Genomic DNA, 256,281 nt, shown 5'->3' with positions numbered 1-256,281 from the left:
CTGCCCTAAAGTCACCTTGGAGCAGGGGCCTGTGTTTCCCTACTGTGTAAAGTCTGTGTAAAGTCTAAAATGCATCACCCATTTTGTTCTCTTTCTTTGGATAGGAGCCGTGGAACTAAACAATCTTCTCTTGGTAACTCAAGCTCCTTCTGTCACTCCTGCGCTGGGCTGACGGAATGCAGAGGGCCTTTCCCCTGCACTAACCCCCCTCAAAACTGCTGGGATCCTGAGTTCTTCCAAGAGCTTTCCTGCCCCTCCATGTCCACCACGATGCTAGTATTCGACTTCTCTCTGTAGTCGGGGCTGCATGGTGCATAGAGGAGTCCGACTGACATGGGTTCAAATTCCAGCTCACCATAAGACTCTAGGAAAGCTGTCTAACTTCTCTGAGTCTCAGTTTCCCCACTGGAAAAATAGGGATGATGATAGCTTCTCTGTAGATTTGTGTGAGGCTTACGACCCTAGCACAGTGTCTAGCACTGAGTAGGTGTTTAACAAATAATAGCTACAGTTTCTGCAGGTAGGGCATCCTGACCACTTTTTCATAGTTCAGAAATATACTAGAAACATAAATAGTATGCGTTTGAAAATGATATTAGCGACCAGAAATAAACATCCTTACTGTTGAAGATGGTGGAGCCTCTTTGCAACTGTCTAAATTGGCTCAGTGAAGTCCAGCTTGGTCTAGTCGAGATAAACCCCATTAGACAGGCTGGGGTTTTGTCAGTAGCTCCTTCCTCATTCTTTGGGGTTCATAAGCTTCATTAGGTACAGTTTCACCTTCAGGCAGTTGCTTGTTGACATGGCTGAGTCAGACCCCTGCCCCGCTGATGGCACTGCTTCCCCCTGAAGCCTGGTCCACTCCTGCATTCCCCATCCCCTAAGCAGGATCCTCAGGGGGTTCTGATGGGGCACTGGGGTCCTCCCGCTGCTGCTGGTCCCTTCACACAGTTGCGTCTTCCTCGTAGTCATGAACCTTCAGGAAGTCTCTCTCATTAGCTGCCTTAGCTTAATTAAGCTCATTCCATTTGCTGAGCCTCACTGGCTTCTCCAAGACAGCACGAGCCCATTACACATAGCTCCTTCATCCGGAGGGCTGGTGCAGGGCGCTGAGGCTGCCTCGCAGACCTGAGGATTTCAGCAGTGGAAGGATTACTTCCGGTCCATGTCTGAGATCGAATTCCTCTGAAATTCCCAGCTCCTGGAGGACAGAGTCCTTTCCAGATTCCTTCAGACACCTGGCACACAGCACACTCAAACTTTTTTTGGCCATATTCCATTGCTTGGTGTGGTTTTTAATTTTTATTATTTTATATTTATTTATTTTCTCAGTGAGAAAGCACGAGTGGTGTGTGGGGGGGGGGGGCAGCAGAGGAGAGGGAGAAGCAGGTTCTCTGCTGAGTAGGGAGCCTGATATGGGGCTTGATCCCACGCCCCCGGAATCATGAGCTGAGCCGAAGGTAGATGCTTAACCAGTTGAGCCTCAGCTCAATGAGCTGAGCCGAAGGTAGATGCTTAACCAGTTGAGCCACCCTGGTGCCCTGGTGTTGTTTCATTTTGTTTTTTATTAATAGCAGTTTTAGTGACTCCAAAGTCCATGCTCCTCACTCTGGCATCTAAGGCTTATTGCTCCTGACTGGACTTCCCCTCTTCCTTGGCTCCTGTGAAACCTTCTGTGTTTTTTTTTTTTTTTTTTTTTTTTTTTTTTTTTTAAGGGTCTGTTTAGGATCCTCTTCTTCCAGGAAGCTCCCTTGGTTTTTCAGAAAGCTTTTTCCTTCCTCTTTCCCTCTTACTCTGATTCATATAGATACGGATACAGTACGGCTATACATGGAGCTGGTAAGTAGATGTTTTGATATGCCTACAGATATGGCCTTAGTTGCAGATAAAGATGTGTGTGTATGTGTGTGTGTATATATTTGCACATACTTGTTCATATACACATATAGTATGTAGATACACAATATGCAAGTCCACATATCCACATATATATTCATGTTCATATAACATGTATACCTATGTAGTATAGTTTTCTAGCATTTCTAAACTGCTATGAATGTCCTTTTATGTTATATTATTTGACATGTAGACATATTTATAATACTTTTAAAACTGGTTCCCCTTTTATTTGACACATAGATTGTTTCCACTTCTTCACTGTTGGGAACAATGCTCCCATGAGATAGTAGCTTATTGGGTGAGTGAGCAGCAGGGCACATTGGGCTTCGGGGTCAGATGGCTCTGTGTCTGATTCTCGTCCCCTCCACTTATTGATGGCCTTGGACAAACCATTCTCTTTTTCTTTTTTTAAGATTATTTTTTTCATGAGTGATCAGAGTGAGAGGCAGAGACATAGGCAAAGGGAGAAGCAGGCTCCCTGAGGGGAGCCTGATGTGGGATTCAATCCCACCTGAGCCAGAGGCAGACGCTCAGCCACTGAGCCACCCAGGTGTCCGACTGTTTCACCTTTCTAAACCTGTCTATAAAATAGTTCTCAGCTCCTATGGTCATAAAGCATGTAAAGTGCTTAAATGTTGGGCCTGTCACAGAGTTAAGAGCTCAGTGAAGACACTGTGCCAATCTGGGAGGCAGAAGAGAGGATTTGCTTTGGCTCTCCCACTGCCCAGTGTGACCTTGTATATGGCTATTTTGTAGTGTGTGACAAAACCCACAGAGACGATGGGTGAGAGCCCTTTACAAGTGAAGTGTTACCCAATTTAAGATTGTAGTATTCTTGTTGTTTTTACCTATTTTCTACAGGTTTGAGGAATATGTAACCTAAAAACTATGTATGTGGAGAAGGGCTTTGAGGGCACTTAAAACATTGCTTTGCAATCTTATAGATTTGGTGAAAATGTTCACACCATTATAAACGATTTAGATACCAAAAAGGCACAAAGGAGAAACAAAACCCCAAGTCCCACCAACCAGGAGTAACCACAGTTGGCCTGTTGGTTGTGGCCTTCTTTTACTTGCTACCTCTGTGGTGCCCAGAGCAGGATAGGGCAGGCTTCAGCTGTTTAATGTCTCTTGACCACAACCAGATTGAGTTGTTAGCAGTGGTGTGTTCTGGCTCTGTCCCTTTCAGCCAACCTCTGACAGTTTCATTAACCCCATTAAATCACACAGGTGCCTTTACACCTCCTGGGCCTGTTAATCTCCACTCAGCTCTGGTAAGTTAAAACCTGGCTGGAAAGTTGGATGTACCTTGTTAACCTCTATTAAACCCTATTAAATTTCCTAACTAGAGTCTTAGTGACTTCTAGGAATCCCTCATTAAAGTTTAGTAAATCCACTTAGTAAATCCACTTTGGGTCAAGGCTGACTGTGGCTCTCCTGCTTCAAAGTGTGGCATGCCTGAGTTCTCTGACAGTGAGGTTGACATGTCCCTAAGGACCAGATGACCCTTGGACCCAATCCAAAGAGTGTCTCTAGCTTTTTTACTCAGGAAAGTTCCTCCTCTCTACGCCTGCATTTATACCTCTATAAACTGGAGTTAACAACAGTCCCTATTTTATATAATTGTAATGAGATTAAATGAATCAATGCATGTAAAACTAGTAGTGTGTTGTCTGGTGTGCACGCTGCACTTGGCAGCTAATATTGTTTCTAGACAGGAAAGATCCTTATAAACTAAAAGACTGTTAAGTTCATGGAAGATTCAATTGCAGACATTTATAGTGTTGTCCTATATGCTGGGCAGAGTGCTAGAGCTGTGGGCCATTTTCATTCTGGTTTTATCCAGACTGAAGACTATCCATGGCAATGATTCCTCTTAAAAGAGCCTCTGTGGCTGTGCATGTCACCATATTTGCTCAGGCTCTGACACTTCTGAGCTGTTCCAGGTGGAACACAGCTACTTTCTGTCCCTGGGCCTTGGAGGGTTGAATTCAGTGGTTCCTAAAAACTTGGATGTGCATACAAATGCTCCGGGAGATTTTGTAAAAACAGTTTCCTGGACCCCAGGAAGATTGAGGAGATTCTCATTAACTAGGTCTTACTGGGAACTCTGAGCAAGTAGTCCTGATGAGGCTAAAGCTGCTGGACTGGGAAACCTCTGGACCAGATTCTTCTTAACTTTATTGAGCTTAAGTCTTACTTGGGGAAATTTTAAAAATTCACATTCTTAGAATTAGGCCCCTGAGCTTTTTGTTCTGAGAATCTGGGATGGAGGCCCAGGAATGGCATCGTACACAGCATTCTTAGGGGATTCTGATGCGGTTGGGAGGTGGCGAGTGCCACACTGTCAAAAACGCTGTACTTCGGATGATTTGGTATTATTCTAAAGGTCTATTTTGAGAAAGAGGTGTCACGCACCTGGGTGGCTCAGCAGTTGAGTGTCTGCCTTCGGCTTAGGGCATGATCCTGGGATCCTGGGACGGAGTCCCACATCAGGCTCCCTGTAAGGAGCCGGCTTCTCCCTCTGCCTATGTCTCTGCCTCTCTCTGTGTGTCTCTCATGAATAAATAAATCTTAAAAAAAAAAAAAGTAAAAGGGGTGTTAGGTTACTGATGAAACTTCTGTAAAGATGTGGGTTCATCCTCCCATCATAACCCACGTCTCTGGATCCTCACAGGAGACCGACTCTAGCAGAGGTTAGCCAGTGTGGGGGAAGCCTGGGGACAAAACACCTCTTTGAGGTTCTGTGTCTGGGGGGTTAGAGGACAGCGGGCAGCCCCTTCTCTGTGGAAAAAATGGAGGGCAGCAGGTGGAGGGATGGAGGGAACTATGGTACACTCACACAGAGAGACAACATGGTATGAAAATTACAACTTCGCTTCCTGAAGGAAATCACCTCAGGGGTCACCTAAATGACTGCATCCTTCGGCAGCAATCCATCATGAACCCTGTGGGCTCCGAGGGATACCCAAGACTCCCCATCCTCTTTGCCTCCAAAAATGCCTCCTGAGAAGTCACCCTCCACAGGAGGAAGTGGACTATGGGTGGAGTGGCAAGGAGAGGAACTGCACTGGCAATTTCAATGCCATTTAAAATTTTAGAGCTAGCATTCATTCCTTCTAGTTAACTAGTAAGATGAAGACAAACATTTATTGCATTTCTTCCCTTCCACTCTGCTGAGGACAGAACTGTGCTGAAGGGTCACTAATGACACATGTGAGATGAAAGACCCCAGTCGGAGGCGTGGCTGGGCAAGGGGCTTCATCCATGCAGCCTCAGGGACCTCCACCAGTAAAACGCAGTCAGGTAGTCCCATCGTGAGCATGTGACTGGCCTGCGGACTTTGCTAAAACACAGACCTGATTCAGTAGGCAGCTGGCAGGCAAGGGGGGCAAAGAGTCTGCATTTCTAACAAGCATTCAGATGATGAACCGACTCTAAATAGCAAGCCTCTACTGTAGGTGAAGAAATACCAGTCCACAATCTGTGAAGGATGTCTTTGAGCCGTTTGAACACTGGGATATTTGTATAAAGGTCTAGACTACCAGCTCCTCTTGTGAAATTTCAAGAAGTGGCCACTCAGGGCTGGCATCCTCACAAGGCAACAATAGGCTGGGGCTGAGTAGTGGCTGCCCTCAGGAGGGACCCTAGTTCTCCAGTGGCCCCCTGCAGGGATTGTGGCTTGCAGTCCTCCAGCCAGCGGAGGCTTCTCACTTTATAGATGGATAATTGCAGAGCCAGAGGAAAGCTTTTTGCTCAGGGTATCTAGGATGCTATGTGGCATTCAGGGTCCAGCCTCTGGCCATCAGATTCATCCTCTCGTTCAGTAGGAGTGAGTGGGAGGGCAGGAGTCAACTTCTGTGATTTGAACTTACTTGATGTGCCCTAGGATTGGAAGGGGGAATGTGGGAGCTAGTCCTGAGAGCCCGGAGGAAAGACCGCTGTCACCAATGGCTGTACTACACAGCCAGGGGCCAAATACAGAAGAGAAAGCATCTGAATTCCATGTGGCCGTTCAAGAAGAAAAAGAGAATGTGTATCTTGTTACTCATTCAGATCGTTTATTAAGAGCGAAAGTCGGGCCGTCCCATCTGTGTGATATTGCAACATGAAAAATCACATACATACTAAGGAGACCCCACAGGATTGAGAGCCTTTCAACAGTACAGAGCCATAGATTACAAAATTAAAATACAAATGATCCCCCGAATTTGGCAGGAAACAATACAGTATGAGGAGGCCTGGAATGGAAGGGCACTTGCTTTTTGATAAGGCAGTTACAAAATGGAAAACAAACCCACACCCCAAAAACATTCTAATGGGCATAACGGATAGCAGACACGTGAAACCGGGGTCCTGTACAACCCTCCATTACTGGCGAACATGTGTTCATTGAGTGGGAAAAACCGAAGGGTCCGTGGTTTAGGATGCAAGCCAGATGAAATAACTGATTGTAGACATTTCTACCTTAAGAAGAGGTCCCACCTTGCCCCAGACTAGACTCCACCACAAAACGCTGGATCAACTTTACCCCTCCTAACCTTGAACTTGGAAACAGTCTGTAAAAAGTGAAGGGAATAAAAAGGCACCCAAAGCACCATGCTTCCCAGGCCATGGCCTTGGGCTTACTTGTCCTTCTAGCCCAGTAACAGGGACTGGGAGGCCACGAATCACAGGGCCTCAGAGCTGTGTCTGTCTGCGTGGGGGCCAGCTGAGTGACACAACCCCAAAACACCACCTGAAAGGCAGAAGTCTGACCAACACATCTCAGAGCAAGCCCATCTTGTGAGAATTGAGATTCTAGGACACTACGATTCCTGCCAGGACTTTAGAACCCTGGTCTTAAATCAAACTAGTTCTGTTCTCCCCTCAAGTTCATTTGGTGAAACTCAGTGGACTCTTTTCCTAATCATTTCACACAGCCTGGAGTTCAGCAGGTGGGTTCACAGCCCCTGCGAGCCAGGATGGCCTCAGGAACCTCTGAGCTCAGTGGCAAGGTCTCAAGAATCTGCAGGCAGCTTGCTTTAGACAGGATTCCATACATGTGCCTGTCAGAGAGTGAGAAGAGCTCTGGATAGGTCAGGAGGACCAGAGGTTAATCCAGATAGTGCCACGTGACTCAGACAAGTTCTGAATTTTAGTCTCCTGTCTTTAAAATGAATGATGGGGCAAGGGCAACCTCACAGGACTTTCTAGCTTAAACATATATGTCTACTCAGACACAGAGGCCTGTGGTATGCCTCTCCTCCAAGGTCCTAAGCTTTGTTTTCTCGATAAAAACAATGTGGGAAGTACTTGCAGAAATCTTAAGGTATAAGCCCTCAGAAGCCACGGAACCTTTAAACTCCACACAGAGCAATATTTTACAATCTTCTAGCTAAAATTTTTCCTAAGTGATGTGAGCATCAGTTTTTGTGGGGCAGGCATGAAATTAGTGCCCCATCCCTTCTTAGGTTATTATTTTTTATCAGGATGACAGCATCTCCTCTCCACCACCCCCTAAAACTGCTTCAGCAAGAACATGGGAGGAGAACCAGGCTGACAAGGTTTCTGCAACCTCCTTCAACAGGGAACTAAAAGGACCTGTGCTGAGGGGGAAGAACAGTCAGGGCACCAAAGTATCTAACTGTAGCTGCTCCTTTCCAAAAGACAACTGCTCTGCCCTGGTACAGTGCCAGCAATTAGGTCCTTGGTCAAGATGAACAACCCGTTCCATATGGCCCCCACTGGGCAGAGATTAAGATGGAAGTGACAGAGAACACAGAAAAGCCAGAGGTTTATAGAGATAGAGCAGGCTTCCCAGGAGGTAGTGAGTTCCCTGTCCTCAGAGGTGTTTAAGCCCAGACTGCTCAAACCCTGGGTGGGACAGTTGTAGGCAGATGTCAGCACCTGTGGGGAGACTGGACCGATGACTTAAAGACCCTTTCCCAACTTTGGGATCTCACCATTATAACAACTGAGAGCCTTCAGGTGACTTCCATGAAGCAACTTCTCTAGGACCCACGGTCTGGACAGCCTATTTCAACAGACAAGGTCCCCCTGAGGAAGTCCCCTCTCCTACTTTCTCCCTTCCACCAGGCAGCTGTCCTGTGGGATATTAGCCACAAAGTTCCCACAAAACAAGCAGCTGAAATGCCAAGGTTAGATGCAACATTCCAGCTGCAAACAATTATTAATATCTGTTCTCTGGAAGGCGAGCAGTGACTATTTAGCCGTGACAGGAACATTGGACAACTTGGCGGCTCTAACACATAAGTGAAATTCCTTGTCATTTTACGATGCCAATCTCGAAGCCTTTGGTTTCAGTCTTTCATGGGATTCGGCTATGAGCTTTTTCGCATGCTGTTGCCAACCCAAGAGTTTGTTTGTTGAAATATGAAGTCTGTCCATTTGTTTTTTTAAAATCCTAAATCGAAGCAACACGAGTGGCAGGATACTGACATTTCCATGTGACAACCTGCAGGGCATATGAGAGAGTCATACCAGGCTGGACCGAGGCAGGAACCGTCCTCTTTAAGAAGACAATGTCAGCTCTGGATTTCACATTCCAGTTTTGCCCAGGAGCACCAAGAGGAGAGAAGGCAATGTTGCAACATTACAGGTGGAGAGAAGCGCAAAGAGTCCTTGGCAGGTGTATAAAAATGTAGGCAGCCAAGATGAACACTGCTTTCCCCAGACTCCACTGCTTCAGAGGGCCCAGCCATTACTAACAGGCAGAAGTCTTCTGCCTACAGGTTAAGCCATGGGAAATCGCAGAAGAGGCTAAGGCAAGTGGCTTAGTGGTTTGATGAAAGAACAGATCTCCGCACACAAGAAAATCATTAAGTTCACATAGTTTTGTCTTTTCTCTCTGACATGTTTTCAAAGGTTGAAAACATACCCACAACCTCCATTTTCTAAAAGTATCTCTCTTTTGAGGAAAGGTGGCAGGGGACTCAAGTGTGCACAGCATCTGGCTGAAGGTGAACGTTTCCCCAGGCTTCACATTGGAACAAAAGTATTTACAGACACACGTGAACAGATGGATCCTAACACCACAGCTTCCTGTACAAAAATATACTGCTGTCTCTCTCCACTGGGAAACAAATTTGCTGTTAAAGAAATAGTGACATGACCTACACATCGGCAGTTCTCGCTTAAACATCAGAAAGATACATTTTCTTAGTAAGAGGTGGACATTTCCAGAGAGCAGACTACCAATGCTTTGCTTTAACCTGTCGCCATCATCTGAGCCCCCCTACCCCCACCAAACTGATGAGAAAACACTCCCCTTGACAAAGGGGGGCTTGGTGCCTTCAAGACTTTCTAAGTCTCTCAGGAGAAGAATCTTTGTAAGCAACATACCTTAGAGCCTTCTTGATGTCTGCACATCAACACCCTTCAACCAATCTCTACAGACTCAACTTGAAATGGCTAAAAACACTTCATGGGCACCTTGATGTGCTATCCATAGCTGGGTGTATTAAAATAAGATCCTGTCTTAATCTAGAGTATGTTCTATGTACATTCATGTATACATATTTTAAAAGGCTGCAATCTGCTAGACATGCATTTTGAACACTGGTGAACACTTTGCTGCAATGGAACACACTGCATTTTAGTGAGAGGGGTGGCCTGTCCCCAGTCGGCACGGTTCTCTGCCCCACAGGACTGAGTCTTCGGGCAGTGAGCTTAGTAGGGGTTTTGTTCTGACTTCTCTGTGCTGATGCTCAGAGTGAGCCATTTGAGACACTTAAACTCTCTGCCGGGTCAGGCCATCCACGGCTCCTTTTATAATTTAAGGCTTAAGAAAGCACTCACAATTAAAACTGAGTAAGAAAATGATACTTTTGACCACAATACGTGTCAAGATGGTCAGAAATTAGAATCCAAGTCCTTTTCTTCTCTTTTCTCCCACCCCCTATTCACAACCTTTGTCCCCTACCACACTGATTAGAAACTTTTGCAAAAGCATATTTTTGGATATAAAGCTTTGTTTTCAAAGGAGACTTTGGCTCTGACATAGATAAAGGAATCTGAGTTTTGAACATTAAAAAAAAAAATCAGGTAATTATTCATATTTTTAAAAATTTGTTTCAGCAATCTTTCCCCCTTAAAAGGGAGGCAAATTGATCACAAAAATGAATATCAGTTAGCACTGACCATTGTTACTCAAACTCATGACTTGCTGTTGACCCCAAGCCCAGGGAGTCAAGGCCAGTCAGACTTTTCATCCCAGGCTTTTTATCCCAGAACTGGACTTCTGAGCAGGAATCACATGATCCTTGGCAGCTTTCTTGGTGGTTGTGGACTAAGGATTAGTATTTCTGAAAACATGAGTCCCAAATAACTAAGTATCTCCATTTGTCAAAGCATTTATGGCCTGGGAGGGTGACTAAAGTCACAATTCCTAACTCTCCCCACCAAAGTAAAGCCCAGAGTGATGTGCAAAGGGCTGCGTCTCCTGTGAGGGTCCCTGTACCAGTGTTTCTGGAACCTTTACGAACATAGCTTGGTATATGCAACTACCCTCAAATCCTCTTCTGATGAGAAACCTGTTGATGCATCAGGGTTTCCTCCACACTCTAGAAATTAAGTGGTGAGCAACAGAAATGGCAGAGGGCTCATTAACTAGAGGTGTGAAGCAGATGGTACAGGGCCAGTGCAATTAGCCAACAAATACTGAGTGTGTGCCTACTGTGTGCCAGGCACAGGGCCAGTGAGGGGGACTGCTGTCAAACTCATTTGCTGATCAACGACAAAGTTTACAACAAAGCAGGGCTTGTCTGTTCCTAGCAGACTTGTGTCTACTCAGGCTCCTGCAGTTAGCTGCACCCCACTGCTATTCCAGGGCTACGTCTCACACAAGGCAGAGTGGTTTTACAAGGTGAGTATCAAAATATTTTCTATCCCACATTTCCAGTAGAATTGACTTAATGCTTTGTTGAATGCTGCAATACATAGTTTTTAAATCTCTTAGTGATCTTTTTTCAGTCCGGTAGTTGCCTTAAAGGAAAGTCTTTGTATACACATGCTGCATCATGAGAATATAATTCTCCTGACCAAAAAGATTTACAGTATTCATCATTCAAACTTTTTTATTTACAATAAAATTTAACAGTCTTTATGGGCTTAAACGTAGCAGATGTCACCTGTGTGTTCAGCATTACACTTCATTCCTTGATGTGCTTCATCGTCACTCAAGCTGTTTGCCACCCTCCGATTTCTGGTCCAGTCTACTCTTGTTACTCTTCACCATGTAGATGAAGTAGGCAAGCGTCTCTTTTTCATTCACAGGTATGTTCCTGAAGTGTCGGCTGACAGTCTATGTGGGGGAAAAAAACCAAAGTCAGTTAAAGCATGCATAAGTCAGGGCCACAAATTCTGAACTATGCAAAGGAGGGAGTGCAATTTGCTTCCAGAGCTAGAGAGGGGAATTATGATCACTGCAGAACTTCCTGCAGTGCTGCGGAACTCAAAATGCCCTTCTTTCCCAAGGGGTTGGGTGATTTGATTTCTAGGCCTCCAAAAGCAGCACTTGAGCCCATAACATTCCCAAGATGCAGTTCTGTTTCAGTGGCTGCCAACTGTCTATCACGGCATAATCTCAAGGTCATCCCCATGGAGGATAGGTAGGGACTGCTCTCTGCTTGGCCAGTGGCTACCATCCCCAGCTCGCGGGCCCTGGAACCGGGCAGAAAGAGGTCTTTTTAAAATTGTGTCAAATGAATGGCCAATTGGACAGATATAAGTGTTTGGCCCAAGAGTTCATCTAAAATAGTACATACTGCCTCTTGAAAGACACATCACAGGGCAGCCTGGGTGGCTCAGCGGTTTAGTGCTGCCTTCAGCCTAGGGCGTGATCCTGGAGACCCGGGATCAAGTCCCATGTCAGGCTCCCTGCATGGGGTCTGTTTCTCCCTCTGCCTGTGTCTCTGCCTCTCTCTGTCTCCCTCTGTGTCTCTCATGAATAAATAAAATCTTATAAAAAAAAAAAAAGACACATCACATTTGAAGAATAAGTCATCATTTACTATATATTCCTGACGCTTGGCTTTATTTTACAAGTCCTGAGAATGCAGGTCTCTTCTTGCCCTACCTCATCCGGTCCCTTTCATCAGGGTGAATGCTGGCAAGTGGGTAATGTTACATTAAAGCAGGAAAGAGCTGTGCACCCCTATCTATGTTTTATCTAGATGCTGATGAAGGAAGTTTAAGAAAAATGATGGATCAGCAAGAAACTCCTAAAAAAAAAGAAAACCGATGGGGCTGTCAACCTTTCAGGAAATTTCTGAATGTACTGTGGGGGCTGGGACAGATAATGAGAGAGAACTAGCACTCTAGAGTGGTTACCTCTGGATGGTAGCATTGTATTTTTCTTTTTTCCATTTTCCAGATTTTCTACAACAGGCAGAAAAGCACATTAAGAAGAGGGATAAGACGGAGCCTGCACAAATGCCAACAGGACAGAAGTATCAAGCTAGGCTGTCAGTATATTCAAACAAGGGCCAATAGAGTATTTCTCCCTCCTCCAAATTGTATTAAGAGCTCAGGTAGGAGAAAATTTTCTTGGGTTCTATTCATTATAATACTTACTGCCATTGCCAGTATCAGAGAAGAAATAATCAAAGGGAAAACTAAAGAAAAAGAGTAGCTCCCACAGAATATGAGCAAAGGTTTTGGGGTAATTAATCTGACACACCCAATGTGCAGGAAGGACCATATCTATATAGTCTTACAAAACAAGATTCAAACACATGCGCAAACAAAAGCACACTCAGGACTTAGGATCAGGCGTCTAGAGATTCCAGGTTCAATTCTGCTACTAATTTGCTGTGTGATTTTAAGCAAATCCTTTCTTCTTTAGGTGCCATGGTTTTTTTTTTTTTACAGAAATAGGGCCTTTCCAGGTCTAAAGCTGTGGGACTCTAGACTATATAAGAGAGGGAACAGGAAGTTGCTTCTGAGCTACAGAGGGCATTACAGACACACGTCACAGTAGGGAAAACTAAGGTCACCATCAGAAGCATAATGCTGGCTATTGCTTTTTACAGTGCAATTTGTCTACCTACTTCTGCTAACTGGGCCTTATTGAAGCCTGGTCTGGTCTGCAATTTGTAGTGTCGTTTATAACGCCGTAGAGTGTTCACCTGCAGCTGGAACAGATCAACCTAGAGAGAAGAAGAGAAATGCATTATCTATCACCTGACTAGTCACGACTCACCCAGAGCGCACTATGTGCCTAGCACTATACTAGGAGGGATAGGGGTTGAAGAAGACTACAGAGATGTCTTAGAAATGATCCACTGAGGACTGAGAACTGGCTGGGAGGACAAAAAACAAAAACAAAAAACAGTGGAAAAAGAATTCTGGCTGGGGAGGGGTGGTTCCGGGAGGCTCCTGGAGGTGGTGAAGCTTAAGCTAAGGAGAGCAGGAGAGCAGGGTTTAGAGAGACAGAGAGAACAGGGCCAGACTAGGGGATGAGAGAGAAGACCATGAGCACAGAAAGCCAGGAGATGAAGAGACAGACTCAGAGGTCATAGGCAATCGCGATGGGTTTAAACGGTGAGACTGGAGGGTAACAGCTCTTGAAAAGTGGAAGGAGCGACCACAGGTGGTAGGGGGTGATGTTCCAGGAAAGTGGATCAAGTGGCGGTTTAGAGGGGAGGCTGTTGGGGGGTGAGGGTGGAGGCGACGATGCTGTAGCACTGATCAGAAATGAGTTGAGCTTCAGAGGCTGGTGATACTAGCCAGGGACACCAAGCATGGGGAGCAAAGGTCACCCCAGACAGGCGGCCTGGAGGAAGATGGGCCAGAGCTTAGTAGTGGATAGACGGAGGAGGGGTGTGATGAAGGGCAGAGGGAAGTACTGATGTTCTCAGAGTTCTTCCCTATGCTCGGCCTTCAGGTATTGGAAACCTGAACAACTCTCCGGAGAAAACTCAAAAGCTACTGTAGCAAGTGAACCAATCAGCAGGTTAGGTCGGGGTTTCTGCAGATGACCAGATAACAGAGGGAAAGGACCCCCCCTTGTTTTCTAACACAGGAAGAGAGGAAAGCTGCACAGTCACGAAGTATTGAAGGCCCAGAAAGTTGGGCTGCTTTTACCTGCCTCTAAAAGAGATGTTCTTGCTTCAGGCAGGTGGAGAGCACTTAAAAACAAAATGAATGATCAATATGAGGGACCAAAGTCCTTCATTTTTTTCAAAACATTCCTCAAACCCTCCCCCCACCCCTTTTTTGGTAAAAAGCACTGAAATTGAATACATCCATTTCTTTATGAAATAATACTACTAATGCTGAAGGCAACAGAAAAATACTGTAAACCAATACTGGAAAAAGGGACACAGGGAGGGGCAGAGGGAAAGGACCATATTTTCAAAGGGTTTCTCCACATCTGCAGACAAAGGCCCGCCTACTCTTTCTATTCCTACGCAGTCGTTTCCACTCTGAGTGCTAACAGGCGGTTGCCTTATGAAATATTCATGTGTCAAATATTCAATGTACATTACAAACAGGTTTTCTTCTGCTGAGTCTTAAATGAAAACTTCGAAAAAATGCAATACTCTTTCCTGTAGCCTTGCTCAATAGGTACTAGCCCCTTGAAGGTTTGAGAAGCCTAGGTCTCATTGTCCAGTGCAATGGTTCTCAGCAAGGGGTGGTTTTGCTCCCCTACCCCAAGAACATCTGCTAATGTCTGGGGGCATTTTTTTTTATTGTCACTACTGTGGTGACTGGAATCTAAAGGGTAGAATCCAGGGATGCTGCTTACATCCAACAATGCACAGGACAGTCCCCACAACAAAGACTTCCCTGGCCCCAAATATCAACAGTGCCAGGGTTGAGAAACCCTGGGCCCTTATAACTGACTTTGGAATGGCTCCTTGGGAACAAGTCTTGATCAGGGAGAAGAGCTGGTGTGAATTGACAATGTACACCTTCATTTTGCAGACCAGAAAACAGAGGGTAAGTAACTTCTCCCAACCCCAATTAGTCTCCAACTCGAAACGGAAAAAAAAAAAGTTTTAAGCAATTTGACATTGTGGTTATAGTTAAGAATGCATCAGGGGCTTCCTGCAGAAAGGCAGTCTGGCCTAGTGGGAAGGGCACTGGACCATAGGCCCGGAACTGTTTGTGTGACCTTGGGCCTTTGTGCCTGTCTGTAAAACAATGGGGCAGTGAGGCCAGTTGATTTCTAAGGTTTCAGCTCTCAGATTCGATGTTACCATGATTCTATGATTCACTTTTCAGATAAATCACAGCAAAACAAAGAGGACTCAAAATTACTTCTTAATACAAAAAGTGGACCAGGTCAGAGGTAACAATCACATTAGAATCCACTCTTCCAGCTTTTGCCAGGGGACTTTTTTGACTTTTACCTCAGGAATGTCAGTGTCGTGCTCAGGAGAATCTCCACCATCGTCACTTGTCTTCCTCTTCCTTTTATTTCGTACGCTCTGGATGAAATTTTTGTGGAAGTCGCAGATATACAGGTGCCTTACCTGATGGGAAGCAAATTAGAGTGAGGCTTGCCAATTCTATGGGAACAGGTAACATTTGAACTTCGGGGCTTCTCTCCTTTGCAAGGCATCGAAGAAACAGAAGGAAGAACAACATGTAGGCCCTGATTTCCAGAAGTTTCCTGTTGAGTTGTAGACCAAGAAGTCCACAAAGGGATACAAACACTATCATCACACACTGGGCAGGAGGAGCTTAAAATCTAAGTACCCCCTTAAAGGCTAGGGACAACAAGCGGTAGAGGCTCAGCCAAGGGAGAGATGGCTGGGATAGTCAGTGTAGAGGTTCCTGACTGAAAAGGAGGATTTATAGGTAGATAGGAAGCATTCCAGATGGGAAGAGGACCAAGACTTAGTTTCAAATAGAGATGACAAGAAGGCATGATGGAGGCAGCCCAGGGTAGACGGTGTTGGTGAGGTGGAGCTAACTGCCCATATATGAGCACTAAGAGATTTGGGGCTTCGGGGCACGAGAACAGCGCAGATTTTCTTTCAGACAAAACCGAGTCCCCCAAGGCCTTTGAAGCAAGGAGTGATGTGACCTGTAGGAGTTATGAATTTACAACGGGCTGGAAGGCACTGTCCCAGGAAGGAGGAAAGAAGGGACTGTGGTAATGGTAGACAGGACTTCAGATTTTTCCACTGACAACAGCTACTACTGTAGGATGACATCTCTCTAAACAACTTCATTTCTGTGTATCAGAATTATACTTCTTGCATCACCACACATCTGGCCCACAAAGAGAAGTGGAAAGGGAGGCAGAAACTCTTATTCTCCCAGAAGCCACATGAAAGAAGTTGGATGCTACTGCTGATTTTCTAATGCAGGCTAGAGGCATAACAGTAAGTGAAGGCAGCAACAGCAGCAGAGAGGTGAACATGTTTTTATTTAAGAATGTAAGTACTAGGGGTGGCTGGAGGAGCCACTCGGAACCCTAACCAAAACGAAGCGCCTCTGTAAATGACTTGGGGTTGTTGACACTGGAACAGATGCTACACAAATGTTCTAGAGAGACTTCTGAATTTGAATTTATTCCTTATAAATTTATACAGACAAAAATAAGCTGATAGGAAGCCAGCATCAATTAATTCAGGCCTTCTCATGGAGAAAATAATGAAACTTGCTTTTTAGTCAGATGAATCACCACTTTCATGTGGTTGGATTGGTTGAGTCCTGAGCACTTTTAAGCTGCTACTGTGACCGTATCTTGCAGACAGCAGGTATTCTCTAAGTGCACTTGCACCAGGACAGGCAGCCCCTGCCGTCCAAAAGCAGCTTAGGCCAGCAAAAGCCGCCCTTACGTATGGCTACAGAGTCAAGTAGCTTTGCCAGTGTCAACTCTGCCACAGGACTTTCAGACACAGCTTGTGTCACCGTCCCAATGAATCCTGCCTAGTTGATGTATAGACCACCGGACATGCTTTTGGCAGGGAAGAAAGCACACGCGCACCATACTCTCTGTTCCTGATGGGAAGCTGGCCCTCATGTTAGCCAGTTCCACACGTAAGCCCGGAGATTAAGCAGCTCCTCAAATTCACAGTGGCACGCTTGGTAGAACAGACAGGGGAGGGGGCTTCCTGAAGCTGTGGCCAGGAGGTTTTAGGTCAGGACACTAGAATAATGGAATTCTGGATGGAAGAGAACTTAGAATCACCAGTGTAACCCCACTGGCCCCAATCTCATTTTCTACAGAGATAAACAGAAGCCACACAGATGGGGTTGTGAGCTTGGCCAAGGTCACCCACGCCTTCTGACCCCTTGTGCATGTCCTTTCCTACCACAACATTTTCTTTATACTATTCTCAACTTCCATTTTTCTCCAGAATAAAGCAGAAATATGTCAATTGGAGGAATGCTTGAAAGCATGTTATATATTAATAACTCATAGAGCACTGCCAATGTCTACATGAAATGAGTTTGCCTGAGTTGGATTTTTGGTGCTATTATTTTAAAAGGTTTTCTGCTAGGCCCTTTTACAAGATAAATAGTCATTATTTCTCCTTAACGATTTTCAAGTACGTACTGATTTTCAGAAATTTCAGAGCTCAGTGGCCTTTGGGGGCTAGGGGTGGAGGAACGAGGGTGGTGGCAAAAGCCCCAGTGTTTTTCTTTTCTGTTTCACTTTCTGCAACAGCTAAAATTCTTGTAACACAGCAGTTACTTAGAATTGAATTCCTGCCCAAGCCTGTGAGAATGAAGTAGAATCCCCCTTCAGAAATAATGATTCTATACCACCACCTTGAAACAAATTGTGAGTGATTCCACCTTGAAACACTACTCCTCCAGAAACATTACTTTTGGGGAACTCTAGTGCCACATTCATGTTGCCTCTCTCCTAGACATTGTGTGTGAAACCACCAACATAGTTCAACACAGGTTTTCCAGTGGGGTCACTGGGTAAATGGACCCCGAGTGGCAGCACAGTTGTTCAGATGTCATGGCATCCAAGAATTTAAAAGAACTGGAAATTTCTTTTTCTTTCTTTCTTTTTTTTTAAGGACTGGAAAATATTATAAGCTGTTCATGTAAAGGCTCCCAACCACCTACACAAAAGGTAGGCAGTGTTTCCAAGAGGATAAATTCACTGCTGTCTTAGAATTAGGCATTTCACTTCAACACATGTCCTAATCTGGACCTCCTTAGTGTCTAGCCAGTTGTTTGCTCTCTGAATTCCTTTCATTCACTCATTGGTACAGATTTGTAGTAAGAAAGCCATTAACTGACACCCCCCCACCTCCCCGGCCTTTTAAAAAAACAGCATCTTTCAAGAGTGGCAAATATATTGTGATTGTTAACTTAAAAGAAAGGCGGGGGAGGAGGGGAATGGGAGGGAAGAGCCTGAAAGAAGAGGCAGTAAGATTTTTTATTTATTTAGACTTAAAGCTTATGCATAGTGTTCAGAAGAAAGTCAGATAATGGGTTTAAGAAATTAACGAGCCTCTTAATCGCTGTGTGACTTTGGCATGGTCACTTCTTATCTCTAGGCCTCAGTGTCCACTCTAAGATCCGAAGCAAGAAAGTGTGTGTCCTTTCAGTTTAACAAGCAATCTCTAATTTTCCCCAACAGTGGAATTTTGGTCCTAAAGGAGACTGGATATTAACCACCTGAGCTCTTAGCTGGTCTACCTGAATATTAAAGGCACCCTTAACTCATTTCCAATTCCTAATCACTAGGCAGCCACGTAGGGCTTGCAGCAACAGATGTCAAACTAAAAAGTTCTTAATTGGTTGACAATAGGCACATCTTTAGAATTGTTAACTAGGAGTGGTGAAATCACACAGGAAAAGTTTTCCTATAATTAGGCACAAAACACAGGGCGATTCTATTCAAATTTAACGCCCCTTCTCCAACTGCCTTTCTAAAGAAGCTACCCCTAAGAAAATGGATTTTCTTCCTCTGGTCACTCGGACTGCAGACAGCCACCTCCCAAGACCTGGTCTTGGCCTTATTTCCGCCACATCCTTGAAAATCCCATTTCCCCACAGCTGCATGCGAAGCAGCAGGCAGCGAGCTCGGTGACCCTCTGCAGAAGCCGAGGCGGTGGCTTGAGGCGGTGGGGTGGGGTGGGGTGGGGTGGGGGGAAGTACCTGCCACCTTTCCTTTTCTGAAGCGATCACAGGGTTCCGAGGAGAGAGAAGTTGAAGAGCCGGGTCCCTTCATCGCCCCCTCCCCAACACCTGCAGCTTCGTGGGCCAACAGGATCACCCCATGTCTCCCTGCCCCAGTACCAAAACCAATACCGCAAGCCCCCAACTGCTGTCAGGTCTTCCCGGGCAGGGAAGGTCCTCGGAACACCGCCCCCCCGCCCCCCGCCCCCCAACCCCGGATTTGGGCAGGATCCCAGTCCGAGCCTGCCTGAGCCGAAGCGGCCTTTGAAATCCCGAGTGCAACTCCCCAGTTTGCAGATAAAGGGCGGCGAGGCCCAGGGCGGGGGGGGGGGGGCCCGGGGGTCCGGCCCGCAGCCGGGGACGGCGGCCGAGGGGGGCGGCGCGCGGGGACCGGCGGGGGCGGGGGCGGGGGCGGGGGCGCGGCGGGGCGGACTCACGCTCTTGTCGATGTCCAGCTTGAGTTTCTTCTGCGAGATGCTCTTCTGGACCCTCTTGCTGAAGGAGGCGTTGCCCGCGGGCCGGACGCAGCGCTCGCCGTCCTCGATGAGGCAGCAGCTCTGGCCGTAGCCCGGGGCGGCGGCGGGGGCGGCGGGGGGCCCTTCGCGGCTGTCCTCCTCCGTGCTGAAGCCGTTCATCTCCCCGCCCCGCGCCGGCCCCTCTGCGGGGGGATCCCCGGCAGGCCCCTCCGCGGCCGCGCGCCCCGCGGGGCAGGTCGCCCAGGCCCCCGCGCGCGAGGGTCCCGGAGTCCGTCCGCAGACCGGGCGCTGCCCTGCCCCGCGCCGGGGAGGCCCGGCTCCGCTCCGCCGCGCTCGCGCTCCTCCGGCCGCCGGCCCCGCGCCTCGGGGCAGCCCCTTCCTCCCCGCTCGAGGCCCCGGGGTCGGCTCCCGCGGCTCGCAGGGCCCCGCCGGGGGTCAGCCGGAGGCGCCTGCCGCCGGGGGCCCGGAACCGCTGCCGTTCGGCGGGGGCGTCCGGGAAGGCGCCCCAGGAAGCAGCCGCTCCCCGGGGACTCCGGGCCCGGCCTGCCAGGGGGTTCCGAGGGCCCCCGCCGGCTCCCGCCTTCTTTCGGCTGCGGGGCAAACTCACCGCCGGGCAGCTCCCCCGGGGCGGCGCGGCCTCCCCGCGCCGGGCCCGGCCTCGAACCCGCGGCGCCCGGGCCCGGGGCGCGTCCGGCTCGCCCCACCCCTGCAGCCGCTCGGCTGCGCCCCGAGTCCCGCGGCAGCCCCTGGGCCGCCCAGCCGCCGCCCGCCCGACGCGCCGCACCACAACAGTTCGCTCCCCCGCCCTCCGCGGGACAGCGGAAGTCCCGCCTCCGCGCGCCCATTGGCCGTGCTCACCCTCGGGGCGGGGCCGCCGCCGCCGCTGGCGCGCTCCATTGGGCGCCTCCGCCGCCAGTCCCCGGCGCCTGGCTACTTCCTGGACTCTGCTGGGATGGGTTCAAAGTAGAGAAAGTGCGAGAGGGAAGAGTTGCCCGGGTGCGGGCGGGGAGCCGGGCCGCCGACTCTCAGGCCGGGGGAGGGATGGTGAGCAGGGGCCTGACCCCGCGGAGGGCCGGACTCCAGAACAGAGGGGCACGCTCGGCGGCGTACCGTACCGACGCGGGCGGGTGCGGACGGGCATCTGCGGGGCACCCGGCGCCGTGGCGGCTCTGCCCCGGGAAGGGCGGGCGGGTGGACGCGGAGGCCCGCGGCAGGTGGGGGGACGCGGCGGCAGGGCTGAGCGACGGGCAGCCGGGCGCAGACGCGGGGAGGGCTTGGAGGAGACGACGGGTCTGATGGCGGGTGCTGCGAGGCAGTCGGATGCTGAGGGGGGCGGAGACCCGGGCCGGCGGCGACCGGGACTGGCCGGGCCGGCGCGGGGAGCGGGAGGGAGGAGGGGGCCCCGGGGCGCTTGGGTGACCCCCTCGGCCGGGAAGAGTCGGAGGCGGGGGGAGGGCTGCGGGGACTCGAGGGACCGCCGGGGACCCGAGGAAGAGGTCGGGGCGGAGGAGGATGAGGGCCGGCGTCCGCCAGGGGGAAGTGCTCGCAGTCCTGAGCCCTCCCTGGAGCTCTCTGCTGTGGCTTCTCTTGCTCTCAGCCCCCCGGGGTATCCGCGAGGTGACTCCCCGAGCTCGGGGCTGGGCGCCAGGGCGTCGCACACACCCAGCAGGGCCTCGGGGAAGTCTAGGCTAGCACCCCGGGCCGGCCGCCGCCGCCAGCCTGCGGGCACACCGGGCCTCTGGCCCACGGGGACGAGCCCAGGTCCCGCAGGCGGGCCCGCGCCTGGGGACGGGTTAGCCCTGACCGGGGCAGGATGGGGCGGGGGCGTGGGGGGGGGTAGGCTTGGCGTTCTAGAGGCTTCTGGTTTGTATCTTGATGAAAAAGGGAAAGCTACCGGTTCCCATGTTTGGAAGCAGACACCCTGTGATGTGAAATTTTCCTCTGTGACCTTAAACCTATTTGTACCCTCTAGCCTGGTAATTGCACACGCAGGACAGCCATTTCAGGAAATTGGCCTACCGGAGAGGGAAAAGAAAAAAAAAAATTTAAACAATGATGTTCATTATAGGATTATTTATAACAAGAAAATAGAAAAAGAACCTCAAGTTCCACAAGAGAAGTGGTTAAGTAAACTAGCATCTTCAAAATTAGGTATTTTGTGATGTTTTCAGCGTTTAGTTTCAACATCAATGTAAGTTTTTTCTATATGTAATGATTCATCACTGACTCTTCAACAAAGAATTGATGATGAATTGGAGAAGTACTCTATTCATGTTAAGTTGAAAATGCAGGCTATAACATTGCATAGGGGATATGATGGGTGTACATCTAAGTTAAAGAACAAAGAAGAAAGAAAAGCGACCGTTTGTGCTTAAAACATACACCAAAGTTCTAACAGTAATTATTTATGGGTAGTGGAAATATGGTTGATAGTTTTCTCCTTCTGGTCTATCTTTGCTTCTCTCCAGTAAGCGTTTATTGCTTTTATGGGAGGAAAAAATAGAATGAAAATTATTGGGGAAAAAGGCACGGTTTAATAGAAGTCCTCACTCAGAGCTCATACATTCAAAAGTAAATTATTGAGCATATTTCATAGACTCATTCCAGGGTTGGCCACAGGAGAAGGATAAAACATAATCGTTGCCTTAGAAGAGAATATCTTCTAGTAGGGGAGCTCCAATACATATGCAGAAAACAGTTGGATAGCTGTACAGATCAGTGTGTGATGTCGGTTCCAAAGTTGACTGGTATGGATGAGAGCTCTACATTTCCCACATATATTTTGCCCTTAGATACTTTTTCAAAACACCACTTGCATGCAGGGCCAGGCTACTACAGTACACACAACTTCCTGAGTGCCAGGTTCCCTTGGCATTGCCCCTTGAACAGGGGAGGAGGATGAGTGCCTTTTCCTTGGGTGCTCTATCTCAGTCCTAGGGGTACTGGCTGCCCCTTATTTGCTATTCCTGTATTCTTTAGAGTTCTCTTTACTGTCTTTTACTATAGTCCCCTGTTATAATTAACAACTCTTTATATTCATTTTCCTCCATTCAAACTGCTGTATGATCTCTCTCCTTTTTTTTTTTTTTTTTAAGACTTTATTCACGAAAGACAGAGAAGCAGAGACACAAGCAGAGAGAGAAGCAGGCTCCATGTAGGGAGCCCGATGTGGACGGATCCTGGGACTCTAGGATGATGCCCTGAGCCAAAGGCAGGTGCTAAACCACTGAGCCCCCCAGGGATCCCCTGGTATCTCTCTCCTAATTGGACCCAGGCTGATAACCGCAGCCTCTGTGTAATTTTTTGCAGGAGGAGGGCATATGCTTTTAACTACGCTTTATATACAATCCTGTAGTATTTCTTCCAGGAATAGTTTATCATAAGGTCTCCTCTATGTTATTATGTAGTTGGGTTCCAAATAGCAATACTTGGAAAGAAATGCTGATTCCTTTGCTGAGGGAGTAAATCTGTAACTCCAAAAAGGAAATGTAAATATTCAGATAATGGAGAAAATGAATACAGAAAGAAGCTTTTGTAATCCTTGCTCTGCTTTGTGTAGGATTTGAGATTCTTGAAATGGCCAAGAGAATCTGCTTTGTTACGTTTATAACTTTAGGTAATTAATTTACAACAGTTGCTTGAGTGCTTAGAAAGATCTTGCTTTTTAGATTTGTGAGTCTGCCCTGTTGGGCATTTAAAGTGTTTGAGAAAAATCAGGCATATTAAATTTATAATTGTAGTCTGAAATGTCTAAGGAAATTGATTAATTAAAGCTGTGAGTCTGTTAAATGTTTAAGGAGGATTGAATCTACCAAACCTAAGAATTAATTCAAAAGTAATCAAAGAACAAGTGAAAGTGATTGTTCTTATCTTTATATGAAAAATCACTAGATTTATAATGGAATAACAAGATTTGTAGGTTGAATGTAAAGCCTTTAACAAAAGCTAGGTTTTAAAATGGGGCAACTTGAGTTGGTAATTTTAACATTCTTTTCCATGCTGAAATCTATCTCCAGATATTTAAAGTTGCAGGGAGATAACCCCCAACTTTACAGTTCTATCTGAGGCCTCCCCTCTGAGCTTCAGAAAGCAACATTCAGTTCTTTGTTTGGATGCTCCAGAGGCCTCGCAGACCAAGACGTTCAAGTTAAAAACTTCTCTGATACCAATCCTAAACTGTGCCGCTTGTTCCACCCTTGATTCTCCCTTCCTTTCACCCCACTCAAAGCCCACCCATCATCGAGGCACTTTCTTCTTCCAGTAGATACTTAGAATCAACTGCCCCTTTGCTTCATATCCAAAGGCCAGCAGCACCAGCCCAGGCCACCATCATCTTGTGCCTGATGCTTCACTGGCCTCTGAGCTGGTCCCTAAACCACTCGTCCCTGATGGAACCTCCATACAAACCACACCTTGCCCCACTCTTCGTAAAGCCCCTCACCAGCTTTCCAGTGCATTCAGACAGTGCCTGCTGCCTGCCATCTCTTTGCCCTATTCCCATGCTTCAGCTCTGTTCTTCTGCCTTAAGTTCCTCAAATAAGCCAAACTTCTCCTTACCTCTAGGTCTTTCCATTTGCAGTTCCCTCTACCTGGAATGTTGTTCTGTCCGCTGCTCCCAAAGCTGGCTCTGAACTTCAAGTCTCAGTTTCTCTCTCTCTCTTTTTTTTTTTTTTGAAGGGGGAAGGGAATTTTATCTTTCTTTTTCTTTCTTTTATTTAGAGGGGGAGAGAGGGGGGAGGGATGGATGGATTTATTTATTTATTTATTTATTTATTTATTTATTTATTTAGGGGAGGGAGAGAGAGAAAGAATCTTAAGCAGGCTCAGTGCAGAGCCTCCATCTCACAACCCTGAGATCATGACCTGAGCTGAAATCAAGAGTTGATGCTTAACTGACTGAATCACCAGACACCCCCTTCAAGTCTTAATTTAAATGTCACCTCTGAGATGCCTGGATGGTTCAGCAGTTGAGTGTCTGCCTTCGGCCCAGGTCCTGATCCTGGCATCCCACATCAGGTTCCTTGCGGGGAGCCTGCTTCTCCCTCTGCCTATGTCTCTGCCTCTCTCCCTCTCTCCCTCTCTCTCTCTCTCTCTGTCTCTCTGTCTCTCATAAATGAATGAATGAATGAATGAATGATTAAATATCACCTCTGCAGAGTCTTCCCGGATTAAAAGGAATTTCCCCACCCCCATCGCCCATTGGTATTCTCCATTTGGTGTCTTTTATTAGCATTCATCATAATGTGCAATTATTTCTATTTCAATATAAGCTCCATGAAGGCAAGGACTGTGTCTGTCCTGTTTGTTGTAGCTCCAGTGCATACAACACTAATTTCCCAATTCTGGTGGCTAACAAGAGTAGGGACTCAGAAAGCTTTTTTTCTTTTTTTTAAAACTATTTTTTTTTCTTAAAGATTTTATATTTATTTATTTATCTGAGACTCCCTGCAGGGAACCTGATGTGGGACTCAATCCCAGGACCCCAGGATCACGAACTGAGCACAACCACTGAGCCACCCAGGTGTCCCAGTAAGCATTTTTTCAAGAAATCAATTTAAATATACATAACTATACCAAGAGATTTAAGTAATAAAAAAGGTACAAAGCAATATGCAGAGTATGAATTATATTTGTTTTCCTTAAAAATTTTATACACAAATATACCTTTTATGGAAACACAAAAAACTAGTAATGTGGTTGCCTCCGTGTGGGAGCTATAGGTCAAGGGAAGAAAGGTAGGAAGAATTTGAATTTTATAACCTCTTTTCCTGTTAGATATTTATGATGTGCCTATATTTCTTTTATAGTAATAGTAAGGAAAATACCGTCCTTTGGTACTATTATTTAATAGGAAATTTGGAATAACAAAAAAGTTGGAAGAATCTCAGATGAAGGATAGTCATTTAAATGGAATAAATTTGGCTTTATGAAAACCCCACAACATTGTCCTTATTTTCTTCATCTTGCTGAGGACCTATGAAAGCTTCCCCTAGCTCTGGATCTGGTTTGCAGCCTGGCACTTGACAGGCATTGGCTATTGGCCAGTGATAGCTATTGGCATGGTGGGTAGGAGCAAAGGCCCTGGTTTGAGTTCCATCTCTGCCACTTCACTGTCTATAGGACTGTTGACAACTTACATGAACTATATGAGTCTCAGTTTTCTTTGTCTGTAAAATGGGATGATAATACTACTCTGATGGGGCTATTGTGAGGATCAAATGTGATAATGTAGAGCGCTTGGCACAGTGTCTTGCATATAGTGAATGTTCATCCATTACATGCTGACACCGCTAAACTTCCCATTGTACCCAAGATCAGATTTTTGCGTGTTAGGGAAGGAGACATCATATTGCATGATGGCAGGGCAGTGCTGCTTACCTACCAGTTGCTCGGTTTCCATTCAGGCAGTCTCCATATCCATTGGCGCAGCAATGATTGGGAAAGTACTTGATCATTTTGTTGCATCTTAACTTTATTTAAAAAAAAAAACTGTGAATGGAAAAATCAAAGTACTAATAGTAGTGATAAGAAATAGGTGTATATCGAGAAAGAATGGAAGGAAATGTATGCAAATCATACATATGATAAGGGACTTGTATTCAGAATATGTAGTGAACTCTTATAATTCAACAATAAAAAATACAAGCCAATTAAAAAGTGGGTAAAGAGTTGTTTGTTTGTTTTTAAGCACCAGAGTCCATTGAGGCCTTTTATTTGCACGTATGTATTACATCCCTAGAATCCCAGGATTTTCCCTCCCGTGTGGTTTCATCTTGCTTTTTCATGGTCTTTGAAGCTAGCTGAGGTTGTCAGTACAATGAAACCAAACCAGTAGGTCAGGAGCAGATTATTCTGCCATTTTTCTAGATCTTTGAGTTGTATATCAAATCTGGGGCTGATCACTCCATACTTGTTTCACTTGCCTGTGAGGTTTACAATTTTACCAATTTTGTGATCCTCAGTGATTTCTAATTCACCAGTGTAACCATGCTTCATCATCATAGAAACTGGGTAATGATTTCGGTGCATGGCCTAATAAGAACCTGGTGTTTGCCTCTCTTTTTGGAATTGTTAATGCTCTTGAGAGCATCTGCCAGGACATCTATGTGCACCATTATGGTGGCATGGAAAGCTGGTGGAAAGAGGTAAAGATTTTGAATAGACATTTCTCCAAAGAAGATATACAAATGGCCAAAAAGCGCATGAAAAGATGCTTGACATCACTAATCATTAGGGGAATGTAAACCAAAACCACAATATTACTTTGTACCTGCTAGGAGGGTTATAGTACATAAGACAGCTAATAGCAAGTATTGCTGAAAATGTGGAGAAGTTGAAACCACATATTGCTGGTAGGAATGCAAAAACAGCGCATCCATCTTGGACAAACAGTTTAGCAGTTCCTCAAAATGTTAAATGTAGACTTACACATGACCTAGCCATTCTCCTACCGAATGGTAACTACCCGAGGGAGATGAAAACATACGTCCACACAAAAACGTGTACATGAATGCTCATGCAGCGTTATTCATAATAGCTGAAAGGTGGAAACAAATGTCAACTGGTGAATCGATAAACAAAATGTAGTATTTCCAGGTGCATTATTATTCTGCGATAAAAAGGAATGAAGGGCTGACACGTTATGGTATGGATGAATCTTGAAAATAAGCGAAAGCCAGACCCAAAGACTACATGTTGCATGATTCCATTCATGTGAAATATCCAGAAAAGATAAGTCCATGGAGATCAGCAGTTACCAATGGCAAGGGAATGGGGAGGTCGGGTGGGGAGTGATTGCCAATGGGCATGGGGTTTCTTTGGGGGGACAAAAATTCTGTAATTTGGGGCGCCTGAGTGACTCAGTTGGTTGGGTGACTGACTCTTGGTTTTGGCTCAGGTCATGATCTCATGGGTCATGGGATTGGGTCTGTGCTCAGCAGGGAGTCTGCTTGAAGATTCCCTCTGCCCCTCCCCAACTTGTGGGTGCACATGTGTGTGTGGGTGCATGCTCTCTCTTTCTCAAATAAGTCTTTAAAAAAATATTTTGGAATTAAAAAGTGATGATGGTTGCACAACCTTGTAAATACACTAAAGAATACTGAATTCTACAATTTAAATGGGTGAATTATATTTCAATAAAGGAAGTATGTGTATCATTAACTGTAATTGATATAAAGGTAGAAATCATTAGATTTGTTGAAAAGGATGAATCTTTAGTCTCCACTCAATGTTTTTAAGCATTTTGTTTTAAGATTTATTTATTTGAGAGAGAGAGAGAGAGAGAGAGAGAGCACGCCCCCTCATGTGAGCACTGGGGGGGAGGGGCATAGGGAGAGAGAATCCCAAGCAGGTTCCCCACCTAGCTCAGACCCTGATGCGGGACTCAATCTCATGACCCCAAGATCATGACCTGAGCCCAAATCAAGAGTTGGATGCTCAACCAGATGAGCCACTTGCACCCCCCAAGCTTATTATTATTATTTTTTTGTAGTAAGCTTTAAGCCCATCATGGGGCTTGAACTCATGACCCTGGGATCAAGAGTCACATGCTCCACTGGCTGAGCCAGTCCCCTCTTTATGCAAGTTTTTTGATTAGTGAAGAAAAATAATCAAATTGGAGATATAGTAGGAAAGGTAGGAAATACATCATCTAAGACTGTATCCAAAAATGCAGGTGTAATTACAACTCATACACCCTTTTTTATTTGCTAGGAACAAATGTGCCCTGTTGATAGGATAAATTTTTTTTGATGGAATAAAGTTTTTGTTTGATTTTTTACTTTTGACATTAGTCCCATTTTCAGAAAACAATTATGTATAGAAGTGGGGGTGTGTATTACCTTGCTCATGGGAAGGCAAAAGATCTCTTCGCCCTCTCTGATTCTCCTTCCTTCCTTCCTTCCTTCCTTCCTTCCTTCCTTCCTTCCTTCCATTTATTTATTAAGATTTTATTTATGTATACATGAGAGACAGAGAGAGAGGCAGAGACATAGGCAGAGGGAGAAGCAGGCTCCATGCAGGGAGCCTGATGTGGGACTCCATCTGGGGACTCCAGGATCAGGCCCTGGGCCGAAGGCAGGCCGTCAACTGCTGAGCCACTGAGGCGTCCCTGATTCTCCTTCCTTTAATGCTAGATCACCAAGCAAACTTTTCCTAAGCAATAATTCAGCCAATACTAGAAAGTTGTACATAATTATTTGGGTCACTAGGTATTTGGGTCACTGAGTCTAATGCGCATAAAAAAATGAACAACTTTTGGGGCAGCCCGGGTGGCTCAGCGGTTTAGCGCTGCCTTCAGCCCAGGGCCTGATCCTGGAGACCCTGGATCGAGTCCCACGTTGGGCTCCCTGCATGGAGCCTGCTTCTCCCTCTGCCTGCGTCTCTGCCTCTCTCTCTCTCTCTCTCTCTCTCTCTCTCTCTCTCCCCCCACTGTGTCTCTCATGAATAAATAAATTAAATCTTAAAAAATAAAAAGAACTTTTTATTCGTTTCTCATCTCCGTTTTTTGTGAGCTTAGTCAGGAAAAGTCACCCCTAACTGTTTTGGCCTTAACTAAACATGCAGCTAATGGTGACATAAGTAATAAAGGTTATTGGTCAATTTCACAAAACAAAAATTGCAGAGGTAGATGGTTTGTTCATCAGCAGCTCGACAATTTCCCAGGTCCAAATCAGTTCTGCTATGAGCTGGGGATAAAATGGTGGACTGTTAGAGAGAGCCTTGCCCTCCTGAAGTTAAGTGGAGGAGAAAGATATTAACCAAGTAAACAAATGAATAAAATAATTAAAATACTCTTCATTATTATACTGACTTTGTATTTGCAAATGTGCCTACTCACCAAGATATATTTGTACTCTTGAAACCAATACTTGCAACACCTTTGAGGTCACCCGCAGACACGTGCATGTGTAAAGCGCTGAAAAATTTGTCACCCAACAAGCATGTTCCCAGCTGAGGTCAATTGAGTGCTCATGCTTTAAACAAGAAGTCTTTCCGCGGGCTATGTAGTGTCAGGTTTTACATATTTTTGTACTTTATGTTGGTGATTGTGGTTGAAAATATACCCCAAGGATGGTGCGGAGGTGCTATATAGTGTTCCTAAGCTCTAAGACGGAGAACATATGTTCATTAGGTAAGTTTCATTGAGGCATTAGTTATAGTGTTGGCTCTGAGTTCTAATTTGACAAATTAACGACCTATATTAAATAAGGTATCTTTAAACAGAGATGCACATAAAACAGGTTATGATCGATCGCCTGATGAAAATGTTGTGAGCAGAAGCTTGCAGGAGCATACACCTGTACTTGCCTTAGGGGTGTGGTTCAGTATTTGCTAATTCAGTGTTCGAGGTGACTCGATAGAACCTAACTACTGTGAACAAGGGGAATGGACTGTATATCAAGTGTCAGGAAGGAGGCTACAAAGGAACTCAGCTTGACAGAGAGTGATGTGTGTGGGAGGTCTCTCGAGAGTGGGCTTCCTCGGGGAGGGGACAGCTAAGCGAGGACCTAAAGGATGGAAAGAAGCTGCCAGGTGGATGGAGAACACTCCAAGTGGAGTGACCAGCAGGGGTCTGGAGGTGAGAACGACTTGACCTGTGGGCACCTGAGACCTGTTGGGGAAGTGATGGAGAAGCAGGCAGAGGCCAGCCTGGAAGGATCCTTAGGACTTGGCTAAGAAGTTTTGGTTTTATATGAGAGGCCTGGGGTAAAGTTACAAGTACTCAGGCGTCTCTGAGTCCTTGTTTGTTCTCATCATTTGGCTAAAGAGGCTTTTCCTTATTCACCTCTGTATTTCCAGGGCTGAGGACAGAACTAGGGCCAAATGCTGGGGGCACAGAGCATGGACCGCCATGGGCCCACAGGATATATTTGGTATGCATTTGTTGTCTGAATGACCAAGCCCTGGGATCCTGCAGCTGTAGCTGGGAAGAAACTGTAGCAAGGACTTTTCTCAGAATGTGGATAACGCCAGGATTCAGGCCTCAGCTTCCCAGGCTGAGAGGCCAAGGGTGGGGGAGCTTAGCACAGAGCTCCAGCAAAGGCAGGCCCATCATCCCCTTCTTCCCATGCCCGGTTAGGAGCTGGCAGGAGATCAGATGCTACTTCAATTCCAAGCGGCTCATGAACAAAAGCTACGAAGTTGCTAAGAAACCTGCTTTTCTGAGGGTTCACCAGGTTTTTCTTTGTTTCTATGGCATTGTGTCTGTGAGTGTGCGTGAGCACACCAGGGCCCGTCACCCTGCCAGCCCTGAAGCAGTCAGACCAGAAGGCAGGAACTACAGGCTACCCTGGGACACCACCAGGGATGCCAGGTATTGCCAAGCCAGGCAGTGGCAGCCCAGGCGTTGAGGGTGAACAAAGAAGAGACAGCTGCCTGCGGCCAGAGGTTGACAGAGCTGTGAGCAGCTGCAGGAAGGAAGCTCTGGATACTGAATCCTGGACCCACTTCAGCAATAGCCCAGAAGCCATAGGGTGGGAGACACCAACAACAGAACTGATAGGGGGGTCTCACTCCCATCCCCTAGCTGAGCTTGGAAAATAATGACAAGGTCTTGTCAAATGGCCTTGACAAGATCAGGGCCACTGCAAAATACCAGATGCAAGATGTGTAGAACTATCCCAGTCCAGGCTGATCATTATCTAATTTGCTCCTGTTCTTCCCATCCTCACACGGAAAATCTGAGGCCTGGGGAGAGGAAGGGACTTTCTCAAGAGTAAATAGCCTATCACAGAGGTAGGAGCACTCTCTCTCAAAAATTCTATGGGCTGTGAGTGGAGGGAAAAAAAGCCTAAAGTATAAGCTGAGACTATATTATTCACCCATTTGTTTCTTCTTCAAATGCTTCTTGTGCCTCTTTACTCAGTGCCAGGAGCACCAAAGCCCCAATCTCAACTAGATATAGAGAAAAAGAGAATCCAAAACTTTGGACCAATTGCCAAGTTCTCCAAATCAGTTTGTGAATGAATGTGCCCCACCACCACCGCCAGAGCGCACACTCTTTGTCCATCTAGGTACTTCAGATACCTTGGATTCTACTCTTGTGGGCTTGGGAGGTCAAGGAGCTAAAATGGATGAGAAATGTAACTTTCCCCTGTCTTCCCACCTGCTCCAGGGAAGAGGGACCTTTCCTCCCAGTGATCGTGATTTTGAGAAGGCATCGGAGGGCTGGCTGCCCTGAATCTTTCATTCTGTACGCCCTAGGTGCCTACTATGTGCCCAGCACCTTGAGCAAGTCTTTCCTAGCTATAAACTTCGGCCAAAGGCACATCTGATGCTCTCACTATGCCCAGTTAAAAACCCTCTAATGGTTCCCACTGCTTTAAAAATAAAGCTCAGAGACTCCTTAACACGGCCCACAAGGCCCTGCAGATTCTGGCTTCTGCTCACCCCCTCCTTCTTTTCTCTTCTTTCTCTCTCATTCTGCTCCCATCCCACTGACCTTCATACCTGTCATGCTTCCCCTGCACAGGGTCTTTGCACATGCTGCCCCTACACATTGACGGTTTATCCCTTGCTTCCTTTTTTTCCTAGTAAAATAATTTAATCCTTTTTAGAGAAGCCATTAAGATTTTAAAAGAAAATTAACTTAATATCCACCTGGTTCCAGTGCTCAAAACCTGCCACTGTGGTGGGTGAATGGATTCCCCCCTTCTGTTCATCAGCCTTCTCCAAGCCATGGTCCACAGCGGCCTCTGGTGGGCTCTGAGTGACAGCGCCAGTAGGCAGCTTCCGCTCACGGTCAAGGGCAGTCGCACACCAAGTCTCAACCACAGAACCACAAGTGGAGCTGGAAGCATCATCTAAAAACTTCCCATTTTACGGCAGAAAACTGAGGCCTAGTTAGGGGGCAAATTTTCCTAAGACCTCATAGTCCGTTGCAGAGCCAGGCCAGCCAGTGCTCTTTCTACCGCATGATATGACACGTATCTAATATACAAAGCCTCCCAATGTTTTGGTTGATAGAAACGTGTGGCTGATGGGTGAGTTTCAGAAATGAATTATTTCATGCTGTTCTGCCCTGCAGATATTTTCCATTCCTGGGTGTAGTCTTCAGGACCCTTTGTGGGCCACCCTATCTAACCCTGGGAGCTCACCTCCTTCTGTGCCTCCAACATGGCATCTATTTCCTGCCTCAGGGCCTTTGCACTAGCGGTTCCCTTTGCCTGGAACTCTCTCTCCCAAACTGCCTCTTGGCTTACACTCCCTCATGTCTTCCAGCTCTCACAGAGAGGCACTCTCGGACTGGCCTACCTAATGTTCACCCTCTGCTCCAGTCTCTCAAACATTTTTTTTTTAATATCCTTCATAGCCCTGCTCACATCTAGAATCATCTTGGTTAGCTATCTGATGTCTGCCTTTTTCTCTAGAATGATGGCTGTTGGGAATGTGTTCAGTATCCTGGGTACTAAGCAGACACTTGTGGAATACGTGGGGGATGATGGGATGGAAAATGCGTGGGACAAGAACAAGCCAGAGAACACATTAGACAAAGTCTGGAGGTTTATTTAACAACAGTCACAATCACAACTGTACACAGTAAGTCAGTTCTTCACAAAGGCTTACTTTTCCAGGCAGGAGAAGAGAGGTTGGTGGTTTTGAGCATCTCAAGATGGAATACCCAGGCTGCCATCTCAATATTCCCTGCCTGTAGTCCCTTTGGGATCCCAGTCTTCAAGCCAAAAACAGAACAGGAGCCCGACCCTGTTATCTGACAGCAGAATCACAGCCTTCTGGGAAGCAGATGTTGTTGCGAGGACCTTGTCACTTGGGATGTAGATCCAGCTCCCATCCCAGAGGTGGCAGTGGGCCTGGGCTCAGGATCAAGTTTGAACTGAAATATTACTTAGATTTGCACAAAGAGAAAGTAGAAAAGAATTCCAGAACAGGACTGCACTCCTTGCCCCTCTCCTAAAAATCTTCAGAAAACATTAAAAATGCACTGCCTCCCCGGGAATTATAAAACATCACCCGATCTGTACAAACTAAGGGTCGCTGAAGCAAGGAATCCAGGTTTCTCAGTTACAACTGTAAAGTGCTTTGCCACTCTGTCGGGACTCCAGAGACAGAAAAACGAAGATGTGCAGGAAGAAATACGGAGTCATTTTCAAGGATCGTCTCTTTCTTAAGGAGAAAAAAAGAAATTCAACAGGTAGGTTTGTAAAGTGACTAGACTGTGGACTTTGGGGATCTATATGCTACATCTGCAACAAGGACTGCTCTTTCTCCCCTAGGTCTAGTGTCACTCTCCTTGTGGAAGTGTCCCCTTCTGCCTCTGAACCAGTTCTTCCTCAAGGGAGAAGGGAGGGCTCCTGGACCATTGTCAAAGTGGAAAGCTCTGGCTGGAGGCACACGGTACAATGGCTTTTCACACGTGTGCCGGCACATTTACCGCCTCCAAGGGCCTTGTATTTACAGCAAAGATGCTCTCTGTATTCCAAAATGCCCCTGGAGGCCCCCTCTGGAAAGGCTGCTGGTGGGCCACAAGGTCATCTACCTCCTAGCCACACCCTGTTTTGTGATCTCATGCTCAGAATAAAGAGAAAAGGGGCCCACATTCTCACTTGGTACCCAGATGAGAGCATCTCCACAGCCTCCTGGCTGCTTGACTGAGCGTCCGCTGGCAGTGCGAGCAGGAACCTGAATCTTTGAGACAGGTGGTTTTCAAAAGTGAGGCTCAAACGAGTGGTCAGTATCTGTCATCAGTTGGTCAGCTAAGCAATGAACTCCTCTCTTTCCTTCCCCTGTCACACACTCAAGTCCCAGCACCTCCGGATTTGGGCTTGGCAAGACCGGCTCAGGGTCACCATCCCTCCTTCGTCGAGGGTGCCAAACCAGACTCAAAAGGGGAACCAACGGATGGAAAAGAGGTAGGCAGAGGCCTGCTTGCTGCTGCTCCTGTTTCGCCCACGGGTCCTGGTCTTGCCGAGGACACGGTCACCCACCTGGAGTGCACCATCTGGGAATCTAGCCTGTGCTCTGCACTCTGTCTGGGGGCTGGGATGGGGGGGCTACAGGCATGGCCTCCAAACAGGCCCTCTCCCAGGGGCTGCTGGGGCCCTACCAGGCCACGGACCTAAACGAGTTGTCCAGCTGCCCTTTTCATCTGGGGTGTTACTTGCACGGACTGGAACAACTCTGGCATCAGGCCCTTGAGGGGCTTCTCTGTCTCAGATCCTGCTCTAGGCCCAACGTCTCCTGCTTGAAATGAGAAGTTCAGAAACACTCATCCAACAGAAACTGCACACGCCACCACAAATGTCCTCCCCCCCCAACCCTGCCCCTGTAGGTTTGTCTAGCAAGGCACTAGGAAATTATTCAAGTTTAGGGATTTGCTGTACATTTGCATTTTTTTTCTTTTTAAAAGGCACAGTTTTTATTTTAATGATGCTGCATTGCTTTCTGATGATGAACCCGAATTCTCCTCTCCAAACTTCAACACTCTTGTTTTCCTAGATCCTGGAAGGGGCCTCATCTTCGGCCTCTTTCCTATGGAGGGCCACTTCTAAAGATCTAGCACTCATTTGGAAAAGACACGAGGGATCAATGAGCAAACTTTTGCAAGCACAGGGGCCACCCCTCCTGTGGCCAGGTGGCCAGGGCAGGGCTTGTGCGGGGGCAGAGTGGAGGAAGTGATGCTTTGCCAGCTATATGCTTAATCGGGGTGGTGGTGGTTGGGAGTGTTTATTTCCCTCCCCCCAGATAAATGATGGCCTTGAGCTCAGCCAGCACCTCAAAGGCAGATTCGTGGCTCTGTTCCCAGATTGATGTCTCACTTAATTGGTAAATGACACAATCCAGAGATCCAACTCTAATTGGAATACTGATTTCAAGTATTTCTCGGACTAGCTGGTGGAAGCCATAGGTTGTAGAATACGATTTCCATTTCTGAATCAGTGGGTGGCAGGCTGGTTACAGAAATGATTCCTATTAGTTTGGGAGCCCTCTGGGAGTCTGACACATAATTAACAAAGCAAAAGGTAAACATGAGGGACTGGCACGGAGCTAGGTGTACATCTGCTCTTGGGCCACTGGGTACTTTACTCCACCGCAGCTGGGGGCGTGGTGGAAGGTTGCAGGGCTTCAGGTCTGTGCTGAGGATCGTGTTACACCAAGGTCTCCAGTATGAGCTGATGGACACAGGTCACCCCCCACCCTTCCCCAACCAACCTTGGATTTCAGAGGTTGTCTCTAGGCTGGGGGCTGCCTATACTTGGCTGGCTCTTTTAAATCACAGTATTCCAGAAATCTATACTAGACGCTAGAATACCAGAATTCTACGTAGCATTCTAGGTTGTGATCCAATGATAGAGTTCTTGGAAAATTCTAGAGTTCCCTATGAGAACTAGAGCCACGATGAGGTCAGAGGCTGGGCATCTTGCCCACAGTCCACCCTGGAGGCCTCCAGACTTTTGTGAGGTGAGCACATCACCCGTCTGCTCCTCTCGAGGCAGGTAAACTGCCCAAGACAGAAAGAGGAAAACGGAAGCACTGAGCAGGGAAATTCAGCCAGCGTATCTGGTTTGGAGGTATTCTCCCAGGGCATCTTCCACGGGCCCGAGGCCATCTGAACTCAGCTCTGAATAGCTGGTGGCTGAGCTGTCCTGTGCCTGCAGAGCACTAAAGTGGGCATTTCAAGGGCCCAGAGAACAAGGAGAGATCCCACGTGTCCATGGTGGCGGAGGAATGTCTGGGGGTCCCACTTCTGACCCCAGCCCTGGCAGTGGGCCAGTGCTCAGTACTGAACACTGGGAGGAGCCAGGTGTGACCTTCAATTGCATCACCTAGGGCTGTGACAGAGGACAGAAGCTGGGCAGTAACTGCAGTTAGCCCACGACTGGCAGATACTAAATGGCTGACACCAGTGGCCCCGAGAAAGACGCCCTCCCCTCCCTTCTGCCGTGGATGGAGGGCACTGGGCTGCAAAGCTGCCCACACAGGCAGAAGTCGCCTCTTTTTTTCTGAAGGACCATCACATATGAGCCATCTGAAGGCTAGGCAACCTTGTAGGACCCATTTTTGGGTGGCCTAGGGCTGCCCTGCATTCCTCCCACATAATGCTCAAGGGAACATGGTGACAGTTGAAAAGGCCCTCCTGGATTTCCATGACACCATTGGGGGTCAGAGCAGGCACTGCTCTCTGTGGGACCTCTTGTGGGGTCTGCTCCCCGTCCCACATCCACCACTGGGCTTCAAGGACCAGGCGGACACCTTGCTCTGGCTTTAAGAACCCTCCTTGCCTGGGACTGGTCGGCCAGCACCTTTCACATCAGGGTGCCCACGGAAGCCCTGCCCGCCTCAGGAGATGAAGGCTGCGGCAGTGCCAGGGAGGACTCTACTAGGCCTGCTGAGGAGACATGAGGGCTCAGTTCCTATTGAATTTTTCCAAGACTGTCGAGTTGGTGTGTTCAAATAGCCACTGCTGAGTGAGAGAAGAGGGGTTACAGGTGTTCATGAAGATCCGGTGGTCACTTTCACTGCAGTCCATGCAACTGCCACTGACTGGGTGGTACAGGGTCTTGTCCTAGGAAACAGGCAGGTGGTCAGCCACGCGGTGCTGGGGATGTGTCCCAACAGCAGAGGAGTAAGAGCACTGAGGCATTGAGGTAGGGCTGGCCAGCCATTCACCCGCCCCGCCAGGCTGCCCTGCTGAGCACAGTGTGACACCGCCCCCCTCCTCCCCGCCCCCCGCCCCCGGAGCTGGCCTGACCCTGTGCCTGAGTTCTGCCCAATGGGATGTGGGCAGAAGTGAAGCGTGCCACTTCCAGGCCTGGGCCCTCATTATGCTCATCTCTGGCCAAATTTCACTGTTTCTCGTGGTGTTTTTTTGTTTTGTTTAGATGGACTCAATTGTCAACATTTAAGATTCTAGAGATTTCACATAAAAACCTGGGTTTTGGGGACACCTGGATGGCTCAGTGGTTGTGTCTGCCTGTGGCTTCAGGGTGTGATCCCGGGGTCCTGGGATCAGGTCCTACATCGGGCTCCCCTGGAGAGCCTGCTTCTCCCTCTGCCTATGTCTCTGCCTCTCTCTGTGTCTCTCATGAATAGAAAAATAGAATCTTTGAAAAAAAAATTCTGGGTTTCTGGCTTCTCTTGAATGACTAAGAAGTCAGGCACGGTGGATTTATGGAGCAAATGCATGAGTGAGTGGGCTCTGTCCGGGAAAGGAGTGAGGTACTGCATGCTTGTCTGCTGGTCTTTTTATAAATCAAGCTGGTTGCCCCATTCCGCCCGCATAGCCTGCCTTACTTTGCGGTACTTCCATAGCTGGTTGCCCTTCATGCTGTGGCAGTCATACAGGGTGACTGGGCTGGTGTTGGAGATGGCGTCAAAGCAGAACTTCTTGGTGTGCTGGGGGTCTCCGGGCCGGATGTCCTCTCTCCACGTGAAGGTGAACACCTGTACATACAGGGACATCATCACAGGGACACCAAACCAGGGGATTTCTTTTTTGGAGTGACAGAAAATGGTAAACACAGAAATCCAGAAAACAAGATTGACCACACCTGCTCCAGTCACCCAGCTTCAACAGTTACCAACTCATGGTGAGCTTTGTTACAGCTTTACCCCCACCACAACCCCCCCACCCCCACATTATTCTGAAACAAATTATAGACTTCACATTTCCTCAGTGTACATACTTCACTAAAGTGCTATTGTAACAATAAAAAGTTACCACAAAGTCCTCAATGTCATCAAGGAGCAAGAGTTCAAGTGCTCTTGCTTTAGAAATTTCTCTTCAGTCTGTTTGAATCAGGATCCAAACTAGATTCACACATCGCATTTGGTTGATAAGCGTTTTGTTCAGCAGCTTTGCTGAAGAACAACTGGCATACAATAAATTACACACATTAAAAGTACACAATTTGATATGTTGGACTTGTTTCCAGCTGTGAAACCACTATCATCATCAAGGTAATGAATATATCTCTCACCCCAAAAGTATCCTCATGTCCCTTATGGGCTCTTCCTCCTGGCCCTCCCTGAACCCCCTGCCTCTGGGCAACCACTCATCTGTTTTCCATCACTAGAGATTGGTTTGCAGTTTCTAGACTTTTATTTTTTTATTATTATTTTTTAAAGATTTTATTTATTTATTCATGAGAAACAGAGAGAGAGAGGCAGAGACACAGGCAGAGGGAGAAGCAGGCTCCATGCAGGGAGCCTGATGTGGGACTCGATCCCGGGACTCCAGGATCACGCCCTGGGCTGCAGGCAGCGCCAAACCGCTGAGCCATCCGGGCTGCCCTAGTTTCTAGACTTTTAAATAAAAAGAATCCTACGTACATATTTTTTGGTATGATTTCTTCCCCCCCAACATAATTTTGTTATGACTGCATTTATCAATAGTCTGTGCCTTGCCATTGCTATGAACATTTGTGTGCAAGTTATTGTACAGACATACACTTTCTTTTCTCTTGGATAAATACCTTGGAGTGGTATGGCTGGATCCTATAACAGATAAATGTTTTTCTTTTTTTTTTTTTTAATATTTAACTTTCTAAGAAACTGTCAGACCTATTTTCCAAAGTGCTTGTACCATTTACATTCCTACCAGCAGCATATCCTTTCAGCTCTCCTACATTCTTGCCGACCCTTGGTATGGTCAGTCTTCTGAGTTTTAATTTCCATTGCTCCAATGGAGTTAAGCATTTTTAATGTCTTTGCCACTGATATGTGCTTTGCTGAAGTGTCTGTACAAATCTTTTCTTTTTAAGATTTTATTTATCCATGAGAGACACAGAGAGAGAGGCAGAGACATAGGCAGAGGGAGAAGCAGGCTCCATGCAGGGAGCCCGATGTGGGACTCGATCCCAGGACCCCCGGGTCACGCCCTGAGCTGAAGGCAGACGTTCAACCGCTGAGCCACCCAGGTGTCCTGTCTGTATAAATCTTTCACCCATTTTTAAGCTGTTTTCTTAGTATTGAGTTTTGAGAATTTTATATATTCTGGATCCAAGTCCTTTATCAGATCATGTTTTATAAACATTTCCTCCCAGTCTGTGGCTTGCCTTTCTATTTTTCCAACAGTTCTTTTAAAGAACAGAAGTTTAAATTTTTTATTTTTATTTTTAAGAAGTCCAATTTATCAGGGCACTAAGATGGCTCAGTTCGTTAAGTGTTTGCCTTTGGCTCAGGTCATGATCTCAGGGTCCTGGGATGGAGCCCAGCTTGGCGGGGATCTGCTGCTCCTGCTCCCTCTGCTCTTCCCCTCCTGCTTGTTCTCTTTCTCTTTCTCTCAAAGTCCTTAAAAAAGAAGTCCAATTTATCAGTGTTTTTATGGACTATGCTTTTGGCGTTTTATCTAAGAAATAATTGCTTTATCCAAGGTCACAAACACTTTTGCCTGCATTTTCTTCTGAAAGATTTTATTTTTTTTATTTGACAGAGAGAGAGCGAACGAGCACAAGCAGGGGGACAGTAGGCAGAGGGAGAAGCAGGCTCCCCGTGAGGCCTGACATGGGGATTGATCCCAGGACCCTGGGATCATGACCTGAGCCGAAGGCAGATGCTCAACCAACTGAACTACGCAGGCGCCCAAAGATTTTAGGTTTAATGTCAATACTCCATTTTGAGTGAATTTTTGCATATATGTATTGAAGAGGTTTTTCTGGCATATGGATATCCAATTGTTCCAGCACCATTTGTTGAAAAGATTATTTTTTCTCCACTGAACTGCCTTTAAACATTGGCAAAAATTGATTGTCCATATATGTGGGGGTCCCATTCTGGTTCTCTCAATTCTGCTCCATCGATCTTTTTTTTTTTTCCATCAATCTTTATGTTAATGCCACACTGTCTTGATCACTGACAGCTTATATCTTTAAAAAAAATATTTATTTATTCATGAGCGACAGAGAGCGAGAGAGAGAGACAGAGACACAGACCGAGGGAGAAGCAGGCTCCATGCAGGGAGCCCGATGTGGGACTCGATCCTCGGTCTCCAGGATCATGCCCTGGGCTGAAGGCGGCGCTAAACCGCTGAGCCACTCGAGCTGCCCAGTTGATAATATATCTTAAAATCTGGTTCATCCTTGAAATTCATGTTCATCCTTTAACTTTGTACTTCTTTCTACTAGTTGTTTTGGCTATCTTAGGTCCTGTCCATTTCCTTTTGTGTGTATGTGTGTTTATTATTTATTCATGAGAGACACACAGAAGCAGAGACACAGGCAGAGGGAGAAGAGAAGCAGGCTCCCTGCAGGGTGCCCGATGCGGGACTCAATCCCGGGACCCCAGGATCATGTCCTGAGCTGAACGCAGACGCTCAACCACTGAGCCACCCAGGCGTCCCCGGTCCTGTCCATCTCCATATGAATTTTACAACCAGCTTTTCACTTTCTGCAGGAAAAGCCTGCGAAGATGTTAGAACTGTATTGAATTTACAGAGTGGTCTGGAAAGAACTGACACCAACACGGAGTCTTCCAACCTCTGGACCTGGCACAGATCTCCATTTGTTTAGGAGTTCTCTCATTTCTTTCTTTTTTTTTTTTTTTAAGATTTATTTATTTATTCATTCAGAGAGAGCGAAGAGAGAGGCAGAGACACAGGGAGAGGGAGAAGCAGGCTCCATGCAGGAAGCCCGATGCGGGACTCGATCCCAGGTCCCCAGGATCACACCTTGGGCTGCAGGCGGCGCTGAACCGCTGCGCCACCAGGGCTGCCCGGACTTCTCTCATTTCTACTAAAAATTTTTTTGTAGTTTTTAGTGTACTGGTCTTTCACATCTTTTGTCAGTGACCGATCTGAGGATTTCATATATATTTTTTGTTATGGTTAAGTGCTTGTTTTAAATTTTAATTTGATTCTTCATTATTCATAAATACAAATACAGTGGATTTTTGTATCTTACAACTTTGATAAGTTCATTTATTAGTTCTGACAGACTGTAGACTCAATTGAATTTTCCACAGATCATTTAGTCTACAAATATTGTTTTCTTTTTTCATCCACCTGTAGCACGTTTCTTTTTCTTGCCACAGGTTAGAACATTTAGTACAGTGTCAAATAGAAATGGTAAGGTCGGAATCCCTGTCTTCTTCCTGATCTCAGGGATAAAGTATTCAGATTTCACCATTAAGTATGATGTTAGCTGCAGGCTTTTTATAGATGACCTTGATCAAGCTGACAAAGTTTCCTTTTATTCCTGGTTTGCTGAGAGTTTTTATCAGGAATAAATGTTGGATTTTGTCAAATGCTTTTTCTGGGTGTAGGTGATTATATGGTTCTTCTTTTCCAGTTCATTAACATGGTGAACCTATTGATTAATTTTCTAATAGTAAGCCCACCATGTATTCCTGGGATAAACTACACTAGTCATGATGTACTATTCTTTTTATATGCTGTGGGATAGGATTTTCTAAAATTCTGTTTAGAATTTTTGCATCTAGTGCATGAAGGATACTGGTCTGTGCTTTTCTTATAATGTCTTAGTCTGGTTTTGCTATTAAGGTAACGCTGGCTTCACAAAATAAGTTGGGAAGTATTCCTTACTTTTCTGGAAAGGTTTTTGTGGACATGGTAACATTTCTTTTAAAGTGTTTGGTAGAAGTCACCAGTGAATCTATGTGGGCCTGGATTTTTCTTTGAGGGAAGGTTTTCAACTGCAATGTTAGTCTCTTGAATAGAATCCTGTTTTCCAGTCAGGCTGGTGAGAACGGGCACCATTCCTGGCTCTGCATGAGTACCGGGCATAGCTCCCTCTCATCCTCTCAGGATTTCTCCAGCCCAGGAAGCTCCCGCATGCACATGCATGGATCAGTACTCTACCAAATGTCCAAGGGGGACTCAGTACATCCCACAAGTTCTTGGTGTCTAGCGCTCTTCTCTTCCACATTCTGTTTCATGAATTCTAGCTACATTGGTCTCCAACACTCTCAGCTCTGTCTCCCCAGCTTGGAGTCTGTCTGCTTAGCTCCCCCTGGGTCCTCATCCTTGACCTGTGGCCTAGAGACTCTCTCAAAGGACTGGGACAGCTGTAGGGCTTACCTTGCTTGCTTGCTATCCCTTGAGGATTACTGTCCTCCACTGGCTGATGTCTGCTCTCTTGAAAACAGTTTTTCACATATTTTGTCCATTTTCCAATTGTTTCTGGCAGGACTGTAAATCCAGTCCCTATTACTCTATCTTGGCCAGAAGCGGTCATGATGGTGACAAAGCAGTGGTACCGCCAGCTCCTGACTCATTGTTTTCCGGACCCTTGGTGACTCAGGGGCTGTATGTTAGAATCATATTTTGCCCTTTGCAGGCCCCCTAGAGCTCTCTGCTGAGGGTGGTTGAGAGTCCTGGGGAATATAGATCCCACTGGGGCATTTGGGCTGCCATGCTTCCCATTTCAGAGGGGGAAGGTTACACACTCAGGCACCATTTTGTTGCTGGTTTGAGGGACTCCTCAGGCATTAATGTGGACTCTCTGCCACACAGTGAGGCTATTCTAGGCTGAGCAACCCAAGCATGCTCTATCCAAGCCCTGTGCTTTTCCTGGTCCTTTTTAGGGTCCTAGGGTGGGTGTGGGTGTGGGGAGAAGTCACACATTGCGTTAGAGAACTCAGGAGAATCAGCGAAGGAGAGCCTCTTCTAATAACAATTGTTATCATGAAAGGAGAAGTGAGGGCAATAAGGCTTTCAGAGGGGGGAGCAGATACAGTCAGGCTGGGCACCGTGCCCATCTGAGAGGCGGCGCTGTTCCTTTTCAGCAAGCATGCCACGCACCTTTTTCTGAGTTTTGTTTTTGCTGAGGACCCACCCCACAATATAGGCTTCTGTCAGTGTGTACTTCCAAAATGCCAGAAAACCCATAGTAGAAAGGCTAGAAAAATGTACCCTTGAGTCAAGATTCAGTGGATGTGGTGTGATTTAGGGGTTAAATGTTGGAGGAAGGGACCACAGAAAGCTAAATGCAGTTTCTTGAGAGTGGGGGATTTTCCTACACTGCTGGCTTACACTCTTCATTCTTCTGATAACACCCTTTGGACACAATCTCCTGGGGAAGCTACCCTCTTCACTCTTCTCCCCGTTCTTTGGGTGAGGCTGACCACAACCCCCAGCTCCAGTGGGCACGTGACCCAGGCCTAACCAGTACAAGGACTATGCCATATCGTTATTGTAACTGGCTCAGGAAAGCCAGTATGTGAGTGCCTCTGGGCATTTCCAGAACTCTGGAAAGGGACATGCCTTTTCACTGAGGGGTTGGACAAGCCTTTGTTGCTGGTGGTCCCATCTGCCATCACATGGGAAGAGCCAGGTAAAGGATGAAGCGCACAGAGGGGAGGAAGAATTGAGACCCTGGAGGGGTCCCACTGAATATCATTTAAGCTTTTCAGTGACATGAGCCACTATGTTCTCCTTTTTGTTGAAGGCCATTCAGGCTGAGTGTCTGTCATGTGCAACTAATGGGCCAGAGTGCTGATTTTATTGCAGTGTGAAGGATTCCTCTTATAACTCATCCCCTGGGCTAACTTTTGTCACTCATGCTTGACCCGTGGCCTCTCTCTCCCAGCCCTGACCATGTGAGTGTTCGGGGCTGCAAACAGCAGAGGGAAGTGGGCTGCTGGTCCCCAGTCGCCGAGGAGTGGCCCTTACCTGCATATTGTTCCAGGCAGCCTCCCCGCGGCCCCGGACGCAGCTCTCCAGTCTCAGCGGGGAGCCCAGGGCCCCGTGCTTCGTGTCGACACACAATCCTGTACCCACATTGTGGATCTGAAAGAGACAGAAGGATCATGTGGACCAGTGAGCACCTTGAGACACCCACCTGGGTTGGGAGGAGGGCGCCCAACAGAGATAGCAGATGGGGAAAGCTCTGTGCCATCTTTAAAAAGCTTGCCCTGGGCTGGGGGAAGTGCCTTGTGCCTATCAAGAAAGAAGTACTCAGTCCACACAGAGGAGCCCCTCCAGAGCCTGCTTTGTCTTGGAGCAGGTGGGGCCCGGGGATGTGGGTATTCAGAGGACTCCCTGGTTCCTCCCAGAGAATCTGATCCAACAGGTCCAGGAATTGAATCCAGGGTGATCCGGGGGCCATACCTTGAAAACCACCTTACAGAAGGACATGACATCTGTGCTGTAGGCTCTTAGACTTTCTGCCTTTTAGAGTAGGTGAGTGGCAAAAGGTTCTCCATCCAAAGAACAAGAGGAGTTGCAGTAAGACAGGCGTGGTGTGGGGGGAGGAGCACCGGGCCGGGAGTGGAAGGCCCCTGCTCATAGTTCACCAGCACTCACTACCCAAACGCCACTGTGTAGATCCCAGGTAGCGTAGTTCTTGCCTCATAGAATCACCCCTATTTTGACTGATGGTTTGGAGGTGTGGTGGGCGGTAAAAATGTACCACTCAGTTGCCCTGTTTCAGGGAATCTGACTGCCCAGCTGCTGTGTTCTGAATCCATGGTGTCTGAGTGGAGGCCATGCTTCCCGTGGACTGCTTCCTGCCAGCCACTAAGGGTGGCAGGGGTACCGCAGCTGGCCATTCCTGGGAGATGCCAGACTCCTCTGATCTGGCATGAAGACTACTCAGTAACTTGGCTCAAGATTCCTGAGAGCACTCTTGCAGGGTGGGACTCCTCCTACCCCAGCCCTTCCTCCTCCTCTCTCCCCTTCTCAGAGGCAAACCAACCCCACATCTGATCTCCCGGCCTCTCCTGGATCCCTTCTCATTTCTTCCCTCTTCCCCCAACAAGTTTCTTGGTGTCTGTTTCTCAGTGGACTGGACCTAATATAGGGGAGAAAGCCAATAAACTGGCAAAGAAAGGAGAGCTTCATGAAGTCAACATGACACCTCCTCTAGAATATTTATGCTGGTGTTGGGTAGGGCTGGCTAGACAGCTTAGTCAGGAAAGATCCTTCTAACTTGCTGTGTGAATTTGAACAAGTCATACCTAGTGTTTCTGCTGGCCCAAATGTATCTCTCCTTCCTCTGGTAGCAACACCCTGATTTTCTATGGGGCTACTGATCCTTGCCTACCCCGTGGCTTGTCAGGGTATCTGTCCTACCCTTGCTTCTCCCCTTCCTCCAGTGGCCACAGTGATTGGTGCAGACCTAAGAGTAAGATCTTTGTTGGCTTCACTGGGAAGGAGGCATATACTTTTTGCTGATTGGCCAAGCTGAAGATTTGTCAGCTTTGAGCTTCTGGAATCATCTTGCTGCCCTCAGCATGAGACTAACACAAAAGGAAGCAGAGGTAAACAGGAGAAAAAGAAACTGATATCATCTGAGCCCCTGGATCCAGGTGTATCTGAAGCCATAGCTCCTGAAAGTCTCTATGAGAATTAATACATTTCTCTTTTCACTTTATTTTTAAAAGATTTACTTATTTATTCATGAGAGACGGAGACAGAGAAAGAGAGGCAGATGCAGAGGCTTCTCCCTCTGCCTCAGACACAGGCAGAGGAAGAAGCAGGCTCCTTGCAGGGAGCCTGATGCGGGACTCGATTCCAGACCCTGGGATCAAGACCTGAGCCAAAGGCAGGCAGGCACCCAACCACTGAGCCACGCAGGCGTCCCTCTTTTTACTTTAAATTGGACTTCTGTCACCTACAAGTGAAGGAGATCCAACTCTTATGCTCATGGTCCTCAAGTCCTGATATATCCTGGTCCCTAAGCTGTGTGGGTTCTCTCAGTTCAGAGACCCAGGAGCCAGAACCTGGTGATGGAGTGCTTCTCCTCCCTCAGCAGGAATGGCTTCATGAGTGTGTGACATGGGCAGTGGCCCACGGCCTCTCACTCAGAAGGGCTTGTCATTGGTTTAAAGTTCTGCTATCATTGTCTTAAAATTTTTTTCAAGGATTTGTTTATCTATTTTAGAGAGTGGGGAGGGGCAAAGGGAAAGAGAGAATCTCAAGCAGACTCCCTGCTGAGCAGATGGAGCCCAATGCAGGGCTCCATCTCACAACCCTGAGACCATGACCTGAGCCGAAACCAAGAGTCAGACATTCAAACCAAATGAGCCACCCCAGGCTCCCCATCATCATCTTAAAATTTCCAGTAATTTGATCTCTGAATTTGTGAGTGAAATCTGATAGGACAATGGGGCATGCATTTGAGCAGAGGTGATAACACACTACACGGGCATCTGCTGTACCTTTCTTCTGTATGGCATCTGTGATGCCCCACAAGCACAGACTCCCTGGGGGTCCCACATGCATGGGAGTTCTGCAAGACTCAAGTTACGGCTATGACCAAGTGGGGTGGTGCCAGGTCTAAAGGCCACACTTTCCTTTTCAACCAGAACTTGACTGCACAAAGCAGGGCCATGGCATTCTGGGCGAGGAGCTCTGTGGTTGTCCTTTTACTTGTGTTACTTCCCTCACCAGCAGCAGAAAACCGCAGAGAAGGAAAGGAAGAATCAGACAGCCCATAATTCGTTTTCCTTCCACTTTTCCTCACTCATCAGCAAGCCACAGGGAGAGTGTTTGGCAGAAAGTACGCATTATCAACAAGTGAAAGATCAGCTGAGTTAGCTTTGTGCAGAGTTTGTCCTGTGCTGGTAAGAAATACATGCGCACGCACAAGGGTTGAAATACAGATTGTGCAATCTCGCCCATCTGGCACACGAGTTAAATGCTCTTCTATTTGCATTTAAAACTGGCACTCCATAATATGAAGATGAATGGTAAAATTTATGCTAATAATTTAAAGTTTTAATTTTCCCCCGACTTAGAATATTAAATAGCAAATAAAAAAACCACCACCACAAGGCTAGAGGGAGTCAGGAGAGGAACATGTTGTATAGTTCATGCCTTAAACGGTGCTTCCCACCCCCCGTCTTGGGAACAGGCGGCCGCACCTGCATTTTGCACTGGGCCCCACTTGTGCTGCGGGCTGGGGCCCCGGGACTCACCTCCCCCCACGCTGCGGCCGGGGGCTCCACGGGCGGGTAGAATTTGGGCAGGTCCCAGGCGATCTTGGTCATGAACCACTTGAAACTCTTGCAGTTAAGAGCGCTGCGCAGCTTCTTCTGGGCAGCGACGTCGCCGGCAGACAGGTGGCGGTACTCCGGCCGGCGCTGGTAAATGTGCTCCGCGTACTCGTCCATCCACACCTCGGCCACTCGCTTCAGGTTCTGGGGGCGACCGGCAGGCGGAAGGGTCAGGCCCCGCGGGCCGGGGAGCCCCGGGTCCGATGCGGCATCAAAGACCCCTAAAAACCCCCACTGTGTCCTTAGAGCCTTCTGTATTTACCTATGGATGGAGGTTTTAAGGGCTCTAACTTTTTTTTTAATTTTTTAAATTTATTTATGTATTATAGTGAGAGAGAGAAAGAGAGAGGCAGAGACACAGGCAGAGGGAGAAGCAGGCTCCACGCACCGGGAGCCCGACGTGGGATTCGATCCCGGGCTCCAGGATCGCGCCCTGGGCTAAAGGCAGGCGCCAAACCGCTGCGCCACCCAGGGATCCCTAAGGGCTCTAACTTCTGTCTGAATAAAAGGCGGCTGGGGTCGGGCCCGTCCGTCTCCGATCCCCCTTTTCCATCTCCTCCGCCTCATGGTCCCCCCAACCTGGCTTCGGGAAAGGTGCGAGAACCAGCCTGGCGGATGGGAACCAGCCACGGGCAGAGGGATTGGCCAGCAGCGAGCACGTGACCCAGGCCGAGCCAATCGGAGGCGTCGACGTCAGCCTTGGCCACTTCACCGCAACCCTAGGGGTGACTTGCTCTGCTTCTGCCTCGGGTGCTGGTAGATCTGCTGGGCGGGACGGGAGGCCGGGGCTGCTGGGCCACGCGGCTGCCCAGCGCGGAGCCCATGCAGCAGGGCAGAGGGCCGGACGAGGAACGCATTCCTCCTTTTAGTACCTGAACCCAGCCATGCCCGAAGTGAGCACTACTACGGGGCGGGGGGGGGGGGGGGGTGCTTTGTGTTCACAGAAGTCAGTAAATTCCCTTTCGGCTTATGCCAATTTGAGATGGGTTCCTCTCATTTTCTACTGGGTGCTGACCAAGTTGCCTGGTGACAACAAATTATGATTTGCAACCCTAAGGTTGCAGCAGCTGGAATTTTAAATAATCCTGTGAGGGGCAAAGGTTGCTCCTACTTCTATTATAAAACACAAGGATCATCCGAGAAAGAAGAAAAAAAAGGACAACCACATTATTGGTGAATAGGGGCAGCAGGCAGGAAAACAACCTGTTTGTGAGCAGATACGGAGATAGAGGAAAAGTGAACTTTTCCGTGTAACTAGGAGCGCCTAGCTCCTCATTCCACGTGTAGTTGTATATACCACCTGCTGAGAATCACAGACAGCTGGTTCTGGAAGAGCATAGCTGCAAGGTTCAGGTGAAATTATCTGCTCCAAAGTATCTTCCTCCAATCCCTGGCTGTTGTCAGAAATCTGCCATGCAACTCAACGCTCAGCTCTCCAGGCTTTATCTATCATAAAGGTTACCCCCCACCCCCCTACTACAATCCAACTTTTCTTCTGAAGGGCAAAAGGGAGTTAGGGTTTTAAGCTGAATCAGTCATTCATACCTCAGTGTAAATGACTGCTCCAGAAGCAGAAGGTAAGGCAGGGGTCGACAAGTGTTTTCTGTAAAAGGTCAGACTGTAAATACTTTAGGCTTTGTGGACTATATGGTCTCAATTCTGAAGAAGCTATAAAGGAGCCCTACACGTTATGTAAATGAATGGGTGTGGTTGTATCCCATAAAACTTTATGGACACTGAAATTTGATTTTCACATATGACTAAATAGTCGGCTTTCATTCTCATTTTACATTTAAACAAGTAAAAACCATTCTTAGCTCATAGGCCACACAAAAACAGTTTGCTGACCCATGAGCGACAGGGAAAGAAGCCATCGGGAGGGGGGCCCCACGCCAAAGACAAAATTCACCAACTCCATTTTGCTGACTCTGACTTTGGGATCAGGAAGCTATGAAATTTCCCTGCCAGTGCCTCATTTTTTCTGAGTGCTGAAGAGGTTGAGACAGTGGGTTAGAAAACAATTAAGGAACAGTGTTATACCTGCCCAGCCCCTGCACAAGAAAGGCTGGGCTTAATTTAAAACTGTGCCCCAAGGAAGCTGAATGCCTAAAGAGGCCTGCATATCTGAAGACTCTCCTTTTTCCAGCATGCCCACCCAAGTCCTTTGGCACACTAATTTGCTCATACCACAGGGATGATGAGGAACTGCTATAGTTTTCTCTCCAACCAAAGGCTAGTGTGGCCAATCTGACCAAGGAGAGGTGCCCAAATTCACTGGTGATATTATAAAAGGATCAAATCACATAATACTTTGATTTTAATTGATCTTTAAATTATTATTTTAGTGAACATTTTCTAGACATGTCTTAACAAGCCATCTCTTCCAGATCTTGAACTTTTGTACAGTTGACTGTTTAGACCAAAGTAAAGGATTTTACATTTCTATTACATCTCCCTTTGCTAGAGTTACACAAAGGACCCTGGGGTTTTAGGAGGCTGCATACTTCCCTCATCCCTGCTCCTGACACCTTGCTAGTTCTGGGTCCCATTCCTATCAAGTCCCTTTGTTCTTCTTGTGCTTGCATTACAGAAGTTTGCCCAGATCCTTAGAATACGAGTTCAGTTTTTTTTTTTTTTTTTGCAAATTTGAGTGGGTTTCTGTTACTCCCTTCCCCGAGAGAGACAAGAAGGATTTTAGCAAATGTAGTAAACAAACTAAGACCGGCCAGTTGTTCTTGAGGCAGGCAGGCTGCTGGTTAGCTCATCCTTCCTGAATTGCTGCTTCACTGCTCTCTGGCTGGCTGTCCTTGCAGAATCTTTAGTAGGGCTGTGGTTTCTCTCTTTTTATGGCTCTTTTAGGGCTTTTAGATGACCTTCCCTCAAATCTATCAACATGTTCTACTAGGAGATAATGCTTTAGAAGGGCCTGACTGTTAAAACAAGAAGCAAACATTTACATTATGATCTGCAACTCACTGAAGGTGGTTAGAGACTATGGTAAAAATTCAGGGGACCTTGATTCAGGCACTTTGTGGTCCTGCAAACCTACATGGGGGCCCCTCAGATTGTTAACTGGCTTTAAGTCACCAGGAGACTGATATGATACAGACAGGTGAAAAAAGTTAAAATGCTTAAACACAGAATTCAAAGAAGACACTGAAATAAACTTCCCAGTCTTGTTAACAGATGCTGGCATTAATGCTAACAACAGCAGTCACTGTTTAAGGAACAATTTGCTCTATGCTAGGCACCCGTCAGACCTAAGTGGGTTTCAATTCCAGTTGGTTAATGTCCCCACATTTCACTTTCCTCATCTCTCAAATGGGGATTAAAAATCCGTCATAATGAAGTTAGATAAATATATAAGATGCTTTGCATGATGTCTAGCTCACAGGAAGTTTCTATGTGCTACTACAGTTAGCTGTTATCCATTGAACTCATCTATGGCTCAATAAACAGGAGGTCACCGTGCCTTTTCTTTTTCTTTTTCCTTTTCCTTTTCCTTTTTACCATGTGGGTCTTACAAAGGACCAGGTAAGAAAAGGCTGCTTCGGGAATTGTTCAGGGGTCAGGGGTGTCCCCACGGTCCCACCACTCTCAGTAGCTGAGTGTCAGGCTCCCGGGCTTACTGAGCCACTTGGCGGTGTTTTCCTGCCTGACATCTTTCTCTAGATTTGCCAGTGAGATCTCGGAAGAAACAGGATCGGATTCCTGCCTCTCGGGCTGAACCTAGAACGGGCCCCGCGCCCGCGTCGGATGGGCCGGTGCGGCTGTCGTTGGCGTCTTCCACCACCAGAGGGCACTGCGGGCTCTCTCTTTCTTCAACGCGGACCCCAAAGCGGCCCCGGCCACCTCCGCAGCTCAGCTCCCAGGGGCGGATGGAGCCCGGGGGAACCCGCGGGGGCCGGGGCGCCCAGCCTTCCTTGCAAGTCGCCCCCGCAGGAGGAGGCTGTGTGGACGGAGGCCAAACAGGCTCCCACGGGGGGTGGTCTCTGGGGGGGGGGCTCTATGGGGGGCACAGCTGTGCGGGTTACCTGGTTAGGATTCCAGGGACCTTTCCGGCGTCCCCCAAACCTCTCTGCGACCCTCTTTACCTTCTGGGGGCCCTCCCCCGCCCCATTTTTCTTTAGTGGTCACCTTGATTTTTTTTTTCCTCAAGACACTTAATATTTTATAATTTAAGATTTAGAGGAGTATCATTAATACAAAAACCAAAACAACCCCAAATGTACTTCTGGCTAACGGATTTCTGTGCGTCGCCAGTGGTCAATTTAATTCAAGCAACAATTAATACAAACCATTTTAAGGTAATGAAATAGTTTGACACAGAATTTTTGGCAGTGAACGTGGGGGAGGGGGCGTGGAGAAGAGAAAGACACTGACATTTGTTAACCATCCTCCTGCCAGGAACTTTCAAGTGCCTTGTCTCAGGCTTTCCCCAACACACCACTCCACCTGTATTAATATTTATCTAACAGGTTTCTTTAAATCACTCCTGGTCTGACTTTGCACCTACTTTAGCTTTATCCTAAGCAATAATATCTGTAAAATCACAAGTTTGCTACACTAATACATATTAATTCCAGATGCACATTAATTTAAACACACGTAAATAAAAATGTTCCTATGTCTGCCACCTAAAATCATCTTGTCTGTCACACTTGGGCAAACTGTGCCATCTCCTTAATTCTCTTGGCAATGACAAGAGTTGGAAAAAATTAGCTTCCTTTAAACAAAAGAGGAAACAGGCTCAGAGGAGTTAAGTAACCCTCTCAAGGTCACAGCTAATAAGTGGTGAAGCAGGGCTTTAAGGAAGTTATTTTAAATTGGTTTTCATCTAGAGAGTTGGTGGGAGGGAGGTGGATGGCACGCATATCCTCACACCTGAGTCACTTGGCTTAGAATCTCAAGTGCCTCAGGATGTCTCTGTTCTGCTGATGGGCCTGCCCCTCCCCCCCCCCCCCCCCCCATCCAGGGAAGCCACCGTCTTACCCGGGCCAGGCTGACTCCAGCGGGGACCTTGTAGGGTACATACTTCCTGTAGATATGGCCCACCCTGGAGCAGGGAATGTCCTCCATGCGGCCCCCGCACATCCACACCTGCAGGGTGGGAGGGGAGAAAGAAGATGATATTTCTGCCTCTCACTCACCATTCCCCCCAAAGGCCACCATCCCCTCCTTCCATGCATTCATTGAAAGCATCAGCTTGGACTGTGCTAAAACCCCTCTTCACAGAATGAGGAGGAAAACACAGTAGTAACAACAGCAGTTTTAAATAGCTGACAGCCCTGAGTGCTTACTCGTTGCCAAACACTATGCTACAAGCTCCTCATGCACAACCTCATCTAAGCCTCATCAGAAAACCTGTAAAGTGGGTAGTAATGGAGCTCCATTTTGCAGATGAAGAAGCTGAGGCTCAGAGAAGCTAAGAGCCTTGTCTAAGGTCAGAGAATTGGTGAGCAGAGGAGCCAGAATTTAAACCCAGCTTCAGTGGATTCCAGAGTTTGAGCTCTGAACAAGTGCAGGTGCGTGGAGAGCTGTGTTGCAATTCTAAGGCAGCAATGGGGGCTCAGTGCAAAAGACTACGGTGATCACTTAGTGAGGTCTGCCACAGGGACGAGAGGGGAAGAGATGGCACATATTATATTTATATTTACTGACTGAGGCATCAAGTTCTGGAGTTTCCTCTGCCATCTGTAAGCCTCCTGCTGGGTAACCCTAAGCAGAGGCAGCCACCTCCCTGCCCTGACTTCTCTGCAGTATGGCTTACTAAGCCATGCAGCTGGTATCCCTGTAGACAGGAATCTGAGGTTTCTACTTGTGTTTCCCTACACATTTGGCATCACAAAGAGCTCCCGAGTTTGACTGCATGCTGGTCTGCTGGCAATTTGGGAATTCTTTGTAACCACACTGTGTCACACCCAGGCTAAACAGAGCCTCCCCAGCAGTCCTAGGTTCAAATCCCAGCTCAGTCACTTACCAGATTTGTGACTTTGATCAAGGTACTTCTCTGAGGCTCAGTGTCCTCAACTGTAGAGGATTAAATGAGGCTGGCCTCAGGGATGAGATACCTCACGTCAAGTGTTTCCTTAGCACAAGACCTGGGACACAGTCATAGCAGTGACGCCACAGTGATTCATTCAGCCATCTAATATATACGGAGTATCTGCTATATGCCAACATTGTGCTGGGTGGGCACATGTGGTGGTGAATAAGTCTGCCAAGGCCCTTGCTCACATGGAGGGTGTGTATGGTGCTCAGCCTCTGGGATGGCTCCCAATGAGCCCTGCCTTCTGATATTTGCACCTTTAGGCATTTCCCTCCCAAATGTGTCCTGTAAGCCATGTTGGCCCATGCAGCCAACAGAAGAATGCAGAAAGGATGGTCATAAGAGACACTGTGGCTTCCACCTTCCTCCCTGGGACCATCTGCTCTGGGGCACCCAGCTGCTGTGCTGTGAGGACACTCAAGCAGCTCAGTGGAGAGTCCCGGTGGCGAGGAGCTGAGGCCTCCTGCTAATAGTGCCAACATGCCAGCCATGGGAGTGAGCCTCTTAGAAAGGGATCCTCCAGTCCCAGTCCAGCCTCAGGTGACTGTGGCCCTGGCTGATGCCTTGACTGTGACCTCATGACAGACTCAAGCAGAAATGTCCTGCTAAGCCATTCCCAAATCTCCCAGCTGCACAAACCCTTCGATACTGTTTACTGCTGCTTTAGGCGGGTATATTGGGGGTATTTTCTTCCTGTGGCAGTAGTTAAGTAATGCAGAAAGGCAGTTTTCAGATAGTGATGTGTGCTATAAGGGAGCCAAAGCAAGGTAACTGGACAGACTCACTGTATGGATCTATGAGAGGTTAGGTTAAATCTACCCTGGTCAGGGAAATCCTCACTTAGAAAGGAGCATTAGATACGAGGCTTAAATAATGAGAAGGTGAAAGTAACCTAAAGATCTTAGGGGTGAGAGAACAGGTGGAGAGAAGAGCAAGTGTAAAGGCTCTGAGATAGCAACAGGTTTGGCTTAATCACTGCACAGAGAAAGCCTGAGGCCTGGAGCAGGAGCAGAGATGGGAGGGCAGGTCAGAGAGGCGAGCAGGGACAATCATAAGGGTCTCACCAAAGAAGGAGTCTTCACCAAAAGTGTTCAGTTAAGGTCACACTATAATCCAATTTCTATTTTACCAAGATGACTCTTCCTGTGGGGTGGAAAATGGGCTGTAGGGTGCAGGTTTGGGGGAAGGAAGGCCTGGAAGGCTCTTGCGGATGGAGGCAGTTCTGCTTTGTTTTTGTGGATGCTGTGGTGATGGTAGGACTCAGCTGTACTTGGGACATTATCTATATATCTATCTATCTATATCTAGATAGATATAGATAGATAGTTCTTTTTATTTAAAATAGGCTCCATGCCAGTACAGAGCCCACTGTAGGGCTTGAACTCATGACCCTGAGATCAAGACCTGAGTTGATATCAAGGGTCAGTTGTTCAACTGACTGAGCCACCCAGGAGCCCCTCAGGACATTATTATTAATCTTATTACCATGTTCCTTTGTTTATGAATGAGGAGTAAGAGTGAGAACATTGATAGCCCTGATTCTGTGCAAAAGAGTATTTTCCAGCTTGAACAGCTCAGTGGGATATTGGGGATCTGGCTTCATGTCTTAATTAATTCACAGGCTCTAGAAGGGCTGCTTTTCCACCTCACTCACCTGAGTGTCCTCAGTCCCTCATTACTCTGTGCCAGCCCCTGCCTCCAACCCACCCCGGATGTACTGCATCCCAGGCTTCCTGCAAGGGGATATGCATGCATGTGGCTGCAATTAGTGGAAGTGCTGCCTGGAGAAATGCAATTATAGTCTGATCTTGGGGGAGAAAAAAAAATTGAGCAAGTCAATAGAACAGAACATTGGTCTTGAGATAATGGGCTCCTGATGGTAGATTAATGTCAAGGCCAAGCCAAGAAGTTTATTTTCAAAGCAGGAGATATTGATCAGGCGCCAGCATCCCATAACAATAACTCTTCCTTTATATGAAATGACTGATGTGGAAGTGATGCTTTTGTCTGGCGGATATTGCCCAGCTCACTGCTGGGCCGCCCCTGTCTTTCGGGAGGCAGAGTGGTGCTGAGCAGGTGGGGACACCTTACCCTGCTCTATTTTTGACCACCTCTTGGGCAGTTGACTAGGCTGGCGTCCAGCTCCCCTGACTCCATATTAAACTTGCATTAGCTAACGAGGATGCGTCTCCAGCCCTGCCCGGCAGGAAACCTTCCTTTATGCAGACAATGATCAATGTCCAAATCCTTCTCTTTGCTGTGACCTCTGGTTTCTTTGGCCTTGACTATGCTGGCCATCAGCCTGAAGGTTCCTGAGGGACCAGGATGCCCTTGATTTGCTGAGAGGTTTGAGATGCCCGAGACATCCAGAGCTCAGAAGGAGTCCTGGTTTGGGATGATGGGGTTTGCTCCTCAGCCTTCCTGCCACTGACAGCTGACTCGGAATGGGAGCTGCCTTCAGACACAGGGATACCTGTTCAGCTAAAGCTGCTGTCAAATCTCAAGTCCTCTGGGATCACCTGAACAGTCTGAAAAGGGCCCAGTGTAGAGCACATCCCACTTCCCAAGTCCCTCTAGCATCTTCCACAGTGGTCAGCACCCCCATGGTGCTCGCTGGTTATCTGGCAGGATCCCGAGACTGGAGGGGACTCTCCCTCCAGGAATACGACAAGAGCTGGAGGCACAGAATGGTGCTGTGACTCACCCTGGGCTGGGGTGTGGCCAGAGGTGGTCTTGATCCCAGGTCCCGTGGTTCTGCTCATGGCTCTGCACCCATCTGTGTACTGTTAGGACCCCCTCCCACCCTCCTTCATAGTTGAGGCAGCAGCCACTCAAGATCTAGGGCGGCCATGGCACAGGGCCTCCCACTCCTGACCCCACCTTGTGCAGCTGTGTGGCCTGGTACCAGGCATTTACCTGGGGAGCCACAGGCTCCTCATCTGTGACCTGGGCATAACCGGTCACTACTGCCTTGCCAGCCTGCTGTCATGGCATGAGACAACTCGTGAAAAGCACTTAGCTTGATGCCTGGCTATAACAGACTTGATTATGTTAGTCATTTCTGGAGAAATACCACCACCTTAAAAATTATACAGCATTTGCCCCTTTGCCCAACACCATCATGGTTGTCATCCTATGGCTTGATTTCCAAAATGGAGAAATTGAGGCTCAGAAAGATAAAGTCGTTTTTCTAACTTGGTGGTGGAACCTGCAACTGATGAGGAGAATGCCAGGGCCAGGTGAGGTTGGCACAGACAGGGGGTACCACTTGCAGCCTGACTGCCCCACGGTGCTCTCCTTTCCCCCAGGTAACACCCTGGCAGGAGAGTGCAGCTGGCAGCAAAGAGAAGGGGGGAACTGCAGCCAGCAGCGGCCAGACCCTGTTTGGCTGGGACCCCCTCATATTTGGATGGGGACACACACAGACCACCGACATGACGTATCTGCAACCCCTCTCTGCTGTGGGCTTCCATCCCTCCCTCCCTGGCCAGCCCCTTGCCAGCCTCCACATGCACTGGGGACGCAGTTGCCTGCTCTGGGTGCCGTGTTGCTCTACCACAGGGAGTCTGCAAATACCTCCTGTCAGCTCGTTTCTGAGTGCCTCTCTCCCTTGCAGAACAGCCTTCTCACTTCTCATGGAAGCACCATGCCACCAGACAAGTACAAATCTAATTGTAAAAGCTTGCTCCCCATTCATTTTCATTGCTGCTTTGATTTATTTTATTAGCAAACTTCTTTTGTGTGATGACAGGCTTCATTACAGTGTCTATAAAAGACAATTACTTGCTCTTATCTCCTAAACTGAGGAGGAAAGAAACAAGTGGTGATGTGCATCAGAAAGAAACACGGGATCCCAGAGAGCGCATGTCAGAAGGCCCATCCGTGGGGGGGACCTCCCTCTGTCGAGGACATGGCCACCTGGATACCACCAGGACTGGGCGGCCATCCTAATTGCTGATGGCTGGGAGAAGACGACAGCCAGCCACATTTTTTGCTGTTGGCATCCCAGCTGAGCACCCCTATGGAGTTCAAGCCTTGTAAGTTGCACGTGGGGGGAAAATAATATAATAATTACTGCCAGTTATTCTGCATTATTTGTGTGCTTAGAAGGTACATGGGGTTACTGCTATGAGCCTGGTTCTGAAGTAAGGACTGAGTCTAATCTTGTAAGCAAGCTTTATGAGTCTGAAAGCCTCAGTTTCCCCATCTGCAAAATGGGATGAATTCTTGTGTGTGCCTCCTGGGGTTGCGATGAGACTGAAATGAGGTAATCCTGAAGCACGGAGGGCAGTAAGCAATCTGCATGGTGTTATCTGGACTCACAACAGCTGCTGGGCACTGTGGAGAGGCCACGCACTTCCCCTCAGAAAGAAGAAATGGTATATATCCATGTCTTCCAGAAGCTTGCATTATTTTGAATATATTAGTTTGTTTTAAACAAAAAGATGCTGTTTCAATAAGTCTTACCAGCATGAAAGGACCTCATTCATGCTAGTTTTAGATGTTTATTATGGTTACTGGATGCAGCTGGTAAAGAGTAGGAAAAAACAGTTTTACTTTATTTTTAAAAACCATTTGAATTTACTTCTGGGATGGATGCTTGGGTGGCTCAGCAGTTGAGCATCTGCCTTCAGCTCAGGGCGTGATCCTGGAGACCCAGGATCGAGTCCCACATTGGGCTCCCTGCATGGAGCCTGCTTCTCCCTCTGCCTGTGTCTCTCTCTGCCTTTCTCTCTATCATGAATAAATAAATAAAATATTTTTTAAAAAGAATTTACTTCTAAGTTAATATATTATTTTATATAATTTTAAGCATATCTGTATCTAAGTTAATAAATTAAACTAATAAATTCAGTCAAGTTGCAGGTTTGACTCATGCTTGGACTATAGCAACCTCAGAACCGCCCAGTGAGGGAGGTGCTATTGTACCTTTTATGTGTGAGGGAACCAAGGCCTGGAGAGACAAAGCGCCTTCCCCAAGGTCCCTCCGCTCAGAAATGGCAGAGTCCAGAGTGGAATCTGGGGTCGGGTCAGTTCCTTAGAACCAGGCAGCTCTGAGACCTCCAGGGAGACCACACCTTCCTGGTTTAATCTTTCTGGAGCCTGGTCCCAACCCTATTATGGTCTTTTGCCAAGCTCCCTATGAGCACCTGTGTAGTCTACAGAACAGAGAGGCACCCCTGGCTTGTAAACAAGGCTCTCTGCCACCTGTTCCTCTGTTCCCGGTCACCTCCAGTCCTCACCACACTCCCTGAACTCAGGCTGTGGATGCTGCTGAGAACCAGCTGTCGTCCATTCACTTTGCTGCTCTGTGGGGCACCTGTGTTTTTCCTTCCACCAATAACGTAGCCCATACACTCATTCATTCATTCATTCATTCATTCACACATGGCTAATTATTGGTCAGCCTTGCTCTAAAACCTTGTTGGAAGAAATGGAATAGAAACTCATGGACAAGGGTAGACCCAATGATGCAATGATGTAGCTGGGTGAAGGTTCTGGAATGTGCCGGCCAGCCTGCCATAGCCTGCCCATTTGCTCTGTCCTTCCACACACAAGCCTGAGCACTCTCTCTGTACAAGACTCCATGTATTCATTACAGCCACGGTTTTCATCTTTGGGCACATCGGAATCACCTGGAAAGCTGGTTAAAATACAGACTGCGGGGACCCACCCTTAGGGTGTCTGACTGAGTAGGTCTGGGATGGAGCCGGAGAATTTGCATTTCTACCAAGTTCTCGGATGCTGCTGATACTGCTCATCTGGGGCCCACACTCTCAGCACCAGGACATACTGCAATAGTAACAGCCTCCCTCAGCATAATGGTTCTAGCTCGGTCACACAGACAGCCCTGTGAGTTTGGGGTTATTAGTGTCCTCGTAGATGAGAAGATACAGGTTCAGCAGAAAGGGCAAGTGAGCCATCCAAGGTCTAACTGAGAGTTTGTTGCAAAGCTGGGCCTGGGGCTAACATCTTTGAACCCGGTCTCATCAGCCTCAAAGCTCTTTCCACTCCTGTCTTCCTGCCACTGTAGCCAGAGCACATCAGCCACAACAATGCCAACAGTAACAACTACTGTTTATGGATCATTTATTATGTGCCAAGCACTGAGCTAAGGCTTTCACACAGTTTGTGACTTATTTTCACACCCATACTACAGAGTAAGGATTATTCTATCCTCATTTTATAGCTATGACGTTAAGCCCAGAGAGGTTAGGTCACTTTGCCATTGCCATACAGCTTTACTAGCTGATCACACCTGCACCAGAATCCGGGGGGTCTGACTCTGCAGGCCATGTACTTAATTCCACGGTGTTGTAACATGAGGGTTCTGATCGGAACAGCTACTACTTACTGAGTGCCTCCTTTGGCTTGGCTCTAGGCCAGTTAAGTGTTTCATGCCATTCAGTGCTTACAGCAAAGCTCTGAAGAAGTTACTATGGCCATTTTGAGTGATGAAAGATGGAAGCACAGAGGGACAGGTGTGTGCTGGTTGGGAAGCCATGTGCGACAGAAGGTGGCTCAGGGCCCTTGGGCCTCTGAGCCACCTTCCTGGAGGCATGGTGGGAGATGCAGGCTCCGACAGACAGAGACGCTCCTGCAATTTCAAAGGGCTTGCTGAGAGAGAGTCATGAGGAGAATGCTGTCCCTGCTCCCAGCAGGTGGCTCTTGGGAAGGCTGGGCACCTGTAGCTGGAGGAAGATGCTGCACATAGCGGAGCATGTTCCCCACATCCTTGGATAACCCAGCAAAGGAAGGAGCTAGCACTAGGGGCTCCGGCAGCAACAGTGCAGCTCATCTGAGTCAGAGGGGGCTGGGAGGGGAAGGGGAAGGAAATGGGGAAAGGTGTTGGCATGCAGGTGCTTGGCTGGTGGCCCCAGATCACCTTCTGCCTCTCCTGCTGGCCTCTGGAAGTCATTTCTCCCTCCTGTGCAGCACCTTAACTCCCCTCAGGGCTGGTCCTGACTTCTGAGCCTGGCCTGTAATGATGGCGTCTCTCTAGGTGGAGCTGCTGTTCCTCCCCACTCCCACTGGGAGGAATGAGATGAGCACCAGCAGTTTAGGATCAGGACACGTGGGATCTAGCCAAGGGATCCAGTCACTGGACCACTAAGGGCATCAGGTCACATCGCCTATAACCAGTTTCTGGGGATGCTCCTAACTTCTTTCCACACTCTTCCATTTACTCCTCCTGATGATGCTGTGAGTTTTACAGAAGGAAAACCAGAGCATTTTCTTTTTTAAAATCTGCCCCAAATCTGCAGCCTGGGACTGGGTTGGGCTTTGATAGCTATATCAAACAAAGCAAACCCGGGTACATGACACCTCCTACCTCTGGCTCAGTCTCTCCTTCCAAGGGCAGTGGCTGTAGCCACTGCCTCCTCAATCCCACCCTGTAGACTTGTGCTCAGGGCACTCAGACCTTCCCTGGGGTCTCCTCACTGTCACTGCCTCATCCCGGAACTTACAAACTGTCCAAACACAGCATTGGGATGTATATGGTGAGGGGGTGCTGGGAGGGCTGAAAAACTGACATTTTTTTCCTTTATAGTTAAAAAATTTTTTTTTCCTGATTCTAGAAGTGATATGTACTTGGTACTTATGATGAACATATTCATTGTTATAGAAACACATTAGTAGGAGTGGAGAGCCATACTCTGGAGCCCTCCCACCCCGATACCATGAGGGACTGGAAGCCTTCAGGGTGCCGTGGGTCAGAGCATAGGCTCAGGCTGCATCCAACAGGTAGGGCTGACATTCCTGTTCTAGCTGTGTGGTTCTGTGGAAGTGATTTAACTTGAGCCTCAGTACTCTCATCTACACATGAAGAAAATCAGAGCACCGCCTTGGGTGGGTATACCATGAAGGCTAAATGACAGTGTGTGCACAGTGCCGGGCACAGAACCCCACACATTTCTAGTGTGACTGAACATTAGCTGGTATGAGGACAGTCTGAGTGTTTGTTTGCTGGTTTGCCTTCCTCATATTTTTAAACATTAAACATGAGATCATATTACATATATATTATTTTTCCCATCTGTTTCAACTTAATATTGGAGGCATCTGGCTTTTTAAATATAATATTCCATTGTTTAGATGTGCTCTAACTTAATTTATCCCCTTAGGATGTACATTTGGGTCATTTTCAGTGTTTCCCTAATGGAAGTAAGGCCTCAGTAAATTGTTTCTACTTAAATCTTTCCTTATCCTTGCAGCTGTCTCGGATATACTCCTGGGTATGGAATTTTAGGTCAAAGAATGTGCTTGCTTTGGCATGAACAGATTTTGCCAAACTGCTATTAACAAGACCTATGCACTCACACTGTTGCAAAGCCTACCTTTCTTACGGTGACTCATCCATATTCTCCAGTGGGTACTTTCTCTCTCTTGGATCTCAGAGTTGAAGATATACTAAACTTGGTCTCCTGGGGGGACACTGTGCAATCACCCTTCTCGCTTGTCCTACTGCCACTACCTCTAATCCAAAATATCCTTGGTACCTGTGTAAGTCAAAGGGCTTTCCCCTTTCCCCACAGTATCTTATTTGATTCTATCTTGTGGGATAGGAAGGAAAGTTGTAACAGCACTGTCTGGGATGTGAGGGCCAGAGAAGTCAAGTGGTTAATCCAGGGCTCCCAGATGGATAGATGGAGAGCAGAGATGAGAAGCCAGTGCCCTGCCTTCTTGCTGACTACTATTCCCACCACACCACATTTACTCAAAGATGGTGATCTAAGTCTGGAAAGGGAGGGGTGAAGGATGTTTTATCAGATAGGAATTGATGCAACTAAGTTATTTAAAACACCTATTTGGGGACAGACACTGGATATAGAGATAGCCAGTGGGAGCTCACAGTCCAGTGGGGAAGAGAGGCCACCCTTGAGTCACGTCAACATGAGGGATTCAGAGCCAAACCAGGAGTGATGTTGGGGTGGACCCTGGCCAGCCCAGGGAGCTCAGGCTAAATGTGGGCTGGCTAGATTAAAAGAAAGGCATTTCAAGAGAGTGAACTGTGCATCCTTCCAAAGATGACCTGACACGTGAGCCTAGGGTTTGTGAGCAGTTCCATATGGTTGGGCATAGACATCTGTGTGGACATCTGTGGTTTGCTCTGTCCCACATTCATTCTCCTTCTAGATACAGTACCTGGTCTCTCCTTTGGGGAACCAGCCCAATCCCACTTTTCTGTCTCTAGGATGGGCATGGGAATGTGACTGCAGCTGACCAATCAGAACATTGCTCAGGGATGGGCAAGGAGACTCAACTTGGGCACTTCTACAGGAATGATGGGAAAGACAAACTGTCTCTCTTATGGGGTGCTGGGCACTTCCACAAGAGAAAGCCTGCCCTGAGCAGGAAGCTAACCTAGATGAAAGCAGAGTCAAGGGCCTGAGAGAGATGGAGACTAGACGAGATGGGTTAGTCCCTGGATCCAGCTAGGCCTGAAGGGTCTGCCCTGGGATTTCCATCGTATGAGCCAATTGATTCTGATTTTTCACTTAAATCAGACTGACTAGGATGTTGGTCATCTGTAATCATGAGTGCAGACTAACGCAATGGGGTAAGATGACAGGGGGAGGGTGGAGAGACAAGCAGGGGTCAGCTCACAGAGGCAGGTATAAGTAGACTATAGAGTTAAAGATTTCACCAGCCACTTCTAAAGTAGGAATATTCTAACTGCCAACCAGGAGAACTTTGATAGTGTGACTGTGCCTTTTGGAAACAAAATATCTCTTGGTTGAGAGAAAGAAAGAAAGGGGGGAGAAAATCAATGACTCTTTCAGAAATTTCAGAGCCTTCAGAACACCTTTTCTAGGGTTTTCCCATCAGGATAGATAGCCTAGTCTGGAATTGGAGCCAAAGTATTAATTCATCAGTCCTGACAGCACATATCAATTTATCTTAATTTTTGGAAATACACTCAAGCCTTTCAGACCATTCTCTATTCTCTGTCATCAAGAAGAAAAGGGGTCTTAGCAGAGATTAAGCAGAGGGAATATGGTCTTTTGAAAATGCTCCACTCTGGCTGAAATGGAACACCAGCATTGCAGGGAGGCGTCCCTGGCAGATAAATGGGCTTTCCTGTCTACTCTGCACTATGGGCAGGCCTTCTACAGGGGCTTGGGAGACAATGCACTGGCAGATGAGCTGTCATGGGCTCTGGGGACTCATGCTCTCCAAGCCAGGAGAGAGAAAACTGAGGGAGGAAAGTCTCCCTTCCCAACCTGGGAGCCTCCTCATTACACAGAACCTTTTCCCCTCGAGACCGAAGGACATTAATTGGATCAAATGAAACAGGAGCCAGCCTCTCTCCCCCTCCCAGATGAGAGATTTCCAATATGGCTTCATTACCAAGTCTTTTATAAATAAACTATGTGTAGAAAAATGCCATTTGTTCTGCTGTAATTGCCTGATGAGCATCATTAGACGGGTCTTTGAAACCCACAGAATGAAATCATTTTGGGTTTAGGAATTCCTTTGTGCAAAGCCTTCTCCATTCACTATTTTCCATAGAGGGCGTTTCTGAAAGGGGACTTCTTGACCACGGAGGTTGGTTTCTGGCCAGTGACATACCTGCTCTGAGTGACGCACGAAGACATATTTACTAAGTGCCTCCTCCATGGCTGGCAATCTTTCAGCTACAGAGGATACAGCAGGGAGTGAAACACATAGACATTCCCACCCTATTGAAGTTTACATTCTGGCGAGCACTCAGAACACAGGTGTGCTCACTTCTGGGTATATCCTCGGTGGAAAACTTTATAAATCAAGTTTGTTTGATTGCTGGATCAAGGAACTGTGATGTTAAAACTTTTGATTCCCTGTATGTGATTTCACTGTAATAAGGATGCAACATTTGGAAAACTAGATTATATGGGCTAGGGATACTAAATAAAAGAGGTGTGTGCCATCCATCACTTGCCACTGCACCCATGGCAGACATCACTAATCAATCACGACTTTTCTGATTAGCATGGATGCAGATTCAGAATACATATCAACACAGTACTGGGTAGCCCCCATCCCAGAGCAGATCAGAGTTGGGAGAGGAAACCTATTTGCTATTTCTCACCTAGACAGTCATTAATTCACTTCACAGAGAGGCTGTAGAATATCCCAGTAAATTTAGAATAACTCCAGGAGGAGGCAAAAACAGAAGGAGGGGGGAAAAGACTGGAGCTAACTTCTGAGGCTCATTCTCCTCTCAAGTGTCTTTCTCTCCTGCTCCTGTCCCTATAGAGGCCTAGGAAACATGACAGGTCAGAGAGCGGTCTCTGCAATCAGGCAAACCTGGGGCCAGGTCCTGGTTCTGTTACTTCCATCTGTGTGGAGCCTAGGTCTGAGCCCCACATACCTCGCTGTGAAATGGGTATAAGGATGACATCACCCTGCCAGGGATGCTGGGAGGATTGAATAAGCCAACATGTGTGAAGGACTTGGCACAGTGTCCTATGAGCTCTGAGTAGGGCTGAAATCCAGCTGCTGAACAGCAGAACTGACTGCAGACTTGTTTGTAGGTGGTGTCTGCTCTGATTATTTGGTGCTTGGGCCCTCACTGCCACTAAATACTTTGAATATCGCCCCTGGACATGAGCATTAGTGCATTGAGGGGCGGGTCCCCTGACGGGAGATGGCTTCAGAACTCTGGGTAAAACAGCTACACACTGTCCTTCAAACAAAAACAATGTTTTGGTAGAATTCCAGACTGTTGTTTTCTTGCTAATCACGGGTTTATGTTCTCTGTTCCTGAACTGCTCAGCCAGTGGTGCACATGGTGACAGTAATGATGTCGATAATGAAAATCATCTTTAGGATGTTGTTAAGAAGCACCCAACCAGCATGGTAGCATTTAATCCCCTGAACGACCCCGTGAGGATTCAAGTATTATTAAGCTTGTTTTGTGGAAGCAGAAGCCGAGGTTCAGTGAGACGAGCCTTCCTTATCCAAGATCACATAGCTGGTTGGAAGTAGCAGAGCTGGGATCGGACCCCAGCACCGAAGTCTCAATCACTGTGTGAGACACCGGTCTCTTGTGTAAAAAGTTGGTCCCCAATTTGGTGGGGGTGGGGAGGATGCGGGATCAGGGTTGTGTATTCCCAGCAATGCTGCTACTGGCCATCCCTTATGCCCTACCAGGGGTCTCCAGGATGGTAGAAGCAGGCCCTGGCTGGCCACGAGGGCCCAGAACAAACTAACCGTCCCCTCAGAGGGACCAACCCTCTGTTCTTCACCTGAGATCAATATGGAATCCCACAAATGAAGGGGAGAAAGTGACCCCAGAAGTTTGTGTGGCTAACTAGCAACTACCATTTCCCTACTACCATTGTCAGGAAGCTTCTACAGCACAAGGGCTGGTCTAATAGAGTAAATATTTATTCATTGGATCTTTTTTTTTTTTTTTAAGATTTTTTTGTTTATTTTAGAGAAAGAGAGTGCGGGCTCAGGAGGCGGAACAGAAAGAGAAGGGAGGGAGGAGGAAAGAATCTCAATCAGATTCCATGTTGTGCACAGAGCCTGATGTGGGGCTCAATCTCACGATCCTGAGAGCATGACTTGAGCTGAAATCAAGGGTCAGATGCTTAACCGACTGAGCCACCCAGGAACCCCTTCATTGGAACTTTAATGAATTCTACCAATTATCAATTGCTGGTTGTGTCCCAGGTTGCATGTTAGGATATTACCTCATTCAATCTTTGCAATAGCTCTGTAAGGTAGGCAGTATCATTACTCTCTTATCTCAGACAAGGAAAGAAAGCCAGTCTTACTTGCCCCATATCACCAAGCTCCTGAGAAGTGGAGTTGGGATTTGAACCCACACTTTTGTGACTCCACAACTTAAGCTCTTGACCGCTGGTCTATATAGCAAACTCCAGCAGTGGTAGATACAAAAATGAAAACTTGAAAGGGGTGGCCAGGAACCACTGAGGAAATCTGTGAGGCCAGGGGCCATCGTTGGAGCACAGTGCACAGCATCCCCCAGGCCTGTGTATCCTGCTTGGCCTGGTTTCTCTGCCCTGCTGCTGGTCTGCTGGGGGGCTCACTGGGAGACATGGCACCATCTTTATTGGAAGTGTGACCTGTCTTATTCTAACTCTGCCATCCTAAGAAGGGGATGATGTAAGAGCTGTGGTTAAGGACAATCTTTAGGAGCCTAGGGAGACACCCCATATCCACACGCAATAAGGATTGGCCCACGGCCTCTGACTTCTTAACCTAAGCAATAGGAGCTGCAGAACCCTGAGGATCCAGAGTCTTTCCAGGCTCAGGACAGGTGCCAAGGGGATGTAGCAAGAAGAAGAGGGCTTCCAAAGAGCTGGCTCACCTTGAATGAGATTTCATACTGCTCCCCTCCCCAGATCTCCAGGCCTGGGTCGTACCCGCCCAGCTCCCAGAACCATTTCCGATCCACAGCGAACAGTCCACCGGCCATCACGGGAGACCTGTCAGGGAAGAAGAGTGTGGTGTGAAGACAAAACGCCTCAGCCGCATGCTCTGAGTGTGAGCCGACACTGCTGTTCCCCCAGGGATGGTGCTGCACGCTGCCCTGTGAGCACAGCCCACGTGTCTAGGAAGGAATCCAAGGCCCTTCCAAGGGAGGGCCTGCGCTGTCTTCTTTCTTGGCCACAGCATCCCTTCTTAAATCCTACATTTTAACCAAACTGATCCAAAACCCCTTTCAACCCTTATTTGTGAGGGGAAATCAGATAAATGTGTGCCTTGCAGCTGCATTGGCTATGCCTCTCTTGTCCTCCCATGGATTAAATGGTCTGAATCCGGTCCCTCCAAGCCTGTCTGGGCTATGGGATCTCTTAGAGAGAAGACAAAACACATAGCTTGTTGGGCCCTAGCCCAGACCTATGAAGCAGTCCCTGGGGGATGGAGCCTAGAAATGTGTGTTTTCAAATAGGCTCCTTGGATGATTCTCACTCAGCCAGCCCAGCATGGGACATCTGTTCTGCTGAGAATTTGCAGAAGAAGACACAGTCTCTGTTCTTTCTGTTAAACTGGGATACGATGAACTCCACACGCTGTCTCATTACTTTAGTTGCTGAGTGCCAGCTGAGTCGCAGATGCTAGGAGAATGTGGCAGTAAATCAGAGTTGGCCTGGGACTTCGGGGGATGCTAGTGTGGTCACGTAGCCACCTCAGGACCGAAGGATCCAAAAGACAGGTGGGTGGTAATAAGGGCCCCTGGGAGGTGCAGACACCATTACAGGAACACAAAAGGAAGGAGTGTCTGCCTCTAGGTTTTGGAGATGAGGAGAGAGGCTGGGGCAAGAGTCAAGGAAAGATGCTTGGAGGGGGGGGTGGCATTTGAGGTGGGTTTGGACAAGCGGGAAGTGAGGGGAGAAGAAGGAACCCCTGAGGGGAAAACCCCAGGAGCAAGAGCACAGAGATGCTAAATTTGGGGGGAAACCATGGGCAACAAGAAGTCAGCATGGCATCATGCCAAGCCCAAAGGGGATGCCATGCTGCAGCCTGCCTGAGTCCCCACGGTGACTCACACAGGCTGGCACCTGAGAGGGGCCACTGGGATTTGCTGAGTGAAAATCTCCCAGAGTGGCTGTGTCCTTGTCTGGCTCCACTGAAAACTCCAAAGCCTCAAACCAAAGAACATTCCAGCAGCAAACTCTACGCCGCCTCCTGGCCTTGGGAACTGCAAGCTCATGGAAATTGGTCGGGCTGATTTTAAAAGACTGTAGCTAGCGCACAGGCCTCCCCAGCTTTCCTTTAGCAGATGAGCCTTGACAGCAAAGGAGGCACTCCTTTAAAAGATCTCCTTGAATATTCATGGAGGGCTTGAGTGTGGCAGGTGCTTGGCTGAACTAATTTTTTAATAAGATGACTACTCCCCATGTTGACCTCAAGAGGTGGGGCTCATCCTTTTTACCCCATTGATGCCTGGGGAAACTCAAGCACAGACAGGTGCCATCAAGAGGCAGGTGATGCATGTAAAGGTCAGGGGATCAGGGATGAGGAAACCATCCCTCCCACTTCTGCTCTCCTTTATCCCTGGTATAAATCTGAGACGTGTTTTACCACTTAACCCTGTGTTGCTTGGGACACCAGCCACGGGCCACATATTGCTACTAAACACCTGGAACGTGGCTACTCTGAACTGAAAATGTATTGGAAGTGCAAAATACACAGAGGATTTCCAAGACTTAGTATGAAGAAAAGAATAGAAAAGGCCTCATTAATAATTTCAGGGACGCCTGGCTGGCTCAGTTGGTGGGACATGTGACTCTTGATCTTGGGGTTGAAAATTTGAGCCCCACGTTGGTTTTGAGATTACTTAAAAAGAAAATCTTTAAAAAAATAATTGCAAAGTGTTGGTTACATGTTAAAATGAGACTATTCTAGGTATATTAGGTTACATAGAGTATATTACAAAAATGAATCTAAAAAAATGAATCTTACTTGCTTCTCTTTACATTTTTTATGTGGCCACTAGAAAATCTAAAAGTATTTATGTAGCATCCATTATATTTCTACTGGACAGCGCTGATTTAGCATCTCTGAGCCGGTCTCCGCAACTATAAAATGAATGTATAGCTACATTTCCTAGCTCGCGTTGCTGTTGTATTTCTGAAAGTACCCAGTATTATGAAAAATAAGGTGTTTAGGTATCAACTTTCCCTTGTCTTTTGAAGGTTGTGGGGTTTGGGGTTTTTGGCTGAAGCCACAAATACAACTGCTTGGAGGGACAGAGTGTTTCTGAGCTAGTGCTTCAAGAGGAATCAAACCCAAGACTCTGCACACGGCACTCAGCCTGGGTGGGAGCCAATGGAAAGGGCCAAGGAGCTGCGGAACAGGGAAGAAGATTAGCTTCAAGGCATTTTGGATGCTCCAGGTTTGCTTCCAGAGGGAGGCCTCTCCTCCGGCCCAGTCTATTTTCTGCTGTGTTCACCAATAATAATAACAACAACTCTGAATATCTAGTGCCTACCACTCACTTCACCGACATCATCTGCAGCTTTCACAAAGCTCTGTTACTAGTCCCCTTTGCAGATGGAGGAATTTGAAATTCAGAAGTGCTAGATACTCTGCTCAAGGGCATGTAGTGAGTAAGTGGATGAGCTGCTGTTCCAACAGAGGTAGGCCACCAGAGCCCGTGTCCTTCAAACATCATTCTACTGCCCTGTGCCTGCAGACTGCCCACCTGCCGGCACCATGGAGAGGTATGCAGAAAATGACCAGGGTTTTTCTAGTAGCCTCTCTCCTGGGTTTTGTCCAAGTACAATACAGAGAAGATACTTCTGGAAAGAATCAGAGGATACAAAGGATGGAGAGTCCCTCAGGAAGCATTGAGGCCAGGGGCTCTCAACTGTTGCCACACATTCCTTGGGAGCTTTAAGTAACAGTGATACCTGGATCCCATCCTGAGATTCTGATGTAACTGGTCTCAGGAGTGGCCTGGTAGGTTTTGTTTGTTTGCCTGTTTGTTCTGACAAACTCCCCAGATGATGTCAATGTGCAGGCAGGGTTGGGAGCCACTGCTCTAGGGCGGGCCTGACCCCTTTCCTGTCCAGGCGAGACAAGAGACAGAGGCCTAGGAGGAAACCAGTAGGGCCTCTGCCACTCAGCAGCTGCATGACCTGGACTTACCCTTTCCCCATCTTGAGATGAGAAGATGAATGTGCGAGACCCATCCTTACTCACATTTCAAATTTCACAAGTCAGCTGATGGAACTGGTTCCAACTAAAAGGGGTGCTGGTAACCCTGAAAATCTGTTTTCTGGAGTAGCCCATTCTGACCTTAGCTTCTGCTACGTGTCACGGAACAAGGCTCACGTCCTCTCTGAGCCCCAGGGTCTGCATCAGGCAAGGGTGGAGAACTGTCTCCACACCCTAGGGCACCGTGGTGAGGACGGTGAGCCATCCAGTAACGTCAGCTGTGACTGATCAATCAGCTCAGGCCAGATGTTTGGTCCTTCCTTGAGTGGTATTACTCTCCAAGAACTCAGAGTAACTGGGGATGACCTTGGCCATGTGGGGGTTGCTGACCATGTGATGTGGCCCTGGGTTCCAACAGCAGGGGCTGACCACGTTTTGGATACTGGAGATCAGTAGAAGAACACAAACTTCTGACCTACTTAAGAGGCACAGGGCTCCACTCTGCCTTCTGCTCTCAGCAGTGCTCCCACTGCTCCCTTGCCCAGCCACCCTTTATTTCCCCAAACAAGCTCGCCTCTTTCTCCCTCTGAGCCTTCTCTTGCTCCCACAGCATTAAGGGTTCCTCTTATCCCCTCAGGAACTCTGGTGTTCCCTGTGCTTATGAGGGTGGCTGCTGACAGACGCCTTTCTCAGATGGGGAACATGAGGTGCGGGGAAGCTAGAGGTTCACAGGGGTTAAACTGGTTAGATAGGTATGATAGACAGAATAATTCCACACCCCCTGCCCCCAAAAGAAGCCAATGTCTAATTCCTGGAACCCAGGAATATGTCACCTTACATTGCAAAGGGACTTTGTAAATATAATTAAGGGAAGGATCTGAGATGGGGAGATTGTCCTAGGCTCAATGCAATCACTGGGGTACTCGTGTGTGAAAGGAGGAGGCAGGAGGGTCAGAGTGAGAGAAGGAGACATGATGATGAAAACCTGAGCGGCAGAGAGACATATTGGGGATAAAGAGGGAAGGGGAGGGGGAGAGGGTGTGGGGATAAAGTTGGGGAAGGCAAGGGGGAAAGAGAGGGAGACTTGGAGATGTTATGTTATGCTGCTGGCTCTGAAGTGGAGAAAGGAACCATGAGTCTAAGAATGTAGGCGGCCTCTAGAAACTAGAAAGCACAAGCAAATGGATTCCTCCCTAGAGCCTCCAGAGGCGACACAGCCCTGCTGACATGGTGATTTTAGCTAAGACTCCTTTTCGGACTTCTGAGCTCTAGAACTTTAGAAGAATAAGTATGTACTGTTTTAATACGCCAGTAAATTTGTGGTAATTTATAATTAGGAAACTGATACAGTAGGAGGCTGGACTTTGGCTTTATACTCAAGGGTCTTTCCACACCTCCAGCAGGGGTGTCAGAGTGGCTCACAGAACGGCACCGGACAGGTGCCAGAGAGGCACTGGCTCTAGTTCTGGCCTGGCCACTAACTCCACTAACTCACAGTTTATACTTATGTCAGCCACCATCCCACCCGAGCTGTCCTGGGGCCTCAGTCTCCCCATCTACAGGGGGATGGAATCCATTACCTGGAGGTCCCCTGGCTTTCACATTCTAGGATGTTATGGGTCCACTCTACACCCCCTGAAACTTCCACCATGGGACAAGCTGCCATTTCTCTATACTTCTGAGAGGGTATAACTGAACGATGGGAAAACTGGCTCCAAAGGCAGACCGACCTGCATGTACATCTGGCCTTCCCCACTTGAGGGCTGTGCGACCTGGAAAAGGTGCTTAACCTCTCAGAGCCTTGGTATCGCCATTTGGAAGATACAGATAGTAGTTTTTACCACATATGTAGTTGTGGGGGCTTAAAAAGGATCTGCATGTGATGTGCTCAGCATGGTGCCTGGTGTTTAGCAAGGGTTCAAAAGTGGTGGTGGTGCTGGTGCTGGCGATTATGACCAGGCACTAGGCTTGAGGGAGAGAGCAACTGTGTTCACTCCAGGCAGGCAGTCCACAGACCACAGAGGTGGACAAAGAAGAGGTGGCCAGCTGGGAGGCCCATGAGCCAGACTCTGAGACCAGCTGGGCGGGGCTGTGCTTATGGTTGGGGATGTCAGCCCTGGTCCCCCTGCACTGGACTCTTGGGGGAGGTGGCGATCCTGAGTTGGGTGTGTTGGGGAGGGGTCACATGAGGGTTAGCTACTGGGACCAGTTGCTTGTACTTACTCAAACGGATCACTGGGGTCAGCTTTCTGCAGTTCTGGAGGAATTGGGATCCGCTTATAGTACATCTCCCAGTCAAAGGCGCCCCGCATGGCATCCCCCGCTTGTGTTTCGTACCGGAAGTCATCGTGGTCAATCACATCAATCATTGGGCACACGATGGTTTTGCGGTTCCGAGCGATACGGTCTAAAGAAGCCAAGAGATGCCCATTAGGGAGGCAGGACAGGGTGCAGTTAAGTGCATAACCCCGCTTACTCACATTTTTTATGTGCTTCCCGAGTGAGTTTTCCGAACACATGAGTTTGAGAATTCCAGGAGGAGGGGAGAGAGTAAGATTTAAGAAAGATGGACCAGGGCTCCCATCCCAGCCCTGCTACCTGTGAGCTAAATAGTCTCTGAGCACCAGTGTTCTCTTCTGTGGAATGGGGAGAAGAGGCTCCATGTCCTGGGTTGTTATGAGTACTGGATACCGGTTGGAGGGGTTCCTCACAGTTCTCGTAATGGTCACCCCTGTTGTGGAAAGAGGGCTCCTTTCCTTCTGGAGGACTCCTGTCCTGGCCGTCAGGATCCGCATTCCAGGTCCTAAACTTGATTCTTGGCCCAAAGTAGCCAGGTATACCGGCACTTGCCCCTGACAGCCTCTCAAAACTTCCTAGCTATAGTTAGTGAACAAATGACCCTCCTTGTGAGAGAGTTCAGCTCACTTTTTGCAACAGTCAGAACTACTGAAGAGGGGATGGACTATCCCATGAGTCCCTCATGATCTCGTGCAAGCAGGGCCTGGCAGACCTTTGCCCTTGCATGAGTGCTATAGGAAGGCTAAAAGGCTAGGTGACCCAAGATGGCAAGGAGGGGTCCCTGACCAGATGGCTTTTTACCGTCCCCTTTAAACCAGGGAGGAGCTGATTTTATAAAATTCACTCTGCCCAACCTACTGACCAGAATTTTAAGCATTGGTTTGCTCTGTTCTTCAATGTTCCTTCCATGAAGCTGTGATTGCAGCTTGGAGGTGCCAGTGATCGGAGAAGATGATCTGCCATAAGGGGCAAGTGGACTATGCTGGGGTGCCTGTCTGCTTGGCCCAGCAGTCAAGTTGAAGGCTTAGAATGTGGAGCCTGGTAGGGCCAGTGCAGGCTGGCAGCTGCCTAGGGCTCAGGCTTCATCAAGCACAGTTTTCTTCCAGGAGAGGAAGCAGCATTTTTGCCTTTTCCTAAGCTGCAAGATGCAATCCATAGGTGGGTCATAAAATTGATTGTGTATTTGTGTGTGTGTGTCTCTGTGTGTAATGAACCAAAAAAGAATACTGAATGTGAGAGTGCATTCCAAGTGATGAGAAAAAATAGTTTTTCAGGAGATGTGTTTCAGGCAAACCACACGGGTGTGTGTTTGTGTACTGGACTGAGATATCCAATGTATTGTCAACTGTGGCATACAGTCAAAAAAGTTTGAGAAACGCTGTTTTCGGTAGTATGTCCTCTGGGCTACCAGTGCCAGATGCACCTACAGAGAATCCGACTCTCTGGGGGTAGAGCTTGGATCTGCCTGGTGAACAGGCTCCCTAGGGGGATTCTTAGTGAAGTCGAAGAAACTTCTCCAAGGAAAGATCTGGAGAAGTGCTTCCCTTCCCAATTATTCACAGCTGTGCAGGGGGGATTTCACATCTACAGAGGCTCTGGGCCAAGGACACAGCACTCTGCAGAAGGCTGGCTGATGGTGGGAGGTGTGAGGTCAAGGTGCTGCTGTACTCACCTGGGGACAGAAGGCCCAGGTCCAAGCCCTGGTTTTGTCACCTACGGGCAGCATAACCTTGACAAAGGTTTTCTGATGCTTCTGGACCTTGGTTTCCCTGCTGACAAAATGGAGGACGATGGCACTAATCTCAGGGGGTCCCTGTGAAGACCGCATGGGATAGTGGGCCAAGGTGCTCAGCCTAGCCTCTCACACATCCACACATCCCATCAGCACTCCGCCGACATCGTCTGTGACTGGGGCTGCTGAAAGAAGCTCAGAAGCTCAGAGGCTGAGCACCCTCATTCTCCAACTCTTTAGTCTCCTCATTTGTTATATGTGGATAATCATGCCTGGCCTGTCTGCTTTACCAGGTACTGTCAAATTCAACTGTAGCTGTGGCCTAAACAGCTAAGGGGCCAGCAGAGCCATGCTGCTGCTGCTGCTGATGGTGGTGGTGGTGGCAGGAAATGAGGATCAACAATGGCTTCCCTTTAGGGGGCTGAATCCTTCTTAGGCTCAGGAATGCCTCATTTCCCCAGAAGGCGGAGTGAGGGACCCCTGGGTGGCTCAGCGGTTTATGCCTGCCTTCGGCCCAGGGCATGATCCTGGAGTCCCGGGATCGAGTCCCACATCGGGCTCCCCGCATGGAGCCTGCTTCTCCCTCTGCCTGTGTCTCTGCCTCTCTCTTTCTCTCTCTCTCTCTCATGAATAAATAAATAAAATCTTAAAAAAAAAAGGTGGAGTGAGCTGTGCAAGGAAGTGTTAATGGTTTCGAGACAAAAGCCCTGATGCCCCTCGTATGAACAAGGACACACTTTTACATCTACACCACCAGTTCACTTTTCTATTGGAAAAATAAAAAATAAAAAGAGGGAGAATGTTCCTTCCATGTATTCTGCAGATTATGAAAATTACCCTCATATATTTCCATAGAAACAGAGTTAAGGGCTATTTAGACTCCCAGCTCAGCTTCGTGCCCCACCACTTTGTTCTCTTTATGAGCCACTGGATGACCCAATAAATGGGTTGTTCCTTTAGCACTATAAATCAGGTGATTTATGGTGAGGTTTTTCTTTTTCTTTTTCTTTTTCTCTTTCAGTAATGAAAGGCAGATGGAGAGACCTCTTGGCTTAATTAAATAAACAGCCAGAAAATCTGTGTTATATCCTTTTCTTAACCCAATGGGATCCTGGACCCTTGGGGTCAGAAGCATATAATCTAATACTGAGGTTCCATGCTGATCTGTGTTAAAAAACAAATTTGCTGGATTATCCCATTAAACTGTGTGGGTTTTGCTTTTCGTTTTCACCTCTGCATGGTGGCTTAAGCAGTGCTCCTCTAAGTGTGGTCCCTGGACCAGCAGCATTGGCAGCACCTGGGAGCTGCTTAGTAACGCAGCTTCTCGGGCTCTACCCCTAGATTTTCTCAGTCACAAACTCTAGGGTGAGGTCCAGCACTCTGTGTTTTAATAAGTCTTCCAGGTGATTCGGATGCAGGCTCAGGTTGGCCCTAAGTTTCAGTTCCCTTTGCTCCCCAGCTCCTTCTGTTATGGAGAGCATACCTACTCATTTGAGAGGGACATTTTCTCTTTAGATTGACAACTCTTCTCCATTCTGCCTCTGTTGCTGTCCCTCGCTTGATTCCAGTCTCAATGGGACATTTCCTCTTTGAGGTCCACCCATTAGCACCAGCTGACCACCTTCAATGAGTCTGAACTCCGCAGAACCCAGACCTGCTTCCTCAGCCAGCTAGGAGGCACCTCACTGCCCAGAACCCGATCCTCATGCCTCCTTTCTGTCTGCAGTGCTATGGTGAATGGCTGCTGGATCGTGCTGCCCTGTCCACAGCCCTTTCCTGATAGCTGTCAGAAACTCTCCAGACAGGAAAGGAATTTAGGGAGGCAGTGTGGAGTTGTGAGAGTGGACAGACTTTGGGGCCAGAGAGACGGCGATGTTGACACTTACGACCTGAAGGAACAATATCGAGTCACTCAGTATCTCTAAAACTCAATATCTTCTACTGTAAGATGGGGACACTTCTGACCTGGCATACTCTTGTAAGGCCTGGAGATAACACTTACAACTTTTCTGGCTCAGTAGCAGTGCAGTGAATGTTAACTATTCTAAGCTACTAGGATAATGTCCCTCCACAGTTTGGCTCCTACCAGTAGATAGCCTTGGCTTGCTTTCTAATAATACTTTCAGTAACCTGGGGGAAGATATCATGTAACTAGGCATTAGCATGCTGTAGGACTTTGGGCAAGTCACTTCCCCTCTTGGCTTCCTCCTCTGTAAAATGAAGGGACAGGGCTTGAGTGGAATTTTAAGGTTTCTTTGAGCATTCCTGAATCCCTTGTGGCACATGACACTGGCTGGCTGCATCTCAAGCAGTTAAGAGAACCCTTGCGGACAATTTCTGCAAGAGGTTGGGGCCCACCTTTCCATGGGAGGATGCCTTACCAAGCAAGGGGGGAAGCCAGTTAACATTGGCTTCACAGTGCGAGTCTAAGAATGTGATGACATCCCCAGTTGCCGCTGAGGCCCCCAGCATCCGGGTTCTTATCAGCCCTTCCCGTTTCTTGGTTCGAAGAATCCTCACACTGGGGAAAAGGGCCATGTAGTCTTCAAGTGGCTTCTTCAGGTGCTCTGTGAGAGAGACAGAAGAGGGGTGAGAACAGCTGTTTGGTAACCGTTCTTATCTCCCTTCCCTGACGTGTGCACTATACTTTATAGTTTAGACACAGCTTTCCCTTCCCACACAATGCCTCATGGGACCTTTCAGGTAGGATGACCACCTGCATATCTAAATGAGACTGCTGAAGCCCAAAGTCTTGAGTGCCAGTGCCAGGCCTGGACCACACAGAGATCGTCTGTAGGAGAGTGTGGGCAGCTGGAGTTTATACTTGGCTGAGACCTCTCCTTTTCTGGAAACAATGTTCTGATTTTGCTTGGTGAAACTGCCCCTCCCACACTCTCAGTCCATCACACCCTAGGTGCGGCTCACCCTATCCCTAGGAGCCAAGGGGGCAGAGCATGTGGTCTGGGCCCAACCAATCAAGGCATGCCATTTCCTTGCCTATAGTGATTGGTTGAGGGATGGCCATGTGACCTGACTAGCTTCAAAGAATTACTCTTGAGGTTTTTTTTTTTTTTTTTTTTTTTTTTTTAGAATTATTGAAAAACGAGGCCCTTTCTTTTTCCTAGAGTTGTTAAGTTGGTTGGCCATAAATCTGGAGGTGCTGGTGACATCTTTGGCAAATGAGGTGATGAAAGGTGGGAGGGGGGCTCCGGCTGGGACTGAAGTAACATGTAAAAAGAGACGAGATGGAAGTGATCCTAAAGGTATTTTGATTCCCCAGGTCCCCCTGTGCCTGAGGCAGACAGACTTTTAGACATTCTTACTATACATGAAACAAATTCCTCTTTTTGCGTATTCTAATGTGGGCTGGGTTTCGGCCCTGTGCCTGGTAAAGTTGCTCTAAATCAATCTCAAAGATAGCCTCTTTTTACTGAAAGTCCTAGGCTTAACCGGGTGTCTCGATTTTAATCACAGTTAGGGCTCCTTATAAAAACTCTAGTATGAAAAAAACCCCACCAAACCTCTAGTATGGCTGCCAAAACCCCCTAAAGTTTGTACCACGCTTAACAGTGAAATACTGAATGTTTTGATCCTATGATCAGGTTAAAGGCTGTACACTCTCTCACCACCTCCATTCAACACTGTACTCAAATTCCTAGCCAATACAACTGGCAAGACAAAGAAATAAAAGGCATAAAGATTGGGAAGGAAAAGGAAACAGTATCTTTAATTGTAGATGACAGGATTGTTTTACATAGAAAAATCCTGGGGGAGGATGAGTCCCGCCTAGGAGGTGGTGTAAATCCAGACTGGGCGTTGGATTCCCCCGTTTCCTCCTTTCCTCGTCCCTAGGCTGCAAGAAAGCCCCGAACATGTGGAATCCCAATACTGGGCAGTCAGGGCTGCATCCATATCCCCCTAACATTGGGTACCCTGAGGTGCCAATCCTGTCCATCCACCACCTGTGAATCCCACCTACCCTCCAGGCCCCTATCCAACTACCCCAGGGGCTCCCCAGGGGAATCCAGTTTCCCCCCCTAGCGGGCCCCCTTATCCTGTGCCACAACCAGGGTACCCCGGATGCCAACCCACGGGTCCCTACCCACCTCCCTACCCACCACCTGCTCCTGGCACGCCTCCTGTTAATCCCTTGCCACCTGGCATGGGGGGTTGCGGAATGGTGATGGACAAGAAGATGCGGAAGAAAATGAAGAAAGCTCATAAAAAGATGCACAAACACCACAAGCATGGCAAGCATTCCTCCTCCTCCTCCTCTTCTTCCAGCAGTGACTCTGACTGAATACAGGGCCTGGACCCTTCCCTCAAGTCACTCCAGTTCTGCTCTCCCATCAAGCTTCAAATGGCATCTTGTACTGGGGAAAATTAACCATTGTGCCCCTTCTCCCTCACCCCCCCACTCTGAGCCTTACTCTGCTGTTCAGTCCTAACTGGCTTGGGAAAATGGGCCAAAGAATTGCCATGGGCTAGCAAAGACCGTCTTCTTACTACTTGGAAAGACCTTTTAGCTGATGAGCTTAGCAGAACTATTTTTTGAGGTTGGTGAGACCTTTGAGCTAAATGCTGAAGATGAGTTTAAGATCTGTAAAATGGGATTTTTTTAAACTTTCTTTTGTAATACTTGTAGTTGGGAGGGGTTGTGGAAATTTAATTATGGAAGAGAAGAAACTGTACCATTTTGTAATGGTGGCTGGCATACTTTGGTGATTTAGTGGCAAACAGATTTCCCACCAGCCTTTATTGATTATACTAACTGTAAGCATGCTGGGAGGTGGAGTCCATTTGGTTGATAAGCTCTACCTGCCGTTTTGGAATCTAATCTCACTTCTTAGCTCAGTAGGCTGGCTCAGGGCCTTCTCATTCTCCAACTCTCAGCTCAAATAAAGCTTTTTTTTTTTTTTTTACCCTGGGGGAAAAAAAAAGAAAAATCCTGGGAAAACTACAAAGAAACCAGAACTAATAGGTACACTTAGCAAGATATCAGGATACAGGTCAACATTTAAACATTAATGTTATTCCTATGTACTGGTAAATAAAAAAGCAACTGGAAACTGCAATTAAAAATGATAAAAATACCATTTACAGCTTAACAAAAGAAGTAAAAACTGTATACTTTGAAAACTGCAAAACACTGTTGAAAGATATTAAAGACGTAAATGGAAAGATACTCTGTGGTCATTAATTGGATGACTTAATATTGTTAAGATGGCAATACCTCCTATATTGTTCTATAGATTCAATGAGCTCAAAAACAGTAGCTGAATTCTTTGCAAAAATTGATAATTGACAAGCTGATCCTAAAATTTATGGAAGAGATCAAGAGATCCAGGATAACTAAGACAATCTTTTGATTACTTATACATGAATGTTTATAGCAACACTATTCACAACAGCCAAATGGTGGAAATAACCCAAGCTTCCATCATCTCATGAATGGATAAACAACTATGAAATAGATCCAAAGAATAGAATATCACTCAACCATAAAAAGGAATGAAGTACTGATACAGGGTAAAATGCAGATGAACCTCAAAACATTATACCAAGTAACAGATGCCAGACACAAAAGGTCACATATTCTATCATTCTACTTGCATGAAATTCTAGAATAGGTGAATCCATAGAGACAGCAAACAGATTAGTTATTACCAGAGACTAGGGTGGGAGAAATGAGGAGTGACTACTTAATGGTATGGGGTTTCCTTCTGAGCAAACATACAGGAACAAGGTGATGGTTGCACAACACTGTGAATGTATTAAATTCCAATGAATTGTACACTTTAACATGATTAACTTTATGTTATGTGAATTTTACCTCAATTTTTAAAAAATGGGTAAGGAGGTGTTGGCAGGGGGATGGGGTAACTGGATGATGGGCACTGAAGAGAACACTTGATGGGATAAGCGCTGAGTGTTATGCTATATGTTGGCAAACTGAACTTAAATAAAAACAAATTGTAAAAAAAAAAGAAGTGGGTAAAAAGATCTGAATAGGCACTTCTCCAAAGATGATATACAAATTGCCAATAAACACATGAAAAGATGTTCAACATCCTTAGTCATTAGGGAAATGAAAATCAAAACCACAGTGAGATACTACTTCACATCCACTAGAATGGTCATAATGAAAAAGTCAGATAATAAGTGTTGACAAAGATGCCAAGAATAAGAATCTTCATATGCTGGTAATGTAAAATGGTGCAGCCACTTTGGTAAACAGTCTGGCAGTTCCTCAAGCAGTTAAGCATGGTTACTGTATTATCCAGCAATTCCACTCCTAGGTATATACCCAAGACAAGTGAAAACATATGTCCACCCGAAAACTTTCACACTGATGTTCACAGCATCAATATTCAAAATGGCCCCGAAATGAAAACCATCCAAACATCCATCAATTGATGAATGGACAAACAAATGTAGTATAGTCATATAATGGAATACTATTCAGCAATAAAAAAGAAAAGAGCTATTGTAACAATTCAGATGAACCTTAAAAATAGGGCTGGGTTAGAATAAAAATAGGGCTGGGATAAAGCAGTCAGACACATAAGTGTAGATAATATTATGATTCTATTTATCTGAAATTTCTAGAAAGGCAAAATTACAGGGACAGAAAGAAAGTTAGCAGTTGTCTGGAGGAGGGTTGGGAGTGGGGATTGATTGCAAACAAGGGAGCTTTTTGGAGTGATGGAAATATTTAAAACTGGATTATGGTGATAGTTTCACAACTGTATTCATTCACCTAAGAACACACTGAACTACAGGCTTAAAATAGGTGATTTTTATATTATGTAAATTGTATCTAATAAGGCTGTTAAATTAAAAAAACTAATTGTATTTCTACATACTAGCAAAGAACAATTAGAAAGTACGATAAAAATATCCTTTGTAAGATAACTTCATATAGATAAAAACCCAAACAAATGAAGAGATAAATCATATGTATAGATTAGAAGATTCCATATTGTTAAAGAGTCAATTCTCTTCAAATTTATCTATAAATTCAATGCAATCTCAATAAAATCACAGCAGGTTTTGAAATTGACAACTTGTAAAGAACCTAGAACAGTGAAAACAATATTGAAAAAGAACAAAGTTGAAGGACTCGCACTGATTTCAAAACATTATAAAGTCAAAATAATCAAAACAGTGTAGTACTGGCAAGGAATAAACAAACGCATCAATAGAACAGAACAGAGAGGCCAGAAGCGTACATACATATGTGTCATTGCCTGATTTTTGACAAGGGCACCAAGGCAAATTCAATGAGAATAGAAAAGAATTCTCAAAAATGTGAAACAAAACAAATGAAAAAAGGAAAAAGAGAGAGAGAGAGAGAGAGAGAGAGGGAAAGACAAACCAAGAAACAGACTTAACTTACAGAGAACAAACTGCTGATTGCCAGAGGGGAGGTTGGTGGGGGACAGGTGAAATAGGTGAAGCAGATTAACAGTACACTTACGATAAGCACTGAGTACTGTACAGAATTGCTGAATCACTATTTGTACACCTGGAACTAATGTAACACTGTATGTTAACTATACTGGAATGGAAATTAAGAACTAAAAAAAACCTAACATGTCCTAGTATAACTGGGTAAGCACATGAAAAAGATGAACCATAACCCCTACCTCATATCATACACAAAAAATAATTTTAGGTGGATCACAGATTTAAAGGCTAAAGGCTTTCAGGCTAAAGCTATAAGGCTTCTTGAAGAAAACATGGGACAACATTGTTGTGAACTTGGGGTAGGAAAAGATTTCTTAGGACATAAAGAGCACTAACCCATAAAAGAAAAAAAAAACTGATAAATTAGACTTGATTAAGAACTTGCTCTCCAAACCTTGCTCATCAAAAGACATCAGTAAGAAAAATGACAAGGCAAGGAAGAGTCTGGGAGAAAATAGTCACAACATGTATCTGACAAAGGACTTGTATTCAGAATATGTAATGAATTCTGACAAAGTCAATAATAAAAAGACGACTGATGTAAAACTGGGCAAAAAACCTTGAAACATTTTTACAAGAATATGTCACAAAAGAACTGATATAAAAATGTCCAGTATGAAAAGGCATGACCCAAATTAAAGCTTGAGATGCCATTCCTATAGATTCCCCAGAATGACATAAAGTAAAAATAGGAACAATATGAGATACTGTGGAAGAAGTGAGCAATTGGAACTGACTCCTTGCTGGAAAGAACAGAAAGTGTACAACCACTTTGAAGAGCTGATTGCTTCTTATAAAAGTATCAGACAACTGTCTTATGTCAAACAATTCTACTTATAGTTATTTACCCAAGAGAAACAAAAACAGACACCCACAGAAAAAAATGAGAGTGTTTCACAATAGTTTTATTCATAATAGTACCAACTAGAAACAACTTAAATATCACCAACAGGTAAAGGGATAAACAAATTGTGGTAGAGTCATACAAAAGATTCCCTACTCAGCAATAAAGGGAAAAAACTTTTGATATATCCAACCACATGGATGAATTTCAAAATTATTATGTTGAACCAAAGAAGCTAGACACAAAAAATAACTTAGTCTATGATTCATTTAAAGTTTATCAACAGCCGAAACAATCTTCGAGGACAGAATTAAGAAAAGTGTTTGTCTTTGGGGTGTGGAGACTGGCTAGAAGGAGCATGGGGGAACTTTCTGGGTAACGTAATTTCTGTATCTTGACTGGGGGTTGGCTTCCCAAGTGTATACACCTGTTAAACTTCATGGAATTGTATAGTTAACATAGCTGTGCATTCTTTCACTGTTTGCAATTTTTACCTTAATTTAAAAAATACTGGTCTATCAAACCCAACACCCCAAAAACAAATAATCCAGTTAAGAAATGGGCTGAAGACATAGACATTTTTCCAAAGAAGACATCTAGATGTATAACAGACACATGAAAAGATGTTCACCATCATTAATCATCAGGGAAATACATATCAAAACCATGATGAGTTATCACCTCACACCTGTCAGAACAGCCAAAATTAACAACACAAGAAACAAGAGGTATTGACAAGGATGAGGAGAAAGAGGAACTCTCTTGCACTGTTGTTGGTAATGTAAATTGGTGCAGCCACTCTGGAAAACAGCATGGAGGTTCCTCAAAAAGTTAAGTAGAACTACCCTGCAATCCAGTAATTGTACTACTAGATATTTATCCTAAGGATACAAAAATACAGATTCGAAGGGATACATGTACCCCGACATTTATAGCAGCATTATCAACAATAGCGAAATGATGGAAAGAGCCCAGGTGTCCATCCACTGATGAATGGATGAAGAAGATGTGGTGTGTATGTACTCAGCCATCAAACTAAATGAAATGTCGCCATTTGCAAGGACGTAAATAGAACTAGAGGGTATTGTGCTAAGCGAAATGTCAGTCAGAGAAAGACAAACATCATATGATTTTACTCATATGTGGAATTTAAGAAACAAAACAGATGAACATATGGTGGGTGGGAAGAGAGAGGGAAACAACCATGAGAGACTCTTAAAGATAGAGAACAAACTGAGGGTTGATGGAGGGAGGCGGGTGGGGATGGGCTAGATGATGATAGGGATTAAGGAAGGTACTTATGATGAGCTCTGGATGTTGTATATAACTGATGAATCACTGAATTCTACTCCTGAAACCAACATTGCACTGTGTGTTGACTAATTAGAATTTAAATAAAAACTTGAAGGAAAAAAATACTGGTCAAAACACACATTCATTCTCTCTGTCTCAGCTGGAAAAGTTGGAACTGATTGGGAATCAGGAGAACTGGCTGTGCTCTTGATTCCAGCGCAGTGGGCCATTCCTTGATTTCCTCTGGGCCTTGGTGCTATCCTTGAATCAAGGTTTGGACCAAAAGGTCTTCCAGGGCTGTGGACCCAGGCCTCATGGAAGCCTAGTTAGCACACGACCAGAGCTACTGGGTGATCACCTTCCCTAACCCAGGCCCCAAACCCTGCTCTGAATTCACTCCATCCGGGGTTAGAGCTGGAAGGGCCCTCCTATGTCAGGAGACACACACGTCTGATTCACCTGGTGAGCCGGCTATAAATACAGCTATGTTGGGCATCATCCTAAAGAACTGTGACTTGGTAAGTCTGGGGCAGCATCCAGCATCTTTTGTTCCAGAAGTGATTCTGATGCATAGCCACACCTGGAAACCACTGGAGTAGTTCAGTCTCTATTTTATAGACAGAGAACTGAGGTCTAAAAAAGGGAAGGACCCCCCTATGGCATATACTTAACAGCAGGGCTGGGTTTCAAACCAGGGTCCTCTGGCTGCCAGAACCATATGACCCTTTTATTTTTCTAACCCCTTATAGAAATGAATCACTTTCACTGTTATGGAAGGCAGACTATAATTTGTAAAGGAGCTTCACACATTTATCTCCCCTGCTTCATTAAATCATACTCCACATCATGCTTCTCTGCCCTTGACAGGGCGAGAAAACGGATGCTCAGAGAAGCTTGTTGTTGTACAGCCAATAAATCGCTGGGTTTTCTATAGAATACAATGCTTTCCCCCCTCTTGTGTTCCTCAAGCTCTCACAATCCTATATCACGATCTTTGCCAGTTCCACTACCCTACCAGTTAGTTTTAAAATCAACTCACCTTTTTAAATTAAAATTTTTCATTTAATTAGATTTACTTTAAATGGGAGCAAACACCATAAATGGAAAATCGGTACCATTTATGATAAAGAGCTAATAAAAAAAATAAAAATAAAAATAAAACGGTGTGACTCGATTTTAGCCAGTCCCTCCTGCCTCCCCACAACTAGGAGCTTAAGCTCTACTCTCTCTCTCTGTCAAGAAGGGAGATACGGACAACCAACTGAAACTCTCATCCAAGGTAATCAGAAGACACAGAGGAGAGCTGGAAAGAGAAAACGTTCTCTCCACATGATTCAACGTTGTCTAATGCAAGATGTCTGGACCAACTGAGATAATCTCAGGTGCCACTAAAACCACTTTTACACTGGCACACTCAGGACGCTTCTCCAGTTGCTTGATGTAAGTTTCCAGAAACTTCCATGACTTGAAGCATGTTTCATGGTGTATCGCCTGGCATCTTGCTGGTCGGAGCAATTAAAAGATATGCGGAGAGAAGATTATTTACACATATACAAGCCAAGGCTGGAAGGCTGCAAAATACTCCAGGTCGCCTTCTTGCTTGGTTGCCAAGATTAATATGGCGCCTCCTGCCCTTTACCACTTCGCTTTGGAACAGTGACTCTGTAGAAAGCAGAAATCAATTTGTCCTAATTGAGAGACTAAATCTTTCCAAAAGAGACTTTCTTGGGCAGTGAAACAAGATAGCAAGAGGCATGATCACGCTCCAGATAATGCTGCTGTTCGGGCAGGAACACTATCTTTAAAAAAAAGGAAAAAAATCCATAGTCATTGTCTGTGACCAGCGCTGCTGCTTGGCTGGGTTCAACTGGTAGGTCATTAAAACGAGGACGAGATAATCTCCTTCACCCACACACCACTACTCCCATCAGAGGGTGAAATATCACCCCGTCCGGCTCTAATCATTGAGGGCCCGGTTTGGGCAGAGCCCCATCGCTAAATCACCCCGAACGCAGATGGCTGCAGTCATTACAGATCGACCAATTAGGGCCTTTTGACAGCTTGTGGTGAAATCGGAGCAATTATTTAGGGGCAATTATGCTCCTCCTGTCCTTATCAGAAAATGCATTTACGCAAAATCAGGACTGTTGCCTGATTTTACCACACTGTCTTCTTGGATGAGCACGTTCCCTAAAGTCACAGAATTTTAGAGCTGGAAGGGACTTTGGATGAAGATGATGATGGTTATGATGATGACAATTATAGGGAACAATTACTGAGCCCTCGCTCACACATGGAGAGCTCCCTGCTTCATATACATCATCTCTGACACCTACGACAACACTACAAGCAGGGCATCACAACCCCATTTTATAGAAGATACCGAGAGGCTCAGAGTAGGAGATGTAACCTGCCCAAAGAACACAGTTTATAAATGATGAAGCCAAGGTCTAAAACCCAGCCTTGCCTGACTGTAAAAGAGCAGGCTCTTCCTACTGCACCAAACCTCACCTCTGCCTCATGGCAGTCTGGCCCCTCGGTCGAGCCAGAAGGGAATGGGGAGGACCAGAGAGCTGAAATATCTTCCAAACCAGAATCCTACATCGATGCAGCATTTTCCACCCTGGAATTTCTCCCAGTTTCCTGAGCACTAGGACAGGGATGGAAAACAGACTTCATTAAAGTGCCTAAGCTAATGAGTTGTAATGGATACCTAAGCTGTGTTAAGAAAGGCTCTGAGGCTGTATCTTGGCTCAGCATAAAAGTACCAGGACTGAGAAGAGATGTCTGCAGCTCTAGTGGCACATACTCATTCCTCTTCCAGGGGCTGCAATGATTGAAAAGCAATACAGTTCCACTGCTCTTGCCCTTATTACCCCTTACTCAATGATGAGTCAGGATGATTCTGAAGGTGAACCCCATCACGGTAAGGCTTTAAACAGATGTCAGAAGAGCAATTAAGAGTGCTCACAGGGGGACCCCTGGGTGGCGCAGCGGTTTGGCGCCTGCCTTTGGCCCAGGGCGTGATCCTGGAGACCCGGGATCGAATCCCATATCGGGCTCCCGGTGCATGGAGCCTGCTTCTCCCTCCGCCTGTGTCTCTGCCTCTCTCTCTCTCTGTGACTATCATAAATAAATTTAAAAAATAAAATAAAATGAGCTGACGGGCAAAGTATGAGAAATAGGCATTTAGAAAAAAAAAACCAAGGGTTGCATGCAAGTAGAGAAAAATATGACATCTTACCAATTTCGCAGGGCATGCTTTAAAAAAAAAAAAAAAAAAAAAAAGAGTGCTCACAGGTGGATTCTGCGTGCCCTGTCGACACATCCTTGGCATATGTGTGTGTCCTCTGATCCCCAACCCCGGCTACGGGCCTGCCAGCATCTGCCTCTGCTGGGAGCTCTCTGCACCCATGAGTGGACCCCAGCCAAGGGCAACAGTGTGAGTGGATAGCCGCCCCAGCTCCCTTGCCTCTCAGGTGGGATAACCCCAAGCATGTGCTCTGGGCTGGCTCCCGGGTCTACCAGTGGAATCGTGAGCAGTGGTGCCATCAAAGGCCTTCCATTCCCAGTCTTACTTCTTTACTCTCTTGCTGGTGTTTCTCAAGATCTCCTCCTAAATTAACTATGTGCACTCAAATCTTATGTCAGTTTGAAAGAAAACCCTGACTCAGACAAAAACCAAGCAGCAGGTATGACTTAGAGCAACTGCGAGAACGTATGGTTCTGTGAAGCTGCCAGTGATGACTTCTGCTCAGTCACACGTTGCTCTCTGGCACCCGGTTTCTGTAAACAGTAGTTACTGTGTGTTCAGTACTCAGTCGTACCAAGCACATTTACTCATCTAATCTTCACATACACTCCCTGAGGTGGTTGATGGTAAGTATCTCGGTTTTACTGATGAGGAAACCGGGACACAGAGAGTTTAAGTAGCTTTCCCCAGGTCCACCCAGTTAGTGGATAGCAGGTCTTGGATTTAAATCCAGGCAATCTAGCTCCAGAAGCTGCCGTCTTCTTTGTTAAGCTTTTAAAAAAAAATTAAGAATCATTTCAAACATATTAACAAAGTAGAAGAGAATCAAGCCCCCTACCCCCACCCCACTCCCCATCAATCAACTCATCACCCAGCTTCAAGAATTATCAACTCCTAGATATTCTTGTTTCATCTCTGTCACTGCCACTGGATGATACTGGAGCTACTGGAGTCTGTGCTCATAACCATTCATGCCGTTAGAGGAGAAAAGCCTGGGGAATTAACATGGGAGAACAGTGTGACTCCCTTGGGAAGAGCACTGGCCCTTTCTCAAGAACACTCCCAGTGAGTTATCTTAAGGCCAGGCATGTGGTATCTTCTCAAGAAATACTTGTTGATTACCTTGTTGGACTCCCTCAAAAGCCACTACAAGGATAGTGGAACAGGTATCAATCCTGGCATCACTAGAGAGGAAACAGGCCCAGGGAAGAGAATGTCTTGCCCCAAGTCTCTCAGCTGGTGGGGTCTCAGGGCCAGAATTCAGGGCCTGTGCTTCCTGGGGTCCTCCCTGTAGACCAGTATATGTCACATTGTGGGCGCACACGGACACACACATACACACAAACGGACTTCTCTGGACCCTGCAGCCTTCCTGGCTCCTATGTTGAAATGGAGCCTCTCCTTATCTGGTCTCAAGGACAGTCAGGACTGTGAGGATGGTTCTACCTGGCGGGCTGTGGCACAGGGAGGAACTGTAGTCGGAGGAGCTGCTCTGGGTTGAATTGTGTCCCCTCAAAAGATATGTTGAAGTCCTAGCCCCTGGTCCCTGTGAATGTGAACTTCCTTGGAAATAGGGTCTTTGCAGATGTCATCAAGTTGAGACAAGGTCATTCTGGTTTAGGGTGGGCCCGAATGCAGTGACTGACTGCCTTTTTAAGAAGAGGAAAACCCAGACACACAAGGAGATGGTCATGTGACAACGAGGCAGAAACAAGCCAAAAAACAGCATGGATTGTCAGCTATACTAGAAGCCTGAAGAGGAACGGAAGGATTCTTCTGTAGAGCCTTCTGAGGGAGCTCGGCCCAGCTAACACCCTGATTTCAGACTTCTAGCCTCCAGAACTGTGAGACCATAAAGTTCTCTTGTTTTAAACTCCCCAGTTTGTGGTACCCTGTGAAGGCAGCCCTAGGACACTAAGAAAGAAAGGTGAGGTTTTACCCTGGCATCATAACAGTGACGCAGCAAGAATATGTTCCAGTCCAGTCACTGCTATCCCTTGTCTGGAGCATTGCCCTCTACGGGCAAGTGCAGTGGCCATGATTGCTGTCCCTCTTTGGTCTAGTCTGCATGCAGCAGTTTAGGTGATCTCTAAAAAAAGAGAAGTAAATTGCATCTTGTCATCTTCCACTGCCTTGCTTAAACCTTTCAGTGGCTTCCCACGGCTCTGGGATGAAGGTCCAAAATCCTTACCAGGGATGACAAGGCTGTGTGCGCATGGCTGGTTCCCTCCCTTCCTTGCTGCCCACCCACCATGCCATCTTCCTTCAGGCATCCTAAGGCCCCATGATGACCCCTTCTGCCTTAGGTTGCCTGTCCTTCTCCCTGGGTGGCCAAGTTTCCAAGCCCCTCCTCACTTTCTCTCTAATGAAACCCTGCTCAGCCTTCAGCTCTCAACTCAAGACTTCAACTCCTCACCAAAGCCTTCCTGATGACCTCCCAGACCATAGCAGGTCCCTAGGGCAGATCGTCATGGAGCCCTGGAACATGTCCTTCATGTCCCTCAGCTCAGGACATCTATCATTGTGCAATCGTGGAAGGACTTTACTCTGTCTCCCTCCCACCTGGAGCTCTAGGAGGGTGAGCCATGTGAATGCTCTGCTTGCCAGTGGATCCCACATCCTCATGCATAGCCAGACGCATCTCCGAATCCCTGCTGAACCCACATGCCTGCCTCCTCCATGCTTTCATTCACTTTGATTTGATTTGATCTGATTTCCCTGTGAAGGAAGCAGGTCACGGTTCATCATCCTCATTTCATGACAAGGGAAGTCAAGTTCAGGAGATGTTGTTTCTGGTACAAGATTACATGGCCCGTGACGTAAGTGGTGAAGACAGGACTCAAGTCCAGTTCAGTTTGTTCAGGGATCCTTATTCCAGTGCTGTGTGCAATCAAATCAATTCCCAAGAAGAATACCTGAGTTTCAATCTCTGGTGTCATCGAACCTTGTGGAGACACCTGCTGAAGATCACCAAAAATTAAGGAGCTCTGGCAGGGCACAGAGCATGTGGGAGAGAGCTCCACGGACAGGGAAGAGGAGAAGAAGAAGAAGGAGAAGGGAGGTAGGGACCAAGTCACAAACCAAACAAATCAGCATCGTCCCTGTGTCACTTGGTTCTCTGGCCTCTGGGGGTGTTGTTAATAATGCAGAAGCTGCGGTGGGAGAGGCTGCCCTCCACGCATCCGGGCTGGCTTCTGGCAGCTGTAGGTGTTCTGGGTCTTGTCACATCTCAGTTCCACTGGGCTTCTGGCTATTAAAGTGTCATAGCCCATCTACTTCCAAGAGTGACTTATTCACTTTTAAGTCTTAGTGTATTCTAAGGCACTGCCAATCCATTTGGAGGAGGGAGGGCACAAAGCAGTCAAAGTGTCACCCTTAGTCCTGTTATGACACTTAGGTGTTTCTAGTCGAAAGAAAATTGTTAAGATGAGGTGGACCCTCATCTTTATCATCACTTTCATTGTCATGATTTCTGTCATGTGCTCCCTGTGCACCTGGGTCCAGGGAGGTAGGCACTGTTAACTATCTTAGTTGGGGAAACTGAGGCTTAGAAAATCTTTATGCTAATCTCTGTCCAAACAGCCAGTAGGTGACAGCCAGAGTCATACCAGGTATTTCTGATCCCAAAGCTGGCATGAGAAACTGTGAAACTGTATTACCACTCGATGCCCCTGGTCTCTTCATTCTGCCTGGGGGGGTACATTTCTAATCCCACAACCTCTATCCTAGCTCCCATCCCCTGGGATATCCAGGGCTTTCACTTGCTTAAAAAAACTTCCAGACAGGTAACTATGAACAGCAGGAAAATTAAAAAGAGGTTGGGAAAGAAAGCTATGGGGTGCCAGGATGGGTTTTGGCAGGTGAAATGGACAGGCATTTAAGCATCATTACTGTTTGGAAAAGGAAAACAGACCAGTCCTTCAGGAGACATACTTGTTCTGGCTCTGAATTCCAGGAGAATTTCAGAGAGGCAGAGCTGAAAGGGGCCTTGGAGTTCAGCTCAAAGCTGAACTTTCTCATTCTCCTGTGGCGTGAGTCCTCTCTTAAGACAGTCTAAGGTGTAACAGACATTCTTGATGGCTGGTTTTGAAAACACAGCCATTTCTCCCCCACCTCTCCCCGCCCCGTCCTCCTCCCTGCCCTCCTTGTCTTAATAATAGCTTTACTGAGATATAATTCACATCCCATACAATTCACCCATTTCAAACCTACAATTCAATGTCCACCGGCCAGTTCCGTGCTGTTGAAAGCAGCAAGCCTTAGCAGAGGTATTTCTGTATAGAGAACTCAGCTCAGTTTCATCAGGAAAGCATGTACTGCACTCCTGCTGGGTGCCAGGAAGTATGCCGGGCACATTCCTTTCTGCTGATCTAACACGGCGGTTTTCAGAGTACAGACCCCAGACCAGGTGCATCAGCATTGCCTAGGAACTTATAAGAAATGCCAATTCTGAGGCCTCTCCCGAAACCCACTGAATCAGATGCATGGGGCCCACTGACCTGGATTTTATTAAGTTCTCCGAGTGATGCTTGTGCATGTTAGCATTCGAGAAAAACACCCATCTTAATGCAGAAGGTGAGATCAGGGAAATGAATCTGGATCAACATGATCATAGCAGGATTTCTAAATGATTAGAAATGGAATCTCCATTTTCCTGCTAGAATAATAGAAAAACTGAAGTTCTCCAAGGAATGCAGACTATCTGTTGGCTTCCAGCAAAACTGTGAAGGGGATGGGTCCTGACTCAGGTGCCCTCCATCTTCCTCCTCAGATTCGTGGTGGTCCTCATTTGGCCTGGTATCTCCTTCACCTCCGCAACCTTCCTTTGCCTTCATGTGAGAGTAGATCTGATAAATTCTTGTTCCTCCTGATAGGCTCACAGCAAGAGTTCTCAAATCTTAGCCCTAAATGTCCCTCAGGGGAACTGGTTTTCATAGACATTCTATGTCAGGGGACAGTGACTTTCAAATCTTTTGACTGTGACCCATAAAAAGATATACTTTACATCATGACCTGGTACACAGACACATAACTGAAATACAAGGTGTGATGCACTCAGATATGTTTTTTTCTCTTCTAGCCTCTTGTATTTCATTTTTGTTAAAAAGCTGGTCATGATCCCTGAAGCTGATGTCATGACCTTCCACAATGAGTCGACCACAATCTAGAAAACCCTGCCCTGCAGCACAGTCTGGAAACTACAGTGTTAAAAACAGATGCCTCACTGGATCCTTAGGTCCTTGTTCACAGCTCCCAACCAGAGGCGAGTGCTCCCTGCCCAAAGCCCATTGTTACTGTTATTATTGTCGAGATTCTGAAAAAGTGTACCCAAGACCAGTTCTTTTATTTATTTATTTATTTATTTATTTAATTTTATTTATGATAGTCACACACAGAGAGAGAGGCAGAGACACAGGCAGAGGGAGAAGCAGGCTCCATGGACCGGGAGCCCGATACGGGATTCGATCCCAGGTCTCCAGGATCGCGCCCTGGGCCAAAGGCAGGCGCCAAACCGCTGCACCACCCAGGGATCCCCCAAGACCAGTTCTATAAGCAGGACTGCCAATTCCATTGCTCACCTCAGGAGGCCATTACTAGAACACTTATACGTTGATTTGAGATCTCTGGAGTACCACATGAGTGGAGAAACTTATGTCAATTATGGTCAATTTTCTTCTGCCAAAGACTCTAAAGAGTATATTTTAGGTGTCCTTTCCCTCACCCTAAGAGCTTCCAGGAAAATGCGCATACTGGGGCTTTTGCATCTATGGGTTCTATTGTCTCTGCAGCTGGAAAATGTAAAAGACACAGCAGATCTGAGGGAACTGGGCCTAAACTCACGATCAAAAGCCAACATAGCTCCAACATCTGGCTGGCTCACCTTCTGATTTAGGGGTTTCCACCCTATCCTACTCAATGTCCCTTCATGTTTCAGTTATCTTGTATAGTCCCATTTAATATCCTAAAGTAAAATTCATAAATAACATAATGGGCTTACTACTCAATTTGAAACAATTCTTTTTTTTTTTTTTGAAGATTTTATTTATTTATTCATGAGAGACAGAGAGAGAGAGAGGCAGAGACATAGACAGAGAGAGAAGTAGGCTCCATGCAGGAAGCTCGATGCGGGACTCAATCCCAGGACCCTGGGATCACACCCTGAGCCAAAGGCAGATGCTCAACTGCTGAGCCACCTAGGCGTCCCTGAAACAATTCTATATAATGCTCCAGCTGTGATATAAAGGAGAGATAAAAAAATGACACGTGTTTCAATACGCAAATGCTTGGGATGACTGTGAGAAGACAGAGAAGTAGCCAAATGGTTGTACTTACAGTGTCCTGTACTGGTTTACATTTCAGTTCAGCTAACAGATCAGTGCAGGTATGTGGGCTGGCAACTCAAGTCCTAAGAGCAGCACTGATGTTGATGATGTACTTCCCTAAAACGGTGAACAACTTCTAGAACAAGTACAATCTTCCCTTGATAGAATAGTGTATTCCTGGAAAACTCAGCATGTCCCAGGGGAGGAAAGAGAGTTCACTGGCGGGAGACCACCATATGTGTCTGTAAGCTGCTTTGAGTGGTAGTTGGTTCTCTCAATAAGAGAGGAGAGAGAGGAAGAGCAGGTTGGGTGAAATGCTCACAGGCATGTTCCAGTAATAAAATACACTGAGGGGGTGGGGAAATGAAGGAAGAAGAGCGGGAACCAGTAAGCCTGGGCATTGTGTGGCTCAGAGGCCTTGGGAGAATAGGAATGTCTGGTGGAAGCTGTAAGTGGATTGCTAGGGAGTGTGTGATGTACAATCCTCCTCTATTTCTTCCCATCAAGTGTTCAGTAAAGTTGGAAATCCCCCCTGATACCTGTGCACACATGGATTTTTTTCAGGGGGCTCTCCATCTGGAGTGAGTCCCTGGAGCAGAAGCCAGAAGCCAAGGATAGCCAACTCAGGCATATACCTGGGGGGCACCAGGCACTGCCCTGGGCACTTGGTGGGCTCCATCCTGCACACATCCCTCACCACCACCCTCTGAGGGTTACCCCTACTTTACGGATATGGAAAGAGACCCACAAAGGGTCTGTCACTGCTTGTGGTCACACAGCTAGTAGTGATTTCCCTGGAGCTCAAGCCCAAGTCCATCTGTCTCCATCATCCCTCTCAATCTGTGGCCCACTGGCTGGATGGCTTAGGTGCACATGTGAAGTTTATTGCTCTGGCACGTTCCTGAGAACGAACAGGGAGTGGGCCTTCAAGCTAAAGACAAATTGTACATCTTCTCCAAACATTTGCTTTGAAACCACAAGCCCCTCTGTTCTTCGGCATCACATTACAAATCACCCTACTCCTCAGGGCACAGGTATGTGGCTTGAACATGCCTTTGGTGATTTTAAGAATGAATTATGCTCCTTCCTCAAGCAATCACATCCACCAGCTAGCTCCCAGAAATAGAAAGCACTTTATCACACAAATTAACTCCTCTCCCCAATTTCACAGAAGATGAGTAATCTATGAAAAAAAGAGATGCTATTATCTAAACAGACAGCCTTATCTGCACTTTTAATTTCAACTAAATGCCTTGGTTCCTTTTCAGCAGGTGGGCAGGGCCATAAATCTGTTTAATAATCAGATGACGAATAAAAACACTCCAGAAAACATCACTATTAAGTTAATTATGGCCTCCCCTGTTTTCTGAAAGTGACTCCCCACCAATCAGCTACGAATGAAAAGAGAAGGTCGGGTGCCTTGGACTTGGCCCACCTCACTTTTTCACCCAGTTGGAGCCCATCCAAGGGAGCAGATTCATGGGCAGTTCGAGTTGTGGGTTCTTGGTAGCTGCTCTTAAATTATGTCAGGCTGTCAGGTGTTGGAGAGCAACACGTGTTTCATTTAGGGTGCCGGCTTCCATGCCTACCGTTTAAGATGTTATTAAAAAGGAAAAAAAAAATTCTTCCACTTCAGCAACACTGTCAACCTGTCAGTTTCATGTCTGTTAAAGGGCAAAAGTATTCTCCTGGGGGAGATTTCCCTGCTCAGCGCACAGGAAGAGAAAGTTGAACATATGTCAGAGCATTTCTTACCACCCCTCTAACTACTGCCACCCCCTCTCCCCCAAATTCCCCAACCCAGTCTCAGCTATCTGGAAACTTCTGCTTTGCAGAGTCCTGCAGACTTCTCATCCGGCCTCTTCCCTCCCTGCTTCCTCACCGGTTAGTGCCAGAGCAGGCCCTGGGGATCTTCGGTTATTTACACAAACTCTCACAGCAGAAATTAATCTGGGTACACAAGTCTCTCATCCCATCCACACTGTTGCTACAGCACAGACCTACTGATGTTATCTGGTGATGTTCCAGGCCTCTCAACAGTGTCCAAAGCCCACCTTCCCAGACCAATCTTCCATCTCCACCCGGCACCTGATCCTTTCTGCAGATACCACCTGAGTACTTTCTTGCCTTCATTCCTACTCCTGCAAATCCATCAGCTCAGAGCATCCTTTTCTGCTTCTCCGTGCCAGGGAATCCTATTCTTCCCTGAGGGCTCAGCTCACAGTGCTCCTGGATTACCAACTGCATGAATGGTGTTCTCCTCTGATGCCCACTGAATATAGCGCATGCTCTGTCTGCATTTCCATCGCATTCTGGTAGGGACTTGTGTCTAACTGCCTGGCAGCAAGATTCTTGGCGGCAGGACGGAGACTAATTTAGTCCTTGTCCTTCATAGCATCTGTAATTCCGCAGGTGCTCACAGATATCTGGTGCATGATCCTGACTTGTTAAGTTTTCACTGTCATTTATTGCTTTTATTTTTAAAAATCTGCACAGACAATGTGCTTCCAGGGGACTCAACACGTCACCCATGGGAAGATGTCAAACATGTTTGGGGGTCCCTGTTGTCCAGGTATTCACTTGTGAGTTTCTAAACATAGGAGGTAGCCAAGGGAAGTGAAAGTCATCTTTACAGCAGGATGTTTATCAAAGAACAGGCCATTCATGACGTTCCCACCCCCCAAAGAGAAAAACAAATGCAAAGGCCCTGAGGTAGAGTGGGCAGGACCTAAAGCAGTCACTGTTTTTTCTGGTTAATGTTTAAGGCCATTCCTTGTAGGCAGACACTTGGATTGAGTCCTGTTAGGGCATGCCTTAAAGATTCAGATAGCCCGCAGGGAAAGAAACTCAAGTGATACAGAGAGACTCCATTTTTGGATATAAAGTGTTTTGGATACTTCATCTTTTTGTTTTAAAAATTCAAAAATCTAAAAAAAAATAAAAATAAAAAAAATAAAAATGCAAAAATCTTTACTATTATTTGTGATGCTAAATGTAATACATTTGCTATAAAGAAAAAAAAAACTTTTTTGACCATCAGGGAGGAAAGTCACATCTGAATGACAAGCCAGTCTAGTGTCATCCCAAGTGATGGCCACTCAATAGTTCGGTGTACTTCTCAGCCAGTTTCCCAATGTTTTTCTGCTTATTTATTTATTTATTTATTTTTTCTGAGGCCTGCTTTTTTTTTTTTTTTTTTCATTCAACAGTATATCGCAGTCATCTTTCTATATCAGTACATGCAGATCTAACCTGTCCTTTACTCCCTGATCTCACTCAATCCTCCAAGTAACCCAAGTGAGGGAAGTAGCCCCATTCAGCCTGACACAGAAACTAAGGTTGGAGAGCTAGAGTACTTTGCCCAAAGTCGACAACCGGTAGATTAGCAGACAGGGCTCTCTGACTCTATAGCTCATGCCGTCTCTGACACCAGGCTGTGGGCCTTCGGAAGAAAGGACCAGACCCAGGAGACAAAATGTGCAGAGTTACAGTTCAGCTCTACACGAAGAAAGAACATTCTAACAGTGAGAGCTGCCCAGTAAGCGGTATCTCATCAGACAGCGAGTTGCCCACCATGGGAAGAATTCAATTAGAGGCTCAACTCATTATGCACACCATGGAAAAGACTCAAATGTTGGGTAAAGACAAAGTGGCCTTGAAGGCCCCCGCAAGCACTGGGATTGTGCGATTCTACGGCTGCAAGAGGATATGCCTGTCCATACTATGAGCTCTAAAATGGTGTAAATCTAGCTCTTAGGACCTAATCCTTTACCTTGATGACTCCTTCTGAGATGCACTTAGGAATGTGCATAGAGAACATGGTTTTCTTTTCGTAAGGTCTAGCGTATTTTATCTACCCCTGTAATTTTCTCCCTGCCCCAGCTGTGAGCAAATTTTACTTTCAGTGTTGTATTTGTTTTATTTGTTGAGGGCCAGGAAGTGCACGGAATGCTGCCTCCAGTGGAACTCCACAGGGTGGGTCTGTGTAAAGCAATGTGGGCTGGGAGTTCTGTGCATTCTGAACACAGAGCAGCACGACACAGAGTTTTCCAGTCCTCCGGACTGTGCATGAGTCACACGATGTCCATGTAGTCTGATATGTTAACTCGTGCTCAAATGCACACAGCCCTCAAAAGCCTACCACCAAAGTGCCCTGGAGAGGCATCTTATTCCCACGGAGGGGTCCAGGTGGCTGGCTGAGTCACAGGGCCACAGCTGACCTGCATCACCCAGAAACCAAGCAGTAAGACTTCAGCATGCCAGTAACGCCCCTTGGCTCCTCAGTACCCTTCCTGTTTGGGTCTGTCACAGTGCCTGACTCCACCCCCCCACCCCCCCACCCCCGTTGTAATCTCATTCCTGTGAGTTACCACATCTTCCCTCTTGGGAGTGGGGTATTTAAAAACTGAATACATGCTCGTTTTGAAACCAGCTCGTTTGATATGCAAACGATAAATGAAATATCACCAATTAACACTGTTGGAGTGGCCTCTTAATACTTTGTGGTCCATTGGGGCTTTTATGTTCCCTTAGTAGAAAATCCCCATGATCCAGAATGTCATCCTTCCACATTCCTTACTGCACAGTTCAATGCAAAATAATATTTAGTGGAGCTTCGTATCGGACAGGGAGAGCGCAAGCTGTTCACAAAGCAAGATGACCAAGCTCAGGCTCCAGGTGTACCAAGGAAGATATTTCTACTGCCCGAATACCATGAACAGTTGTCCCCCAGTGAGTGATTCTGTGCCAGGCAGAGTGTTCTGTCTCCTACAAGGATTATCTCATTTAACGTCCACCGTGATCCTATGAGGTGGGATTGTCGTCTCTATTTTAGGGATGAGAAAACAAAGGCTTGGGGAGCTGGAGTGCCTTCTATTTTTTGTCGGTGAGTAGCAGAGCGGGGACTTGATCCGGGGTGTCTGGCTTCAGAGCATGTGCTCCCTTACTGGAGGAGGCACAAGAGAAGATGAGCAGCAGGGATTAACTTTGGGGAGGGGACCAAGGGGGGCAGAGGTCTCCCAAGCAGAGTCTCAGGGGATTCGTAGGCATGGTCAGGTAGGGAAGGATGTTTTTAGCAGAAAGAGCAACTGTGGAAAGAAAACACAGCCCTGAGGCAGTCGAGTATCCAGGGAATTGGATAGAGTCCAATGTCTTTTCACCATGACAAATCTTAACAAACAATGAAGAAGTAATTCATGATTTCTTCTCATTAAAAGGGGGTATTTTCTAAGATTGTATGAGCAGAACAATTGCTATGAGAGATTGATTGTATGAGAGAACAGAGGTTTTGCTATGAAACAAAAATTTAGCCTAAAGAGGATTAATACACAAACCCTCCCTACCCCCTTCTAGAAAGGGAACATCTATATCTCTAAGATCTTGCAGGAAATAAATAAGCCATCTCCTTTCCTTCAGGACAGTATTATTTTTTGATTAAATGAGAAATAATACACATATTTTCCTTGTGAAAAAAATAAAACCTAAAAACGGGTTGCCTGGGTGGCTCAGTCAGCTGGGCATCTGTCTTCAGCTCAGGTCATGATCCAGGGGTCCTGGGACTGAGCCCCGCATTGGGCTCCCTGCTTGGTGGGGAGTCTGCTTCTCCCTCTCCCTGCCACTCCCCCTGCTTGTTCTCTCTCTCTCTCTCTCTGTCAAATAAATAAATAAAATCTTAAAAAAACAAAATAAACCTACAGGTACAAGAGAGGATCAAGTCTGTTTTTGCCTGTACAGATCTTCCGTCCTGGCTTACTAAGTCACCACTGCTAACAGTTCGGAGTATATGTGTCCATGCATTTTTTTATAGGTCTGTACACACATACGCATACATATTGAAAGCATACAGAACTGCTTCTGTTTGCATGGGTTTACAGAAATGGTTCTATAGCTTGCTTTTTTGTTGTTGTTGCTTTTTACTTTATAATACATCTTAGAGCTCTGTTCATGTCATTTATACCCAATCCTTTGTTTTCAATGGCTACATCATATTCCATATTAGGGGTGCATCATAGTTTATGCCCCATCCCCTACGGATGGGCACTTAGATCATTTCTAATTTGGAACAATTGTGAACAGTGCCGGGGTAAGCAACCTTACACGTGTCTCATGGCACACATGCTACATATTTCTCTAGGACAGACACTAAGAAATGTTATTTTTGGATCTTAGGATATGCACATTAAAATTTTTTGATACTTGCAAATTGCCCTCTAAAGTGGAATTCCCAATTTTTAGTCTCCCCTGCTGGTTTTTGTCTAGAATGGTGAGAACCTTGGCAAGGAAGGTGGGGTGGAATGAGGAGACAGATCTTTTCAATGGCATATTTCATATCAGACTAAAGTATTTAGAAAAATAGCTACTTTTTTCATATTATAAACTAGATAAAGTAGAGCAGGAGAAAATCTTGGCGTGGGGTGATACACCAAAGAAAGGCTCTCAAAGAGGGGGCCAGGCACTATCTTCCAAGAATCTCTGGTGAGGGCTGGAGATAGGATAGGATGGGTAGGTTTCTCAAAGGGAAGTAAATGGTCAAAGACAACAATATGCAGATTTTAGGCAAATCTGGTCACCATCAAAACCACAGCATGAGGCACAGATTCTGGGGGGGGGCAGGCAGGGCTGCTCCTCACAAATGGCTATTAGGGTCAAGCATTCCTGCCCAGCCAGTCTGAGCGAAGGTTTGTCTAATCTGGATGGTCTGGAATTTCAGGGGCAAAATGCAGTTCTTTGGTAACTTGGGAAAGCTGCCTCTGCGGACAGTGGTGGTTAGAAAGGCGCGCTTATGGCGGCTTTAACACATTAATGGTATATGAAGGAGGAGACAACCCTTCAGAACACAGCCCCACTCTGCTCCCAAGTGTGCACCAATTAAGATGATTACTGGTTTCCTTACAACACAAATACTAATGGCCTGTCACGCTCTGGCATATTTTTCTTGGTAACCTTCAACTCGGAATGATTAATATGGCTCCTGTGGCAAGGCTCCTCCACACAAAGGCAGAAAACGGGGGGTAGGGGGAGGGGGTGCCCAGCTCTGAGGCCTGCACATCCAGTGAGGCAGACGTCTGTGAAAACACGTTCTGAAGGACTGTGATGGGAGGCCACGGCCACGATTAGTGGGCGGGGGCGGGGAGTGGGGAATGTCCTGTGAGCCCTCTGAGCAGTCAGCATCAGGGCTAGCTGTGTGACCCCACCAAGGTCCCTTTCCGTCTCTGGGCAGGGGAGGCACATAGACAGGAAGGAGGTGTATGGCACAGCATAGCTGCTAAGAGCACAGCTCTGAAATCTGGCAGACTTAGGTTTGAACGCTTCGCCTTTCTACGTTCCATTTCTGTAAGCCTCGGTTTGCTCATCTGAAAAATGGGAATAATATAGAATCTCCTTTCCTTAGGGTGCTGGGATGAAATGAGGTGATGCATGCTGAGTGCTTGGCAAGCCTGGTGTCTGATACAGACTGAGCATCAATACTGTGGGCCACAGTTACTATTACTGTTGTTGTTTCACCAAACTAGGGAAACCGACATCAGTCTTGAGGCTCCCAAGGACACCCCACTTTCTCAATTTACATTTTCTAGAGACAGCTCCCCCCAAAAAGAACACTTCCAATTTTCTTCTTCTACGTTAATCAAGATCAGAGAGGGCATCCAATTGCCCTAGACAGAACTCCTTCCCAGTGTTCCATGCATTTCATTCAGGGAGAAAAATGGTAAAGACCATCTCCATTTGGTCTTTTCAGAAATATGAACTGCTAGGTAGAGGTACCAATACCTCACTGAGGGTTTTAATCTAATATTCAGTAATTATTGAGGATGCAGTCAGAGGAAGCTCCTCTAACCACTCCTCTCCCCACCCATTCATCTTATGTAAAACACAGTGCAAACAGGATCTCAAAGCCATCTCTCTAAACTCAGTCATCACCCCTAAATCCTGCATTTTGGAGCACCCTGGGCATCATGGAAGTCTGTACCTCAGCTCATAGGGGAGCAGATCCTATGGGATACTGAAAGGGCCCTAGCATGGAGAGCAGACGAAGGCTCACCTGCTTCCAGGGCCAGGCAGCTGATGTATGTGAAACGGGCCAGATGGAAACCCACAAATCCAAGTGGGGTCACACGGGTGAGCCCAGAAATGATATCAGGAGAACCAGAGTGCCAGATTTATATGGGAATCCTCCCAACTTCCAACTAGTGACAATTCAATCAGATTTTAAAATTATTTTGAAGGCCTAGTAAGCAGGTCTATGGGGCTGTATCCTGCACCTTGAAAGGAACATAAACTCTTCAAAGCCGGAAATTTATGGCCTAGAGCAAAGGAGGAGTAATTTACCAAATGGAGTTCTCTAAACCAAAGGAGTTTAATGGATCAGAAAAAAGACAATAAAAACCACCTGTAGTTCTCACACCCAAACCACTCCTAACATTTTATGATCTCAAGCATTTAAAAATATATGTGTGTTTGCAGATGTTTTGCCTGGTTTTTATATTTCATAGGATGGGCCCAGATGTGCATGAATACCAATGGGTCCAGGATTTTTTTCCTGCGCTCACCTTTAGGTTGCAATCGTCTTTGTGTGCTGCCCTCTTCAGGCAGCTCCTTTCAGCAAACCCTCTTCCTTGGCAAAATGTGCTTACGGGGCCATTTCTCTGGGATGCACTGAGCCAGTTTCCCATATCAAAGTCATGGACGGTACCCCTTAAAAGAAACAAACTACTGTGGGCTCCTCCATAAGCACACCCAGGGATTTATCTGGGAAATATCAGTTGAAGCAGCCAAGGTTTCTGACTTCCAACTGTGAATTTTCACTGCAAAGACAAGTGCCTTCATAGTTGCTAAAATAATGTTTTAAAATATTAAAACTCAAAATGAAAAGGCAAATTAAAAAACTCCTGGCTAGCTCTTGGCTCCACTAAACCCAGTGGAGAAACACTGGTGTAAGGTACAGTAGTGGGTCCCTAGGGACCCAAGGTCCTTGTGAGCTGAGCCTCTGAAGTTTTAGTCTGGGAGCCCCTACCCTGTGGAGCCTTCTTCCCTGCAAGCCCAGGGCTTTGGAAACCACAGAGGCCACTGGTTTTCACCCATGTACTGTGGGGCCCAGGAGCTAAAACCAGATTCTCCTCCCATCTTTGGAGGACTAGGGGGAGGCCACACTTTATTTTCTACACTGGGCTCTTGGGTAAGATTTCTTTTGAAAGAAGTTTTCACTATTGAAAAAAGAAAAAAAAAGTTGGAAAATCACAGATGCAGGCCATTTTCCTCATTTTGGGGATAGGGAGATGATGATCGGGAGAGGGGAAGGGCTTGAGGATGCAAGTTTTCTAAGGGGCTGGCACTCCCTCCCTCAGCTCCTCCCCACTATCCTGCCTCAGCTTTCTCTCCCAGACTCCTTCTTCTTCCTAAGGCCCCTCAGCATTCCTGTCGACCCTGTGTTCTTCTCCCTGAAATAAACATCAGCTCCTCCAGTTTTTAAGGGTTCCCTATATATTTCCTCTTACGTGGAGATAGAAAGACACAAGGCATCAGGGGTGATCTGTGCAACATGAGGGAGCCTCCAGCTGAACCTGGCATCATCTCAGATGTGTGCAGCCAAAGGTTTCTAGCATATCTGAGGGAGGGGGTTGGCTCGTATGGCAGGTCTGTAAATGCAGACATAATCTTCTTAGCTGGAGACACCGTTATGATTCCATAGAAAGAAGAAATGCATTCAACTTCAGAATCCGTTCCTGTTCTAAACATTAGAAAAGAGGCTTTCAGGAAACGAAGGCTCCGAGTCTTATGGCCAAACATCTGATGGTGGCACTAAGGTCTAGGTCTGTGACTCAGAGGAAGAAGGGGCTGTGGGGTGGAGGTGGTCCTTGCTGTAGACCTGGGTCCTAGGCCTGAGTGAGGCTGGCCTCAGACTTGCTATGGGACCTTAAAGCACTCATTTCCGTCCTGGGCTTCAAGTTCCTCAACTCTGAAATGTGGTTCCTACCACATGGTTAACTTCCCTGGGGTACAGTAAGAATGGGAACACGGGATGGTATCTAGAGTCAATGTGACATGTTTGTCATTTAACCCCTGCATTTCTGCCACTTCATTTGCAAAATGGGAGCAAACCATGCTGGGAGGCATAGGGAGGTAAAAAAGAAAGTTAGGATATCAAAAAAAAAAAAAAAATCTTCGACACACAGTAGCAGTGGTTGCCTCAAACACATCATTTTTAGTAAGTGCTCACAGAGCCAGCAAGCTTTCAGGGCAGATGCACATCCTGTGCCTTTGCCCTTCAGTTGCTCACTCTCCAGCTGGAGGGCCGAGTGCCAGGCCTGGAGCCACACAGACCAAACAGGGAGGGTTCACCCTGCAGGAGCACCCAGGCTTCTCGACCCCAGGGAAGGGGGGCTAGCAGGGGCTGGAGCATCAAAGAAGCCTTCTCAGAGGACCTGACTCACTGGGTCTTAGAGGGTGATGAGGAGTGTAAGGAGGCAGAAGAACGAAAGTGCAAATGGCTTTGCAGGGACGTGTGTGAGGAGAGAAGAGGGTGATACTGGGGGCTGAGGTAGGACACTCAGGCTGGACTCTGTACCCTGGGAGGGCAGACATCTGACTCTGACCCTCATCTGTCCCATCTCGGCCCCACAGAGCACTGGAGAGGCCTATGTGCCCAGTGCATATTAAGGAGCATCCTACATCTATCACGCAAATGTCCTAATTCGGCACAATTTGCTACAGCACCACAACTGACAACGTGATTGGGGCGATGAGAACGAGGAAAGCACAACCAATGCCTAACTTCTCAGCTGGCCTTGGAGTACAGATGACAACACACACGACTGATGCTGCTCTCCAAGTGACAGGGTCACACGGGCAGACTCGGGGTTCCACAGCACACCCCTGTCCAGAGCGCTAAGAGCCGCAATGCCATTGTTTGTTTCTCCCATCCAGCGCACAACAATGTGTGAGTGTCATCATGATAGGGTATACTAGACACAAAGCTGTGGGTTTTCTCAGAGGTTAAGGTGGAGGGCATCACATCCACATCCGGTCACTGGACCCTTGGAAACACCAAGGGCAGGGGATGGAATCTGGCTTTCTGAGTGTCCACCAAGGGGCTGAGAAGGAGTCTGAGTTTTGACCAATGGAAGTAGATGAGAGAATGCCAGGTAGAAAACTTTCCCCTCCTCTCTCCCGTCCATGTGTATACAGGGACTACTCACACATGCTGTTCCTTCTCACAATGTATGGAAGGAGCCCCCCACCCCCGCTGAGAGCACTCACCTGCTCACACTGGAGCCTACTGCGCCATGGCAGCTTCTGTTGGAACTACCTCTAGTTCCTTGCTCCTTCTCCCTCCTACCCTCACCCTCACTATCTCAGACTTGCTCCTCCTAAGTAGCATCAATGCCTTAATTGTTGCTTGGGGCCTGTTTTTGAGAGGACAGGCTAAGTAAGACAAAGAACACCCTACAATCACTCTCATTTGTAAAATAAAAGTAAGCCATTCACAAGCAAGCACAGGTGCTTTAAAGGCTGTCTGGAACAGAATGACTTGCCTGGGGCACCTGGGTGGCTCGGTGGATTAAGCAGCAGACTCTTGATTTTGGGCTCAGGGTCCTAGGATCAAGCTCCTGTAGTGAAGGGCTCCACGCTCAGTGGGGAGTCTGCTTGAGCATTCTCTCTCTCTTTCCCCTCCCCCTCGTGCGTGCCTGTACACACACTCTCTCTTTCTAAAATAAATAAATCTTTTGAAAAAAAAAAAATGACTTGCTTGCAACACATCTAACACATCCTGACCCACGGTGTCCTGACAGTACAGAAGAGACCAAGAGATGAGAATACAGCCTCAGGAGGGCTCTGAGTCAAGGACTCCAAGGTGCTCTTGTATCTGTTCATTAATTCAACAGACATTTAATGATGCCTCAGTGCTCCTGGCATTGTGTGGGGTGCCAGGGATGCAGAGGGTAACTAAGGTATGGTCCACATCCTCATCCTCACGGAGCCTATGGTTGAGTAGGAAGGTGGACATGGAATAGAAATGCTGGGGGTGCACTGCACATGAGCTGGGTATCTCAAGGGGAGAGTGGGGGCGCCTGGGTGGCTCAGCTGGTTACGTGGCTGCCATTGGCTCAGGTCGTGATTCCAGGGTCCTGGGATCAAGCCCCCCATTGGGCTCCCTGCTGGATGGGCAGCTTACTTCTCCCTCTCCAATGCTTGTGCTTTCCCATTCTCTCCTTTCTCTCTCTTTCTCAAATAAATAAAATCTTAAAAAAACAAAACAAAACAAAACAGGGGAGAGGGCAAAAGGAGGGAAGGATCCTCGCTGTCCTGTTTGAGGACAAGATGGGGGGAGAGATGGCCTCACTGTGATTGGTCCAGAAAGGTGGACAGGAGTTTGCCAAGAGGACAAGGGCTTTGTTCGACTCCTCTGGGGGAGGTGGACAGGGCTTCCCTGGAGGGACCTTTGCCAGGGACCTGGTGAATGATTAAATCAAATGTGGTGGGATAATATTTGAGTAAACCCCGGGGAGTGGTGGTGGTAGTATCACTGCTGTCTGTGCTCACAACTGTTGCTTCACTCACTTTTACTACCACCCTCGACCACCCCATCCCTAAAACACCTAAACAAAAACACCATGGCTCTAGAGACAGAAGCCATAACCAACATCAGAAAACAAAAACAAACAAAAGTTCCTGGCAAAGTCAAGTTGCTAGCATAAACAATACATTTGACCTCCTGTGTAAGCGTCCAGCCCCCATGGCCCTCAGCATTACTTGGGGCTAAACAGACCTGGGTTCAGGGAGTGGACAGTAGTTAGAGAGCAGAGGGGGAGGTCGGAGCTGGTGGGGGTCCCTGATCCAAGTGTCACTTTTAGATGACAGAGCTTGAGATAGGAAATCTCATTTTTTGAAAAAGTTTACATTTTTGCCTGCCTGAGTAAAATTTCTTCCTTTGCTATACTTATATCCTAATGTAAGACTTCAGAGAGATCAAAGCTTCCTTAAACCTGAAAACATGAATAAAATGTCTTAAGCAGTTGCTGTGGGAATTTGGCCCCCTGAAATATGAAGAAAACGGTCAATGGGAGTGCAACTGTCACTAGGTGGCTGTGTTCAGGCACATGGCAGGGCTCAGAGCTCCCCATCACCTTACCGAAGTTGGTCAGTGTGCATTCACATGCCTGCCAGTGTCTCTGCCACTCACCTTGGGCTTTATCCAATGAATGCTAACCAAAAGTATTTATTTATTCACGAGAGAGAAAGAGGCAGAGACATAGGCAGAGAGAGAAGCAGGCTCTTCGAGGGGAGACTGATGTGGGACTCGATCCCTGGACCTGGGATCATGCCCTGAGCCCAAGGCAGATGCTTAACCACTGAGCCACCCAGGCATCCCTAACGCTAACCATTTACAAGGTTTCATAGCATAAGTACCACTAAGCAGGCTTCTGCATGAACAGATATATAATTGACATAATTTGAAAAATGGCAGGTGACAGTGTCAGGTCTAAGGCCAATTCCCTTTTGCTGCCTGACTGATGTGCAAGGTCTCTGGGGGCAGGGACCAGAGAAATTGTAGAAAGTAGTGGGGTGGACCCAGGACACACTCATCTCAGGAAAGCTCCCAAGCCCTACTACTCACTAGGTGTGTGATCTTTGCCAAGTCACTTCACCTCTCTAGCCACAGGCTCTGCATATGCAAAATGGGGATCATCCTATCCCTACCTCACAGGGTGGCTATGAAGAAGTCCTGAGACATGAGACATACCACTTAGTATTGAAGGCCAGGAGACCCAAATTAATAGGTGAACTTTATGTCCACCTGGGGAAGGGTGGTCAGCACTCACAGAGTTACTGCCATCAGGGTGGGCTGTGTTGAATTTGCCAGGCACCTGTGCCACAGACTGAGCCACAGGGATGTGGTTCAAGTTGTCTGCAATGATGTTGTAAGAACCTGACTCATTTCTATGACCTGAAAACAGCCGAGGCCTTTTGTGCTGCCTGAATGATTGAGGAACTCAGACGATGAAGTAATATTCATATGAATGTGTTCTTAGGTTCTAGTGTCTTGTCTCCTCTCCTTGAAGGATGTCCAGACTCTCAGCTTATGGATAGTGCTGGCGGAAACTCTTTCAACAGGAGTCTCAAAGCCAGCAGTGGAGTTACTTAGTAGCCCAGATTGCATTAAGCAGATGCTACTCTGCCCAGCTGGAGCACAGAGAACAGATGAATGAACATCGCAAGAGAGCCTACAGCTAACTCCTTTGGAGGAATTCATCGAACTTGTTAGCAGCAGCTCTGATGTTGAGTTCTTGAAGCAACTAAGGTATTTGGTATTCAATTATAGCATGAGAATAGCTGCTAATTATCCTCTGCCTAGTTAGCTAAAGAAAAATGTTTTTGTCAGGGAAGCAAAAAAGAAGTCTATAAGCCTTAAAAAATAAAGGGAGGGGCGCCTGGGTGGCTTAGTTGGTTAAGCATCCAACTCTTGATTTTTGCTCAGGTCACAACTCAAGGTCGTGGGATGGAGCCCCATGTCAGGCTCTGTGCTGGGCACGGAGGCTGCTTAAGAATCTCTCCCTCCCTCTCCCTTTGACCACCTCCCTCCACCCCATTCACTTGCATAAGCTCTCTTTCTCATAAATAAATAAATAAATATGGGAATAGTTAATACCACAGAAACCAGAAAATGCTACAAATCAGAGCTCCCTGCCTTCACTCCAGCTGGCTGTTACCTTTTACCAGCACACCATTGGCTATTTCCATTGGTTTTTGCTGTTATAAATAACATTGCAGTAAACATCCATGTCCAGGCATCTATTTGCTCATCTTTGATTGTTTCCTTAGAAAAATTTCTAGAGATGAAATTGCTAGATCAAAGGATATTTTTAGGCAGCTCGGATACACATACTGTCAACTTATACTCCTGCTAACAGGGCAGCATGAGTTTATTTCCCTGCATTGGTTAGAGCAGACATTTGAGCTGTGGACCGTAGAGCCAGGATCCTGCACCTGCCCCCACCATGCTGAAGAACAAACAGGGCAAGTCCAGACATTATATACCAAGCACCACTTCCCGCTCTCCTCTCCCGTACCTCTAGCTCTCAGAGGACCGCATGTTACTGCTGTTTTGCACTTGGCTGTTTGGAGTAGCACTGTCCAAGAGAATTTTCTGTGGTGTTCTGTCTCTGTGCTGTCCTACGTGGTAGCCACTCATCATGTGAGGCTCCTGAACACGTGGAATGTGTCTTGTGTGACAGAGAATCTGAATTTTTAACTTTATCGGGTTTTAATTTAAGTTTCAATAACCACACATAGGTGGTAGCTACTGTATCAGACAACACAGCTCTAGGGGTTCAGGAAGGACTGCGGCTTACAGTTCTTCTATAATTGATAATCATGATAACGAGACATCCTGCATTATTTATACCAGCTCTGATTTCAAATATTTTGTTCCCACTGACCCATAAACATTGACATTCTGCAATTTCTTAAATGTCTGGAAATTCTGATATTTCAGAATTTATATTACATTCTCTCAGACTGCATTGCCCACCCAGAAACTCTATGAGACAATATCCCTTTAGGGCCTGGGAAATATTGAGCTCCCGGCTCAGCAGAGAAGCAGAGGACTGTCACTCAAGGGGTATAGTCTCTCAACAATCATTACTCTCAGTCTATTGCTGATGTACCATCCTGCCTCTGTGCTTTTGCTTATGATGTTCTCTTAGGCCAGGGAACTTCCTTCACTAGGCAATGTAATCTCCTCTAGGAATCTCTCCCTGATTATTCCCTTGTAGAATTAAAGGCTGCACTGTCTGTGTGACCACTAAACATGGCTCATGGCTCAGGTGAGAGCCTTGAGTCACCACTTGGGACCTATTTAACCACTATTTTATTTATTAAACTATTTACTTATTTTAGAGAGAGACAGAGAGAGAGGGAGAGACAGGATCCCAAGCAGGCTTCATGCCCAGCACGGAGTCCGAGGCAGGGCTCAATCCCATGACCCTGAGATCATGACCTGAGCTGAAATCAAAGAGTCAGACACTCGACCAACTGAACCACCCAGGTATCCCTAGACCTCATTTTAGATGAAATTTGAATAATGTTAGTACTGGATTTCTTACTCCAAAGCTGATTTGAAATAGCAAATTAGGAGGGAAAAAGGCTCATAGGGACAGAGACATAGGAGGTGACAGGAAGTAAAATCATCTAAGAGTCATACTGTAAGGGAGAAGATTCAGAAAAACATATAAACAGAAGCCTTTCAGGGCTTCTGAAAACAGAGACATTAGGTCATTTTGTGAAAAGGCAAATATTTTTCTGGACCTCAGTAGTTCTTAAGGGTAGGGCTATAGTAAATAACTGATATTCATTAAGACAACTATTAGGCATTAAATGCTAACTCTAAACAATGAGTGAAGAGGCAAGGAAAGTCATCCTAAAGTTCTAGGATTTAAAGCTTGAAGGATTTTATAAGTCATCCATGCGTTACAGATGCAGACACAGATGATGTAATTTGGTCAAGGTCACAAAGCCATTTACTGGCAGGGCTGGAACCAAAGCTGGTCTACTTGTTCTCGTATCAATACCTGGGAAAGTCACTTGATGAACTTTTTTACTCCACAATGCCATTGACTTGATGAGGAATTAATGGAGGAAAAAAATACTGTATCTTCTTAACCTCACTACACAAAGATATTTCCTTCTGTCACTAATGATAAACAATGGGAAAGGATATGTCTTTGTATGGAAACAGGTCAAAGGAAGAATGAAACAGGAGTTGGCATTTTTATCTTTATGATGAACACGGTGTGAATAGCACGACTTGGGAGTGATATAATATTTGAAAGAGCATTCTTTAATTGGGGTGATTAATATCCAAATTGCTGTTACACATGGGCAATAGATTCCAACTGTAATGAAAATGAAATCCCCCAAACCCATGGCTGTCCATCAAGATGCAAATGGCAGAAGAGAAGTAAGTAGCTGATGACACACAAATGGTTTCAATGCTCTGTGCATCAGAAGACATTTATTTTGGGGCTTTGGCCATGGAGAAAGAATAATAGGATTGATCTAAGGCAGTTATAAACCACCACTGATAGATAAATATACATCTTCTCGCTCTGTGCAGGAGCAGGTATTCAGAACAAGGTGGTGCACACAGACAGACAGCTCCTTAAATGATACCTTGCAATTACACTGCAGCCTTCCAGCAGATAATAAACCTTCAATGTCTTGAATAATTTAAAATTTTCCAGCGGCATGAAGGTTGAAAGGAAAGAAAATCACACTCTGCTTTGGAGGGAGAAAAAAAATCCTTAGCAGATCAACTGTGGGAATTCTGGCAGAAAAATGCCCAGTTTTCATTTGTTTTCCTGATAGGTGGATATAATCGTCCCAGCTCAACCTGGTCTCTGATTTTCAAAGTCAAAGAACCAAGAGTGAATGGATCTCTGAGAAATAAAATCGGAAAATATAAAGATTTAAATCTTTACATGTTATCACTACCATCACAAAGGTGGTTATACATAATAGTATATTATTCTAGATTCAGATAAACTTGAGTTTGGATCCCAACTCCACTACTCATTTGTGGTGTGAACTTCTGATTCTGTTTCATCACCTGTATTATCAAGACAATAATGCCAATTATAGGATTCAGTGAGATTATAAATTAATATTTCCTGGCATATATTAAATGTTAATAAGAAATGGCATTAATTATTAGTTTCATAAATTATTATTACTAATGATAGTTTCAGTCTTGGGGGTCTTCAAGGTATAGCTACAAAGGAGGGTGAAGGGGAAAAAGGGACAGAAGAACATACAGCTTCATACCAAGGAAAATTATGGTGTCCAGGTTACTGCTTATGGTATGGTTAATGTAAGGTTACTCTGAGCCAGCCACTGCTTTGTGCCTTCTATGAGCAATATCTCAATTAATCTGCACAGCTCTTTATGGAAGTAGCCCAATTTTACTCCCTGAGACACAGAGAGATTAAGTGCTAGTTCAATGTCACCCCACTGTCTTACTCTAGAGCAAGGTTCCTTAGAACCCAAGGATTCAAAGCCCAAAGAACTTAAGGTTTAAGTTTTGCATTTAATTTTTTAAAATAATTTGCACATTCACAATTTTATACCCTTATAAAATAACAGTATCTTTAGGGGAGTCGATGGTCATAAAAGTTGATCCCTGGTACTGTTAAGGTGGGCTTTTGTAGTTAAGTTAGCTACAGACACTGGTGAATAGCTAAAGAAATTGTCATGAGAGTAAATGCCTTCGTGAGAGGACTAAGAATGCTGTTCAGTCCTATTACAAGTCTATATTGGATGTGCTCCATTAGCAGCTAGCTCAAATGTTAAAATGGGGTGGATAGTCAGCTGCACTGGTTGGGAAATGTATTCAAGGATGAGCTTTGGTGCCTATTTGGCTCACACAGTAAGTCAGGGAAGGGAAAAAAAAAAAGACATAACCAGGGGGTTTATACTTGCAGCTGTAACCCTTGTCCTTTGAGCCCAGAGGATGGCCAGGCCAGCAGCAGCATACCCACTGGGTACAGCTTGGACTGGGAGATAGGACTGTGTCCTGACTTCTGCAGATGCCTGATAGCTTGCGGGGGTGGTATGCCCAACCAGCAGCAGGTGCTCCTGAATGGGAGCAGGATTTTATCACGAACCTGCCCTCTGACTGAAGTGCCTGGTGGGCTTGCACTTCTCATCTCAAAAATGTGCAGGCTGGCTTGAGATTCCTGAAAGTAGAGCAGAAATTCCCTAAACTCTGAAGTCGTGCTGCCTGGAAACACTAGGCTTCTTACCATCAGCAGAAAGCCTTGATTTCTTCCAGATTTAAAAATAGATTTTGCATGTGGGTAACTTGCAAATGCCTGAACTTGAGATTTTGCATGTGGAGAGCTTGCTAAGAGATAGGATCCGTGGGAGTGTGGAAGAAATATTTAAAAATAAAGGTTGAAATGTGAATAAAACCAGAGTGTCTGCTCTTGAACTTACTCTACCACCACGTTTTTAAGAAAACTATCTTGCAGTGGAAGGAATGTGGGGGTGGAGATACAAACAGGGTCTTCTGAAACCTGGAGGGAGCTGTGGGAAGATCAGGGCAGAAATAAGCCCGGCTGACGGATGTTTCAGAGCAGAATGATTTTAATTCAAAATGAGGAAACACTTTCCCAAGAGCCACCCAGCTCAGCGTGACACAGTAGGACAGACCTGGCGCAGGCCATCAGCATTGCCCACCTGGTCTCATGAGACACTTGAGGCAAACCTCAAGAGGTGAGTACATGGAGCTGAAAGAACCAAAACCCAGGGTACCCTCCTTGAGCTTTTCTATTTCCAAAGTTATGAATGTGGTTAGAAGTAGGCTCCTATGGAGGAAGCCCTTTGGGGGCAAAACGTTTGTGTGTGAGTTTTAAATGTCTCAGGAGAGGCCAGAAATCCACGTGCCAGAGAACAGGGCTTTGAAGTCAGGTGCCCTCAGGTTGGAGGAGATGTTGGTCTACTCCAGAAAAGATGGGACTAGTAACAAAAAAGGCAGAGAGCTTTTGATGGAGGACCAGGCAGGGACCCAAGCACATTCTCACATTAAAAGACCTTTTTTTTTTTTTTTTTTAACTGGATGTCTCAGGAGGAATTTCTTCGATGCCTGCTGCACTTAGAGTTATGAGTTTGGTTGGGGCCTCAAACAGGTGATTATGGTAATTTAGAGGGAAAGTACCAAGCCATTTCTGTCACAAGGCCGTTCTAGCTTGAAAATAATAGTGCCTCCTTGTATTTATAGAGTGCTGAATACTTTCCAAAGCCCTCTCTCATCTATTATTTCATTTGATCTTTACAAGGGGGCCAGAGATGTGGGTTGTGGCTCTGCTGCAGGGCATTGAATGAGAGCTTTCCCCTCTTGGGACTTCAGTCTCCCTATGGTGCTTCTGGGATCACCTGCATCAGAATCCCCAGAAAGAGAGGCAAAAGATTCCCGGGCTCTACCCAGACAGAGAACCTGGATGTCTACTGGAGTGGGGCTTGGGAATCTGCATGCTAAATGTACTTCCCATGTGATTCCTATGTACACCAAAATTTGAGAGCCCCTGTTCTAGTATTTCATATCTCCTCAGCAATGAGATCTTGTCACATGAAACACACATACTCAGCAATGAAAAAAACCCTGAAAAAGTATAAAATTCTGATGAGTGGGGAGAAAACAGTCTGGTGTTGGCTGAGTGTATGGTGATCATCCAGATAATAACAGCCTCTTGAGGATATAATTAGTGCCCTCAAAATTGGAATATGACTGTTTAATAATTTAAGTGAGATCATCAGGATTAATGAATAGCAGTTGAAATTAAATGTGGGACCATAAATCCACACGGCCTGTTCCAGGCTGGCACTTATTTGTGATGAGGTATCCTGGAAAACAGGGATCTGGCGGGGGCTGAACTCGACTCCTTCCACAAAGGCCATGTGTGTTTGCACCTCAGGCAGCCCAGACAGCACACAAGCTCAAAGAAATCACCATCCGACTACATCACATAGCATCTGTTTGTGATATCTGTTCTGCCATTCCTGGAATCCAGAGTTTTCCAAATCTAAGCATCATTTCAGTGCTATCAAACTAGGATGAGGAGCTGGTTAAGAATGTGGATTACCACTGAGTCCATCTCTGTGGGTGGGCCCTGCTACTCTGCATTTTAACAAGCTCCTCAGTTGACGCTGACATAGGAGAGTCACATACTACAGCTTGAACCCCACTGGAACTGGAGACCACAGGGGACACACTCCAGGTGCAGGCTGACTGTCCTTGAGGTCACTTTCTCCTTGGCCAGCTGGCTGGTGGTTCCTTGGGGTTCTTTCCTTCCATGGAAATCAGCATTCTCTTCAAAGTCCTTATTGAATTTTTAGCTCATGAGGCTTTTATGCATTTCTGATTTCATCTAAACCCTATAACAGGACTTTGAGGTGGATGGGGTAGCTCAGCACCCAGCACTCCACCATTCCAGCTAATAGTAATAATAGCTGCCACCACCATAATAGGATCATTAACAAGGACCATTTATTGAGCTATCCCCATGGCTGGGTGGTATTACTGCACAGCTGTCCCTGCAGGAGTAGAGGAACAAAGTGGGGGCAAGGAGTAGTTCACCAAACTGACTCTGTCCCTCATTGGCCCTCAGCCGGAAGTCAGGAAGGAAACAGGGTTTTGTGTCTACTACGAAGAATCTGAAGAGTCAACTCTGCTCAGGAGCAAGGTCTATTTATAGGTCATTTCCATTCACTCATGAGTTCAAGCACTGCTTCTTCTATCTTACAGCATCAGGGACATATTTTCTGGGGAAAGTCAGGCCTGGTCTTTCCTCCCACCTGGTTGAAACAAATCTGCTGGCTGTCGTGGGGGTTCTGGGAAGGTGATGGTTAGTTTGAATTTTACATTAAAAGAGATTGGAATGCAGCTGTTATTTAGAATATTCTAGACCATATATTCTGAGAGCATACAGAAAAAGTTAAACCAAAAAACAAACCCTAACAGTTTCTGAGAAAAAACTGGGCACAAAACATAGCTTTATAATCCCCCCTGTATTCATGCTCACTGCAGATTATTAGCAATGCCTGGTAAATCCCATGCATTAATAGGCACAGGAGGGGAGGACACACAGTTGATGGTGGGAGTTAATGGTTATTTTGAGATTCCTGGATGCTCATAAACAATGTGGGCATCTCTGAAGAGGTCTGCATTTATGAAGCGAACAAAATTAATTTTTTTTATTATTCTGGGAAGAATGAGCATTATTGGTCTTTCAAGAAAAGAAAGTAAGTGTACACAGGATCCAGAAACATTGGAAAAGGCAGTCTGAATCTGTTAATACTTTACAGGAACCAATGTCACTAAGTAACACAAGAGGAAGGGATGTTATCATGGCCTTAAGACATGCCTGTTTCTTTGTTCTATAAAATGATGCAAAATGGCATTTTTAGAAGATTTTCTATTTGAGATAGTAAATCTAGAGACTGAAGAGAGAAATTAAACTTTCAATGCCCATGAGCACTCAACTCAAAATTGCAGGACTGCAATTTTCTCCTTTTAATTTTTGGAATAAATAAACAACATGTAAGTGTGTGGATTGGGCCTTCTTGATCTTTAGAGCTGTCAAGTATTGCCTATTTTTGGCCATAAAAATTGGCTAGATTTTTAGTTGCCAATGTTTACAACTCTGATGGTGCCTCTGGATTCAAATCAAACCAAAATCGGTGCTGATGTTGGGGAGTGCCTGATAAAGATACGATTGAACCTTTCAGGGGCTGGAAGTTCTGTAAGGAAATTGGGAAGAATGCCTGAAGCATCTTTATGCAGTAGGTTCATTTTATAGCTGCCTGTGCGTCGGGTGTCTGGAAGCAGGTTAGAGCTAATGCCTATATTTTGGCCAGTGTGCTTCAGGAACAGGTTAGAAACTGTATTATTTAGAGAATGGGGCTGATATTTATAGTGAATGAAAACAGCAGGACATATCTATTAGACATAAACATTTCTTTCCCTAAAAGTTTTTTGTTGTTTTTACCTAAAAGTTGTTTTACCTAAGAGGTAGGGTAGATAGAGGAAGGTTATTTCTTGTACTTTGGTTTGTACTTTCTACTAAGCATGAATTTTCCCTTTAGGTAAATGTTGGCAACTAAGAAGCTTGCTATCAAATCAAATATGACTTATTCAAATCACTTACAAGAGGGCCTGGTCCACAGTAAATGCTACACAGGTACCATGCAGCATTATTATTATTGCTGCTATTGCCATATCCTTTCTGGGATGCAGATAAGATGAGGCCTTTCAGCTCCCCACCAAATAAGCTAAGTGTGAATGATGTAAAAAGACTTGGTTGGTTTGAACCAAATCAAGTTAGGTACTAAGGAACCTCTTACTTTCATTTCAGCTTCAAATTTCATCTCCCTCAAGACCCTGAATAAATAACAATTCATGTCAGCCCTAAGCCGAGGGCTTTCTGTGGTCCTCCTTCCGGGGGCCTTATTCCAAAGACCTCCAATAATAACCTGCTATCTTGGGTTTTGTTTCCCCCCATTATGTTTTCAAGGAAACACTAAAACAGTAAAAGGGTTAGATTTTAATCCTCACAAGAAAATCAGGAGAATATCAGCAATTTAGCACAGTTGTGCTGCACCAAGTTTTTAAAATGTAGAAGGCTCACCCACCTCAATAGAAGTGTCACCTTTCTGAAAATACAATGCAGCTCTTTTCCACTACAGAAATGATTCTTTCCCAAACATCAGAGCTTTTGATGCTTCAGATGCAATCTGAGCGATTTATTTGATTTTTTTTTTGCTATCTCAGTAAATCATTTATACAGTGCTTGATTCACGAATTTTTTTTAAAAGATGCACAAAATATCCCATAAAAATATTGACTCCTGCATCTGTTGTTCCTGCCAGATACCCACCAAAAGGTTTATAGATTTCCCTCATTATAAACTAATTGATATTCTGTAACAGCTCTAATCTTCTTAATAGTCCTCTCCTTTGGATTCCAAGGGAGAAGCGTTCTGGATGTCAAAGATATACAGGAGAAGGGAACCAAGAAGCCTGTGGATTTTCAGTGGTAAGACACCCTAGAGACTGATGCTTAAGATGTGGGATTCTTAAGATTACAGAGCCCATCGGGGGGAAGATCAATCCCTCCTGTCAAGTGGGATTCCCGACCAGGAGGAGACTAGCGTAGTCCCCATTTATCTGTGGTTTTGCGTTCTCTGGTTTCAGCTACCTCCAGTCATCAATGGTTCAGGAGCCAGGTGACCCTCCTTCTGACTTATGGTCAGAAGGTCAACAGTAGCCTAATGCCACATCACAGTGCCTACATCATTCATCTCACTTCACTTCATCCTGGAGGCATTGTATCATCTTATATCATCACAAGAAGAAGAGTGAGTATAACACAAGAATATATTTTGAGTGACAGACAGAAAAACCACATTCACACAGCTTTTATTACAGTATATCGTTATAATTATTGTATTTGATTATTAGTTTTATTAATCTGTGTATAATTTATAAATTAAACTTTATTACATGTATGTATGGATAGGAAAAATGTGGTAAATATGGAGCTTGGTACTGTGTGTGGTTTCAGGCATCCACTGGGGTTCTTAAGACATCCCCCCACCAATAAGAGGAGGAGTACTGTACTGTAATGGCAGGTAAGCAGGTTAAGCCACTTACCGCCCATCTCTTTGAGCCTTTGTTTTCTCATCTATAAGATAGAACTATTTCTCCTGCCCTCATACCGTAGAGGGAAGAGTATTTCCCTTCTGGGGTGGTCAGGGGGGTGGCACTGGGCAGGCCAAAAAACAGTCATTCTCCCCACACGGCCTGCTTCATCCTTTCCTCCCTGTGGTGTGCTCATCGGCACAGGCTCTGCCCTGCCAGGGAGGCTTATGATTCCTCAGCTGCTAAGCTCGTCCCTGGGTCAGTTAGTTCAGGAGGGAAGCAGCAGGAACAGATCGATGTGGGGTTTTCTGGATCAACCTCTCCAACAACACAGCTGATATTCTGGGGTCATCTGACTCCTGTCTCTTCTTCACAGTTGACTCAGAGGCAGAGAGTTGTGACAGTTTATAATGACAAGGGGAACTGGTGGTAGAAAGTTAAGTGAAAGCAACCTGGATACAAAGTTAAATATGACTGGATGTCCACTACACAAAGTGCAATGTGAAGGCACTGAATGTAGATTCACATTATGGTACATTATCTAGCTATTAAAAAACAGTTGAGTTAGCTCTATATCTTTTGACCCAAGGGATGTCTGTGATACATTAACAGGAGTAAAAAGAGTAATGTGTACAGGATGACCCCATTAAAAGGAAAAAAAAAAAAAAACCATGTAAAGATTAGGGCTAAAGGCTTTAGCATCAGTATTCACGGTTTTAAATCAAAGCTCTGCCTCTTTGGATTAAATATGCACTGGCTACTTCCTTAAAGCTCTCTGTATCTCAGTTTTCTCATCTGTAAATTGGGGATTTAAAATATGATCTTTTCAGGTAGAAAAAAAGAGATTTGAGATCATTGAGTCCAGTGGTTTTCACACTGGGAATGACAGCCCCACAAGAGTGGCCTGGTAATGAATGAGTGAATTCACTTAGCACAGAGTAAGCACTCAGTAAGTATTAGTTCTTGTTATTACACGTTGTTACATGTTAGTATAATTATGCAGAATAATGCACACCAGACTATTAACATTAGTTACCCCAGTTGGAATGGAACTAAAGGGGGATTAGGAGGGTAAGAATAAGGAAATGGCCCGTCGGTGGCTCAGTCAGTTAAGTGTCTGCCTTTGGCTCAGGTCATGATCTCAGAGTCCTGGGATTGAGCCCTACATGGGGCTTCTTGCTCAGAGAGGAGTCTGTTTCTCTGTCTCCCTCTGCCCCTCTCCTGCTTGAGCTCTCTCTCTCACATCAATCAATCAATCAATCAATCAATGAATCAACCTTATAGTAAAGAAAATGGAAATGAAAAGACACTGGAAACCAAACAAGACATGCAAGTGGTAGATAAGCATGTAAAAAGATGCAACAGTAAAGGTCATAGGGAAATGCAAGTGAGAACAAGATACTCCTACATACCTAATAAATGGCAAAAATCTGGAACAATGACAAGACCAAATGTGGAGCAACAGCAACTCTCATTCATAGCTGGTAGGAATACAAAATGGTACAGGTGCTTTGGAAGAGAGTCTTACACAACTAAACATACTCTTCCTATGTAATTCAGAAATTGTGCTCCTTGGTGTTTACCTACGTGAGCTAAAACATATACACACAAAAACCTGTGTCTGGACATTTATAATAGGTTTATTTATAACTACCCAAACTTGGAAGCAACCAAGATGTCCTTTCGCAGAGGAGTAGATAAACTGTGATACATCCAGATAATGGAGTATTAGTCTGCACCAAAAGGAAATGAGCTACAAGCCATAAAAAGACAAGGAGAAACCTTAAATGCTTATTACTAAGTAAGAGAAGCCAATCTGAAAAGGCTACATACAATGATTCCAGTTATATTAGACCTTCTGGAAAAGGTAAAACTATGGAGACAGCAAGCAGGGCAGTGGCTGCCAGGGGTTAGGCAGAGAGAAGGATGAAAAGGAAGAGCACAGAAGAGTTTTAAGGCAGTGACACTATTCAGTATGACACCATAATGGTGGATATATGTCTTCATACATTTGTCCAAACCCAAACCCTTCATACATGACAAACCCATTTGTCATATACAACAAGGAGTGAACCCAACATAAAACTATATATTTGGGTCAATATATATTATTGATAATGGGTTAACGTAGGTCCGTTAGTTGTCACAAATGAACCACTCTGATGCAGGTGCAGAGCACTGATGGGGCCTGGGGGCTAGCTATGTATGGGGTAGGGGTAGAGGGGTATATGGGAACTCTGTACTTTCAGCTTAATGTTGCAGTGAACCTAAAGCTGATATACAAAATAAAGTCTATTAAAAAAAAAAAAGAACCCTGATTGGGGGGGGGGGCTGTAGCCTAAAAGCTAATAGTAATTGCCTACAAGTGATGAGGTTATATCAATAGCTCTTTCTATACTTTGTCCGTTTTCTCCTCCACTCCTAGTCCCGGCTCATGCTGTTCTCTCCACCTCCAACTCTTTGCCCCTGCCCCCCCATGCACCCGGGAGTAGTATCTACTTATCCCTTAGGATTGAGTTTAGCTGGAATTTTCTCTGGGAAATCTTCCATGACCTTCTCTGTGCTCCACAGAACCTGGATCTCCACCAAGGGGCACACATTCCATGGTCTTATGATTGAGACCTCATCTATCTGCCCCTTATGTATGTGAGCCTTTGCTGTGGGGAGTGGGGGTGGTCTGTTTTAATCCTTATATCCCCAGCACCTAGTACAGCACCCAGTATGATCAATTCATGAATTCTGTTGAATATATGAATATGAATTAAATCAGGACAAGTGTAAAGAGAAACAAAAAAACAGTACAAAACTCATGCTAAAAGAACTGAAACAGTATAATGTAAGTGGGGAATAGACACTCCAATTAGTTGTGGGGGTCCCAGAAGCAAACGAAGGCTGAGAGAGAACAGATGGGTATGCTTAGGGGCAGTGTCAAGAGTGGTATGGTGAAAGGCAGATCAGGACAGGGCAAAATGGATGTCCTTGATGGGTCCCCATGACTGGCATGATATGAAAGTGCAAGTCAGAATTAATAAGCCCATCATGGAAAGAGGACTGACTCTAGCTCTATTGGTGAGGGTCTCTACTGTGTGAGCCAGTGGCCCAGCAATGTCCATAATCCTCCCAGTACCAATCACTGCTGACAATCCATCAGGAGCTCTGCAAACACTTGAAACACCTGCTTAAGATTTCCTTCCAGGGCACTATTCCCTGTACACGTTTGTGTGTGTGTGTTTTCCCTGATAGGGAGTTGAACTGGGGAGGATACTGTCCATGAGATCATACTATAGCCTTTCATTTCTGTACCTCATAACTCCAGGTAGCCCACTATTCAGTCAAGGGCATAACCCTTTCCATTACTATATATCCTATTTTTCTGCAAAACCAACCCTATTTAAAAATGGGGAGAAGGAGAAAAAGGAATAGGAAAAAAACAACAACAAATCAACAGAGGTCTCTCTTGTTTCTTCTAATAAAAAATCTCCCATCTGGGCAGTGTAATCTGGAGGCAGATCTGCTCCTCTACACCCTCATCTCTCTCTCTCCCACTAGGGCAAAAACACCTCTATGTCCTCCTAATCCTCAAGCAAAGCTCAGACATTTGAAGAGCTTTTGGACACCCCTGGAAAACTCTGCAGCACTCTATTTGCAGGCAAGGCCAGGATTATTCTGGGGTCAGCATCAGCCTCTAGTCTAGTCCCCAGGGCTGCCTGCACAAAGCTCTGGATCTTATTTCAAGCATTCATCTGCTCCAATTTTGTCTCCTACCCGAGGTCTCAACCCTTAGCTGAATTACAATTAGTTGCCCTGAGGATCCTGGAGGAGACTCATTTCAGAGCAAAATGCCTTCTGCTGGGCAGTGCCAATCTAGCCTGTAGTTAGCATCAGTGAATTTCGACTCTGAGAACTGCCTCTGCTCAGACGGCCCAGAGAAATCTGTCTTTTATGATGGCCCATATTTGCTGTACTTTGGACAGGCCTCTCCATAGTTCTGAAATTGTTTCTCCCAAATCTCATTTTTAAAACAATCACTGCTGAGTAAGTTTTCTTCCAAAGCCGCCTTAAGAATTTCTTCTCAAAGCATGAATAATGATTGCTTTTCTGAAAAATGCAGGTTGTGGAATCTGACAGCTAATGCTCAGGACTGAGAGGCAGAAGAAAGAGTTCACCTCTGGGCTGCATGCCTGATTCATTGAGAAAAAGGGGTGACAGGGGCCACTGAGAAGTGGGCTAGTATCTCTTCTCTTCCCTGTCTTATTAGGGTCTGGCCATGGCACCGCACTGGATCAGTGTTTTTGCTCTCTGGAGAAAGAGATGCACTTAGAAGATGGAATTCTCATGAAATTTGTCTCTTCTTCCTCAAGACTGTCACATTCTTTTATTATTGAGGGGGTGGGGATTGCATCATGTTATTTTTATCACTGGGATATTAGAGATGGAAACCGTTACAGTCCAGGATAGGATGTGTTTGATAATGAGCTCTTTTGTAGCTAAAACTCTGCTCTTTAATACAATGGAAAAGTAATTTATTGAGAAGTGTCCTTGGGGATAGAAAAGAGTAATGCACGTCTATAGATGTTTTTCGTAGCCAGCCAAGGTGAGGAGGGACAGGCTACACTGGGAGCCCAGAGATGAGCTTCTCGTCCCTTCTCTGCAACCAGCCAGCTGTGTGCTCTAGTTAAGCCTGTCCATGCCCCAGTCCTTGGGTTTCCCACCTGTACAATGAGCAGGCTAAGTAGCATCTGTGATTATCACACATTTTTAAACAGGGCAGTTCCTCTTCAGAAACCAAATACAGACCATGCCAGGAGAGGGACCTGAATCCCACCTGCACCTGTGAGGTTCGCCATTCTGCTCATAGTACTCCCTAAAGCATCCTGGGACCCTTACTGCTCTGAGATGCACAGTGGAAGCCAGCAGGCTAGATGGTCTTAAAATTCTTTTCTAATTGAGCAAGGAGAAACACTTGTTTCTAATCCAGCTGATATCTGGTTTATTCTACCTCTGGAGGACTAATGCCCCACAACACGCACAGAGTGATCCTGTCAAGTGTTATAGGTCCACTTTCCAGGACAGCTGATGCTTCAGAAAACAAGTGACAGGGACCCAAGGCTGAGCACAAAGACATAGGCTAGCGCCAGGCATGGAAGGAATGTCTGCGTCTTCCCCAACCACATCTGTCTCAGTGACTGAAGAGGACCCTGCTGCTAGTATAGCTAGTGCGTGTGCGTGCGCGCACGCCATGCATTTCCTTCCTTCTTCCCTCCTTGTTCATTCATTCACTAATTCACACACAGATATGAGTCACCTGCTCTGGACCACAAATGATCTAGTAAGGAGGACTAACAACAAACAGGCCAACAAACAGCCGTGCAACCACACATGGAGAAGAGTGAGTGGCGGTGGTGCTGGAGGAGCCAGCCATGGGAAGATCTGGGAAGAGAGTGCCTGGGCAGAGGGAACAGCAGGGGAAGACCCGAAGGCAGGATGGAAGTTGGCCTGCTCTAGGACAGAGGGCCCTGCTGTGGTTGGTACACAGGTGGCAAGAGTAAGTGAGTATAACTCCACTCCTGTGGCCTTCAGGTACAGCCACAGTAGCAAGCCCGTTCAGAGCAGGCAAGCTGTGGTTCAGTCTTCTCATCTGTGGAATGCTGTGACAGATACTGTAAAAGGGCTCACTCAATAGCTTCTCTACTGCACTTCTTCCTCTCCTACCTCTATTCAAGAGGCCCCAAGTCAAAACACTTATATTTGCAGCCATCCTGGCAGATAGGGATGCCTGGATGTCAGAGTTCTAGCCAAAAGTCTTTCCTGAATGAGAAGACTTTCCTGAATAAGAAGGCAAAATCTTGAAAAAGGGAGGTTCTGTTCTCTTTACCCCTCTTCCTTCTTCTTCTCTGAAAGGCAGACTTCCTAGACATCAGCCATTGTGTGACCATGAGGATGAGGCAGCAGGAACAGAAAAGCCTGGTTCTTTGATGATAGCCTGAGGCAGCTGTACCAATCCTGGATCTTATTATGAAATGAATGAATGAATGAATGAATGAATGAATCCCTTACTGGTTTGAGCTATTGTTGATGGAGTTTTCTGTTATTTGCAGTTTAGTACATTTCTACATGAATATAAACAGGACAAAAACAGAATCTACTTCATGTTGTGGGAACTAAATGAGATACTGTGTACAAGGCCAGAGTCATAGCCAGGTACACAGCAAGCATCAGTAAACGGTGGCCCATATGTTGGTGCTGCTGAAGAAAATCTGCCTCCCCTTTGGCCAGGAAGCTGATTGGGGTGGGCCCTACCTCGATCACTGAAGTCATCAACCAGCACAATTTCGGCGATCAGCTCCGGGGGTGAGCGGTTCAGCACGCTGTGGACAGTGCGGAGGAGAGAGGACCAGCCCTCGTTGTGGAAGGGGATGATGATGCTGGTGTTGGGGAGCGTCTCCAGGTAGCGTTTACTGTTGCAGCTAGAGGGAGACACAGGGGACAAGAGAGGACAGGTTCAGCTCTCGTCTTGCCAAGAGAACTCAAGAAGCACACAGTTTGGCTAACCACAAATACCACTCCTTTACAGCTTTTAGGGAATGACTGAAAGCCAGGGACACCTCAGTCACTAGAACCTCTTCCACTTAGCATCCCGAAGTCCTGCCTTCAATTCCTGCACACACGGTACACAGGGATATGTATATAAGACGACCCTGACTCTGTATAAGAGCAGGTACAAACTGACAACAGCCAGCACTGAGGGAACAGCACTGGGGTTGGGTGCTCTCCATGTGCTAACCTGTTTAAGCCTCAATCATCATAGGTACATGGTACACGGTTACCCATCCTCATGATTCCAAACAGAAGAGAGTCCTTCAGTAATGCTCTGGCCTCTCTCCTCACCCCTTGCACACTCCTCACCAGTGGAAGAGAAACCTTTTACCCACAAGTCTGGAAGAATAAACTGGGCTTCACTGGCTCAGCCCCATCTGCTCACTCCTTGGATTCTGCTTGCAGAGGGCATATTTTTCCTCTGCTCTCTACCAGTCCCATGGTAAGCATGGGGGTGGAGGGCCCTGCCCCTGTGGATCTTTAATATCAATGTAACAGCTAAAAGAATTAACAGAGTTCCTTAATATCGTCAAATATCTAGCTGGTGTTCAAGTTCTGCCAATCTTCTTCTATCTTTTTATAGTTGTTTAAATCAAGATCAAGACAAAGCCCACATGCTGCCTCTAGCTGATGTGCCTTCTAAGTCTCTTTTTTCCTTACAATTTCTTTCTTGAAGAAACTGGGTCATTTGTGCTATCAGATTTCCTACAGTCTGCATTTTGCCGCTTGCGTTTTTGTGGTGTCTCTGAACATGTTCCTCTGTCCACCCCTCTTTGGTTCCTGTAAATCAGTAGTGAGATCTAGAGGCTTAGCCTACTTTGATGAGATACTCTGGCAACCTCTTCATAGTGGTGTGAGCCTCCTACAGGAGACACATACTGTCCAGTTGTCTTTCCTTTTGTAATGTTGGTGGCCACTGATGATCAATGCCTAAATCCTTCATTTCATCATCACGGGTTTGCAAAATGGTGAGACTCTTATTCTATCATTTACTAGTTGGGATACTATAATGAAGGAAAATTACCACATCAACTATTTGGTTGAGGTACAGGAAAATATAGGAAAAGTACAGACAGAAGGAAAGGGGTGGAGGAAGTTGGGGAGGGGCAGAGGGAGATGGAGAGAATATCAAGCAGACTCCACACCCAGCACAGAGCCCGGTGTGGGGCTCAATCCTAGCACCCTGGGATCGTGACCACGAGCTGAAGGCAGACGCTTAACTGACTAAGCCATCCAAGCACTCCTGAGCTAGAAATATATTTTCATACATAACATCATGAGTTCATGCTGAAGTTTTATATTTAATATGTAGGACAACAGAGTTTTACTGAACCTTAATTTTATATTGCATGTTCTTTTTAATTGAGATATAATTCACATACCATAAAATTCAACATAAAATTCACCCTTTTAAAGTGTATAATTCACTATTTTTTTTAAAAGATTTTATTTATTTACTTGAGAGAGAGTGAGAATGTGAGACAGAGAGAAGCAGACTCCTTGCTGAGCAGAGTGTGACACAGGGCTCCATCCCACGACTAAGATCATGACCTGAGCTGAAGGCAGACACTTAACTGACTGAGCCACCCAAGTGACCCAGTAGTTTTTAATATCCTCACAAAGTTGTACAACCATTACCACTATCTAATTCCAGAACATTTTAATCGTCCCCAAAATAAACTTCATATCCATCAGCAGTCACTATCCATTATCCCTCCCCTCAGTCTTTAGTAACCACTAATTTGCTTTCTGTTTCCATTAGTTTTCCTATCCTGGATGTTTTATGTAAGCAGAACATTAATATGTGGCCTTTTGTGTCTGGCTTCTTTCACTGAACATGACTTTGAGGTTCATCTATGTTGTAGCATGTATCAGTACTTCATTCCTTTTATGGCTGAATAATATTCTACTGTATGGGTATACTATATATTATCTATGTATTCATCAATTGATTGATATTTGAGTTGTTTCTACCTTTTGGCTATTATGAATAATGCTCTACGAATATTCATGTATAAGTTTTTGTGTAACTGTGTTTTCAGTTCTCTTGTGTATATGCCAAGGAGTAGAACTGCTACGCCATATGGTAAATCCATGCTTAACTCTTTGAGGAACTGTCAAACTGTTTTCCAAAGTTGTGGGAACATTTTACATTTCCACTAGCAACCTCTGAGTGTTCTGATTTCTTCACATGCTGTCCAACTCTTGTTATTGTCCATCCTTTTGATTATAGCCATCCTAGTGGGTGTGAAGTGGTATCTCATTATGGTGTGACTTGCATTTTCCTAATGACTAATGATTTTGAGTATATTTTCAAATGCTTGTTAGCCATTTGTAGAACTTCTCTGGAGAAATGTCTAGTAAATATGCATTTTGTTTTTAGATTTTTCTCACTAATGTATAGAAATACGATTGATTTTTGTATACCGAACTTGTATCCTACAACTTGCTGAACTCACTTATTAGTTCTATGAATTTCTGTGTATGTGTGTATTCCTTAGGATTTTCTATACATAAGACAATGTCATGAGCAAGTAGAGTTTCACTTTTTCCAATCTAGATGCTTTTATTTCTTTTTCTTGTCTAACTGCTTTGGTTACAGTTGAACAGTACAACGTTGAATAGAAGTGGCAAGAGCATAAACCCATATTTTGTTCCTGGTCTTAGGAGGAAAAGCTTACAATATTTCACCAATAAATATAATGTTAATGTGGGTTTTTCATAGATGTTCTTTATAAACTTGATGAAGTTCCCTTATATTCTGAATTTGTCGAGTGTTTTTTATCATGGAAGAGTGTTGGATTTTGTCAAATGCTTTTCTGCATCTACTGAAATGATCATATAGTTTTGTTCTTTATTCTATTAATTAAGTGTATAACATTGATTTTCATATGTTGAACCAACCTTGTATTCCTAGGATAAACCCTACTTGGTCATGGTATATAATCCTTCTTATATATTGTTGAATTTGGTTTGCTAGTATTTTATTGAGGATTTTTGCATCTACATCCAAAACAGATATTGGTTTATAGTTTTCTTGTGATGTTTTGTCTGGTTTTATATATTTTACCTCTTTTGCTAAAAATCTAGGTTCTTAACATTAGCATAGTTACTTATTTGCTTTTTCCTATAATATATAATTGTTTCAGAAAAGCAATACCAATAGCACTACTAACAATCTCGTTATATAACATTTGATATTCCTTTTGTCCTTCATTTCCTTTTTTCTGTGGGGTTGATTTAATTAGAGATATTAGGGGTTTTCGCAGGGCCCAGAATATGGGACCTGAGGACCAGGGAGGCCCAGAGGGAATGACAAAACTGTTTGCCTTGTCTCCAGTCAGAAGCTACGTATGGTAGACAGAGTAGCAGCCCGAAGATGTCTACACCTTAATCCTCAGAAGCTTACATGACAAAGGGGACTTTGCAGAGGTGGTTAAGGTTAAGAACCTTGAGATGGTTTGAGGAGCCTGGATTACCCAAGTAGGTCCAATATAACCACAGGTGTCCTTAAAGGTAGAGAACCTTTCTGGATGAGTCAGAGTTTGAGAAGGAAAAAGTAGAGAACTGAAGTGTGAGAGGGACTCAACTCACCATTGCTGGCTTTGAAGATGAAGGAAGAGGGTCATAAGCCAAGGAAAGTGGGCATAAGTGGGCATAAGCCAAGGAAAGCTTCCTTTAGAAGCTGGGAATGATTCCTCAGCTAATGGCCAGCAAGAAAAAAAGAGTTTCACTTTTCATAACCAGTCTGCCAACAACCCCATATAAGCAAGATTCCCCCAGGCTCCTAGAAGGGAATGCAGCCTGGTCAACACTTTGATTTTAACCCAGTGAGACCCATGGTGGACTTCTGACTTGCAGAGCTGTTAAGAATAACTTTGTGTTGTTTAAACTGCTAAGTTTCTGGTAACCTGCCATGGCAGCAACAGAAAACTCATACACAAAAGTCATCTTTGATGACCTTTGTCCAGTCTGTAAATACTTCAAAGTAGAAGATTTCACAAAACATTCTCATGAGTCTCACATGGCAGCAGTGGGCAGGAGTTGACAGTGGACACTCCTCTCCATGAAGTAGGTGCTCTCTGGGTCCCCTCAGCTCTTACCACTCTCCACAGCCATATACCAGAGCTGTTTCACTCCCTTACATTGCCTCGCAGGCCCCCGGAGACCTTTGAACTTGACAGCCCAGAAATAAAAGACATTGTGGGAGGGAGTTCCGCAAGATTGGTAAGAAGTTTTTTGGAGGAATTATGGAACAACAAATTTAACAACAAAATGTCTCCTTTCATATGTCACTGCAATCTATTGTTCAACTGTTAATTTGCACCAGGGGCTCTCTGCAACTTACTCTGAAACATCTGAAAAAGTAAAATAGATTGACAGATGGAGAGAGGGATGGACAGATATGTGATCAAGCAGGAAGAGAAATGCTAACTCCAGGACCTAGATGGTGAAACATGAGCATCAATGTACAATTCTTTTGAAGCTTTTCTGTATGTCTGATAATTTTCAGAAAGAAACATTAGGCGGAAATGGGTTAGGATCCACAGTCTCCTTAGTCTCAAATTCTACTTCTGCTAGAGACACCAAGGGAAGCTAGAGATGGAGGGCAAGCCCAGGAATGGCCCCTTGGTGTCTGGCAGTGAGCTCAGTTCCAGCTGTGTAGACAGGCCCCCCCGCCCCCCACCACCCCTAATTCTGCCAGTATAGTTCTGCTAGACAAGTCAGTCTCTTTCCCCTTGGGACCTTGGGACTTCTTTCACATCCTGTCTTGCTCCTCTATCTGGTTGGACCTTTTCTATCCAGGCCTCAGGCAGCAGCCCTCCAACAGCCTCTCCCCCACCTCTAATCCCTTTGGTCTAGTCAACCAGGTTCTCTGGGAGCCGTCTCCAACTTCATTATGTGGGTTTTCACAAATAAACTAAAGCACCTCTTCTTAAAAATCCCTTTCCCTAAATCGGCTGGGTCTTCTGTGGCCAAGAAAGACAGGTGCTATCTAGTTTGCTATAGAAATTCCTGCCTTCCATCCAATTTCACAGGAGGCTTGTTTGATTGAAGCAGAGTTGGGGGGGCTGGTTAGCAGTAATAAGTTGCCTGGAGTCCACGGGGTGAAATACAATAGAGCTATTACCCTGCAGAGAGGCCTGGCTCTCTCAAACCCCAGGCTGGGCCCCACAGCCTGCCAGCAGACACACAAACACCATCACGTATTAAGGGAAATAGGCAACACCACAATAGACTAAATTCACTTCTACTTTGATTCAATCATGGAATTACAGATTATTCAGAACTCAAATGAAAGGCTCAGCTTGGATCATAGCCTTGAACATGTACCTTTGTTAGGGGCCTGGGGACTACTCTTTTTCTCCCTTCTCTATCCATCCACTCATTTATTTACTAAATAAACACACAACAGCACTTTGACTTTTGCCATGGGCACTAGTCATTAGTCTGGTTCCAGCTTAGTAGAGACCCTTTGTTTAAATAAAAAATTGAGTGACATGCTGAAATCAATCTCTCCAGACTCCAGCAGGAAGTTTGCTTCCACAAACTTGTCCACAAGCCACCCTCCTGTAGAGGAGTTCATGCAAAAAGCCCTGTCTTCCCTGTTCTTATGAGGCCTCAGATAACAGCAGGAAGAGGAGGTCTCGGGATGGTGAGGAGGAAACAGAAGGCCCCCACCTGCACTGACACCCCCATCCTAGCAGTCCCCTTTAAGACCTGTCTGCATACTGTGTCTTAAGATTTCAACACTAGATGGTAGAGTTATGCACAGTTCTTTGATGTGTGACAAACATGAGGCATCCCTGTGCCCAATGCCTTTAGAAAGTAGCTACAGAAAATGCAGTCTCCAGGAAGAGAAACTGGGCACTATACTCTCAATGTAAGGAGGCTGGGTTTGGCCATGACTGGACAACTCTGCCTTCCCATGGTTCATTGTGTCTGATGGTTCCCAGAGCACTTTTCCTTCTCTTTCCTCTCACCCCAGGGAAGAAGGTGAACCAGAGAGTGCTAATCCCATTTTCCACACATGGAAAATAGGACCCACAGAGGCAAGTGACTTGGATCCTAGACTCAAATCTACATAGTATTTATTTAAAATAACACTTATTTTAGCCATTCTGACAGGTGTAAAATGATATCTCATTGTGGTTTTAATTTGCATTTCCCTAATGATTACTGATGTTGAGCATCACTTTATACCTGTTGGAATGACTAAAATAAAAAAAAAAACATAAGAAACAACAGGTGTTGGCAAGGATGTGGAGAAAAAGGAACCCTCTTGTACTGTTGGTGGGAATGCAAACTGGTGCAGCCACTGTGGAGCAGTATGGAGGGTCCTCAAAAAATTGAAAATAGAATTACCATATGATCCACTAATTCCACTACTATTTACCCAAAGAAAGCAAAAAGACTAATTCAGAAAGATACATGCACCCCTATGTGTACTGCATTGCATTATTTACAATAGCCAAGACATGGAAACAGCCCAAGTGCCCATCGATAGACAATGGAATATTATTCAGCCATAACAAAGAATGAAATCTTGCCATTTGCAACAACAGGAATGGATCTAGAGGATGTAATACTAAGCAAAGTAAGTCAGAGGAAGACAGATACTATACATTTTCACTCATATGTGGGATTTAAGAAGCAAAAAAAACCAACAAAAAATAAAAAGAGACAAACAAAAGAACAGACTCTTAACTATAGAGAATGAGCTGATGGTTACCAGAGGGGAGAGGGGTGGGGCAGGGGTAAAAGAGGTGAAGGGGATTAAGAGTACACTTATCGTGATGAGCACTGCATAAAGAATTGTTAAGTTACTATATTGTGCACCTGAAATTAATATAATACTGTATGCTAATTATACTTGAATTAAAAAATATACCACAGTGTTTTTCTTGATGACAATAATGATAACTGCTTAGGATAAAAATCTAAAAAACACAGAAAGGCTAATGCACAATCCCAGTACCATCCTAACACTTGGGGCTGACCTCTGCTAAATATTTAGGGAATGTCTTTTCTGCACACTTCTCTGCCCATGTATTTGTTTCTATAACACGGTACATGGCAAACCCACTTGATGGCAATGCCCTCTTGCCTCAATATTTCTGCCCCCCCATTGATGCCCTAAAAGGGGCACCTGTGGAGTTTTAGCCCGTAAGTCCTTGAGGCACTTCCATTATCACGTGGTTCACAGTCTGAGGAGGTTCCAACCCAAGACTTACACAAGCACAGCATGAGGACAAAGGGCCATGGCTGGGGCATTCCCTGACCCACTCTGAAATAGTGTAAAGAGGAGAAACAAAGCAAATGTCCATCAACAGGGAAAGATTAAATAAATGATGGACGCTTCACACTATGGAATGCTGACAAGCAGTTAAAAATAAAGCAGAAGATGATAATGATGATAACAGAAAATAACTGTTAAGGATCTCCATTATGTCAAGCAATGTTCTAAGCACTTTATATGCACAAAGTCATTTCATTTAATTGTCACAATGCTCTTTCCAGGTACAGACTATCAGTATTCCCATTACAAAGAGGAAGAAACCAGGCACAGAGAAGCTAAGTAACTTGCCTGAGGTCAAAGAGCTGGTAAGGGCGACAGCCTGGACTGAAATCCATCTGCCCTTTATACATATTAATACTTTTATATGGATAATGTAGCAATGATATTAATTATGCAAGTAAAAAGAAGAATAAAGAGATAAAAGACAAAAATCCAAGGAACTAAGCAGAAGTCTGACACCTTGGCTTCTAGTTTTTGCTCAGCCATGCAACAATCCAACCCCCTTTTTCTGGCTGGATCTCAGGTTCCCCTCATGCCAATAAAGGAACTGGACAGATGCAAAGGGCAAGTCTCGGGCACCTGCTCTATATTCTTTCTCCTTCTTTGGTAATACCATCATGATTTTCCTTGAGGAATCTTCCACCCTTTAATTCTATAGGGTTCACGGGGAGGTCCTTGCCTTGCCTAGAGAGGGGCAAGGGAGTCTGGCTCAGCAATCAGAACACTGCATCTCTCCAACAAAGTGACAATTCAAGGATGAGCACCTGTAAATTAGAGTACATCTCTGCTAAGAGAGAAATTGGCTCTTTTCTGCGGACATTAAACACGGGAGGATATAAGTCTCGTCTGCCTAGGGCCACCATGTGTGTTCCCTGTTTTAAAGTGAATTGAACAGAATAGAAAATAAAGCCTAGAGTTGGAAAGGGGTTCCTACTGGCATCATTTAGGGGCTTGGATCCAGCTATAGCAGAAGCCAAGCTCTGCTCCTGCCCTTTTCAGTTTTGTGAGTCAATACATTTTCTTAAGTCTGTCTGAGTTAGGTCTCTGTCGCTCGTCACTAAAAGAATCCTTGCTGTTATCACTGGATCATCTCTAAGCCCTCTCAATCAAATGAATCTGTTTTGGACCTAAGGATGGCTTCTGAAGGACAGAGGGAGAAACGGTGCCCCAGGAGTCACCTCTGATCTGCAGGGGGCAGCCTCTGTCTCCCACTGCAGAATTCTCTTCATCACTGACTGGGAGAAAGGGGTCAGGGCAGAGGGCTGTCATGAGGGTGGGAGGCATGGGACGAGTGAGAGATAACTAAGCCCATCAGTGGTGGAGCAGCCCCCAAATTAATATTCCCTGAAGGATTCTGAGCTCTTGGGACACAAAGACAAATCTAATATACTGGCCCTTAAGATGCACCCTTGGAGCTTAATGCTGGAGCACTAGAATATAAAAGAAAGGAAGTCAGAATCAAAGGGAAGCATTTCAAAAATCTTCTCTGCAAGCCATCTTTGAATAGAACAATCCAATCATTTTGAAGGGAATGATAAAAGACATTTAATTCCCTAGCATGGGATACTGTCCGCAGACCTAACTGAATTGCAAGTCAATTGAACAAACCTGATATTGTATGTGCCTAAGGGAGCAAAAATGCTCTCGACTTGGGTTTGAATACTGACCCTGCCACTCTGCAGCCATGAGACCCAGGGGTGGGTTTCCATCCTTGTAGAGCCTCAGTTTCTTATCTGTGAAATGGGGATGATAATGCCATGAGAATGTCATGGTAACTAGGTGAGCCTGTACATGTAAAACAGCCATGTGGAGGGAGTGGCTACCTCCGTCCTTGGAGATGGGTAAATGTGGGGAAGAACTCACAGCAAGAGGACGCTCCTGATTTCAATTCCCTTGGAATCAGGGATGGACATTCCAGAGAGAGGCACAGGGCTTTAGTGAGCCCTAAATAAAAGAGTTTTGTTCTTGTAGACATGCATCCTATTCTTGGTAACCCAGGCTTTAGCCAGCTCATGGCTCAAAATATTCTCATTTGCTCACTTCTTCAATCACACATGTATTTAAGAAATGTTTCCTGAGCACCTACTCTGTCACAGGTAATATGCTAAGCACTGGGATCACACTGATGAGGAACAGGTAACTGTCCCTAAGTGATACAGAGTTGGAAGGGGGGGGGGGCAGACAAATAAATAAGCAGTAGTAAATTATGATATTTTTTCCTGCCTCACTGCATGTGGCTGTGAGGGGAGAGCAGAATGAAAACAGACAAGAAAGATGAAGTGTGAAGGCATTATGAGTGGTGTATCCTTGCACTCAGCCCTGCAGCAACAGTGAATAGGTGACTTATGATTGTGGGGTTGAACTTGAGGTGGAAGGGCCTAGTCCAACCCTTTTGTGTTCCAAGTATGGAGGTGAGGCTTACAGAGGCTGCATGGAGATCCCAGACCACACGGCCAGTGTGTACTGGACTGGGAGCTGGGGCTGGCTCTTCACTTTAGTCACAACACAAAGAGGAAAGCCTTTGGAAACCCTGCATGTAAAGAATAAATCTGAATCCTGCATAGTTTCAAGGAGCTGGTGTCTGCTGTCATGTTCCAAGTGCTGCCGGGGGCCTAGCAGGTCTGTGGGTCGCTGGACCACACAGCCTAGAGAACTTCAGCATAAAAACGTCCACAAGGAGGAATGCGGATGCTTTCAATATGCTTGCTGATGTCCATTTAATGTTTACTTACATTTATGAGACATAGTTTGTATGGATGTGGAATCAAAAAGACTATTAGTTGCACAACCTTGGGCAAGTCACCAAACCTCTGCAAGCCTCAGTTTCTTCCTTTTTAAAATGGGCCTGTTTCCTCCTTTTTAAAGTGGACTTACAGGGGCTGCCTGGGTGGCTCAGTTGGTTAAGCATCTGCCTTTGGCTCAGGTCATGATCTTGGGTCCTGGGATAGAGCCCCTCATCGGGCTCCCTGCTCATCAAGGAGTCTGCTTCTCCTTCTCCCTGTGCCCCTCCCTTTGCTTGTGCTTGCTCACATGATCTCTCCCTCTCTCCCTCTCTCTCTCAAACAAATAAAATCTTTAAAAGAAAATAGACTTGCAGGTATGAACTGAGAAGTGAATAGGATAGGAACATCTTGATGCTCTGCAAATGTAAAGGTACATCAAGTGCCATTCTAGTCCAAAAAGAAACATCTGTGCAGATCAGGTCAATCGTGGTGCCTCCCTTAGCCATGTCTTCTCCTTGAACAGAAATGGCTATGCCTGAGCTCAGACAGTTGAGGAAGGAGTCCTGGGTGGGCCCCATGACCACACCTTTCCTGGCCATGATGGTGTCTGGGGCAGGGGTAGAGCCCTGACCCAAGGCAGCCAATGCATCAACTTCCCAATAGTCCATGGCCTAGCAAGAAATGTGCCTAAATGAGTGCACCAGGCTAACCAAATTCTCTTTATCTTTCTTGGAGATGCAACTTGACATATGGAAAGGGAGTCTGAGAGTTAATGAGGGAAGCAGACACAGAGCTATATGGAGAAGAATCAAGGTCTCTTGATGATGGGGTCCTGAAATTTCTGCTGTTGAGGGGGTCATAAGAAAATCTGGTAGCTGGACTTGGAAGGATCTTTCCACTTCAGGCACTGGGAAGCCTGGCTATGCCTTGGTTCCACCTCCTCCCCCTTGAGAGCTTAGCTGGCTTTTCCCACATTCCAACTAGCTACATTCCCCTTTCCCTTTATTGCCCCTGCCTCCTTGCAGGGGACTGCCTCATCAATTAAAGTAATCTTGTGGCCAAGAAGTCCATCCTATTCCTAAATCCACTCGCAGAAAAGAAAAACAACATGCATTCAGAAGTTGTACTTGAACTGGATGAAGTATCCTTATTTTTTCTTTATTATCTTGAAAAGAATGGACCCTTATAGAATTAAGATTTCTAAGCTCCAGAAATAATGCAATAATGGAAATTGAGACTTCCAGGTCACGGACACTTGAGGCTGCTGGGGCACGCTGTATTTTTTCACATGATTAGTGAGGCCTTACCAATAGTGTGTCAATTGGGCCACCATGGCATCATGAGCAATTACCTGCAGCCCATGGGGTTTTACCACCACTGTGCTCTACACAGTGCAGGTATGACTTGCAGGTATGAATTGTTCTTTAGTGAATACAAGGGTAAGCTGTGCTATTTTAAGAGAATGATCTTTTGAAAAAATCCTTGTGGACTGACTCTGTTGCGTGAAAGCTCCCAATGTTTGTACTCTAGATAAATAATCTTCTTCTAGAAATGGGCGCACCATTTTAGCACCTTCTCATGGGAATCAAATTGACACACCCTCTGCTGCCAGCAGATGACGGTTTTGGGTTTTCTGCTGACCAGACGGGCCTTTGGGAGTTGGTTTGTGTGTCTCAGGGGTGGCAAAAGCCAGGATCTCTTTGGGTTGAGGAAAAAGGCCAACTACTGTGCCCAGGCCATATGCATAGCTTCAACATGGAGAACCAATGAAAATCACTGCATAGGAAGGCTGGAGGGGTCTGAAGGTCACCTTGTTTGTGCTTCTTATTTTACAGATGAGGAAACTGAGGCCCAGAATGAAGAGGGACCTTCCCAGAGTCACAGAGTGAGATGACATACCCAGTATCTCAAACAGTGGCCCACAGGAAAGGGTATTTCTTAAAGTGGCAACAGCAGGTGTGGTGAGGGAAGTGGCATGGGCTAAAGAGACCCTTAGATCTGGGTCCAAATCCCACATCTGTCACTTAGCAAGGGGTCGCCTTGGGAACGTCACAGCCTGCCTAAGACTCAGTTTCCACTTGGCTAAAATGGGGATATAATTCCTTCCTATTGAGGTTGTCACAAGGAATGAAAGTGATACCACAGGTTAATATACCTGGTACAGTATCTGGCTCATAAATATGAGTTTCCACCTTCTAAAGGCCACAGTGTAGCTCATTTTCCAGCACACAGTTTAAGTTTAGTATTCTATTATGTATGCTTTTCCCTCTCTATTTTGCATAAAGGATAGTCCCTTATAATAAAACATTTTCAGTAAGACTATGTCCAATGGGCTTTGGAGCCACCAAGAAGCTAAGAGGAAGTTATAAATAGCTCCAGGCTCTGGAACAAAAGGAAGAAACTGGGTCTTAGTGGGCAGAGTGTGAAAAGCTCCTGCCCCCATCCTCCCTCCAGATGCAGATCTGGGCCCTCTCCTGATACATCCTGACAGCAAGCCTTCCCTCCTCAGCTGGAGCTTGGCTCCTAGCCCTTCTCTACACCTCTCTGAGGGATGGGATAGGCACTGGCTTTCTCTTTAACAGTCTGGCTAGAATCAAAGGAGCCAGAAGATTAGTGTGACAACATGCGCCAAGGCTGACATCTTTATGAAGGTCCTTTTCCATTCAGGGAGGCTCTGCTAGAAGCCAGCTGCACCCACCTGCTCTTTCCTCTTTTCAACAGACAGCTCAGAGAATCACAAAGGTTTATTATTATTACCTATGCACCCCGTACTGTCTGTTCATCACCAATGTTGCACCCCCTAACCGGAACCAGACTTCAGATGCAAGCAGTCTTTAAGGGATTTTCGTTTGTGCTACCTTTTCCTTCCCTTTTGAACTCACATTTTGGAAAGCCCTTTGTTCAGAGCATATCTGGTCTTAAGATAGTTACAAAAACAACAACAAAAAAATCTAAAAAGCACGCAGCAAAACCCAACGGTTTCTTTACACAGCTGTCCTACATGATAAAGTTGGTCCTCCCACAGATGTAACACGCAACATATTCCCCATGCTACAGCTTTCAACACAGGCTGACAGCGGGAAAGGGGAGCTCTGGTTAATCGATACGTCATGCGAAATCAAGGTACCTGGAACTAGCAGCATGAAATAACCACCAGAAGGACCATGCTTCAGATCCTGGTTAAATGCCAACTGCTAAAAAAAAAAAAAAAAAAAAAAATTAAAAAAAAAAAAAAAAAATGCCAACTGCTGGGCAAACATCATTAGGAGAAACTGGGCTTTAATAACAAGACTCTTGATGATTCACAAAAGAGGAGAAAAGAAAAAAGCAAAAATGTAAAGATATGTGTTCAAGGATATTGCTGCCGCTCGGTGTCCAGAGACAGAGAACTAGAAAAAACAACCTGTATGCCTATCAATAGAGTAATGGTTGAATAGGTTAGATTCTTGTGGACTGTTACACAGCTGTCAGAAATGTCTTGGAAACATGACCATAATACATTAAGGGAAAAAAGCTACTTGTAGAATAAAATATATATAGTACAACCACATTTTTTGTAAAAAACAAAAACAAAAAACAAACCCCCAACCCCCCCCCCGCCAAAAACCCCAGATCCTTTCATCTGTCTATACATGTTGTATAAACAAAGGAAAAAAACCCTACAGAGAGCTAAACTGTTTGCATTCACTATCTGGGCAGGTTTAGGATTGGAGGTGGGTGGTGGGATGGAGATGGGTACTACTGATTTCTTCCCCCTAAAAAGGTATGGAGCAGGAGGTTTACAATCAGGAGTGAATGGGGTCCTATTCTATTTAACACGGTTCCTCCACTGAGCTGCTCTGCTGGTCTTACCACCATGGTGCCCTGGAGGCCATCTTAATGAAGGGAGAGAAGTGACCATCACCTTAACTCAGAGTCTCATTCTCTTTTTTCTTAAACCCTTTTAAGGCCAACACCACTTAGAGATAAAACCCATCTCTGTAACCAATTTTACTGAGTGTTACCTCTCTGCTCCTAGACAAGCATGGTGAGAAATGCAAACTAAGTTATCTACTGGTTGTGTCTATTTATACTTATCTCGCCAATCCTGCTTGCCATGCCTGGTCCAAGAACCATCATGCACAAGGGGTTAGAATTTAAAAAGCTCCTCCTTCTCTGTGAGGAATGGGTCTCAGTCTGTGTGTGAGGCAGCAGAAAGAGCATATGCTTGGATTTAGGTTTGAGTCTTCTCTGCTGGCTGAGATCATCTGAGGTTCAGTTCGTGCATCTGTAAAATGGAGCTAGTGATCCTCATTAGATACAAACAATTTCAGAGAGGCTAGAATCACAAAGGGTTGCAATAGTGTTTTTGTAAACAAGAAGATGGTGTTCAAACATAAAGGGAAAAAAAAATCACGCAAAACCTCAAAGTGGGAAGAAGTAAAATGAGGTTGGTAAAGTGTTCAGCTCCATGCTTGGCACAGAAGCACTTGATAAATGGGAGACATTGTTATCATTCATGGAGAACACAGCATCCATTTCTAGAAGTAGAGGACTCAGAAAATGCATTGGAAAAAAAAAAAAGAAAATGCATTGGTCTGCAGAAATGATAAAAGAATAGAAACCACACATCAGCTCATGTGGATGTCGAGTGGTTTTTGCCTAGCATAAATTGTAGGGGATACATGCCCATTTGATTTTTTAGTTGACAGGCAGCCATTTTTGCTTACAAGCTATTTATCTCTGTAATTTCAACCCAAGGGTTGAATTCACTGAAGTCTGTTTTTACAATTATAGGAAAGAAGTCAGTTTGAGAGATTTTATTGGCTGCCATTTTATTTTAAGGCTTATGAGCAACTTTAAATCCCAATATTAGGTCTGGTAGATCAATAACTATTGTCTTGAAAGAAACAAAGAAAGGAGTCATTTAATTTCAGAGGAGAACTGATTTAAGCCTCCTGAAAAATCAGTGATGCTCCAAAGGAACCTGGACTTTTTCCTTTCTCAGTTCACAAATCACCACATAACCCTTCCTTCCACCTTCCTGCCCCTACTAAAAAGAGCCTTGCTACCCACCTGCTAAACTAGGGAGTCCTCATCCCTCCCAGACTGAGCATCTTGGGGGTACTAATCTCATACTGAAGTTCTCCATTACAAAGTGTCAGCCGAGCTTACTCTAGCACACAAATCATGATAAAAAGGATAAAAACTGTAAAAATACACACTAAATATGTCTTCCAAGCCTGTCACTGCTCTATGGAAGTCTGACAAACCTCTCAGCACTGGGGCAGGTGGGACAGGGGTGAGTGCAGACTCCAGTCATTCATTCCCATTACAGAGGGTAGGAAGAGGTGTGCACGGCCTCTGCTATGACCTACACACATGGCACACAAACTCCATCATCCCACACACCACAACACGGCAGACCACAGCTGATCTTGGATCATTTTTAGATTTACTATCCATTATGCTTCAGGCATTTCTTGCTATTCAAGGAAAGCAAGTTAATTAAAACCACAATAAAAACAGAGCAACTCAGAAAAGGATCCCGTAAACCATTTTTCACAACATAAATGGCATCATTTACTAAGCTGCCTACTAGACCTCATCATTTGGATGTTTAATGATGTCTTAAACTTGACAGAAATAAACTTCATTTTCTCCAAATCTGCTCTTCTCAAAACCTTTGTTTCTGTAAATGGCAACTCCATCTTCCCAGTTGCTCTAGCCAAAAACCTTGGCATTATCTCGATCTCTTCTCTTCTTATATCCATATTGTCTGTAAGCAAATCCTGTCATCTCCACCTTCAAAGTATATCTAGAATGGAGCCACTGCTTCTCTGCCACGTCCCTGTCACCGTGGTCTGAGTCACTGTCGCTCTTCTCTGCCTGGCTGCAATAAACTCCGAATTGGTTTCCCCGCTTCCACCATTGGCCGCCTACAGCCTGTTCTCAACATAGCAACTGAAGTATTCCTCAGAAAATGAAAATCAGATTTTGTCGCTTTCTGCTCAAAACTCCCAGGACTTCCCATCTCACCCGCTTTGGTAAGAGCCAAAGGCTCATGTGGCCCTGACATCTCTCCAGCCCTGCTTCTCATCACTTTCCTCTTGGTTCACTGGGCTCCAAGGGCAAGCATGATGGCCCCAGGGCATTTGCATTTGTTCCCTTGTTTCTTCTGCCTGAAGAGTTCTTCCTCCAGTTAACTACTCTGCTAGACCCCCTTCATTTCTTGGTATCTCTGTTCATATGTCATCTTTATTAGAGAGGCCTCTCCCTATCACTGAAATAAAATCTATCCCATTTCCATCACTTTCCCTACCCCTTACTTTGCCTCTGTTTCTTATATCCATTTATCACCATCTGAAACAGTAATACATTTATTTGTTTTTGACTTCCTCTACACAGTAGAATGTAAGCTCCAGGGAAAAAGGAAATTTTGCTTATTTTGTTCATTGCTGTTTCCCCAGGGACTACCCCATACAATAAGCACACGTAGTAGGCTCATGATAAATATTTGTTGAATGAATGAATGATCTGCAGAGACAGTTTCCAGTGACTAATAAGCTTGAGATCTCTTTAAGGCAAGGACTGACACTTGACCATTTTAATATAAATGAGTGGTGCTAGCTCTGTTTTAGGTGGGCTACAGATAGCGGGTGGGGGAGTGGGAAGGAAGTCCTTAATACATCCACAGTTACTTTACATTAAGTTCCTGACTTAGCCCTGGGTACATCCATAGCTGGCCATGCAGGGCAGGAGCCCAAGAACACAGGCAGCAGCTCTGTCAACAGCTTCCGTTAGCTTCCAGGATCCCCAACACCAATGCATAGCTGGCAATGCCTTCTGCGTCAGGAAAGCTCAATTGTTACATCCCTTGGTCTTTCTTACTCAGGTTTACATAACCATTTGAGAAGATTCTGCTTCTGTTTCTGGGGATGTTTATAAATATCTCAGGCCCTCAGCATCACCAAGGCCACACTAACATCCCTGAATAGGACCTCCACGCTGCCAGTTCTTATGGGTCATGGAGCCATTTCCGCTCAGACATCTTCCTCCTCGTGATTCCTCACTCTTTGATCTGGGTGTTTTGGATACTGCAATGGTTGGCAAACGACCACAACAAATCCATTTCCAATTGGACTCTAGATAGAACTCTAACCAGGGTTTACCTGTGTGACTTTGGCCACAAGTCATTCTCCCTCCCCCAGTTTGATTCTCCTATTTGCTGATCTGAAAAAAAAGTGAGTAATGATGATGATAATAATACCACCCACCCAACCTGTTCATGAGGGATGCTCATGAACCTGTTCATGAGGTCTGTAATGTGATTTTCCCGCAATGTCTTTGTCTTGTTTTTGTATCAGGGTAATGCTGAGTTCACAATGAAGTGGAAAGTACTCCACTCTCTTTAATTTTTTGGAAGAGTTTAGGTAGAGTTTGTATTCTTTTTCTTTCTTTCTTTCTTTTTCTTTCTTTCTTTCTTTCTTTCTTTCTTTCTTTCTTTCTTTCCTTCCTTCCTTCCTTTTCTTCTTTCTCTTTCTTTCTTTCTTTCTTTCTCTTTCCTTCCTTCCTTCCTCCCTCCCTCCTGCTTTCTTTCTTTCTTTCTCTCTCTCTCTTCTTTCTTTCTTCTTTCTTTCTTTTCTTTCTTTCTTTTTTCTTTTCTTTCTTTCTTCTTTCTTTCTTTCTTTCTTTTCTTTCTTTCTTTCTTTCTTTCTTTCTTTCTTTCTTTCTTTCTTTCTTTCTTTCTTTCTTTCTTTCTTTCTTTCTTTCTCTTTTTCTTCTTTCTTTTTTAAAGAATTCACCAGTGAACCCATCTGGATCTAGAGTTTTCTTTGTGGGGAGGTTCTTAACTATAGTATCAATATCATTAGTAGATACAAGAATATTCTAGTTAATCATTTCTTTTTGAGTGGGCTTTGGCAGTTTGTGCCTTTCCAGGAATTTGTTATTTCATCTATATTGCTGAATTTACAGGCATAAAGTTGTTCAGAATATTCATTATTCTCTTAATAGTTATAGGAGCTATATCATTATATTGCCTCTCTCGTTCCTGATATTGGTAATTTGTGTCTTCTCTCTTTTTCTCCATATCAGTCTAGTTAGATGTTAATCTATTTAAATTGACCATCTTAAAGAGTCAGCTTTTGGTTTCATTGATTTTTCTATATTGTTTTTCTATTTTATACTTTATTGATCTCTGCTTTGATCTTTTTTATTCCCTTTCTTCTGCTTATTTTGGATTAACTTGCACTTATTTTCCTAATATCTTAAAGCAGAAGCTGATGTCATCAATTTGAGACCATTTTTCTTCTCTAATATAACCACTGAATGCTACAAATTTCCCCTTAAGTACTCCTCTAGTGACATCCCACAAATTCTGATATGCTGTTTTCATTACCATTCAGTTCAAAATAGTTTCTAATTTTCCTTTTGATTTCTTCTTTGACCCATCTGTTATTCATAACATGAATTACATAGTTTCCAAACATTTGGAAATTTTAAGAGACTATTCTGTTACTGGTTTCTAAATTTAATTCCACTCTATGGTCAGAAAACATGTTTTGTATCACTTGAATCCTTTTAAATTTATGGAGACTTGTTTTCTAACCTAGAATATGATCTATCTTGGTAAGCCTTCTGTATATACTTGAAAAGAAATGTACATTCTGTTAATATTGGGTAGAACATTCTATAAATGTCAGTTGGTCATGCTGGTGGATAACACTGTTCAAAGTCTACTATATCCTTGCTGATTTTCTGTCTAATTGTTCTATCAATTTTTGAGAGAAAAGTGTTGAAATCTCATAGTTGTGGCTATGTCTATTTTTGCACTTCCATCAGTTTTTGCATCAGGTATTTTTAAGTTCTCTTATGAGATACATAAACATTTAGGGTTGCTTTGTTTTCTTGATGAAGGACCCCTTTATTAAATTATGAAACCATCTTCTTTATCCCAGATATTCTTTGCTCTGAATTCTGCTTTAACTGATATTCATATAGCCACCAAAGTTTTCTTTTGATTAATGCTGGCATTGCAGATCTTTCCTATCCTTTCTTTCACTTTTATTTGTATCTTTATGTTTAAGGTGTGTTTCTTGCAGCCAGCATGTAGTTGAATCTTGCTGTCTTATCTAATTGGACATTCTCTGGCTGTTTCAGTTATAATTAGTGTATTTACTTTTGATGTGATTCTTGGTATGATTAAAGTCCATCATCTTGGTATTTGCTATTTCTTTTTTCTGATCTCAGTTTCCTTTTCTCTCTTTTTCTGCATTCTTCTGGATTAACTGAATATTTTTCATTACTCCATTATTATCTTCCTTGTTGGCTTATTAGCTATAACTCTTTGTTTTGCTATTTTAGTGTTCATTTTTATGATTTATGGATACATTTTAAAGTTATAACAGTATACCTTTAAAGGATATTGTATCACTTCACAAGTAGTATGAGAATCAAAGAGTAGTATATTGTCATTTCTCTTCTCTAATCTTTCTGTTGGCATACATTTTCCTTTCACATAAGTTTAAATCCAACAATATGTTGTTATTATTTCTGGTTACGTGTCAGATACCTTTTAAAAAGATTTAAACAATAAGAAAGAAATAATGTAAGGAATGGGGTTAAGGGGGGTAAGAAATAGTGTATATTTACTCCCATGGTTACTATTTCCAGTGATCTTCATTCTTCGTAAATGAAATCCCTATTTCCATCTGTTACCATATTCTTTTTCCTTAAGGACTTCCTTCAACATTTCTTATAGTACATAATTGCTGTGATAAATTCTTTCAGCTTTTTTTGTGTCTAAGTCTCTATTTTGCCCTTACTTTTGAAAGATATTTTTACTGGGTGTAAAATTCTAGATTGGCAGAGTTTTTACTTTTAGTACCTTAAAGATGTTGTTAGACCATGCTCTTGCCTCTAACATTTCCAGTGAGAATTCTGTCCTCCTTGTCTTTGGTCCTCTGTATAAAATGTTTTATTTCTCTACTTATTTTGTTTTTAATTTTATTTATTTATTCATGAGAAACACAGAGAGAAAGGCAGAGACACAGGCAGAGGGAGAAGCAGGCTCCATGCAGGGAGCCCGACGTGGGACTCGATCCCAGAGTTCCGTGGCAGACGCTCAACCACTAAACCACCCAGGAGTCCCTTCTCTACTCACTTTAAAACTTTGTCTTCATCACTGGTTTGTAGTAATTTGATTATGATACACAGTGGTGTCATTTTAGTCATGTTTCTTGGATTGGGTTTCATTGAGTTTCTTGGATCTGTGGTCTTATAGTTAGTCACTCGGAAAACTTTTGGCCAATGTTTTTGTCCTCCCATTCATGGACTCCAATTACCTGGATATTTGACTGCTTAACGTTATCCCATAGTGCATTAATGCTCTTTTAATTTTGAAAAATTCTTTTTCTGTATTTTACTTTGGAGTAGTTTCTTTTCCTACTCTTCAGTTTCACTCCCTCCCCCCCGCAGTATCTAAGCCGCCATTCATCCCCTACACTATTTTTCACTGTAGGCATTGTTAGTTTCATTTCTAGAAGTTCAGTTTGGGCTTCTTTATATCATCCATGTATCTACTTAATTTTTGAAACATATGGAATACAGTTATAATAACTGTTTTAGTGTCCTCTGCTAATTCTAAAATCTTTGTCAACTCTAGGTTTATTTTGATTAGTATTTTTCTCATTATGGGCCATGTTTCATGCCTTCTTGGCATGCCTGATAATCTTTCTCTGGGTTTTACCTTGGTCCACACTGAATCTTTGTCTATAATCCCAAGCTTTGTTCTGGAATGCAGTTAAGTTACTTGGAAAAAGTTTGACCTTTCTGGGTCATAATTTATTATTTTATAGGCTAGTCCAGAGCACTGTTCAGTCTAGGACTAATTATTAGTTTTCATGAGGTAAAATTCTTTTAAGTGCTCTATATAATTTTCCAGAAGTTATGAGTTATAAGGTTTCTCAGTCTGAATGGAAGAGAGTCTCAGCCCTGTGTGAGAGCTAAGCAGTGTTCCCTCTAGTCCTTTTGGGTGATCCCTTTCTCAGTCTTGGGAAGCTTTTGCACAGGCAAGTACTCATCAGAAATCTGCTGAATGGTCAAGAGAACCATCTGCAGATCTCCTCAGCTCACTCTCTGCATAGCTCTCTCCTGTCTAGGACTTTGTCCTGTGAACTCTCGCCTCTTTGGTCTCCCTGGACTCTCACTCCCTCTCTTCAGTTCAGGAAGTCCTCTGGGCTCTATCTTGGTTCCCCTCCCTACACTATGGTCTGGAAACTCTAGAGACAAAAGTTGGGGAACTTGTAGGACTTATTTCATTTATTTCCCATCTCTTAAGGATTACTGCCTGTCACTAACGGATGCCCAATGTCTTATAAACCATTGCCTCACAGTTTGTCGTTTGTTGTTATTTCAGGCAGGAGGATGTCTGTTACTCTGTCTTGGCTCCCAAATAGCATTTTTGTATGTCTGGGTGTACCTTCATCTTTGGGGCACTATTATTATCATTACAACTAGTGCTATAAGTGTGGTTGATTTAAACTTGTGCTGGTAAGTTGCCTTTCTTTCCAGAGTATATATTTAATAAATGTCTGTCAAAATGAATAGGCTCTAATTGCCTCCCTTGTTGCTTCTGTAACCTATTAGAGATGTTGAGGTGATCAACAGAATACTGTCCTATTACAACACCATGAACTTCTCTAAGTTCTTTTGAGGAAATTCAAAACACATCATAAATCAACAGAGTTAATTTAACAAAAAGCAACAAGCAAAAAGAAACAAAAGAAGCACAGAACCAGGAATCTAGTAGGTTTGGGCCTCTTATTGCAACAAAGATACCACTTGGGTCCATTTGTTACTGAAAGCAAAACCAATGGGCTGGGGGAAGGAGGCCAGGATCGTATAGAGTTTTCATTCCTACAATGAATGGTCTTTGACTGCTTTCAGTTCCACCATGGAAAATCTTTGCACGGGAGAAAATGACCATTTTCTCAGAGAACTTTGCATAGAACCTTCAGACCCCAGGCACTTCAGTAGTTAGAGCTGTTGCCATCAGCTCTGTGCTCTGGAGGGGCCTCCATGTACAGTTACTGAGCCCTCACACCTCCATGGGAGCAGGGAAAGCAGGCCAGCACCCCAACCAGTCTCTGCTCCTACTCCATGGGCAGGCAGTGCAGAGGGCAGGTTCCCTCAGAGCCAGCTGGCTGCCTCCCACATGTAAGCCCAGCAAGTCAGGCTGAACTGACTGGTTTCCATTCTCTGTGGTTCTATGGCCCCTGGTGCAGCTTCTGGGGAAAGCAAAAGCAGCTGGCACACACAGCTCCTCAATCCTGTTCTTGGCATGCCATTGCCAAAATTCAGTTGAAGAAGTAAAAAGCAAACATTACCTCAGCTCCTGCTAGAGAAGTCGTTTCAGCTCAAAGAAACCAGAGGGAGAGAATGTCTCCTCTGCTCTAATTTCCTCACACATTTCTGCTGTCTGCAGGAAGATCCACTAACCGCCCCCCACCCCCACCCCACCCCCTAGCCCGGGGAAAAAATAAAGCTCTTCAAGACATCTGTCAACTCATTTCTAGAAAGTGAGCTTCCACACTGGGAATTCTAAAAAGTGTGTGTTGGTAGAGGGAGGGCAGGGAGTGTCAAGAGCACTGGATTTAGTGACATCCTTCATGGTGACTTGAATGCTAGCTGGGTAGGGTGACAATAGAGGAGCCTGAGGCGTCCTTAGGCTCAATTCCCACCCACCTAGAACAGTGGTTCCTCACCTTACTGATGCCCTGGATCCCTCTGCCAGGCTGGTGAAGCCTATGGTCACTTCTCAGGGCAGCATTTATAATGCATAAGAGACCAGATTATAAAGGAAACCAATTGGACTAAGATATAGTTATGAAAATAATGAAAAAAAAGTTTGAAATATAGTAATAAAAGTGTTTCCTTCTGAACATATTAAATAATATAATCTAGTGGCAGTTCTAAAACTACCTTTACTTCAAAGCAGTGACGAGTATTCATGACATTTCCAGATATTCATAAAGTGATGTAAAAGTAAATGATTTCTTTTGGTGACAACATCATGGGCTTTGTTGCCTACAGTTATAATGGAAAGGAATACCACATTTCAGTTAAAGGTTAATGAAAAGAAAAATGCTGTGTCACCTCATTCAGGTTTATAGACCCTCCTGAGTTCTACCTACAGACCTCTCTGTGGGCCCCAGGACTCCTAGATTAAGAAGACTTTTTAAAAAATATTTTATTTATTTATTCATGAGAGACACATACAGAGGGAGAGAGAGGCAGAGACACAGGCAGAGAGAGAGAGAAGCAGGCTCCATGCAGGGACTCGATGTGGGACTCGATCCCAGGACCCCAGGATCATGTCCTTGGCTGAAGGCAGGCACTAAACCACTGAGCCACACAAGCATCCCAAGACTTTTTTTTTTTCCTGAGCTGTTGGGAAAGAGTGGTGCAATGGGGACAAAGGTGCCAGGCTTCAAGTGGGGACCTCTAACCAGCTGGGAGACTCACTTTTAATCTTACAGTAAGCCAGAGATTGTGTACCCCATGCTTACTCCTCTACCTTTAGGATCTCCCCAAAAAGGCTGGGGACGCTGGGTGAAGGGTCCTCCGGAGTTCCAAGTACTCTGCGTCTACTCTTACTACTGGTCTTCTCATCTCTGGTGTAAGAACCTGCTTAGCCCATCTGTCCCCACCTCTTGTACAAGGCAGCAATAATGGCTCATTGATCATGGTATTCCTGGCATCAAGCATAAGGCTTAGCACTGAGAAGACCATTCCTATATATTTACTGACTGAAGAGATGAATGGACAGATGAAAGTTGTGACCACACCTAGCTTCTCTCTAATTATCAACATATTCTTTATTTCACACCAGTAGTTCCTCTACCCTGGTTATGTAAGTGAGAGTCGCTTTACGAGGTTTTAGAAAATACTGAGGCCCTGGATGCACCCCAGAGACTCAGATTCCAGTGGTCTGGGGTGGGGCCCTGGCCTCTGTATGTTTTTAAAACCACCCCAGGTACAACTAGAGTTGAGACCCCACAGTAGCACAGAATAGCAGCCGAGGTGAGAGTGCAGTGCTCTCTGATAAACTTATTTTCTAGAGCTAGCAAGATGAAATTAGTGCAGAATTCTGAACTCTGCAAGGGGCTAAACACATAAATTGAGTTTCTGACCCTCAGAGTCAGGTCACAGTTCTGAATCCAGCAACATCAGTAATATCTGAACTATATTCTCAGTTGAAAAATCTGGGGCTTGACAGTGAAGACCACGAAACAAACTGCAAACACCATGGACAAGCATTCTGAGGCCCCACGCTCTCTCCTCTCATGGCAAGAAGTCCTTATGAACAGGGCCCATCCTGGATAAACAGCACGCTTTCTGGGAGACAGATTCCTAGCTGTGTGGGTTCCTTACCTACAAAGCAGAGAGGATAATCATAAGGCCAATCTAAACATACTGTTGTGGGAACTGAAAGATGGAATGGGGCAGGAGCATTTTGTCAGTAGCCCAAACATGCTACCAAGATTAATTCTTTAGTATTGGCATGCCTTGTTTTACGGTCACTTCGCTGTCCTGGGTTTTGTAGATACTGTTTAAAAGTGAAGGTTTGTGGCAAACCCTCGTTGGGCAAGTCTGTTGGGGCTATTTTTCCAACAGTATTTGCTCACTTTGCGTGTGTGTGTCTGTGTGTGTGATATACCGGTAATTCTCACAATATTTCAAACTTCCTCATTATCATTATTATATTTGAATTGCTGCAATCTCATGATAAAACATTAATGGATGTGGAGCTGCTTCTTACGGGTGAGCAAAAAAAGTAGTTTTTTAAGATGGAAACTACTGGGGAAGACACCGTGAAGATTGTTGAAATGACAACAAAGCATTTAGAATATTACATAGACTAAGTTGATAAAGCATGGCAGGGTGTGAGAGGATTGATTTTTGATTTTGAAAGAAGTTCTCTTATGGGTAAATGCTATCAAACAGCATCATATGCTATAGAGAAATCTTTCTTGAAAGGAAGAGTTGATTGATGCAGCAAACTTCATTGTTGTTTTATTTTAGGAAATTGGCACAGCCACCCTGGCCTTCAGTAACTGCCACTCTGATCAGTCAGCAGACACCACCAACAAAAAGATTACAACTTACTGAAAGCTCAGATGGTGGTTAGCATCTTTTAGCAATAAAGTATTTTTAAATTGAGGTACGTATGTTGTTTTTTAGACATAATGCTATTGCACACATAACAGACAACAGTATAGTGTAAATGTAACTTTCATATGAATAGGGAGACCAAAAAATTCATCTGACTCACTTTATTATGCAGTGTTCTGGAACAGAACCTGCAATATCTCCGAGGTATGCCTGTACTGCATTCTACCAATTGAGTTCTAGGTGGAAAGACCTTATGGATCACGGATACTAGGTCAGACTCCTTGCATTCAGGTTCTGGCTCAACTCACCAGCTGTGCCATCCCATGCAAATTATCTAACCTTCTCACACCTCGATTCCTGATCCGCAAATGATGGTAATAAAAGTACGTACCTCAGTGGGTTTTTGGAAAGTCTGGCTGAGTAAGGTAGGCACCTAAAGTACCTAGAACATCTTCTAAAACTTAAGCTTTGCATCAGAATCACCTGTAGGGCTTGTTAAAACACTGATTGCTGGGCCCCTCCCAAAGGCTTTTGATGCAGTAGAATGAGGCTGGGAACTGAGAATTTGCATGTCTAACACACTCCTAGGTACCCATGGCATTGCTGGCTTGGAAACCACACTTTGAGAACCACTGGCAGAGAACCATGCCTGGCATACAGTAAGCACCTACTAAGTGTTAGATGCTATTATCTTTTCCTGGGCTCTACTTTCTTAACCTCTGAGCAAAACACTCATTGCTCCAGTGACCCTTGGTACTGCCTTCGTGTAGAAGCTATTTTGAATTCTACTTGTGGAGGTTCCCAAAGGGTAGACCCAAGATAAGTTGCAACAGCACCATGCGGGAGCTTACTTATAATTCAGGTTCTTGGGTCCCAACCCAGATCTACTGAATCGGGATTTATAGGGGTGAGGCACAATATCCTGGGCTCTAATATTCCTCTGCCTGACGCTCCTGCATACAGATTTGAAGACTCCTGCTCTGCTAGAAAATCACCACAACCACCACAACAAGCCTACTGAAAATGGCTAGGGAGGCAGGACAGTTTAAGGTCCAGAGTACAGGTTCTGGTTGAGCTGGAGACCTGGCTCAGCTTCTTTGCCACCTTAGGGCCATGAGTTACGATGCTCATTTCAGTCTGTTTCCCCAGCTGTAAAATGGACACCATTATACGATCTACCTCACAGGAACCTCAGGTGATGCCAACAAAGTACCTACATATGACAGCCATGCAGAGAATGTTGGCTGCCACTCTAACCTTCTTCCTCACTGCTATGATGTGTCCTGGCTCAAAGTCACTTGAGACAGCTTATAAAAAAAGACATAAATACATAAGTGCATAGGATGGCTAAAATAAAGCCGCTTTTAAGCAAAGGAAATAAAAATGTATCACACAAAAAGTGGGGAGCATGGGGTTGAAACTGTCGCTGCAGCTGTCTGAATATGAGGTTTGAATGTTCCCATAGGCCAGAGCAGAGGGAAAACACAGTGGTCCCACAGTTCCCACTGCCTGAAAAGAGGAAGGAGGCCAGCTCTTTCTTATCCCTCTGCCACCCCACCTCCAAATCTAGGAGAATCCGGTCATATAAACCTCTGCACCAAGGCCCTGTGTACCAAGGAGGTACAGTCACTTTATGTACCTGCTTCTTTAATTAATTCTCATCAAGAGCCACATGCAAAATCCTTAGATCCAGAAGATGAGAGATGTCACACTCACTTTGGGTGCCGGATATCAGGGAGTGAGCGATTCAGGGAGATTTTATCACTGACGTAAATGTTAAATCCATTTTCTCGGTACGCCTGATCCACTCTCTCAGCGTCGGTCATGGGGTAAGGTCTGCCTTGTTCTCCATTTCCTAGGAGCAAAGAGCAAAGTCAACGTTGCTAACTGAATGGAATAGGGGAAGAAGGATGAAAGATATGATTAAACCACAGAGGTGAAACTTTATACTTGGATACAGAGTGGGCCTCCAGATTTTGTCAGGGGAGTATAAAGATGGGCAAGGAATGAGCATTTATTCAGCCATGGCCATGCTATGCACTTTACAGGCCTGTTCTCATGTAATTCCCACAGCAAGCCATCAGGGTGGACATGTGAAACTTCATTCTATGGATGTAGGCTCCAAAGTCCATGCTTCCCCTGCTCTTCCACGGGCTCCAAACATCCCTGACCATGGCATCCTATCACCTGGACAGGAGGCCTGCATGGGAGTTGACCAACCTTGGGCCAGTTACCCCAACTCTCTAAATTGCTGCTTGTTCCATCTGGTACCCACAACCCACTGAGAAAGTCAAATATGAAGTTGCATACATGACAGAATTTATAAACAGTATTAGGATCACTCTCTAGGCAGGACAAACTTCATATGCAAATAAAAATGTTCCAAATGCTAAAAGATGCTTTGATCTTTTAAGTCAGCAGACAGTTAAGATCTGCCTAGTCTAGGCCACGATTGCCTGAAAAGTGTTGCTTTGAGGCAAGGATTTGGGTGGATAATGTGCTAGCTGTCCTTTACTCTGCACAATCCCTCTAGGGAAAGTATCCCTGATGCACCTAGCAATTATTCTCTGGGTTCCCAGGGTGCAGGTGATGAGCAGGAATGTCCACACCAACCCCTGCAATAATAGCTCAATAATCTGCAACTGGTGAGAGTCTTGAAGAAATGGCCATAAAATCAATTCGTTAAAAATCACCTCATCTTCTGGAGCTCATGGTCTGAGCAACACCCCTATTTGCTTTGCAAAGTAAATGTTGACAACATCAGTTTGATGGGAAGGTACAAGCCGACAGGTGCGGCCAAGGGCTGTGCCTACTTCCACACAGCCAGATGACAGAGAGGACGCCACCATCTGTAACTCGGAAGGCTCCGCCGTAAGATGCTGCTGGCTCGTGCCCAGGACGGATGCCGCAAGGGACACAAATTGCAGCCAACAGAAAAAGGAGAGCCAGAAGCATCTGCTTGGGGAGGGAAGTTTCTGGAAGGCAGTACAGAGGAGTGACTCAGTTCAGGCCCTAGAGTCTGGCAGGGTACAGCTTGAAGCCCAAACCTGCTACTCACAGTTTTGTCATCCTGGGCATGCCATTTGCCTTTTTATGATAGGGCTTTGCCCTTTGTATTAATTGGGATAAGAAGATTCAATGTAATGATTAAGGAGCAAAGGCAGGGCAAGATGCCTGGCACTGAGTTAGCACTCATCACAAGCTGGTTCTTATTATTCTTAATAATGTCTCCATTGCTTACTCTTTTTCTTGCTAGTTAGGCCCCTGTTCTGATAATTCTGGTAGGATAACTGGCAAATCGGCTCTTTTCAAATGTTTCCTTTTCAGTTTAAGCAGCACCCACCCTCACTTCATTTTCAATCACTGGCCTACAGAAAAAGCACTGCCATGCTTTAGATTTCCGTGACCACTGGTTATTATATCAGCTCTATTTAGAGGCTTGTTGTAGTCTGTTTTTTTCATAATGTAATCTAAAAAAGAAATCAATAGTGGTGGGTGCCTTTAACTGAGATAAAAACAAATCGTATTCCAATTCTTATATATCTATGGTGCTTTTGAGTATTGTAAAGTTGTTTCCTTCCCATCACCGTACTTGTCACCTTCACAACAACACCCCAAGGTTCTTCTAGCAGGAAGTATGAGCCCCACTGATTGATGGGGAAACCAAGGCTCTGGGAACATGGGATTTATCTGATGGTCACGTGATTGGTCAGTGGTGTCAGAGCTGCCCTCCTGCAGAGTCCAGGCTCTCTAGAGATAACTTTCCACATAATTTCTTTCTTTTCTTTTCTTTCTTTTCTTTTCTTCTTTTCTTTCTTCTTTCTTTCTTTATTTTATTTATTTATTCCTTAGAGACACAGAGAGGCAGAGACACAGGCAGAGGGAGAAGCAGGCTCCCTGTGAGGAGCTTGATGTGGTACTCGATCCCAGGACCCAGAGATCATGACCTGAGCTGAGCAGATGCTTAACCGCTGAGCCATCCAAGCAAACCTCCACATAATTTCTATATAGCCTACTCCTTCCCAGCCCTTCCCAATTCCCCAGTGCAACAGGAACTGCTCCAAAGGCTAATTAGCCAAAGAAAACTTTAGCTGAAGTCTGCTAAGTCCATTCAACCTTGTGGCTACAGAGCTGGAGAGGGACCGGCTCTGTCCCCCAGACCTGGATTCAAGTCCCAAGCCTGTCCTTTTCTCACTGTGTGATTGTGGGCAGATTACCCCACATCTCTGAGCTATAGGTTCCTTCTTGTCAAATGGACCACAAAGGGTGACTTGGGGTTTCACCAAGAAAATGTGCAAAGTAGGGGCAGCCCGGTGCCTCAGCGGTTTAGCACCACCTTCAGTCCAGGGCCTGATGCTGGGGACCTGGGATCAAGTCCCACATCGGGCTCCCTGCATGGAGCCTGCTTCTCCCTCTGCCTGTGTCTCTGCCTCTCTCTCTCTCTGTGTCTCTCATAAATAAATAAAATCTTAAAAAAAAAAAAAGAAAGAAAATGTGCAAAGTGTAGAGGATAAGCCTCACTCACTGCAGGTGTTTAATAAATGTTGGCTCTTATCATGACAGCACTGCCTTTTAGTGGTAAAATATCTCATAAGGCGGGGAGACATCATCTATCACCCAATAAAGGTGGTGAGGACAATTCCTAAAGGCAGTGGATCTGGTGATGTGAGTGGAAAAAGGGGTCAACTAACAGGTGAAGAGGGAGACTCCCAGGAAGCAGAGGAAGGGATGATGGCAAATGCAGAAGAATGGAGAAGGAGTCAACACAAGGTCCGGACATACCTGCTAAACATGCACACACACACACACACACACACACACACACGCACACCTATGTACATGCCAGCGCATGACACTGCTCTCCATACCTACGCGCTGGGCGTCCCTCCTGATGGCTTCTTTGTCATGCCAATCCTTCAGCTTCTGCCCATCTCCCACGAAAAGTATCTTCTTCTGCTGATTGTGTGAGCCCTTAAAAAAAGAGATAAAAACAGTGAAAAAGGAAGAAACAGGAAATAAATTTAATAACAAAAACCCAGAAATGGCACTACTTATGGGAGCTTTTGGTAATAACTGATGGTCTGTCATCAGCTGTTCATTTATGAATCCCCTCAATATACCTTTGTTAGTGCTGCCACATGCCAGTCAGGTGAGCAAAGGTCAGAGGGGTGACAGGTACACAGTGTACGCCCTCCTGGAACTCAGAAAGCAGCAGGAGAGAAACAGATGGACAGACATTTCTTTCTGCCCCCCCCCCCCCAGGGAGAAAGCAGTAAGTGAGCTCCGTCCGACAGAAATATGTGAGCCACAAACATGAGCCACATGTGTAACTTTAAATTTCCCAGAATTCATAGTAAAAAAAATAAATGAAAAACAGATGAATCAGATTTGATACTATATTTTACTTAACCCAATACATTCTAAAATAACATCATTTCAATGTACAGTGTAAAAAAAATTACTGAGCTGTTTTATTCTTTTTTTTTTTTTTTTTGTACTAAGCCTTTGAAATCCTGTGTGTACTTTACAGTTCTATTCATCTCAATTCAGACCCTTCCAGGTGGCTCATGGCTGCATACTGGGCAGGGCAGGTAAGTGAACCTCAAACCAGAGGCCTGGAGAAAAGGCTGTAGGAATTGACCTCCACCTGGGAGAACTAGGGAAAATTTCACAGACATGAGGGTATTTAGGCTGAGCTTCAGGGGAGCAGAAACGAGTGGCAGGGCATTGACTACTTCCAGGTGCCGTGGAGGGGGGCAGGGCTGGGCTGGGCCTGAGGACTTTGGAGCATAGGAGCAGAAGTCAGATCTTGGTCATTTCTACAGTCCCAAAGGCCCAGTCCCAAAGAAGGTAAACATTTGGCGATTGTGTGTGGAATGCGTGAACAAGCAATTGGATGGCTGAGGGAAAATGGGGATATACAGTAGGCACAAGAGAGCAGCCCCTAGGGGCCAGGCTCTGAAGGCATTTATTGTGTCCAGGAGGTGAGTCCATCCTGGTGGGCCCATTAGGAAGTGGTTTCTCTAATTACAGGAGTTGCATTCCAGGATCTGGGTGTCATCAGAATGCACCAGATGCTTCCCCATGCCAACAGTCAAGTCTAAAGACTTGGCCCGGGGGCTCAGTTAGAGCCTTCCCCAGGTAACACTGCATAGCACGGCTGCTTAAATACCTTCCTGTGTTCACATAAATGAGAATGGCTTTCCCTATCATCTTGCCCATTAAAAATTCTGCAGACTTGTTCTTGCCATTGTGGCATGCAAGATCCAATAGTCCTATTTCCTATGTAATTAGCTACAAAGGCCCTGAGCATGTGGCATGCTGCAACATTAACACTAACAAGAAGTAACCAGAATAAAATCATCCCAAAACCTGTTTATTAAGTGTCTGGCTGATCCTTGTGTTAGCAGATTTTCCACAACAGCTCAATATCCTTACATCAGCTCTAATGATAATAACAATCCTTTGCATTCCCTCTCCTGCAGACCTCTCTGCATTGCAAGGAGCAAATTCTGAAAGTTAGCATGCCAGATGTGTTGGTCAGAGAGGGAAAGAAAACTGTGATAACAAAGCCCACGTGCCTACAAACATTTCTTGGGTTTCTCAGAAATCACAGAAGCTGAACTGGAGTTTCCTTTAGCAAGTTTCAAATGCGTTCAGAGACATTTCTACAGGACACACACAGTGCTGCCTTGGGAGGAGGGCTGCTGAGAGTGGGAGGTTGACCCCCCCCCCCCACTTTCAACCAGACCAGCAATGCATCTGTCTGTTTTCTGTACTGGGGTCCCATGTGGATTTCATTTTAAAAAGGCCATCTGCTAAGAACAAATGGACAACCATATGAGCCTTGCGGTGGGTCAGTGACCTGCCTAAGGTAAAATACTCCATTGCCAAGATGTCAAGAGGGTTGGTCAAGGGCTGTTTAGCGATCTTTTTTCTCCAGTCCTCCCTCCCAATTCCTTTTCCCTCTTCTGCAACCCAAAGGCTGGGAACTTCAGTTGACTGCTTAGGTCACTGGCGGAATGAAGACTCTCAACATGCTGAGGCTACCTTACTGGAAGGGACCCATCTAAAGAGGTTCTCAAAGTGTGAGCAGCACTGCCCCACCTGGGGCCTCATTAGAATGTTCATTCCTGAACCCTACCCCAGTCCTCCTGAGGCAGAAACTCTGGGGATGAGGCCCTATGATTTGTGTTTCAACAAGTCCTCCAAGAGATTCTCAGGCACACTCAAGTTTGAGAATCTACTGGTCTAGGATGAAAACAGCCATGATCCTGCCTGCTTGCATGCCGGTCAGACCAAACCTGGGCTCTAGCATCCAAGTTGAACAGATATTTACCATCAAAGGTCACAAAACCCTTAGGTATGGTTGTTGGCAAAAACAATTTTGGCTTTGAGGTTTTGTTTTGTTTTGCCTTGTTTTTTTAATTGAAAGAAGGAAGAAAAGAAGAAGCGTAGAAAAGAAGGAAGATTTTTCTTATTTTTAAGGGTCAGATGACCCTTAAGGACATTTCAAATCTAAAATCCCACGAAGGGCTCAGTTTCCTCCATCTGTTTGTGAAAGTCTTCCCTTGATACTGGGAATGGGGTACAGGCTTGAATCTCATAGTTGTGACCCCATGGAAGTATATTCCTTAAATTTTGTTCTCAGAATGAACAGTGAATTGCTGAACTGACAGGGTAGAGAGGGCCCCAAAATTCTGGGAACTTCACACCCTCAGCTTCTACCACCTGCACTGCCTTTGCTTTCATGATGTTTGACCCTCTGGAATGTTCTACAGAGAAGATTTATGTTGTTTAGGTGGTCCCAATAGTCCTTCTATCTCCCTAAACTAATAGGATGTCAGAGCCTGCAGACACAAGGAGTTCTGCATGTCTAAGCATGTACTTACAGAGGAACCTCAAATACCCAAGAAGCTAAGCTAGCTATCAGAATCAGTTAGTTCACTCCTCTCTCATCTTACAGATGGGGAAGCTGAAGTCCAAAGAGGCCAAGCTACCCAACCAAGGCCACATAAGCAGATAAGAGGATAGGAGCCATGTTCTTTGACTCCCAGGCTATCTTTCGGTGAATAGAGCCTTTGCAGTGTGATTTTTTTTTAAAGATTTTATTTATTTATTCATGAGAGACAGAGAGTGGGGGGGGGGGGGAGAGAGAGAGAGAGGCAGAGACACAGGCAGAAGGAAAAGCAGGCTCCACGCAGGGAGCCCGATGTGGGACTCGATCCCAGGATTCCAGGATCATGCCCTGTGCCAAAGGCAGGAGCTAAACCACTGAGCCACCCAGGGATCCCCCTTGCAGTGTGATCTTGAACAACTTACACGAGTCACAAGTCCAAATTTTCCCACCTGGAAAATGGAGACAGCGCTACCCAATAGGTATCTACCCAATAGGTATTTTCAGAGTTGGTGAGAAAATCTCAAAGACGGAAGGTTATCCTGAGCACTTCCAGAATTTATATATAAAATGTAGACATCAACACCTTTAGGATTTTAAAAATCTACTGTAAATTGACATTTTCTCATCAAATTACCTTGATACAGAACTCAAATTTTGCTATATGGGTTAAAAAAAACCTTCCAATTAATAGGTCTGAGCTTTGGGTAAGAGAAAATTTAGGTTTCAATCCTAGAATCACAGACTTTTCAGTGCCCAAAGGACCCTTTGAATCCTTACCCACAAGCCTTGACAAAAACTGTGGTTAATTTCAGGTGGTTCAGGACTCTCTGAGGCCCATCCATAGGAACTCCACAGATAGATCATCCAAACTACACCAAATGTTTATCAAAACCTATTCTGTGCCAGGCACTGTGCTAGGCACTGGGGAAACAGGCATGACAACAAAGGTCCTGCATAAGTGTTAATGGGGTTTACAGCCAGATCAGTCTCTCTCAAGGGGAGGTTTTTGGGAGCCCTGGGTCCTCATTACAGATGTAATTTTCTGGCCCCACCTTGAACCTATTAAATCAAAGTACCTGAGGGGTGGGAGACCAAGATGTGTTTTTAAACACATTCCCTAAGTGATTCTGATTCACAGTAAAGCTAAGAAAACCATTTGTCTAAATCTAGCTGCCTCAATATACAGATATGAAATCTGAGGTTAACAGAATAGAACAGGTTTGTCCTAATTCCCATAGCTTACCAGCCCCCAAACCCAAACCAAGTCTTGCTGTTCTCTCCCTGGGATAGATTGTGAACTTCTCGAAGGAAGGGTTATCTCTCTTGTTTCAGTTCATCACTATGCATTCCTAGGCCAATACCTGGCCCACCTTAGGCCCTCAATAAATATCAGGTGAATGAGCAAATGGCTGCTCATCAATGGGGCAAGTAGTCTAGTTTAATGACTCTGGTTTCAGAGGTGAAAAAACCTAGGTTTTATTTCCAGGGCAAATTTCCTTGACTGACAAATAGGAAAAACTAACAGACTAACCACAACTTGTGGATTGTTGGGAGAATGAACTGAGCTAATTTACACACAGCATCTAGCTCAAGGTCTGGCACAAAGTTAGGCCTTCTCAGTAAAGGGGGACTATTAATACATTATTTTTAGAGAAAGCTTATGATCTGGTGCTTGTGATGGGCACATCTGGGGGAAAAGAAGAGGGACGGGAATCAAATAATAAAATGATAAGCCCTTCAGGGCAACCAACCTAATACCTGAGCCGTTTCAACTGGCCATTGCTGATAATGGGATTTAGAGAGTCTTCTCATTCACAGAAGGGCACGTGCCCATGTGGAAATTCTTCAGACAAGAAGAAGTTCCTAGTTAATAGTGGCATTTTGCAATTAACAAATGTCACAAGACCTTCGGCAACAAGAAAGGCATGGATGACATTTCTCAAAAGACAGCAATTCCTACACAATCACAATCACTTAATAATGTGCAAGAAAGCACGTCTGGATTTTCAGTCCAGAGTTAACTGTAAATTTCTTTAATTCTATGAACTCAAATATCTGTCTGTAAAAGCTGTGACTGTTTCCCCGCAGCAACTGTCTTTTGCCCTTGATTACCAGGGGTCCTGTGGCTACAGGAAGCAAAGGGGATGGGAGGGAGCATGGCAAGAGAGGCGAGGGACAATCTGTGGAGGAGGCTGCCAGAATTAACGTGGAAATCACATTAAACAATAAATTGGAAATGGCTTTTGACTGGCTGCTCTAAAGAACTGCTTCTGGTATCAGTGTGCTTTTACTTAACATTCCACGGGAAGAATCGATTAGTGTTCAAACAGCCACACACTCACACACACAAATGGAGTTTTAATCTTTTGTTTAATCACTATTTAGCGTGCCTGGCACCCTTTGGAGGGGAGGAAGAAAGGTGGTGAAGCAAGCCAACTGTACTCTGCCCAAGGAGAAAGATCTGTTCAAGTGCACACTCGAATCCCAACATTGCAGATGCGGCAACTCCCTCTCAGAGGATACTGCCACCTATGGCTGAGCTGGTGACTATCTTCAAAATACAGGAAAGGGGCCATCTGCTCTAAAACCACAATGCTAGAAGTTCAACTGAGCAGGTCATCTGCTTCATCTAGGGTCTGAGGACACATTATGGACCAGATTCTGCTGCAAATTTTAGCATGGCTTCTCCCTCCAACCCCCTTTTCAACTAGCCCCACAAAGGCTCTGAGGTTTAAATGACTATATAATTCCAAACGTTTGTCTATCTGCTAAGGAGATTATTCTAATAACCTTCACACACACACACACACACACACACACACACGCATGCATAGAGCAAAGCATTCTCTTCAAGGTTGCCTGCAAGGTTATATTTCAAAGATCAGGTACAGCTTAATTTCGTTGAAAGCATAAAGTTACTTTAAGCAAGGGACTTTGGACAATTGAGTAAATGTACTTCCTTTATGAGTTTTGAGGACATAAGCTACGTTGTTTTTTATGTTTCCATTCATTCAACAAATAAGGATGACTTTGTTGATAAATTGGTATGTCCAAAGAACTGTGGGGGAGATGGAGATAAAGAAGACAGTCCCTGGACTCAACAAATAGCATGGATATGAGACAGGCATGCAAGAAATGAAAAAAACCCCCACAACACTAACATAAGGGCCCCAAAAGTTGTATGGATAAATTCCACAGATATTTACAGGGGCAAAGATTAAATTCTACCTGAGACAATCAGGGAAGGATTCCTACAGAAGCAGAGTCTTTGAGTGAGTTGCCTAAAAGAATGGGTAGGATTTTGATAGGTAGCAACGGGGGGTCAGAATCTAGCTGGAGGGAAAGCATGTACAAAGAAATGGATGTCATGAAGTAAGGGACAGATTTACTTAATGGCAAGGGGCTGATTTGGCTGGAGTGGGATACAAAAAAGAGTCATGAAGGGCACCTGGGTGGATCAGTCTGTTAAGTGTCCAACTCTTGATTTCGGCTCAGGTCATGATCTCAGGATAGTAAGATTGAGCCTTGCAACGTGGCTCCCCACTCCGCAGAGAGTGTGCTTGCTCTCTTTCCCTCTGCCCCTCCCCCTGCTCACGTGTGCGTTTTCTCTCTCTAAAATAAATACATCTTTAAAAAAAAAAAGTGAGAGAGTCATGAGCCATGAGGCCAGGAAGTCTGGACCAGAATCTGAGGGCCTTACACAGCAGCTGTTCAGCAGGCAGGAGCCACAGAAGGTCTCTGAGCAAGGAACAGGCTAGAGTAGCACTCCAAGAACAAAATGGTACTTGCACTTAAATCTCAGAATCCTCCTCTCCCTGGGACAGATGGCAGAAGGAAGATGATCTTGTTTTCACTCAGAGGAAATGCTCCCTCTTTGTGGGCTGAGGACCACTCTCATTCCAGCTTTCCACAGGTCAGACTTAAAGGAGGCTGATGGAACCCCAACCCCAGTAGATAGGACAGCTGTTCTGTGACAACCTACTTTTCACCATAACCAGTACCAAGCTGTATGAGAAAACAAACAAACCTAAAGGGCACTGTCTATGGGGGGACAGAGACACTACAGCCCAGCAACCACAAGACTGCCTAAGTCTGCTGAGCCCAAGTCCAGCGAGTTGGCTCTTCGACTCGGCCACTGGGTGCATCCATTTTCCTCTCTCCAATAACGCCATGGTGTCAAAACCAGGATGCTGGAATCTGAAATCTAGAAGGGGCTTCATTTCCTAAGAGGGTAAAGTCATACACAGACAGGAACCACTGTTAAAAAGGCTGCTCCTGTACTTCCAAGGGCAGAACTATACCACCTGTCCAATTCACCCTTTGTTTTGAATAGATGGCTCTAGAAAAGGTCATTTGCTACTTAAGGTGTGAAAGCTCATTAAGAGACTTTTCCAACAGCAGAGAGAAAAATAGCCAAGATATTTTGTAATGTCTATTATCTAAAGGGCAAACGGAATCTTTAGTAACTTCTCTCTTCCATTCTAAAAGAAGGATATCAACTTTTAACATTTTCTTCAGAGGAAGTTCCCATGTTTTATCATGGGGGGTGTGTATCAGGGAAACAATACTCTGATCAATAATTTGATAGTGTGCACTTGAGTGTCTCACCTATGCACCCACCCATCAGTCTGTCTGCCCCTCTATCCACCCGCTTAAATGTTTAATGAGAACAACCACATGCTAGGCTCTGTGCTAGGTATCCAGGATATTGGTAAGCAAGACAGACAAGGTTAATGCTCTCATAAAGCTTACAGTACTGTGTGTGGCAGAGGAGAATACCCACTTTAATCCAGAACCACAAGTAAATTAAAACAGCTCCAGTGGCATGTGCATAAAAGAAAAGCACACAGTGCAAAGACAGTTCCTTTCTTTCAGATCAGATCAGAAGGGTCTGATCCAGTCAGCAAGGTCAGGAGAGGCTTCCTTGAAGAAACAGAGGGAGTATGATTAGGAGTTAATTCAACAGAGGGAGAAGAGCACTCCAGATAGCGGGAAAAGCAAGGCTGTGCAAAAGCCCTATGGCTAGGCAAATATGAAACACAAGTGCACTGCAAGAAAAAGCAGTGTGTGTGGCACACAGAGGAGGAGGGGAAGCCTAGTGGGGATGAGAGGTGGGTGAGTAGAAGGACTTTGTCTGTTCTAGTATTTTATATAATATGGAGGTGTGGCAAGATCAAGTGGTATTTGGAAAGTTCTCTTGTGGCCAAGTGGAGAAGGGATTAGGAGAGAAAGAAGGGTGGAACTGAGGGAAGAGGCTATCAGAGCATATATGTATAGGCAGAGATGATGGAATAGGAAGACAGAAGTGGGGATGGACATAGATTTGTTTTTTAATAGAGTCACAAGGGGTCTGCAGGTCTGTAGTCAAGAAATGCAGCCTGAGAACTTTGACACTTGGGTGATAAGTTTATCTTTAAGGTCCATAAGCCGTCGGGCAGCCCCGGTGGCTCAGCAGTTTTAGCACCGCCTTCGGTCCAGGGCGTGATCCTGGAGACCGGGGATGGAGTCCCACGTCGGGCGCCCTGCGTGGAGCCTGCTTCTCCCCCTGCCTGTGTCTCTGCCTCTCTCTCTCTCTGTGTGTCTCATGAATAAATAAATAAAATCTTAAAAAAAAAAAAAAGTCCATAAGCCCAAAGTCCCATGGATGCAGGTGGCACTGACCTGGGGCCTGAGCCCGGACCTCCCCTTGCCTACCCTGCTGTTTGTTTCTCACATGTTACTTTCAGTCTAAGCCCTGTTCTTCGACAACCACTCGGGGAAATGAGACCTAATAAGAATTGTATCATACGTATATTAACCTTCAGGAATTAAATGCCACGTAGTCAAAAAGAAAAGAAAACAAACACTAACTGAGGAGGCTGGCAATCCTCCCAATCCCTATGCTCAGGGAGCCTGTGCCATGGAAGGTTGTCCCTAGCAGCCCAGCTCTCCCCAGCCTCTGGAATGCGAACACTTTGGTACTGAGTGAGCTTTCTCTCGGACGTTAAGTATTTTTCACTACCTCAGAAGGCACTGTGATGACTTCAACCAAAGAAATTGTCATTGGTTTTAATACTGGGGGAAAAAAACTGCCTAAACTGAACTTTTGAGAGGTGGTTTGTCATTATATTCCATGGGCAACTGTCAAGGGTGATTCTAATTTTATGTTATTTCACCACCTACAGTGGTGAGTTTATTATAACCTAACCCTTTCATAAGATGAGACTTTACTATGTTATTATTGTCATTATAGCCACTTTGAAGATGACAAAACTGAGGCTTGGAGAGAAAATCAATATGAAAGTGTTTTGCAAACTGCCAACCACCCCATGAGTGTGATCATCACAATTAATGTTTCCTTCTGCACACATTTGCCCACTTCTTCCCACATCTCGGAACATAGCTCTTAAGAAAGAAAAACTCGCTGGTGTGAATCAGACTTCTGCGCCTTGTTGACAAGGGGTCTTGAAAATCTCAGTCTAATTGATAAGTGATCGACCACAGGAAAGTCTCCAAAAACTGTTCTCAGAGGCTTGGTGGATCGAGCACAACAGAAGGTCATTACACTGCTCTGCAGAGCAGATGTGGATGTGTAAAGAGGAAGGCAGGCAAAACTGGCAGGCTGAATGGAAGGCAACTTCCAAGCTCTTTGGGGAATTGAAAAATGACTACAAACACATCCTACTGGTCTCCTACTTAGAGAATTTATAACTGAAACACCAAGCAATGTAGTAGTTGCTCTCTTAGCAGTGATAATTATAATCAGAATCCCCCATTCTGAAGACAACAAAACAAAGAGCGTAAGAACACGTGCTTTGGAGTCAGAAAGAGTTCTGCTTTGTTTGCTAGCTGTGCAACCTGAAGCAAGTTACCTTGTTTTCACAAGCCTTGGTTCCTCAAGTATAAAATGGGAGATATTAATAGTACCTGGCATAAAGGTTACTGTGAGGATTAAATGAGATACAACCTGTGGAGGTCTTAGCAGTGTTTGGTATTTAAGGAGCACTAAAAATCATAGCTATCATTATTAGTTTTTATTTGGCTAGTACTTTGCAATCTACAAAGTATGTGTATATATATATTCATTTACTATATAGTGAATAATATAATATATATATTATTCACTATATAGTGAATAATATATATATAGTGAATATATATATATATATATATATATATATATATATTCACTAATATATCTATTTCTTCACTACAATCACACCAGGATGAAGGCAGGCATAATAATGCTATCATAATGTTCTTCCTTGGGGATCCTCTCAGTACTGTGCTCCCAGCAACCCTTCACAGTGAGCCAATGATGGCCAAAGGATAGGCCCTATCTGCCATGCCTGCCTTGAGCTAGAAGAGTGAATTCCCAAGTACCTGGGAGGCTGTGATCCGCTGGTGGATTTCTACAATCTTAGATCTTCTTTCAGGCTGGCTGACTATTCACTGTCTGCAAAGGTCCCCCAAGGCAGTGGGGTGAGGAAAGCGGGGAAAGCAGGTAACTGATGGCTGTTCTCCTCTGGTGCTGCCCTCCCCTCCCCCCACAACTACTGGAGTCTTCCATGTGCCATGACCTGTAGTCACAGAATCGAGATGCTGAGTGGGAGCTGAGGTGCTATCTCCTCTGATGGTCCACTGGACCCAGTAACTCTTTCTTTGCTGGCACATGCACAAGTCCCTGAGATTGGCTTGGGCCACCTAGGGGAGTGGGAGTGCCTCTATACAGATGACTACAGTTATTAGAAAATTCCTTCTAAAAAAAATAAATAAATAAAAATAAAAAAATTTAAAAAAAAAAAAGAAAATTCCTTCTGGTTCTTAGCTCCTTGGGTTCCTTCCTGGTCCACAAGGAAAGTCTCTGACTGGATTATGATCCTGCCCCCAACCCTGCCGTCTGCCATCTTGGAAACCTCTAAATTCCTCTCCATTTCTCTTGGGGTGGGAGCCCATTGAGCAGCATTCCCACCACCTCCCCCACTCCCACCTTACTCTCACTCTGCCATTCTCGTTCTTCTATACTGATCTCTTAGACATACAGTGGCCCAGGCAGGATACACGAGGTGTAGCCTCAACAGCACACAGGATCGTGTACTCAGAACACACTGCTTTGCTATGAAAGTAGACGGTCCCTACAGAAACAAATCCCAACTCTCAGGTAGACCTTCTCTGGCCTCCCTGACTAGATCATAACTTCTAACTGTGCCCTGATAGCATCCTTACCTCTTCTTTGTGATTTCATATTCATTTGGGTGATTATTTCATTATTGTCTGTCTCTCCCCAAACTGTGAAGTCCATGACAGTAGGAGCTGGCAATTTTTGTTAAATGAATGAATGAGTGGAAACATCTTTTGTTTTATCTTTTCTAGATAAAGGAAGGTCATCCATGATTAGATGTGTCTAATATAGTCACAAGGATTTAATATCATAAAGGGGTTCTGAGGATTAACTTTATCCTCTGACTAAAAGGTTTCAGGTCAACTTAATGGGCTACAAAACTAACGAGAGATGGCTTACCTGGATCCTAAAATGATTTCTAAAAAATGCAACAGCCTAAACTCTTCTACCTTCTTTCATTTTCAAACTATTTCCTTTTTGGATCCCTAACGTTAAGGTTTGTGCACAAATTGCTGTACGTTCCCAAGGAGCTGCTCTCTCTTTCTGCCATAGTAATGGTAATTTTAGCTAGGGATAGGACTTCTCGGAATAAAGGTGATATTTCCCAGGCATCCTGACAGCTAGCTGTGGCCTAACTAGGTCCTATTCAATGAGATGTGAATGCGGCTGTTTTATGGCCAATCCATGGAACCCACCTAAAGCAATCATCATTCCTTGTATCTTACTGCCCAGAACACAAGTGCCACCATGCTGGATCATGCGATAGAGGTCCACACCCTAGAGATGGTGAGTATCTGGTGGGAAGGAGCCCTAGATTCCTGAGGACTGTAGGGAGTGGAGTGGTCACATCATTCCTGGACTGTAACCTCCTAGACCTTCTCTTGAGGCTTGAGGCTTGAAAACCTGAAAAATAGCTTGGTATGATGCAGAAGAACCTGGAAGAGGATCCAGAAGACCTGGGTTTCAGACTTCTGGCTCTACATTTATGAAGTAGACAGTAGGACAGTAGGACAGTAGGCAGGTCCCTTGTCTTTCCAGATCTCCATTCTCTGACTGTAGAAGGGAGGTCAAAATAGTATCTGTCTACAACATGACTGTATAAAAAATGGTAAGGAATCCACAAAAAGGTAGTAAAACTAGTGAGTTTAGCAATGTCATTGGATATGAGGATGACAAATTAAAATCAACTACATTGCTAAATAACACCAATGAATCTTTGGAAATTGAAATAAAACATAGCATTTAAAATGATATAAAAAATACTAAATTTTTTTAGTAAAAAAATTGACACCTGGGTGGCTCAGCAGTTGAGCATCTGCCTTTGGCTCAGGACATGATCCTAGGGTCCAGGATTGAGTCCCGCATCGGTCTCCCTGAGGGGAGCCTGTTTTTCCCTCTGCCAGTATCTCTCTCTATCTCTCATGAGTAAATAAATAAAATCTTAAAAAAAATACTTGAGGGATTAATTTAACAAAAGCATGTAAGAGCTATACACTGAAAATTACATAACACTGATGGAAGAAATCAAAGCTCTAAATAAATGGAGAAATAAATGGAGAGATACATAATATTTATAAATCAGAAGACTCGATATTGTTAAGATGTCAGTCCTCTATCTATAGACTCAATATAATCTTTGCAGAAATTAACATGAAAGGGACATAGAAACTTAATCAAAGCAACTTAGAAAAAGAGGAACAAAGTTGGGATTCTTACTATCTACTAATTTTAAGGCTCCTATAGGGCTTCAGTGACCGAGAGAGTGTGGTACTTGTGTAAGGAAAGACACGGGATTGATGGGAGCCAAATGGAGATTCCATTTATATCATCAGTTGATGCTGAACAGAGATGCTAAGGAAATTCAATGGAAAAGGATAATCTTTTCAATAAATGGTGGAATATTCCAATAAATGGAATCACTAAATATTCATTTGCCTAAATATAAACTTCAATCCTTACCTCACACCATACACAAAAATGAACTTAAAATGGATCACTGACTTAAATGTAAGAGCCAAAATTATAAAATTTGTACAAGGAAATATGGGAGCAAACATTAGTAACCTCAGTTTAGGCAATGGTTTCTTATATAGGACACAAACAGTGCATGTAAATAATGCTGTAATGGACATTGACATAAAAATGCCTATGTGAGTCCCTGCTTGCAGTTCTTTTGGATATGTACCTAAGGGTGTTATTACTGGGTCATCTGGATACTTCTGTGTTTAATTTTTTGAGATTAAGTGTAAGATACGGATAAACTGAAATTCATTACAATTTAAAAGTCTTTGTTCTCTGAAGGGTAAGCCATGGACAAAGAGGATATATTTACAAAACACATATTTGATGAATGACTTATATTCAGAATGCATATAGCATATATTACAGCTCAATATCATTAGTCATTAGGGAAATGCAAATCACTTTTGCATTTTGCATCATTAGGGAAATGATCTCATCATCATGAGATACCAACTTGTACCTACTAGGGTAGTGATAATTGTAAAAAAGGGAAAATAACAAATGTTGGCAAGGATGTGGAGAAATTAGAACCCTTGTGCTTTGCTGGAGAGAATGCAAAATAGTGCAGCCACTGTGGAAAGTAGTTTGGTGGTTTCTCAAAAGATTAAACACAGAAGTATCCAGATGACCCAGTAATAACACCCTTAGGTACATATCCAAAAGAACTGCAAGCAGGGACTCACATAGGCATTTTTATGTCAATGTCCATTACAGCATTATTTACATGCCCAAAAGGTAGAAACGCCTCAGGTGTCCTTCAACAGATAGAGGGATAAACAAAACATAGCACATACATATGATGGACTATTACTCAGCCATAAAAAAGGAATGAAATTTTGATACATGCTACAATGCAGACAGACCTTGAAAATATCATGCTTAATGAAATAAGGCAGACGACAGAATGATGCATATTATATGATTCCACTTACATGAGGCACTTAGAATAGGCAAGTTCAGAGCGGAAAAAAACTAGAATAGAGGTTACCACGGGGGAGGGAGGGAGTAGTGCTTAGAAGGAGTCATTATTGTTGGGGCTGATGAAAAAGTTTTGAGTATAGTGTTAATGGTTACATAACACTGTGATGTCTTCAATATCACTGAATTGTATTCTTACAAATGGTTAAAACGGTAATTATGTTATGTATCTTTTATCACATTATAAAGAAATACCTCCCTTATCCTTCCTCATCCCTCCCCCCAAAAGCTAATTCTTCCAATTTTCAACCCTTACAAATTCTAATAACTCTCTTGGAAATTCACAATGGATGTTAACATATTTAGGCTCTGTAAAGCCTCACAGAAAAGAAGGCTGCCTAACTTTGTTTACTCCAGCATTTCACAAATTTATTTGATGAGAAGTTCCCCCCACCCACGCACCCCTGGCTGCTAGCAAATGATTAACATCCTGAGGAACTCAGGGACCCTGTTTTGAAACTCGATGCTAATGACAGGGTTTATGAGGAAGAACACAACATGATTCCTCCCCTCCGCAATGTGCAGTTTTTGGTTTTTACTTTGAAGCATGATGTAGACAATGGAACAAGAGCACAAAGATTTCAAGCTGACATACTGACTTGGAAGGAGGGAAATAAAGTTTATGATAATATGAGATTTTCTAAAAGAAAGCTTTAGTCACCTTCTGAAGCATCTGTCATCCGTATCTACTCACCTCTCCATTCATCCATCTGAAAAATGTTAATAGTGCAACTATCATTTGTTGGCCCTGGGTTAGGTTTAGGTGCTTTGGGGAGTATCATAAAAGACAGTTTGTCTACAGAATAGCCAGATTTGAGATCACTTCATTCTAAAAATTGCTACTGGGACCTGGAAGAAGAGCCATGAATTACTCTAGAGTAATCATTCTGGAAACAGTTCTGCAGAGGGCATTTGGGATGGGCACTGAAGGATGAGCATAATGTGGGCTAGCAAAAGCACCACAAAAGTAAAGGTGATAAGGTTGCCAGGGAATGTCCCTTATACAGAAAATACAGACTACTTTAAAAGCCTGGCTTCTTACAACTCTGGTTAATGGATCATTTTACATTTTCTGAATGGTTTCTCATACGTAAATTTCTCCAAAAAACCTTGGTTAGCTTGAGAAACAATGCATTTGAAGTTAGAACAAAGCTCTTGTTCTTCCTCTAGGGAATTCAGGAAGATTTCTCAGGATAACTGTGGTAGATTTATTGAAAAAGTGGCCCTGATCCTCCACCCATCCCTGCTTCCACATCCTATGCAGTGGGATCCTGAGGTTCCTCTCATTAGCAGGTGGAATCTACTGCCTTGCCTTCTAAATCAGGGCAGGCATTGTGACTTGCTTTGGCCAAAATAATGAAACAGATCTCCACGCCCAGACAAGGCCAGCAAAGCCACCCAGCCCAGGCACAGCTAACCAGAGACACAGGAGACAGCACAGACAAGACCAGAGAAGCCACCCAACTGATCTGTGGACCCATAAGGGATAATATATGATTGCTTGTTTGAAGTCACTGCTTGAGCTTTGGGGTAGGGTTTGTTTTTTGGTTTGGGGGGGGGGGGTTGGTGGTAGTAGAGAAGTGATAAATGAACTTTGAGAGGATTCAGTTCAGTTTTGTGTTTACAGCCAAAGGTGCCAAAATAGAAGCACAACTACAGGAATCCTATCCTCTTGCCTTATTTTTTTAAAAGATCCAAATCACACCTGTATTCTCAAGCTCAATTCAAATACCAGATCCTCAAATACTATATCTTAATTCTATTCCCTTCTACTTAAATAATAGTCTTCCTCCCATTGCCCTCTCACTGCATTCTTTCTACCCGTCTCTTTTTGGAAGTTAGCCCTGAAGGTCTCCAATGATAACCATTTGTATACGTGTCATTCTTGTCCACTGGATTCTAAGCCAGTGCTTTCAAACTATCTGTGATGTAAAACCATTTTGTTTTAATTTCTAATTCACTGTGAATCAAACCATCTGTGGTAGACAGAATTATAAGAATGACTTCCAGTGACCCTCATCCTGTTATACTCCTCTCCCTTTAAGTGTAAGTGGAACCTGTGAATACAATGAGATGTTCCTCCTCTGATTACACTGGGGTAGAGGCCAAAGATTATCCAGGTCGACATAATCTAATCACATGAAAAAGCAGAGCGTTTCCTCCATCTGGCAGTATTAGAAGTCAAAAGGATTCAAAGGATGAGAAGAATTTGATGTGGCATTGCTGGCTTTGAAGACTGAAGGACCATGTGTAGATGGCCTCTAGGGGCAGCAAGCCACCCCTGGCTGACAGCCAGCAAGGAAACAGGGACCCCAATCCTACCACCACCTGCCAACAACCTGAGTGGGCCTGGAAGTGAATTCTTCTCACAGCCTCCAGAAAAGAGCCTTAACTGAACAGAGAACCCAGTTAAGTTGGCTTGGACTCATGACCTATAAAACTATGAGCTAATAAATGCATATTATTTTAAGCCACTAAGTATGTGGTAATTGCTGCAAAACAAAACTAATGCACCCCTATCTAGTGTGGCAGATTGTATTTTCCAAAGGTAGCTGTAACAAAATCTTATGACCCACGTCTACGTCTAAAACCTTTCCACAAGCCTATTAAAAGGTAGAATGTGGGGGATCCCTGGGTGGCTCAGTGGTTTAGCGCCTGCCTTTGGCCCAGAGCGCGATCCTAGAGTCCCAGGATCGAGTCCCATGTGGGGTTCCCGGCATGGAGCCTGCTTCTCCCTCCTCCTGTGTCTCTACCTCTCTCTCTCTCTCTCTATCACAAATAAATAAATAAATAAATCTTAAAAAAAAAGAATAAAAGGTAGAATCTGTGTCTCTTCCCTTTGAAGTTGGGTAGACCTTTGTGAAAGCCTCAGCCAGGAGTCCGTCAGAAGAGATGCAATGTGACTCCTGAGATACAACTGTAAAAGTTCTATGTACTTCTGCCTTGCTCTTGTGGAACCCAGCCACTATGTGATAAAGCAGCACCTCCCTCTTCCTCTGGACAAGTCAACGTGGAAAGGAACCGATAGCCAGCACCAACTTGCCAGCCACGTGAATGTGCCATCTTGGAGGCAGACCCTCTGGCCCCAGGGGAGGCATCCCAGCAGGCACTACTGTGTGGATCAGAGATGAGCAGTCCTGCCCAGCTGTGCTCAAACTGCAGGTTTGTGAGCAAATAAAGGACTATTGCTATTTTAAGCCACTGAGTGTTGGGACAGTTTGTTAAATAGCAATGATAACTGGAACAAGTATACAGCTTGTTCCTCATGGAATTCATCATAGAAGTTCAACAGCATGTGAACTGATCTATAGTTATTCAATAAGACACATCCACTGAGCATGTACATGGCTGTAACAACAATGTCAAACTGCCATAAAAGTTTCTAAATGCTTATCTTCAATTTCTCTGTTTATCTCATGGAGAACTGGTGGTATTCTACAGACTACACTTTGAGAGGCATGGCCTTTAAAACATTTCTGGGCTGAGCCCATTGTCATTCACCTCTGCATCCTCCCAAATACCTGTTAGAATTCCCAGAAATAGGAAGAATTCAGTAAATGTTATGGACTGAATAGAACACCCCAAGAAAGCCATGGCTGAAAGCTCAACTCTCTCATTTTATAGATGGCAATGTGACAGTCCAGAGAGATGAAAGGATGCATTCGGTATCATGGGATAAGCTAGTGGTAGAGCCATGAAACCTTCTAACCTAGGCTTTGCCAACCCAACTACCTACATATAAAGAGGGTGTAAGACAATATACAAGGAAAGAGGCTGGTGAAAAGAAAGGCAAGTGTATAGATGCCCACGTAAGGGGAGGGGCAGCTGCCAGCTGACTGCCACCAAGTGAGGGCAAATGAAGACAAATGTTCAGTATGTATTTATGTATGTATTTATTTATTTAAGATTTTATTTATTCATGAGAGACACAGAGAGACAGAGAGAGAGAGGGGGGCAGAGACACAGGCAGAGGGAGAAGCAGGCCCCATGCAGGGATCCCGATGCAGGACTCGATCCCGGGACTCTAGGATCATGCCCTGGGCCGAAGGTGGTGCTAAACCCCTGGGCCACCTGGGCTGCCCAAATGTTCAGTTTTTGTTTTTTTTTAAAGATTTATTTATTTATTTATTTATTTATGATAGACACACACACACACACACACACACACAGAGAGAGAGAGAGAGAGAGAGAGAGAGAGAGAGGCAGAGACACAGGCAGAGGGAGAAGCAGGCTCCACGCCAGAAGCCTGACGCAGGACCCGATCCCGGGCCTCCAGGATCACGCCCTGGGCCAAAGGCAGGCGCCAAACCGCTGAGCCACCCAGGGATCCCTAAATGTTCAGTTTTTAAAAAGAAGCTGGAGAATTCAAGTTTCTAGACAGTGTTTCTTACTTTTTAATATGCTATCTAGATAAGCAAATATGTTTGCATGCTAGATTTTGTCCAGCAGTCCAACAATTTGTAATTCCTGAGCACCTCCCACTTACAGGTAAAGAAACTAGGGTCCTGAAAGGTTATAGATTTAACAAAGAACATACAAGAAGTGGTGAGGTTATTTCTGACTTGTCCAGGAATTTGATGATGATCATCATCATCATCGGTATAACCAACACTCACTGAATACCTACTATGGGCAAGACACTAGGCTAAGCACCTGGACTTACAATCTCATTTAATCCTTTCAACAGTTTTAGAAAGTAGGAACCAGGATTTCCTCTTTTTACAGATCCAACAAGAGACCTGGAGAAGCTAAGTAACTTGCCAAAAGTATAGAGTAAGTAAGCAGTAGGTCTGTGTTTAAACCAAATGTTCACAAGGGAAATGGGTTTTCTACCATTCATCATCATTTCACTGTCCCTTTAGCAGCCTATCAAACCTCCCAGGTTCAGTTTTACCTGGAATGGCTAGAAAAATCCACCCTTTCACATGTGTCCATCACTTCAAGCCAGTGGCAACAATCCGAGGGTGAACTGTTTCTTGTCCCCTAGAGTCCGAGTGACGCTGAGCCTGTGCACTGCTCATCCTTCCCAACAGCTGCCTCCCCAGAGGGGCAGGGTGTGTCTGCAGCTAGAGCAGTGAGAGCAGCAGCTTGTGCCACAGTGTTAGGATTCCCCAGCATCCTTTGCTAAAGAGAAGGGAAGTACAGGACTGAGAGGTGGGAGGTGCCTGAGGAAAATCGGTTAGACCTGTCATTTCAAACTATGTTCAATGGATCCCTTGGAGATGCTGCAGCTGGGAGCTGAGCCAGGGGTGTCCTGACAAGAGGGGCTCCGATTTCTTCTTTGCCATACATTCATTAGGCTTTCAAGTAAGATTATAAGACAAGTGTTCTACTGCTAAAAAAAAAAAAAAGAAAAAAGAAAGAAAAAAAAATCTAAGAACCAATGATCTAAGCCAACCCCTTGACTGCATTTTTTTAAAGACAGACCCTATAATTTGATTTGCAATTATAACAATAATGAAGGCACACAGCAAAAGATTTAAATAGTCAAAAGGGTATACAATGAAAAATATAAATCTCTCCCCACTCCCAACCTCTATTCCTATTCCCTAGAGATAACTACTATTAACATTTTCTGAGTAATCCTTTCAGAATTTTTTTTTTTTTATTTTTTTTTTTTTTCCTTTCAGAATTTTTAATAAGGAAACCAAACCCCTGAGGTTGGCTTATTTGAGATTATTCAGCCAAGGCTATGTACTGAATATCATGCTTCTGGCATTTCTCTCCCTCTTTTAACTTGCAAAAGTGTCAAATGTTTTCATAGTAGATTGCAAACTCTCCCCATCCACCTGTAGCTTCAGAAACCATACATGCCACATCTTCTGGCCTCACGCACAAAACAGGAAGCTTTCGTGTCTTTTTTCATGTGACCACATTTTCCCATGGTCTTCATTTGATATGGTGGAAAAACAACCAGAGTCACATCCTCAAATGGCCAGTGTCCAAGCCAGGATCAGCAGCTGGAAAGTGCACGGTCAGTGAGAGTCTGAGCCACTGGATGGGAACTCAAGCTTGAACCCAAATCCTAGAAGGGGCAACATCTCTGTACCATTGGCTCCTCTCTGGGCAACTGTCAACCTCTGAGGACCAGCCTCCTGGCCCTCAGGCTGCAGCCCCCAATTCCCAACCCTCCTGCCTGCTTCCTGTGCCTCATTCTGCATCCATCTGCAGTCGCTTTTCCTACATGCTTTCTATTCTGGACCCATCTTGTCTTCCCAGGAGTAAAGGGGTATATAAGTCCACTCGGCTGAACCCCTTGTCTTCCCAGGAGTAAAGGGGTATATAAGTCCACTCGAAGCCTCTTTCTTTCCTTGAGAAGACCCAAAGGGCCAATATTTACTGGGCTTTCCATGTGCCAGGCTCTGCTAGGCATTTTTTTAAAAAAAGATTTTATTTATTTATTCATGAAAGACACACAGAGAGAAAGGCAGAGACATAGGCAGGAGATGCAGGCTCCCTGAGGGTAGCCTGATGCAGGACTCGATCCCAAGACCCCGGATCACGACCTGAACCAAAGGCAGAAGCTCAACTGCTGAGCCACCCAGGTGTCCCTGTGCTAGGCAATTTGCAGGCGTTAGCCTCACAGTACACTGAAAAGCGGCACTAATTATTACCGTCCCATTTTACAGATAAGGAACGTGACCAGGAAGCTGGCACGGGAATGCAGGGCTGGCTGACCACGGCTCAGGGGAGGCATGCTCAAGTTCCAAAACTGGAGGGAGGGTTGCTTTTGGCCCTGAGGCTTCTGACATCAAGCCTGCCCAGGACACTGTCCACATCGGGTTCTGGAAGGGGACAAAACACCCACGGTACCCCTGGCCGACTCTTGGTAATTCCCCTCCATTATCTAACAGCCTAGTCCTTTCTCAAGGCTCTTGAAGTGGACTCTGAGCAGAGAGAAGGCCTCAGATCTGTGAAAAAATTAATCCCATGTTACTTGTCAGCAGAGGTGCGGGCTCCCTGCTGTTGCCTAGGTTACATGCCTGTAGCTTAAGCCACTGCCAATCACTCCCCTATTTACCTTAATTAATCAGATTGGCGTGGCTCCCTCTGGCAGGGGTTCGGCCCTCCCCTCCTCGGGGAGAGGACTGAAGTACTACCGCGGAGATGCAGCCCTGGAAGCCGGCATGGGTGGGAAGAGCACCTCAGAGGGGCCACCTGGAACCACGGCAGGGAAAAGAAACGTTCCCTGTCAACGGCGTTCACTTGCCCAGAAATTTCGGCTAGAGCTCAGGAGGCAAAAATGCGCTGCCAGGCAGGGCATAATTATAAGTTGTATGATTCAGGTTAACCAAAAGAAAGGCATGAGGCCTGAGCAAACAGCTGTCTCATATGCAAAGGGCCTCATTTCACTTGTTATGCTTTTAAAAATTACACAAGCAGGAGGTGGAGGGGGGGTGGGAAGCCCCTCGGTCTTCATACTGCAGAGGATTTGTTTTGTAAGAAACGCACTCTGCCAGCTGGCCTGAATCCGAGTGTGGACTCTACCTGCGTTTCAGGCTTTCCATTCTTTCCTCTCTTGGTGTGCATTTTAGTTTTCTAAAAGAGTCACAGACGACGGGACATGAGGCACTTACTGGGTCACTGTCTGAAATGTGTCAGGGCTCACAGAACACAAAATTTACAGACCTATTAACTTCAGCCTCCTTACCAGATAGACACGGACACAGACACACCCACATAAGCCCTTGGACTTGGAAAGCCTGAATGTAGCCAAGTCATATAAAGAAGCCCAGGATTCTGTTAAGTCCCACACTGATCCCTCTGTGCTTCACTTGTAGCCTCATTGACAGGATTTAAATATCTGTCCAGGCTAGCTATCACGTCACCAGTCTGAGTTCTTGCTCTCCTTTTAAGGCACAGAAGTGAGCAACACAAGTTGCTCCCAGCAAGTGAATCCTGACTGGCCATATGATGTCCCAGGGGCTGTGACTTTACATGTGACCTTGAGCAGGGTACCTATTGACCAGGTCTCGGTTTCTTCAAATAAGGGGAAGGAGAAACCTGCCCTGAAGACTTCATTGGCTGTATGGAGGCTCAAAGGAGACCACGTATGTATATAATAAAGCATTCTGTGATTATGAAGGGACAGGCATGTGGATGTGGCCATCATCACTGTCTGAACCCATGAAACCAGTGGTCTCACATTGTTTAGTTAAGGATGTGGAAATCACTCTGCCCATCTGTTACTTGTTTGCAAAAAGTCTGCTGAGTCTGTGGGTCCAGACCATCTTCAGCCTCATCCTGCCCTTGTCTTAGGCAAAATAAGGCTAAGTTCAGTTGACTCGGTAACTGGTTATCAAGTCACACAACCAGACTGGAGCTAGATCAAAGCCTTGCATGAGGAAGACATGCTATACTGTTCCAACTTTGAGATTCACCACAGGAAACTGATGGATGAGTTAGTGACGGCTGGAAGATGGGCAACACAGCTCTGGTTAGACAGGAAAGCTCCCATTGTTGAGCCAGAGAGCGGACAGGAGCAGCCCAGGTCACATGCAGTCACACAGAGGAATCAAATATGTTCTGAGAGTTGGGATCACATGAGTCCCACCAGAGACCTCAGCCAAGTCACCCAGCTTTGGGGGAGGAGTGTAGCCTCTGACAGGAGAAAGAGCAGGGTCCCTGGACCCCAGCTCTGGGGAGTCAGCATCCTCATTTGGTAAGACACTTGGACTTCCTACAGTAGCTTCAGTGCCTGAATTTTCTCCTTCCTTCAGACAAGGGCCACCTTCACCTGGGTGTCCCCTTTGGTCTCCTGGCCCACAGCCCAGCTCCTTTTGTCCTCTGCCAGTCTGGCCCTAAGTCGTCTACCCGCAGATATCCCAATGTCCTGTCCGCCTAGTCTGTGCCAGCTCCCTCTTCCTGTCCTACCATCCTGCATCCACTCACTGTCAGAGGCCCACAGGTGGCCTGACTTAGGCTGTGGAAGCCTATCTGGCTCAGCTCAGGGACTCTATTGAGTCCCTGCCACATCCAGTTTGGCCCTGTTCCACTTCCCACGGTCTCACCTTTCTGTCCTGGGTCCAGGCGGCTTTTAGAGTCCTTCCAATACCACACAGAGGAGGAAGCACATCACAAGGTACTAAGTGGCTCTGGCATGTTACAGACCCCTCTTTTGGACCACCAAATAATTCGACAAGGTTGTTGGGATTTTTTGTTTTTGTTTAAATAATATATTCATGGAATCCAATAAGAGAGCCAATATTGTTGGGATATAATATAAAAGTTCCTGGAAAAGAACAATAACGGCTAACATTTATTGAGTTTAATAATTTTTAAGCCCCTGCTTAAAAACTTCCAATAATTTCCCATCACTCTTAAGATTAAACCAAACTTCTTAACATTCTCAGGAGGTCCTAAATGGCCTGGTCTCTGCCTACCACTCCAGCACATCCTACACCATGCTCCCCTCGGTCTCAGAACTCTGGACACTCCTGAGTTCCTCAAAGACACCTCACTTTTCCTGCCACGAGGCCTCTGTGCATGCTATTTCCTCAAGAACACTTGTTACACCCTGTTCCCACTCCACTACATTAACTTTACATTTCAGCTCAGATGCCATTCCTCCAAGAAGCCTTCCTTGACTTCTCAGTCAAGGCTTCTGGCAAACACAACAATCCTATTCTTCACAGCATTAAGTTAGTCAGCAGACCTTTATTTGAAGTGATTATTTAATTAAGGCATATCCATGCCTGTATTATAGGCTCCCGAAGGGTAGGGGCAGTATCTGTTCTGGCTCACCTGGCAGTGCAGCAGACACACGGGTGCTCAAAAACCGTTGGCTGAATAAACTGAATGGATGAATAGGTGCATATTATGTGCTAGTCTCTGGAATGAGTCCCTCTCAATGTATTATCTCTTTTATCCTCAAAACAACCCTTTGAGGTGGGTACAATTATTAAGTCCAAGTGACAGACAGTAGCTAAAATTTTATAAGGATTTGGTAATTGGCCCAGGGCCACAGACATAGCAAGTGGTAAAGTCAGGACTTGAACCTAGATCTGTCTGACTCCAATCAATGCTTGTACTCTTTACTCTGCAAAACTTGATCCCAGCAGGCAGTAGAGGACATCTCAAACATACTCCCTTTGTTTTAGAGTATAAACTTCACCAGTAAGTGAGCACAGGGAAAGGAGAATTTTCTTCTCTCCACACGCATGGATCTGAGCCACAGAAAGATAAGACAGTGCAGATTCTTCATATTTTCCCAAATGAATTCTAGCTAAGTTCCCTGGGAGTCTCTCAATAATTCCATCTCCCACCTCTCCTTTCTAGAGTGATCTGGAGACCTACGATAGAGTTTAATTCGTGAGAAATAAATCTGTGGGTTACAACACTGACATTTTAGGACTGACTTGTTATACCGCCTAACATTACCAATAAGAATGCAATTCTAGGGAGCTTGGTGGGTGCAATTCTAGGGAGCCTGGGTGGCTCAGTGGTTGAGCATCTGCCTTTGGCTCAGGTCGTGATCCTGGGGTCTTGAGATCAAGTCCCTCATGAGATTCCCTACAGGGAACCTGCTTCTCTCTCTGCCTATTTCCCTGCCTCTCTCTGTCTCTCATAAATAAATAAATAAAATACTAAAAAAAGAAAAAAGAATGCAAATCCACAATCACACACCAACATGATTCCTTGAATAGATTTTCCTGGATAGAACTTAATATTCTTTGGCAACCTTTATGAACTTAAGAATGTCCTAAAACTACTGAAATGTGCAAATTTGTCTATTGTCTCTTCCCTTTCGATGCTGGCATCTGGTTCTCTCTAATCCAAATATGCTGTCTTGTCTGAAGGGGAAGCTATCCCTTCTGTGCTTGGACATTGTTTGGTGAACTTCTTCGGCTTCTCTGGAGGTGTAACCTTGCAAATGGGCTTATAGAAATCTGAAGCTCCATGAGTAGGGTGGCCCTATGACACTGTAGTGTTTGGTGGACTGTAGTGTCAATGGCCTGTGCTGCTCCTGACATCTGAAATTACCTCATGGGTGAACATCTTAGGAACATCTGTTCCCTCACAAGATGCTTGGCCAAGCTTGCTTTGGTGGTGGAGTCTGATAGTTGCATTATTGCATGAAGTATCTGACCTTGCTAATAACTACTCAAGCTACAAACTTGCTGAATGAAAGTCACCATGTTTTCAGCAATTATCTGGCTCTGTGCAAAAATGTTAATTTCATGCTTTGCAAACCCATCTTTTGTAAAAGACCAACTTGCCTATAAAATTGCTTTTGACATTCCCAAGATAATCTTTAGGGGAAAGAAAAAGTAAAAAAAAAGGGGGGGGGGTCTCCATTTAATCAGTTTCTACAACCTTCTATCACTCAAGACTTTTTTTTTAATGACAAAAGAGAGGTGTTAACAGGAAGGGTCACCAGGAGGCAGAGAAAGAACCAAATCAATGATGACTAATTTCTAAGGATGCTAAAGCCCTTGCAGGCTCACTGTGCATTGTGCTTCTTTAGGTGGATTAAGTTTGAGAAGCCTGGGAAAGTCACATGCTTCACACTGAATGACCTAAGCATCTCAGCCTTAGTGGACCCATAGGGATGCTCTGGTCTGAACAGTTCATTCTGCTGGCAAGAAAAAGGAGGCCCAGAGAGGAGACATCCTGCCAGGCTCCCACAGAGGTCAATGCCAGAATCAAGAATCCAACCCAGGGCCCCTGACTTCCCAGTAGTGCACATTCCAGCAAGACATGGCACTAGGACAAAGAGAAAATATTTTTTTTTAATTTTATTTACTTATTTGAGACAGAGGGAGAGAGAGAGAGCACGAGCAGGGCAGAGGGAGAGGGAGAAGCCGACCCTCACTGAGCCTGGAGCCTGATGTGGGGCTTGATCCCAAAACCCTGGGATGACGACCTGAGCCAAAGGCAGACACTTAACCAACTGAGCCACCTAGGTGCCCCACAAAGAGAAAATATGAATCTTTCCTTCAGAGGTTCAAGAGTGACTCCAGTCATGCTCTTGCCCTGAGACTTCCTAAAACGCTGTGTGTTCCATGATATCTACCAGATGGTGTGATTCAAGATGTAGGTCTTCAGCGTTCACTAGCAATGCTTCTGAAACAGTTACTTTGCTTTATCTTACTCATGATATCTCAAATCTTACTTTCCACTCTATAATGTGGAGGTCTTAACTTTATAATATAAAAGTAATGTTTCTTTCCCTTCTTCTCCAAATAGTTTGAGTAAACCTGATGCTTCTGGAAGGTGTGCCTTATTGTTCCAACATGAACTCATGGCATCAAAACCCATTCATAGGCAAAGAGCTGATTAACTACCATATCAGCAGGTGCTAAGCAGGTAGACCAAAGAGCTAGGCAATGGGCTGTGGGGGCCAGGAAAAGGGAAGAAAAATCAGTTAAAGTCTGGAGCAAGGTTCTCCAGAAGGATGGATAAATTTTTTTTTAAGATTTTATTTATTCATGAGACACACACACACACACATACACAGAGAGAGAGAGAGAGAGAGAGAGAGAGAGAGGCAGAGACACAGGAAGAGAGAGAAGCAGGCTCTACCCAGGGAGCCCAATGTGGGACTCCATCCCGGGACTCCAGGATCAGGCCCTGGGCTAAAGGTGGAGCTAAACTGCTGAGCCACCCGGGCTACCCAAATTTGTTTTTTTTAAAGAGAGTCCTTAATTGTATTTTCCCTGACTGTAGATTATATATATATGGGGTTTTTTTTTTGTTTTTTGTTTTTTTTTTGAAAAGAGGAAAGCACAGGGAAGAAAATTTAAATACCCTACAGGAAACTGGGAAAAATGGTGCACAGGACCTCTTTGTAATGTTTTTACAACTACATGTAAAATCTATAATTATCTCAAAATAAAAAATGTAATTTAAAAAATCCTTCCTAATCCCACCACCCAATAATAACCACTGTTGATAATTCTGTGGTTACCCTTTTTATCTTGTTTCAATGCATGTGTCTAAAATCTGAAATCTGAAGACCTAATTGGAGGTCTGGAACCAGCTTTCTTTACCTGTCATTGTGTCAAGAGAAATTTCCTATTATTAAAAGTTCTTTGAAAGTATTTTCAAAGGGTACATTATATTCTATTACATGGGTGAATCATATCCCCTACTGCTGGACATTTAATTGCTTTCAATTTTCCACTATTACATTTTTTCATGTTATATATATTTTACTACAATAAAATTTTTTTGGTAAGTTTCAATAAACATCCTATCCATCTCACATTTCTGATTACCGTCTCAAGCTGGACTCCGGGAGCAAATTCCTGGCTCTTTTTTTTTTTTTTTTTATCAACATGTGACTCGCATCACATGTTGATAACAAAGTTCTTTGCTGATAGAGGGAAGTGGGCAACATTTTTTTTTTTTTTTTTAATGAGGCTGAAAAATGTCTTAGTAGAAAAACTCCAGGTGACTGCAAAGTGCCTAATTGGTGATTTTCAAATACAGGGCCATCTGGGAGCCAGGTAGGAGGATCCAGAAAACCCACAAACCCACCTGCCTGCAAACTGGGGTGGGTGCCTCATCCAGCTGTCATGCTCTCCTTGCATCTCAATAAAAAATGATCTTTGGAGAGAGACACACTAAACCAGGACATATGGGACTGTCTTTTGTAAAAAGAGGTTGTTCACTCTTCTCCTAGGAGGGTAATAGCTTGGGAAATATGCATAAACCATTGCTGCTAGGATATAAACAGCACAAAATTATCCAAACTTGGAGCCATTAAAGATGCACATTGTGAATTTAGAATCAAAACACTCTATAAATTTATAGCAAATCTGCACATTGAAAAATCAGTCTGCAGACTATAAAAGCAGTTGTTGGTTGAAAGCTTTTGCAAATGCTTCTGACTACACTTCTGGGGTGGGTACAAGGTATGAGAGCAATGGGTTTCTCTCAAGGAAGGCTTCATTGACATCTGGAAACAAAGCAGCTCTGAGATGCCTTCCAAGGAGGTCACTTTCTTCCAAGGTCTGATGTTCTCCACTACTGGTTCTACCATTTTTCTGGAAGTGATATGGTCAAGTTCTCTGTCATAAGCCTAAAGACTACCTGAGACCTGACTGGTTCTTTCATATGTTGAGGAGTGAGATAAAAAATAAGGGTCTGGACAAGTTACCATAAGGCTCCATACATCCCTTCCCGAAATATATATATCGCTAACAAGGGAAGACATGTAAGGTTTGGAAAACTCACTGAGAACTCTTTGTCTTCAGAAATTATACTTGCTGACTATTTTTCAGTGTTTCCCTTAAAAAAGAGTGATAAAAACCTACCTACCACAACTCCTCCCACCCCTGGAATAAGGTCAGGGAGGGAGCTGTGAGCGGAGGTCCCCTTGGCGGTCACTTCTGCCCACTGGAGGTCAGAAGAAAGTCTCCTCTTTGACAGATGACATGTGTGCCTGCAGCATTTGGCTGTGGTTTCAGGTACTCCCTAAAAGCTGAGAGGGGGTCTATACGGCTCAGAAATGAAATTAATTTCCTTTAGGGAAGGCTAAAACAAGTATTTGTTATCCTAGAGAGACTAAAGGGTCAAGGGGGACAGCCATAAAGCTTTTTCTCTTGTCTCTGTTCCTTGGTATTCTAATACTTCCACCTCACTTTAAAAAATGTTATTTGCCAACCTATTATTTTGAACAATTTCAAAGAAAAGCTGTATGAATAATAAAAAGAACACCAGTATACCCTTCACTTAGCTTTACCAATTATTAGTATTTTATCACACTTGCTTACCAACCTCTCTATACGTTTTTTTGCTGAATCATATGAAAGTAAACTGCAGACATCATGATGCTTAACCCTAAGTACTTCAGCATCCATTTCTCAAGCAAAAGAACATTCCCTATATAACCACAATTCCATTATCATATTGATACAAATTATCTAATTTACACTCTGTATCCAAATTTTCCCTCAAATCATTATATTTTTTAAGCTATATTTATGTGTGTGTGTGTGTGTGTGTGTGTGTGAGAGAGAGAGAGAGAGAGAGAGAGAGAGAGGAGGGGCAAAGGGAGAAAGAGAGAAATCATCAAGCAGACTTCCTGCTTAGCACAGAGCCCAATGCAGGTCTCAAACCCAAGACCCTGAGATCATGACCTGAGCCAGAAAAAAGTCAGATGCCCAACCCACTGAGCCCCCCAGGAGGCCCCCATCCAAATTATTTTTATTAATTTCTTAACTGGTACATAATTCACACAATATAAAATCTGCCCTTTCAGGTGCAGTGGTTTTTAGTATTCTCACCACATTGTGCAATCTACATCACTAATTCTAGATCATTCTCATCACCCCAAAAGGAAACTCTGTGCCATTATCAATCACTCCCCATTTCTTCCTCTCCCCAGACTTGGAAACCACTACCTATGTTCTGTCTCTATGGATTTGCCTCTTCTGGACATTTTATATAAATGGTGGCCACATAATAGGTGGCCTTTGTGGCTGGTTTCTCTCACTTAGCATCATGTTTCCAAGGTTCATTCATGGTGTAGCATGGGTCAGTATTTCATTCCTCTCTACAGCTTCATAATACCCCATAGTATGGCTAAACCAAACTTTGTATATCTAGTCATCAGTTGATAGACATTTGAGTTGTTTTCACCCTGCGTCTGCTATGGATGATGCTGCTACGAACATTCACATATTAGTTTTTGTGTGAACATATGTTTTCATTTCTCTGGGGTAGACAGCTAGGAGTAGAATCACTAGGTCCCATGGGAACTCTGTGTTTAACCTTTTGAGGAAATGGGGACTGTTTTCCAAAACGGCATCATCCTACAGTCTCACCAACAATGCATGAGGCTTCAGATTTCTCTACTTCCTCGCCAACACTTGTTACTGTTTGTCTCCAAAGTGCTTTTGCTGTTATTTTTTCCCTATACCAGGATACAATCAGGGATTCTGCATTGTATTTACTCATCATGTCTCTTTTGCTTTCTTTCATCTGGACCTGTTCCCCAACCTTCTTTTGCCTTTCCTGATGTTAGCATTAAAAGAATAAAAACAGTCTAGTCCAGAGTTGGTATTCATCCGTGATTGTGGTGGGTCCTAAAGCACCTTCCTCTTGCTCACCACATCAACACCTTAGGAGAGGTCTCTAGGTTGATGAGCACACTAACCTTGTACAAACTCTTGGTCAGAGCTTAGCAAAATGATCTTGTGCCTCTTAAGTGGGAAATGCTTCTCGATACCCTAAGGCTTCCGTTTGGCATCAGCAGGCATCTATCTCAGGGGAAGGTGGCAGATTGGGCTGAGGTGGAGGAGAATGTGTCTGAGGGGCACAGTAGAATCTGGGCACCTGCCTTGAAGAGGCCCTCCACAACACCTGCCAGCTGGGTTGTCTTGAGCGCTGGAGTTAATTGGGGGCACTGAACTACAACAGGGGATAGCACTGCAGAGTGAGACCCACCGGCTCCACCACGGTAATGAGCTCTGACATGTATCACATCTCAGACTGTAGCTAATTAAATTCTCCACAGCTTCTCCAACAGCAAGGAAGACTTGCAGCACTCAGCTGCAGGGGGGCAGGATCAAGGATCCTGGTACCTATTCCTGGCTTAGCCACAGATCCTCTGCATGACACGAGGCAGGTAAATCAACTCCTCTGGGCCCTCCCTCATCTATAATGCGGGGTGGGGGGAACACATGTGAGGTTTCTTTAAAAGCTAAGAGTCTCTCATTCTAGGCATTATACTGTCAGTTTATGTTACCGACAGTAACTCAGATGTGCTCTTGTCAAAGGGTGATAAGTGCAAGAGCTAATGCAATATGGTGGCAGCCTAGCTACAGCATCACAATAGCACTAGTAACTCACGTGCTACCTCTTCACATTGTGTAGCACCTTATAGCTCTTCCACAAATGTTAGCTCACTTGTCCCTACTGGAGTAGAAAGGGAACAAGTGATGGCGCCCATTTTGCATGTGAAGGTTTGCAGATCTGAGGTGAATTCATTCATTCTTGAATCATCACGAAGCATCTACGTGTCAGGTGCTGTGTGGTAGGCCCTGGATGCACAACACTGAGCTCGACAGGTAGGAGTTTTCCCTCTTGAGCTTTTAGCTGGGTGGAAAGGACGATTAAACGAGCTACAACAACAAAATGTGAGCACTGCAGAACTCAGGGACCCACAGGAGTCCATGCAAGGGGCTCTCACCTGGGCTAGTAGTTGGCCTCAGGTGGCCTTCATAGACCACATGACGTCTAGTCCTAGCCCAGGGTTCTTTGGGTCCTCTAAGGTGGAGCAGATATGCTTCAGGTAGTAGGAATAAGACTCTCACCTGAGGCCTACTTGGCTACTTGGAGAAAGGGCAACACAATGCTTTTTCAGGGGTTAGAATATATTAGTGCTTAATACAGAGTTGCCAAACGAAGGAACTCCAGTGCCCACGGGCCTCAGCTCCTGAAGAGACAAGAAATTAGGGCAAGGCTGCTAAAGGGATGTTAGGTTTTGAGTCAACTTCCTTGGCTTCCCCTGCTGCATGACAGTGCCAAGGGTCAGCTCTCCCTCTTCCTGGGGCTCAGTTTCCCAGTCTCCCCACCTGCAAGGTGAGCATGTTGAATTAATGCTTGCTCTTTTGCTCAATCTACTTAAGGAGCTCTCAAAACTTTCTCTCTTCCTTTCTCAAACATCAAAAGACAAAGACAAAGCATGAATTTATGCATTTCAGTGGTGTCTCATAAAATGAAATTAATGGTGTCAGGAATCTTTAACTGACCTCTGAAGTCAAATTCTTCAAGGCTGATTGGCTGGACACAACTGTTTAATAATGAGTAAGCCCCCCCCCCCTCCCACTCCGCGACCTCATACTCCTTGGCAGTTAATAGGGTCATCCCATAACTCTTCCCATGAGAAGGAGAGAAGAGGGAATGGCCGGTGTCTACACTTTGCAAAGGCTCGTTCATAAAGCAATATTTATACATTCCCTTTAACCTGACATTGCATAAGATCTATTACCAGTTAATTAAATTGTAACTGTTTTATACATTGACTTCTGGTTGTGATCAGCATCTAAATTTACAGATCCACAAGTCTGCACTGACTTGCGTGAAGAAGCTAAATAATATTCACTTAAAAGAGCATTAAATTGTGCAGAACCATCATGAGCAATCAATAAAGGCTTCATGTTAAACAGAATTTAAAGAGATGGTATTTGCTACTTTACTCCCTTGAGAAACATATGCCTTTAAAAGTTATTTCCTATCCCTGAATTCCCTGAGACTACAGTGATTTTGACAATTTTCTGATTTGTTTAAAATGAACAATTATAAAACTTCGTTAGAGGCATTTGCATTCATCTAAAAGGGGTGCGTCCTGGATCCTGCCACTGTCATAAAGGGAAAAGAGACAGGAGACTAATTAAGTAACAAAGCCTCAGCCAGAAACCTCGTTTCTAGAGGCATAATCTCCTTTGCCAGGCTAGGGGCAGATGACTGGCTGCATGCTTCCTCCTCGGCCTAATCCTCCCTCCTCAGCAAGAAGCGTTCAGACAGTGTCTGGAATAATAATGTAATTACGGACAGCTCAAACACCTCATCCATGAAGGACAAGAATTTGGAGTCTTTCAAATCTGGGAAGGAGAATCAAAGGCACCAAAGGGTGGTTTCTTTCCGGGGGGCCGGAGGGGTTAGAATGGTCTTTCTCGGTTTTTTCCCCCACTAAAGCACACATGCTTCTCAGAAGGAAAGTAATTGCTTTTGACCAAGACATGATGGCTACTGAGGTCAAAGTGGCCTCTGCACTCACTCAAAAACGCAACCCCAAAACCTCAAGTATCTTTCCCCCAATAAAAGCCAAATAGTTTTTGTTTTCTTCCATCATGGTTCTTCTTTCAGTCTAGATCATAGAGTTCTCACTGTTGTGAAAAAAAAAAAAAAGATACAGGATTAATGGGCAAGGATTCTGTTTTATGAATCTTACATTCCCTGGATTTAGCACAGTGATGGCTACACAGAAGATGCTAAATAAATGTTTGCTGATTGGCATTAGTAATACTTCATGTTGCTTAAGTGAAATATAATTTTGCTCATTTCCATTTGGAAGAACACCATCTTGGGGAATACTCTGAGCACAGGTTCCCACTGCACATGTAAATATTGTTAAAAGACAAAAGCCAAAGACCATGGTCCAGAGCCATGATTTTCAAACAGCATTCCACAGAGGCTTATCAGTTAAACAGAGGTGACTCAGGGGTTGTGTTAGGGAGGGAAGAGGGCAGAGACTGCTGGGTTGCCAACCCCATCCCATGTCCATTTCAATGAAAACAACTCACTTCTATCTGTTTTCTGTGCTAGGCTTTTTTTTTTTTTTTAAGATTTTATTTATTTATTTGAGAGAGAGAGAGAGAGCACAAGTAGGAGGAGCTGCAGGCAGGGGCAGAGGGAAAAGAAGACTCCCCACTGAGCAGGGAGCCTGATGCAGGACTTGATCCCAGGGCCCTGAGATCACGACCTGAGCCAAAGGCAGATATTTAACCCACTGAGCCACCCAGGCAACCTTGTGCTAGGCTTTCACATAAAACATCCTTTGAAGAAAAATGTCCTACAACTGGACATACACATAGTCTCCAAGTATCCCTCTACAAGATAATTACTAATTGCACAGGGAAAAATAGTAGCTTGACCCTAGAGAAACCTGGCATATATCATCTTAACACTGTTGATAATAACTCATCATGTACCTCTGATGTGGCACTGAGGGCACATGTCACTTCTATGGAATTCTTGCCCATGTGCATGAGAGACATCAGACAAACCCAAATTGGGGGACATTCTACAAAACAACTGGTTATTCTTTTCAAAGTGTCAAAGTCACAAAACACAAAGAAGAGGCTGAAGAAACGTCACATATTGGAAGACACTAAGGAGGTATATGACAACTAAACGTGATATGGGATCCTGGGATAGAAAAAAGAATACTAGTGGGAAAAAACGGCAAGGTACAAATAAGGTCTGTAGATTGGTTAACAATATTATTTCACGGGCACCTAGGTGGCTCAGTCAGCTGAGCGTCTGACTCATGATTTTGGCTTAGGTAATGATCTCAGGGTGGTGAGATCGAGCTCCGCGTCAGGCTCCACACTGAGTGCAGACTCTGCTTAAGATTCCCTCTCCCTCTGCCCCTCCCCCCTCTAAAAATAATAATAACATCATTTAGTGGGTCTATATAATTTGTACTACGGTTATATAAGATGTTAACATTAGGGGAAGCTGGATGAAGGGAACAAAGGAATATTTTTGTAATATTTTTGTAAATCTAAAATTATTTCAAAATAAAAGTAAAAAAAAGTTTATGAACTAAATAAACTTTTAAAAAATCACCATCTGAGAGAATTATAATTGGAATTCTGGATTGATCTTCAAATATGAAAAAAAATATACAGAAAAATAACAGAACCTCTGTCATGCCAAGTCTGATTTAGGTATAAGTGTGAATTTTAATGTTATTCATTTTAAAAAACCTGACTGTCTGGCTTTTCCTGGCAATGCTCAATTACTCCCTAGAATAAAGACCAAGTAGTGATGAGAAGACCTCAAGCCAACATACATGGAAGAAGAAAAGCACTGCAGTTTGGACATACTGGGGAAGAGGCAAAAGGGGTGGGAGGGAAAAGAAAGATGGAAACTGGCTAGTGAATTAACTCAGGTTTCACCCTATAAAATTCCTAAGAATTTTGCATTCTATTCCATAGCGTACTTATGGTTATTTTCATATAAATGTTACAGTCATTCGCCCACTCCCAGACCATGTCAGAAGAGAAGGACCATGTTTATTCTGTGGATTCTCATACCTTCTGGTATCTATCCTAACTTCTAGAAGCATGGTGTATAAGTGGCTGAGGAAATATTTATTAATTTTCATTATTTCAGCATATTCAGTAGTACAAAAAAGTGCTTTAAGATTTTTTTTTTTTTTTACAGATTTAAAGCTTAAAAACACAAACATATCTGCAAAATCCTACTCATCCAGAAAACCTCATTCCCTAATGATATCAGATAAATGAAGCATTGCTCTACCAAGAAGTTGTGTTAAGACCTCAGGAAATCGGCATTGTACATATATTAGTTATGCATGAGAAAATAAAACCTGGCCTTTCTTTTTTTTTAAGATTTTATTTATTTATTCATAGACACAGAGAGAGGGGGGCAAAGATACAGACAGAGGGAGAAGCAGACTCCACGCAGGGAGCCCGATGTGGGACTGGATCCTGGGTCTCCAGGATCACACCCCAGGCTGCAGGCGGCACCAAACCGCTGCTCCACCAGGGCTGCCCAAACCTGGCCTTTCTTTTTCTATTTTGAAAAGTATGGGTTTCACAAATGCCCCAATGGTTCTTTTATTTATTTATTTATTTTAAGGAGAATATCTGAACTGCTGATAACAGATTACCTGTTTTTGAAGAGGTATTAAAATTCTGCATTTGGCCGTTCTTCCTTGGAAAGTGAGGATCCTTATTAAGGGTGGTTTTTGGTCCTCATGACACTCAATAAACATTAAAATATTTGCTGTTTTAAATATAAAAGCAGGCAATTGCTTTCTCAGTCTTCATTCCTTTGTTTTTCTAGAACCTACACCCTGATCTTGGGGAGCTAGCCTTCTCCCAGTGTCAGTTCACACTGTTTAGGGGGGCTGGTCTCAGTTCCACAAGTAGAGAGCTGTCCCATACAAAGAGGATGGTATCTTCCTGACCACCATAAAAGGCTTAAAGAGAGGTGCATGGCCCAGAGTGGACAGAGATTGGCTCAGTGATTCTGATTACAAAGATCAGAAGAGAGATTTTCTCTTTCTGCTGGAGCTGCCAAGCTGAGGGAAGGAAGCGTGGAGCTGTGAGAAGCCTCCTGCCACCAAGAGGGGGAAAGATGGCCTGAAGAGAAGCAACCAGCCCCCAGCACACATTACTGAAGACCTCTCAGCTCCAGGATCCAGCCATGCCTGAAGGCAGTACTTCCCCAGTCTTTCTACTTAAAAATAATCCAAAAGTCCTTTTGCTTAAGCCCATTTGAAAAGAGTTTCTGTCATTTACAACTGGAAGAGTCCTAATACAAACATCTTTAAAAAAAAAAATAGAGAATATTAGGAAGGCAGAGAGGAAGTGGGGCTTTCCAACCTCTAAAATTCAACTTTATACCCAGGTTCAGACAATTCTACTCAGATGAAAGGATAGTCAGGGGTGCTTGGGTGGCTCAGTCAGTTAAGCATCTGATTCTTGGTTTCAGCTCAGGTCATGATCTCGGGGTTGTGAAACTGAGCCTTATGTCATGTTCTGTGCTTAGCATGGAGTCTGGCTGGAGATTATCTCCCTCTCTCTCTGCCCCTCCCTCTGCTTGAGTACATGCTATTTCTCTCAATAAATAAAATCTTAAAAAAAAAAAAGTATAGTCATAAGGACAAGAAAGCATAAAGAAGTCAAAAGAAATTGGTTTTGAAGTTCAGCAAATGGAATTCAAAACTGACTAGAACTGACCAGATAAACAGCTCTGGGCAACTGCTAACCCTTTCTGAGCTTCCATTTTTACATGTCTAAAACAGGAGTGATAACTTCCCAGCATTGTTATAAAAACCAAAGAGATAATGGATGACACAGAGAAGCAGTGCCTGGTCAAATAGGGTTATTTCTTTCCTTTGCTAGGACACAGATAAGGTGGCAGGGAAGGATGGCAGCATCTGGGTTCATGAGATGGCCAGTTGAAGCCCACACATCAAAGTGCTGACATCGAAAACATCTGTGGTGAATGATGAAAAAAGGGGGAAGTCAAGCCATCCCATCCAAACAGTGTGACAGTGTTTGAAGCTAAATATGTGAACCAGATACCTGATTATAAAATGCATCACAAATCCTCTCTCTTCCACAGCACTGTTTAGACTTCATATTGAAGAACACAATTACATTCGACTAATGGAACTTCTGGGAGCTGATATGGCACTCAGTTTCCAAAAGCTGCCTCTCACCACACACCAAGAAAACCTCACCTATTTGGTAATATAAAATAATAATAAATACACGAAAGAAACGAATGCAAAATAAATTGGAATGTATGAAATAAAATGAGATAAATCAAATTAATGAAAAAAGTCTCAAACTGCAGGTCTAAGGTCACCTCCAATCCACAAAGGGACCATACACAGTACCTTTTTAAAACAATATAAACTTATCTTTCCAAATACTAAAAATCCAGAAAGTTCTTTTAAAGTTCCAGATGTCCAGTTTCTCTGGAATAACCACAAGGCCTGGTAACCTATCCCTGTGCTCCTATATGGCAGCAGTTGGCAATAGCTGAGTTGCCAGTGGATGCCCCTTGAGATGAGGGGCCATATCCTCCAACCATCTGCTCTCTTCCCAACCTGACCCACTCTCTTACATAGGCAGGCATCACTCACACAACTGGCCTCTAGAGCCCCTCTAGGAATTTGCATTTGCTGCCCATTAGAAGGGAGTAGATCTGGGATCTCAGGAAGGCATCCACCACCCTCTTCCTCTGTCAACCTCCCCACTCCAGAAGCAAAATTATAAGGGTTACTAAGAAAGGAAGACTTAGTGGTGGTGGATGTACAACTGTTAATATACTAAAAACCACTGAAATGTACTTTCAAAAAGAGTGGCCATGCACAGTAACTTCTTGCAAGATACATCCACGAAGGCAAGAGAAACAAAAGCAAAAATGAACTATTGGGACTTCATCAAGATAAGAAGCTTTTGCACAGCAAAAGATACAGTTGACAAAACTAAAAGACAACCTACAGAATGGGAGAAGATATTTGCAAATGACGTATCAGATAAAGGGCTAGTTTCCAAGATCTATAAAGAACTTATTAAACTCAAAAGCAAAGAAACAAAAATCCAATCATGAAATGGGCAAAAGACATGAACAGAAATCTCACAGAGGAAGACAACAGACGTGGCCAACAGGCACATCAGAAAATGCTCCGCATCACTTGCCATCAGGGAAATACACATCAAAACCACAATGAGATACCACCTCACACCAGTGAGAATGGGGAAAATTAACAAGGCAGGAAACCACAAATGTTGGAGAGGATGTGGAGAAAAGGGAACCCTCTTACACTGTTGGTGGGAATGTGAGCTGGTTCAGCCACTCTGGAAAACTGTGTGGAGGTTCCTCAAAGAGTTAAAAAAATATCTGCCCTACGACCCAGCAATTGCACTGCTGGGCATTTACCCCAAAGATACAGATACAATGAAATGCCAGGACACCTGCACCCCGATGTTTCTAGCAGCAATGTCCACAATAGCCAAACTGCGGAAGGAGCCTTGGTGTCCATGGAAAGATGAATGGATAAAGAGGATGTGGGGATCCCTGGGTGGCGCAGTGGTTTGGCGCCTGCCTTTGGCCCAGGGCGTGATCCTGGAGACCCGGGATTGAATCCCACGTCGGGCTCCCAGTGCATGGAGCCTGCTTCTCCCTCTGCCTGTGTCTCTGCCTCTCTCTCTATCTCTCTGTGGCTATCATAAATAATAAATAAAAAATTAAAAAAAAATTAAAAAAAAAAGAGGATGTGGTTTATGTATACAATGGAATATTACTCAGCCATTAGAAATGACAAATACCCACCATTTGCTTCAACATGGATGGATCTGGAGGGTATTATGCTAAGTGAAATAAGTCAATCGGAGAAAGACAAACATTATATGGTCTCATTCATTTGGGGAATATAAAAAAATAGTGAAAGGGAATAAAGGGGAAAGGAGAAAAATGAGTGGGAAATATCAGAAAGGGAGACAGAACATGAGAGACTCCTAACTCTGGGAAATGGACTTAGGGGTGATGGAAGGGGAGGTGGGCGGGGGATGGGGGTGACTGGGTGACGGGCACTGAGGGGGGCACTTGATGGGATGAGCACTGGGTATTATTCTATATGTTGGCAAATTGAACACCAATAAAAAATAAATTTATATTAAAAAAAGAGTGGCCACGGTATGTGAATTATACCTCAATAATAAAGTTGTTGAAGAAGCATTGGAGAAGGCTGAAGAGGGGGAAAAGGGTAAAACAGGGGGAGAAACAGGAAGAGGAATAAAGGCTCCCTATAGGGCAAGGTCTTGACCAGACTATGATACTGACAAGGTCTACCCTTAATAACCCCCAAGCTTCCTTTTTAGTGTCGCTCTCCTAAAAAAAAAAGAAATCTGGTTTTCAGCCAGCCACAGAGGTGTGAAGTATGGGAAAGTAGAAGGTATACTGGATCCACAGTCAGGAAACCCTGATGTCATCCTTAGCTGTGTGACATTCTGTGAGTCAATCTGACTCTCTGGATCTCCATGTCACTACTAAAATAAGGATGATAGTTCCTGAACTGCTTAGGGCAAGGATAGTTTTGAAATAATAGTAGAGACAAGAGATGTGAAAGCATTTTTTTTTTAACTGTAGAGGGTTGCACCATGTGCAACAAATACAGGACAGATACAGGCATTATCTCTGCCCAATGCCTATGAGAGACATTAATGAATCACAGCACTCACTACTGTAGCAAGTATTGGAACTGCTTACCCAAGAGCTCTTTTCCCCACCTGCCATGCTTACAAGGCCCAAATTTTGATATAGTCACCTATTTCCTTCACATAATTAACCAATGTATGTTGGTGAATCTGTGCCAATTTTGGTGGTCTGATTTTCCTTACTAGACACCGGTTCAAAAATAGAATCAACTGAGCAGGTATTAATTAGTTGGGTTAGAAGCATGAGTTGGGGAAGGATTCCTTCACTAATTAAAGATGACAGAGAGAAAAAGCATACCACGTAACTAAGAATATCAGTCTGGAATGATGAACACTAAGACACAATCCAGCAAATGTACTAGGAAGGAAAGGAGGAAGGAAGGAGTATCCTTTTGGGTATCAACAAAAGGGCAAGGTACAACAAGGGATGGAAAATTAGATCACCAGCAGACTTTTTGACAGTAACACTTTATGACAGAAGAAACAGGAATAACATATTCAAGATACTCGAGGAAGGAAAATATGAACCAAGAATTTTATACCCAGCAAAACTGACTTTCCAGTAAAAAGGACACAACTGTCACAACATTCAAGAACTCAAGAGATATTGTTTCCATGAGGTCTTCCTAAGGAATGACCTATAGAACAAGCTTGTCTCTTATAGATAACCAAACTGACTGCAGAAATATCAACATATGGACTGATGGTGAACATTAAATATACAGTTACCTATGGAACCAAGACTAAGTGGGAGTTAGGAGGGAAAGAGTAGTATGCACAATAAAAGACAACTATAAGACAAGTTGAGGGGAGGGAGTGGGGAAAGTTCATGCAAAAAAAAAAAGTTTCAAGGAATCATATTGGTAGCAATGTTATATTGTGATGATGCCAACATTTGCTGTGTGTGTGGTATGGAATAAGGCAAAAGAGTTTAATTCCATTATCTCCTGTGTTCTTGAAAACCAGGGTTCTTCATGTGAGGAAAGGAGATAAACATGTATTAAAGAAAAAAAAAACTCCAGCTTTGAATTTAAATTAAACACATATTGATGAATTCATGAGCTATTTGATCTTTAATGTAAATAAAATATCAAAATATACATATTTATACGTTTATACTCTGTCCAGTGGAAAGTCCAGGAGCAAGTCCACTAGCAAAGAGCATCTCTAATTCCCCCATGATGGTCTTCAAATACCATTTCGCACTAAGAGAAACCAAGAGAGTTCTGATAGAAATGACTGACTCAAAAAAAAAAAAAAAAAAAAAAAGAAATGACTGACTCCAGGTCGAGGGCAGGATATGTACCAGATGCATCTGAAACATCTGAACGTATCAGAGAGAAAGAAAACAATCAAGATTACTGGGATTGTGCCACAGAAAACTTGGCATGTGACTTGAACAGACTCCCACCAAATAAGTAAAGAAGAAATGATAGAATCAGGATGCCAAGAGACGTCATGTGCCTCCTGATGAAGAAGCACAGTGTCACCTGCATTCTTGCCAGAGGGATCTACACCAGTCTGAGAAAGTCTCTGGATCCAGCTGCCAATTTGCAGAAAATAAAACAGGGGAAGGTGTTAATCTGAACCATGAATGTACGATCAGCAACGTCTAGACTGACGGGTCTGGGTTCTTCAAAAGACAAATTATAAGGAAAAGAAAGAACTGGTGGAGGAACCTGTAGCTTAAAAGGCTTAAACAACATCATTGTTTAATGATGTTTAACATCATTAAACAAAAGGGTAAGATTGAATGACTGGGGATGCACATTTGGGGGATAAATCTATTTTCTAAATGGAAGGACATGATTGCTGTGTTAGGTCACATTCAGGGACGGTGGTTGGATAGGGTACAAGAAAGAGTTTCCAGAGGGACTGCCGACAGTTTATTTTTTGGCTGGTGGTGGTTGCAAGGGGATTCATCTTAAAATAAATTCTTTAAGTTTGCAGCTGTTTTATATGGTTTTCTGTATCCTGTATTTTATTTTACAATAAAAAGGCTGTTTTTAAAAAATAGGAACAGGAGAGAGAAAAGAAAGGGGCTATATCTATCTCTGTCCTTGACATGTCTTGCATCAAGATAGGGATCACAGAGAGAGTGTATTCCAGATAAAAAGCCAAGTGAGAGAGATGGAAGATGTGGCACATTCCAGCAAAGGCAAGTGGTTCTGTTTGGCTACTCAAGGCCTCTGTGCAGAGAACAGTAGGAAATAAAACTAGAAAAGTAGTTGAGAGCATACTGTGGAAGTCTCATTATGTCTATGTAAGATGTTATTAGCTTAGGAGGAAGAGAAAGAGTAAATGTTTCTGAATAAGGACTAATACCTGGATTGAGCCATCCCAGTGGTCACTTCTCACCCCAACCCCTTCTTCCTTCCTAACAGAACTCCAATTTTGTTCAATTACCCATCCCGCAGGTGTCTGTGTCTACGTGTAATGTCTGGAGCTACAGCAGCCACCTGGGGACGACAATGAGGAACTTTAACTTGGGAGAACATGCTGAGTATGGCAGAGCACAAAGATGGTAGGAATACAAATCTCAAATCCTGTTGCTGAGCTACTGAATTAATTAATCCCACAGTTGTCCTTCTCCTAGGGTTCTATTTACATGACATAATAAATCTCTGTATCATTTAAATGATTGGGTCTTCTATTACTTGCAGCCCAAAGGGCCCAAAATTACAAATGGGTTTTAGGGGAAAATAATTTAAAAGGCATACCTAGACCTTTATAAGTAAGACTAAAAAAAAAAAAAAAAAAAAAGCCTTTAAATAGGCTCTATGCCCTCAGTGGTCCAGAGAACTTATGACCCAATTGGTTGCCCTGAACAATCTCCCAGTTCTGTAGAAACAGAAGGTTCCAGCAGCCAGCTTAAGTTTACCACTTAATCACACAACTCTAGCTGGTGTCAAGCTCTTAAAGGAGTTGATCCCAGGGAACAGGGAGAAAAATGAAAAGGAAATAAAATTGAACAGTTGCCTGCAGAGAACACCAGCTGCGTGTGATTGATTTCCATGTAATCTCCATTTGTCTCCCTGAAATTTTTTCATCAGATCTCTGGCACAGGGTCATAGAGAGGCACAAAGCTGCTCATGCCCGGAGTGTGGTCAGGAAAAACAATAACAACAACAACAACAACATATTCCCTTATGCGCCCCTAAAGGCCAAGAAAGCCGAGACAGTTGATCTGGGGGAAGAAAGAGCTTTTCCTCTCCTCACCCCACAGCAATAGTCAGGCCAGGGGCCACTGCAACCAAGGTGGAAGGTTGGTCTGTTGGCTGCTCTATGAGAAATGGTTGAGTCCTAAGATCTGAGGAGCCTGTGCCTGTCCTGGCTGTCTTCAATTCATCAACTGCTCAGGGCAGGTGTCTTGGCCCCAACAATAGCTGGCATATGGGATTCCTCTACTGACCCATCGATCCCAACAACCAAACAGGGAAACAAATTATTCTGGGGAAGGGGCTGGGTTTGAGGTCACTGGTGGTGGGGAAAGGATGAAAAGGAATAGAAGAGGATGGGAGGGCAGGGTGGACTGTATCTAGTTATCATTTCAAAGTGCCATACCTGTCACTTGTTTAATGCTCTTTGCCTTGGAACAGCCTCTGGTATTGATACTGGTACTTATTTGCCTGGTGTGCTCCAACCCATGACAATGGGGCCTGAAGCTCAAAGGGAAGAGAGATCACCTACAGCAGTGGTGCTTGAAAGGTAGCTCCCAGTCTGGCAGCATCAGCATCTCCCTGAAATGCAAATTCTCAGGCCCCACCCCAAGCCAACTCAATCACTGCTCTGGGGGTAGGTCCCAGAAATCTGTTTTAACAAGCTCTCCAGGTAACCTCCATGTACACGAAGACAAAACCAACAACCTCATTATGTAAGTGCAGAAGGGCCTTCAGTGACTTACTCAGGATCATGTGACTGGAAACCAACAGAGACTACACAAAAAGCTGGATCTGACCCCCAATCTAGTGCCTCTCCCATTGCATCAGAAAAGGAAGCAAAGCTGCAAAGATACAAACCTATGGTGAGCTATTTCAACACCTTTCTTAAGCATTTTTAGTATTTTTGCATACATTCTAGAAACTTACTTGAGCCCTGAGCCTAAAACACTTCCGGTCCTAATATGGGATGATCAGACGAGGGTATCCTCTCCCCTTCTGACTCCTCTGTACGGCTGGCATTAGAGAAAAGTGTCCACGTTCATCTAATGACCAAAGCCAGAAACCCCAGCAACTGTGGGGCAGCGCAATTCAAAGCAGGGGCTCAGGGAGGCAGACTGCCTAGATTCAAACCCCAGCTATGTGACTTGTTCTCTGTGTTACAGGAGACAAGCTGTAACCTTTTTGAGCCAATTCCCTCAATGTTACTTGAGGACAGCAAGTTTACAGAGACAGCGCCTTCAGGGAGGATGAAACAAGATAACCCAGGTGGTGCTTAGCATTGTGCCTGGTACACAGCAAAGTGTGCAGTGCATGTCAGCTGTCATTGCTATAGTTCATATCACCTTGTCCCTCTCATCCCCATGTCTACCTGGTAACTGAGTCACGATGACTCCGTATCTTTGACAATTCCCATATCTGGCGTCTTTTCTTTGTCTTTGCATGCTCATCCCCATTGCTGTGGTGGTAGTTCTGGTCCTCATCTCGTCCTCCTGCACCACCACGCAAGTCTTCAAATAGGTCTTCTGGCCTCTGGTCTGCTCTCCAGGATGACAGGATGAGCTTTTCAAATTGCAAAGCTCAGCCATTCATTCTGCTGTTTGAGCTTCCTGAATCTCTACAGTGGCTCCCCATGGTCCTTGGGGTCAAGTTCTAGCTCCTGGGCAGAAAGCACCAGTCCCCTGATGATCGGCACCCCTATGTTGATTTTACTTCTAGGCCCTCCCAGGCTCTACACCTAATTACTTTGGGGACCACAAACACTGTGGCCTTTTCACACCAGGAGTGCCTGGTCCCCCTCTGCCTGGCAAATCCACATTCATCTTTCCAGATATATCCAAGTGCCTGCTTGAACTCTTGTTCTCAGGTAGCCATGACTACCCCTGCGTGTGCCCTCTCTGCTGCTGCACCTGCTTCCCTCCCAGCATCTGTTCTACCTTACTGGGCTTATATGTTTTCACATCTGCCATCCTTATTGACTGCTAGATTATCACCCTCCCTGGCACAGAGGAGGTACTCTAAAATTACTTATTAAATGGATAAACACTGAACTCCCCCAATTTTGACAGTCCCAGCACTGCCCTCTGGGCTCACAGAACAAACCTGCTCTGATGTTCCTCAGGAAAGCCTTTCCGGGGTTGGAATCCCATCTCATTTTCACAGCAGGTTGGAATGATTCTCTGTTCAAATGTGGCTGTGATTATGCAATGAGTAAAGCAGGCTGTGCAAATGATATGTCACAATGTAATCCATCCATCACCAGGCGGTCATTCAGTTCCCAGCATGGGCAAAGCCCTGGGTTTAGGAGAAAACGAGCCTTCTCATCCCCAACTGGTGTGGAATGTGGCAATGAAAACTAAGAGCTTGCAGTCATGGTCTGAGCACTGGGCTGGAGGCTTGGCTTCTAGTTCCTGGCACTGTCACTCACTCACAGGGTGACCTTGGCAAGCCCTTCCCTGCTTGGGCCTCTGACCCTCATCCATGAAACCACGGTGATGAACTAGAAGCTTTCTAAACACCCGTTAGAACTCAGAGCTTGAACGTTTCAGAAATTTAACAGCCACTCATGAGAAAACAGGGATGACTCTCTTGCTTTCTACCCTCACTCCCTTCTGAGCACTTTGCAGTTCACATAGGAGACAGATAATACAGTATTCACTGAACACATGACATGACTCTCCCTGTCTCCATCCAGGTGCTAACTTAGGACCGTGTGCCAGAACCTGGGTGTTCCTGGAGGCTTCAGCACCTTCCCCTATAAACAACTTCCCCTGTCTTTGAGATTCATTCAAAGGAGGCAATGTTGCATAATGGTTAATAATACACAGCCAGAATCGGTCTGCCTGGCTTTGATTCCTGGTTCTTTCACTAGTAGCTGTGTGACCTTGAGCAAACTGTTTAACCACTCTGCCACTCTGTGTCTCATTTTTCAAAATAAGGACAACAGTAGTTCTACCTTATGAGGTCATCGTGAGGATTCAAATAGTTAATACAGTTAATTCCCTAAATAGTGACTGCCACAGAGTAAGTAAGTACTCAACAAAAAAAATTGTTACTATGTGTTCTCAAAGATCCTTTGGAAAAAGATTACTGCTGTCTAACAACATTTTAAGAAAGGCATTAACTCATTCAAGAGAGTGCAAACTTCATGACCTAATTACCTCTCAAAGGCCCTCCCTCCAAATACCATCACATCAGTTGTCTTTCTATTTGAGGAGACAATGAGAAGTTGAAATTGGCAGTCTGCAATGTGCAAGAGGCCTTCACCAGAACCTGACTATGCTGGCGCCCTGATCATGGACTTCCAGCCTCTGGAACTGCGAGCAATAAATTTCTGTTGTTTATAAACTACGCAGTCTGTGGTATGTTGTTGTAGCTGCCCAAATTAAGACAGATAACAACAACGACACAAGACGTGAGTGGATAGATAGATATACTAACGTGACTGTAGTGGTTATCTCTGGAAGGTCATAATCACTGGGGATTATCTTTTTGTGTCTGTGCTTATCTGTATTTTGTAGCATTCTCCAATATTCTCTATCTCCCACCAAATGTCTCTTCCCACATTCCAGGGACTCTGGGCCGATGGTTCCTGCAGCTCTGCTTCCCAGCTGGCCCCAGCATTCCAAGGAACTGCCAAACTCCAAACTCATACTCCTCAGGAATGGGTTGGAATGGGGCCTCTCCAGAGGGGCCTCATGTAACTGGCAGGAACACATTCCTTCCATGGGCATTTCCAGAAAGAACCTCAGTCAAAAGCAAGAATGACAGGTATCCAAAGCAGACCAACCATGAGGCAGAAGTCTGTGCAGCTCAAATCTTGGCAAGGAGCCCCTCAAAGTAACACCTCTAGCCATTTACTGAGCATTTAAGCTCTGCCCTGCACCACAGAGCTGTGCTAAATGCATTCCAAGCATTATCTTATTTGATCTCCACAGCCTTGTGAGGCAAGTATTTTTCTCCAAAATTAAGGATCAGGACACTTGAGACTCTGCCATTATCTTGCCCCAGGTTACTCAGCTGGCAAGGAGCGGAGAGGAGTCAGCCCCAGGTCTCACCCTGCTACACACCACAGTGACACAGCATCTTCTCCTGGGTTTTGTAGACCTCAGTGTCCCTGGCCTTGAATTTCCCTTTCCTCATTCAAGGAACTAGACTCCTGGTGACACTCAAGATTGCTAGATCAGGTACTTACAGCCACCCCCATGTGACTCTTACCAATTTCCCAGACTGTTCACGAGCTGCAACACAGAAACTGTTGTTTTCATTCAATCAGGGAGCATTTATTAGGTGTTATGTATATATCTTCCACATAGGGAGATTCACACTCCACCCAGGACACACATACAAAAACTATGGGAAATGGCCCGTGTTCTTCAGCATTGAAACATCTCCTTATAGATCTATACCTGACAGACTGAGGGGTCCCCAAAATTGTGTCAAATGGATCCTTACTGAGGACTCTGACCTGTGATTAGGGTCTCACTAACATATCTGTGTTTAAGTGCCACCTGCCACTTACTGGACCCACCACATACCAAATACCTACTTTCTTTCTTCCAGGCCTTATCATAACCCTGTGAGACACTTCTTACTGTTTACAGGGGAGGAAAGATGCTAAGAGAACCCAAGAGACTTGCCCAAGGTCACCCAGGACCAGGAAGTACCCCAGTTGGTTGCATTTGAGGATTACTTTTGTGTCTGTCACCCCACCAGCCTGCAGGCTCATAAGGACAGGGATGGCATCCCGTTCAGCATGGTGTCCCTCACTGACCTAATCCTATGCCCAATAAATGGTAAGCATAAGCTTACACACATACACACAGAGGACGTACTTGGAGGGAAGCAGTCGAGGTAACTCAGAAGGGGGCCTCTGGATTCACACAGATCTGGGTTTGCATAGCAGCTCTGCCTCGTCCTAAGAGTCTCTCCTTGAAGCAATTCAGTCTTCTCTGACCTTCAGTTTCCTCACCTGTTAAATGGGGACTCCAACAAACTCATCTCCTACGGAGGGTAGGAGGAATGAACAAGAGCTAGGGCTATTAATCTCTGAGCAGAGACCTGGCACATAGTAACTGTTTATTAAAACACAGCCATCTATTACAGCAAAGCCAGAGGGCCCAATTAATGTGACACGTACAACGCAAGGTGCTCTGTCCCTGTACTGGAATGTGAGCTCCTTGAAGACAGGGCTGGGACATTTATATCAGCGACCCCAGCAATGGCCAATAAAAGCTGTTCAACAGATGGCTGCTGCTGCCGGAGACCTTTCCTGTCCAGGGTGTTGATTCTGAGCTGTGCACAGAAAGGCAGGAAGGTGGAAGGGAGGAGAGAGAACCTCCTCTGTTCCAGCAGAGGGCTCCTGAGCTGGTCTCATCTCTAACATGGGGATAAATAAATTAAAATGGGGATGAAAACTGCCTACCCTGCAGAGTTCTAATGAGGCAGAAATGAAATACCTTCAGAAAGTCTTCTGGCTAACCTGAGACCAATGAGAAGGGTCAGGGCGTGATGGCACAGGGAAGAGTAGGCAGTGGGACCAGGAAGACTGAAAACAGGCATTAAGAGGGAGGGCTTTCAGGGCACCTGGGTGGCTCTGTTGGTTAGGCGGGTGCCTTCGGCTCAGTCCTGATCCCAGGGTCCTGGGATGGAGCCCCATGGCCAGCTCCCTGCTCAGCGGGGAGTCTGCTTCTCCCTCTCTTCTGTCTCTTCCCTGGCTTTTGTGCTCTCTCTCTTACTCTCTTTCAAATAAATAAGTAAAATCTTTAAAAAAAAAAAAAAAAAAAGAGGGAGGGTTTTAGAACCCTACAGTTACAGGTTCAAATCCCAGCTCTGACATTTACCAGCCTTGAGATTTCACCTCACTGAGACTCCTCAGCCTCATCTCTGCAAGGAGGAAAACAAAAGAACCTCTCCCAGGAGGCTGTTGTGAATCAAATATAAAGTATGCTGAGCCACCAGTACATAGTAAGAGCTCAATAAATGGTAGTTTTATTATGGAAGATACATTTTTTTTTCTGAAGGTAAAAGCCAACCTCCTCAGACAATAACAGAGCCAAAGAGGAATTCAGCTTAGTGCAACTAAAATAAAAACAGGAGAGCCGAAACCGTTTCCTGAGGATGACTATTTATGAGGCCAATTTCAGTTTCCGAGTGCTAATGAATCCCTCAAGGCAGGCTGTGTGCAGCTCCCAGCCCAGAGCACAGGGACGCACCCTCCCCGGAGTTCCTCCAAGCACCGTGCACACTTGCGGCACTCCATCAGCATTTACTAATCACAGCAATAATCCTAATAACGATCAGGGTAAAGTGCAGGGGGTGGGGGAGACACAGAGGGTGCAGGTGGGGAGGAGGAACACTTAAGCTACTTTGTTTCTTCAAGACAAACTTCTGCCTGAAATAGATTAATTCAATCTGCATATTAATGTGGATTACTAATTAATGACTAAAAATGCTTTCAACATGGAAAGTGCTATGCAAATGCTTAAGACAATAATAACATCTAGGAGTCATGGGGTAAATGTGGAAAGGAAATAAGCTAGCCTCTTTTTTTTATAACTTTTAAAATTTTATGGTTGAAGGAAATGGAAGGCATTGGGAAAATTCACTTAAAGCACAAAAACATAGAAGAGGAAAGCGTGGTGTGAGGGGACTTCCTTTGTGCTCTTAGGGAAACTTCTCGCTGCACTAACCACAGGTCTTGTGACTGCAAGCCTACTTTCTGGCCTTGCCTTCTAGACCTCGAATTCCCTGAGGGCAGAGGCCACATCCTTACATGCCTCTACTTTCCTGGTCAACCCTGTGCCAGGCACATAGGCAGTAGTTAATAACGTGTAATGGAACAAATAAATGACCCCCAAAAAGGAGGGTAAGGGAGCGCCTGGTGACTGCTCTCTAGAGAACAGTGTAAAAAGGAGTAACTTCACAGTAGAAAAATCGGACAAGGGATCCCTGGGTGGCGCAGCGGTTTGGCGCCTGTCTTTGGCCCAGGGCGCGATCCTGGAGACCAGGGATCTAATCCCACATCGGGCTCCCTGCATGGAGCCTGCTTCTCCCTCTGCCTGTGTCTCTGCCTCTCTCTCTCTCTCTCTCTCTCTCTCTCTCTGACTATCATAAATAAATAAAAATTAAAAAAAAAAAAAAAGAAAAATCGGACAAATGCTATCTCGGCCACGTGATCAAGGTCAAAGTCAAAGCACTAAGTTATGTTAATAGTCTGTGCCCTTGGTATGAAGCAATGAGAATGGTACTTGATCTGTGGTCTTCCTCCCACAAGCCTATAACTCCTGTCTAAAAACAGCAGAAAAACATCAGACAAGTCCCAGTAGAGTCCACAAAATACCCACTAGGACTCCTCAAAACTGTCAAGGTCATCAGAAACAAGGGAAGTCTAAGAAACCATCCTAGCCAAGAGGCACAATTTAGTTTAATGTGGCATCCTGAAGGGATATCACAGAGGGTGAAATGGGTCTAGGAGGAGAAGGGACCCATCTAAGTTCTTATAGGCTCCCCTGGCAGATGGGTTCTCATCACACACATTATAGAATGACGGAGACAGTACTCCTTTTCATACACAGTAAATATCTTGATTTTTTTAAAACTGCAACTTAGATGCAATTTCCTCCCTCCTCTGAAAACCCTCAGAGGTTTTCAACCTCTATTGCCCAAAAATCCTATATAATTTGGTAGCCAAGCATCTCATGGGAACCAAGAAATTCCAAAGGGCTGGAAGAATGGTCCTCAGAGCTCACCAAGACCAAATCCTCCCATTCAGCAGAGGAAAAACTGAGGCCTGAAGTAGGGCACAGTTGTCTTGCCTATTGCCAGTTTAGTATGTTGGTGTCATACTTCACTCCTGCTTCTTCAATTGCAATATCCAAAAGTCACCCCACTACCTGGGACACAAAGAACCAGTTTAGGACTATGGAGGAATTCCTGCCAAATTCTAGCTCTATCTTTGCCAACCTCATGGCTGTAAAGAGCATCCATGTGGAAAACAGTGTGGTATTTAGCTACACGTCTTTTTGCCCCAGGCCCCTGGCCATTGCCAAGCAGAAAGCCCAGGCCTGGCAGGCTAAGGCCTGAGACACAAAGGCAGCTTCCAAGCGGGGTGTAGGGAAAGGGCACAGCTCAGCCTAGCTGGCAGGGCACACTTCCCTGTGCGGCCCCATCCATCAGCCACCCTGGGGGATCTCATTTTCCAGCTCGGCGTAGGGTACATTTTCTAAATGTGACCCTGTTTCTGTTATGAGAATCAAAGTGCTTCAACCGCAAGATCATAAATACTCAAAAGTGACGGCTAATGGCAGTGGCAGTTTGCAAAATGCCAAATGGCAGCAAGAAGTGGACGCCGTAAATTACAGCCCGACTCCTCCATTCTCACAGAGGTGTTTTGTGGGTTTTTAGTGATGAGATCCGCTTTCAAGTGGATTTACAGGGGCTCCCTGTGAATTCAGACTGAGCTTTTAAAAATACTTCTAACAGATGCTGAAAAGAAAACGAGAAGGGCCTAAACCATTTCAAGCCTAAAACGAGTTTATTAAAAATGCGTTTAATGCATAATGGCCAAAATATGGAAAGTGGCTCATTTGAAGATGGATACGTTTAGTGTGAAAATGCTAATGATGATAATAATAGTAACGATGACAGCGAAGATGGATCGGGTCAGGAACTGGGCTGAGCATTTTACGGGGATTATCTCACTGAATTCTCTCAAACGTTCCATGTGGTAGATGCTACAACTGTCCTTATTTCACACATGTGATAATGCAGGTTCCAAGAGGTCAGGTCATCTGTCCCAGGTCACGTCCCTGGCTGGTGAGTGACAGATTGTAGCTTGTGGGCTCATGGTCTAGATGACCCTCTCAGTCTCCCTCCCAGCCAAAGCAGAGTTGACACGAAGCATGCGAGGGGCGCCCTGACCTCAGCAGAATGTCACTGTGCACCCAGGGAGGTCCGTGGACAACGCAAACAACAGATCTCGTGAACCTGTCACCAGCATACCGAACAAAAGGACAAACTTGTAGAAAGTACAAGGGTCCCTATTATGATGGAACTGTAAACTTCCAGGCCTGACTTTTTAACCTCAGTTCCCACATCAAGGAAATGATGGCAATATCACTTTCTGGCTGTTAGGACAAGTTGGTGAGATCACGTATGTGCAAAGCTCCTTGAAAAGCCCGAGGTACTGTATAAGTGGTGTTCTTAGTGAAGATACCAGATCAGCTTTATCAGGAAGAGTGCTACTGTGCATTCCCTCATGTCCCTTTCACAGAGGCAGAGACTGAGGTTCAGGAGGGAATAAGTAACTTGCTCAGGGTCCCAGATCTGAGAGTCAATGACACGGCCACGACACATATACACAACCCAGGGCTGCAGAAAACACGGGCTGAGAACTCCCGGGGAGATCACTCCCCAACGTCCTCGTGGCACTGAAGCCGCAAGCAATGTTTATATCTGCAGGTGGCAGAGAAAGACTGCAGATAGGGCAGCCTCAGAGGACTAAGGAGCTCGACCTCCTGAGCTCAGCGTTCACAGCCACTGCTGCGGCCAGGGATCTGTGTGGACAACCTGCGCGCTCACCGAGACCATGAAGCTTCCCCATTTCATACTCATCTGACTTATCTGCAGCTGGGTGGGCACATTTCTGCTAAGAGTGAGGAAGAGCAGTGGGCCTGTGCTAGCCTGTGAGGCTGCCACTGCCAGCTGCCTACGGAAATGTTTCCAGGTTCTGTGTCCTTCTACGGATTTCTTTCCTTTGGGAACTGTCCCACTTTTTCACAAAATGCTATGTATGCATCAGACATTTCCTTCAGGCCCTGTTTCCTCTTTTGTGTGACTTTTGTGAAGCCATCGAAGGGAAAGTTACAGAATCATAGACTGTCAGGGCTCAGGGGACCTCAGAGACTAAATGTTGTCTACTTCAATCTGCCTCCAACCCCTTTCTCACTATTGGGACTTAGGTCCCTTCTAAAGTATTTCTGCCAAAGGGTCAGCCAGCCTCTGCTTGAATACCTCCAAGGATGGGGAACTCACTACCTATGGAGGCACCCTGTTCCATATTCTACCTCCAGAATAAGGAAGTGAGAGGTTAAGAGCATGGACCCTGACCAGAACTGATGATATCTCTTTGTAAGACCCAATGCAAAACAAAAACACAGGGATCCTTGTTCAAAAAGTATTAAGGATTTTAAAATGGCAACAGCAGAGCAATCAACCTAATGCAAGGCCTCTAAAGAATGAGACTCTGAGCAACTGCACTAGTCACAGTCCATGTGGTCTGATTCCAATGACGAACTCCATGGGTTTGGATCCCACTTACTAACCAGTACTAGCCTCATGCGTAAAACAGAGGTAAAAATCTCTAGTTCATAAACTTGTTTCTGAGGATTAAACGAGTCACTACATGAAATGCTTAGAACAATGGCATAGAGTAAACAAATCATTTCTCTGCCCACATCACACACTACAGAGAGAAAAAGGAGTATACACAGCAATCTCTATGCCAGCTTTTGATATCTGCAGATGGCTCTTACAGCCTCATATGCCTTCCATCCACCTGGAGCAAAGTTGCTAGGGTCCTGCAACTAATGCCAGCCACAAAGGCCACAGGCAGGAAAAATCATAGTCACTACAAAGGGCAGATCCAGTTCTGTGGGACCTACAGTTTATGTTTTAGGGGTGAGGGTAAGAAGAGGATCTTTAGGAAAAAAGGAGATGAAATTAAGGCATGCACACCATGTATTTTTTAACATGCTGCCAGATGTAGTTCCAGTTCAACTTTCCCACTGGACAACCCTAAAAATGCCTGTGGCCACCCCAACATCATCCAACAAGAGGGGAAATCAGAGTTGGGAGAGACAGAGGTCTTAAGTGGGTGTGGTTAAACCATCTGGCTTTTGCAAATTTTAAGACACATCCCGGTACCCTTGGATGTGTCTATTTCTCTCCAACATTCCTGCCTGGACTTCACAGCCTCCCAGATGGCTGTCCTACTGGCATCCCCATCCCCTCCTGACCAGTCTCTAGAGAGCAGCTGCAGTGACCCTGGAAGAATGCAAACCTGACTGTGTGAACCCTCCAACAGCTTCCCACTGCCATTGGGATAAAATCTAAGCTTCTTACCATGGAGCGCATCTTCCTCCCAAGACCAGCCAGTTGCCCATCCCAAACCTAACCGTGCGGCCCCTCACGGCCTAAGCTTCACTCAGACAAGCCACACTTCTGCGGGATGGTCTGCTTGCCTCTAGGTAAGCATGAGGCTTCCACCCCTTGGGGCCAGTCGGAGAGACTAGAGCCTTGCTCTGCCAGTGCCACCTGCGGCGCGTCCACCTCGCCCTGCAGACACAGCTTGGGGAGGCCATTCCTTTCCACTGAGTTTCCTATGCACAGAAATCTTGCGGGAGCAGTCAGACTTCGAAGCCCTTCATTTATAATTCATTTATTTCCTTGTAATACTACTGCTGCTGCACTCGAAGGACATGGCCCTGGCACAGGCATCGCCCCCTGCAAGCGAACACTGATTCAACCGAACCACGGCAAATCTTGTCTGAAGGTCTCCAATTATAGACAGCCAAACAAGCCCAGGATGCAAAGAGGCAATCTGGAGTCAAGACATCCTCTTTGCCATTGACCACACTCTTTAAACATCCCAAGCATGTTCACATTTATCACTGCCTTTTAAAAAAAAAAAATCTTATTTTCATAACAATCTTCTGAGGCATGGAGCTTGGAGTTTATTATTCATTTTCCAGATAAGGAAACTGAGGCTCAAAAAGGCGGAGTCACTTGTGCAAAGTCAGAGAGCTGCTAAGTGACAGAGAACTAATGAGAACGCAGGGGACAACTGGTTCCACAGCCCACACTCTATTATGCTGTATTCTCCCTTCTAGACTCGAAAGGTATTTTTAGGAATTATTTTAAAATCTTGTACGCATCTGTAAATTAATTTTTATTCCCCAAGACAAAGGAGTTTGAAAAACAGGAAGAAAAGTATGAAATGAAGGGGAAGTTACTCCACTTCAGTTACTCCTGAAGTCAACCGTGAAGCCTGTTACGAGTCCCAGCACTCAGGCCACAATGCAATCCTGTCTCGTCTTCAAGCACGCCGGCTCTCTGTGGCCTCAGAGCACCTGTACCTGCTGTTCCTTCTGCCTGGACATTCCTGCCCTGGCTCCTTCCCACCTTCACGTCACACCCTGACCATCCTCTCTGCACAGAGACTTCCTTGAACTCCCTCCCCTGACTCTTATACCAGCCGGTTCATTTCCTGACAGTGCCAGTCATCACTGTCTTCTTAATGTGTTTTCCTATTTCTTTCACTAGAAGGTAAGCTTCCTGAAGGCAGGGTCGGTTTTCTCACCAGCATACCGCATTCCACAGAACTATGCCCAGCACATGCCAGGTACTTAGTAATAAATACGCTGAATAAATAAACAGAGCTTATTTGCATTTGACCATTGTCAAAGCTCACAGTAACTCATTTATAATAACCAAATTATATACATTTGCAAAATAAGCTTACCATAATCAAATAAATGCAGGACAGATAATAGCCTTCTATTTTTATCACAGATGAAAATAAGAGGCCCAGAAAAATTAAGTGGCTCGCCTGAAGCCACACAGCAATCAGAGATGGGGCTAGGCCTTAAATTCACCCATGATTTGCTTTTTAATACTGTCAATTTTTATAAAAATCTGCTTAAAATAGTTTTCCTTCAGTTTCTTCTCACTGCCTTGAAGATACTCATAGGTCGCCGTGTTGTTTGCTGAGCCCTCTGGCTCTCTGTCCCAAGAGCTCAGAGAGGTGCCCAGGTCTGTAGCACTTCTTTGAGCTGACAAACTGCAAGGGAATGTGAATTAACAGGATCTCTGGGGTAAAGCTAATCCACAACCCAATGTCCCCAGAATCCTGTGCAGAAAAGCTGATGGGCACAAGAACCAGGTTTTCTAGGATTCAGCAAAGGCAAGCATGCAAGTGTCAAACGACTCCTCTGTATCCCAGAGAGCCTAAAGGTGTATAGGTGCAGACAGATCCCAGCAATAAGGCTCCTACTAAACTCAGGACCTAGATAACGTGCATGACCTTGACACACTGGACCAAGATGCTGCCCCACAATGACCTCATTCCTCCTGGGGAGCGGGCTTCACTATCATTTTAATATGCTCACGGTATAATAATAAAACCAAAAATGAAACTAATCAAAACCCAAACTTTACAGCTAATAAGAAAGGGGAAAGTCATCTCTCCCCATCTCTACTCCACCCACTGGAAAAGCTAAAGCTGTTTAATTTCAAAGTCATCTAACCTGGCAGTTTTCTGACTTCTGAATTCAATCAACTTGAAGCGATTCCCCCCAGCACCCCCTTCAAAAAATGTTCAAAAGAGACAATGTTGTCAGCTTTGTGTTCCGTCCAATAACTACATTCAAAACAACAAAGAAGACAACATACTGCTATCATTTCACAAAATAAAGGATATATAAGGACATATTTCACAAAATGAAGGACATATTATACCAAGTTGGAAAGCTGTCCACCCAGGATCAGAATCACACTGAGCTTTTTGACAAAACTTGCTGCTCTCCCCTCATTTTTCTCTTTTCATTTTACCTTGGACTGGTGGCCATTTTAACAACTGGACCGAGTCTGTGGACCAGTGAGTGGGAATCACAGATCCAGCCCCTCCCCTTCATCTACAAATAAAGAAAAGCCAACCCGGAGATTTACAAGGCTGGTTAGTGGCAGGCCCTCAGGAGCTGCCACTGCCTGCCCTGCCTGGTGTGAGCCTGGCCTTATCTGAGAAGACATGTGCATAAAAGGATGTCAGATGAGCCTGACTTCCCTTTATCAAATGTTGATTCTGTTCCTCCTCCTAAGCTACACCAAACTCCAGTGCTGGTCTGGGTTCCAGAAAGAGTGGCAACTGCAATTTGGATTAACTTTAGTCACTTAACTTTAGTTTACCCTGGAAGCAGCCACATAGCAGTACAGAGGGGGCACTCAGGAGGAAAAGGATGCAGGGGGCACACACACCTCCCCAGTGCCTTGTGGCAGCCCCTCGCCAGAAGATGGCAGCGGTCTGAGAAGCACAGAATTGTGGGTTTGTTATCTATTACATTTCTAGCCTCTTCACTCCTGGGAAGCAACTTCTAAGACCACAAACCTGCATCTCAGGAAGCCAGACACAGAGGCCTAAGGTGTGCGCCAGGGTCCCCTTATCCGTGCCCTATGTTGCAGGACCTGGTAATTGTCTATTTGTGTTCACTCAGAGCTTCCATGGGCAGGTCCAGTCCTGATCTCCACATTCCCAAACAGACTCCTTGAGGAAAGGAACCAGTGCTTTACTTTAAACTCACAATTCCCCCAAACTATCTGACACAGTCTTGGGCATATACAAGTACCTGAGACTTAACTGGAACAAAAAGAGGGCTGAGACAGGTGTTTCACCATCTCAGCAGGGTGTGCTCATCTGGGCTGTTCCAGGGACACATAGTTTTATGTATACAGGATTACAGTATTTAAGCCTTGGAGAGTTCATCAACGGTGAGGTCACATCCAACAGAGTCTAGTCAACAGGTGAGGAATCCTTTAAATGGGGGAAATGCTAACAGTGTAAACACTCTTTTCTCTACTGGACTGTGGGTTCCTTGAGAGTGAGGCCCCTGCTCCGCCCATCTTTGCATCCTCCAAATACGCTTGGCATGGAGAATGTCAGAGGAGGGGCTCCACTGACGGCTGCTGAGCTAAAACATAGTTATTGCAATTGTCTGCTTCCTCGTTGTATTCTGACAGACTCTGCATTCATTCATTCATTCATTCATTCAGCTTATTGAATGTTCTTTGCATACCCAGGTACTATGCTAGAAAAACAGGGATACAAGGAGGAGTAAGGCTGTCCTGGTCCCTGATCTCAAAGAACTTATCTTAAAAAAAAAAAAAAAAAAAAAGAACTTAGGTTTTTAGTGGGGTGGGGGGTGGGGGAGTGTAGATTTTAACCCAACATTAATACAAATAATCATATAGCTTTAATTTAATACATAATCTAAAGGAGAGATAGAGAATAGTGTGAGAGTATATAATAAGGGATAGACCCTAGATGTTGTGTAGTGCAGACATTTTAACCATACTAAAACAAAACCTCAACTCTGTTGGCATAGATGATTTAGTAAAAGGAAAAGATGTAAAGCCCAGGGACTCATTAAGTGGTTGTAATACCACAGCATACACATCAGCAATACAACAAAAAGTAAACACCTTCTTCCCCTGGTTTTCTAGTGTTTAGCAAAGAAGTGAAAACTAACACAAATGCAATCAATCCCACAGAAGAAACAATTTTTAACAAACACAGCATAAAAAGTTTTAGGCTCAATTTCTATCTCCAGCAGTATGCTGGACTGGATACCCTGACAGAACCACTAGCTGAAAGCAACTAAAAACGGGAGAATAAAAAGCAACAACAAAAACAAAATTACATATTTTAAATCAATCAATAACTTGCAAGAAAGAAAAAAAAATCAGAAACCGAAAACAAAATGAAAACAGAAACCTAGAGGTAAGTGGACAACTGAAACTAGCCTTTTTTGTCTGAGGGCATTATGCAAGTGTTAATGCAAGTGTTGATTAATGCAAGGTTAATGCAAGTGTTGATTCTCTCATCTTCTTAGAACACAGGACATAGGGGACAAATGAAGACTCCTCATAGAGGAGTTTGATAGGGGCCCATTCTGCACCAGCACTCATAGATAGCTGGGACTCCCTACACCCTTAGTATAAGAGTAACCTAGAAATAAACCCAGCTCACCAGGAAATTGGCTTAACTTTTGAAAATGAGTAAACTACGTGGGAGGGAATCTCTCTTGAGAATTTGTTACCACAAGCCAGCTCTCATACAGGTTTGTACAATAATCAGTATACCCAGGGGTCTGAAAAACTTCAAGCTAAGAATTTAGTATAAAGGGACCCCACTAGGTATGAACAGAACCAAATGCCAATCTTTACTGGGAGAACACATCCCTACAGAAAAAGGTGTCAAAAAATATGACCAAAATCAAACAAATATACAAAATACATAAAGAAAAAAGGAACCAGAAAAACAGTTTTTAAAGAGGTTTTAAAATATGAAAAATAATGATGCTATGAAAAAGAATGAGCAGATTTTAGAAAGATCCAAATTCAACACAACTTTTACAACTATAATAATAAATAAAAGAAAACAACAACCAAACTCTATGGAAGGTAAAACAGTGTCTAACTAGATCTCAAATAGAACTGATGAACTGGAAAAGAATTCTGATGTAATTATTCAGAAAGCAGCCCTGACCAAATAAGGAAGGTATGAAAGAGGTTAAGAAACATGGAAAACAAGGGGTAAAGCTCTAAAAAAATGTATAAAGTAGGAAAAGAAAGAGAAAATGGGGCAATGGAAATACTAAAGAGATAATGGCTGAGAAATTTCCTGAACTGATAAAAAGCAATAATTAAGATTCTACAAAGTTAATCCAAACAGGATTTTTAGAAATATACTAATATCCAAGCCAGATGAAGCCGTTAAAAGAAAATTGAACACAAATTCCCTTTTCAACACAAATATTAAAATTCTACATAAAATCAAATCCAACAACATATAAAAAGGATAGTAAGTCATGACCAGTGGAGTATATCCCAGGAATGCAAAGCTGGTTTAGCATTCAAAAATCTATCGCTGTAATTCACTATTTAACAAATAAAAAAAGAAAGAAATGAGGCACTTGGGTGACTCAGTCGGTCAAGTATCTGCCTTTGGCTTGGGTTGTGATCCCAGGGTCCTGGGATCAAGCCCTTCATCAGGCTCCCTGTTCAGCAAGGGAGTCTACTTCTCCCTCCCCTTCTGCCCCTCCCCCTGCTTATGCTCTCTCTCTCTTGCTTGCTCACTCTCTCTCTCTCGAATGAATAAATAAAATCTTCAAAAAAAAGAAATACCAAATACTTATCTCAATAAATACAGAAAAAGTTTTTGACAAAATTTAACATCGATTTCTAACAAAGACTTTCAAGAAACTAGAAATAGAAGGGAACTTCCTCAATCTGACAAAGGGCATTTATAAAAAACTTACAGCTAGTATCATATATAACATCACCATTAAGATGGAATACTTTCACCGTAGGATCAGAAACAACACAAGGATGTCCATTCTTGCCATTTCTATTCAACACTGTACTAGAGATACTAGCCAGTGCTATATAGCAAGAAAAAAGCCATCTAGATTGGAAAGAAGTAAATACAATTGTCTTTATTTGTAAAGGACATGATTGCTTATGTAGAAAAGCTGATGGAACCTACAAAAAAAGCTACTAAAACTAACAAATGAGTTTGGCAAGATTACCAGAGACAAGATCAATATATAAAAAGCTAATTGTATTTCAATATATTAGCAATTAACAACCCCAAACTGAATTTTTTTGAGAGATGCATGCATATACACGTGGATGAGGGGGCAGAGGGAGAGGAAGAAAGAGAATCTTAAACAGATTCCTGCCCAGTGTGGAGCCCAACGTGGTGCTCGATTCCATGACCCTGAGGTGATCATGATCTAAGCTGAAACCAAGAGTCAGATGCTTAACCAACTGAGCCACCCAGGTACCCACAAACTGAAATTTTTAAAATACCATTTAAGAAAGCATCAAAAATTATCAAACCCTATAGTTAAATCTGACAAAGATGTAAAGACTCAAAACTTTAGCAGATAAGTACATTAAAAGATGCTTAACATCACTAGTCACCAGATAAATACAAATTAAAACCACAATGAGATACCAGTACATACCAATTAGAATGGCTAAAAATTGTAAAGACTGATAATACTAAATGCTGATGACACTGAACCTCTCATATACTGATACTGGGAACATAAAATGGTACCACTACAATTTTTAAAAAGTTAAATATACACCTAACATATAATCCAGCCATTCCATTCCTATGTATTTGCCTAAGAAAAATTAAAGCATATGCCACACAAAGATTTATATGTTAAAACTCACAAAAACTTTGTACTAGCCCCAAACTAGGAACAACCCAACTATCAACCAAGAGGTAAATAGATAAAGAAACAGTTGTATAGCCATACAAAAGAATACAATAGACTAAAGCAATAAATTATGATAATGCTACAGTAAGAATGAATCTCGGACAGCCTGGGGGCTCAGCGGTTTGACACCACCTTCGGCCCAGGGTCCGATTCTGGGGATACAGGATCAAGTCCCACGTCAGGCTCCTTGCATGGAGCCTGCTTCTCCCTCTGCCTGTGTCTCTGCCTCTCTCTCTCTCTCTCTCTGTGTGTGTCTCTCATGAATAAATAAAAAAAATCTTTTTTAAAAAAAAATGAATCTCAAGACAATCATGTTCCATGAAAGAAGCCAGATTTTTATTTATTTATTTTTTTTAATTTTTATTTATTTATGATAGTCATACAGAGAGAGAGAGAGAGAGACAGAGACACAGGCAGAGGGAGAAGCAGGCTCCATGCACCGGGAGCCCGATGTGGGATTCGATCCCCGGTCTCCAGGATCGCGCCCTGGGCCAAAGGCAGGCGCCAAACCGCTGCGCCACCCAGGGATCCCAAGCCAGATTTTTAAAAGAGTACATAATGTATGATTCCATTTGTAAAATTCTAGAAAATATAAACGTAGTCTACAGTGACAGAAAATAGACTGGTGGTTGCCTGAGGAGTGGAAGAGGACAGGAGGGACAGGGAGAGGGGTTATAAATACCAAGGGACAAAAGGAAACATTGGTGGAAGATGCATATGTTCATTATCTTTACGTGATGGTTTCACAGGTATACACATATGTCAAAAGTTACCAAACTCCACAAATACTTTAACCATGTGCAATTTACTAGGTGCCAATTATACCTCATAAGGCTGTTTTAAAAATCTACATTATAGTGAAACTCCAGCACATAAAAAACAGACATAAAATCTTTTTTGTGTGTGTGTGTGAAATTTTAAAAGTAGCCAGAGAAAAGTCAGATTTAATATAAAGGAATAATCATTACATTACCCCTGAATTCTCAACAGTTATATTCAAGGCAATAGAATAACGTATTGAATATATGAAGGTAAAAAACTGTCAAACTGAAATTGTGTACCCAGAGAGAACAGGAGCAAAATGAAGGTATTCTCAAGCAAAACTCAGAATTTGCTATTAAGAGATCCTTAAAGGAATTTTAAAGGATATGCTTCAGGCAGAAGGAAAGTGATTCCATTTGGAAGTCCTACATAAAACAGTAAGAGTACAGTCTTATGGAATTAAAAATGATAACTAAACATAAGGAATAATACAGTCTCTGATATTGGAATAGGAATGTAAGGAAATGGGTGGGAGCTACATTTGTGGTGAGCACAGCATAGTGTATAAACTTGTCGAATCACTAAGTCATACACCTGAAACTAACATAACATTGTATGTCAACTATACTCAATAATAATAACTAAAATAATAACTAAAACCCAAAAATAATAACTAAAATTATAACTAGAATTAAAATAACTAAAATAAAATGACAAAAGTACCATGTAAATCAGGAGAGGGGTTGATCAAAGGTGAGGTGTTCACTAAGTTCCCTGCATTGGCCGGGAGTAGGGTAAGCATATTGATTAATTTTAGACTCAAGAATACATGTTAAAATTTCTTAGTTAGAACTATTCAAAGTATAGAAACATAATACTGAACTTTGATAGGAGAATACAGGAAATAGCAAAATGAGAAAAAAAATCCAAAAGAAGTCAAGAAAGGAGAGGGAACAAAAAACATAAAAAGGCGAGATAAAAAGGAAATGCCTGAAGATGACAGAAATAAGCCTCCTCTAAAATGTGAACTTCTCATAGACAGAGGCTGTGTGATGCAATCCACTGTACCTTCAGAGCCTACCATAGCGTCTGGCACTTATGACCATCTTTGATAAATATCAAATGACTGAGTTTGCTAAGTGAATAAATATATGTTTAGATGAATAGACGGTAAAAAAATATATTTGGTCTTTGCCCCAGGTTCCTGGCATAAATGTCCTAAAACCCTCAGAATTTCTAAAGTTGGAGGAGTGCCTTTTGTTATTCATAAGTCATAAGGAGTCCTTTTTGAGCACACCTTAGTTTATGCTAATGAGGTGACTTAGGGTGGGGCCTCCAGCTAACCTGAAGATGGGGCTGGTCACCAGAAAGGCCACCCATCTACCTTAGGAAGGGGTGAGGGGGATGGGACACTGCAGATTAATTTTTATAAAAACTCTTGAATAAAAAGATTTGATGAGCCTCTGGGTTGGTAAATGTAAAGGGAGAGTAGAGCACTCCAGTTCCACCAGAACAGAAGCTTCTGCACCCAGGACCCTTTAGGACCTCACTCTATGTACCTCTTCATCTGGCTGTTGACCTGTATCTTTATAATATCCTTAATGAACAACTGTTATCATAATTACCTAAGTAATTATTTTTCTGAGTTCTATGAGGTGCTCTAGCAAATTAATCACACCTGAAAAGAGAATGGTGGGAACCTCTGATTTATAGCCAGTAGTCAGCCACATAGGTGACAAAGCTGGATGTGTGATTGGCTTCTGAAATGGAGGCAGTCTTATGGGGCTGAGCCCTAAGTCTGTGGGATCTGATGCTAATTCCAGGTTGATAGTGTCAGAATTGAGTTAAATTTGTAGGACACCCAGTCAGTGTCCACTGAGAACTGTAGATCTGCTTGATGGTACTGGAAAAAAAAAGACCACTGGGATGGTAAAAGAATGAACCTGATTAGTAGAATGAATAAATGTATACCTAATACAAAACTTCATTTTGGCCAAAAGTTTCAGCTTTCTCCAGGCACCACTTCATTTATCAGAATTAGCCAACAAATTACAGGCAGGACAAATTGACTTTCTTTCTTGTCCCTGGCCACTGTCTGGGAGCAGTGAAGTATGAGAAATGCAGATGGACAAGAAAAGCAGCAGCAGAAAGGGACTGGGTCAAATTAGTCCCAGCTTACAGAAAAGTTACAGAAAAGTAGAATAAAAAATCACGTAGGGGAGGAAGCTTCTAGTTTTGAATTATATTATTTATATATATATTATTTATATATATATTTATATATATTTATATTATTTATTCCCTCCTGTCCATTTCTATGGCTAATATCCAAGTTGAGGCCTTCGGTACCTACAGTAGGGGTCACAAGGTCCTCCATTGCCTTCTGTCCCTTTTCTATTTCATTGTCCATCCAGACTTTATCCCATCATGAGACAAAGCCATCATGATATCACTTCCTCCTCATCCTCCTGGCTCAGACGTTTCAGTGGGTCACAACTGTCTCGTGGAATCAAGTTCAAACTTAGCCTGATTTTTAAGGTCCTTAAGAGTTGATTCTCATCACCTTTTCTTGTACCATTCCCCCTAAAGAACATGAGACTTTAGTCAGTAGATCCCATAACCCTTCCAACCTCTGCATCCTCGCTTATGCTGTTCCCTTCAAGTGTCACTGCCCTTCTGCTACCTTTGTTAGTGAGGTTGTGAACAGCCTCAAGGCCCAGCTCAGATGTCAACTCCTTCATGGTGCTTTTTGGGCTCTGAATCAAAAATACATTTTTTAATCTCTTGTTCCATAATGCTCTGTTTATCATTCTCTTATGATTCTCCACACATCCTATCTTATCCTCTACCTGGGAGGCAATTTTAAGTATGTGGACTTTCAAGTCAGACAGAAATAGGACTGAATCCATATTTGCTGTATGAACCGGGTAAAGTTACCTAGCTTCCCCAAGCCTCAGTTTCTTCATCTGCAAAATGGGGAAAATATATATTAGAGGGTCATTCTGAACATTAAATGAGACCATGCCAATCAAGCACATAGCACACACAATAAATAGGATTATCAGAATACCTACCTATGCCCCCTCTTCCATGGATACAAGTTCCCTGTGAAGAGCATCCACACCTGATGATGTTTCTACCTTTCCTTCTGTCTTCTAACATCCAGTGTGGTGCCCGACACGGTGGTTTTCTCAAATTACATAAAATAATTTCTAAACCAAGAGGTAATATGTTGTTAAATATGCTCTCATTCATGTTGGTACTATGTTTGGGTTCTACAGGATTCTTAAGGTATATTGTATGTGTTCAATATTTAATGTCTTTCTTTTTTTTTTAAAGATGTTATTTATTTATTCATGAGAGACACAGAGAGAGAGGCAGAGACACAGGCAGAGGGAGAAGCAAGCTCCCTGCAGGGAGCCCAATGTGGGACTGGATCCCGGATCCCGTGATCACAACCTGAGCTGAAGGCAAACCTGAGCTGAAATCCCTGCCTTGCCCACCTCACTCAGGCTCAGCTCAACTGCTGAGCCACCCAGGCGCCCCTCAATGTCTTTCTTATCCCTAGAAACCCTTTATGTTCCAGATTTTACTAGACAATGATGATACCTTCTTAGGAAAATAAAAAGGCACAGCCATGGACTGGGAGAAACATTTTTGCAAAACACGTATCAGACAAAGGATCTGTATTACAAAATATATTTTAAAAACTCTTAAAATTTAGTAATAAGACAAACAACTCAACTAAAGGTTGGCAAAAGATTTTAATAGACACTTCACAAAAGATACAAAAATAGCCAATAAACCCATGAAGAGATGCTCTTTATGAGAGCATGTAAATGTCATGTCAGAGGTATAAGTATTTCACACCCAGTAGAATAGCTAAAATTAAGATCTGATCATTCCAAGTGCTGCCAAGGATGCTGAGCAACTGTAACTCACATACTGATGGTAGGAATTCAAAATGATGGGACGCCTAGGTGGCTCAGTGGTTGAGAGTCTGCCTTTGGCTCAGGGCGATCTGGGATCCAGTTGCACATTGGGCTCTTTGCATGGAGCCTGTTTCTCCCTCTGCCTGTGTCTCTACCCCCCCCCCATTCTGCCTCTCATAAATAAATAAATAAAATCTTTAAAAAAAATGATACAAGTGCTTCAGAAAACAATTTGGCAGTTTCTTTAAAAACTAAACATACGTCTACTATACCATCTAGCCAGTACATTGTTTTTGTAGGTATTTATCCGGGAAAAACAAAAACCCACATCTACACACAGACCTGAACACAACATATTCATACCAGCCTTATTTGTAATGGCCAAAATCTAGAAACAGCTCAAGTGTCTACCAACACGTGGATGGATAAACAAATGGTGGTAGAGTAATGAAAGGAAACTACTCAGCAATAAAAAGAAACAACCTCTTGATATACATGAGGACATGGGTGAATCGCAATTATCACCGTGCTCAGTGAAAAAAGCAAAGAGGAACCCAAACTGTATGAGTCCTGTACAATTTCTTGAAAACACAAGCTCATCTTGGCAGACAAAGCAGGTCAGTGGTTGCATGGAGACAGAGGCAAGGATGGGTTACAAAAGGGCACAAAGAAGCTTCTGAAGATGATAGAAATGTTTATGATAGTGATGGCAGGCTCACAGGTTTACACAGACGTTAAAATTGATCAAGTCACATGCTTTCAAAAGTATGCCATTTATTGTACTTAAAATTAAAACATAACTCAGGAAAGTTGTATGAAAACAAAGTACTTAAAAAAATTTTTTTTTGAACAAACAACAAAATAAAACAAGCAGGATGTTCACTGGCAAAGAGTAAGCAAAACCTAAAGTTGGTCGGAAAGCAGCTCTTGAAAGCCTAGTCTCAGCACAAAGAGCAGCGGGAAGGCCAAGAGCAGGAAGCTAGGCAGACAGGCCCCAAGTCGCAGCAGGGAGTACCATAAATGTGGCTTGGATATGATCGGCTTTTTGAGGTTGCCTCTGTGGCAAAGCTAATTTATTCAGTGCCCAAGTCTCTGGCAGTCCAATACTTCCAGCAGGAGACAGTTGTCAGCTTGCATTCCTGTGGCCTTATTTCCTGTGTGCATTTTGAAAGAGATTCCTGGGTGCCCCTGAAGCTTTCACCCAAAAGAAGAATTACAAGGGGAGATTTGGGGCATGGCTGAAGGGCTAAAGACACAGAATGTCCTGGGGAAGGAGAGACAGAGCTTTGGCCCAGCTGCAGGCATGGATGTGGGAGCTGAGTGGGCATGGCCCCCGGGGTGGGGGCGGGGGCTGCCATTCACAGTGATTCAAGCGGTGCTCCTGGAACAGTGCAGGGAGGGGGAAGGGGAAGTGCCCCTAGAGGGCTGAATTTCATGCTCCAGCCCTCCCCCCAGGAAGTACTGAGCCCTCCCAGGGCTCCCTTCATCAAACATTACTTTAGGAGAAAAGCTTAAAAGTGAAATGAGGAAATGAACGTAGAGAGGAAACCGCACTCTTTCCCTGGCTTTAGCCCTTGTCTGCTATTACCTTGCAGCTTCCAGGCATCATGGTTTCCCCATCTGTTGGGTGGAGAGATAATCCCTGCCTGCCCACCTCACTCATTTCTCCCCCACCTGAAGGCCTAAGGTGCACACAACCCTGAGAATCCTGGAACAGAGGGGTCAAACTGGCAGGCCATGGCCAAGACCCAGCAGGCACAGATGGCTTTATTTAGCTCACACAATATTTAAAACTCAGGAGAGTCAATTAAAAAAAAAAAAAAAAAAAACCAGAAATTTAACTTTTCTTGAAAAACCCAAAGACCTGGGCTGACTGGACCCACATTCCCAAGCAACAGCTGAAGCTGAAGAAGGAACCCCTTTTCACTTGCCCACAGGCCCTCCCCGCCCACAACAGAACCCTTCACTCATTGAAGCCACTGGCTTGGGCTTGTGGGCTTTTGAGTCTGCTCTCAGATCAGTGAGAAGGGCCCTTGACTTCACCCAGTCCAGGCTACCCCTCAGCTGGATGCTGTGTCACGGGTCCATAACATGACCCCTACCTTAAACATGTCTCTTGATGAGAAACATTCATCACCTTGGAGGATGTTCACTGGCAGGATTCCATTCGCTTACACCTTCAAGTGGCAAGTCTCTCCCACCCTCAGGTCAGGGTTCTACTTTCCTTTCATGCTCCCTCCCCACCATTTCAGAAGGCTTCAGATATTTACAGCCACTGGTTCTTCTATGAAAACCTAAACACCAGGTGTCTTTAGTCCTTCCCTTTAGACACATTTCCTCGTCCCTTGGCATCCCAGCACTTTCCTCTGAGCATGCTCCACTTTATCTTTGCCACATGTGGAGCTGGTGGTTTCCTCCTTCCCATTTTGTCCTAGTGAGCCGGTCAAATTAATTATGTACACATGTTCCTACACGGTTTCTCTCTGGCAAGCTTTAAAGAGAGGCAGCATCACCGAGTACTATAAGCAACAGTAAATATGTTCTGTTGGGTTTAGTCTCAACATTTTCATATGGATAAAAATAGACCTCATGGCACCAGGCAGAATAATTCATACTCTCTACAAATCATTTCTGAACCAGAAAAATGAAACATCAGGGATTTCCCACATTTCGAAAAATGACATCAGTCTTGGAGTGAAAGTAATTGTTTGAAGTTTTAAAATAAGTACCCCATATTCTGAGATTACATACCTTTTATGGAAAAGAAATTAAAAATATGTCAAAACTCCCTAATTCAGACCTAAGGGTAGAACAAAGAGAAAAACAAAAATTCTCCTGTGCTTCTGTAGGTTTCTTGAAGATCAGCAAAGATCAGCATTATGAGAGTAGAGAAAATATTGGGCCTTTATTTCATCTTAGAGGGTGTGTGTGTGTGTGTGTGTGTGTGTGAGACAGAGAGAGAGAGAGAGAGAGAGAGAGATTGAGATCTTGCAGAAATCACTTAATATGTCTCTGAATCTTGCTTTCCTGTTTTGTAAAATGCAAGGCTTGAATGAGATCACCGAGATGTCCTCAGACCTGCATTAGAACCACCTGGGTGGGACAGGACACACTGGTGGCTCAGTGTTAGAGGGTCTGCCTTCAGTTCAGGTCATGATCCAGGGGTCCTGAGATCGAGTTCAGCATCAGGCTCACTCCAGGGAGCCTGCTTCTCTCTCTGCCTGTGTCTTTGCCTCTCTCTGTGTCTCTCATGAATAAATAAAATCTTAAAAAAAAAAAAAAAAAAAAAAAAAAGAAGCACCTGGTGTGCCCATGCAGATTCTCGCCTCCCTACTCCAGAAATTCTGCATCTTGGAGGGTGGAATTGGGCCAAAAAGCTGGTGTGTGATAAGTGCCCAGGTGACTCTAACCACCACCACTACCACCACCCCGACTTCTCATCCAGTGGTAACATCCTAAGTCGTGCCTCCACTCCATTATTTGGCATGTGCTCTCTGGCAGGAGCTACGTTGGAGCCAAGGGCTAAGACAGTAAACAAGTCACATAGGCATGATTCTCAAGGAGCTCAGGCAGGAATGCGGGTGGTAGGCAAGAAGAGGTTTGTGTTTTAGAAAGATCACCTGGGCTGCTGTGTGCAGAATGCATTGCAAGAAAGCAGGCAGAAGGGGATCCCTGGGTGGCTCATCAGTTTAGCACCTGCCATTGGCCCAGGGTGTGTTCCTGGGGTCCGGGGATTGAGTCCCACGTCAGGCTCCCTACATGGAGCCTGCTTCTCCCTCTGCCTGTGTCTCTGCCCCTCTCTCTGTGTCTTTCATGAATAAATAAATAAAATCTTTAAAAAAGAAAGCAGGTAGAAAGAGGCTGGAATAAAGGCTTCTTTCTTGGCTGTAAAGGTTGAGTGCTAGAGACGGCCAGCATACAGAGTGTGAGTTGGGGGGCCAAACTCTCAGGGAAGAGTCCAGGCCTGTGGCTTCTCATCCCAGGTCCCACTCCTAGGATCACTTGCCTCTTTAGAGGAGGAGGAACCTGCTCCCCACCCACAGACCCACCCACCTAATTCTGTCTGAGAGCTTGCTTCTCTCAGGCTCAGAAAGGGGGATGAAACCTACTAGTTGGCCTTAAGGTATCAAGAACAAAAGCCAGAAATGGCTCTGAAGAGAAACATCCCTCATGCCTGCCCCTTGGGAATATACATACGCTCTCAATAATATCTCACGTGTGGCCAGCACACTACAGTTTACACCACTTGTGATCACCATACCTTTTTGGAGGCTCCCAGCACCCCCGGATCGGCACTCCCATTTCAGAGAGCAGGAAACTGAGACCCAGAGGGCCTGGTACACGGTCACAGAGACAGCGAGAAACAGAGCAGAGGCTGCGAATTCATTCCACGGCTCTTTCTTGCTATTGATCCCTGAGCCCACAGGGACTATAATTAATTAAAACGTCTCTCCTCAGCACTGGAGACAGCGACCTGGAGAATTCAATGAAAACGATCTACCCAGTGTGGAAGTGTTTCATCTTGGAGTCCTGGGAGGGCTTCTGAAATGAGAGGGACTCCGGGGTGGGAAGGGGAAGATGCCGCCAGCCTGTTAGCAAATGTCACCCAGGCAGAAAAACACCCACTTCGAGGAGGCTGAGGCTGCGCGGCTCTGGGGAGGAGGGAATGATCCTACTCCTGATGGAATAGGAGAGGCCTGGCTGGGGTGGGGAAGGGAGCCCAGAGGAGGAGATGGGACAAACTGCACAGGATGCTTCCCTTTCTTCCACCTGCACTCCCAGTCCTGCCCTCTGGGGCAAGTCAGGTCAGTCAAACCGTACAGTTCTCTAGTGGAAGGGAAAACAGGCTCTAAACACCACTATCGCCCAAAAAAAAATTAATTATTAGCTATTGGGAAGCCCTAACAAAGTACCAGGCACAAGCCCTGTCTGTGTAGTCTCATGATGAATCACTAGCATAAGTCTATGCAATTGGTGACCATTATCTCCATTTCTCACATGGGAAAACTAAGGCCCAGAAAGGTTAAGCATCTTCCTTAAGGTTCAACGACTATGAAAAATGACACAGCCAAGATCCAAACCTAGGCCTTTTTTTCTCTTTTTGAAAAGGGGAGAGAGATGGAGAGAGTGCACATGTGGGAGGGGCAAGAGGGAGAGAGACTCTTAAGCAGTTTCCATGCCCAGCACAGAGCCCAACACAGGGCTCGGATCTCACAAACCTAAGAGCATAACCCGAGCTGAAACCAATAGTCAGACACTTAACCAACTGAGTAATCCAAGCACCCCTAAATCTCCGCCTTTCTGACTGCTGAGCCTCTGTTCTCCTTGAGGAGGGGGTGGCACGTGAGGGAGAGGCCCCCTCCCCAGGTTTATTTTGAGGACAGTGAAAGGAGCGATGTGCTCCCTCTATGTGTGTGGGAACCGTCACAGATCGCACTTCTTTTAGAAGGCAAGCTGGAATTCCATCTCCTTTACTATGTGCCTTCTTGGGATGAGAGAGGAGGGAACATACTTACCAGCAGACAGGGCTGGGCCAGTGCATAGACACAAACTCCTGAGGCAGCAGGACCTCAGGTTCCCATGGCAACAAGCACCCCACTACCAGCATTGCTCCCCTGCCCTCACTACACACCCTGTGAGCAGGGAGGGTGAGGCAATATCCTCGTTTCCCATAAAGGGGCACCTGACTTGCCAGAGGTCACAGAACATATGAATCTTGGGATCCACTGGCATTGCCGGGATGGAATACAGGGCTTTAGGCTGAAGCCCCTCTAGTTCACAAAAATTGGGATGAATAGGAGTGGGGTCAGAGAGGTCTGCCAGACAGATTGAGAGGGTAGAAAAGAGATTCAGTGAGACAAGAGGAAGGAAATGGGGGTTGCCTGGCCTCAAGGAAGCTTAGGGGTGGTCTGTGTATCATTCTAGGTGTTCCACAGCAGCTGGAGAAATTGTCCAATAGGCCGCTAAGCACGTGAGAAAAAAAATGGAACAGGAGGTAAAATGTTATGGGCTTATAATAAAAGCATGACCATCTGGGATTGGGCAGAAGGAAGAATTTCTCACACATAAGCACAGGAGAGAAGAATTTTTTTCTTCCATGTGTCAACAAAATCTAGAAGTGAAAAATCTGCCAGGGTCCACTCACAAGTAAAAAGCAAGTACTTGGACATAAACATGAAAATAAAAATGTAGGTGCCATAGGAAGGCCTCCTCATGCAAATATCATGTTGTTATCCAAACTACCTGAGGCATAATTTAATAAGTAAACAATGATGGGTTAGAAGAGGGTCCCAACTACTCTGAAGGATGCCAGTTCTATGTTCTATGGAAAGGGCGGCAGGTTTTCAGTGAGTGAAGTCTTTTATTATTAAGCTGCATTTTATTATTATAAATTTTAATTTTTTGAATCAATAACATGCCCTTAGTATAAACTTAACCAATGAGGATAATGCAGTTGTTTTGATCAACATAATTTGACCTCAGGAGCGAGACATCTTACAGCTTACCTCTGCCTCAAAGTATGATTTCTCATTTTGCGTTAGTTACTCAGTGTGGAAAAAACCTTTTTTTTTTTTTTAAGATTTTATTTATTTATTCATGATAGTCATACAGAGAGAGAGAGGCAGAGACATAGGCAGAGGGAGAAGCAGGCTCCATGCAGGAAGCCCGACGTGGGATTTGATCCCAGGTCTTCAGGATCGCGCCCTGGGCCAAAGGCAGGCGCCAAACCGCTGTGCCACCCAGGGATCCCCCGAAAAAACCTTCTTGATGTAATGAATAGTAGATATACTTGATGAATAAGTAGATGCATTTTTTTTTTTTTTAATACAGCCTGCCCTGCGATCTCAGGATGCTTTTGAATTCAAAGATGCTGGAAAAATAAGTTGGTGACCTCTGATATGGAAAAATGTAGTACATGGCACATATAAGTGATTAAAAAAATTTTTTATTACAGTTTAAAAAGAGTCAACACAATGTGGAATAACGTTTCCAGAATCCCTGAAGCACCACGTGGACCTCCACAGATGGTCTGTAAAGTGTTCTTTAGATAGTGTCTGAGGCCCTCTTGGCCCTGCCCTCCGCTTCCTCATCCTCACTGTTACATCTTGAACAGGAAGGAATGAAATCTCCAGGGGCACGAACAGGTCTGAAGGAAACAAGCTTTCCACCAAGTGCTTCCCCCCAGGCCTCCTTTCAGAGGAAAGAGTGAGGTAACAACTGCTGCCAGACTCTACCTTCTGAGAGAAATCCGTATCTACCTACAGCTGAAAAAGAGGAAGGTACAGACGCACAGAGCTAAGAGAGCCCTGGCAGGTCATCTTCCTATTCCCGGTCTCAGGCAGGCTAAGTCCTGGTAACTCAGTAGCTTCTGGTACAGAGAATACCAAATCCCCCAAACAAGCAATTCAGCTACTTTGGAGACTGGCTAACATACCTAGAGCAACAACGTGTACAGACAGCAGATCTGCATAATGCATGCCGTGGCATGCTTACTTCATTTTTAACCGTGACATTATTCTTTTGCTGTCTATCTTAGGGAAAAAGAAAATCACTGGTATGTCCTATATCTTAAAGAACTAAAAGGCTGGAATGATTAGGAGAAAGAACAGGGAAACGTGGTGACCTCCCCATCCCTGGGGAGGATTCAAGCCAAAGGCTGCTGCAGAGAGGACTGCCCCCCGCGGTGAGACAGCATACTGAAGGATCCCTAACTTTCCCTTCCAACTCAAACTCTGTTTCTAAAAAGAAGAGCAACCCTTTTTAAACTTTTTTTTTTTTAATCATACAAGTTATACGTGTACGCAGTCATCTCTCAGTCCCAGTAACGGTATAATGGCATTTACAAAAGCGTTTTTCCAGCATGTACTCTCTCAGAACATCATCACCACAGCCCTGCAACACAGCGATTACTGTCATTATCCCCATTTTAAAGGTGGGACAGAGTTCTGGGTTTAAGTAATTGTTCTGAGGTCAGACAGCTAGAAAGCAGGAATCGCTGACAGCTCCAGCCTTCTCTTTGACATTTCTCCTCCTCCTCCTCCCCCTCTTCCCTCATCTGCTCCCCTCTCTGTCTTCCGCTAAGTACAGTTTAACAATGGGAAAATGGAAGAGAGACAGTCTGTACAGATAACTGACTGAACCCCCCTCCCATCACCAGATGATCCAGGGAGGGCTTACTCATAACCTCCGCGGGTAACGAAGATACGGAGATGTGCGGTGATTTTGTTTCAAAAAGAAAAGAGGTTCATGCATATCCGAATTTTAAAAAGAAAAAATTAGTCCCTTTTTTAAGTTTAAAAAGGGAAGTGTTTTAGTCTAAAGTGAGGAAATGAAAGGAGGAAGATTTTTTTCTCTTTTAAAGTGGGCTCTGTCATTCGCATGGGTGGGGAGCGAGTGCACACTGCTCCTGAGATCACAGTGAATGAAACATTCGGATGAATTCCATAATGAATTGGCGCAGAAGACAAATGCCAATTCATTAAAAGAAGAAAAAAAAATAAGATGAGTTTTAAAAGATAGGCCCCTAAGTTGTTGCTGGGTTTGAATTTCCAAAAAGAGGACCACCTGGTTCTTGATTTTGTTTAGAGGCTGTTTTGATCCCCAGAACTCAGATCAACACTGATTCTTCTCAAAAATGTTTTAGCAAAGAGGGTGTGGGTTGCAATGGGTAGGGAGGAGTGACTCCCATCACATGGCCGCTCGGTATTCCAACTGCTTAGAGAAGCCGCAATTTCTTAAATGTCTAGAAGGAAACAAAGAGGCCCAAAGCCATGCAGCAGACTTTCACAGTCTTCAAAACACACTTTCTCCATTTTCTTTCTGATGGTGGATCCTGAAGGGAGGCCCATGGAGCCCAGAAAGGGTTAGGAGTCGGCTCGAGGACACAAAGCACAGACTCACATCCTGACGGACACTCAGTCCAGTGCTCCTTGCTTCTGAACAGGGAAAGCATTTCCAAAGCAAGTTGTCAACTCCAGTTCGGCTTCCTTAAAACCCAGCGTGGCCACCTGGGCCTGTGCAGAGGAGGGAATGGGCAGGGTCCCTTGAAGCATTCACAGCCTCGTGGAATAAAAGAGAAACCGGAAATGGCAGAAATCAGTATCTGAAGACCTGCTGGCATGTTCAGCCTGGTCAAGGTCTTTTTCCTTGCAAATCTGTAATCCCTACACACGAAGAGCGGGAGGCAGTCGTTACCACCTGCCTCTCTCATTTCGACCCTTTATAACTAATGCAAAGAACTCAAAGACAGCACAGCTGTGTGTCTGCACTGGCAACAACAGCAGTGGTAGCTAGCTTACCACGTGCCAGGCACTGCACTGGGAACATCACACAGTTTCATGTGCATAGTGCACATGAGGTAACCGATATACAGTGAGGTCTGAGTCATTTGCTCGAGGCTGTAAAGCTCTGAGATACAGGTGCTGGAATTTAGACCTACAGGGGCCTGGGGTTTTAAGCCCTCTGCTACTTGCTAGCTGTGTGATCTTGCATAACTTCTTCAACTTCTCTAAACTTCACTTTGGTAATCTGTAAAATGGGGATAATAACAATCCCATAAGGCAGTTCAGAGCAATAAAAGAGAATGTAAATGAAGCACTTGGCATCAGGACTGTCCCACTGCATAATTCCAAGGAATGTTATTCACAAACAGAGATGCGCTCTGAGGCAGTCCTCCTTGGCACAGTGCCTGTCCCAGTGAAAATACTCAGATGCTACCATAAGTATTCATTATCGTTGTATGTCAGTGCCAATAATCAGGGTCAAAAGCCAAAGGAGGAGCTGCTCATCTGTGAAGGCCTGCTCAGGTGTTCAAAAAAGAGCTCTCTTTTGCTATCCATTCTAACCTAGCTTGCCATAGAGTACCTTGGTTCTTATGACCAATTTCAGAGAGTGTCTAAGCAGATGTAAAATTCTAGAGGGCAGACGTTTATCCATGCCTTGGATTCCCTAAACCACCCCTAGTGCCAAGTGCACAGTACGCCCTCAGGGAACTGTGGTGGTTTTAAAATGTCCATGAGTTCTTTCACACTCCTCCCTTCAAGAGGTGGGGTTTAATTCTCCTTTCCTCGCAAGGAGGCTAAACTTAGTGACTCACTTCTAACTAACAGAACAAAGTGTCCATGACAATGTACAACTTCTGAGACTAGGTCACAGAAGGAACTGTGACTTCCTGCTTGTTCTCTCTCTCTCTCAAATCACTTGCTCTGAGGTGAACTAGGTGCCATGCAATAGTGACACTCAAGCTTCCTATGGAGAAAGCCCAACATTGAGGAACTGAAGGCCTCCTACAACAGCCATGTGAGTGAAGCCTTGGAAGTAGATCCCCCAGCCACGGTCAAGACTTTGGATGACTACAGTGCTGGCCAACATCTTCACTGCAATCTCATGAGAGACTCCCCACCCCCTCCAAGAGCCAGAGCCATCCAGCTAAGCCTGGATTCCTAACCTAGACAACTGTGAGATAATAAATGCTGCTGTGTTAAGATACCACATTTTGGGATAATCTGTTACACAACAAAATATAACCAAAACAGGAACCATGTGGTGAATTTAACAAACAGACAACAGGGAAGGTGTCGTTTTTGGATAGGAGTAATCTTCATACTCGGATGAGAGCTTCCCTATTTTTTAACTACAAGAGAAATCAGATAAAAGACCCAAGATGAGATGACTTCACCTATTCAGGCTTTGGCTCAGTAATCCCCACAGGGAAGTAGAGGAGGAATGTAGATGACTTAAGCTAAGGCTGGTGGAACAGCTTAGTGCTCCACCCCCTCAAAACACGTGCAGGCCAGCAGCCCAGATGAGGGACCCAATTCCAGCTGATCCTTCCCCAGTCCCTGATGATCCTAAGCCCCAGGGCCACGCTCCACTACACAGCCCCCTCAAATTTCCCCAGAGGGATGGAGCCCTTTCCTGACCTCTTGTCTTTCACATGGGAGGGTCCTCCTACTAGCATCCCTTTCCTCTTTTGTTCATTTATTTCTAGTCACTGAATTCTTTAAAATGTCTTGTTGTGGGGATGCCTGGGTGGCTCAGTCAGTTCAGCATCCAGCTCTTGATTTCAGCTCAGGTCATGATCTCAGAGTTGTGGGACTGAGCCCTGCGTTGGGCTCCATGCTCAGCAGGGAGTCTGCTTAAAATTCTCTCCTCCTCTCCCCCTGCCTCCCCACATGTGCATGCTCTCTAACTCAAATAAATGAATAAATCTTTTTTTTAAAAAGTCATGTTACGAAGTAACTTTGAACTTATAGAAAAGGTGCAAAAACAGCATAATGACTCCTATGTATCTTTCATCCATGTTTGCTGTTACCATCTTCCACATATTTTATTATTCTCTCTCCCTCTCCCCCATCTCCTGAAACATTTGAGAGAAAGCTAAAGACATGATAACCCCTTACTCCTAAATTCTTTAGTATGTATTTCCTAAAAAATAAGGACCACCAAAGTCAAGAAATTTAATACTAATACAATCCTACTCTCTCACCGACAGTTCATAACCAATTCTCCCAACTGTTTCCATAATGTCTTTTATAGCTAATTCTTTTTTTCCTGGTTCAGGATCCAATCCACACCTGTCCATTCATTTTCTCCTTATTGATCAAATATGCCATAAGTCAGGCATTGTGTAAAGCACTGGGGATAAAACAGCGAGGGGAAAAAACAGACAGAGCCACTATCCTCATGTCACTTGTAGTTTCACAGGGTGACATGTTAATCAACTGATCACACTCAGTTTGTGTAATCACAAACTAAGACATGTGCTTTAAAGAAAAAAGCCTCAACCTGGGATGAGGGCTTGGAGATGGGGGCAAAGAAGTTGCAAGGTTCTCCTGAGGTTAAGACACTTGAGCTGAGATCTGGAAGGTGAGGTAGAGTTAGCCAAGCCATTTGTGCATGTGTGTGCATGCATGCATTTGGAAGGACAGGACAACTGGAAGAATGTTCCATGCAGCAAGATGATGTGTTCAAGGTCAGTATGAACAGAGGGCAAAAGGGGCGGGGAGGGACATATAGAGAGGGGGCCTGGAGTGTAGTCTTTATTTTAGCCAGTGCATAATGTACATTTCCCAAAAGACCACTCTGGCTGCTGTGTAGAGACAGGTGATGAAAACAATATGGGGCAAAAATCCTTTAGCCTCAATTTCAGGATCCAAAAGTGGTTTTGTTTTGTTTTGTTTTAAGATTTATTTATCTGAGAGAGAGAGAGAGAGAAAACACAAGCAGGGGGAAGAGCAGAAAGAGAGACAAAAAGACTCATCTCCGAGCAGAGAGCCCAACATGGGGCTCAATCCCAGGACCCTGGGATCATGACCTGAGCTGAAACCAAGAGTCAGACACTCAACCAACTAAGCCACCCAGGCGTCCCCAAAAGCTTTTTTAAAAACTTTTTAAAAATAATTCATTTATTGACAAAACCTGACCTGAATGCACATAAAGCTACTTATGCTCTTTATTTATCCACTTGGTGTGAATATTCTTATATTTTTGCCACAGAAAAAAAACATATTATGATTATGGGGAGCTACCATAGGTCCTACTGGGGCTATTAAACAGTACAATATATGCCCTGTATCAATTTTCCCAAATTAGAAAGACTCTTGTGCCACCGATCGATTCACTGCCTCTCAACCACAAATCCAGCTTTCACTGACTACGGTGCAAAAATGGATCTGGGCCCTTTAAATATTTTTCCCTTATCAGATAACATGATATTAATAGTAATCACAGAGACCTGTAGAAGATGCTGGAGAGATGCTGCAGGAGGAAAGGGTTTTCCTGTTTCTCTGCTTTACATCCTGGTTCTGGTACCTTTGCCAGGCAGGCAGCATGGATGACATTGTGACACCAGCTGGATCACCACACCTGACATTTACTGCTCACAAGCTTGTACCCACCGATCTTTGTCCTACATTTTTCCTTAAGCTCTTTTTTCCAGCTTATCTCTCAATTCTGGCAAAAGACGCAATGGTAATAGCATTCTGTGATGGAAACTGAAACTACCCTGTATGCAATAATGACAGCCTAGACAAAGAGCTCTGACAGCCCATACTACCCAGACCAGTTTGAGCTCAACCGCCGATTTATGCCTATACAGATGGACCGTGGAGGGATCCATGGAATGACGGACAACTACCTTTGTAGTTGTCTATTCTATACTAAAATCTCCACCAGAGGAGGAGTACAAGCCTCACTGATATAACATGTAATGTATTGCATAGGCAGATTTCCTTAAGGTGCAGGTGTGACCTTACACTCACCTATACATATGACAAATATTCATCCTACCCCTAAACAAAAGGAACCATTTCGCCCATGCTTGGAGAGTCACAGTTTTGGAAGTTATTCCTCATGATCTCCTTATGTGCTGCAAATAAAGTTTCTTTGGGGGCTCCTGGGTAGCTCAGTGGTTGAGCATCTGCCTTCGGCTCAGGTCGTGATCCCAGGGTCCTGGGATCGAGTCCTGCACTGGGCTTCCTGCAAGGAGCCTGCTTCTCCCTCTGCCTATGTCTCTGCCTCTCTCTCTGTGTCTCTCATGAATAAATAAATTTTTAAAAGTAAAAAAAAAAGTTTCCTTGGTGCGAGAATTCCACCAGGTATAGTTTCCTATCTGTGACTTACTGAGGAACAAACTCATGTTAGTTTGGTTACAGCTCCTTCAGCACAGGGCTAGAGCAGCAAGCACTGACTTTTCCATTGTCCAGCTGCAGCGACCAACAGCACCAAGCAGCCAGGGGCTTCCCCCTAACACCCACTCCTGTGGGTAATACTGTAGCTGAATGCCTTCCATGAGACACCTTGCCACGAAGAGCTGTCCCCAGCACATTTCACTGATGTGGCACCAGAGCTGCTTCTCTGCCATTGAGTGAGCACACCTGCGCCCTTTCCAACAAAGCCAAGCTCTCAGCCTGGGAAACTCTCCCGGGAGTGCTTTCCCTCAGCCCCAAGAGGAGGATCTTCCTTAGATACTCTATCTCAATAGGGGTGGAGGGGTGCTCCTTGGTGCCCCATCTCAGCCTGAAACATAGTGGCTGTTCCTACATCTGCTATTCTCACATTCTCTAGAATTTATTTAGAGCACTCTTTACTTCATAATAGTCAATCCTTCATGACTGCAATTTCTTGTTTAGTTGATAATTTTTTATATTAAATTTTCTGTGTTTAGATTACTGGGTGGTTTCTCTCTGCTGATTGAACCCTGACTAGCATAATTCAGAAACCTAAAATGTGCCTCGTATAGAGGGTTTGGGCTAAGGGATTCTAGACCTAAAATAATAATCATAGCATCCACAGACCACTTCCTATATCCCAGGCACTACTCCGCGTGCTCTGTGTATGTGAACTGTGTAATTTAATCCTGATAACAATCTATTGAGGTAGGGACCAGTATCATGCTCATTTTAAAATAGAGGACACAGGAGATTCAATAAGTTCCAAAGACACAACTAGTAAATGGCAGAACTAGGATTTAAATCCAGGCAAACTTGTGGCCCTATAAGCCTGGGAGTGAGGTGGGTAAGGGGCAAGGAGAGAGATGCAGCAGGAAGATCAGCTTGAAGGCTATTGTGCATCCTCTGCCATGCTCTCGGGGCCCCATGCCCACTCCACCGACTGCTTGCATCCCACTGCCCTGGAACTATCTGCCTAGTGGTCCAGCTGTCCTCAAGGGCAGAGACCATGTCCTTTTCTCCTGGACTGTCAAGTGCTTAGCAAAAAGCCAGCCTGGGCACATTCAGTATTCAGTCAAAATGTGGATAAATGACACGTTGAATGAAGCAGAACTATAGACCTAAACACCAGCTAAACAACAGGCTGAGCCTTCTGAGTCACATCCCATGCTTGGAATGCTCTGGTCCCATGAGCCCTGTCCTGGGAACTCCTCTATGTCATTTGGCCTCACATTCAGACATCTGACAGTGATTGACCAAATGACCTCCTGGATCTTTGCCAGCTCTTGGACCCATCAGAAAGCCCTCCCACGGACTAAGTATGCTCTACTTTGTGCACTGCATCACCATGAACTTGTTTATCGCCCCTGTAGACCTCAAGCCCTTTGGAGGCAGGGACTGTTTTCTGTACTTAACAACACATAGTAAGCCCCCAAATCAATTAAGTTGAGACCCAGAACAAAAATAAGTCATTATAGAAGTCATAGTAGAAACTCAGGAAAAGATACTACGGTTAAATAAAAGGCAGTATACACCATTTGTTTACTCATTGGTATTCCGGGCTAATGGCTAAGTTAAAACAACAACAAAAAAAGAAGCTGATCTGTTAATAAGGAGTGTGGCCTTCGTTAAAGAATACATACGTGCAGGGTAATATATTAATCCTCCATAGGAAGAGAGGATTTTTCCATGAATTAAAAACGAATCCAAGTAGCTAGAAGAGATTATGACAATTATGCCTGCCTTGCTGAGTGTTTTATCCATCTCTGCCCGAACACAACACACGAACACACTCGTGCACACTCATAAAACAATCTGATGAGGAAATGGAAAATGGTCCATGTATTCGTTCCCTAGGGCTGCCATAGAAAAGCACCAACAACTAGGTGCAACAAGTAACGGCAATTTATGTTCCATTGTTCTCCACTGTTCTGGAGAAGGCAAGTTCAAAATCAAGGTGTTGGCAGGGCCATGCTCCCTCCAGAGCCTCTTCCAGCTGTGTCCATGCCTCTTCCAGCCGCATCCATGCCTCTTCCAGCTGTTTCCAGACATTCCTGGGTTCATGGCAGCATCGCCCTGGTCTCCTCCTCAGTCTTCCGATCGTCCTATCTGTCCCTTGCTGTGTCTCCCCTCTTTTACGGACCCCAGCCAGTCACATGGGATTAAGGGCCCACCCTACTCCAGCATGACCTCATCTAACCTAATTACATCGGCAGTGACCCTATTTTCACAGAAGGTCACATTCTCAGGTATAGGGGTTAGGACTTCAACATACCTTTTTAGGGGACACGATTCAACCCATAATATTCCATTCATCCATTTAATCGTAGATGTGGTCCTGGGAGAAGGACCTCACCGCCCTGAAGGTCACAAAGCAACTAAAGGCATTTGCTCCATAAGGAAGAGACTAGAACATGGGTCAGCAAACCATTACATGCCAAATCCAGTCTGGTGCCTGTTTTTTCAAACAAAGTTTCATTGCAACACAGCACAGGTCATTCATTTATGTATTGTCTCTGGCTGCTTTCACACTACAATGACAGAGCTAAGAAGTTGCTGTAGAGACCATAGGGCACACAAAGCCTAGCTATTCTCTAGACTAAAAGAATACACAAGGGCAGCCTGGGTGGCTCAACGGTTCAGCGCCACCTTCAGCCCAGGGTGTGATCCTGGAGACCCGGGATCGAGTCCCACGTCAGGCTCTCTGCTTGGAGCCTGCTTCTCCCTCTGCTTGTTTCTCTGCCTCTCTCTCTCTCTCTCTCTCTGTGTGTGTGTGTGTATGTGTGTGTGTGTCTCATGAATAAATAAATAAAATTTAAAAAAAAAAGAATAAATGACATACACTGGCTGAGTCTGGAGATGGACCTTCTAGAAACAGGAAGAAGCCCAGGTCCACATGGCAGCTCTCTCTGGCTGGAACCTCACCCAATGGGCTGTCTTACTGGGAAAGCTCCTTAAACATTACTCTCCTCTGCCTAGAGAAATGGTAAAACATAGCACGGTAACATTCGTGCCGCTAAAGCTGTACAAATTAAATTCTAGAAGCATTTCCAAGAGACAGAGATTAATTCTAACTGGAAAGATCAGAGAAGACTTTCTGGGAAAGGAAAGATGGGAGAGGAGCCTGCAAAGAAGGATAGTGGGCACTCAAGAAATCCTCTAAGTCGCCCTGAGCCATGGCAGATTACCTAGGACTCTGCTGAGCTAAGAGAGTGAGTTCCCTCTCGCTGAAGGTGTTCAAGCCAAAGATGGCTGACCTCTTGGCAGGGATGAGGTTGGGGGAGATGGAGTAAGATGAAAGACAGTCCCTTGGAACCGTGGATTCTTCGGTCTTGTCTGTCACTTGCTGAGGGAGACACATACAGCATAGAGAGAGCAGGGGATGGAGGGGAGGAAGGAGAGACAGACTTACACAGGGGAAGGAGAGGGTTGAGGACGGGAGGGGGTGGAAGATACGTACTCACACCCAAAGTCAGAGAGCCCACATGAACCACACAGAGAGGAGAGCACATACCAGCTTCCTTTCCCCTTAACTGCTACAGAGAAAGAGCAAAAGCCTGACAACTAGGGTTAAAACTATCAAATGTCCCTTCAGTACCTCCGACTTGGCACCTGGCAGCCTTCTTAATATGCCCCTTTGTTCCCTGGCCAGGCCTCAGCTGCCTCTCCCGCTGCCAGGGGAGGGGAAGGGCAGCAGCGCAGCAGGGATCCGGGCTCGGGAGGGAGCCACAGGGGGGCATGCTCCACACATACCGGGTGGACTCCTCAGGGAAACCCGGGCACTCAAGAACAGAGGAGCCCTGCCAACCCCAGCAGGAAAGATAACACAGCAGAGAGCAACATCCAACAACTGCCCAAAGTGAGGGAGCCAGGCAAGAAAAGCAGGTCTGAAAACTGGTGAGTCCCTCTTATCTGTGCTCTGCTGGCATGCCAGGAACACAGTATCCTGCACTTTCCAGGGCAGGAAGTGGAGCCCAAGAGAAGTTCCATCACTTGCCATGGTGCAGTGTCCATCAAGCATTGTGGTTAACAGCACAGGGGCGTCTGGGTGGCTCAGTCGGTTGAATGTCTGCCTTTGGCCCAAGACATGATCATGGGATCCTGGGATTAAACCCCACATTGGGCTTCTTGATCAGCAGGGAGTCTGCTTCTCCCTCTGCTTGCAGCTCCCCCTGCTTGAGCACACACACACTCTCTCTCTCTGTGTCAAATAAATAAATAAAATCTTAAAAAAAAAACAACAGAAGTTTCTGTGTCCCACAACTTGTGGGACTGCTTAAACTTCTGAGCTTCAGCCTTCCCATCTGTGAAATGACCCCAGTCAGAATACTTACTATATGAAGAAACGAGAAGAACCCAGTGCATGTCATGCACCAACAACTCAATAAATGAATGATCATTTTTGTCACCTCTAAGGAGCCAGGGCTCAAAGAGAGCAAACTCTCAGCACAGGACCGACTGCCACGCCTTCAGGGCTCCACACCCTGTGCCCCGCTGCCAAGCCAGCAGCCACCTGGAACCTCAAAGGGAAGTTCCTGAAGCAGGGGGGAAGGGAGGAGAGGGGTGCATGCTCCCTGGAGCATGATCCTGGAGACCCGGGATCAAGTCCCATGTCAGGCTCTCTGCTTGGAGCCTGCTTCTCCCTCTGCTTGTTTCTCTGCCTCTCTCTCTCTCTCTCTCTCTCTCTCTGTGTGTGTGTGTGTGTGTGTGTGTGTCTCATGAATAAATAAATAAAATTTTAAAAAAAAAGAATAAATGACATACACTGGCTGAGTCTGGAGATGGACCTTCTAGAAACAGGAAGAAGCCCAGGTCCACATGGCAGCTCTCTCTGGCTGGAACCTCACCCAATGGGCTGTCTTACTGGGAAAGCTCCTTCAACATTACTCTCCTCTGCCTAGAGAAATGGCAGCACACAGGGCCCTGTACTCATAGGCATAGGTGGCTGTGTTCAGCTGAATTGCTTCACCCAGGTAGCTCACAGCCCTCACACAGGCCCTCTCTTTCCCAGAAAGGCCCCCAGATGCCTGTGAGGCCCCCTCAGACACAGGAATGTGGCCTGTGCCATTTCTGCTGGAAAGCTGTCTTTCCTCTTCTTTTAGGCTCCTAATGCTCCTGCAGTAACGAGAATGCACGTTCTGGGGTTTCCTGACATGCCAGGAAGCCCAAGGCAGAAAACAAAGTAGATTCTGTGCTCCCATCATTTCTAACAAACCTACAGCAGCCCTCTGACACAGCTGGAGCAAACTTTGTTAGACAGGGTAGACCTCAAATTCAAAATACCTAAAGACATAGAAAAACAAAGTAAATGGTTCTTGGGCTCAGATAGAGCTGGGATATAAGTCATCTGGATATAAACTTAAGTGACTGTTCAAGAGCCTAAGACTTATATGTTTATATTTCCAAGTAACTATCTTCTCTCCCCTCTGAAAAGTACATTAGCACTTAGAATCAAAAAGGACTAACTTTACGTACTGGATCTGTGACTAGTCATGTCACTCATACTCTTTGAATCTCGGTTTTCTCTTCTGTCAAATGGGGGTCAAAAGCCCTACTGTGTCTCCACCTTGACGTAAGCAGAACAAATTAGACAAAGGTTATAAAAGAGGACTCCCAAACTCCCGTGTCCCCGAGGCCTGGCCAGTTATGTGAAAGGGTGAAGAATCCAGATTTGAGCTGAGGACTGTTAGAGCAGGCCACTGCTGACCTAGATCCAGCCACTTTTTGTGATACTGGAACCTGGGCCCAGTTACCAAGACTTTTAAATTTTTCCTCATAAGCCAGAGTGAGGATTTTCTAAAACGTGAAATAGCCCAATGTTCAAGTACTAACAAATTTCTGACACTTAAAAGTAAAGACATCCTGAGGGTGCTTGGGTGGCTCTGTTGGTTAAGCGTCTGACTCTTGGTTTCCACTCAGGTCATGACCTCAGGTTCATGAGATGGAGCCCTGGTCAGGTCCTGTGCTCCACATGGAGTCTGCTTGAGATTCTTTCCCCTCTCTCTCTCCCCCTCTGCTCCTTCCCCTGCTCATGTACACTCTCTCTCTCTCAAGTAAATAAAATATTTAAAAAAAAATTTTTTTTAATAAAGATCCCCAACCATCTGTGGGCCAACACTGGGAAGCCACATGACCCTATTTCTGGGCTACTTCTGACCACAGACCACCAGTCTACAACTTCCATTAAAGTATACATGTAAGTTTTAAAAGGAAAGATAATACAAAGGTCAAACAAAGTAATAAAAGAAGTTCTCAGAAAGAGCTAGTCATTAAGGTTTATTGTCAATAAAATAACCAGGAATCCTACTACAGATCCTGATGTCCGCAAAGCACATTCACAAACTCTTCCCTAGTTAGATGCCAGTTTAGAAACTTATTATCTCACAAACAAACAGGCATATACATTTTTTAATTGTCAGCCACTGACTCTGATCAATACTCAGGAGGAAACATGCAAAAATTACAGTGTTCAGTTGAGCACATACAATGCACTTTGGCAGCAGGAAGTAATTCTCACACACATACCTCTGCCAGATGTTTCCAACCTGTTCCCTTTAAGACACCCCTTCCTCCAGAAGCCCCTGCCAGTACCCTCTGCTTCACAGCCTGCCTCTCAGAGGAAGCTGACTTGTGTAACTCACAGGTGAGATTCGTACACACACACACACACACACACACACACCAGTTAACTGGGCTCATGGGAGGCTGCCCGAGGGAGACTCCCAGGGGGCATGTGGGACCTGCTGTAATTGTGCCCCAGCACTGTCATGTGGGCATTCAGCAAATGGAAGAGCTTTCCAGAGCCAACACAATGATTCTAAGAACCAGGCTCAGGAGGTGAGGGCGGGGGGGGGGCGGGGGGGGGCGGGTGGCAGTGGGCTTCCACAATAACGTCCCACTGCGCCCTCCTCACGTCCTGGGGAAGAAGGTAAAGGTAGACTCCACCAAGGTCATAGGACCGGTAGGTGGCAAGGCAGCAGAAGGAAGGCTCAGGCTGGGTGATTCTGCTTGAAGGAGACACCTGAGTTGGAATTGTTTCCATCACTTCCTAGCTGTGTGGCCCTAGATATGCCACCGTGAAGGGAGGCCCTGGTTCAGTACCTCCCCATCCTCAAGGAGTTGAGGACAGATAACTCCTCATTGTCCCCATGGCAGGAAGGCAGAGCACCCACCCTGGAAGGGCAGCAGACCACAGGCATCAGAGGTAAACAAAACTCTAGACACCCCAGAGAGAACTTGTGGCCCATGGCAGAAGGATTTTCAAAGTGCACCGCCCATCCCGGATGCCGGATCCCAATTCTGCACTACCTGCAGCTTGACAGAGTGCCACTGAGGCTCTGACCACAGAACCCTCCGGGAGCACTGGCTGCCAACTTGGGAAACTGTAAATAAACACGCTCCTCAGGAATACAAGTTCAAAGGCAATCCCAAAGTGCTCCTGGGGAGAAAGGAGTGGGCCCCCAGGGAAGGTGAGGTCTGCCTCCCTGGGGTGCTGATAAGCTCGGGATGTGGGCAGAGAGGACAGAGTTCCCTCACAATAGAATTTGTTAAATACACGGACCCTTGGGGATCCCTGGGTGGCGCAGCGGTTCGGCGCCTGCCTTTGGCCCAGGGCGCGATCCTGGAGACCCGGGATCGAATCCCACATCGGGCTCCCGGTGCATGGAGCCTGCTTCTCCCTCTGCCTATGTCTCTGCCTCTCTCTCTCTCTCTCTCTCTGTGACTATCATAAATAAACAATAAAAATAAAAAATAAAAAAAAAAAAGAATTTAAAAATACACGGACCCTTGGTCCACCCCAGACTGGCCCAATCCTACTCCTAGGGCACGAGCCCAGGAGCCCCCGTGGTTACCAGGCTCCTCAGGGCTTAGGAAGCACCCAAGAAGCTATTCTTCAAAGCTAAGCTTCCTGCACTCCACCAGCAGTTACTGAGTTCCAACCATATCATCCACTTGCTCACTTCTTCAGTCATTCAGTAAATATTGTGGGCAAACAAGAGTGGGTGACTGAGACAGAGGTTAGTCCCTGCCTTCAGAAGCCAACATGCTGGACAAGATCAAATAAAAATGATCCTTACGCTGCATGATACATTTCTATAAGGGGCTCTGGGTCCCTATAGGAGAGAGCACAGCCGCAGGCTGCTCCTACAGGGGTGAGTGAGGCTTAGGGGCCAGGTGGCAAGGAAGGATGTAGGAGAGACAAGGGAGTAGCGTGGGTGGAGGCTGAGAGACGTGGAACACCCCGACAGGCACAAGGACTGAGCAGCAGCAAGATGCACAAGGCCATGCCTTCCTGGCAGGTCCTCTGATCTAAGCGGGCAAATAAAAGCAGTCCTCAGAACTAAGACCAGTGAGCAGCTCCTGGGGGCTGGAGGGACCAAAAATTCCTTCCTGGGGACACCTGGGTGGCTCAGTTGGTTAAGCATCTGACTCCTGATTTCAGCTTGGGTCTTGATCTCAGGGTCATGAGATCAAACCCCACAGTGGGTGTGCAGCCTGCTTAGGATTCTCTCTCCTATCCACCCACCCCTCCTCCTCCCTGTTCCCTTCTTGCATGCATGCTCTTACTTAAAAAAAAAAAAAAAAAAAAACTTCTTGGAGGCGGCAAAGAATACTTCCTAGAAGGATGCGGAGGAGCTGGGTTCTTTCCTAATGTAGGAAGTAAGAAGATACCCTCAATAATTGCTTCAGATTCCAAAGAGTCAGGGAAATGGGGTACAGAGAGCAACCTGTGCATACACACCTTCCTTCCCACCCCCAATCATCAACAAGACTGGCCCTGCTCCATTTCTGAATGCTGCTCCGTGAGGCCAACCACCTAGCCTCATATTTCTCAAGGTCCAACAATGACAATAAGAGCACCCCTCCCTACCTGGGCCACAGGGACTCTGAGTCCCTACTCTAGAAAGACTATGTCCCTACTATAAGTGAAGCACTTCCCACAAGCAGAGACATAACCACAGTTGCTGAGGACATGTTCTGCACCCAGCCTGTGCTCAGGGCTTTGCCCACAGCGATTCATTCAACCATCAAAAGAACCCCTCAGGACACCCAACACTGTTCCCATTTGACAGACCAAGAGATCCAAGCACAGAGGTCGAGTGACCTGTTCAAGGCTAGGGATCGGAATCAGGCATGTAGCTCCAAAACTAGAGTTCTACACATTGCCCCACAGCAACTCAATCTAGGAGAACAGGGGAGTCACTTTGCCAATGGGGCTTCAGTGGGGGTTGGTCGAGGGTTCCTCTTCAAGGTTGCACCACCACCAACCAACCACGTGGGTTCCTCCCCTGCCACGGAAGAGTTTCAGTCTTAGAACAATGGTGTCCCCTAGCAGCCTTGTAGGAATGGGTGGGAAACAGGTCCTTCGTCCTGCTTAGGCACTGGGTCAGAGACCCGCAGGCTCAATTACCAGCTCTACAACCACAGGCTGCGTATCCTCAGCCAGTACCGCACCTTCCTGACCCCTGCTTCCCTCATTCATTCCTGTCTGTTTATAATTGGGAGTATTTAACAAGATGTACAGGTATAGGGCTTCTTAGTCCAATGCCTCACAGAATAAGTACCAAATACATGGCAGCTGCTACGATGATGATGATTAACCTCATCATTCTCCCTGTCATCTATATCATCATCCTTATTAGTGTCATTTAATGCCATGGCTATTATCACCTTAGGAAAGAGAAAAAAATTCAGCATCTGAAGCTCAGAATTTTCTCAAAATTGAAGGGAAGGAAAACATGGGCCTACTTTTTTCCCTTCCTTCTCCTATCTATACTCAGCAGAGGGCAGCAAACAGGAACCATCCAAAGATAAGACAGAAAGAGAGAGAGAGAGAGAGAGAGAGAGAGAAGAGAGACACATGGAGAGAAAGCTACACACTCATAAATACACACCCACCCACCACAGCAAGCTGAATTGTTTAGCTTCCTCTAGCTTCCAAAGTATGAACACTCCGCCTCCTCCAGCTAAGAGGGCCAGGGAGAAAAAAAGTCGAAACTGAAGAGACAGAAGTTCTTTTTCAGCTTGAGAGAAATTTTCAATGAACTGACTTTGCATGTGTGTGTGCATGGGGAGGGCAGGCAGCAGCTCTCAGGACATCTGGGAGGGGTAGGAAGGCGGCCGCAGAACACACATGCAAGATTAAATAAAGACAGCTTTCAACTGGGCTTCATCTCAACCCTCTACTCCACGCTGGCAAGCATCCACACTCCAACTTGCCTCAGGAGGATGGTGAGGCTCCCAGAGTTAACCATCCCAGACAAGGGAGGGCAGAGCAGGGATGAGAACACAGACCTCCAGACAATAGGTTCAGTGATCGACACTAAGCCCAGGATGGCCGAGGGGTTTCACCCCAGGGACCAAACCTGATTCCCCCAGTCGTGCCTGCTAGGGACACTGGGCCAGAGAGGTTCTAGAATGGACACCTGTTGTCCCCATCCCTACCTAGATTGCATTTCCCCTCCTCTCCACAAAAGCACTTGGGTTTTTCTCTAGGAACTGTTCTTCCTACGATTCAGATGGCACGAGCCTACCCCTAGCTCCAGGGTGGGTTAAGTCAATCAGCATAGCTCATGCTCTTGACAAGTGTGAATGGTTCAGAGAGCACATTAGATCTAAATTGGGCTGATAATACCTAGAGAGCTTGCTAGCACTTAGAGAAAAAAAAAAGTTTCCTCTTTCTTCTAGAGAAGCTACAGGAGGAAACAGACTGTCTCCTTTAGGATCTGGGTATGGATATGAGGTCGGAAAGAGCTACTACCACTTTTTGCTACCATAAGGGTTCTGTCTAGGGCCTGAACCTCTAGATCAGACCATACCTGAAGCCACTGCAATTACAGGAGCTAATATCTCCCCTTACTCATTTCAGCCCATGCAGCTTAATTCATTCTGTTACTTACAAGTGATTGAGAATCTGAAGTGGCTCTTCAGCTCATGTTAGCTCCATCTGCCACAGATACCAATAACGATGCCACATGTGATACATACATTTAATTTCTCAATTTCCTGGCCAGATCCCTTTGCCACCTTAAAATCTAATTCATTTTACTTGCTTTACACTATAAAAACTTGGGAAGATGGGCAGCCCGGGTGGCTCAGCGGTTTAGCGGCGCCTTCAGGCCAGGGCCTGATCCTGGAGATCCTGAATCAAGTCCCACGTCGGGCTCCCTGCGTGGAGCCTGCCTCTCTCTCTCTCTCTCTCTCTCTCTCTCTGTCTCTCTCATGAATAAATAAATAAAATCTTTAAAAAAAAAAAAAAAACACTTGGGAAGAAATGTATAAAGATGGATCTGCAAAAATGTCAGGTAAGTTCCAGCCAATAACTGGTCAATAAGTATTGGCCTCCAAAACTGGGAGTGATTAATCTAGACTCATGTAGGATAATGGTAGAGAAGGATCAATTATTAGGATGCAGAGAGAAAAAATATTCGTGCAGAAATAGAGCATGAGTGTGGAGAAGAATCAGGTTCTGATCTGCACTCCCTGCTCTGAGAATGGGTCTGCCCTTTTCTGGGCCTCAGTTTCCGCACCTACAAAACGAGGCAGGCAGACCAGATGACTTCTGAAGCTATGACACATCTCGATCATTCAACAAACATGTTCTGACAGTCTTCCAAGTGCCAAGCCTTATGCTATGTGCTAGAAGAGGATATAGTTCCTTCTTCAAGAAATTTCTGGAAGGGGAGGCCACGATGCACTCATTGGCCACAGGAACTCAGGCATGTATAGGGTACTTTCTTTCCCCGCTGCACTGGGCAGGAGGACAGTGGTCCTCTGAGAAGCAAGACTCTTATTTCAGTCTTCCTGGGAACTCAGACCGTAGATGGGAGACAGAGGGTCAGATATACACAAAATATAGAACCCACCATCATGAGCAGTTAGCTGCCACAGGACACACCATGGGCCGCCAGTTTGCCTCAGGGTCTTTATCAGTGATAGGATCCTGATGCCATCTCTGTGTAGGACTTGACTGTGGACAAGGTACAATTAGCAAGCTGGATGGTTATCTCTGAAATGGGCCTTTGAGTTTTCAATCCTGATTCCATTATTTGTTATCGTGTCACTGGCGCCAACAGATTAAAAGACTGAATGTCCTCAGAGTATAAACACATCCCCAAGTAGGAGTGGCTTCATCACAACTTAGGTATGGGGAGACCTGTTTCAACATACTTCTTCTATTTGGGCCTTTTCAACACATGCTTCCAAACAAACTCAGGGAACCCCAGGAAGTTAATATTGGAAACATCTTTATAAAGGATCTATTCCCTCTGTCACAAATAAATTTCAACATGCCATTAACTCCACTTGAGTAGCAGTGTCGAGAAACAGTGTGAAGCCAAGCCTGGGCTTAATGGGAAAGAGACTGTCTGCCGTGGCCAGGGGAGGGGAGCACCATTATGATACACATTTACCTTCACTTCACAGATGAGATCCAAGGCCCAAGTTAAAGGACTTTCCTGAGGTCCCACAGTGAGTTTAGGGGCAAGAGAGAGAACCAGAACCCAGGCCTCTGTCCCCAGGCCTTGCTCAGCTGGGCTCCTGAGGAGACTGCAAACCTAAGATGACAGGAGGAATGCAGGGAGCCAGATTTGCTCAGGTAAACCAACAGCCCAGCCCCAGGGGCATCAGATTTCAGCTGGGCATCTCTTCAGACAAGACATTAGCAATATAAAAGGGTTCAACCCCTCTATGGAAAATTAAAGACATCATTCTAAGGCTACATTTCTATGGTAGTTAACTTTCTGATGGGTAAAGCTCTGCTACTAGGTGACGTATTGATTTCTGGATATTCTAAGAATAAAGTCCAGCTCTGACACAATGAGGAAAACTCTCGATACTTGAAAATTAAAGTCCTTGGTATTCTATTATCCTACCAATTTCTATTCTACAGTCGCTATTATCCAATGAAGTCATTTCTCACAAGAGATTATGGCTCTCAAATGGGAAGGGGCTGCATCACGTTTCCTAACATAGGTGTTCAACAGCCAGATCCCAGATCTGAAATATGAAACAGACTACAGGATTAATGCAAGATATTAAGCAGATTGGGGCTAGGAATGAGAGGGACCCCTAAGTTAAAATGAAGATGGCTTCAGGACGGGCTTTTCTTGCTCGGTTTTACAACTCTCTGAGAAGCCAGCCATCTGATCAGATGAAGGCTGAAATCCTAAAAGCATTAATGTGCCCTTTATAAATCAGCTGCCCTACCCCACTCCAGAGGTATACCTAGGATGAGCTAACATGACAGTTCTATAGACTGACTTTCTAGCAGATGATAAATGCTCTTAACTTTAAATTCTTTATTCTTCAATCCAGTGGAGAAGTCAAGGAGTTAAAGGACTGCTCTAACAAGGAGTATGTTAACCCTCCAACCCACAAGGAATGTATTAGGCATTTGGATAGACTCCTGTCAGACTTCCCTCCAGAGCCTCTGCAGTTATTTCTACCAGAAAGATCAACGAGGTGCTCTGGGATAATTTTCCACAATTACAAGAGCAGCAAGCTGAGCTCAGAACTGGTCAGCCCTGTCAAAAGAAGCCCCGTGTGCTCAAGATGCCAGATTTCGCAGATAGCAGACTGATGTGTTACGTGCACGTTCCAGTGCCCTGGGATGAGGGATAGAACACCATCACTCTAAGAAGTCAGCCTCCTCCCTCAAGGCCAGCTGACATTCAGACAAGGGACTGGGGGCCAAGCCCAGTGCTGTGCATCTGCAGGAGAGGGACACAAAAAGTGGCTGTGTGGAAATTTGGCAGAGTATTCCTGAAAGGCAGCCGATGAATGCTGAATCCTACAGCACCTAGTAGAGCTTATCATTGGGGAAACAGCTCCTTTCTGCTACTCCCAGGAAGCAAAGAGAGTTTCTTTAAGCAAGGATATTCCATCAGTACCCCCTGGGAACCACCACCACACCCCTTCATGTCTTCTTCTTCCTCACCTCCCCATCATGATATTCCAGAGCAAAAGAAATGAGCAAGAACTAGACCTTCCCAGACGAGCCTATCTGTCCCTTCCAGTTAAGGGCTCCAAGCAGTGCCCAGCTGTTGGTCCCCTCTCTCTTTGCCCAAAAGGCTGCCTTACTCCATCAATTCCCTCTTGCACAAGTGAGTAATTTACTTTGAAAGCTCAGGCCAAACTGGCAGTTAACCTTGACCTTCTCTCTACACATCTGGGTCTATAGAAAATGAAAATCAGGATGTCTCTGGCATCCACGGCAAATGAAATACGAGGGCTTTCTCCAGGCAGAGGCAGAATGTCATGAGCTATTTTAGAACTGGCTACAGCTATTCCAAAGGAGAGTTAGTACTGGGCAGGACAGTCCCCCCTTGACCTGGGGCTGTGTCCAGAATGGAGCCCCCACAGCTCCGGATACTACAAGGGACCCCTGCCCTCAGGAAAGAAAAAAGAAGTGGCCATTGTACTTCTGATTGATGCACTGATGGTTTCATAATGCTGGAGCTGGACCAATAACCACATTTTACAGATGGCAAACGGAGGCTCAGAGAGGGAGATGAGAGGTGATCCAGGACACACACAGCAAGTTAACGGTAGTGCCGAGGATGGAACCCTGACCTCCTGCCACTGATGCTGCCATAGGGTGGGAAAAGAAGAACGATTTCATGAAGGAAAATTGCATATGCATACAGGACTTATGGCAAAGAGGGGGCGCCTGGGCGGCTCAGATGGTTAAGCATCTGCCTTCGCTCAGGTCATGATCTCCAGGTCCTGCTCCGCGGGGAGCCTGCTTCTCCCTCTCCCTCTGCCTCTCCGCCTGCCTGTGCTCACTCTGTCTCTCTCTTTCTTTCTCTCTCTCTCTCTCAAATGAATACATAATAAAATATTTTTTGCAAAAACAAAAACTTAAGGCAAAGAGGTCTAATATGGCTGTCAGGGTTCGAACCAGAGGTTTAGTGAAGAAGTTGAGAAGCTTAATTTCCAAACATTAAGATCTACCAAAGAGATCAACGAGACCCTCCAGGATGCTTTGCAACAATTAGCAGAGTGACAGGCTGTACTCATATTGGTCATCTCTGTGGCCAGCAGCCCTCTGTGCTCAAGATGCCAGACTGCCCAGACAGCAGCCTGATACCAGGAAGAGAGGAAAAACATCAACCTCAAAAGTCAGCTTCTTCCCTCATCAGCCAAGTTTGACCCTGATGGACAAATTATCCATGTCGCATGGGGTCCAGGAAATCCTAGAAGAGAACCTGAAATGTCCCACTGCGTGGAACAGGTCAAGTACGTATACACTCACCCGCACCTACTGAGCCAGGAGCCGGGAAGGCAGGAGCACTCTAACAGAGCTTCTACCATTACCAGTCTATAGGCACGAGTGACACAACACACACACACACATGTGGGGGAGTTCAGAGGAAGCAAGAACAATTAAGATCCCAGGCTTGGCTGCAAGAAGGAACACACCTAGTCAAATTGGACAAGTTCAAAGGGATCATGGGTACTCTGAGAAGGGACAAGGAAGGTACCTGATGTTCCACTCTCAGGGCACACTGGGTACAAAGAGCCTCTGGGAAATTTGCGGGGGGTCCCTCCACTAGAACTCTTCTAGACTCCCATAAGGTAAAAGGCAGGAGGCCCCTCAAGAACCAGGCGCTCCTCCCTCCAGGAGGACCTGAAGCTTCAAGGGGAGCATGGTCTTTGCATCCTCCAAGGAACCTACAGATCTGGGAAAGAGGGAGGGTGAGGAGGGGGGAGGGGAAACAAATGGGGAGACGAGAGAGGCCTGGTGTCCCATTGGGCAGAGGGGAAAACAGGAAAGGGGCTGACCTGAGTAAGGAACATTGGAATCAGCAGGTGGGGGCGAAAGCTGCAAAGACCCAGACACTAAATAGAAGGACTGGCAGTTCCAGAAGAAGGCGTCGTCCTGGGATACAGGGATGCAGGCAGGATCCTCCACAAGCCAGAGATGCTGGGAGGTAAAGGAACACCAGACGTGGACCGAAGGGAGGATGCCTACCCAAGGCACAAAACGGACCTCCCAGACCGAGCAACAGGAGTCTCAGCTTCTAGTTCGGATTCCGTCTCTGACTGACGTGGGGCCCTGGACACGCTCCCGTCCTCTCTGAGCCTCGATGTTCCCAATCCCCAAAATGGGAAGAACAGAAGAGTCTCCGGGGCGCACACCGAGGAGACAGAAGGGGAAAGGAGGAGGAAGGACCCGAAGGCTCCAGGGGAGACGGGGAGAGAGTCCCCACCCCCACGGCAGCCGGGGGGACTCACCAGTCCGGCCGCCGGGACCACCGCCGCCCCCGAGCCCCCGGGGGTGCCGTCGGGCTGCCGCTCGCGGTACAGCGCCCAGAGCCCCACGTTGGGCAGAAGGACCAGGGCCGCCAGCACCAGCGCCACCGCCTGCAGGAGCCGCTTCTCCTTCCGCCTCATCGGGGCCGGTGAGCCCCGCCGCGCCCCGCCGGCCCCGCCGCGCGGCCCCCGGCTCCGCGCGTCCGCCCGTCCGCCCGGCGGCGGCAGCAGCTCCGCGACGAGAAGCTGCCGCGGCGCCGGCCCCGCTCCAACTCCGCGGCACTTCCGCCGCTCGCCGGCCGGGGAGCCGGGCCCGGCCACCGCGCCGCCGCCGCGGGGGGGTGTCGCCGCCGCCGCCGCCCCGCGCCCGCCGAGCCGCGCGCCCCGCGCCGCCCCCCCGCGCCGCCCCGCCGCGCCCCGGGGGCCGCGCGCCCCGGCCTCCGCGCGGCTCCTCCCGGCCCGCCCCGGCGCGGAGGGGGCCCCCGGGGCCGCGCGCCTCCCCCTCTCGCGCCGCGATGGTGCGGCCCGCTCCTCGGCGCGGCCCCGCCCGCGGCAGCTTTGCCAAAGTCCCGGAGTTGGCGAGTTGGGCGCTAACTGGTGCGGGCGGAGCGGGGGTGCGCGTGGGCGCGCCGGGAGCGCCGGGACGCGCGGGGTCCCCCCACCCGCTCCCAGAGCCTGTCGGCGAGCTCTGCTCCGGATCCCCCGAGAGTTTGCGCGCGGCCCGCGGGGGGGGGGGGGGGGCTCGGGGTGCGGCCGCCCACCCCCTCGGCTCCGCTCGGAGGACCAACTTTGCTGCGGGGACTCGGTCGTCCCAGGCGGGCAGTGGAGCCGCAGCCGCGCTCCCCGCGCACGGCTCTGCGGCGCGGCCCCAGCTGCCTTCCCCCCGGGTCCGGCCCTGGCGGTGGCTGTGCACGCTCTCTCTCAGCTGTCGCGTGCTGCGCGCTCCTGCCCCCGTCCGCTGTCCGTGCCGAGCGGCCGGGGGGCACCCGAGCCTCTCTGCAGGGGCCCTCCTCGCGCCAGCCCAGTCTCCGTGCCGTTGGAACGGCCTCCAGGCCGGGGAGCGCTTCTGGGCGCGCTGAGCTCACGGAGCCCTTTCTGGAACGCTCTGGCCCGTTTCTATCTCCCGGTCAGCAACCAGCAAGCCGCTGGTGGATGCCAGACACTGTGCCAGGCACCGGGTGAAGTGAAACAGGCTCGAGCCTGTAGTCTGGGAGCTGAAACAAAAAATGCATAATTGCATTAGGCGAGGGAGTGGGTCTGTAACCCTGATGAGGGCTCTGAGGAGGTCGAGCCGCCTGGGCTCTGTGAGGGCTGCGGAGCTGACCCCGACGGGGACGGGACGGGGGCGCCGGTGGCTCCTCAGTGCCCTCCGCTGAATTGCTTCCTCTCTGATGGCGCGGGATGACGCGCCCTCTCGGTTGCCTTCCTCTTCGCCACCTGCGTCCTCTTCATTCTCTGACCTCGGTGCCCAGCCACCCCCGGCCTTGGACCACCCGTCCTGACGTCCTCCCCAGTCTTCCAGCTCCCGGCTGAGCGACGGGGGTTCAATTCTGCTGGAATTCTGGCCTGGATCAGGGCATCTCCACAACCTTTAAAGCTCCCATCACCTAAGCTCCAGGGTTGACTGGCACTTCCTGCTGTACCTCTGGCCTGGCCTGCCTGTTGATGGCTGTTTTCCTTTATGTGCTGTCGTCCATGAAGTTCCTTCCAGCCCAGAAGCCCTCTCCTCTTCCACATCTGTGTTGATAGAAGTCTTTGTTATCCTTCCATGTCTAGCTGAACTGCTACCTCCTCCAGGAACGCCTCCAAAACTCCTCAGAGGGCTGCTCTTTGAATTTCTGCTACAGTAATGCTGACCTTTTATTGAAGGCTTACTCCGTGCCAGGCACCATGTTAAACCCTTGACACACGCTACCTCTTTTAATGCTCACAGTTAGCTACCCTGTGAAGTAAGTGCTTTTCTTACCTGTATTTGCAAATGCGACTCATTAAAGAAAGCTGCTATCAGAATGATCATCCTGTTTTAACAAAGGGTGGATAGCATCACCCCTCTGTTCAGATCCCTCCAGTCGTTTCCCATCTCCTGGATTTCTGTAAAAAAACTATAAGATCTCACTAGGCCATATATGAATAACCCTCACCTTTTCTTTCATTATCCCCCAGCCCATTTGCCTTCTTGCTGTCAAGGTTGTTTCCTGCCTCTGGGCCTTTGCACTTGCTGTTGCCTTTACCTACAAGGCTCACTTTTTTACCTCTAGATCTTAGCTCTATGCCTCAAGAACTGTGTTTTTTAAATTATTTCAGTGGCAAAATATACGTAACATAAAACTTAAAATTTTAACCATTCAGCGGCTTACACTCATTACATTCCAGTTGTTTAACTATGTACTTCATGTAAGTAGAATCATCCAATATCTCTCCTTTTGCGTTTGGCTTATTTCACTTAGCATAATGTTTTCAAGGCCCATCCATGTTACAGCATGTTTCAGAATTTCAATCTTTTTGAAGATTTAGTAATATTCCATTGTATGTATACATCACACTTTGTCTATCCCTTCATCCATGCCTGGACATTTGGATTATTCCTGTCTTTTGGCTATCGTTATTCATGCTGCTATGAAGACCCCTATCCTTTTTATACTGTGGTTGATAACACAGTATTTATATAATTGAATTTCCATCTGTCTCTGACAAAAGTGGAAGTTCCTGGAGGTGAAGTTAACGTTGCAAAATTCTTTTATGTGCCTTTACAGCAGAAGCACAATGCTAGAAACAGAGTAGCTGGAGCAATCCTTTTACAAAGAGGAGGCTCACTCTGCTCCTGGGAACTTGCCTGGGACTTCCTTGTATGTTACAATAATCTGTGAGAATCCTTACCATAGCCCATGAGGCCCTACATGATCTGACCTGATTTCTAGACTTTGTTCTCTCTCCTTCCCTTCTAGTTACACTGGTCTTCTTGCTGTATCCCTCAAGTGCACCAAGTTGATGATGGCCTCAGGGCCTTTGCACATTTGCTGTTCCAATGTCCAGCAATCTTTTCCTCTAAACCTCTGCTTGATTCTCGCCCTCCCATCTCTCAGGAACCAGACCAAATATTCTGCCTTGGAGGGAGCCTTCCTGACCAGCTGATCTCAAATATCAAAGAGCACCCCATCTCCATTTGCTTTATATTTCTTTAGAACAAGTATCCTTTACAGTATGTTCTGCTTCTAGCATATACTTCTCTTTTTTTGGAAATCAGAAAACTGGTGCTCCTTCCAAGCAGAGGAAATTGCAGAAAGGTCTCCCCTCTCCCTGAGCCAAAGCAACAGGAGCTGAGCCAGGGCACATTGGATTTTCAGCTCATACTCCTGCTCAGACCACACAGAGCTAAGCTGTGGCCCCTCTCAGGCCTGGAACACAATAGGTGCTCAATAATAACAGGATGACTGAAGTATAGCAGCTGAGGTAATGTACTGGAAAATCTTCAGTGTCTCTCTTCTCCCCACCCCTTCTTCCAGCTCCCTAGAGGAGTCTGCACAAAATTGGATTTGAGCTTTTTCTTGTGTCTTACCAAGTGACTTGTTGATCAAAGCTGCACACCAGCTCGGTCAGCCTTCAATGAAAACTCTAACCCATGAACCCAGCTTTAATCCCAGGGCTCTTTGATCACCTTCTACAGTGTGGGGATGCTGGGGGGATCTCCTGAGGCTTTATCCCACTCACTGAGACCATACCATTTAAGACAAGTAGGCAGCCTATTAGTTCTGGCTGTTTTTCTGGGAAAATTGTTCTGGTCACTGACTGAAATTGAGCAAGATATGTTACTTTCAGACTGACCTATCCTAGGACTATTGTGGGCATTAAATGAGATGATGTGCAAATAAAGGGCTTACTGCAGACACCGATGTGATAAAACTAGTAACTTTTGCTGAAATAAAAGTCCAGCCTCACTGAGGAGAGATGAACAGGATTTCAGCTTCATGGCAGGAATCTTCCCCTGTGGCCTGGGCCTCTCCAATCTCTTCTGTCACTCTCCCATCACTCACTCCAAACCAGCCGCTCCCACTTTCTTCCGGGTTCTGACCCCACTCTGCCCAATCCAGCCCCAGGGCCTTTGCTTAGCTCTTATCTCTGCCAGGAACACTGGGGCCCTGGTCTTCCCTCACTATTCCTCCCTCTCATCCTTCAGATCTTAGCTTAAATGTCACCTCCTCACAGAGAGCCTCCCTGTCCGCCCACCTGAAGTGCCGTTGCCATACTTTACATCTTGCTATGTTTTCTTCATAGTGCATATCTCTCCTATTTTTAATCTTATTTATTTGCTTATTCACTTGTTTGTTATTGAGCTCTTCCAGATAACATGTCAGCTGCATGGAGCAGAGACCTTGGCTGCTCCTTCACTGCTCTATCCCCAAATCTTGCAACATACATGCCTGACACAAAGAAAGGATTTAATACCAACATTCGATGAATGATATCTCCTCTCTTCCCCCATCTTACCATCTTTGCTTCCTTTTCTTCTTTCTTTCTTCTTCTTTTTTTTTTTTTTTTCAATGAGCTGCTTATTCTCTTGCTTACTTTTCAGTGTTCCATCCTGTTATCAGTAACAGGCAGATCTTTTGGGATCCCCTGAGACATACTTCAGCAAGAAGGGTCAATCAGAAGAGAAGTCATGGGCCAGGCCCTTGTCATTCCTGATGAAGATATGAAAACCTTTTTTTTTTTTTACTAAATGTCTTCACCTTGGCTTTCATAGGGTCCTTTGTTGCTGACCCCATTTGTCTGGGGCTTTATACCCTCAGGCTGGTCTGGCCTAGGACTGAGCTGAGGGGGTATGAAAATGGAACACCGTGGCAAGCCAGGGGGTGTTGGTCTGCAACTCAGTCTATCTCAGACACTCTAACCTTGGCCAAGTCACTTCGCTGTTCTGAGCCTCAATTTCCTCACCTGTGAAATGGGGATAATCATGACTCTTTAACAATATACTTTCCATGCTGGTAAGACAAAAGTCTGCTTGACCCTAAGCAAAACAGAAGAAACTCTGGGTGTTGTAGTTCTTTGCCTGCTGCAGACCTAAAGCCTTCCTCCTTCTCTCCTTGGAGATCATCAAGATCATCATACATTTTCAAAGAAGCCTGTCTGCTTTCTTAACAGACTAAGCCTCCAGATGCATGACCTCTTAGCAATGCCTTTCCTTAACATTCATAGTGTTTAAGGCTCCTGGATGATTGCTAGATATCTGCCTCCCCCACTGGACTAGAAGCCCCAGGAGGACAGAGATCATGTTGTTTGTTCGTTTTGCTCCCCAAGATACCCCCACTGTTTAGTACAGTACCTGGCCCAAAATAGGTTCTCAGCAAACACTTGGGAAATGAATGAATGAATCATGTAATCAATCAAGCACTCACCTCTTTATAACCTGCACTCGGGAAACTCATTAACACTGGTGTCAATGACCCAAATTGCTATCTGTACCAGGTTGGTCATTTAACAAGGCTCAGACTTCTAATATAGAGGAAGAGAACAAAAGTCCTGGAGCTGAAATTTCTCTAGCTGGCTCTCAGCCTGGATAAGTCCAGACTGTGCTCTTAACTTCCTGTGTGGCTCAGACAGGCTGCTCAAATTCTCTAAGCATCAGGTTTATTATGTATGGGTCCATGAGTATATGTGATAGCAGGAATTAGAGAGGTCTGGAGAAATATAGAATATGGTTGCATCAAATAAAGCAGTCAAATGGGATGCTCTTTGAGGTCTTTTTAAATTCTAAAATTTGGGGACTCAGTCTTGCAAGGTATGGTGGGAAAATGGTAGCCAGACATGGAACACCACTCAGGTGGTTCAGTCCAGAGTGTGCATTTAGTGGCATTTCAGCTCTAGTTTGAATAAAAAGAAAGTGTTTGCAGGATGCCCATTTGAGATGACCTCTAGACAGAAAATTGTCTGTCTCTCTCTTAGAGTCTACTTTGTCATTTCCACAATGAGATGCCAATTAAACCAGTCCTGCCAACTATAAAGAAATGCTGCTGAATCAAGGCAGCAGATGTGGAAGGTGCTTCAAATAGGATATGTTTTGAAAGAGCAAACAGAGAATGCCATAAATCTCCAAAAGTAAATATACTACGTCATTAGTTGGGTACATCTCAAACAGAGTATTAGTCGGGGTGCCAGATGCAAATATCAGGTGTATAGGGAGCAATCCTCCTCCTGGCACTGCCACTAAAATAAATATCAGGGTTTGGGGAATGTGAGTGCTTCCTGTTTAATTATTTTTCATTTTTGTGTAAAGGGAAAAAGTTGTACAAAAACACAAATGGAGAGGTGGGGTGCAGGAGAAAGGGGCTTTTTAGGAGTCTCAGACTCTTGGAGAAGTGGCTCACATCTGTGGACACCTCTGTCAAATAAAGGGCTTGATACTCTATGAACCAACACTGTCAACCTTGGTGGTGCATAGAATCACCATGGAATCTTTTAAAACTCCGGACGCCCGCCCCGCACTCCACACAAATTAAGTCAGAACCTCTGGTGGTAGGACTCCCGTCCCCAGGTGATTGCAATCTGCAGTCCAGGGTGAGAGAACCATCGATGGCTCAATGGTTTTCAGGGTTCTAAAACCCACCCAAGGCTTCTTTTCCTCCAAGCAGCAGGTCATCTGATGTTCCACTAGGTGGCACCTTCCAGCAAACTTCAGTGGGGCCGGAGAGGTCTTGTCTGGGTCTAACTGCAAGGAGAGAATTCAGAAAACAATCCTTGGTGGTCTCTACTGGCTATA

The 256,281-nt window shown here is 45.2% G+C and overlaps 2 protein-coding genes across 3 annotated transcripts; both read right to left on the bottom strand.

The window, feature by feature from the left end:
- Window positions 1–5,938: 5,938 nt before the first annotated feature.
- Window positions 5,939–19,792, bottom strand: SAP30L (SAP30 like). Of its 2 annotated transcripts, XM_041749010.1 has the most exons (5): window positions 19,443–19,792; window positions 15,258–15,380; window positions 12,951–13,049; window positions 12,232–12,279; window positions 5,939–11,203 (listed from the first exon to the last, which is right to left on the bottom strand). In XM_041749010.1, exons 1-5 carry the CDS (start codon window positions 19,638–19,640, stop codon window positions 11,075–11,077), a joined length of 597 nt encoding a protein of 198 aa, XP_041604944.1. In that variant the 5' UTR covers window positions 19,641–19,792; the 3' UTR covers window positions 5,939–11,074. The 2 variants fall into 2 exon arrangements, with proteins under 2 accessions (XP_041604944.1, XP_041604945.1); XM_041749011.1 differs by lacking the exon at window positions 12,232–12,279.
- A 13,179-nt stretch (window positions 19,793–32,971) lies between these two features.
- Window positions 32,972–249,786, bottom strand: GALNT10 (polypeptide N-acetylgalactosaminyltransferase 10). Its single transcript, XM_041749418.1, has 12 exons — window positions 249,510–249,786; window positions 154,109–154,211; window positions 150,957–151,095; window positions 123,765–123,931; window positions 76,474–76,659; window positions 72,286–72,469; window positions 66,767–66,884; window positions 52,386–52,493; window positions 47,316–47,537; window positions 44,068–44,184; window positions 37,734–37,883; window positions 32,972–37,005 (listed from the first exon to the last, which is right to left on the bottom strand). Exons 1-12 carry the CDS (start codon window positions 249,666–249,668, stop codon window positions 36,847–36,849), a joined length of 1,812 nt encoding a protein of 603 aa, XP_041605352.1. The 5' UTR covers window positions 249,669–249,786; the 3' UTR covers window positions 32,972–36,846.
- Window positions 249,787–256,281: the final 6,495 nt, after the last annotated feature.

This window comes from Vulpes lagopus, chromosome 3, assembly GCF_018345385.1.
Source record: "Vulpes lagopus strain Blue_001 chromosome 3, ASM1834538v1, whole genome shotgun sequence".
NCBI lineage: Eukaryota > Metazoa > Chordata > Mammalia > Carnivora > Canidae > Vulpes > Vulpes lagopus.
This window is presented reverse-complemented; position numbering and strand designations above follow the sequence as displayed.

What these genes read in the sequence shown, in the direction of transcription:
- GALNT10 (XM_041749418.1), bottom strand. Translation starts at nt 249,668, where the DNA reads ATGAGGCGGAAGGAGAAGCGGCTCCTGCAGGCGGTGGCGCTGGTGCTG. An exon ending in CTGGCTTCCCCCCTTGCTTG is followed by an intron (nt 72,470 to 76,473) that starts GTAAGGCATCCT and finishes TGGCTTCTTTAG; the next exon opens with ACCGTATCGCTCGGAACCGC. An exon ending in AGCTATGGAAGTACCGCAAA is followed by an intron (nt 37,006 to 37,733) that starts GTAAGGCAGGCT and finishes CCTGTTTCCTAG; the next exon opens with GACAAGACCCTGTACCACCC.
- SAP30L (XM_041749010.1), bottom strand. Translation starts at nt 19,640, where the DNA reads ATGAACGGCTTCAGCACGGAGGAGGACAGCCGCGAAGGGCCCCCCGCC. An exon ending in AGCTGGACATCGACAAGAGC is followed by an intron (nt 15,381 to 19,442) that starts GTGAGTCCGCCC and finishes GCTTCCCATCAG; the next exon opens with GTAAGGCACCTGTATATCTG. An exon ending in ATAAGGCCCAGTTAGCAGAA is followed by an intron (nt 12,280 to 12,950) that starts GTAGGTAGACAA and finishes TGCCTGTTGTAG; the next exon opens with AAAATCTGGAAAATGGAAAA.